General features: G+C 37.2%; 3 protein-coding genes across 11 annotated transcripts; all 3 read left to right on the top strand.

The window, feature by feature from the left end:
- The first annotated feature begins 9,441 nt into the window (after positions 1-9,441).
- Positions 9,442-65,754, top strand: LOC129425617 (dnaJ homolog subfamily C member 13). Of its 7 annotated transcripts, XM_073864055.1 has the most exons (58): positions 9,442-9,646; positions 20,764-20,844; positions 29,962-30,037; positions 30,183-30,332; positions 32,641-32,682; positions 33,184-33,384; positions 33,626-33,832; positions 34,000-34,095; positions 34,493-34,584; positions 34,681-34,847; positions 34,936-35,015; positions 36,527-36,696; positions 37,109-37,141; positions 37,552-37,651; positions 37,740-37,847; positions 37,966-38,121; positions 38,881-38,937; positions 39,012-39,133; positions 39,224-39,299; positions 40,304-40,399; positions 40,481-40,621; positions 42,960-42,977; positions 43,362-43,444; positions 46,239-46,392; positions 46,659-46,762; positions 46,885-47,044; positions 47,166-47,228; positions 47,313-47,414; positions 47,500-47,604; positions 49,432-49,634; positions 49,727-49,811; positions 49,898-50,052; positions 50,223-50,268; positions 50,559-50,713; positions 52,457-52,658; positions 53,006-53,121; positions 53,378-53,456; positions 53,544-53,679; positions 53,771-53,955; positions 54,079-54,153; positions 54,264-54,383; positions 54,660-55,052; positions 55,130-55,243; positions 55,967-56,083; positions 56,158-56,335; positions 58,100-58,191; positions 59,031-59,130; positions 59,214-59,288; positions 59,384-59,496; positions 59,601-59,770; positions 59,851-59,893; positions 59,979-60,158; positions 61,348-61,521; positions 61,862-62,002; positions 62,099-62,242; positions 62,374-62,473; positions 63,604-63,708; positions 64,380-65,754. In XM_073864055.1, the coding sequence occupies exons 2-57, from the start codon at positions 20,777-20,779 to the stop codon at positions 63,657-63,659; spliced, it is 6,774 nt and encodes a 2,257-aa protein (XP_073720156.1). In that variant the 5' UTR covers positions 9,442-9,646; positions 20,764-20,776; the 3' UTR covers positions 63,660-63,708; positions 64,380-65,754. The 7 variants fall into 7 exon arrangements, with proteins under 7 accessions (XP_073720156.1, XP_073720152.1, XP_073720151.1 ...); XM_073864051.1 differs by lacking the exon at positions 63,604-63,708 and having other exon boundaries at positions 9,443-9,646; positions 42,963-42,977; XM_073864050.1 differs by lacking the exon at positions 63,604-63,708 and having other exon boundaries at positions 9,443-9,646.
- A 42,749-nt stretch (positions 65,755-108,503) lies between these two features.
- Positions 108,504-194,197, top strand: col15a1a (collagen, type XV, alpha 1a). Of its 3 annotated transcripts, none has more exons than XM_055181612.2 (42): positions 108,504-108,695; positions 108,779-108,858; positions 143,004-143,551; positions 150,126-150,200; positions 150,484-150,576; positions 152,122-152,248; positions 152,333-152,370; positions 153,347-153,514; positions 155,560-155,586; positions 157,312-157,374; positions 158,133-158,201; positions 158,304-158,366; positions 158,635-158,775; positions 162,671-162,724; positions 163,307-163,342; positions 163,583-163,708; positions 163,913-163,978; positions 164,060-164,095; positions 164,876-164,917; positions 166,191-166,253; positions 166,338-166,373; positions 166,459-166,542; positions 166,652-166,717; positions 168,281-168,343; positions 169,039-169,125; positions 170,619-170,654; positions 171,224-171,277; positions 171,718-171,774; positions 172,796-172,855; positions 172,944-172,985; positions 175,438-175,459; positions 176,577-176,654; positions 176,767-176,792; positions 176,884-176,982; positions 177,596-177,722; positions 180,464-180,531; positions 182,812-182,940; positions 183,047-183,097; positions 183,198-183,260; positions 185,628-185,825; positions 189,196-189,305; positions 193,375-194,197. In XM_055181612.2, exons 1-42 carry the CDS (start codon positions 108,667-108,669, stop codon positions 193,631-193,633), a joined length of 3,759 nt encoding a protein of 1,252 aa, XP_055037587.2. In that variant the 5' UTR covers positions 108,504-108,666; the 3' UTR covers positions 193,634-194,197. The 3 variants fall into 3 exon arrangements, with proteins under 3 accessions (XP_055037587.2, XP_055037584.2, XP_055037585.2); XM_055181609.2 differs by having other exon boundaries at positions 152,327-152,370; XM_055181610.2 differs by having other exon boundaries at positions 108,505-108,695; positions 108,782-108,858; positions 152,327-152,370.
- A 6,477-nt stretch (positions 194,198-200,674) lies between these two features.
- On the top strand, positions 200,675-274,533 carry reck (reversion-inducing-cysteine-rich protein with kazal motifs). The gene is made up of 21 exons (XM_055181613.2): positions 200,675-200,955; positions 220,719-220,780; positions 231,622-231,696; positions 234,764-234,800; positions 235,237-235,322; positions 236,418-236,465; positions 239,394-239,427; positions 240,805-241,002; positions 242,638-242,902; positions 243,391-243,564; positions 248,241-248,453; positions 253,015-253,151; positions 254,463-254,603; positions 256,097-256,285; positions 257,383-257,505; positions 258,897-259,068; positions 263,757-263,952; positions 267,628-267,838; positions 267,980-268,053; positions 268,890-269,045; positions 272,874-274,533. Exons 1-21 carry the CDS (start codon positions 200,886-200,888, stop codon positions 273,087-273,089), a joined length of 2,877 nt encoding a protein of 958 aa, XP_055037588.2. The 5' UTR covers positions 200,675-200,885; the 3' UTR covers positions 273,090-274,533.
- Positions 274,534-285,992: the final 11,459 nt, after the last annotated feature.

Here is a 285,992-nt window from a genome sequence, read left to right as displayed (position 1 = left end):
ACCTTCACTTACCATGCACCTTTTTTTGTTTTTTACCTTCACTTACCTCGCACCTTTTTGTTTTTATTACCTTCACTTACCTTGCACCTTTTTGTTTTTTACCTTCACTTACCTCGCACCTTTTTGTTTTTTACCTTCACTTACCACGCACCTTTTTGTTTTTTACCTTCACTTACCTCGCACCTTTTTTATACCTTCACTTACCTCGCACCTTTTTTGTTACATTCACTTACCTCGCACCTTTTTGTTTTTGTTACCTTCACTTACCTTGCACCTTTTTGTTTTTTACCTTCACTTACCTCGCACATTTTTATACCTTCACTTACCTCGCACCTTTTTTGTTACATTCACTTACCTCGCACCTTTTTGTTTTTGTTACCTTCACTTACCTTGCACCTTTTTGTTTTTTACCTTCACTTACCTTGCAACTTTTTTTATACCTTCACTTACCTCGCACCTTTTTTTTGTTACCTTCACTTACCTCGCACCTTTTTGTTTGTTTTGTTTTTGTTTGTTTTGTTACCTTCACTTACCTCGCACCTTTTTTGTTACCTTCACTTACCTCGCACCTTTTTGTTTTAATTACCTTCACTTACCTTGCACCTTTTTGTTTTTTACCTTCACTTACCTCGCACCTTTTTTACCTTCACTTACCTCGCACCATTTTTACCTTCACTTACCTTGCACCTTTTTTACCTTTAGTAAGTAGGCTCTGGCTTGGCAGGCATGAGGTGAACAGGCTCTGGCTGTGCAGGCATGACGTGAGCAGCCTCTGGCTTGGCAGGCATGAGGTGAGCAGGCTCTGGTTTGCAGGCATGACGTGCGCAGGCTCTGGCTTGGCAGGCATGACGTGAGCAGGCTCTGGCTTGGCAAAGCAGCCACTGGACAGGCTCTGGCAGGCACAGGCTCAGGCTTTGCAGACACTGAGCAGGCTCTGGCTTGGCATGCACTGAGCAGGCTCTGGCTTGGCAGGCACTGAGCAGGCTCTGGCTTGACAGGCATTGGGAAGGCTCTGGCTTGGTAGGCACTGAGAAGGTACTGGCTTGGTAGGCACTGAGCTTACTCTGGCTTAGCAGGCACTGAGCTGGCCCTGGCTCTGGCATGGCAGGAACTGAGCAGGCTCTGGCTTGGCAGGCACTGAGCACGTTCTGGCATGGCAGGCACAGAGCAGGTTTTAGCTTGTCAGGCACTCAGCAGGCTCAGGCTCGGCAGGCACGGAGCAGGCTCTGACATGGTGGGCACAGAGCATGCTCTGTCTTGGCAGGCACAGAGCAGGCTGTGGCTTGCCAGGCACTGAACAGGGTCTGGATTGGCCGGCACCGAGCAGGCTCTGGCCTGGCAGGCACAACTTGAGCAGGCTCTGGCTTGGAAGGCACGATGTGAGCAGGCTCTGAAAAGGCGAAAAGGACATCAGAAGGCATTCATGTGCAATTTTTATCTAGAAAACTTCACAATAATTAACAGCTGTCATTCATTCATCCATTTGATTAAGCAAGTGATCCTGATTAACCCAGAAAAATGACAGGCAGTTTCTGTAGGACAAAAAAATAAAGTCTACCGTGAAGTGATGCAAAATACTGCAGCAGGTCTCAGATACAAGGCTGCAAATAAACATTGATAGAATTTTCTAGTATGATAAGTGCTGGAATAGTTCAGTTCAGTCTGGACCTAAATCTAAAGCTTTTTTATAGAAAATCACTTCAATTTCATTTGCAAATTAAACAAAATGAATAAATGATGTGCCCATGACTCTTACTTATTGAGTGTTACAAGCAAAAGGTGTGAGCCAAGTTTTTCTCTCTCCTCATTGCTCCTTACCTGACTATAAATTATATCGCATGCACCATTATTTATACATGTAAATGTATGTGTATAAATAATGCTTAAATGCTTAGAATTTTAGAATAAAAAAGACATTTTAAAAATTAAGTTATTTCACATGCAAAATGTTCACATAAAGTTCACAACACAGAATAAGAACAGAATTTCTATTAATAACCCAATTAAAAAGTTTACTGATGCTTAATACTGCACAATGTTATCTGGAAAATCAATTGTTATGTTTTGCGATAGTTGTCTTTGCTTTTTAGCAAATTCTGCATATTTGAACCCTGTTCACCAGTGACTGTGTGATGTTGAGATTCATCTTTTCACATTGAGGACAATCAAGAGACTCATACACAACTATTACAAAATATGCAAACATTCAGTGACGAACAGGAAGTCAATACCATACATTTTAAAGTCAGGTGTATGGACAGGGTAAATTGTAATTTACACCCACCTGAGCATCACTGAATGTTTGTATCTATTCACTGTAAGAAAAAGTTGAGTAAACTTAATTTTTTTAAGGCAACGTATCGCAAGCGCATTATTGAGAACACTCAACAAACACGGACCAAACGAGTTGGAAAAACACTTACATATCTAAGTCCAGTCAACAAAATAATATTTGTTAGCTGGATGATTATGCTTATTTCACTCAGTAAACACACATTAATAAATCAACCCCCTTTCAACAAAAAAAAATCTTTGTTTAATTTACTTAATTATCTTTGTTGGAATAACAATAATTTTGGAATAAATTTTTTTATAGTTGTGTATGAGTCTCCTGAGTGTCCTCAATGTGAAAAGATGAATCTCAAAATCATAGAGTTATTGCTGGACAAGGGTCAAATATGCAGCAGATTCTGCAGGACCTGGAAGATTTATTGGCTCAGGACAAACAAGAAACGTTTGAACAACTTTCAAAAACATAAAAACTGTCATTGATTGTCCAGGTAAGACGGTACAGTTTTAGGATCAGATAAACATTAGAACTGGGCTATTTTTTATTAGAAGATTTGTCATTATTATTTGTTGCAAACTTTATGTAAACATGTCTTATGTGAAATAACTTGCTCAGGACAGGACTAAATTAAAAACAAACCTTGATTTTTAAAAGTCCTCTTTTTTAATGCTTTGTTTAGTGACAATTCAAACAGACAATAATTGTAAAAAAAAAAATTAAGTAGAATACAAAATAAATACAGAGGGTTATTAACCCTCAAACGCTCCTCGTTTTCTGTTTACACTTCTGGCCCTTGGGGTCTATATGACCCCAAAATTGAAAGCATAATTGTAAGAAAAATATACATTTTCAATAATACAAATAATATATCATTTTTTTTGTTTACTTCTCATCTATACAATAAAGCTGTGTTTTGAGAGATTTGAAGTAGTTTTGTACCTGTTTACCACTGAAATCCTCAACTACACAATTTGCTTTCCTGAAAAATATAAAATTTTTATAAAAATTCACATAAATTATTATCTAAATTTGATTTAAATTGTTTTTAGATATTAATATAGGTGTGGGGTGTTGAATTCAGGCATCGGTTTTAAGAAAAAAACATAAGAGAATTACAGTGTAGGAATTAAATCATTTAGACCGGCAGATTCCCATAGAGACCCATTCATTTTCCTGGATATGGACAACTGCTCAAATCATTACTTTTGTGATACATTTTGTAAATTTATGTTTATATAAACATTAGAAAGGATATTAAAAATAAATATTATGTCAAATAGTATTTTTTTATATAGTTTTTTATGCATTTTGAAATGTCTGTTTTTACAAAATGCCATAGAAATTTGACTGAGTGTAAGTGTGTGTGTCTGTGTGTGTGTGCACGCATGTGTGTGCGCGCACGTGTGTGTGTGTGTGTGTGTGTGAGAGAGAGAGAGAGAGAGAGAATGAGGGAGAGAGAGAGAGAGAGCCAAGCATGTGTGCTTGAGAGAATGTGTGTGAGAGGCAGAGGGAGAGAGCATGTGAGTGTGTCTGTGTTTGTGTGTGTGTATTTGTGTGTGTGAGAGAGAGAGTGTACATGTTCGTGCATTAGGTTACACCCCTTTGTATCCTTTTTCTACATTTGTGACTGATTTTATTTGCCAAATTTTATAAAAATGCTCTCTGTGGTAGTCATGCGTGTGTGCGTTTGTCTGCGTGTGTTTGTATGTGTTTGTGTGTGCATGTGTGGGTTTGTATGTGTGTGTGTGGGTTTGTGTGTGTGGGTTTGTGTGTGTGTCGTTTGTGAGCGTGTTTGTGAGTGTACATGTGTGTGCATTATGTCACACCCCTTTATGTGTTATTTTCTGCATTTGTGACTGATTTTATTTGCCAAATTCCACAAATCCTCTCTGTGGCAGTCACACCTGTGTGTGTTTGTGTGTGTGTGTATATGTGTGTGTTTGTGTGAGCATGTGTTTTTTGCATTCCATTTGTGCACAAGTACCAGGCCTTCATTTCTGTGTCAAAATTTTCAGATTTATGCTGGATTTATTGATATTTATTTTTGGACAAATGGAAAAAAAGTAAAATTTTTTGCATTTCCCATTCACTTTCAATTGGGGTCATATTGACCCCAAGGGACAGATTGATAAAAAATTTTTTTACATACCTTTAGAACAACCGAATCAAGCCCAGTTTTTTTGTGCATGTAAAGATAGATTATTTAGGAAAAGTCACAAAGTTTTACATCTCTGAGATGAAGGGAACCTTTTTTGTTAACCAATGAAATGTCGTTTGGGGTCATATTGACCCCAATGACCGATTGAGGGTTAAGAACAAATCTCCAACTACAAAATAAGTACAAAAGTCCTTAAAAAGGATAACGGTTCAAGGCTTTACAACAATCTATAATAGAGGGTATGCATGTGATGTCACCTTTGGCGAAAGTGACTGTGGTTACGCCAACTGAGTGGCAAAAGACAGTGTGAAATCAGCAAAAACACAGGGAAAACGAGTCTAAATGGAAAAAGCTGTTGTGCGATAGACTGTACTAACAGATTTAACAAGAATTCGGAGATATCTTTTTACAGACTGCAAAAAAACAGAAAGGAGAAGTAAATTGATCGTTCATGCCAACGTCCACAGACCACAGGTGGGTTGCTAGGGTCACTATCAAGCAGATGTGGACACTACTTAAGTATTTTACTATCTATTTGTATTTCATAATTTTTGAAAACTTACATTCCAAAGCATATTATTATAATTTTTACATTTCATAAATACAAGTTTTTGTTTTACATTTAATATTTAAGTACATTAACGTATTTTTACTCAAGTATTTTAGTATTTTAATGTAATTAGGTATTAAATAAATGTTAATATGCAATATTAAAGAATACACAGTATGATTATGCTTTAGAATGTAGTGAAGTAAAATTTTTCTCAATACAAACACCCTAATAAAGCACAGATGCTTGGAAAATGTAACTAATTTAACTAAGTATTGTCCACCTCTACTATCAAGTCCAACTAAATTCAATTTAAGCTGATAATAGTCAGTTTACTGGCATTTGTTGAACTTTTGCCACTCAATTGGGCGAGCTCCGGCGTGGTCACGTGGAAAAATGACGTCAATGCATACCCTCTATAGGCTTTTTTGATTTGAAGTTCCTTACACATTCCATTACTTTAAGACATAACTCCAATTTAAATTGTAAAAAACAAGGCGGGTGGTTTACCGGACAGGGATTAGCTTAAACCAGGACTAGGCCTTAGTTTAATAAGGAAATTACTAGTTTTAACACACATGCCTTTACTAAAAACATTACTTATGTGCATTTTCAGGCAAAACAAAGGACACTGATGTATTTAAAGATGCAAGATGTTTTCAGTTTGGACAGCTCTTACATTTATTTTAGTCTAGGACTAGTCTAATCTCTGTCCGGGAAGTGACTGCATGCATCCTTCAGTGTATATTAATCCCTAATTCATCGTAAAGTCAGTAAAGCTGGACCTCAACATACTCAAACCACTGTTGTTAAGAAAAAACGTGAAGTTCATGCAACTCGAGCAAATACTGGAGGATTTTTGCCAAAAACAATGGGCAGTGTTACCACCCAGGACAAACCATGAACCCCTCTATCACAAAGGGACGCAATGTTTTTTAACATATAAAGAGCCAACTGAGATAAAGCGTGCAATATCTTATTCAACAAACAATGTGACAACGCAGCCAACAAAATCCAGATTTAAAACATTAATAAAAGGTGAAAGCTAACTGTCTGTGCCTCCTTAAATTCACACACCATATAATAGGGCAAGTGTCTCATTCCGATCTGCTCCGTATAAAGATTAGCACTTAAGTTACTGAAGTAAATTTTCTTCAATAAATTTCTAAATTCATGATCCATACTGTAAACATTTGGCAAAGGCCATCACTAACAAGTGTAGAAATGCGACATGACAACTGCATAAGTGATGAAAAGACGACCAACCGCTTGACAGTTAGCAGATCACGTGAGGTAAACATAACGCACGATAAAAAAATCTAAGCACGACAGCAGTGATGTTTACTCCATTTTAAACACAGTCTCTGTTATGATTAGTTCAATAAAAACGATAAAAGTTTGGATTTACCTGTCGCTTGTAAGCTGATTTTCTCTCTTCAACTCTCACCGTTGCCCTTAGAAACCAACTGAAACATTACAGCGTCGAGCTCCTCGATTGTGACGTAATGCACACTAATTCTTTTTTCTTTTTAATGTTTTTTTTATTTTTATTTTTATTTACAAAGCAATTACAAACAAAATAGGTACAATAAAAATTCTTGTTACAAATCTAACATTTGTATCTTATAAACTGTAGGCTTGAATTTAGTGTTTAAGAAAAATCTTCAAGATTTTTTGCTTACCCCATTGCCAGATTTTTTTTTTGCTTGTTTTATCCACAAAATCACTTCAATTTGATATTTTTGCTCTAAAAACTAGATTTATTTTCTTGGGTCGTTTTGCTCATCAAGAAAAAGCATCTTAATTTAAGAATTTTTATATATTTTACTAAAAACAAGACAAAAATACTAAGATTTTTTTTCTTGAAAATAATTTTTTGCAGTGTATATTGAAATCAATAAATGAGTATGCGAAAGAATATTTGAAGGCCAAAGACAAAGTTAGGCGGCTAAGGACATTCATGGCATGAGCTAGACCCTTTCAAATCAGTTAAGACCATGCAGCAGCCAAATGCATTATTCAGAATAGAATTTCATTTACATTTAATATTTAAGTACATTAACGTACTTTTACTCAAGTAAACGTAAATAATTTTAATGTAAATAGGTATTAAATCAATGCTAATATGCAATATTAAAGAATACACAGTATGATTCTATGCTTTAGAATGTAGTGAAGTAAAATTTTCGAGCAAATAATGGAGGATTATTGCCAAGAACAATGGGCAGTGTTACCACCCAGGACAAACCATGAACCCATCTATCACAAAGGGACGCAATGCTTTTTAACATATAAAGAGCCAACTGAGATAAAGCGTGCAATATCTTATTCAACAAACAATGTGACAACGCAGCCAACAAAATCCAGATTTAAAACATTAATAAAAGGTGAAAGCTAACTGTCTGTGCCTCCTTAAATTCACACACCATAATATAGGGCAAGTGTCTCATTCCGATCTGCTCCGTATAAAGATTAGCACTTAAACAAGTTACTGAAGTACATTTTCTTCAATAATTTTCTAAATTCATGATCCATACTGTAAACATTTGGCAAAGGCCATCATTAACAAGTGTAGAAATGCGACATGACAACTGCATAAGTGATGAAAAGACGACCAACCGCTGGACAGTTAGCAGATCACGTGAGGTAAACATAACGCACGATAAAAAAAATCTAAGCACGACAGCAGTGATGTTTACTCCATTTTAAACACAGTCTCTGTTATGATTAGTTCAATAAAAACGATAAAAGTTTGGATTTACCTGTCGCTTGTAAGCTGATTTTCTCTCTTCAACTCTCACCGTTTCCCTTAGAAACCAACTGAAACATTACAGCGTCGAGCGCCTCGATTGTGACGTAATGCACACTAATACTTTTTTATTTTTTATTTACAAAGCAATTACAAACAAAATAGGTACAATATAAATTCTTGTTACAAATCTAACATTTGTATCTTATAAACTGTAGGCTTCAGATTGTCCATCTTCTGTGACAATGGGTTTTGTTGTGCTTTGCTTTGCTTTGCTTTGCTTCACCCAGATGCTTTGAAAAGCAAGACTTTAGCAACAACAAGTGTTATGTTATGCAGTGGTGTTTAAAAAAATAGCAGTGTACTAATAAAAGTGAATAAAGTGCAAAAATGTTATAAATAGAGTTTATTTCCTTATTTCAAATCTATTGAAAACATTACACATTTAATTCCAAATCAAAGTATTAACAAAATGTATGCATGTTGAAAAAATAGCAGTGTCAACATTTTTCTCTGTAGACACTTCAAACTGAAGATTTTTTAAAGATTTAACTTCACTTTAAACAACTGTATTACTAATATTTAGTTGCATTGTTGTTGATAATTGCTGTCAAATCGATTCAACCATCTTCTGCGGTTAAAAACCAACATCCCACAGTTCCTATCAATTTTTAGGTTTTGCTCAGAAACTGCATTTTTAATGTCACCCCACAAGTTTTCAGTGGGGTTGAGATCAGTTGGCCACTCCCGCAATCCTTTTTTCTGGAACCAAATTTTTCCCTTCTTGCACTGCAAAAAATGATTTTCAAGAAAAAAACTTGTAGTATTTTTCTTGAATTTAGTGTTTAAGAAAAATGTTCAAGATTTTTTGCTTACCCCATTGACAGATTTTTTTTGCTTGTTTTATCCACAAAATCACTTAAATTTGATATTTTTGCTCTAAAAACTAGACTTATTTTCTTGGGTCGTTTTGCTCATCAAGAAAAAGCATCTTAATTTAAGAATTTTTATATATTTTACTAAAAACAAGACAAAAATACTAAGATTTTTTTTCTTGAAAATCATTTTTTGCAGTGTATATTGAAATCAATAAATGAGTATGCGAAAGAATATTTGAAGGCCAAAGACAAAGTTAGGCGGCTAAGGACATTCATGGCATGAGCTAGACCCTTTAAAATCAGTTAAGACCATGCAGCAGCCAAATGCATTATTCAGAATAGAATTTCATCCATTATTATTTGTTTGCTTTCTTTTTAATTATTTAATCTATCTAATGAAACAGGAAGTTAAGGCGGGACATACTGAGTGGGATGCTTCAGATTTTAGGGAGCATCTGCTGAGAAGCTTAATAAGTGCAGCCTGATGTCATAAGAAGTAAGACACTGTCCCTGCGGCCCAATTTAAATATATTAAAATAAAATTTGCATTTCCTAAATCGTAGTTCAGTATGTTGAAATGAGTATTCTTAAAGTAACTGGATGGTTGGACTAGTATTTGCTGTGAAACTTTGTAACCCCACTTTCTTGTCTCGGTGTATTTCATCAAACAAGAAACATTTGTTCATTTTTGAGTATTTTTTTTAAACCTATGCAATCCTTTAGTAAAGCCTCTGTGTGAAAGCACACTTATCCACTGTCATTACACCTCTGCTGGTCCAGCGCCTTACTTCCTGTCAAACCGATCAGCTGACAGACGCATGAGAAGCAGCCGCTGTGCGCACGCGCAGTGCCCCGCTGGAGGCAGAAGGAAGATGGCGGCGTCCTGAGTTTTCCTACTGAGGGAAGCGCAGTCGGCCAGTTTGGGTACCAGTTTAGGATCACTGAGCTGCAGCAGTCGCGCATAAAGGAGGGTGGGGGGCCGAGGGACATCACCCAATCGCTTCTGATATCCTACATTCAGGTAAAACATAACGGCGAGAGGTTTTCACTGTACTACATTCATTGCGCTGGAGCTGTGCTGTGATATAAGGCCAGTGGTGTCTGACAGCGTCTGGATACTTTAATATGCAACCAGTATAGTACAAATGCTGTTTAGTTTCCCACTACAATACCGTAGTTGACTGTAAAACTGTGATGAATTAATAGGAGACCTCTTTTAAACATAGTACGAACCTTTCAGAATCTGTATGTCATTTTGTGTGGTTTGTTTTTTGATGACACTTATGCAAATACCAAGTTTAAGGTTGTAACTATGTGATTTGCTAGTTACTGATGGTGATTTTTTTTTAAAGGTAGTAATCGGTATGCTAATACATAATATTATGCTAATGCTAACATAATGGGTCTTTTTTAAACCGTGACTCCATTTGAACTTGATGTAGTTTAGGATTTTCTTGCTGTTTGCTCGATGTCAGTTCTTGTTGTGGAGCTTAAAACGTAAAAAACATGCTGTCAAATTGTGGTATATGTGCAAAGTATGTTTTATTTATTTATTTTAATTGTGCTTAAATGGCATTTTTAAAGGAAGTGCTATCTCACAGAGCCCACCCAGTCTCTACTGGTGGTTCAAGACACTTCCTACTATTTAAAAAAGAAAGTTATTTAATGTCCTTAAGGATCGTGCTACCACTTGTAGACCCCTGCACACAAGCTCTTCAACTTTATTTGTGGTTATATATATATATATATATTATAGTGTAATTCAGGGCAGTCAGAAAGCATTTGCAGCTAAAATGTATTGCTTTGTGACTATGGTTTACAAGTCACCCTAAATGAAGAGTCATTTTCATGAGATTAGTCATCATCAGTTTGTTTCAAATTAGTAAGTTGAAGGAAATACTGACTGCTGTTTGATTCCCACGGTTGCATTTAATACAAGTTGGTGTTTTCAGTTTGACGTTTAGGGTTTTGAAATGGGCACTGAGCACATGACTGAGTCATGTGACTGTCATCCTGTAATAAGCTGAACATCGGCCTGTCAAGCTGAGAATATATGATGGACTTTTATTACACTTACTTGGTGGGAAGAGTCAGATGGGCTCCTGCTTACCAGTTCATAATGTGGCATCTTTACAATTCATGCTGTTTGGCATTGAAATGATCTGATATTATCGGTAACACTTTACAATAAGGTAGTATTTTGTTAAAGAACCCCTTTTTTGTTGGTAAATATTTTGTGTATTTGGTAAAATACAATGTTTTTGCATAGTTTAAGTTTAAACACATTATTTCCACATACTGTACATTTATGTTGCTCCAGATATCCTTGCCTTCCTCAAACTGATTTTGTACAAAGCTCATGGATCTGAAAAGCGATGTGTCCCCGATTGGCCATCTTACCAGTATGTTGTGATTGGCCTGAATACCTGTGACGTCAGCCGAAAATGTGACGCTCCTTACCATGTTGTAAGGATTAGCTCACAATGCAATACTGACAGGAGTTAATATCGTCTTTACTACCTTATCAATGAGGCTGTTTACACTTGGCATTAACATGCGTTTTCATCAATCGGATCACAAGTGGACGACGTTAATGCCAGGTGTAAACGGTGTTTTTAAACGTTTTGAGCTCGTCCACTTTCGACCACTTTCAACCACATTCAGAGGTAGTCGAAACCCCTTTCGATCGGATTGCTTTTGTAGTGTAAACTCACATGTGGTTGAATGTGTTCATCAGCCACACACGACCGCCTTCTCTCCACCCATTTATCTAATCTGAGGTACTAAACACAATGTTTAACGTCTTTTCAGATTCTGGTGCAAACAAACACGGTGAAAAGCGTTATTTTTAGCCTTTCATTGATAAAACTAAAGGAGCTAAACTCCGCAGTTTCATTTTGCAAGCGTGTGAAAGTTGCGCGATCCTATTTCATCAATTGCGCTGAAATATCAGAGAAAGCCAGCATGTTTACTTGAACACAAGCAGTGGACTCCGACATAATATTAGTTCTCGTTAGGGTTGTGCCGATAGACGATAGTATCGTGTATCGACGATCTTCAGACATATCGCCAATAGCAGGCTTTCATGGCGATAGTCATGACGATAGCTGGCGAATGGTTATTATTATTATTATTATCATCATAGTTTTATATTAACACCCACAATGCATGCTTTTCCTAACATGAGGGTTTGTGGGCTTTACTTTACGTGGAGAGCTTGTAAAGAGAGAATTCCTTCTTGCACGTACCTGCACTTATTGCGCGCGTCTTGGTCTCCTTCTACCACTTAATCCAGCGCGCCGCGTCATGAGCAGCTGCGCTTCTCTCTGTCTCACGTGCACGCGCTCTCGCATCTGTCCGAAGTCTAAACATAAACTAAAGTAGTAATCCTTATGTATTTGTTCAGTTTAATGCGTTTCATGCGAGCTGAGGCAAACTTTACTTTTTGTTTAAAATATGACCCGCTGCATATTAGCGCCTCACTCTCGCGTACGTGCAAAGAGCTGCGCTCTGTCCGAAGTCAGATCACTAGGTATTAATCCTGTTTATGATATGCATTTCAATGAGTTGTAGCAACACGTCCCTCGTGTTTAATATATGATTGTGTTTAAAATATGGTCGCGTTCCGCTGGACCGATGCGTTTAAAAAGGTACCTCATGAGAGCACCACTGCTTGACACGTGCAGTCTTCTGCAACAGCACTAAACCAATGCATTGAATTGTTTGTATGTGCGCGCACGTGTGTGTGCGTGCGCAGATGCATGTTTTTACAGTTATTAAGTAATCATGGTTAGGGTTTTAATGACGCGCTCGCATTAATGGCATCAGGTTTAAGAAGGTTGCGGTCATGACGGTGTTGCTCTTGTTTTTTGTCCACCCATCAAGTGACTTGTTATAATGAGTAAAAAATTAACATATAAAAAATGAGTAAACTACTCCCCCGCCCCCCGATCATATTGTGTATCGCCGATCTCACAGGTTGACGATAGGACGATCTGAAAATAGGGCATATCGCCCAACACTAGTTCTCGTACGTATAAACTCATCATAACTTAAATGACAGCGAAGAGACTCGCCCACCGTCTCGACAGACCGCGCCCTCACAGTATTCAGGACAGAAGCGGTCGAAAGTGGACAAAAGAGACTAATTTAAATACCAGGTGTAAATGTGATGTGTCTCTCTCGTCCACTTGTGATTCGATTGATGAAAACACATCTTAATACCAAGTGTAAACAGCCCTAATATGAGCCGAATCTGATACAGAAAATGCAGATGACCAAGTTGGTCGATCAACAGCAAAACATAACAGATTGGTAAGATAAGAATACTAAAAGAAAAAAACATGTCTGCATTTGTGATCGTCAAAACGACAAACAACAAGCTCTACTCTGCACTGCACAAACCTCGTGTTTGAGTCATGGTTTAGTCAGTTGTAGTCCAAGAAAAGAGATTCATGTTGGAAACGATAATGCGTGTCATCGTTCACTTTGGGATTTGTACCTTTTGCATATCTTCAACATGTACTAATACACACATACACACTGAAATGGGACCATTGGTGCTTTTTAACATTAGTTTATTCATTTGCACAAAGTGAACAACAATGAACAATTCTTCTACAACATTTATTAATCAAAAGCATTAACTAATACATAAAAAAATCTAAAGTTGTCTTTCCATTAGTTAATGCACAATAACATGAACAACTGTATTGGCATTAACTAGCATTACCAAAGATTTATAAATGCTGAGAACTATGTTGCTCATTGTTAGCTTATGTTAGCAAATACATTTACTAAAGTTAACAAATACAACCGCTTTGTAAAGGGTTAGAATATTATTTGTATAAATTATTTACATAATATGTATATTGCATACATTACTTTTTTGTGGTCCCCTAATAAGTGTGTGTGTGTTTCATGCCAGGGGACAGGCCCTGCCGTCTTGTGCAATTCTGTAATTTTAGTGTAAATGCCATGCATGCACCCTTAATACATGCTCAGCATTTTGTGTTATTGATGTCCTGCTGTTATGGGTTAGTTACAGTTTCATAAGAAAGTTATTCCTTTTAAAGGCAGAGTCCACAATGTTTGAAAGCCAATGTTGATATTTGAAATCACCTAAACAAACACGCCCCTACCCCAATAGAATCTGGACCTTCTGTTGATAGACCCGCCCCACACATACGCAACACGGCAAGGATGTCGGTTAGTAGACATTACTTACTGCTGATTGGCTATAAGTGTGTTTTGGTAGTCGGCCCGTCTCCTTTTCCAAAGCCTTTTTTTAAACATCGTGGACTCCGCCTTTAATGTGCAATGTCTGCATTATTAATCTGCTTATTTCTGCGTCATATTACACAAAGGAAAATGAACCGTATTGAAAGTGTGCAGAGAGAGCACAGGCAGATAACAAACAGATGCACATTCACTTCTTGATAACCGATGGCTGTTGTGTGTGCTGTGTGATGCCTCATTGCAGAATGAAGGAGATCACTGTAAAACCACTTGTATTGATCCATGCTAAGAGCTGGTAAAATTGGTCACATGACTGCGTCCTAGAATCATTGCTTCTGTTTTTGTACCTACTCAAGCTATTAATGCATTTCCAAGACTGTAATGCGTCCGAAATGCTCCTAGACTGCAGGATACCCAAGGTTATGTATAAAAGGGAAGCGTTAGACAGATTGGTGAATATTTTTTGTACCCTGAAAATCTTTTGATTAAAAAGACTTTGGGGTGGTTTCCTGGACAGGGCTTAAGTCTAGTCCAAGACTAAATTGAAGATTAAATTTTTGTCGTTTCCGTTTGTTTTTTGAAACTTTGAAAGTAGAAAAGGAAAGCTATAAAATATTGTTATAATGTAGTTATATGTATGCAGTTATTAAAAAAATACACAATAATAAGTCAGTGAGTTTCTGACCTCTTGTCATGGCCTCTCAGTTGGAGCAAAAGAACACTGGAAGGAAGGAAGGATGGAGTCAGTCATTTTCAGTACTGATGCAGAATGCTGACAGACTCATTCATGTGTTCGACACAGTTCATGGATCTAACACCTCTCAGCACTTTTTGCATTTCTGAATACCCCCCCCCCCCCCTTCTTTTCCTTCTTACCTTGACTTGTTTGTTCTGTGGCACATGCAATGAATCTGAGTCTTTCTCTTTGTTTCGCTGTCCCTCTAGGTTTTATCATGATTCACCTTTTGTTTTCCATGGTTTTGTCATGTCTCTCTGTATACAATAATACATACAAACAGCTTTCAAAATTAAATAAAAAATGCCTGTGCAGAAAAAATACTGTATACTTAGGAACTGCAGTATGACTTCTTTAAAAGGGGTATGCGCCATGAATATAGCCTTTGAAGCTGGTATGGCGTTAAAAAAGAAAGAAAGAAAGAAAAGGGTATAATGCGTAAATTAAATCTCACACAATGTTGAATACACAGCTGGTAATGAAACTCTTGTTGTTACTCGTACAATTTTTACTTCAGTGGAATCTACAGAGCTCAATATGCCAAAATTAAAATCGAATTGAATTGAATGTATGAGGAACAAAATTGTGATGGTATAGTTTTAACAAGATCTTCTATATGCCACATATACACTCACCTAAACGATTATTAGGAACACCATTAGTGGTGCACGATATATCGGCCCCCGATATAACATCGGCCGATATGGTCATTTTTTTACACATCGGCATCGTTCCGATGTCAAAATAGGGCCGATGTGAACAGGCCGATAATCATTCCTGTATATTTGACGTGTGTGTAGGAGATGTGAGTGTGTGGGCGAGGATGTTTGTTTTTGCACGAGCGCATACATTACACGTGTGCTGAAGCAGGTTCTGTCATTTACCTGGTCGTTCTTCAAAGTGTCTGAAAATGGTGACAGCCCTAAATCCAATGTGGAGATATATGCAGTATAGTCCACGCATTTAAAGTGGTTTTTAGCATGTAGATCCTGTCGGCTTTATCATTTTAAAAGTAGATCACCACACAAAAAAGTCTGGACACCCCTGCTGCTGTATGCAATGAGAGTGAGGGCTGGGTGATGAGAGGGGGAGTTCGAAAGCGGTATAAACTGAGGTCGGAGCCAGCTGCAAATGGGTGGGTTAGCAGCAAGTGGGTGGTGGAGCTTTAGCCGCAAGTGGGCTGTACAAACTTCCAGAGGATTCACCACCGTCCCATTTGAAGCGTAAACTCCTCCTACTTGCACATTTCTGAAATCCCTCCTACTTGCGGCATAAGCTCCTCCCACTTGCGGCATAAGGTCCTCCCACCTGCAGTCTCCGGGGAGTTTGGGCAAAATTGTTCAATACAACCAATTTAATCACCCACTTAAAAAATAAGCATCCCGAAGCTTACAAAGAATATGGGAAATCAGCTAATTGATGACATTTTGCACATGGGTAAAGGTCATTTCTGGAAATAAATTACAAAAGTAAAAAAAGGTGTTTTGGAAAATAGCTCTTTATTTGATCATCATAAAAATGTAGTGATGCACCGATGTATCGGCCACCGATATTTATCGGCCGATTTTTGATTAATTTGAAACCATCGGCATATCGGCAATAGCACGAGAAAGGCCGATACCGATTGTTTATTAATTTACTGGATAAAGAAATCCATTATATGTAAAAAATGAGTTAATGATGTTAATAAAATAAATGCTGAATAGCAAAAACCACCTTTGAAGGTTGTCATGCTGTCTTATTATATTTGTTTTAGCTTATTTGTGCCTCTCTTATTATGTTGGTCAGTTGAATGTTAATTAGATCCAATCCATGTTCAGTAAAAATAATTTGATGCAGAAATAAACTAGCTAATAGACCAACTGTATTGTATACAAGTGTTTAATATCGGTATCGGCATCGGCCAGAAGTTGTCTGTTTAAATCGGAATCGGTATCGGCCCCAAAAAATCCTATCGGTGCATCCCTATAAAAATGTGTTTTCTATATCGGCATCGGCAAATATCGGCATCGGCCATAACAGACAAGAGTCATATCGGTTATCGGTATCGGCCAAAATTTTCACATCGGTGCATCACTAAACACCATACTAATACTGTGTTAGACCCCCTTTCGCCTTCAGAACTGCCTTAATTCTACGTGGCATTGATTCAACAAGGTGCTGAAAGCATTCTTTAGAAATGTTGGCCCATATTGATAGGATAGCATCTTGCAGTTGATGGAGATTTGTGGGATGCACATCCAGGGCACGAAGCTCCCTTCCACCACATCCCAAAGATGCTCTATTGGCTTGAGATCTGGTGACTGTGGGGGCCATTTTAGTACAGTGAACTCATTGTCATGTTCAAGAAACCAATTTGAAATGATTCAAGCTTTGTGCAAAATTTGGTGCATTATCCTGCTGGAAGTAGCCATCACATGGTGGTCATAAAGGGATGGACATGGTCAAAACAATGCTCAGGTAGGCCGTGGCATTTAAACAATGCCCAATTGGCACTAAGGGGCCTAAAGTGTGCCAAGAAAACATCCCCCACACCATTACACCACTACCAGCCTGCACAGTGGTAACAAGGCATGATGGATCCATGTTCTCATTCTGTTTACGCCAAATTCTAAATCTACCACCTGATTGTCTCAACAGAAATCGAGACTCACAGACCAGGCAACATCCAGTCTTCAACTATCAAATTTTGTTGAGGTTGTGCAAATTGTAGCCTCTTTTACCTATTTGTAGTGAAGATGAGTGGTTTCCGGTGAGGTCTTCTGCTGTTGTAGCCCATCCGCCTCAAGGTTGTGCATGTTGTGGCTTCACAAATGCTTTGCTGCATACCTCAGTTGTAACGAGTGGTTCAATCAAAGTAGTTTTTTTATCAGCTTGAATCAGTTGGCCCATTCACCTCTGACCTCTAGCATCAACAAGGCATTTTTGCCCACAGACCTGCCGCATACTGGATGTTTTTCCCTTTTCACACCATTCTTTGTAAACCCTAGAAATGGCTGTGTGTGAAAATCCCAGTAACTGAGCAGATTGTGAAATACTCAGACTGGCTCGTCTGGGACCAACAACCATGCCTTACTCAAAATTGCTTAAATTACCCTTCTTTCCCATTCTGACATTCAGTTTTATAGTTTTATGCTGAGTTTACACCAACCGCGTTTTGGGCGTCAAAATCGCGTCTACCACGCCTAGTTTGCCGCTTGAACACTTTGAATGCATTTGCGCGTGTACAGCTGAGTAGACGCGTGGAAAAAGCAAGCATTTGACGCACGTCAGAGGCAAAATCCGCTTCTTGTGGGAGGGGCAAGTGCTATGCGGTGGTCTGTTTGCAAGATGACTGATGTTGATTGTGCATTTATCGAGAGAGTTACCGGTTTGTATGTGGTAACCTTACTATAGGGGAAAATAAACAGCGCGGGTCAATAAACGTCACGTGACTCAAAAGTGAAATGTGTATTACAGCTTACCAGGTTGCCCGATGTCCTCACTGACACTCTTTCAAGCGAGGTCCTTTTTTATTCCTGTCTCCTATAGAAATAAGAACTTGTGTCGTATAGCTCCGGGTGACTGCTTATGGACAATATCAAGCGTTGGTTGAATGAGTGACTCCGGGCGGGGCTGCCACCACAGCAGCAAGCAGGCTCCTGATTGGTTAACGTGGCGCGAAATTTCCGCCAAAGTTCAAATCTTTCAACTCGGGCGTCAGACGCAAATTCGCGTGAACCGCAAAATGCACAAAAAGCACATTCGCGCGTACCGCGCACAACGCTCAATTCGCGCCTTTCGCGCAACAGAGGCATCAACGCGCCTTCACATTGACTTAACATTGAAATCACCCGCGCTTCACGCCTCTACCGCGGTTGGTGTACATTCATCATAAGAGACTAGGTATGTTCGACATCGGCTGTGGCTGGATGTAACCGATCGGCGAGATTAGCCGCGTGCAGGTGGGGAGGAGCTGAAAACGGAGACGTGAAGTCGGACGCGCTGTGGTTCCCGTAGTTTGCTGCATTTACGTCAGGCATGGCTGATCACGTGCCGTTTGCTTGCTTAATCGCATTAAACATGATTTGTAAGATGTAAACTGCATAAAAAGTGAATTATACTGTTTTGAATGTCCGTGTATGAGCATGAGGGGAACTGAAGAGGCTTACAGCATCTGTTTTTACAAGAATAAAGTTTAACATAAGCATATATTATTTAAATACCAATGTTGTGGGGTCTACGTTTTTTATCCATTTTATTTAGATGAAGATGACACAATATAACATCGCGACTACATGAAAATAGCTTTAACTGTTATAAAAATACAGTTTTGTGAGCATTTGTGGAACTGACGGCGTGAAAATACACACGAAACACACGTGATTGTTGTCATGTGGTGAATCCGACCAATCTTGAACAGCTGTGTCGTCATTACAGCCCGTGCAGCTCCTCTTCGGGAACTGCGCTGGCTAACTCAGGCGGCTGATCTCGAATCACTCTCGCGGTACTTAAAAACCATATGACACAGTCACGTGCCTGCAGCGCCAGCTTAAGTCGGACAAAATTACTAACCGGAATGCACTGCTTCAAGTCAGCCACCGATCGGTCTGCGCAGCGCCGCATGAAGTCGAACACACCTACTGTCTTGACCAGGACCACACCCCTAAATGCATTGAAGCAACTGCCATGTGATTGGTTGATTAGATAATTGCATTAATGAGAAATTGAATAGATGTCCTTAATATCCTAGGTGAGTGTACATATCTGAAGGAAACAATTAAGGTAGCATTAACATGCGAAGAAAAACTAAATACTTTCTCAAAAAAAAAAAAAAAAAATATTTAGTGGAAAAAAGGAAAATACTGTTCCATGCTAATAAAATAATTCTGGTTTGTAAATTCCTTCAGATCACCTATTGTTGGCCCAAATGACCCAAAATAAAAAACACAGACTTAACATTACAATGGGCTCAAGTGTTAAGAGAGTGCCTTACTTCCTGTTTTCACGAAAACAATCGCATCATAGTAACAAAAGTGTGCTTGGTCTAGGATCAATACAAGTACAGTGTGAGTACATGTGAGTGGGGAAGTATGGAGGGGGGACAATTGCTCTCGGGCACGGTTGGGTTTGTTTTGGATAATGGGAGTGCGCCTTCATACCTTACTTTTTGGTATGGCATGCAAAATATTTCCATTTTCCAAACTTATTAAAAGTTTCTTTTACATCATATCATATGTTCACTTGTCCAGGAATTACTCATAGTGCTCCACTTTCTCTAGTTTGTTCTTTTCTAAAACTGTTGCCTTGAAAGCAAACATTTGACTGGAGAGGTGTTGAGGATGAGATGTGGAATCTGTGTGTCCAGTGTGAAGTGTGCTTGTGTTGATATTATAGGAAGTATTTGTTATTCTCAGTGTCTTTCTTTCTTTCTTTCTTTGAAGGCTGTTTACAGTGTTGTGGAGTTGCCATGTGGCATTGAAAAATGCAAAGTTTGGTTGTTTTGATTTTTTATTGTGGTTTAACCATTTAGTGTTTTTCCATGATTAATCATGAATGAACTTATAGTTAGTTAGCGTTGACGTGTTGGCTGTCTTTAGGTTTATTGACACTTTTGCATAGATGATGATGATGATATATATAAAATCCTTTAATTATAATTATTATTCTATTTTCTCTGTTTTTAAGCCTGAAGTATAGTTTTTATGCGTACGCAAGGTTCAGCACTGTACGCAAACCTCAGCATTTTTATAGTTGAGCGTACTTTGTACATGTAGGTCGCGCATGCATGTACAGAAGTATGTAGTATGTAGGCCTGAAAAGGCATCGCAATTTGTTGTAGTGTGCATTTGTCGAATGTCTGTGTAAACGTACGAGTCAAATAAACTATTCTTTGCAAGGCTGTGCATTTGAATGTGCGCGTACACTAACGTCATACACATAAAAACGACCTATACTCCAGGCTTTATTCAGTTTGTGTCATAAATTGTCCCTGAAACCATGGCATCCTTTTGTCTACTAGAATTTGCAAAATTTCCTTCTGGTAGGCTACTCCCAGTCCCAACCTCATATATGTGCTCATATATTAAATGATCTCTTTGTCATCTTTGCACTAAGTAAATTCAGTTTAAGTTGACATCTATTCTCTTTGAGTTACAGACTATGACCCTCTTTTTTTTTCACAGGCCCTGCCTGAAGATGAACGTCCTCAAGGAGAACAAAGACTTGGCCTGTTTCTACACAACCAAGCACTCCTGGAGGGGGAAGTAAGTGCCTCATTCTGCTCCTCGGCTTCGCTCTCTGTTACTATGATACATTTCATTCAGGGGGAACTTGCTTATTGGATTTCATGAATGTGCTTCAGTGAAATTTAGCTGTGCCTTGCAGGAAAACGTGCTATACTATTATGTGTGATGATGATAAAGGCCTACGTACCACCTACAGGGTATTGATGGCCTTTTGATGGTTTTATGTGCATATTACACATAATGGCAAGACATTTCTCAAAACAGCGAATAATCTGAATGGATTTAGGCAAAATTGGATTCAGTGTAAACAGATTTTGTTAGAACCTTCGACATTAAATCTTTAAAAGATTTGAAAAGCTTTCATTTAGGGAAGTTCTATGCAAGTTACATTAAACGTCACATAAAACAGGAAAGAAGTGTTGTTGTTCATTTAACATGGCAGCTTCTTGTCTTAGTTTGTGGTTCACACCTCCATTGAGGACGAGATTTTATGCTGATAGTAAAAAGCATGGGTACACAAAAGTGCATTGCAAATGCTTGCCTATTTTCCCACAGACACTGATCTCATTACTTTCCTTTTTACTCCTGACATTTTTTGATGACTATCAACCTTTTCTTTTTTATTAATGTATGGATGGAAACTGTAGGTAACGCTGCCTGATGGACTGACCAGGATCTATTTGATGTGAATGAAAGCGTAGTGCTTAAACAAGAGGACATGAGAGAGCGTGTGATGTGTTGTGAGAGAGATGAAGGGAGCTGTCTGTGAATTAATTGTTAGTTCATAATTGGGCCTTGAAATGAATTAAGGTAAACACGGAATAAGATGTGGTCTTACTGCCATTCAGATCGTGCAGAGGTCACCATAGTAACTGTTTACATGGATGGCCAATTTGTTGACCTGCTTCTCCAAACCCTCACATTTAATTTGTGTGTAAAGCATGCTGTCAGTGTATGTCGTCAAATATATATATATGTATATGTCTCAATTGATGATTAACCAAGAGTCTAAAGGCTTAGTTGTATGTTACATGGCCTTTTATTTCTTATTCTAACTCTGTGTAACTTCTCCATGTGGGGCACAAAAGGACTTTGGAGTGATTGTGAACAATGCCCTTTACATACAGTGAAAGTGAATGAGGGCAGATAGCATGTCAAGATGCATTGCAGCAGGCCTATCAGTTATGCCTGACATCATTGGTTTATATTTCACAGCCAAATGTGTGCCAAATTTAAATATGCTTTAAGTGCGAATTAAATTTGAGAACTGCAGTGTAGGGGCTTGAATAATGGCTTACATTTCGTTGCTATTGTGTGGCTAGAATGTAGTGCACAAGTTGTATAAAGTATGCATATAGTAATTTGTCATATTTTGTGGGCTCTAGTCTGCAGCATTGTTTTTTAAAAAACTTCAGATTCATGAATGTGAAAAAAGTACAGGTAATGAAATTAAATTTATTAGGGATTGGACGATAAATGTCGATGCACACTAATAATACCTGTCTGATAACGATTCTGAATCGCACAGCCAATATTATGCACAGCTTTTCCATGTGCTATGGCTTTTGATAAGTGGAAGACCTTATCAATCTGAAATCACTGAGTCGTTTACAACGTTCATTTGAAAATCGTCAAACATAATCATTTTACATATTCTTTTCATGAAAATACCTGAAAAGGTTTGAAGAACATATATGTGTATATAATATATACACATACTTTATGATTGGCCCGACGCTGTCAGCGTGGTCTGACGTCGTCTGCTCTAAATGCCGGAAATCTATATTTTTTGTTCACACATAGCGCTTACAGAGCTCCAGACTAACTTTTTCATTAGGAGCACAGTGGCCCCCAACTGAAAATTTAAGGGGTGCAACCAGAAAATGTAGGGGGCACACACTGTAAATCAACATGCTAACCATATATTCACATTTCTACTAATTTCCACTGTATTACTAATAAATACTTTGATGATAGATGCACAAAGTACAATGTGCTGTTTCAAATTCAGTGGCACGTCACAAAAAAAGGTCAAATGTACTGGTCGCACATGTGCGACGATGTAAAATTAAGTGGCACACTCTCATATTTTGGTGGCAGTCTGGAGCCCTCCCTTACCGATAAATTACTGGTAATCTTACAACCTCTCTTACTGGTAAATTGGCAGCACTGAATTACCGGAAAGGTTCTGTTCACAAATGACCTGTTAACCGCAATGTACCAGAAAATTACCTGTAAAGAATGTATGTGTGAAAGTGACTATTAACATTGAGCAACCAACTACATTTGAGCGAAGTTTGTTTAATATACTAGTGTGGACCTCTAATTGGCCCCTAAATTTAATACAACGGTATGACAGACACAGCTGAGGCTTAACTCAAGATTTAGTGGTATAATCTTGTCTTTATGTGGAAAAAATGAATAGGTGGTTGGAGGGACATGCTTCATAGTTTCCTAATAACAGAAGTATATGTCATACAGCTTTTTAAATAAAAAATGAGGCCAGAACTGAAAACTAAAGAAGTGCTGACAATTTCACCTTGGGGTAAATCTGTCTTTCCCTGTATAGTAGACAGACATCCTCTGGCCATATGTAGTGCCATCAATCAGCTCGGCCGGGGCTGTTTACTGCTAATGCATTGTTATGTCACATGTTGTACTGTACTCTTCCTCATAAAATGCTTTTAAAATGTATTATGACACTTTTAAGGCAGTATTACACCACAGAAAGGCAATATACAATAAGCTCTATTGACAAAGTCCAGTGTTTCCCACAGGATTTTGAGGAAACTGTGGTGGTGATGACATCACCCGCTAATTAGCATATATGTGATGTCATCATGTCGTGTTTGCATTTGATCTAGTGTTGGCACCTGAAATATGTTTCACTTCTACTCTTTGATCTGTATCTGTATTTGATCTGTATTACATATCAAATTATATTTTAAGCTGAATTAAGTCGTTTTAAATAATGAAATAAAAATGAAAATAGGAATCATGAAAATTCTACTTGTGGGGGCCAGTGTTGATTCTGGGGTGGGCCACCACAAATAAATCAATGTATGGGAAACACTGAAGTCTATCATGGCAACTTCATTCTAGTGTCCTACAACAGATATAGCCATACATATGTTCATGTTTATACTAGACCTATAATATTCTGTTAGTATACTAAACAATAGCTTGTAGTTTAGTAGTAATTAAGTGGTTTTCTCAGAACTTACACTTTAAATTATTATGTAGAGTTATTGCTGGGTATATATTGAACAGAACACATGTTCAGTTAAAAAATAAACTTTTGCTAGGTTGTTTCAACTCATGCATAGCTTTATTTATAACCCAACATGTGTTCTGTCCAATATTTAGCCAGCATTGGGTTAAAAATAACCTTTATCGTTTTGTTCAATGATACGTTTTGACAGATCCACAGTAAACACCTGCTATAGACGGTTTCAGCAGTAACAACATAAACAAGCGGCTGTCGCGGTCCGCACGTAACTTCCGGTTAACTTCGCTAATAATAAATAACCACAAAGTACTTTAAACGTAGTTTATTTATATAACAAGCAAAAAAAAACACATAGATTACCTAGGAAACCAAAACATTTGTTATTTTCGACGAAGCATTTGTTCAAGAGATCAGTTTAGCAACTAGTCAGACCATTAAAAAAAGGAAACCGGAAGTAAAGTTCGGATCCAGACGTGTATCACGTGCGTCCGATGAAACCGTCTATAGGATCTATTTTCTTCTGCCCTATAGTCACTCCCTTTATGATGACTGCATGATCAGGTGATATGATTAAATTATAGTATCCATGATGTCATTTGTCCATAATCACTTTCACAGTTATCTCAGCTGTAGACTTCAACCTGAGTATGATTCTCTGCACCAGGGAAATGTTTTAATAGTCATCCAGCTATGTATTTCACTGCATGTTGGATCCACTGCTTGGTTGGCCTTGGGTTGTTCATCATGGGTGATGATAGCATCTGAGCTGATGATTAAGCTATTGGACAATATTGTCCGCACACAGCAGACCAAACCAGTCTATTTAAATGTATCCATTCATTGCATTTTTCGGCATTTCTTCTGCATTGCACCGGTTACAGGCTGTGAATAATAACATTTTATTCAGTTGTAGCTTTTCAAGTTTTGTGAAAGTTTAATCTGGATACTTGAATTAAACACATTAGCTTTGTTGGAAATGCAATAATAACTGTTTACACTATGAACCATTATTATCCTGTTATAGCTATGTCTAGTTTGATCTCAAAAACATTTGTATTTACATGTTATACTTGAGAAATGCTGACATTAGTGGTATGGTATTTCAAACATATTTATCAAATATGCTGGAGATTTATAGTAATTCTACATTGGAAGCAGTTGATAAGATCTCGTGAAGAATTAGAAAGGTCCAATTATATTGTGGGGTTCAATAGATGCTATACTTGTTCAAGGGAAGATGTTAAAAGGCATAAACTATGAATAATTAACTGGTCTTGTGACTGGTCTCATTCGGTCCGTATTGCTTTGCAAGGTCATTTTTAAGCAAAAGTAGGCATTGTGCAGTATGCTAGTGTTTCAATCAGGACATAGCTTTTAAAATCAACACTGTATATCCAACCACAGATATCCGAGTCAATGCCATCTGCACACATTTACTTTCTCAGAGGTTGCATTTGTCCAAGCTTTGTAATGTACCTTATATCTAATATAACTAATATTACCCAAAAAGCTTTGTGCAAGGTTTACATTGAGTGTTTGTCAGCTTTTGTAACACATGAGCTAGTGTTGAAAACGTCTCATCCTCTCACATACAGATGATTTGCAATGGATGATCTCTCATCGCTAACACAAAAGCATAATGCAGCACTATCTGATTGGTCACGGGATAAACAGACGGCTTTATTTTTAAAGACACACGTCCACACATACACATTGTATTTTATTATCTGTCTGTCTTTCTTTGCTGGGTTAAGCCTCAGCAAACAATATCCACAGACTAAGCTACTTTCTGTTCATCTCATTTGGTTAATTCACTCACTGCCAGTCTACAGTAACTTACAGTATCTTAATTTTACAGTATTCTTATTTTAATTTATTGCACTGATTTATTTACTTTTTGAAATTGTATTTATCATGTGTACATTATATGTCAGTGACGAATATACATTGAAATGCTTTGTGTGAGGCAGTCTATAAAAGTGTTCAATATAATACTAATATAAAGAACAAGAAAAAAAACTAAATTTTAAGGATAACATACAGGAGTAAAGTAAAATAAAGGGGAAAAAAATAAAGTATGTAGCATTTACGAGAAAAATATTTATTATTATTATAGACTATTGTATAGCACATTTTATATTTATTTAAATTTAGTATTACATATCTTAGTGATGCACCGAAATGAAAATTCTGGGCCAAAGTCGATATCAAAAATTCTGGATGCACTTGGCCGAAAACATTATTTGTTACATTAACTTAATTAATCTAAGTTGGACTACAAACCAATAACTTTAAACCAATAAAATAATCAAACTTTTTTGAAAGTAGCACAAATTTGATAAAAATAAAACAAAATGAAATATTTTTCATTTAGTTATATGTAACAAAATAAAATTTAACGGCATTATTTCTAAATAATGTAAAGTTTTTGTCTTTCGGCTGAAAACCGATAATTCCATTTTTGTCAGTGCATCCCTAACAAATTTAGTATACATTTAGTAATGTGATAGTGTCTAGGAATGCAGCGGATGTTCAGATGTTCAGGCCAAAAATATTAAAAAAGCATTCTCACTTTTATATGCTTCTACGCTCTTAACATGTTTGTTGCATTTATAAAGCATTTATTGTTCGTTGAAATTTATTTGGTCTTTTCACTTATTCGTCCAAACACCGAAAATGCTTTTAAAGTGAAAATGCTTTTTTCTATTTTCGGCAGAATAGTTTCGTTTCCCGAAAATTCAGTGCATCCCTAGTGTCCTTATCTAAAAGAATGCAATGGGACGTTCATAATAGTCCAGACGCATCTGCAATATATTTTCGTCTCCTGGATTGTTAACTATGTAAAATTTGTTTTTGGCTGGGTTCCTAGTTAAAACATTTACTGTAGTATGCTGAATTGCTGACTTTGCAAATGACTTTGTTACAGTTGTACAATATAAATATTTTTGAAGAACTGAAGTACAGCACTTCTCTTTATTTGTTCATCGTGGTCGATTCATATGCAATTGATTGCACTTTCTGTGCGTAGCTCTTTTCTTCCTGTGACAGCATTAATGTTTTTATTTTCTTGCCTGTAGAACTAGTGTTGCCGGTTAAGCTGAACCCCAGGCGCTGTCTTTTATAGCCCTTAATGCTCCACGTATGTGTAATAGCACAATGCAGAATATGTGTGTGGGTGAAAGGCGCTTTTGAAGCTCTTTTTGTGTCTGTTGGGTGTTTCAGGTTTGTTCATGCACGTGTATGATCCTAATGATTGACAGATTTCAGTACACACTCAAGTTGACTTTTAGTCTGTGCAAGAAAATGCATATTTTTTCAAATCAGGTGTGTTGTTATTGGACAGAATCGCAGCGCAGTTGAGTTTTTCATATGTGTATTATTTCGAGATGTCTCTTCTTTCTGAATAGCGTATCTTATACGATCTAGTCTCTTATTCTCCAGTTGTTATCTTAACTTCTCTGCACTTCTCAGCTGTACATACTTCTTTCTAATCTTGCTGTATTCATGCCACATAGTTTGTGTGTGTTTGTGTGTTATGATTCAGGTCTCCTGGGGTCAGAAGAAGATGCTGGGTACTGGAGTTACTGTATATCCATGTGACAGAGCAATATAATCCACTGAATGCTTAGACTTTGTATTCTCAGTGATGACATCAGAGCAAATGGTTGTTAATCCATTGACTTTGAAAAGTGAATTAACTTAATGCAAACCCTGGCAGAATGTAAAGTCACAAATTCTCTACCCTATATAGTGTGCAATTCAAGAGAGAGCTGGATAACAAATATTTTTGTTGAAGTGGTTGAAGTAGCCATCCATGCATTGTTTTTGGTATTATACTACCCACAGCCACTTGTGGAAGGGGATTGATTTGTGAAATTATGTCATTCAAGATGACTGGTTTGGTACTTAAAGGATTAGTCCATTTTCTTAAAAAAATCCAGATAATTTACTCACCACCATGTCATCCAAAATGTTGATGTCTTTCTTTGTTCAGTTGAGAAGAATTATTATTATTATTATTTTTTTTTTGAGGATAACATTTCAGGATTTTTCCCATTTTAATGGACGTCAATGGACCCCAACACTTAACAGTTTTAATGCAGTTTAAAAGTGCAGTTTCAACAGCGTTTCAAAGGACTCTAAATGATCCCAAACAAGGCATAAGGGTCTTATCTAGCGAAGCGATTGTCATTTTTGGCAAGAGAAATGGAAGATGTGCACTTTTGAACCACGGCTTCTCGTCTTCCTCCGGTCCTGTGCTGCGCCAGCGCGACCTCACGTAATTGCGTAATGATGTGGAAAGGTCACATGTTACATATGTGAAACACACATTTGTGGACCATTTTAAATAATAAACTGACACAAAGACATTAATTAGTATCATTTCACATACAAAAACTTCGGAACGGTCCTCTTTCTCCACACTTGTAAACACTGGGGCGGAGTTTCGCATACGTCATTTGTGAACTCTTGACGTGATGACGTATTTTGTGAGTTTGCGCTTGCGCGTCACAGGCCTGAGGTAGACGAGAAGTAGTAGTTTAAAAATGCATATTTTTCATTTTTCTTGTCAAAACTGACAAATCGTTTCGCTAGTCCTTTGAAATTAAAACTATAAAGTGTTGGAGTCCATTAAAGTCCATTAAAATGAGAAAAATCCTGGAATGTTTTCCTCAAAAAACATAATTTCTTCTCAACTGAACAAAGAAACACATCAACATTTTGGATGACATGGTGGTGAGTAAATTATCTGGATTTATTTTTAAGAAAATTGACTAATCCTTTAAGTACTTCATCATAGGACAGTTTGTATATTGCTTTTGTAGAAGTATGCAGAATGCAGATGAATTTTTTTCTTAATTTTTATTTAATTTTCAATTTACTGTATGTGGTGTGTGGATCTTTTAACTTCACCCAAATGTCCATAGACACCTTCATATTCAGAAGACATTAAAAATTGGCTCTTTGATTCATTTGTCAAAAAATGTGAGCAGAAAGGTCATGTGACACAGTAGCTCACATCTTCAGTCCTCTGTAATGTGCAGTAAGTAGCCTTTGGGTCAAAGTGTCCTGTATTCACAGACACACATTCTCCAGAAACATCAGACTCCGATAACTGCATTCTCATGACATTAGAAAACAACAGGCCCTCCTTTAGTCAGTGCCATGCACATCATCAAAGCCTAAAGGTACAGTATTTGCTACTGTAAATGGACCAGTTTATGTCTGGGACACACTGGACGATTTTTACATCTTAAACGATTTTAAATCCATGGTCTACCACAGACATAAGGACAGTATAAAGTGATTGTTAACAACATAATCCTCGATTTCAAAGTGACGCGAGATCTCAGAGAAACGCGAGATCAAACATTACTTGACAAAAACAAATGTTGTGCTAGTTCTTGCATGAGACATTATAAAAGCACTTCTTGAAAGTACTGTTGACATAGTTGTCCAAGTCGATTTTCTTTCTCAATACTCCTATATTTCATGTCATGTTTGTGGGTTTCTTGTTTCAGCTATAAACGCATGCAACATCTGGTTGAAGCTTGCACGCTCTCATTGGCCATTGCAGCTGTCATGTACTTTAGGAGACAGCACGATCAAGAGTTGTTAATATCATTTAGGGCTCGGGGAGGTTCCGACCCGATTGGGAGCAGCATTATGATCATAGTGACACCACACATCATAGTTTTTATTTTATTTATTTATTTTTACAAGTCAGCTGCAATAAAACACTGATCGGGTAGCGCTCCTTTTCGATCGCCAAGGTGCTAAATCGGGCTTAAAATCTTCACCTGTGTCGTATTTTACAAATGAATGTGTGTTATTTTATGTGACCGACTGGCTATAGTATCAGTTTAAGGAGACAGTTATTAAAATGTCCTTTTTTTATTTCTCAGGTACAAACGTGTTTTCTCCGTGGGGACTCATGGCATCACCACGTATAATCCCACAACGTTAGAAGTTACAAACCAGGTAATCTCATTTGCCTCAAAAATGCATTCACATGAGAAGTTAAATGTCTTAGGTGTTTCATGTTGATTTTAAAACATCCTCATATTGTAAGTATTTTGTCTGTATAAGTTATTTGGTCAATTACTTTCTCCTTGTCTTACTGCAGTGGCCTTACGGGGATATTTGCGGCATTACCCCTGTTGGTAAAGGTCAGGGCACCGAGTTTAACCTCACTTTTCGAAAGGGCAGCGGGAAGAAGTCGGAAACTCTCAAGTTTTCCACGGAGCATCGCACAGAGCTGCTAACAGAAGCACTGGTGAGAGGCGACACCACTTTTCTCTTACATCTTCTCTTCTGTATTGTGAATGATCAACTGAAGACATTAACGTATGCTATTCTAGTTTTAAATGTAGGATGAAGTTTACAACACCTTTTACAATGTTGCATTGTCTCAAAGCAGCTTTACATGAAAAGAAAACCAGAAATACAGGAACATCATTAAATAGTATCTGTAAGGAATAATTGACGACGGGCCATTGAATTATAAGAAAATAATGCACACCAAGGTGGGAATGCTACACTATGAGAAGCGGAGTGCCATTAAACCGCAGGTGTGCATTATTTTCAAATAATTCAAAGGACCGGAGTCAATTATTCCTCTTATACCACGGTTACCACAAACATTGCTCTGGTGCCTAGTTTTGAGACATTTGACAAGTTAGGTGTGCGGTTTACTGGAAAATAATCAACACCCATAGAACATTTCTCAGCCAATCAGAATGCAGCATTCAACAGACCCGTGGTATAAAATATAACAATCTTAGATTACTAATATATTAGTACTAGTGCTGGGCAAAGATTAATCGCGATTAATCGCATACAAAATAAAAGTGATTTTTAGCATAATATATGAGTATGTGCTGTGTGTAATTATTATGTATAAATAAATACACACACACACACACATTCATGTATGTATTTAAGAAACATTTACATGTTTATATATATTTATTTATATTTTTAAATATTCTATATTAGAAATAAATGAAAAAAAATTATATACAAGTAAAACAATTCTGAAATGAATATATGAATGTGTGTGTGGTTAAATATACACAATAATTAGACACAGTACACTTACATATATTATGCAAAAAAATCACTTTTATTTTGTATGCGATTAATCGCGATTAATCTTTGCCCAGCACTAATTAGTACTAATAGATTATTGTTGCAAGTACTTATGTAGACAATCAATAGTTGTATGTTGCATTTTAACCCTTTCCTTAGAAAAGCTGGTTAATTTAAATCGACTTGCTTGACACAAAATAAGTGTTGTGTCAAAGCTTACAGTCTGAACTTTGCAATGCACGCAAGTTGTCTGACCAAACACTAAGTTTTTTTCTAGTTGATAATAGCAAATAATATAAGTGAAGGATAATGTCGAGGCAGCGGGTTGTTATCGCAGAAGTAAGTCGTTGCGAAGCAAAGGGTCTTGTATCACACTGAAGGGGCTTATTTTTAGGATAACAACCTTCTGCCTCTACATTATCACACTTATTACATGGCTATTTATTTCATAAGTAAGGTAAGGATCATTAAATATTGATTTAGACCTTCTGCGAGGAAAACACGTTTACTTTCAGTTTTTAAAAGACGAGACGTTCAAATGTTGCGAACACACTATTTTGTTTAGTGCTGGGCAAAGATTAATCGCGATTAATCGCATACAAAATAAAAGTGATTTTTGGCATAATATATGAGTATGTGCTGTGTGTAGTTATTATGTATAAATAAATACACACACATTCATGTATGTATTTAAGAAACATTTACATGTTTATATATATTTATTCATATTTTTATATATTCTATATTAAATATAAATTAAAAAAATGTATATAAGTTAAACAATTCTGAAATAAATATATGAATGTGTGTGTGGTTAAATATACACAATAATTAGACACAGTACACGCACATATATTATGCCAAAAATCACTTTTATTTTGTATGCGATTAATCGCGATTAATCTTTGCCCAGCACTAATTTGGTTAAATTATTTGTAGGGATGCACCGATACCACTTTTTTGGAATACGAGTACCTGCATGTCAGTACGATATCGATACCGAGAACTTAATAAAAAAACCCATATAATTTAACAAAAAAAACCCAAGGGACTAGTTTTCCAGTTTGTTGTAAACTCTGCCTCTTTGGACCACACAAGAGCCATTAACCCCTTACACGGCGCTCAAACATAGACATTTCTCAGACCGTGGTATCGATCCCCGGTCTCGGGGGACATTTAACGAGTATGAGTACTTTAGAAAATGTGGTATTGACGCCGATACCCAATATCGGTGCATCCCTAATTATTTGTAAATAAAATGTTATTTGTAAGGAATAATTGATTATTTGAAAATAATGCACACCTGCGGTGTGACGGCACACCGCTTGGGTGTGCATTATTTTCCCGTCATCAATTATTCCTTGGTTTTAGTAGTTTATTATTAACTCTGGTAATAATAAAGTTTGTTGTGATGCGATGAAGGAACAATAACATTTTCTGAGGCATAACTGAGAGCCTCGTTGACTAAATTGGCATGTCTTTCTGCTCCGCAGAGATTCAGGACCGATTTCTCGGAGGGGAAAATTACTGGAAGAGTAAGTATATAGTCTAATATGTTCCTACCTTGGAGTGTGCAATGTTAAAATGATGCAATGCTAGAGATTTTCATAATTTATACATAAAAACAAAACTACATATAAATGTGGTCTGCTTTATACAGTAATAAAGACCCCAGTTGCACAAGACAATTGGGGCCTGAAAAACTTAAAAACAGAGATGTAAATGAGCTATAGATTTGTTTGGTGTTAATGTTAAGCACTTCTGTATCTGTGTCTGCTATATCATCATCATCATCCATTTTAATGGAGCCACATTCCTATTAATTACAACAGTCATTACATACATGACATAACATGTCTAGAAATTGAAATTTGCATGTCATTTTGGGTTTAGAGTACAAACACTTAATTTGTTTGCTTAGTTTTATAGTAGAAATGTGACTTGAATTTTATTATAAATGAAAAGTTGTCAACATCTTTGTATACAGACAGTTAACAGTATATACATCTGACACTAATCCTTATGTATTTTCTCAGCGCTATAATTGCTATAAGCATCACTGGAGTGACACACGCAGGGCGGTGTGTTTAGAGGTCACACCGGGAGGCATCGATCAGATTGATTCTCAAACCAACCGGGTGATCTGTTCCTATGACTACCGCTGTGTTGAAGGCTTCGCCGAGGTCACCGATTACCAGGGCGGCTTTTGCATTCTTTATGGAGGCTTTGGTAGATTGGTATGTCTGGCTCTGTACAGTTTTAACATTAGTCTTACAATGCTTGAAAAATATTTGATGCTTTACTGTAGCCCAGCTAGTAGTGCACGATGCTTGCAAGGTCAAGGCCATAGGTTAAATTCCCAGTTTTTGTCAACATTGTGGTTGAAAATTACGTCATCATTATTAGAACTGTTGTTTTAATTGGATTTAGATAATTTATAGGAAGTAAAATTTTTCAATGTTTTTCCCCTCCACACAGCATCTTTTCGCGTCAGAGCACCGCGAGGAGATCATCCGCAGCGCGATCGAGCACGCTGGCAACTTCATCGGAATAACACTGCGTCTGCGTAAAGAAGTGCTGACCTTCGAGGGCTTCCTCAATGAGCGCCTGGGAAAGTACGGCTCGGATGAGTGCATCACCTCACTGACGGAGTTTATCGTACAGAAGGTCACGCCACGTCACGTGGTAAGTGCACAACATAAATGCCATGTCTTAAATATCCACCATATAAAAATGTAAATCATTATACTCTCGTTCGATTCATCTGGAGGTGCAGTGCTTGAAAGGGCTTGTTTTTGAGAAGTGTGACACTTAATGCTTACTCCAATCGTTTTTGGTTTTGTTTGTCTCAGGAGCCTATGAAGAGGATTCTAGCCCTCACAGAGACGTGTCTGGTGGAGAGAGACCCCGCCTCCTACAACATAGTTACTGTTAAGCCCTTTGGGGAGGTAAGCTATGCTTCATATCAGCAAAATGCCAAAAAAGTTTCTTAAAATGTGATTACCAAGCCCAGGAAGTGACTTCAGCTGACATCACAAATCATTACTATTTCAGCACCCCCCTCTCCAACCAGCTGGCTCTTTGTTGATATGTGATGCCCAATTTTTACATTTTAGTCAGTTTGTGTTTCACATGTCCTTGTATATCCTATTTTTTTTAATTAACTAATACCTTCTTGCAAAACATATACGTAATTTAAAGATACATAATGTTTTGACTTACACAGAGAAATCTTTAAAAATAGATGCCCACTCCCTTCAGAACAAAACTATATAGTAGCGTATATAAAAATGCTAATTAGCATATGATTATAACAAATGTTTTATGCGTTTTGCTTTCGTGCAGGTGTTCGCTCTGATCTGCGATGCAGACAATCCTCAGGTTTTCACGATCGAGTTCATCCGAGGACAGATACGAAAGTACTGCTCCACAGAAAGGTGCTTCCTCCAACATATCCAAACATCTCATGCTTTCCATATTTCAGCTGCTATTGATTTCAGCATGGCAAAAAGGTTAAAAGCATTTTTCTCTAGGGACTCCCTGTTGGCTAGTCTACTTGACAGCGTGAGAGCGTCTGGCAACAGAGATGTGTGTGTTAAAATGGCTCCCACTCAACGAGGGCAGAGATGGGGTCTGCTCAGCATGCCGGTGGATGAGGAAGTGGAGAGCCTACATCTCAGATTCCTTGCTGCCCCTCCCAGTATGTTAATATCTCTCTGTCTCTCTCTCTCTTTATAGTACATGAATTGTAGGATAAGCAGGATGACTGACTGTTTATTGTTTTATAGATTGTAATTTTGCAGATGCAGTGTTCAGATTTAATGCCAACATATCTTACAGTGGAGTATTACACGCCGTCACTCAAGACGTAAGTGCCGCCTTCCTTTCTGGACCTTCTGGGTTTTGTGCACTTACATATGAAGAGTTTGTTTCCAAATCACAATAAATCCATTTTGACTAATTTGGGTAAAAACGTGTTTTCTATACCAAGAAAGTGACAAAATGAAAACTACTATTTTCTGTTACAAACTTTCACATAGCATCTTTAGGTCATAATAACTAAAAAAATTCAAATCCATAAATTGATTTATTATAAAAACAGATTTTTTTCCACAAAATATAAATGTGCATTCATCTTTGCCATGTTATATTTATTTAGTTGACTAGTTGTACACACTAATAAAAAAAAACATTAATGGCATTAATCAAAACACTTTGTCATATTAAGAACACTGTCATTGCTGCAGTTATACTTGGGACATCGTCACTGAATTGTTTTGACAGCGATCAGCTGTAAAATTTTTGGTCCTGCTTGATTTTCGTTGACTTACAGTAAAATAATGGAAATTTTTTATAAGATCCTCTGGGGTCAATGTGTTAGCATGACAAAAGCTCGATGCTGTCGGGAGAAAAAGCAACAGCCGGCATTTTTCTGTCTCCCGAGTGCCTCTTGCGTAAATTATTAGATTTTGATGGCTTACGTTTCTTCCCCATCTCAGAAAATTTGCCACAGGTTTATCGATTCAGTGTGTATTCAACACGCCGCCATTATTGTTTACAGTGCGTGGAATGGTGCGCTGTGATTGGTTGAGCGGATTTATTGCATTCTGCCGAGAAGGAGGACTGGCGTTTGTCGTGTTTTGGGAAAAAGGGATAAAGATGACAGAATAACACGGCAGATATTGGATTTTGCGTAAAATTAAGAATTTACTTGGTGGTAACTTTTTTTTTTTTATGGCATTTATCGCGTTTTGGAACCAAACTCTTCATATATTTGTGTCATCTTTTTTAAAATGTAAACTGGTTAATTCATCAAGATCTTTTTGGGGCGGTTTTCCAGACACTGTTTAGATTAATCCAGGACTAGGCCTTAGTTATATTAGGACATTTAAGTAGTTTTTACAAACATACCTTACACCGAATCCAATACTGATGTGCATCTTGGGACAAAACAATGGCACTGATATATGTTAAGATATGTCAGTGCAAGATGTTTTTAAATTAAGCCAGCTTAAACAATGCATGTTCGTCTAACTGTGGGTTCACATCAGATGCGAGTTCAATGATTTGCGCGAGTAGATTACATACAAAGTCGATGCAAATACACAATTAGACACGTCCTCGCGCGGATGACGCGATATGGGACGGCGCGTTTGCCGCGAAAACATGCGCTATTCACCTTGCGTCTTCGCCCAAGTTGAAAATATTAAACTCGATGGAAAAATTGCATGACACAAAGTTAAATCCCGTGAGTAATCTAGAGCGACTAATGTGATGCCCCGTGTTTGGTGTGTACGTAGCATAAGACTAGGATACGGGAAACTGCCCCATGGTAAGCTTTGTATTAACCCTGATTCACAACAATCTTTCTTTGTGTAGGGTCTCTTCTCCGAAAACAAAGAGAAACTGATCAACAATGCCATCCTGGCTCTCTTATCTCAAGATGCTGAGCTGCCAGGGCCCAACTCTGAGCTGGAGGCTCATTTTCAAGCTATCAGACGTCTGGTGGCCTCCAAAGCTGGATTCCAGGCGTTCACACAGCTCCCAAGGTATAATCTGGTTTCACAGGACTCTGTCCCAGCGCAGGGCAGCTCAAAGCCTTGAGATTTCCTGCATTCGTAGATCAAACTGGTTGCGTTGATAGTTAAAGATAAGGATCATTGTTCTGCTTGGCACGGAACGTGCCAAAAATTTTGAATGCTTGTTAAAGTGTCAAATCCGATTTAACTTACCTGATAATAATGTTTAATAATTATATATTGTTTTTAACTAATAGGTTGATTGACAGGCAAATCAGATGGCCTGTTACAGGTTTATTATGACATTCATCTGTCCTGTTTCATACTTGGATTTATCTTGTCCATCAGTCTTTACTGTCACATTCTCCACTTTTCTCTTCACTCTTCATCTGTTTACTTGGTCAGCATCACGTGTTAATAACATCAACTCTGTTGTTCGAAGGTCCGGTCCTTTCGATGGATTTGAACACGCAATGTAAATATTAGTCCAGCGTCCCTTTTACTTTCACATGTCTGTCTATTCATCATCCTTCCTTTTTGAAACCATTTTAAGGAAACTTTCATTTGTTTACTCTTTCTTTGTCTTTCTCTCTCTCTCTCTCTCTCTCTCTCTCTCTCTCTCTCTCTCTCTCTCTCTCTCTCTCTCTCTCTCTCTCTCTTTCTTTCTCTCTCTGAATGGATCATGTTTATTGACATAAATTCATATAGAGTAACAACACATAATTAATAACATAAATACTTCTTACCTTTAGCTCTAGCTGTAATATTTTCCATCTTCATGCCAGAGCTATTTATTTAAATTGTGGATATATCTGTTAATGTTATTGGTTTTCATTCTATAACATTTATTTTATTATACATAATAGATTTATGTCTGTCTTCCAGGTTTAGGGAAAAGTTGGGGGTAAAAACTGTCAAAGCACTGAAGAGAAACAACAACGGTGTGACACATGCAGCAATAGACATGCTGTGTGCCCTCATGTGTGTAAGTATCCTAGTCAAGAAATAACAAATGACACACTAGAAGCTCTCAGTATAAAACATAAAGTAATTACTATATGTTGTCATTTTAGCCAATGCATGACGATTACGACCTGCGGCAAGAGCAACTGAACAAAGCCTCTCTTCTCTCCTCCAAGAAGTTTCTGGAGAACCTTCTGGAGAAATTCATCAGTAATGTGGTACGTCCTGGTGCACCCACGTGTGCAGGTGTTGCATACTGTAGATAAACCTTTAAAAGGTGAATAAATCATTGTCAGTTGGTTTCCACTCAGTTTGTTTCTCGGTCTTGATCTTCAGGAACACGGCATGGGTGCTTTAGTGATCAGCTCGCTGCTAGACTTTTTGACTTTTGCCCTCTGCGCCCCCTACAGCGAGACTACTGAGGGTCAACAGTTTGACATGCTGCTGGAGATGGTGGCGTCGAATGGACGGACCCTCTTCAAACTCTTCCAGGTTTGTTGTCAAATAAGGAAATTAATGAGATGTCTCTGCTTATATGGAGTCCCTTTCATGAGAATAATAGGTAATAATAGGTAATATTTGCACTATAACCACTGCCATGATATAATAATTACAATTTTGTTAAGTTGTTATTTCTTACTGTAAAGACTTTGGCTATGACATCAGAGATGATGCATTAGCCAGTTTTCGTAAAACTTATCTTTCAACATATCCATTGATGTTCCTTCGTGTTTTAATGCTGTAAAATGTAATAAAGTGGGGTGTGGGGGTCTGAATTGACTAGGCAGATTTATATTAGACTCCTTTTATGTGAAAATCCAGGTGTTTGGACAAAAATGTTTGTTGGCAGTGTGTGAACAACCCTACAATGAAAAAAATCCACTTTTTTAAATTCCCATTAAACCTAAGCAGTCTCATTAGACATGCTGTTTTGATTCTCTTGTCAATGTGATGTCACACAAACAAAACCCCGCCCATGGCAACTGACTTAAGGGGTAATTTTACCCAAAAGCCTTTCTAAATGTGTTTGTTAGCGCATTGTAGCGTTAATGCAGCTAAATATATTTTTGTCTAAGATTTTTTTTTTACCGAAAGCGCTCACTGTTTGTTGTTAAAGGAACACGCCCAGATTTGAGCTAATTTTGAGCTAAAACTTACTGACACATTCTAGGCACACCTGACATTTATAGTAGTGTACAAAGAGATCATAATATGTGCCCTTTAACGGTTTGTGTATTTCTGTCTCTGCAGCATCCATCCATGGCAATCGTTAAAGGAGCAGGTTTGATAATGAAGGCCATTATTGAGGTGAGACCTACAGTTGCTATGGTATATTGTACTGTTTCAAAGTACGTGTTTTGACCAGAGCTATCCTCTTTTAGGAGGGAGATAAGGAGATAGCCACTAAGATGCAGGAGCTGGCCCTAAGCGAAGGAGTTTTACCCAGACATCTCCACACCTCAATGTTCACCATCAGCTCTGACCAGAGGATGCTCACCAACAGGTCACTAAACCCAACATACTGTTTTGCTGGACATGTATCTTATAGTTGTTTATAGTTAAATACCAATCTTTATTTGATTTTGTTATACAGACAGTTGAGTCGTCATCTAGTGGGTCTGTGGACAGCGGAAAACCCCACTGCCTTGAACTTGCTTAAGAGAATACTGGTGAGTTATTTACCTAAATCATTCTATTTTAATTTAAAGTGTTTTGTTTTTGTTTTTTGTTTTGTTTTTGTGTTTTTTGGTTTGTTTTTTGCTTTGTTTTTGTGTTTTTCGTTTTGTTTTTCTGTTTTGTTTTTGTGTTATTTTATTGTTTATTTATTTATTTTTTAAATGCGGTTTTTGTTTTCGTTTTGTTTTTGTGTTTTTTTTGTTTTTTTTGTGTTATTTTATTTAATTATTATTTACTTTATTTTTTAATGTGTTTTTTGTTTGGTTTTTTGTTTCATTTTGTTTTTGTGTTTTTATTTTATTTTATGTTTTCATTTTGTTTTTGTGTTTTTTGTTTTGTTTTGTGTTATTTTATTTTATTATTTTATTTAAATGTGTTTTTGTTTTGTTTTGTTTTTGTGTTTTTTGTTTTGTTTTTGTGTTATTTTATTGTTTATTTATTTATTTTTAAAATGCGATTTTTGTGTTTTTTTTTTTTTTTTGCTTTTTTTGTGTTATTTTATTTAATTATTATTAACTTAATTTTTTTAATGTGTTTTTTTGTTTGGTTTTTTGTTTCGTTTTGTTTTTGTGTTTTTATTTTATTTTATGTTTTCATTTTGTTTTTGTGTTTTTTTTTGTTTTGTGTTATTTTATTTTATTATTTTGTTTAAATGTGTTTTTTGTTTTGTTTTTTGTTTTGTTTTTGTGTTATTTTATTGTTTTTTTATGTGTTTTTTTGTTTTATGTTTTTTGTTTTAGTGATTTTTATTTTGTTTTTTATTATTATTTAACTTTATTTTTTAAATGTGTTTTTTGTTTGTGTTTTTTGTTTCGTTTAGTTTTTGTGTTTTTTGTTTTGTTTTTGTGTTATTTTATTTTAATGTTTATTTATTTTTATTTTTTTTATGTGTTTTGTGTTTTTTTTGTTTTGTTTTTGTGATATTTTATTTCATTTCATTTCAACAAAAATAAGTTCTAAAGTAGTATAAATTTTTCTCTTTTAATATCTCTCTTAGCCTACTGGACTACTGGCATATCTAGACAGCTCTGACCCTGTGCCAGAAAAGGACATAGACAGGATGCACATACGCGACAATGTCAAACTTGCCACGGTATGAAACGATTTACTGTTTCTCTGTCAAATCTTTGGTAGATTTTTCTTTTTTTATCGCAAAAAATTTTTTTCCCTTCAGGACCAGTTTGGGAGAAATAAAGTCCCGGAGTGGCAGCGTCTGGCGGGTAAGGCTGCGAAAGAGGTTGAGAAGTTCGCCAAAGAGAAAACCGACCTAGTGCTCATGCATTGGAGAGACAAAATGGGCATAGCTCAGAAAGAGGTAAGCGATTTAAAAACTGCATCTAGTTTCCTCTGCTTTCTGCTCCCTGGTTGTGATGAGCAAAGTGTTACCAGAGCTGTTTGGGCTGCGCTGTTGGATTTGTACATCAGCAGGTTTCTGAGCACATTGAAATGGGATGAAACTTTTTCTTTATAGGGCATTTTTAATTTTGCCATGTTTAATCGTGTATGATTTTTGACCTGTCTGGTTAGGGAGGTGATGGAAGGACTGCATAATTTGCTCCTCCATAATATAAAATGTCTGTTTTGAATGAACACAGGCTTGGGTTATCATTTTGCTGGGCCTTCTGTTCATACTTGCATGCTCACACATGCATGTGGAGCGCACACTCTTTCCTAAATGTTGTCTTTACATGGCTTGCTTATGTTCCCTTCTCCCTTACCAGAATCATATTATACTCGAATCATAATAGCCATAGCCAACTCAGATTTACAGATCATCGCTGTGCCTTTTACTGTATCTGTATGTACTGTTTGTAGTTTTACATGTTTTTAAAACCCCACACACAATTTGAACAAAACATTGTCATCTTTCATGCACACTTGGCATCTTATTTTTATCCAGTAGCAAGTTTTTTCCCCCCTTTTAGAAAGGCAAATCTTCTATCTATATGTTTCACTAAATTATGTATAGTCTCTGTTCCATAGCAAATTTGTTAACATATTTTTCATACACGATTTGGCTTCTTTATTGATCAATCAGTATTCTTAACCAGAACTTCACGGTCTCTTTTGTATATAGGCGGCCATGTTTGCAACACCTCTGGGCAGTTATTTTAGTCATGCAAGACGAAAGTCCTATTTTGGTGATTCTCACGAAAACTTGGTTTTAAAAATGTCAAGCATGAAAATGTAAAAATTGCTTAAATTTACTTTTTTTCCCACCAGACATTGAAAAACAAAGTCTGGAGTAAATGGGAACATTAATTTAAAAACTTTAACTTATCATTTAACACTTTTTGTAACATACTGTAATTTAAAAAATTAGTCCTAAAAATCTCATTGCCGCAACAGTCAGAAAACATCAACACTGACATATTTTCAAAATGACATGACAAACCTGAAAGAACATAATTTGGAGATTCTGCACATGCATTTAAAATCAAAGTATTATGCTTCTATTAATTAAATTAACATTTAATAAGCATCTGTTGCGGTAATGATAATCAAAATGTCGTGTAAGCATTCTGACAAGACAATATTTCAAATTAACTGTAAAAAAAATGATCTTACCTGGTAGCCATCTTGAAGTAACTGGTCCATGTGCTTGGTCACTCAAAATCAAACTTTATTAAATTTCTGTATGTGTGCTTAAACTGTTCTCAAAAAGTGTTGCGGAGGATGAGAACATCAGGCATGGACACATAATTTTCCTAATTTTTCCTTATTATTATTATACATGAATATTCAGTAAATATTTTTTCTGTCATCTAAAGTAGTCTAGCAAAACATCCATTTATTTTTTTTCTTAATATTTTTGTGTTAATTTGATTAAATTACAACATAACGCATGTTCAAACACAGCCGGACACATTGCGGTAATGAGAATTTCAGCAGAAAATTCGATAAAATTTACAATTATAAATTCTTATGTTGAAATCACACATTGTGCAAGGTAGAACACAGTATTGTGTTAATTCTGATGCTTTTTAATGTTACTATATTACACATTTTTAAAGCTAAAATCATTAGTGCCGTGGTGTTTCAATGATTTCGTGAGAATCACCCATTTACTTGAATGAGGAAAGACAATTATCTCTTAAATCACATGCTAAAATCAACAATTAAACCTGACATCAACTGACATTTTTGTTTCTTCTTAAGCTCAAATTGTAAGAAAAACACTTTTCGAGGCCGTTTTAGCCACTGCGCAGGCACACAGGTTGGTGATTGATGATTGATTTGTTTAACTGGATGGAGGGACTTCCGACGGCAGAGCAGACATATTAAGCATTGCATTGTCCCCTATTCATAGTAATAGCAGTGCTCAATCTTCTTATATCCAATATTTGGGAAATAAAGCATATGCTGCAAATAAAGGCACAGCTTTGATTTTGAGAACTTGAGTAATACAATGATCATCAGTTGTTCGCTCTTGAGCCTCCAATCACGCAAATTCATGTACTTTGCCACCAAAATCCAGCTGATTTGAAAGAAACAAATAACTTATCATCACAAAAAAAATGTATTCCGGTATTCACTATAACTATTGAAATGACACGTGTGATTGGTTGACCTCAGGACCAATAATCTCTTTTATCTCTACCCATTTCCTCCCACCTGGCCTTATTGTGGTTTCCTGCTGTCAATCAATGCAGCAGGACAGGAATAACCTGGTAAGTAGTATTATCCAATCAGAGACCTCACCTTTTCTTAGACCCTCCCTTTTCACTGTCACTCATTTGGTACCATGTAACATGTTTAGGGTCACATCTAGACATTTTGTGCGTCACTCGACATATTTGTTTTGAGAATAACCTTTATATATATTGATGGAACAAACCAGGCTGTAAATATGTTTTGTTTGGTGTCAACTATTTGTTTGTGCATTTATGTGTGTGTAAACTGTGTATTATTTTTTTAGAACAGGATTGTAACTTCTTTCGTATAATAGCTGTAGTTATCATGTAAACTCAATGTTTGGAGTGTTCAGATTGTACAAAATATGTTCAAAATAACTCTGAAAGTCTCTTCATTTACACTGTTTTGACTCATTGTAGAATCCAAACCAAAAACCTGTCATTCTGAGGAAGAGACGACAGCGGATCAAGATTGAGTCCAACTGGGAGCTTTTTTACTACAAGTAAATTGTTTTATATGATTGATTGTCTTTGCTGTTTTGAAACTATATTTTTGTTAGTTATAAATGAATTTTTTGATTTTTATCGTTTTGGAACTCATTCAGATAGCTCCGGGTCTGGCGATACCACTTTTGGCGTAGCTTGGCATGATCCGTTGAATCCGATTGGACCATTGGCATCGCGCTAAAAGAATAGCCAAATATTTTCAATATTTTGACACAATGATATTTCGCAGTGCCCGAAAATAGTCCTCTGCTATTGAAAGTTACCAAGGGGACTATTTTCATGCGCTTAATCTCATTGCGCCTGCTGAGTCCTTGATTATTACACCAGATTGAGAATATAGTTCCTCGCCATATCTGCCTAGAAAATCACAACTTTTAATTTTCCATCAGTCTTAGTACACGATGTAACTACAGAAGAGTCAAGTTTTAAATAGGAAAAATATCAAAAATCTTTGGTTATTTTTTAGTGCAATGCTAATGGTCTAATCAGATTCAATGGATTATGCTAAGATATGATAAAAGTGGTAGCGCCAGACTCTGAGATCGGCTGAATGGATATTTTCACAAAAAGTGGAATGTCCCTTTAATACTATGTTAAATAATTTAAATACTTTAACAAAATGCAACAGACATATCTCCAGAGATGTCAAAAGATTATACTTAACTTTATGTATGTGCACAAGAAAAAAAAGACTTGTTCTTCCTCACACAGAGGGTTCTGCAATTTTTCTGACATAGATTAAAAAACTAACAAAATATTTAATTAATTAATTCAATGTAATTAACTGTTTTGGCAGCAATATGGACCCAACACTGCATGGCTTAACCCATTATATACGGTTTTATTTTATTTTAGCTGAATCAGTCTCCAAATGCAATAAAATATAATTTTATAAATTTTTATTAGTATTATTATTGGATGATTGATTTTATTTCTCACCTATTTAACACCTAGAGAAAACAAACAAAAAAACATTATGAACGTAAGAATATTCATGACGCTGTTATAACTGTATTTGACAGAGTATTAACACTTATGACATTTAATGACAAAATATATTTGTCCCGTGTTAGTTGAGGGTCAAGAAAAATATTCATGATGCTGTTATAAAACTATTTGACAAAGTATTAACACTTAATGACATTTTAATTACAAATTCAATTTGTATCACTGATAAAAGTGGTCAGTGATGATGCTTTGTTTACGTCTAGTTGTCATAACAAAGACATCTCAAACAATGTCATCTTTGCGTTAAAAAGTTAACAACGTGCACAAAATCTCCTTCATGTTCATGACACGTGTCATGTCATGATTATCTAGGTGTCATGTCAGTCTTATGAACACCTCTTTAAGTAAAGTGTTACCAAATAGATATATTTAATATTTCTAGTAAAGGCATTTAGACTTCAAAAATCATAAAGTTGTGTTTAACTCTATAGCAAACAATAAATGGAATGGGTCAAAAAAAGTTTAGATTTTTTTAATGCCAAAAACATTAGGATATTATGTAAAGGTCGTATTCCCTAAAATATTTTGTAAATTTTCTACCATAAACCAAAATTGTATTTATTATTAGTAGTGCTGCACAATTAATCGCAATCGCGATGTCAGCCTGTGCGATTATATCACAGCAAAATGTTGCAATTATATTAAATAAAAAAATGTGTGAACTTGTTAACACAAACTTTCTGATAACAGTTTGATGATTTTCCTTGCTGTTTAAAAAAAGAAATAAAAACAAACAAAAAAGGCAGTGCACGTGTGGCATGCACGTGTGTGATGTGCGTCGTCACTTATACCAGAGCGAAGATGAATGCAGAGGAGGTTGACAGTGATCTGGTAGCTAAAAAGAACTCTATGTCTGTCTGGTGGTATTTTGGATTTAGGATTACTGACACTGAGCAGTTGCTACATCACGTGGCAATACGAAAACATTTCTAGTTTTACAAATACACATTTTAGCTAAACTGTGTGTAGATTTTCCTTAAAACTCATCAAGTTGACTCATGATACCATTTAGTATAATCGCACATCGCAATATTAGCAACAATAACCGCAATGGGAAAAATTACCCAAATCGTGCAGCCCTAATTATTAGTAATATGTTTTGCTAAGGACTTAATTTGGACAACTTTAAAGGCAATTTTGTCAATATTTTTTGCACCCTCAGATTTAAGATCTTGGCCAAATATTGTCCTATCCTAACAAACCATACATAGATGAAAATCTTTTCAGATTATGTATAAATCTCAATTAAAGGTGCAGTGTGTAATTTTTAAAAGGATCTCTTGACAGAAATGGAAAATAATATACAAAACTATATTATCAGGGGTGTATAAAGACCTTTCATAATGAACCGTTATGTGTTTATTACCTTTATAATGAGATGTTTTATCTACGTATACCGAGGGTCCCCTTACATGGAAGTCGCCATTTTGTGCTGCCATGTTTCCCTTAATGGATTACATTTTTTTTACTAAATTGTCTCAGATGAAATGTTTGTCCAATGGTAACAACCGTAGCTTCTCTATGTAAATAAAAAACGAGGTGTAAGCAGTGGACTGAGCCATTGGTTGCAATTCACCAGCATCTCACCAGTAGATGCCGCTAAAATTTACACACTGCACCTTTAACAAAAAAACCCTTGTGACTGGTTTTGTGGTCACAAATAGATGGGTGTCACAGTAATGTTACCATAACATTAATGTCAGTGTAAAAAAATCGATATGTTTAGACTGTTTCTGTAAAAGTTGTACTATTTTGCTGAGTATTCTCTTTGTCCGTATAAAGGTTTCAGGTGGATCATGCTCGCTCTAATCTCATCTGGAATCTAAAGACCAGAGAGGAGCTGAGAGAAGCTCTGGAGGGAGAGATGCGCGCATTCAACGTGGACCGAGAACTGGGCAGTGCCACTGTCATCTCCTGGAACCATCAAGAGTTTGAGGTCTGTCTCCATTTGTCTGTCTGATGATATTCAGTAGTTACAGCCGGCTTTTTGCAGAGAGTTTTGCGGCTAAAGCGAATTAGTTAAATAACAATGAAATGACAAAAGTGACCTTGTGAGTCTGATAAAAATGCTAATTTACAAGAAAACACATGTTTGAGAGTTTTGCATTTGAATATAGAGCCCATTTCTTATGAGCTCATGAAGCTGCCGTTGAATCTTAAAAGATGAAAATAACATCTATGCATATTTAATCATGTGTTTAGGTGAGATATGAGTGCCTTTCTGATGAGATTAAAATAGGAGATTATTATCTGCGTCTTCTGCTGGAGGAAGATGAAAGTGAAGAGTCGGGTGCCATCAAGAGATCGTACGTAATACAATTTTGTCATGTTCTCTTTATATTGCCTCTAACTGTGTTGTAAAAATCTGAAAGAGATATTCATTATAATAATTAATTATATGAAAATCAGACAATATATTTGCTTCTAGGTATGAGTTCTTTAATGAGCTGTACCACCGGTTTCTGCTGACACCTAAAGTAGCTATGAAGTGTTTGTGTCTGCAAGCTCTTACTATAGTCTACGGGAAATGCTGTGAAGAGATTGGACCTTTTACTGACACCAAGTATATCGTGGGCATGTTGGATCGGGTTAGTATTTTCACCAACTTTTTTGTATTTTATTGTTTTTTATACTACTTTTCGATGCACTGCATTAAAGCTGTATTATATCATCTTTAGTGGCCATTTCACCATCTCTGTTTATCTCTAGTGTACAGACAAGCTAGAGAGAGACAGACTCATCCTGTTCCTCAACAAACTCATTCTGAACAAAGTAAGTAAATCTGAGTAACTACCGCATATGTGACCTCTTGTTTAGTCAAATTTTTTTCACGTTTGTTTAACTCTCGACTGACAGAAAAACGTAAAGGATATCTTGGACTCAAATGGAGTGCGTATATTAGTGGACCTGCTGACCCTCGCGCACCTTCACACCAATAGAGCCACTGTACCACTACAGGTGTGTGTCCACATGTTGTTGACTGCATGTCATTTATCTAGCTGTTGTATCATTGCTCTTATCTCTCTGCATGTTTGTCTTTCAGAGTAACGTGTTAGAGGCTTCGCCTGACATGAAGCGAGAGAGCGAGAAGGAGTGGTACTTCGGTAACGCAGATAAAGAAAGGAGAGGACCTTTTAGCTATGAAGAGGTACATTGGACATTTACACTATGGATGATAACTATAATGGGGTTTCCATGCAAACTTTCCAAAATTCGAATTAAAATGCGAATTAGGTGCGTTTCCATCAAGTTGTTCGAGCGACAAACGGTGGAATTGGTAAATGGAGACAGGACTGCATTTAGTTACGATTGAGCAAGTTATAAATTTACTAGCAGTGCAGCTTGTAGTTGCCAAACTGAATGCTGGGCACAAAGAAAGAAATGCAGAATTTGGATGCAGGCACTAACAGCAAGGGCATTGCGAAGATGTCGAGCCCCATATATGGTAAAGACAAAGACAGCGGAAACAGCTAGAAGGTCATTGTCGTAGGTTTAATGTTCGCTATGTCAGAATTTATTTAGCAAATACGTTTACATCTCCCTTTATTCGCATTTACTCTTTTTCGCAAAAGTCAAAAACATAAAGCGAGCATTAAAACTTTTTGGCGAAGTAAGGGATTCTTATTCGAAATTTGATTTTTCCATCACTTGTTTATTATGCGATACTTCAAAATGCGCATAAAACAGTGCAATTGAAAGCTTATAACTATAAAATTGGTTTTAAAACTCGTCCGGCGGGGTGCATGATTTTTGAAAAACACTTGGAAAAGGGAGTTGGGCCGAGTACCACAACACACTTGTAGCCAATCAACAGTAAGGGGCGTGTCTACTAACCGGCATGTTAGCTGGGTTTTGTATGTGTGGGGCGGGTCTATCAAAAGAAGGTTCAGAGTCTATTGGGTAGGGGCGTGTTTGTTTAGGTGATTTCAAATGTCAACATTGGCTTTCAGAGATCATGCACCCCGCCTTTAAAGATGCATGAATCAATATTGTTGGGATTACTTTTGTGACGATGAATGAAATACCATTGACAGCCAATTTAATCTGTTCGAATTTAAAATGCTTTCGTATTTAAACAAAGCAGCATATTAAAACGTTCAATGACGTGTAAAAAATAGCATAGTTTTTAATCAAAGGATATCTATAAAATTAGTTAATGCCATTAAATGTGAAAAATTAATTTTGTGAGTACTGCGGCACTCAAGTGAATTAACATAGTTATGTTTATCGTTCGGTGGTGGGGACGCTAATATAGTTATCGTATGGTTATTGTTAAATTGTTAATCGGTAAAACAACCTTAACACTACCCTGAAAATTGTTTTTCTGGAAATTATTTAAGGTAATGATATTATGATGTCATGGTATGAGTTATTACCGTTAACTATAACTATTAAAAACATGTCTGTTATTTGGAATCAAATAAAATATAGGCCCATATTTTAGATGAAAACTAAGTAAATAATAATAATAATAAAAAGATTATCATTAGAAATTGCCTTAGCAAAAACAAAAATAAGTTTGAGGCACTAAAATTATGTACTGAAAACAAAGTACAAACTAAAACTGAAATAAAATTACATTTTAAATATAAAATTACATTTAGTTTAAACATAAATATAAAAAAATATAAAAAGCAAACAAAAAGAACAAAAGCTCATAGCAATTTAACAAAACAAAAAAAAGAATAATTTTATTCAAAATATGAATAAAGTAAAAACTAAAATAACTTCATGGTTTGGTAACTTCATGGCATTGATATTACACTTGGCAAAATGGTAACCACCTTTTAGTCCTTTGAGTTCATACTATGCCTTATCTTCCACCCCATTTTAATTTTTTTGAATTTGTAATGTATACTTAGTGAGATTATAGTGTCAAGCGAATGAGCATGTGTTTTTCAGATGTTACATAATTATTTAAGATGATGGGAAGGTGTCTTGTACATATATTTAACATCAGTGATTTGTCCAACAGATGCAGGAGTTCTGGAACTCTGGTACTTTGACGGCAAAGACGCGCTGCTGGGCTCAAGGGATGGATGGCTGGCGCCCCCTGCAGGCTATACCACAGCTGAAATGGTGCTTGCTGGCCAGTGGACAGGCGGTGATGAACGAGACTGATCTGGCCACTCTCATCCTAAACATGCTTATTACCATGTGCTCCTACTTTCCTAGCAGGTTCATTCTCTCTCATTCTCTTTCCTAATGTTGTATAGAAGTGAACCTTGGCATTTAGTTACATGCCCAATTGTTTCCCCAAAAATGTTTAGGGACCAAGATAACGCCATTATCAGGCCTTTACCAAAGGTGAAGAGACTTATAAGTGACAACACCTGCCTGCCTCACATCGTACAGGTACGTTGTTCAATTCTTCTTTTAAAAGTCATTTTTTATAATATAAAAAGTATGAGATATATTTGACATTATGTTGATGATTGCAGCTGCTCTTGACCTTTGACCCTATCCTGGTGGAGAAAGTAGCCAATCTGTTATACCTGGTGATGCAGGATAATCCTAACCTGCAGCGACTCTACCTAAGTGGAGTTTTCTTCTTCATTATGATGTACACTGGCTCCAATGTACTGCCTGTCGCACGGTACGGTACCATAGTGTTGGTCACTACTATTGGTTCATGAAGGCTGGTTTACATATTCAAATGTATACTGGTAAACTTAAAGTCAGAGAGTCCTTCAGACAAATGCCATTTATTTACCATATTTCTAAACAAACCAAATATGTAATGCATAATATGATTTCCCTTTCTAGCTTCTTGAAATACACTCATCTGAAGCAAGCCTTTAAATCAGAGGAGGTAATACTGTTTTGTGATACAATATAGTTTTTTTATAGTCTGTAAAAACCCAGCTAAAGCTATTTTTTGGGATTTATTTTTTTTCCAAATAAACTCATTCTACATAATGTACATTTTGTGGAAATATAACCTTGATATCTTTAATATTGACTGAGTAAGATCCTGTTAAATCAAACCTGGATTTCACAGACAGGGTCACATGTTAATAATATTGTGAACTTTACTTCTAAAGCATTCAATACTCTAAGCATCATTATAACAACGTGGTCATTGTTCTTAATAAACTGCAGGCTAAAGGTCTGGACATTGTTCAGAGAAGTATATTGGGGCCAATGATGCCAGAAGCCATGGTGTGTTACTTGGAAAATTACGAGCCTGAGCGATTTTCTGAGATTTTCTTGGGAGAGTTTGACACACCTGAAGCCATCTGGAGCAGTGAAATGAGGTTAAACAGCTCATGTTTCTCACCTAACTTCCTGTACTGTTTATTTGACCTGTTTTTGCATCCTGATTATATGTGGTTTATAGATGTGCATTGTTTTTTGTACTTTTTTAAATTAATTTAATTTTAATTAATTTAATTTTAAGCAGTATCTGATTTGATTCAGAAACATTTTTTGTTATGCTGGTTAAAAGTCTCCTCACATCCTAATAGCAATCACTATGTTGAGTTGTTTATGTATTTGTAGAAATTTATGTCATCTGTGAAAGGCGTAGGACCAAAAAATTTTCAATCAAACATAGATCTCGGTCCGAACGGACGTTTCCTTTTTTGTCCCTCATACGTAAGCGTCATTTGAATGCCACTGTGCGCAGCTTCTTCACAATATAGCGTAACAATATAGTTCGTCTACACAACCGAAAGTGTGCTTTAACTAATTCTGATGTTAATGTTGGTTATTTTGGTAAGGTTATTCACTTTGTACTGCAAAGTTTTCTCACTGGTGAATGAGACATGAGATGTGACCGTCTGATCTGTGCGTGTTCATGTGTTTTGAAAGAGGTGTTACTTTAGATGGCGATTTGAATGGAGGGTGGGATCGTGATTTCATTGCTAGTCGGCTACCTTTAGCATTTTTTAAAAAATGTGATACCCTACCTTTAAGTGAGTTAATAAGTACTACACTGCAAAAAATGACTTTCTTACTTAGTACTTTTGTCTTGTTTTCAGTACAAATATCTAGACTTTTTTAAATCAAGATGCATTTTCTTGGTAAGCAAAATTACCTAAGAAAAAATTTCTAGTTTTTAGACAAAAATATCAAATTTAAGTAAATTGTGCTTAAAACAAGCAAAAAAATAATAAAATCTGCCAATGGGGTAAGAAAAAAACTTGAAATAAAACACCTAATTCAAGAAAAATTCAGGAAAAACCCCATTGGCAGAATTTTTTGCTTGTTTTAAGCACAAATTAATTTACATTTAAAACAATTTTCTTAGGTCATTTTGTTCATCAAGAAAATGTATCTTGATTTAAGAATTTTTAGATATTTGTACTGAAAACAAGACATAAGTAAGAAAGTCATTTTTTTGCAGTGTACAACTTCAAATTTTAATCTACACACATTTTAAGTAGAAGTGAGATTTAACTGGTAAAGTTTTGGGGTCCTGAAAATGCATACTTTTAAAACTGGGTTTCAACGTTCAGGATTTTCAAAATGACACTGTAAATGACAAAAACAGTTAAAACAGTGATATCATGTGCATGCATATTACTTGTTCGGTCTACAGACATGCTTGAGTACTTGACAACAATGGCGGCATACAGGACTGTTTTTGTGCTACTAGATAGAGTTTATTAGTGCTTCTCCAATAAAGTTAACAAAATTGCTGCTTTATAGTCTAGGCTCATCTGTTCTAATAAACATTTCAAATTATTGTCCATCCAAACAAAACGTTGTATTTAGCGCTCTGTAAAAGAATGCATATATACGCATAATAAGTAGTGTTTCTTCATAAACTAGCATCACCAACTACTGGCCTGACAGCATAATGCATTTTAGATGTTTTATTGTTTCTGTGTGAACAAGGATTGTTTTGACAACATTACGGTGTGTACACTAAACTTTTTTGCAGTCAGTGAAAACGTGTGTTAACTGTGCAGAAAGTGACTTCATTACCATAAACAGTGTTCACTTTGCTTTCTGTGTGCTTCTGTTTTGAAACTCTCTTGTGTTTGTGTTTATAGACGTATGATGATAGAGAAGATTGCAGCTCATCTGGCAGACTTTTCTCCTCGTCTGCAGAGTAACACTCGTGCTCTGTATCAGTACTGCCCCATTCCCGTGGTTAACTTCCCTCAACTGGATAATGAGCTCTTCTGCAACATCTATTACCTCCGACACCTGTGTGACGCCAACCGTTTCCCCAACTGGCCCATACGAGATGCTGTACGTACATACCCAATGCTTTTGAACTTCCAAAGTCTTTTGTTTGTTACCAAAGTCTTTGGCTTATTAAGAACATAATGGGGCGTTTCCCGGACAGGGCTTATCCTAGTCTCAGACTAAAATGCATGTTTGAGCTGCTCCTTGTCCTGTTTAATTTTAACATATATTGGTGACATCGTTTTGTTTTAAGATGCACACCTGTAGTGTTTTTGTAAGGGGTATGTTCGTAAAAAACTTCCTAAATGACCCAATATAAATAAGGCCTAGTCCTGGATTAATCTAAACCCTGTCCGGGAAACTGGCCCTAAGTGACTATACAGTGACTATAATTGTGCTGCCCCCTATAGGTGAAGCTATTGAAAGACACTCTGGATGCATGGAAAAAAGAGGTGGAGAAAAAGCCCCCGTCTATGTCTGTGGATGATGCCTATGAGGTGTTGAACCTCCCTAAAGGACAGGGCCAGTAAGTCCAGCATTTCACTTTTTAACCTGAAGTCTGCGTCTCACAATTTAGTTCTTCATTAACATTTTTCACCAACTGTCTGTCCTATTGCATAACGCTGTGCTATTATACCTTTAAAATGTTCAACTCTGTTATGATTGGTTAACATCTTTGCTTGTTAAATGAGTAACAATACATTTGTATGATATTGATATCCATATTTAATATAAGTGAGGCTTAGTTTGTGTTGTAAGCTTGTTTATTTTAATTTTTTAAGGCACGAGGAAAGTAAAATAAGGAAAGCGTATTTTAGATTGGCCCAGAAGTACCATCCAGACAAAAATCCAGAGGGCAGGGTATGTATAATTTTCTTATATACTATATAATCATCTGTGACTGACAGGAGAATCATTTAATTTAAATGACTCTGTTTATTTGTTCAGGACATGTTTGAGAAAGTAAATAAAGCGTACGAGTTCCTGTGCACTAAATCGGCACGTATAATTGACGGTCCTGACCCTGAAAACATCATCTTAATACTCAAAGCCCAGAGCATCCTCTTTAACAGACACAAACAAGGTACTCACCACCAGACTGATAAATACAATAAATCACTTTCATTGTTTGATACGTGATGCATTAAGTAAATATGTCATCTTTTTACCCCCAGAATTGGAGCCTTATAAATACGCTGGTTACCCCATGCTAATAAAGACCATCACAATGGAGACTGGTGATGAGCAACTCTTCTCCAAAACCTCCCCATTGTTACCGGCGGCCACCGAATTGGCCTTCCACACCGTCAACTGTTCTGCCCTCAACGCAGAGGAGCTCCGCAGAGAAAATGGCATTGAGGTAAGATCTCCTACATCTTTACATAAAAAAACCAAGAAGCTAATTTTAAAAATGCTTACTGGTATTTTGTTGTAGATCACACATCATTAACATAAACTTGATTCTGCTTTGTGCCGCTCTTAGATACTGATGGAGGCTTTGTCACGATGTGTGGGTGTACTCACGGCTTCTAGCAAACCTGAAGACATGGCTGTACAGGTAAAATTCATACTACAAATACAACCATCTTGAAAAGGATGCTTTTAAAATATGTTAAATGTGTTATCTAGAAAGCATTATATTGCAGTGCTTTGTTCCTGACTTTTTAGGTGTGCGGGCACGTCTGTAAGTGCTACAGCGTAGCCGCTCAGTTTGAAGAATGCAGAGAGAAAATTGTTGAGCTTCCCAACATCATCAGAGATGTTTGTCACATTCTTTACTTTGGCAAGGTAAGAAGATGCATATCTTTATCACATATATATATATACAGTGACTCGCGTCCAGTGTCATGGCCCCCACATACCGTCAGAGCTGATGGTTTAGTGGGAAGTGGTCCCATATATGGTCCAGATCCACTATTGGCAACCCGAGTTTGAATCCTGGCTCGAGGTCCTTTGCCAATCCTGTATCCCGCTCTCTACCCTGTACTTTCTTGTCCTCTCTTGACATACTCAATGTTATTATGGGCCATATAACAAAATTGTATATTCTCGTTCCCCTTTTAGGTATTGCCACGTCTTGCCTCGTTGGCGGTTCAGTGCGCGAGTTCCTTTGCCATAGACTTCTTCCTCCAGACCCATTTGTACCAAGCTGGTGTTTTGTGGCACCTGCTAGTCAACCTCTTCAACTATGACTACACCTTAGAAGAGAGTGGCGTCCAAGCCAGCCAGGAGACTAACCAGCAGGAGGTGTCCAACAGTCTGGCCAAGCTCAGCCTGGTGGCCCTCGGGCGGCTTGCGGGCTACACGTTGGCGATCAGCCCGGAGGACGGACCCAGTGTGGAAGTCAATGGTGGAGGCGCAGGAATCCACCCTCCAGAAAATCCTGCCATTAGGAAGAGCCTGGCAGCTATGTTGACTCCTTATATCTCACGAAAACTGGGCAATTCCCCTGCTGATGTAAGAGAGAAAAAATAAGAAAAATGTATAAACTATTTCGCCCTTGGGTATTAATATTTTGTTACAATGTCTGTCAGGTTTTGAAGTTGTTAAACAGCAATTCGGAGAACCCATATTTGATCTGGAACAATGGAACCAGAGCTGAGCTGATGGAGTTCCTGGAGGCCCAACAAGAAAGCAACGTCAAGAGGGTAAGAGGAGATAATACTGCTATTAAACAAATCTCTAACCCTAAGTATTAAAGGGACACTCCACTTTTTTGAGAATAGGCTAATTTTCCAGCTCCCCTAGAGTTAAACATTTGATTTTTATTGTTTTGGAATCCATTCAGCTGAACTCCGTGTCTGGCGGTACCACTTTTAGCATAGCTTAGCATAATCCATTGAATCTGATTAGACCATTAGCATTGCGCTCAAAAATAACCAAAGAGTTTTTAATTTTTCCTATTTAATTTTGAATATTTCCTACTTGATTATTACGGCAGAATGAGAGTATAGTTCCTAGACATATTGCCTAGGAAATCACAACTTTAAATTTTCTGTCTGTCTTAGTACACGATGTAACTACAGAAGAGTCAAGTTTTAAATAGGAAAAATATCCAAACTATTTGGTCATTTTAGCGTGATGCTAATGGTCTAATCAGAATCAATGGATTATGCTAAGCTATGCTAACAGTGGTGGCGCCAGACCCGGAGATCGGCTGAATGGATTCCTAAATGGTAAAAAATCAAATGTTTAACTCTAGGGGAGCTGGAAAATGAGTATATATTCAAAATAAGTGGAGTGTCTCTTTAAACTTCAACTAGGCCGTATCTACTGTAAATGGAGGGTGGGCTCAAGCCAGTTAGCATCCGCATAGCAACACACATAACCAAATTGTTGTCAAATCCCAGCGTGCTCTCTCTCTTTTTTAGGGCGAGTGTGATAAGTGTTACGGAGCTGAGTTCTTGTTCAGTGAACATGGAAAGGAGCTGATTGTGGGAGAGATCTTTGTTCGTGTTTACAACGAACAGCCAACGTTTCCTCTTGAGGTAGAATTCTTATGAAAGCCTGCTTTGTAGTACATGTTGAAAGTTCTTTCTTTAAAGTGTGATTTCTTTTTTAGTATCCAAAAGCATTCGCATCGAGTCTGTTGGATTATGTTGGCTCGCAGGCCCAGTACCTGCACACGCTGCTTGCTATGACGCAGACCAATAAAGTGGAGTCCCAACAGCACGCTCAGAGACTGCGCTGGGCAGAGATGGCCCTCGAAGCTCTGCGCAACGTCATCAAAAATAACCCAGGTGCTATTTAACTTCGTTATATTTATCTAGCACCATGCGTAACCAGTTAAGATAGAGCAGTGCTTTTCAAATAGTGGGGCGGGACCCCCAGGGGGGGCTCGAAGCGACACCAGGGGGGGCGCGCGAGACCCCAGGGAAAATACTTTTTTCAGGAAGTGATTTTTAAAGACATTACACCCCAATCACGCTGTAAACCGCTTGTGTTATTTATTGATTATATTTCATTTTTCAGTATCAAATGGTCAAAAAATATTATACTTTAAATAAGGATTGATTTTTTTATTTCAGGCAAATTGATGCATTTTAAGTCTTTTCTGTTACAGACTAAAAAACAATGTTAATAAAGTTATTCTTTGTTGTAAGTTGATCGATATTTCTTTTTTTGTGTTTTCTTTTTGTGTTTTCTCAATGTTAATAAGGATACAATGTTTTGCAGATGTATAATTTTTTAGGCAAATTATACTATTTACAGTCGCGGCGGAGAGTTGGGGGGGGCGAAATGTTTACCTCTTCCTAGGGGGGGGCGTGACAGAAAATAATTGAGAAGCACTGAGATAGAGGCACCCCACCGAATTAACACATACCCCCAGTTTCACAGGCAAGACTTAAAGTGAACATTTCATGTAAATCAGACTTTTTCCATGTTTAAGTGCTATAATTGGTTCCCCAGTGCTTCTATTAACCTAGAAAATGTGAAAAAGATCAACCCAGTAACTAAGTTTTGGTAAACTATTCCCTGCAAGCATTTGAAAAGAATTGGTCATAGAAATTTGGCTTCCCTTGTAATGTCAAAAGGGGATAATACAGCCCCTTAATCTGCACTATCAAACCACAGCACTATCATTTAGTGCAGAGATCAGCTCATTTGCATATTAAAGGACACACCCAAAAATGGCAAATTGTTGCTCACACCTACAAAGTGGCGATTTTAACATGCTATAATATATTATCTTTGAGCTAAATCTTCACATACATATGTTTGGGGACACCATAGATTTATTTTACATTGTTAAAACATCTTGTGAAATGTTAGCCTGGCTCCGCCCTCCTACGTGCTTCCGCTTAATTTTCATTTCGCTTCAGTACAACGTCTGGGACTGCTGTGTAGAGTTTCATTTTCTCCGGCAAAAATCTGCAGGTCCAATCAGCGAACAAAGGGGGGTGGCTAAGAACGATGACATTGAGGTCGTTCGCCAGACTGAGTTGTAGTTCAGTAATGGCTGCTGGAAAAGATGCGAGCAATGCTATTAGGTCCGTTGTGGCAACGCTGCCGAATATCCAAAATTTACAGCCGGAGCAAGAACAAGCTTTGCTAAGTTTTGCAATGGGGGAGGATGTGTTGTTATTACAGGCCGGTTCCGTCGCATGACATACGTCACGACCAAACGTTAGCGATTGGTTATGGCAGATTCAGAGTGACTCTGGGCAGATCCAATAGTTTCAACAGAGGACCCTCCTTAACGGAAGTAAAGCTTTGCAATGGAGCGTGGCCAGACTCTCTGTACAAATGAAATGAATGTACGAGAGTCTGGTTGGACCAGGCTAGTGAAATGTCCCCTTTAACTCTAGTCATTAACTAAAACACATGTTTGAGGTGACTTAACTGAATAGTCTAATATTCCAGCCCTGAATTTAACTAAGGCTTTTACTCCTGGCTTTAGCTAAGCTTTGTCTGTGAAACCGGGCCATAATAATGTATAGGATGACCTTATATGGGCTATTTTATGATAAATATGCTGACCAAGCTGTTGTATGTGTTACTAGGCTCTGAGACCGAGTGCATTGGTCACTTTAAGCTGCTTTTCTCTCTTCTGAGGGTTCATGGAGCCGGCAAAGTACAACAACTTGCTTTAGAGGTCGGTCTGTTTACATACACAATCAAAGTTATTCAAAATTAAAGGGACACTCCACTTTCTTTGAAAATAGGCTCATTTTTCAGCTTCCCTAGAGTTAAACGTTTGATTTTTACCTTTTTGGAATCCATTCAGACGATCTCCGGATCTGGCGGTATCACTTTTAGCATAGCTTAGCATAATCCATTGAACCTGATTAGACCATTAGCATTGCGCAAAAAAAAATGACCAAAGAGTTTTTAATGATATTACGCAGCGCCCGAAAATAGTCCCCTTGGCTACTTTCAATAGCAGGGGACTATTTTCGGGCACTGCGTAATATCATTGCGCCTCCTGCAGCTATGTTACATGAGCCAAGTCATTGATTATTACGCCAGAATGAGAGTATAGTTCCTTACCATATATGCCTAGAAAATCACAACTTTTAATTTTTCCGTAGTTCTAGTACACGATGTAACTACAGAAGAGTCAAGTTTTAAATGGGAAAAACATCGAAACTCTTTGGTTATTTTTGAGCACGATGCTAATGGTCTAATCAGATTCAATGGATTATGCTAAGCTATGCTAAAAGTGCTAGCGCCAGACCCGGAGATCAGCTGAATGGATTCCAAAACGGTAAAAATCAAATGTTTAACTCTAGGGGAGCTGGAAAGTAAGCCTATTTTTAAAAAAAATTGGAGTGTCCCTTTAAACACTTTCTACTTCACTTGCTGTATATTTACTCTGCATCTCACCCAATACGTTTTCTCTGTTTTTTGCCGAGATAAACATTTGTTCATTTAATAATGTTAACCACAAGATTTATGGATGCTACTAATGTTAATGTTGTGGTTTGGATGTAGGTTGTGAATACCGTCACATCAAACCAGGACTGTGTTATCAACATTGCAGAGTCTCTGGTTCTGCCCAATCTGCTGGTGCTGCTTCACTCTTTACCATCCAGTAAGACTTACTGTACATAAAACATCCCTATAATGATTTTGTCCCTATGAATACTTTATAATTGTCTTGTCTTTAAACATCAGGCAGACAGCTGGTGCTGGAGACACTGTATGCACTGACATCCAACACTAAGATTGTCACAGAGGCCATGAACAAAGGTGAGCACATTACTCCATTTTGAAAACAGTGCATGTTTGTTCATCTGCATTTGTCAATCTCCTTATGTTTGACACATCTCTTTCTCTCTTACAAGGTGCGTTGATCTACCTGTTGGATCTGTTCTGTAACTCCACCCATCCTCAGGTGCGCACCCAGACAGCGGAGCTCTTCTCCAAAATGACCTCAGACAAGCTAGTGGGACCAAAGGTACACTTTTACACCGTCTTTGTATTTTAACTTTGCACATCACATCACATTAAAACATGACTCGTTGCCTAAAAAATGCTATAACGCACTTTTCCCTCACACAGGTCCGTTTGACCCTGATGCGTTTCCTGCCAGCCGTTTTCATGGACGCCATGCGGGACAACTCGGAGGCGGCGGTGCATATTTTCGAGGGTACACACGAGAACCCAGAGCTCATCTGGAACGACAGCTCGAGAGAGACCGTCTCCACGACTGTCCGAGAAATGATGCTGGAGTGAGACACTTTAAAACTCAACTCTGTCTATTACTCTCAAGTTCTTTTGGGTCATTAACTTACTTATTTTCTCCTTGAAGGCATTTTAAGCAGCAGAAAGATAATCCAGATGTAAACTGGAAGGTAAGAATGCGTTAGACAATAATGGACATTACTGAATAAAAGTATCGTATCGCTCGCTATATTTGTGTGTTTGTATCACTCGTAGCTTCCCGAGGACTTTTCAGTGCCGTACGGTGCTGGCCAGGGAGAGCTGGAAGTTGGCGGGGTGTTTCTGCGGATCTTCATCGCTCAGCCAGGATGGGTGCTGCGAAAACCCAGAGAGTTTCTGGTGTCATTACTGGACACTCTCACTACACTCCTGGAGAAAAACAACCCTAATGGTGAGTTTACGCAATATATTTTTTAATGTAATATGTGTTTACAATAAACAATTTATCCATGCAAGTCATTATTTATTATCATAAACTCCTCAAATCAAAATCTGAAAATTTACTTCTGACCTCTTGTGGCGATCATTATTAGATGATGTCAGTTAGATGGCTCATGCTGGAGCATATGTTAACTCCGCCCCCTCCAATTGTCAGTCTGATGCCAGTCTGAATAAAATGTCTACTTTTCTGTATTTTTATCAAAGCACAGTGGAAAACACAACCCACGCCCACTATTCAGGGTTCCCACGGGTCATTGAAATCCTTGAAAGTTTGTGAATCTGGAGGAAACATTTAAGACCCTGGGAAGTTTTTGAAAATATACATACATAGATACATGTCATTGATAGTGCTTGAATCTATTTTATACAAGAAGTTTTCTGGAAAAAAATCCATATTATTCCCTGTATAGTGTACACTTTTTAAGCACACGTGCTAAACTGTTCGGTTTAAATGCTTATATATTCTGTATGCAAACGTTGATTCATACCAAAATGCTTTTTTGCATAGTTGTGTTTGACAAGTGAAAACGTCTCGGGTTACATATGTAACTGTTCCCGGAGAAGGGAACGAGACGCTACGTCTCCCTTGCCCTGTAACGCCGTCTTTGGCAATATTTCAGATAGCGATATACTTCCTGGCTCCTGCGTCACCCTGTCTTTGTTGTTAAGCCTCATCATTTGTTGAATTTGATATAAACATTCAGACTCACTTACCCCTGGAGGCGTCCCCAAAGTGTCACCTCAGTTCCCTCGAAAGAGAACTGTACAAATGTATCTTAAAAGGTAACACGATGTAACCTTGCTCTCACTTGAAATGTGTCCCCACATTTACTCCTTGAATTTGAGGGTATTAGACCTGGAAAGTCCTTGAAAGGTCCTTGAATTTGAAGTTGACTAAGGTGTAGGAACCCTGACTATTTTTCACTCGGAAATACACCACAACACGGAAGTAAATTCGATCGCATCTTCCAGTTCATAAGGACTTTAATGCTGTTTACGTCAATGACACACAGCTCATTTATTTAAATTTATATTATTAGTATCAAAAATCATAAAATGTAGCATCTACTACAGAAAACCTACTTAAATGAGTTATTAATAGATAGCTGTATTTTTTTCTATACCCATTTGATCTCAGGGTGAGGCGCTGGAGACGGTTACCACGGCAGCAGTGTGTCTCTTTGGTACCCAGACCCAGCTGGCTGATCAGGTTCCTCCTCTCGGACATCTGCCACGTGTCCTATCGGCGCTCAACCACAAGAACAATGCTGTGCCCAAAAGTGCCATCAGACTCATACATGTGCTCTCGGACAATGAGGTACAACAATAAATCACTTTCTGGATGTTAAACAGAACATGTTACAGTACTAGTTAATGTGATGATTTTTGTACACTGTAGGATATTAACTGACATTATTTATAAACTAAGTAGTCCTTTGAATGCCATAATAAAAAGTGATTTTAAAAGTTGATACAATACATTTGTCTGGTAAAATTTGTTCTTTAATATTTTTGTTGGTATTTGTAAGCAGGCCATAAATGTGTTGCAGTTGTTTTTCATACTTTTTGGGACCCCTATATATTTGTCACAGGGGTCCCCATGCGCCACATGATTAATAAACTGATTTCTGTTGTTTTTTTGTTTGTTTGCTCTCTAGTTGTGTGTGCGGTCGATGGCTGCTTTAGAGACGATCGGTCCATTGATGAATGGTATGAAGGTGAGAGCTGATATGGCAGGACTGGCATGTGAGGCTCTCAACCGCATGTTTCAACGAGAACAGACCGAACTAGTCGCACAGGTAACCCAATATTTAATCACAGGAAGTCTATTTTTTGTATTCACTTTATTTATTTCAAATGTTTGTCAACTCATTTTCTGTCTTGTGTGTGTGCAGGCTCTCAGAGTAGACCTGGTGCCGTATCTTTTAAAACTGTTAGAGGGAATCGGGTTGGAGACTCTTGAAAACCCCTCAGCAACCAAAGCTCAGATCGTCAAAGCCCTTAAATCCATGACACGCAGTTTGCAGTTTGGAGAACAAGTATTAAATCTTTTCACTAGCATAACAGAACAGAAGAAATGGAATGACTGATTTATGGATGATGCCAAACACAGAATATTAATCACGTACTTGCATGAATCTATAAGACTGATGTTGAGGTTTTATTGCAGGTAAATGAAATCCTCTCTCGTTCCACTGTGTGGAGTGCCTTTAAAGACCAGAAACATGACCTCTTCATTTCCGAATCACAAACTGCTGGCTACCTGACGGGTAAGAGGTTCACTGCTTTTCTGTGGTCTCACAAGGCCATTAAAGGATTAGTCCATATTCTTAATAATAATAATAATAATAATTTGCTCACCACCATGTCATCCAAAATGTTGATGTCTTTCTTTGTTCGGTCGAGAAGAGATTGTGCTTTTTGGGGAGGGCATTCCAGGATTTTTCTCATTTTAATGGACTTTAATGGACCCCAACACTTAACTGTTTTAATGCAGTTTAAAATTGCAGTTTAAAAGGACTCCAAACGATCTCAAACGAGGCATAAGGGTCTTGTCTAGTGAGACGATTGTCATTTTTGACAAGAAAAATAAAAAATATGCACTTTTAATCCTCAACTTCTCTTCTTCCTCCGGCTGTGTGATGAGCCAGCGCGACCTCAGTCCTCACGTAATTGAGTCAAAAGGTCACGTGTTACATATATGAAACGCACATTATTCTAAACAATAAACTGACACAAAGACATTAATTAGTATCATTCAACATACAACAACATCCTCTTTCTCCACACTTGTAAACACTGGGGCGGAGTTTTGCATACGTCATCCGTGACCTCTTGACGTGATGACGTATTGCGTGAGGTCGCGCTGGCGCATCACACGCACGGAGGAAGACAATAAGTTGTGGTTCAAAAGTGCATATTCTTTATTTTTCTTGCCAGAAATGACAATCGTTTCGTTAGATAAGAACCTTATGCCTCGTTTAAGATCGTTTAGAGTCCTTTGAAACTGCAATTTTAAACTGCATTAAAACTAAAAAGTGTTGGGGTCCATTAAAGTCCATTAAAATGAGAAAAATCCTGGAAATTTTTTCCTCAAAAACATCATTTCTTCTCGACTGATCAAAGAAAAACATCAATTTTGGATGACATGGTGGTGAGTAAATTATCTGGATTTATTTTTTAAAGAAAATAATCCTTTAATCTGATATGGCCTACAGTGTGTGATTGTGTCAGGAATGCCCAAATCCTGGAGGGAACTGCAGGACGGTGGCTCTTCTGAATACTGATATAAGCTACTTAAATTTGTCTCTTGCTTTCTCAAATGCATTTTAATGCCTCCTGGTTCTGACTTTCGCTCGCTTCCTCTCTCCTGCTCCGTTGCTGTCTTCTCGCTCTTCAGGCGTTTCCACTCCCTCTCTTCTGGCTGGCAGCAGTCCATTAAGGAGTGGGCTTTAGTGGCCCAAGCTGGCCTTTCCTACCCTGCTCTTTATTACTTTAAAAGCAGGTAGATGAAAGTCTACTTCTTCTTTTCTTACCCATTTCACATTCATTTCCTTTGGCATTTCTTTCTACAGTTTTAATAAAAATTTTCTACGATACATTCCCACATCTATTAGCCCATCACATTAGTAAATTCATATATGTAGAGTCATCCTACAGTATAGCATTACCATACAATATGCATGTACAATAATGCACGAAATCATGTTTATAAAAGCCTGTAACTCTACAGGTTTAGTATTGCACTAACAACCAAGGTCATAGGTTTGATTTCTATGAAATGTATTCCAAATGCATTGTTAGCCAAAGGCATTAAAGGTGGGGTGCACTATCTCTGAAAGCCAATGTTGATATTTGAAATCACCTAAACAAACACGCCACTACCCCATCAGAATCTAGACCTGCTTTTGATAGACCCGCCCCACACATACGCAACCCAGGCAACGATGTCGGTTAGTAGACACGCCCCTTACTGCTGATTGGCTAGAAGTGTGTTTTGGTACTCGGCTCGACTCCCTTTTCCAAAGCATTTCTCAAAAATCGTGCACCCTGCCTCCTTTAATGTTAATATTGTTAACATTTTGTGTAGTTTTGTACTTCTGCATGTGGCTTTGTTCTATTACCCATAATGTTTAGATTACTTACTGCTAATGATGGTTTGTGTTGAATGTTTAGGTCCAGGTGTGGCAGGTTATCTAACAGCAGGCACCGGCTCTACGGTAATGCAAAGTGTTCCACCGCCCGTAGACAATGAAGTTGGAGACCTAGGATGAATCAGACAAATTCGGACACCGAAATGAACCTCGTTCCTCTGACGTGGTGTAATCCCTAAAGCAGATGAAGATAAGATGACATGATGGACTCTTAAGAGATGTTGGTCATTACCGTCCTCCATTGAGTTTCCTCAAAATGCTGCCTCCAAAATAAGAAAACGCCCACCGCCCTCCACACAGCAGTCATGGTGTTTAGTGATTTCTTTATTTTAATACTCAACACTTAATTCATTTTATATCCAGTTGCACCTCAAACTTAATTTCTTTCCAAGGACAGTGAAATAGTTTACTTTTGTATTAAGATATTTTTATGCATTCATGGGGTTTTTTTGTGACACACCGAATGCTTGCCATGTAGCCTCCGGATGATATGTGGTCTCTTCCCCTCATCTTCCTGTAACTCACATCAGGCCCAAGACCAACCTTTATTTGTCTTAATCTCAACCGATCCTGTACGGTTTCAATGCAGTTGATAAAATGCAGCATCTTCACACAATCATAATTCACTGTTTTTGTATGTTTCATGTATTCTGAAATACTCAAAAGTGCTTATGAACGGAAGAAAAGAAAACTTGAAAAATCTGTGAAACCTGTCATATGAATATGTGCACATGTGAGTACAGCACTGGATGCAATCTGACCATGTTTTTCGTGTCTCTCATCTCTGTCTCCTGTCTGTTAGACTCGTATATAATAATGCCCCCTCAGCACTCCAGCCTTTTCTTAAAGGGATAGTTCACACAAAAATGAAAAAAAAATCTCATTATTTATGAGTTTTTTTTATTTTGATGAACACAAATAAAAGATATTTTGATAAATGATGGTAAGCACACAGTTGATGGTACCCATTGAATTCCATAGTATTTGTTTTTCCTACTATGGTAGTCAATGGTTACAGCAGCTGTGTGTTTCATTTATCAAAAATATCTTCTTTTGTGTTTATTAGAAAAAAGAAACTCATACAAGTTTAGAGCAGCATGAGGATGAGAAAATGACACTTTTCATTTTTAGGTGAACTATCCCTTTAATTCCCCAAAAAGCACTAGACTGTTTATATACCCAGTTAAATAAAGACCAATAGATGACCAGATGAGCTTTGAAAAGGACAAATTGTACTGACTCTGATTATAAATATATGTGAAAGACTAGTGCAATTGTGAAATGTTAAATGTAATATGCCGTACATAAACTTTCTATATTGAATGTACATTAATAAAAAAAAGAAATGAATCGGTTGCACTTGTACATAACATTTTAAAAATAAAAGGGAATCCACAGTTTTTGTTTCTGGTTATTTACATTTTTCTTATTAATATTGAATTGTTCTTTAATATTTTCCCCAAATTTTTTCTATAATTGTATTTAAAATGTAATGAATTCATAAATTAAAAAGAAGTTACTGTAGAAGTCACATATAAAGGCATGGGACATTAACCAGTTTCAATGTATAATGATGTTTTAAAGTTTATTTTGAAAAGGCTTCAAAATCACTTAAAAGACTTGTGTTTACACAAAATTACTAAAGGGATAGTTCACCAAAATGACAATTCTGTCATCATTTTCTCATCCTCGTGTTGTTCTAAACCTGTATGAGTTTTTTTATTTTGATGAACACAAAAAAAGATATTTTGATAAATGATGGTAAGCACACAGTTGATGGTACCCATTGAATTCCATAGTTGTTTTTCCTACTATGGAAGTCAATGGTAACAGCAGCTGTGTGCTTACCATCACTTGTTTTGTGTTCATCAGAATAAAGAAACTCATACAAGTTTAAAACAACACGAGGATGAGAAATGACAGAATTGTCATTTTTGGGTGAACTGTCCCTTTTAGTCATGTAATTGATTGATGTTTACATTTGTTTACATATATTGTTGTATGTTGCTTAAAAATCAAATTTATCCAGTTGAAAAGTTGTTGTTTGTATATGCAGACATTTGAAAATAACATATTTAAGTTATGCAATGGCAATACTGCAACACCATGCAATTTTTGCTTAAAATCTCATACAGATCCATACCTATGCCTTCACATTTATTAAATTTAAATAACTTGATCCAGCATTTGAACAGTTTTCAATAAAACAAGGATGCTTTTGTGCTATTTACAATATATACATTTATTTCTTTATGTGCGCACAGTTCTTTACATGCACAAACAGGTTAAATCAGATTTGATTGGGTTGATTGGCGTAACACGCGCCTGAGAAACAAACAAATTTCATTTCAATATATTGTAAATTCAGCCGAGATCCTTCAATTTAATATATTTTTAAAATATTTTAACTCACCTTTTGTGTTGCCCTTTAAGAAATATAACTTTTAAATGTCTGCTTTATTTTTGTTGATACATATTCTCAGGTAAAATTAGAAGTTCATAATTACTTTTTGGTTAATCTACCTCATTTGTAAAAATTAATAATATTTGTTACGTGATGATGTCACTGCCTGTTTGGTCACTTCCTGTCAGTTGTTCCTGATTCTACATGAAAACATGAGACAGTCATCGTGAGCTCTCACTATCAATCCATTGCATCCACTTTAATCCTTCATAGAGGCAATGCTGTAAGTTCATCTATGTGACATTAGACATGTTAAGGATGATATATTTGTAAGGATTTTGTTTAAAAGATGATGTTTGGTGTGTTATTAACTCTTTCGCCGAGTTAGCGGTTGCATGACGAGTTATCTCGTCAATCAAGAGAAAACGCTTCCCTGCCAATGACGTGTATTTCCGGTTTTCCGCAATACCGCTATTATACACTAGGTGGCGCCCTTCAGCAACTTTTTTTAACCCAAAAGTATTGCCCTAAGCCATGGCAAGCGGTTGCATGGTCGTGTCTGTTTTAAAGATCGCTCTGAATAGGATCTTTATGAAAAGTCCATCACAAAAATGTAATTATCTCTGCTTTTTGTTCAAAATGTGGTGTTTTTGCAGAAACCTACCTATATTCAAAAGCTTATTACAAAAGAACTACTGAATGTAGGATGAAACGTTTTTTTTATTGAAAGCAGAGGGTCTGTTCTTTCTAGGGTTGCCAACGCTCTCACTCTGAAATACGGGACAAAATGTGGCCTGTCGCAGCAGTGCGTATATGTTTTTTTTGTATACAGTGTATTTAAGCCATTTGTCAAAATGATAGCTAATCTCCTAATTAAATATTAATTTATAACTCTTATGCTCTGGGAACATACATGATAGGTTTATTAATAGTTTGTTAATATACAGCAGGTAGCCTACTTTTAACACATAAGGCTACTTTTGAACCATTAAGTTAGCTTTACCTGTCTAAAACAAAACACTTGTGACTCCCGCACTAGAGGTAAATAAAACGTTATCCCCTTCATATTAATCTTGTGACAAACTAAACTATCATAGATTTTATAAAATGTGGTCTTACACTAGAGTTCTCAACTGGTTCGGGTCAAAAATATAAGCAAATGAGTCGGGTCGGACCTCGGGCTTAATCTTTTACGCTCAGTGAAAAAAAATTCTTAATCATCACACTGCTGTTCACCGTAAAGAAAGTCTGGTCTGGCTGTTGCGTGCAAGAGGGGTGGGATCCTTTTTTTTCCGTGCTGAAAACTGGCGCTCTGGGTTTTTTTGTGTTCAGTGCTGAGCGCTGAGAGTTCAAAAATATTCAACTTTGACTATAAAAGCTCCGCTCGTCAATGTCAGGCTGAAAAACAGCTGGCATTCGGCGTCCTCAATGCGTTTTCAGCCGTTTTTAAAAGTTTTGGTGTGTCCAGCCCCATAGCCTATATTTAAAGTTTATTGTTTCAGTTGTTTGTATTGTTAAAAGGTGTGAACATTAAAGGTTGATTTGAATTCCCGTCTGCTGGTCATGATAATAGCCTATGTGTATGAGAAAAAAAGGGAGGGGGTTGGCGGCGTCAGGCCGCAGGTCGGGTTCGGACAGATAATTCACGTTGATGTGTCAGGTTACATCTTTAAAAGCCACGGGCCGGGTTGTAATTTTCAGGCCCGTTGAGAACTCTATCTTACAGGGTCAACATCAAAATCATAAATTAAAACACACTTACAGCATGTGAATCAGAAGTGCCAAAATGTCCTAGTAAAGTTGAAAATTATTAAATCCTTCAGATTGATGCGTTTTAGGCAGGTCTGGATCAGAATTGAGACCAAACTTTGTAACTATGCCGATCTTATACAAACAGCTAAGTAACCGACTATATAAAAAACAAACATAAAATCTTATTATTTGACAATTTTAAACGTACTGAATGTGTTGGGGATCTGTGATTGGATAAAAGGTGTCGTGATCAGCACTGCTGCTGCTTGTGGCACCTTAAGGAATGATAGTGGATGACATCAAGGTACCGCGAGAGAATTTCGATAGTGGCTTCTGTAGGATTTCTCCAATCCCTCTTGCGGGATTTTAATGTTATCTGCCTGTCGTTGTGGCGCCACATGAAGTCGAAGCCTGTTGTATCAGTCACTGGTTAGATCAAGCGTAGCAGTCAAAAAACGGGACGCGGCACGTTCCGTACGGGACAAATAAACTAGGCTTAAAATACGGGACATCCCGGCTAATCCGGGACAGTTGGCAACCCTAGTTCTTTCATTTGAAATATTGTATGTTTATATATTTAAAGAATAACATTTTCTGGAAGGCATTAAACTTTTGTGAAAATCATGAAAAAGGCTGGCTGGCAACTTTTTAAAAAAATGCTTGCGGCGAAAGAGTTAAAAACAAGCTAACAGTGATGCTAATAGCCATTATAGCTGCTACTACAGTGAGAACAGCTGTGATTGAGACATTTATAATTGGATGATTGATCAAGACATGGACATTGAATGGTGTTGTATTGTTTTATTACAGTAAATGATCAACCTTACTACGACTCAGTCTTCATTGGCTGTGGTTTAACTTGGTGTTTAGTCAGAGTTTCAACACACTGCACGAGGACACTACAGTGAAAAGGCAACATGTGATGTTTAAAGTTGATAAGATGGCAGCAAACAGCAAGTCGTCTGTGTACAGCGCTAGAAGTGGCAAGTCATCCATGTCATCAACGAGTGCAGCTCATGCCCGGGCCAGAGCTGAAGCTTTTAAAGTAAGAGCATCATATGCCAGCCAAGAGGCTCTGCTAAAAATTTAAAAAGCTGCAAAAGAAGCTCAAAATCAACTGGAAACTGTAAGAATAGACACTGAGTTGGAAGTGTTAACGCTACATAGAGAAGCTGATGCAGCTGCAGTGGAGGCACAAGTGCTGGAAGATGTTGAACTATCAATGCATGCTGCAGTTGAAAGGGGAAGATCTAAATCGGAGAAAGATAAAATTGAACGTACAAGAAAATATGTCAATTCTCAAATCAACCTTCAAAGTAATTCTCCCTCTCCAGTCTTATCGGCCTTACCTGTCACCCATCCCACGCTGACTCACATAACAGCTTTGTAACTTGTAGTCTGCCTGTGAAAGACATTTCACATAAACAGTCTATCTATAAGCCAAAGTCTGAGAAAGCTGATAGTATGCACTTACCCTCAACAAACATACCTGATCTGTCTGCAGGTGCGATGAAGTCTGAAATCAAAAGCCCCATCATGAATATGCATGCAAAGTCATATGCTCCTCGATACGTTCCTCAAGTTAACACGCCACCTCAAGCAGAGCCTTTGGCACAGTATTTAGCACGACAGGACCTTATCAATTTGATAAGCCCGAAAATTTTGGTCATGGTATTCTTCGTTCACCAGTGCAACTCATGAAGTTCACCTCACAGCAAGCCAAGAGATAGACCTCATGACTAAATGGCTGGGAAAAGAATCTGCCGAACAGGTGAAACACATCCGTGCATGTCAACAACCCCAATCTCACTTTACACAAAGCATTGGAGAGACTATGTGAGTGCTTTGCTGCACCAGAAATCATTGAACAGTCACTATTTTAGAGGTTGGACAGCTTTCCTAGGATTTCAGCTAAAGACCACACCAAATTACGAGAACTTGGAGATTTACTTATGGAAATCCAATTTGCTAAAGAAGATGGTTATCTCACAGGTCTGTCATACCTTGACACTTCACGCGGAATTGGACCAATTGTAGACAAGCTTCCATATGGGCTTCAGGACAAGTGGGTGACTTCTGGTTCATTCTACAAGGAAGAAAACTACAGTTAGTTTCCTCCCTTTGAGTATTTCTGTAACTTTGTGTGCCATTAGGAAAAGAAACGAAACGACCCTAGCTTTATGCATCAAAGCAGTGCTACAGCACCCACAAAACCTGACAGATCCATTGTGAAGAGTTTCCATACCAACAAACCCATCTTAGTGCATAAAACAGACGTGTGTGCGGCCAATGACAACTCTAATAAAAAAGTGTCCATTGCACAATAAACCACACCCCTTGAGAAAATGCAGAACATTCAGAAACAAACTCCTCGATGACAGAAAGGCCTTCCTCAAGGAGAAGACGGCCCCTTTGCCCAACGTCTGGACCTAGGCTGGGTAGTAATAGGAGAGGTGTGTCTGTGTAATGTACATAAGCCAACAGTCAATACATTCAAGACCAACGTGTTGGAAAGTGGTTGCCATTCAATCTTTCAACCCTGCACAAGCTTTATGCAAATCAAAGAGATGCAGCAAAGCTGTAACATGTCTGGCAAGGCAACCGAGAAGACACTAGGACAGACAGTGTTTAATAGAACTGAGCATGACAACAAACCTGCTCCATCTGCAGAAGATACAGCTTTCCTGAAAAAAAAATGGACTCAAATGTCTCCAGAAATTATGCTAACAGCTGGGTAGCTCCTCTACCATTAAGATAACCACGCCAGCCCCTGCCAAACAACAAAGGGCAAGTAGTTACTCGATTCACATCCCTGCAACGTACCCTGAAGAGGAAACCTGAGATGCAGCAGCAGTATGTGGCATTTATGAAAAAGATCTTTGATAATGGTCATGCTGAGGTAGCACCACCACTGAAAGAAGAGGATGAATGCTGGATTACTGGCGTAACACGTGCCTAAGAAACACAAACAAATTTCATTTCAATATGTTATAAATTCAGCTAACCTTAAAAAAAGAGATCGTTCAATTAATGTAATTTTTAAATATTTTAACTCACCTTCCCATAAGCTTTGACCTTCGTCTTCTTGCGTATCGGTGGCAGAAAGTTGGCTCTATTAAGTCCCATTGAGGTTTACTGGGAGGATTAATTCCCCAATTGCACTCTCGTAATGTGGCAGTGCTCACTGATGGCTTGCTGGAGGTCTGTGGAGTTGCTTTGTCCAGTGGTCCACCTGGGGTGCCAGTTATCTGAAACATCTTAATCCTCTCCGCAAGCTTCTTCTCTGACTGCCCCTCATCAGCATCATGTTCATTTTGCTGGATTACTCGTGTGTAACGGGCCTAAGAAACACAAACAATTTTCATTTCAATATGTTTTAAATTCAGCTAACCCTAAAAAAAAAACAAAGAGATCCTTCAATTTAAATCATCAACGCGCCTTTTCATGAGCTTTGACCTTCGTCTTCTTGTGTATCCTGATAAACGATGGCAAATATTTGGATTTTCTGAATTCCCATTGAGGTTTACTGGGAGGATCACATTCCCAATTGCGCTCCTGTGGTGTGGCAGTGCTCATTGATGGCTTGCTGGAGGTCTGTGGAGTTGTCGCTTTGTCCAGTGGTCCACCTGAGGTGCCAGTGATCTGAAACATCTTAGTCCTCTCCTGCTGCTTCCTCTCTTCCTGAACCTCATCAGCATCATGTTCATTTTGCTGGGTTATAGGTGAAACACTGGGAAACAAAAACAAAATTTAATTTCAATATGTTGTTGCTCATTGACATCTAAATGGACAGCTAACCCTAAAGATAAGATTAAATGATTAAACTTACCGTGTGACGACGTTTGATCTTCATAAGCTTCTTAGTTTTACTAAGCAGCCCGGGTGATTGGTGATGGACTCTTGGCTCTTTTCAAGTCGCTGTCTCTTGTTAAGGCATTGATCACTGAAGGGTTTCTGGAGGTCTGTGGCGCAGTGGTTTTCTCCAGAGATCCACCCTAGGTATGTGGGTTGAGGACATTGAATTTGGTCCACATGTCATCCAAACGCTTGTAGATGTCCTCTGTCATATTTATGTAAGATGTTTCCAAGGCCTTGTTGATTTTTTTCATTCTTCTTAATAAGGATCTGCTGTCTTTTAAGTGCCTTTAAATGTCGCGTGAACATTTTGTTTCGACTCCTGGTCTCCATGTTATAAAAAAAAATTCCAAGGTCACGTCTCAGGTCACGGCACATTTTTTCATTGACGCCATAATCTTCAGATACCTCATCTGCAGTTTTCTTCCATTTAGTCACAAAGGGTTTCAGACATTCTTCCAATTCCAATTCATCTTCCTCCCGGTCCAGGTTATCTTGCTCTCTTTCGTCCCATCGATTCATAATGTAATTGTCGATACTCTCATTCTGTTTTTCAACAATCTCTTTTAGCTGCTTTTTAAATTCCAGCAAGCTGAGGTTCTGCAGTTCACTGACCTGATCTCTGACTTTGATCAGATCGCTTTCAAAGGGAGGCACGCGAGTTTCCTCCACATGTACCGGCGGATCTGAAAGGTCAACCGTTAGGTCCAAATAATCTTCAACTAGTAAATCCATGTTCAACACCTGCTTCCAAACTTGCGTTTAATCAGTCGATTTGAAGAGCAGGGTAGGGTTGCACCAGTCGTTCGTAAGTTCTTTCTTATACTGGGACGTAAAGTCCAAACTAGAGGCTTAGTAACTACTAGCTAGTTTATAACTAACTCTTTACTTTATTCGGTTGCACCATTTGTTCTTAAGGCAGAACGTAGCTAGTAGGTCATAAGCTCTCCTTAAAGTAATGCATCTATTTTTCTTAACCCAATCACAAGCCTTATAATTGGTAAATAGGAAATAGGCTGAACAGTACGTAATTTCAAACTCATTATTGACTCGCCTAAACTGAAAGTTAAAAAAGATGTTAAAGCAAATGTTATCAAACTCAAAACATTACACTTTTAATTTAAAATATCTGTCCCACATATGGAGGAGAAAATAAATAGGAAGAAATTTTTTATCTTATTTTAATTGATGGATACACAGAAAATTAAACAGTTCTTGAAAACTCGTTGACAAACTTGCGGCTCTTCATAATTAATTACGAGCTCATCGATGTAATATAATCTGGCTGACATCTTATTTCAATTGTAATTCATGGACAGAGGCTTCCGTAAATATTTAGTTACAACGTATTGTTAAGTTTAAACTAAGTTTAATGCTGCAACGCAAAAACATTTAGTAGTGCGTAAGTTGTAACTTAGTGCCCTTTTACAATGTAACGAATGCTGCGTTCTAGGCAGGTTTTTGAGCACGTGAATTACGACTTCAAAATCCACGACTTACTACTTTGAACTGGGAGTACGCGTTCCAGGCAGCCTGTAAGTAACCCGTGTTTTTCCAACCTTCTACCCGTGAGAGTGCACTGGAACTGCAGTCAAACCCGTGACTTCACACCCGTGAACTCGTACTAGATCGATGTACTCCCAGTTCCGAGTCTTGAGTCGTGGTTTTGAAAACCTGATTTACGGGTAACAGGTTGCCTGGAACGCAGCATTAGCTACGTTGTAACTTGCGCACAGCTGGTGCAACCGGCCCCTGAAGTTCAACAACAAATGTCTGATTGTCGCTTTGTGGCAGTATAAAAGCCGCTCATTAATTACGTAATGGAGTTTTAAAAAATGCTTTCATTTCATTCAAGTGTTAAATAAGTTTTAAGGGACAAGTTTGGTGTTTTGCACTTAAAGCCCTGTTTTCAGATTGTTTATGATGAAATAGAACGGTTTTGACTGAAATTTCGACATGTGCGGCTGCCCCGGGAGTTTTCGGGTGTTTGTGTTTTACCTCCCACCTTTACAAAGTTCCCGGCGCGGAGTAATACCGTACCTCACAGCACATCTAATACAAGTCAATGGAGTTGGCAAAAACTACGATAAAACCTGTTGGAATGCGTCTTTTGCACCCCTGACCACTCGGTAAGTTTCACGTCTTTGTAAACGAAAGTTTAATGCATTTTAGGAAGGATTGTTCCAGTGCACCTATAAACCCATTGTGGAGGTGGGAGGTGAAACACAAACACCCGAAAATTCTCGGGGCAGCCGCATATGTCGAAATTTCAGTCAAAACCGTTCTATTTCATCATAAACAATCTGAAAACAGGGATTTAAGTGTAAAATACCAAACTTGTCCATTAAATCAGGGGTCTTCAACATTTTTTGGGTTGGGGACCCCTTAGATGAGGGAGGCATGGAGCAGGGACCCCCTGATATTGAATGTATAAAACAGATATTTAAGTAAGCAGTAAGGTATGAGAGGCTGCCTTTTTGTATCAGGCACAACGTACAATTGACCAATCAGAATCAACATCTGTTTTATAAATAGAAACACACCATATTGTCACAGCCATACTATATTAAGACAGCACATTGGCACTTTTATGCTGTTTGTACATGCATTTTTTTTTTTGCCATAGTAGATTTCGTTTTTGTATTAATATAATAATAATAATAATAATAATATTTTAAGTTATTTGCAGTTTAATAGATTTTAATGTAACTGTGAAGTGGACAATTACAGATTTACCTGAACCTGGACTTTCAGTTTATAAACATGACTGATCATGGTCAATGGCACTGTCTATTCTGGTGGGGATAGAGGTTGTGCTACTTTATAATTCTGAGGACTGTTACCTTTCTCGTGGATCACCATTGTCACGAGTTTGAGTAACGCAGGTTTATTTTCTGCATAGCTTCATATCAGACTCAGGAGAACAACATGCAACAAGTACGCACATATCTCTTGGCGGCAACTTTTTAAGAGGCGGATTTCAACCTGAATATGAATCTTGCTTAAAGCACCAACACAGCGCGCGTTTCATTAATTTTTAAATGCGAGCGGTTGTTTTGTCAAAGTTTATAATGCAGACGCAGTGTGGTGTCATTTGCCTGTTGAATTAGCGTTTTAAATCTGAACCGCGTGAAACAGCCGTCCAAGTTCAGAAACATAACAGATGAGACAACATGTCGCGCTGATTCTAAAATAACATTCTGAAAGAAAGACACACATAAGATTTACCTGTTTTATGATGCCTTTTCTGTCACTACTGCTGCTTCCTTAGTGAACAATTATATTATAATTTTATTTTGGTCCGCTGGCTAAACTGAACGCGCGCCAGTTGGCGGCCACGCACGTGCACAACTTAAAGGGGACATGTAACGTTTTGCAAAAAAAATTGCTTGTGGTTAAACATCATTTGGCGGACCCCCTGCAGTTCCGTCGCGGACCCCCGGTTGAAGACCCATGCTTTAAATATTAAAAACCATTTAAAACACCTGAAAAGTAATATCTCATTCACATAACAGCTGTCAATATGTGCATAAATAAATAATAATATAAAAATATATATTAACTTAAATTTTCATTAAATGCATGCGGTGACGTCTCCGGTGACGTCTCCCATGACGTCTCCATGGACACCGCGGTGCTATTTTTTTTACTTGTATTTGTTTAAACGTCATATTTGTTATAACTCTACAATAATGACCAAACCAAAAATATTTACTTTATCTTACTCTAAGTATAGAGTAATTATTTTTACTCTACGCAAAATAAAATTATACCTAGAGGGAATTATTTTTGGACATCTATTATTGATAATATTTACTGGATGAATGCTTGGTAATGCTTTTTAAATTACCTTTAAATATTGTCAATAAATCAAAAGAAGTACACTTTTGCAATTTGCCTACTACTATATACCCTGTTATATAATTCATTTCAAAATATTCTGATATTGATAATTTATGTTATTTTTGAGATGCTGAGAACCATTTTTTTGTGCAAAATTATTTAATTTTTTTTTTAGAATTGGCAGACTTTGATCAAATATTCTTTTACATTAAAGGATGTTATTATGTATTATGAACACAATGTTAACAAAGATCTTGAATACATTGTTACTTTACTAATATTGCTGGAAAAATGTTATATACAAATAATGTTTAAATCCATCCTTATGTTGTTTAATGTGGAACTTGACAGCTTCTCTGTTTCTCTAAAGATTTTAAATAACAAAAACAACATAATTGACGTGCTTAAACCCCTATGAAAGAGGATGAAAATTAATGTAATATTTGTATTACTTGTAGGCTATACTGTGCTGATTTTCAGTTTTTTTTTGTAAATGCAAAAAAAATTGGTGTAGTATTAATTAATTAACAATGTTTTTATTTGTATTGTGCAAAGTCTACTATTCAAAGTCTAATTTTGAAGAAATGTTGTATTAAAAAAAAGAATCCTATTAATTTACAATGTAGGCCATAATCTAACCGATATTGTCGCTATTTCATTTACACAGTTGCAATCCCACACCTAAAAACTAACTTTAATACTTGCTATCAAAATGCAAATAATTTGAGTGAGGGACTTGTGAACAAAACTGATGTTATAACAGCTGTGTCCATTAGAGGGCGCTATATACTTGTGTCACCAAAAACCTAAATGGTACCTTATCAACACAAATTTACAGCATCGTGTCATCCTAACTTATTAGTCATTTTGTGATTCTTTAATTGTGCATCAAAATATGCAGTTATTAAACCATATTTGCATGATAACCATTTCATCATCTAAACATTTAAGCATAGCATTTTACTGACATCAGTCTATTATTACTGTATAATAATGTCTCAGAAGCTGCATCCCTACACACCCCCTCCAGCACCATGGTTTTTCCCATTATCATTTGCCAGTCCAGGTGCTGGAATATCCCTCTCTGTCTTTTCTCACCCGGCATCCTGTGACACAGACTCACTTCATCTTCTGCAGGCAGCCTCTGCCTGTGACTCATACAAGGATCAATCTGATGATTTGGAAAAAGCAGCTGTGCAAGACTCCAACAAACACTCCCTGCTGTTGAAGCCAATGCTATTGTATCAGACTGTTACAAATAAAGCCGAATATTTTAGGCAATATTTTGAGGAAGTGGAACTAAGTAAATAAATCTGTTTATATGTTAATGAAGTGGTTTGTGATATTGGAGACCTAATGAATTCTTCATGTATGCATGTTTTCACTTCAAATACAAAATAACTTAATAATTAGGCTTTTCAAGTGCACAACAAAATGCTATTTCAAAGCCTTTCATGTGTATGCAGGCTTAATTTTCTTTATTAAAAACTGATTCATATCATATCGAAACTTCAGAGACGTCTACAGTACAAACTCAGCTTTAAATGATTATCCACTGGCACTGGTCTTTATAATCTCCTCAGTGAGTTTAATAATAATTCTGACTCCAGATCAGTAGATGACAGGCAGTTTGCTCGTGTTCTCCCACACAAAAGTTAAGCAACTTCATGTTTCACACTTTTATTTACTTTCCATTGCCGCACAAACCTTATCATTTTGGGGGTGATTGCTTATCACAAACAGCTCGTTTTTCCACATACATTTCAGCCAAAATATTAAGGAGCTGTCACAGTATTGGGTATGCAAGACTAGAATATTAAACATTCCCCTACATTTTTCCCACTAACACGCTAAACACTCTATAAGCAACTTTTTATACTGTAAGTCTTCGGCCTAAACCTTAATTTCCTCATTTTCATACAATAAAAGTGAATGGAGACATCTAAAAGAAAGACGTGTAGTCCATTAATGCTTGTACTATATTTTAGATCACCTGAAGCCATATGATAGCATGTGTATGTAACTTGACAATCGTGTACAATGTTTACAGTCTGCTAATGAGTTGTTTAATTTTCTAATCTGTTATATTAAATTTAAATAGTAATTCAAATGAAGTACTGTACATCACAATAGGAGGAATTTGTGATGTGTCCTGATCTATAAGTATTGTTTTACTGCAGGAAGCAACACACAACTTTGCTCTTTGGTCTCTTTGACAACAAACACACATAAAACTTCCAGACTAATTTTTTCCCTATCCTGATTGACTATGACCCAGTAAACCCCAGGCATCCTTGACAATGAAATGTGATTCATCGTATCCTGAACGACCTGTGCTTTGACTTCAGTTTGCTTTCCCCTCATAAATGTGAACAAATAAGAACTTATACATGACAGAAGTCTGTGTTATCATGCTAAAGAAGGTTTGCTTAAAGGCAAGATTGAAGGGTCTTGTCCGACATGGTATTTATTTTTGCAGGTCCTCTAGGGTTTACCATGCAGCACTATACTCTCTGTCAATTATTTCAGTGAAGTCCATTGACCCTTGTGCAGGCAACGCCTTTCATCAAGTTTAGCTTTTCACAAATAGACTACAATAATTTATTAAGACATTTAAGTAAACAAATTTAAGTAAGTTATGTCATTATAATTTAAAATGCTCTATATTCAGTCAATTAATCCACACATGTGCAGACCAAAATCTTCTTTTAAAAGGCCAAAAGTATGCCAATTTTTAAAAGATGTAATATAAGTCTTAGGTGTGCCTATGTGTCGGTGAAGTTTCAGCTCAAAATACCCCACAGATGGACGTAGTGTCCGTGACGTCACCCATTGGTTTCTGAAGATCTTTTTTGAGGGGATGCTTGTTGTCGCCATTTTGGCCACACGTCACTGTGTACTTACCAATATCCAAAAATGGGTAAAGAGGTGGGACGTGGGTGAAGCTAAGGTTGCTAGATGCTGAAACAACGCCCTCCTAGTTCGACTAGTGACAGCAGTGGCTGTTCAACCGTCACTCAAGTGGCCACGCCCTTAATTTACTTTAAGGCTTAATATAATTGAAACGGATGAGTTACAAAAAAATCACCCCACTCACAGTTGTCATGAAGGGAAAAATTAGCTATATAGCCTAAAAACACTTTTTTGAACCAGGCTGTAAACATATTATTTTCTACTGTAAAGATTGCCATTTTAACATGGATGTCTATGGGACTTGACTCCCTATTGGAGCCAGCCTCTAGCGGCCAGTCGATGAATTGCAGTTTAAATCACTTCCGTATTGACTTCATCAGAGAGATCGGAAGGTTGCTCCTCGGTTATATCATGCCCAAAATGCTCCTATTTGGGCGGGAGCAAAAAAGTGCTGTTTTTATGTGTGTACCTTTAAATGCAAATGTACTACTTTTGGTTAAAATGGATCTGATTAGAGTCTTATTAGCCGCATGATACAATATGCTAATAAAAACATTTAAAAAAGCTTTTGGGTAAAGTTAACCAGTCAGACAGTGGGCGGGGCTTTATCAGTGTGACATCACATTAAGAATAGATTCAAAACAGCATGTCTAATCAAACTGCTTTAGTTTAATGGGGATTAAAAAGGAAGAATGGGTGAATTTTTTCCATTGTATGGTTTGTTGTGTTTACACATTTATGTCCAAACACCTTGTAAAAGTGGATTTTGCTTAATATGGGCCCTTTAACATATGACCTAATGTGTTTTTTATAAAAGTTGTATGGGGATCACATTTAATTATACTAGTTCCCTTGATGGCATTTAATGAATGCAAACAACTATTTCGACATTTGACCTTAGGTTTTTTTTTCAGAAACGCTATCATAGGCTAAGATGAATCTTCTAAGTTGAATGAGCTTTATTAGTATTATAAATGTGTCATCCATGAAATATAAACAAACATCTATGAAAAACTTGGCATCTCCTGATGATAATCAATTAAAGATCTTTCTCTTTGTTGAAAGTCTCCAAACTGCTCGGTCGAGCCAGTAAGACAAATTAAATCAAGACTGCAACATATTTTTACTCACAGCAAATAATTTGGTTGTCATATGGCATTAAACAAACACAGTGACTATTTGTTGATGTCATGGAATGTATGTGAGATGAAAAAAAATGAGATAATGAAAAAATACCAAAATTGATCTAACATAACATTTGCGTCATAGTTTAATTTCCCTTGTAAATGGCTCGCATACAGATCATTTAGGAATTCTGGCACATTACAAATCTGTCACCGAAGCACAAAACTGTCATCCAGAGATTTGGATGGACATACTGTAATAACACGTGATGAATTTTGGCAGCCCATAGCTACTGAAAGTCCCTTAGGCAGATTGACCTAAACGGATATAGATGAGTAAATGAAGCTTAACACATTGTGTTCGAGCATATCACTTTAATGAGGGCTAGGAATTATAATTGTTGCCCACCCAAAATATCACATTTCTCTTTTTTCAACTCTTTGAATGGAGAATGAAATCTAAGTTTAGTTTTTCTGAGAGGAAGCAACTGCAAATGCTGTTATTTTAACAAACAGAGTATGTTAATGTTTTGTTTTATATAATGTTAATTCCTGACGGGTCTCTTTATTACATCATGAAATGGTGTAAATTACATCTGCATACGTGTTTGAAACATATGCAGCTTACAACCTCATACATTTGAGAAGCGCTATCTGATTTTCGCTCCTAAATGTCTGTTTCTCTGTGAAAAGCAAAGCACATGCGCACTTGCATGCTTCTTTTAGGCCGCTTGTGAGTTTTAAAGAGAAAGTTTAAAGAGACATTTTGCAGTCATGGCCACTTAACCCTTTCAGTACTCAGGAATTTGTTTAGTTTGGTATAGCCAATGTGTTCTTTTCCCATAAAACTTTTTTTGTTGTTAAACTACTTTTAATGTTCTGGAATTCTCTGATTGTATAGTATGTATATTAAAGCTAATTCTCTTGCTGTCCTCTTTTGACAGCATGTTTCAATGTGTGCTTCAAATCTTCATGGGACGGTTCCTAAAACTCTTTCATCTTAATGGTCTCCATCTTTAAATGCAACGGTCTTAACCAACAGGAACAAACAACTCGCTTTCATTTCCCCCACGCTCAGAGTGATTTGTGAGTTTGAACTCCCAGTTGTGACTTGTTACTGTTAAATTACACAAACAATTTTCTCATTTGGTCCAGACGGTGAAACGACATCTTTAACAGAGAAAATATTCAAAGAGTTTATACATTTTTACCATTAAAGAATGAAATAAAGTGAACTGGAGTTTAGATGTCCTAAATAGTCATATGAATTATAGTTTGTATCTGAATAATCTATTATCAACCTTATTTTGTCTTTTCAAACTTATTATAAACTTTTTAAGACATGCATTTGTAATGTGTACACGAAAGTAAAATTTCCTCAAGAGTGTGAAAATGTTAGATTACGGGGTGGTTTCCCGGACAGAGATTAGCTGAAGCCAGGACTAGGCCTTATTTTAAATATGAAATATAACTAGTTGTAACAAACATGTCTTACTAAAAACATTACTTGTGTGCATTATGAGGCAAAACAAAGAGTACTGATGTATTTTAAGATATGTTAGTGCAAGTTGTTTTCAGTTTGGACAGCTCTTACATTTATGTTAGTCCAGGACTAGTCTAATCCCTGTCAGCGAAACCGCCCCTACATGTTTTTTTTAAAGAAAATCAACTGCTCTTTTTTAAAAAGTATAGATTATGTATTCGATTCACCTAATCGGCTGTGTCATCGAACAGCTTTTCGATTCATTCACACTTTCAACAGCTTCCAACTGTTCACATCTGCCTTTCAACATTACATCTGTAATGACTTCTGTGTTTGGCCCCAGTAACTTTTATCATCTCTTCTCCATCCAGACCTTTGGAGAAAGCAAATGTTGTGTTCTCATCATATGTTGTCAACTCTTCCAAATATCCAATCTGCTCAAATTTGAATTCCCAAACACAGACGAAGCTAAATCTGCCATTCTGGATATGTTTGGTTTTGCTTTAGCAGTAAGTTTTATTGTTTTGGACTACAACAAATACACTGACTGTAGGCAGCAGTTTACTTCCTGGGATTGGTGATGTAGACCAGACCCACATTATCAAAAGTCCTCCCGCTTTGACTCACAGCCTGTAAGTTAACTCCTGTTACCAACCGAATCTTTCAAACATGGTAAGGAGTGTCACATTAACGGCTGATGTCAGAGGTTTTCAGGCCAATCACAACGTACAGATTAGTTGGCCAACCAGGGACACAGAGCTTTTCAAATCTGTGCATTAGAGGGAGAGAGTAAAATCTGGAGCTAGAAAATGTAAGGTATGTAGAAAATAATGTGTTTTTAACCATAAACCACGCGGACACATTGTATTATACCAAAAACACAAAATAAACTTGTTTTTTAGCAATGAAACAGGTGGCCTTTAAATATATTAGTAAATACAACCATTTATACACTTAAACTCAAAATGATGAACATGTTGAACTAACAAATCTGTTTTGACATCTTGCATTTTAGCATTTCTTCATTCATTATTTGTCTACTAATACACTTCGAATTTTCACCTAAAACAGTAGACCATCCGGGAACTTTATAGATATTTTTTCAACTTAATACAATTTGGGACAAATTCATTTTAATTTTGAATACTATTTAGGAGGGATAGTATGCAATTAGGAATGCAGGTAAAAAAAATTCAGATGAACCAATCCAATCAGATGTACATCAGCAACTATGATGTATTTGTTTGCACTTTTTATATAAAACAACCACTCAAGAGATGTCAAAATAATATTTTATGTAGTATAACGTAAATTTTAAAAGGAGCAAAAACCGGAAAGATGAAACCTGTATTGGGGGGGGGGCAGTTGTAGCCTACACTGTCAAAAATAAAGGTACAAAGCTGTCACTGGTGGAGTAATCTTAAAAAAAGGTCTTAATATGTACCATTTAGGTACAAATTTGTATCTTTGAACTGCCATGTACCTTTAAAGTACTAATATGCATTCTTTGGGTACAAAGGTGTACCTGTTTGTAGTGATGTAGTACTCGCTCTTGACTCGGACTCGACTGTATTTGAAAACCAACGGACTCGGCCTAGTCCCTTCAAAGACTCAGTCTTGACTCGGACTCGACTGTATTTGAAAACCAATGGACTCGGTCTCATCTCTTCAAAGACTCGGTCTTGACTCGGACTCGACTGTATTTGAAAACCAACGGACTCGGTCTCGACTCTGTCTAGTCCCTTCAAAGACTCGGTCTTGACTCGGATTCGACTGTATTTGAAAACCAACGGATTCGGTCTCGACTAGGTCTAGTCCCTTCAAAGACTCGGTTTTGACTCGGACTCGACTGTATTTGAAAACCAACGGACTCGGTCTCGACTAGGTCTAGTCCCTTCAAAGACTCGGTCTTGACTCGGACTCGACTGTATTTGATAACCAACGGACTCTGCCTCTACTCGGTGTAGTCCCTTCAAAGACTCGGTCTTGACTCGGCCTCGACTGTATTTGAAAACCAACGGACTCGGCCTAGTCCCTTCAAAGACTCAGTCTTGACTCGGACTCGACTGTATTTGAAAACCAATGGACTCGGTCTCATCTCTTCAAAGACTCGGTCTTGACTCGGACTCGACTGTATTTGAAAACCAACGGACTCGGTCTCGACTAGGTCTAGTCCCTTCAAAGACTCGGTCTTGACTCAGCCTCGACTGTATTTGAAAACCAACGGACTCGGCCTAGTCCCTTCAAAGACTCAGTCTTGACTCGGACTCGACTGTATTTGAAAACCAATGGACTCGGTCTCATCTCTTCAAAGACTCGGTCTTGACTCGGACTCGACTGTATTTGAAAACCAACGGACTCGGTCTCGACTAGGTTTAGTCCCTTCAAAGACTCGGTCTTGACTCGGACTCAACTGCATTTGAAAACCAACGGATTCTGTCTTGACCCGGTGTAGTCCCTTCAAAGACTCGTTCTTAACTCGGATTTGACTGTATTTGAAAACCAACGGACTCTGTCTCGACTCGGTGTAGTCCCTTCAAAGACTCGGTCTTGACTCGGACTCGACTGTATTTGAAAACCAACAGACTCGGTCTAGACTCTGTCTCATCCCTTCAAAGACTTGGTCTTGACTCGGACTCGCGGCATAGGTGGTCTCATCCCCATCACTACCTTTTTGAAAGGGTACTGTCCCAGTGACAACTTTTGTAGCCTACCTTTATTGCTGAGAGTGTAGTGGTTAAAGAGTTTAACCCGAGAGTTGATGTCGAGTTTTATAGTTGGCAGGTTTAGACTGTGATGCCCTTGAGCAAGGCACCTTAACCCTTATTGCTCCCTGGACACTGAGCTAGCTGCCCACTGCTCTGTGTGTGCGTGTGTTCACTCATCACTGGAATGGGTTAAATGCAGAGGTCACATTTCGAGTATGCATTGAATACTTGACAAGCGCGTCACGTTTTTTAAACTTAATGCTCAATGTATTCTTAAAGCTTACAATTAATCAAAAATCTCCTGTAATACTTTGGACAACCCTAGAACCATCAAATGTTTATTTTTTATTCAGACAACAAATTTCAGTGCAATCTGAGGACACTAAATATAGTACAGAGGAAATATAAGTCATTGCCCACGAGGACTTTCAGAAGATTATGCATGCTTTAATTATTGCATTCTGTTTACATGGCACACGACTACCCGAAAATACAAGACAGATGATGTCCAACGTTCCTTCCATTGGCGACTATCGATGCGAGCAAATTTTCATTATTTGGCAGTCTAGACATTTTCCAGTCCTAGCATATGAACCCTTAATAGTTTCCAAAGCACGTGGTATTAATTCTGTGATTCTTGTCCTTTTATCAAAATATGATAATGTGACATAAAGTGCCTTCAACCACCTCATCAAAGTTCTACAAGCCAATACACATGTGCATACCAGGCTTTACATAACACCACGTGAGTGGGATCTGCATCTTTGTCTTTAACAGGCCAATGTCAATGTGTGTGTTTGTGCTGTTTGCATCATCAAACACAGATGGATGCAGTGTGTGAAGTTCAAATCTGCCCCCTCTGGGGTTAGTGTGTGTTTGTGTTAATTGCAGGGTTGTCTCTATCTCAATGTGTTGCGGGGGTTTTTGGGGGTATTAGGTGATACTGCCAAACCATAACTGTGGCATAATGATGTTTACGCTTAAGAGAGTTATGGGTGGCTTTCTTCATTCTGGACAATCAGCTAACCACCAGAACATCCTAGAAACCCCAGGAAAATACTTCACCAACCACTCGATTTCATTTTTATGTCGGTGATTAAATCTGCAGTATTTGGATAGAATTATGTGTGACCAAAACCCATTATGCTCATATTTGCTATTAACACAGAGTACAAGCGTGACTATTGCTTGCCTTTAGGGTTGATGACAATAATGGGAATTCTGAATCACATCTGTAGCTGGCAGGACTGGATGCCCTCAAGCTGGACAGCTGCGGAGAGCTAAATAACACAGTGGTTTGTACAGGTGTTACTGTATGCTGACTGTGTTATCATTTATTTGAATGACACTGAACTGTACACATAATAATCTGTGGATCGAATATCGGTATTGGCACAGAAATTTAGTATCGGTGCATCCCTAGTATTGTTGTTTTGTGTATAAGATCTTATACACTAAATTAAAGTTTTTGCATAGATATCACCTCCAAAAGTGACTTATTCACCCCACTGGATTTTCAAAGATTATCTGATAAAGATGACAGGATGAGCAAATTATCTTTCATGTTATTTTTAACCACTTTCAAAGTGTTGATTTTGTGCTAAAAAAAAACAATATGACTTTATACATCTTTTGCAACTTTGAAGTCTTTAAAAGTCTTTCTCCCAAGAGGCACTTAAAGAAAGGAACAGGACACTGCTATGAGCCAAGGAGAGGTCCTTTGGGTATAAGACTGAACCAGTGGACAATGATCCTGCTCTGTTTTCTTGTGTTTTGGGATGCAACCCAATGCACCACACAGAGATGGAAGAGCAAAAGGATCATTGTGCACTGTACAAAAGTTGTCACTGGGATGGTACTTGGTACTTTAAAAAAAGTCCTAATATGTAACATTTTGGCACCAGCATGTACCTCTAAAGCAGTGGGCCCCAAGATTGTGCCGGGGAGGCCCGAGTTTATGGACATTTTTGAAATACATGAATTTATCCTAAATTATGTGTAATTAAACTTTAGAAAAATAAGGCTACTAACCAACAGCATTACATTGTATATTTTAAAACATTTTGTTTAATTAAAACCTTATGTTTTAGCATGTTTTATGTCATACATTTTCTTTGGGGGGCCACACAGGGCACAAGGGGGGCCACACTCTGAAAAAGTTTGAGAAGCACTGCTTTAAGGTTCCAATGTGTACCTTTGAGGTTCCAATATGCACCTTTTAGGTACAAAAGTTTACTTTTTGAAAAGGGAAATCCCCATTGACAACTTTTGTACTTTTTTTTTACTTTTTTCTGAGAGTCTATACCAGGAGATTGAAGTTCGTAAAAGCAACAGTCGCATTTGTACTGTTGTCCTAAATATTTGCTGTGCCTATACTGAATGCTGATATTATTTTACACAATTTGTCTACTAAATTTACTTATCCCGCAATAGTTAGTGTGTCCAGAAAAAAGCATTCACATAACTCGTCTGGGTAATATACTTATGCCGCAACAGATAGCCTGTCTGGAACCGAGCATATTATAAACCAAAATACTGTGTGACACCTGCATTACATGTGAACGGCCCCTACGCTAATAGGATTTTGTTTCCCTCTTTCTGTCTCGTCCTCAATCCCGAGGACAATGGGACTAACAGACTCAGTTCGGCTGCCGTGGAGGTCATCCCACCACTGATCTACAGTACTGCAAGCGTGCCGCACAAGCCCTGATAAGTGAAGCCAAAATGTCTCAATCGCCCCCTAGTGACTGGTCCTAATATAGGTCATAAACCCGGCCTCCCCCATGTTATTCAATGGGACTTGAGACCAATTAAACAGTTTAATTATACTTTAAATTTCTTTTTTCCGAAGCTGGTTTCTGTCATTTACTGTAGTTTTATCACGCTGATGTAAATTCAAAAGTTTTTTTTTTAAATAAGTTTGTTTTTAGTTTAGTTATCTAATGATATAAAAACGGCGTTGTCATGTCATGATTGACAGCTGAAATATGCGTATTCTGCGAGAGTGAGGGCTTAATTTCGCAGCTTTACTTTCTGCTCACTACTGCGCAGGACAGGTCCTGAAATCGCTACTGCGCAGACTCAAGACCCAAGATGTCAGCGCCATATCGGGACACTGGCGGCTCCACTTTTCACCAATGGAAGAGAGCGAACGGGCGTCGTCCATCTATTTTTACAGTATATGATCCACTGGCCTTCCTTAAACTTGATGCCCAGCCGATGTCAGACCAACAACCATCAGCTGCCACCCGTCTAATCTACTTATCCATGTATATATATATATATATATATATATATAATGTTTTAATTCCCATAAATTGTATATAGGATCAGCTATGTCTGGCTCTCTCCCAAGGTTTTTTCCTCCTAGGACTTTTCCCGCAGGGTCAGCATCTGCTGACATTGGCTTAACTTAGCACTCTTATATACGCTACATTATTACTACGCTCGCTAGTACAGTTAATCTTAACCGCTGTATTCTGCTGCTTATGTGTAACAATTTTCTGTGTTTTCTCCTGCATCTATTAATGTAAAGCTGCGTTGAAACAATTAGACAATTGTGAAAAGCGCTATATAAATAAAATAGAATTTAATATTTTAAAAAGAAAAGCACTGCAAAACACTCTACGATCAAACATTTTAAAATGTTCACATACAGAGGGATGTTTTGGTAATAACAAAAACTATCATAATGTTGGAGCCGATGGTGTAGTGGACAGTGCTCGGACATATGGTTCAGACCGATATGGTACAGGCCGATCCCATACCCCTCTTGCCACCCTGTATTTTCCCGCCGTCTCCTTAAATATCAAAATCAAAATTTGAAGATGCCCCCTCAAAAAACTGCCATGATAGTCATGTTTTACTTCTCTACATGCTCGCTAACTGAAAACATGAATTTTTATTTAGGTCACCTTGCTGTTATAGGTCACCTTGCCTGGTACAACCAAGGCGGTAAATTTATCTGATACAGAAGATAAAAGAGAGATAATTTTGTTTGAGAACACATGTTTCTGTGTGAGAGAGAGATTGTAAGGGAGTGCTGTACTGTAACTTACTCCACATGTGTCATGTCAGACCGCTGAAGACTTACTCAGGGATGTCCAGAGGGATTACTTTGGAAAGTTCACTTTGCCTGTCTATAAAAATACAAAAGGGAGACCCGCTAATCTCATAGACCCACTGAGAATGTTCAAATCTGAATGGATTTTAAGTAGTATGTTATCATACAGTAAGACAGAAGCACAACGTACGATGTTCCAGCTACAATGGAAACAAGGGATTAACGTACATATGGCTACATGGTCCAGTTAACCTGCTGGTAGATATCATAGCTACACCTTTCAGAAGTGCCAATCAACATTATTCTGACATCTTATTTTGAGAGCTCTTTTTGGTCTTTTGTAATGTATGCATTTTGTTATGCCATAAGCCAATAATGCTGCTTTGTTTTCTGTAAACTTCAAGAATATATTACCATAAGTGCATGGTAAAAACCTGGCATAAATTTAAATGGCCCTCTGTTTATTCCCATTCGTCATTTGTGCATTACGTGTAATGGAATGTTCCTTACTGGAGTCTGCGGTCGTGCAAGATCTTTTCCTGTTACTAAGATGTTGAAGCACAGCTTGTATGTTGTCAAGCTGCCAAGTTAATCTATACAATAAATGTATCTTTATAGCCGTAGCAAAAAAAAACATGGATAGTGACTAATAAATCAGTCCTGAGAAAAGGAAGACCGTATCCTATGACCATATCCTCTACAACTCGCATGCAAATGGGTCATAAAATCAGACCAACAACTGGGACTGTTGCATTTCCTTAAAATGCCGGCCCAAAAGTTTTACAATGTGTATAATATTTTCACACGGGGCTAAATTCGGATTAGATGAGCTAGAGTAAGTTTGTTGTACAGTGACTAAGCCTGTGACTATATCTAGAGTAATTCACCAGCTTGCAACTAGCAACCACCCAGCAATTTTTTCTATGTCTTGTAATAGTGTAATGTCTTTTTATTTTAAAGCTTGTACCTTGTACTTTGTTAATGAAATCACATCCTTTTGTAGTCCTTCCCTAATGTATCCAGCGCTACACCCTACTTCCATACTATAGTAGGCGAGGCGAGTATTATGTCCCAATATTTGAAAAATAGTAGGCAAAAAGTACCCGGCTGTCCTGCAAGATTTTGACTGCAGAAAATCATATTACGCAGCAGCCGAAAATAGTCCCCTTGGTAGCTTTCAATGGCAGGGGACTATTTTCAGGCACTGCGTAATATCATTGCGCCTCCTGCAGCCATGTTACGGCAGCAAAGTCCTTGATTATATGGCCGGCTTGCAATTTTGGCCTTTTCCCATGACCTTAAAATAGTATGTCATACAGAACCGTTTGCCACTGTACGTTAGTATTAACGACGGCAGTGGGGCCTCTGGCCTTAGTCAAACGAGTTCTGTTTCCGTTTCTAAAATCATCAACTATATGTAATACACTTAACCAGCAATATTTAGCCTGTTCGGAACCGAGCTGACTAAAACCACATTACTGTGTGACACTTGTTTTCTATGTGAACGGCCCCTACGCTAATAAGATTTTGTTTCTCTCTCCCTGTCTCGTCCTTGATCCCGAGGACGAGACAAACAGATCCAGTTCCGGTACATGTGAACGTCGGCACACAACTGATCTACTAGCTGTTCTTCAACGTGATGTCCAGCTGATGCCTGACCAAAGACCACCGGCAGAACCCGCTTAATCTCCGCTTAATCTCAGCTTAATCTCCGCTTAATCTCTGCTTAATCCCCGCTTAATCTCCTTCCGTTTCAATGTGTATATATATATATATATATATATATATAACTCCCAAGGGTTTTTTCCTCCTATGACTTTTTTACTTCCCCGGCTAAAATTCCGGGGGTTTTTTCTCCTAGGGGGTTTTTCAACCCGGGGAGGCAGCCTTTTTGGGCTTAACTTCTATACGTTACATTAGTAATACGTTTGCTTATAATGTTGATTATAGCCGTAGCAAATTTAACTGCTTGTGCTATCGTGTCGATTTTCTGTGCTTTTCACTGCATCTATTATGTAAAGCTGCTTTGATACATTTACCAAATTGTGAAAAGCGCTATATAAATAAAATTGAATTGAATTGAATTGAATTGATTATTACGCCAGAATGAGAGAACAGTCCCCAGCCATATCTGCCCAGAAAATAGCAACTTTTAATTTTCTGTCAGTCTTTGTACACAATTCAACTACAGAAGAGTCAAGCCCCAAATAAGAAAAATATCGAAACTCTTTGGTTATTTATAGCGTGATGCCAATGGTCTAATCAGATTCAACGGACCGTGCCAAGCCATGCCAAAAGTAGCACCGCCAGACCCAGAGATCAGCTGAATGTATTCCAAAACGGCAAAAATCAAATGTTCAACTCTAGGGGAGCTGGAAAATGAACCTATTTTCAAAAAAAGTGAAGTGTCCCTTTAACATCATCCAAGTCCTATGACGACATATATCATGTGATGTATCATCATGGTGGATGTAGTATATCTGAATTTTATTCACACTACCCATATTCTTAGAAGAGGTACTTCCTTCAGATGCAGGGCGTGTGTTTCTTGTTTTCATTAAAGACCATGTAGCCGTCATGTTATTAAGCTGTCCATATTCACCCCCCATCTAGTGCACAACATAGGGAGTTGTCCATTTTGTAGTGTTGTCCAAATTCTGAATCATTTCTTACATTCATTCACTACTTTTTACCCACAATTCACTCTGATTTTGAGTATACATCCGATTTACACTCGCTAACTCACTAAAAGCAATATTGCTCAAGTAGGAGTGTCTTTAAAAGCCAATTTTGCACTTCTTTCCACCACGGATTCAAACCTTGAACTAAAGTTCGATTCAGCTAGACCACTTACTTGAGAACCGGCTCAATAGAATATATAAAGGTAACAAAATCTAGTTTATCCAGTCATTATCAATTACTGTCCAAAAGCCTACAAATATTGCGGGACATATGTAATAAAACGTTCATATCCACAGAATCCTTACAGCAGTGGTTCTCAAACTGGGCCCCCAGGGGGGCCACGAGATGGTGCCAGGGGGCCCCCAGTTTTATTTATCATAAATTCTGTGTAATAATGTGTAAAAATATGGCTACTAACCAAAAGCACCACTTTGTATAATTTAATAGGTTTTTTTATTAAAATGTTGAGTTTTAGAAATGTTTATTGTCATAATTTTTATTTAGGGAGCCGCGAAGGAATGCAGAATACACAAGGGGGGCCCGCACGCTTAAAAAGTTTGAAAACCACTTACAGGACAGTCAAAATCTGACCTTATTTGCTCATGTTTGTGTGGTCATAAATGAATACCAGAGTCTTTAACAAGCCTAGAAGAAAGTACCACAGACTCGAGACAGTCATCTGTGATGTCATGAACCTGTCTAAAGCAGTTTTCAGGCTGTGTAGTCACCTCATCGCTCTCTGTTTTTCTAGCCTGCCGTCTACAGCGATGTGTGAGGTAAGTGTGAAGTTAAAGGGTCTTTGGGGAACCATGACTTTTAAGAAGCTTTAAAATGCCTTTACAGGAGCAAATGCATGTTTGACTGAGTGTGTCATTATTTCTGTTAAGAGCACAAAGGCAGCGCATGGTTAATGGATACCTGGTAAGGTCATTTTCATCTCTTTAAGACTGTGAGGGTCCTAGTTAACCAGACGACCTCAGGTAATGTCAACAGTGTGTGCGCGAGTGTCTGTTTATCTTTAACGTTTGTCAAAGTCATGGTCAGCATGGGGTTTTGTTTTTTGGATGGAAAACTAATGGGTGTGTTTAGCAAAAAGGCGCAATATGTTACATGACTGATTGCTTTTTAAATACCAAGGGACATTCAAATACAACAGTCATCAATAATCGCCATAAGAGTTTGTCATTCTGAAAAAAGGCTGGGTAGTCAAGTCAGTCATTTGTGGTCAGGTTGGTTGGACCAAGATGTTCTAGAGATGATGGATCAAATGAACTACCAGTTGTTGGTGACAACAAGATTCATCTACATTAGTCATCTTTAATTAATCTGGTTAGAGTTGAAAGACTAGAAACAAACAGCATGATGTTTTTTTTCAGCAGGGTCATAAACCTAATTTAACAAAAATGCACATTTTGTCACTTTTTACTGAACAAAATTACTTTAAAGGTTTCTTGGATATGACTTGACATTTCTGCACAATTCACCCAGTTTCTTTGGAAGACAGGCACGGACCGCCTCTCAGCGGCTTAGTTACAAAATATTACAAATGCTTATTAGAAACAGATGGCATACAGTATGAAGTCTGGTCATTTGGACAATTTAGTTTTAGGAATAACCTCACTCAACCCGTAACGTCACAGTTGAAGAGTGACAAAACCCTTACCATCCTGCAGAGATGCAAACCAGCTTTCAACATCTTTTCCTAAATACACAGTTTTCCCAACCGGCCAAACATTACATAAAACCAAACAAATAGAAATAAAGTGGTCATTAAACACGAAGGGCTACGAGGAAAGATGGAGGGAAAGAACTTGCTTAGGACGTATCATGAAAGAATTTTAGCCACACAAGTAATTATTTTCGTCATTTGTATTTAGTCCTCACATATCAATGCCATATTTTGCTTTTGAAAAACTTAATATCCTTGTACGCATTTTGGCAATAAATGATATACTGTAATCAGCATTGCGTATGTTTAGAGTTACACATTTGGTTATACTTTACTGTACTGTAATGCATACTTCACTGGGACTTTTCAGCAGAATTTCACCGCAGTAGTCACCATGAATTTAAAATGAATTAATTGAATTAAAACTCCATTCGCCCTTGAAACAACATCTCTTCCTGTCACGAGTTGTGACGCCAGTTGATCCATTTTTTTGATTTTGTTAGCAAAGCCCAACGATTCAATTAGTTCCTGAAGGATGAAATGCATCAATTCCTTAATTCAGAAACTGTTTTACTCATATACTTCACAATAGGGAAATAAAAACAATTGCAACTTCTGTTTCATGCCGACTTCAATCAACTTTTTGGAGAATGCTTTGTTTCTGTAGCGCCACTGGTAGAGCATTGCGACAGATCATGGGATCATCCAACTTTGTTACAAATGGACTGCATTTATATAGCGCTTTCATAGACCAATGGCCATCCAAAGTGCTTTACATATCGCCTCACATATTCATACACCGACAGCAGTGTTAGCCATCCAAGGTGCCATCCAGCTTGTCAGGAGCAGCTGGGGTTATGTGTCTTGCTCAAGGACACCTCGACACTTGGTCAGGTGGAGACGGGGGTCGAACCACCAACCTTCCAATTTGTAGACAACCTACATGAACCACTGAACCACTGCCACCCACAATTTATCTTGAGGTTGAAAATGCCTCATGGCTTCATTTAAAAGGGATTAGGTCATCACTTAATGATACTATGTTTTTTTTACGCTAAATCAAAAGCAAAAATCACAAATTTTATATCTAAGCCAGGTGGTTTACAATGTATGAGGTAGTTGGTTACAGTAATTAATGCATTGTGTGCTCTGTGTTTGGCATGTCTTATGTTGTAAATGCATCATTTAACTGACCTCACAGAAGCAATGTACACAATGTAATGTGAGCTGAACTTCACTCGAGGGTTAAGAATCTTCAGACAGCATTTAGTCATGCAAGATTACTTAATCCTTGGAATGGGAGATGAGAAACCATACTCATTAATGATAAGCAGGCCCCAAAAATCCCATTTACTAAAACTGTAGATATAGATATAGAAACATCGACAACAGTAAATACCAAAAAAATACAGGGGTGGTTTCCGGAACAGGGTTTAGATTAATTCAGGACTAGATCTTGGTTATATTAGGACAATTAAGTAATTTTTACTTATAAACCTTACAAAAAACAATACTTGTTGTGTGCATCTTAAATGGACATTCCACTTAAAAAAAAAAAGAAAAAAGAGTTAAACATTTAATTCTTACCGTTTGGAATTCATTCAGCTGATCTCTGGGTCTGGCGCTAGCACTTTAGCATAGCTTAGCACAATCCATTGAATCTGATTAGACCATTAGCATTGCGCTAAAAATAACCAAAGAGTTTCGATATTTTTCCTTTTTAAAACTTGACTCTTACTCTAAGACTGACGGAAAACTAAAAGTTTATACTCAAACTAGCGTAATAATCCAGGACTTTGCTGATGTAACATAGTCCCCTGCTATTAATAGTAACCAAGGGAACTATTTTCGGGCAGTGCGTAATATCACTACGCCTGCTGCAGCCATGTTATCAAAATTCTTTGGTTGTTTTTTGGTGCGATGCTAATGGTCTAATCAGATTCGGTGGATTGTGCTAGGCTGTGCTAAGAGTGGTGGCACCGGGCACGGAGATCAGCTGAATGGATTCCAAAACGGTAAGAATCAAATGTTTAACTCTAGGGGAGCTGGAAAATGAGCACATTTAAAAAGAAAGTGGACGTGTCCCTTTAAGACAAAACAATGGTCCTTGGATTGGTGATGTAGACAAGACCGACATTACCATAATTCCTTCTCTTAGAAACCGAATCTTTTAAACATGGTAAGGAGCATCACATTTCCGGCTGACGTCAGAGGTATTTAGACCAATCACAACGTACGCATGTGGAAATTAATGTGTTTTTAACCATAAACCTTGAGAACACATTGTATTATACCAAATACACAAAATAAAGTTTTTTTAGCAATGAAATAGGTGCTCTTTAACTTACAGGCTGTGAGTCCAAAGTGGGAGGAATTATGATAATGTCGGTCTTGTCTACATCCCAGGAAGTAAACTGTTGCCTACAATCCGTGTGTTTGTTGTAGTCCAAGAAAAGAGATTTACGTGGGAGGCGATAACTCGCGTCATCGTTTACTTTAAAGTTTGTACCTTTTGCATATCATTAACATGTACTAACACACACTTACACACCAAAGAAAAAGAAAAAATGTGAATCGGACAATAGGTGCTCTTTAAATAGTTTGGATTTTTAATGTTTGTTCAAAAGAAAAGATTTGAAGAGACACTGATCATACTGGTGAAGACTTAAAACTACTTTAAAGTAGGGATGCACTGATAGGATTTCTTTGGGCCGATACTGATTTAAACAGACAATTCTGGTCGATACCGATGCCGATACCGATATTAAACACTTGAATACAATACTATACAGTTGGTCTATTAGCTAGTTTATTTCTGCATCAAATTATTTTTACTGAACATGGATTGGATCTAATTAACATTCAACTGACCAACATAATAAGAGAGGCACAAATTAAGCTAAAACAAATATAATAAGACAGCATGACAACCTTCAAAGGTGGTTTTTGCTATTCAGCATTTATTTTATTAACAACATTAACTCTTTTTTTTTTTACATATAATGGATTTCTTTATGCAGTTAATTAATAAACAATCGGTATCGGCCTTTCTCGTGCTATTGCCGATATGCAGATGGTTTCAAATTCATCAAAAATCGGCCGATACATATCGGCGGCCGATACATATTGGCGGCCGATACATCGGTGCATCACTACTTTAAAGATTTGTTGAAGTTAATAAGTGTATTTTATGCTCAAAGTAAGGGTGTCACCTTCAAGTTGCTAAAGACAAGGACTGCTTTCAGTAATGGTGGGTATTTCCCACTTTTTCCCAAGTTGACAAGCCTTTCCAACACTGTGTTTCCACTCAAACCCAATTTATCCCATCGTCCAGGCTGTCTTATATGTGATGCCTCTTCTTCCATTACGTCAAAGCTGGCACAGGCCTCTGACAGCACCATCTGTACCAACACTGTAAAATCTTTTTTGCACTTACAGTAACATTTTTAAGTATAATCAAGTTGAATTTACAACTTTAATTTCTTTTTGTCTTAATTAGTAATGAGTTGCTGCAACTAATAAAATAAAGTTTAAATAAGTTAAGCTCATTCAACATTACTTTATACGATACAGTATGGTAATGTAAGTGACCCTGCACCAAAAACATGGTCTAGTGGGAAACTGGTGACGTCTGCTCTGATTCACCCTATTGTTTGCTATGCCACTGCTTTCCAACAGAACTCAAAAAGTACAATATTTTTTCATTTGACTTTTTTTTATTATTTATTAAGTGCAACGAAAACCAGCTGAAAATCTGGAAGTACTAAAATCAGATTTGGATTATATAAAGACAGGAGACTCAATGCTATTACATGCACTGGTTCACATAATTGACACACGTGGCAGTTTTCAATATAACAAGATCTTCAACAAAGAATGTTATTGAATCCGGCTGCTGTAAAGCCTGAATCACTAATCTAAAAATTATTACATTAAGTAAAAAGAGTTTAGTTGCATCCAACAAATAGGATTAGATACAGCTATGTAATCATTTTACGTGGAAATTTGCCACCTAAATAAAATACATTCAACTGCTGAGGCATTTTTGAGTTTATATCATACACCAAAAAATAAAATATATATTTTTAAATAATTTACTCGCTTGATATCTACAAATATTGTTTAGTGTTCCACAGAAGAAAGCATCATGACATTGGGATAAATTTACCTGTGCAAAGTTTGCCTGTGCATTCAGTCCTAATGATTATTGGTAAACAAATTTGGCTTCTTAAGAGAGCGAACCTGAGGCCGGGTCTCAAGCCCTAAATTCAACACCCCTGCAACAGAACTGCACAGAGGAAGAAAGAGAGCTGCGAAGGAGGAGATGGGGAGGAGGAGGGATGCCAGAGAAATGCAATCGGATACAGAGGCCTTGAGGCTGCCTAATATACGCCCATAATGATGATTGACAGACCTGTTTATAACTACATTAATAACAGAATTGATATTTTTTGGTGAACAATCTCTTTAACATCTACCTGATTACTCATTCTTTAAGCAAGGATGACCAGGTTAGTGTAGTCATCTGATTTATATTTATGAGATCATAGGTTTATAATGCCCCCACACACTTTTAAGGCAGTTCGTATGCCCATATCTCTATTATGTCATTAAAAGACAAGACAGAGTATCAATTGCTAATTTTAGAGGATTTAGAGGCTTAAGCTGCCAAATATGACAAATTGCAGCCTTGTGCCAGTAACTCCCTCCATCATAAGCATTAAGACACTTGACGGTGTGTTACTGTAAGAAGACAATGCATCTTTTCCAAATCCTAATAAGAGGCTTTACTGTCTTCCCTTGCAAGGCAACACTTAAGCAAATATGTGTAGTCATGTGTAGGAGAGTCTTGACTCATAATTGATAACTCATAGAGATTAAAATGTTACTAAGCCAATAAGAATTGCATTTGTAAGGAATAATTTCCTCGTTGAATTATAAGAAAATAATGCACACCCAATGTGGTAATGCCACCGTTACACCGCGGGTGTGCATTATTTTCAAATAATTCAAAGGACCGGAGTCAATTATTGCTCTTATACCACGATTACCACACGACATACCTATATTTTTGCCTATTTTTAAGACATTTGACAAGTTAGGTGTGCGGTTATCAAAAAATAATGCATACCTGTGAAACATTTATCAACCAATCAGAATAAAACATTCAACAGCCCCGTGGTATAAACAAATAATATTAAATTAAAGTAATACAGTAGATATTTATTGGTATTGAGTGCTATAACTACATTTATAATCAACATTTCTTCATCTTCAATAGATTTTTGTCAGAATGCATTATGGGATTGCGATATTAGCCAATTTTGTGGCAGAATTAAACTAGATGGACATTTCTTAGAAGTTTGCATAATAATATTGACTACTTTTGAAAAAGCCTTTGCGTCAAGTGTGTACTTGCACTATGATAAAGCTCAAGTTTGGGAAGACATCCAACATGTATACATGTAAGGATGCTACTGTTTAAGCTGATTTGACTAAAGACTTTGCTTATCAGAGGTTAATTTAAGCCTTGTATCTGTATGACCTCTGACCTTTCAGAGAACCCTGCAGGGTAATGGAGGATGTTACCTCTAAACTTGGATCATATGTTTTTATCTCTGTTCATGAATCTGAAAGAGCTTGTTGGACGTTTTCTCCATTGAGTAACTTAATGCAGCATTACAAGATGGTTTTAAATGGAAAACTTTTGATCTTTAAAAGCTGTGCAGATCCTTTTCTACCTCTTTCAAGTGTATAAAACTCCTTTGAAATGTTTTAAGAACTAAGATTTATGTAGCTGTAAGATTTGCATTTCCAACTAGAGTTAAGGCATCTTATGTGTGGAGACGTGAGAGAGAGACGTGACTATGCGAAAAGCAATGTGTAAACGTACGAACCGTTCTCTCCCAGTGAGTCAGTCAACAGACCACCACCATTGCTCCCCCTCCTCCAAATCTACTTTCTGTGATCTTTTAAGGAAAGCCACAAAACAGCATTTCTTATCTCCTTTTGGTCCTTTGAATCATTTCCTTAATAAGAAATTCTCTGACCAGGAGAATTTAAAACATAAGTTACACATATTAATGCATACTATATATTTAGACAGGTCACTAAAGTTATCACTTTTGTTGAAGATATTTTGGGAGCATTATTATCTATGTTTTTACACTGTTTGTGCAAGATCAAACGACAAAAGTCTGTGTAAACTGTTGGTGTAAAAAATGCATGTCTTTGAATAAATCTGCACTTTTAAGGCAAACGTACCTCTACGATTGTTGTGTTTCTAGATGTAAATGTGTCTATGTTGAATCCTGTTATACAGTGAGTCTACTAAATGTTCACTTTACCTCCAACAGCAGCTGATAACGCAAAGCCCTTTGAAAGAGCCTTTGGGTGGTCCATTGGCATATGAATGAAAGACTAAGTTCAAATATTTTATCTCATTCTGTTCCTGTTTAAAACTCAACACATTCAGTCATTTTTGGAGCACTGTATTGAAGTAATTGATGACCAAAAGTAGAAAATTTATACTATACATACACGTGTTTTAAAACATAAACAAGATTAAATTATTTGATTTATTTGGAGAAGATATGGAGACCATATATAGTACAGTAAATAGTTTTTCGAAAAATCTTACATGGTTCTCCAAAAGTTCCTGTAGCTTAGTTGGTTGGGCGTTACTGGTGCAAAAGTTGTGGGTTCAATTCCCATGGTACACACATACAGATAAAGTTCAGTTTCAGTTGAGTTTATTTCTAGAGCACATTTTATAACAGCAACAGCTGTTATAAAATGTACAAGACATTGCAATAGATTGAAAGCATTTGTAAAAAGAAAGTTTTGAGATTATGCAGTATTTTTTAATGACGATAGTGGAGGAACGGCTCAAAAGGAAGATTGTTCATTAATTTAGAACCAGCCACCGAAAAACCTATATTTCCCCGGCATTTTAAACGAGTTCTTGGAACTTAAAGAAAATGTAGATCTTTCGATTTTAAGCTATGTGAGGGACAATAGGGATAGAGTAGATTGGACAAATAGCCTAGTGTTTGGTTTTGTAAGGATTTATAGGCCCTGTTTACACGTACATGGTTATTTTTAAAAACTGAGAGATTTACCTTCATTTGTGCCACTCGTTTACACGCAAACGGAGAACTCGCCTCTGAAACCAATTGTTTCTAAAAACTCCGGCCAGAGTGGAGATCTTGAAAATCTTCGGTTGCACGGTTGCATGTAAACTGAGACAAACGGATGTTTAAGCAGGCAACGTCACAGAGTATGCGCCAGAGCTCGCACCTACGTCAATAGTGCGACCTACTGTATGTTAACATGTGACTGCTTCCAAGATCACATTTATGTTCGTGCAAACTCGTTTCGTGTGTTTGTATTTGCAAATACAGCTGCTCCATTATGTCGAAGAGCAGAGACGAGTGCTCGGAGGTCAGCAATTTTACGCGTGTTTAACTTCATGCGGCGCTGCAAGAACCGACAGACGGATGATGTCAAAGTACCGTGAGAGCGATTCGAAATTAGACCTCTACATGTGATTCCTCAACTCGCTCTGGCGGTACTTTGACGTCCTCGTGTATACATAGCCATAGACAAATAAAAGGATTTTAAACTCAATTGTGAAAATAACTGGCAACCATTGTAGGTCTTTCAGTAAAGGTTTTTCTCCATGGTAAAAACTTTGGTTACTTAAAAAGTAAGTTACCTGGTTGCCTTAAAATTTTGAGTTAATGCAACTTAAAAATATTAGTTGACACAACAGTTTTTACAAAAATTTTTTTACGTCAACTAATATTTATAAGTTTATAGGGACACTCCACTTTTTTTTAAATAGGCTCATTTTTCAGTTCCCCTAGAGCAGGGATGGGCAACTTCGGTCCTGGAGGGCCGGTGTCCTGCAGAGTTTAGCTCCAACTTGTCTCAGCACACATGCGTTAAAGTTTCTAGTATGCCTAGTAACACCTTAATTGGCTGCTTCAGGTGTGTTTAATTAAGGTTGGAGCGAAACTCTGCTGGACACCGGCCCTCCAGGACCGAAGTTGCCCATCCCTGCCCTAGAGAGTATCGAATAACAATTTCAATATTTTTCCTATTTAAAACTTGACTCCTCTGTAGTTACATCGTGTACTAAGAGGCTGTTTACACTTGGCATTAACATGTGTTTTCGCCGATCGGATCACAAGTGGACGACGTTAATGCCAAGTGTAAACGGTGTTCAAAACGTTTTGAGCTCGTCCACTTTCGACCACTTTCAACCACATCCAGAAGTGGTTGAAACCACTTTCGATCGGATCGCATTGGAGTTGCGGAACGCACATGTGGTTGAATGCGTTCGAACAGCCACACGCGACCGCCTTCCCTCCGCCCATTTATCTAATATGAGGTACTAAACACAAGTTTTATGTCTTTTCTGACTTCTGGCGTGAACAGACGGTGAACAGTGCTATTTTTAGCCTTTCATTGATAAAACTAAGCGGCTGATCTCCGTAGTTTCGTTTTGAAAGCGTGTGAAAGTTGCGCGATCCTATTTCATCAAATGCGCTGAAAATTCAAAGAAAGCTCTTACATACTCATGTACAAAACACTGTGCAGCATGTTTACTTGCTAAACAAGCAGTGCACTCCGACATAATATTAGTTTGCGTCCATATAAACTCATAATTACTCCCGCTCGGGTTTGAATGACAGCAGAGAGACTCGCCCACCGTCTCACAGACCACCCCCTCATAGTATTCAGCACAGAAGCGGTCGAATGTGGACAAAAGAGACGGATTTAAATACCAGGTGTAAACGTAATGTGTCTCTCTCGTCCACTTGTGATCCGATTGATGAAAACACATCTTAATACCAAGTGTAAACAGCCCCTAAGACCGACGGACAATCAAGGGTTGTGGTTTTCTGGGCTGATGTGGCTGGGAGCTGCTCGTTCTGGCGTAATAATCAAGGACTTTGCTGTTGTAACATGGCTGCAGCAGGCTTAATGAAGCAGAGCCTGAAAATAGTCCCCCTGGTAACTTTCAATAGCACTATTTTCGGACACTGCGTAATATCATTACGCCTGTTGCAGCCATGGTACGGCAACAAAGTCCTTGATTATTACGCCAGAATGAGAGTATAGTTCCTAGCCATATTGGCCTAGAAAATCACAACTTTTGTGTCGGTCTTAGTACACAATATAACTACAGAAGAGTCAAGTTTTAAATAGGAAAATATTGAATGTCTTTGGTCATTGTTGAGCGCAATGCTAATGGTCTAATCAGATTTAATGGATTATGCTAAGCTATGCTAAAAGTGGTACCACCAGACCCGGAGATCAGCTGAATGGATTACAAAACGGTAAAAATCAAGCATTTAACTGTAGGGAAGTTGGAAAATTAGTCTATTTTCAACAAAAGTGGAGTGTCCCTTAAATAAACTCAACATTATAAGGCAACTAGGTAACTTAATTCTTTGAGTTGAACTAACAAATCCTTATTTGCATTGTTGCATCATTTCAAACATCTTTAAAAAAAACAAACATAAAATGACTTCACTTAAAAGATGTTTACTGATTTTGATGAAAATAATGATGCCATTCAGCACAGATAGTTCCACCCCAAACTCAGGGTTTTAAGGGAATCAGCCAACCCATATATTACATACAGATGTTTGCATATCAGGCAGGGGTAGATGAATGTAAAATTTCTCCTGAACTTGGCATTGCTTCAACCTGATTCATCCGTAAAAAATGTCCCAAGAGATGTGGATTTGCTGTTACATTTCTGCAATGAATTTAAGATTCAATATAACAGTTTTCTCTTATTCTTCCCTATCGATATATCAGCCAAGTCCTGGTGTTCAGTCTTCATGTGGCAGTGAACTGTCCCCCTATGGCCATCATCTTAGCAGTGAAGTCTAGTCTCTTTGAGTCCATGCTGACTAAGATCTCAAATTTTCGTTGTTTAATGTGTATGTGAGACTCATTACTGTCCTTCCAGGGAACATTCTCACGATTAAGCAATGTTGAGTCATGGTGAACCTTGAGTTACATTGGTTTTTGGAAAGTCGCCCACAGTCCCATTCTCCCTTTTCGCAGCCCTTACTCTTACTCTGTATTTTCATACACAATACCATATTACCATGGAAATCTTTCCTCCTGTACTTTCTCCATGATTGAGCGAAGCAAATTATCATCACATGTATTTAAGCTAAGCAGCTGTACATGATCAAAAGGATATTTCATTTTGAGAAAATCACTGATCTGAACCGCTCAGACGACGAGGTGCAGAAAGTATCTCTATCCAAGATCTGAAGTGTGCGGTTTAAAAAAAAGAGAAAATTGCTGGAACTGTCTCGAAACATCAACCTTGTTGTGTTCAAGACGTTACTTTCTGAGATTGTGACAGTTATTGCAAAATGCCCCAGATGTTTAATGTTGCAGATGGTAATACAGATCATGTCAAGCCTCAATGGCGCCAAGTTAGCAAAAATGCACTGTTTTGCAGACTGGCACCTAACCCAGCTGATACAATGGCCTCAAACAAATATATCCTGAGTGACTCTTGAGCTAAGGCATTCCTGACAAGAAACATGCTGCTCTAAACACAGAAGCCCTTGAGGTTGTCACTGCTCACTGGCTGTGCCCGAGGGATGCCCTTGAAGGTTCATAAGGTTTATCGGCAACAGTGATGCTGATATATCTGGCTGCTGGGCAACAGGAATTTCAAAGCATCCTTTATCTACATTGAACCTCCCAGGCATTGTGGGAGTGAATTTCATAGACTCGATGAATGACTCGTGTTTTGTAGTCTGAACATCTGTTATAGGAGATCCTTGTGGCCCGATGCCTGTGTCTTAGACGTCTAATATCAACAAGAAATGAAATCATCTGTTGTCAGGGTATCTGAATCAGAGAGATGTATGTCTAAATGTCTAGTCGCATGTTTGTACAAGGTCTTGCTTCTCGTGAAACAATGTCTGGCTTTGATAATAAAAAGCCTATATGCATTAGAAAACCATTTAACCTTAAATGGACACCACCTTTTTTTGAAAATAGGCTAATTTTCCAGCTCCTCTAGAGTTAAGCATTTCATTTTTACTGTTTTGGAATCCATTCAGCTGATCTCCGGGTCTGGCGGTACCACTTTTAGCAAGCTTAGCATAATCCATTGAATCTGATTAGACCATTAGCATTGCGCTCAAAAATAACCAAAGAGTTTCAATGTTTTTCCCATTTAAAACTTGACTCTTCTGTACTTACATCGTGTACTAAGACAATTAAAAGTTGCAATTTTCTAGGCCTATATGGCTAGGAACTATACTCTCATTCTGGCATAATAATCAAGGATTTTGCTGATGTAACATGGCTGCAGGAGGCGTAGTTGTAATATTACGCACTGCCCGAAAATAGTCCCCTGCCATTGAAAGTAACTAAAGGGACTATTTTCCTGTGCTGCGTAATATCATTGCGCCTCCTGCAGTCATGTTACGGCAGCAAAGTCCTTGATTATTACACCAGAATGAGAGTATAGTTTCTAGTCATATCTGCCTAGAAAATCACAACTTTTAATTTTTTTTTAAGTCTTAGTACAAGATGTAACTACAGAAGAGTCAAGTTTTAAATAGGAAAAATATCGAAACTCTTTGGTTATTTTTAGCGTGATGCTAATGGTCTAATCAGTTTCAATGGATTATGCTAAGCTATGCTAAAAGTGGTAGCGCCAGACCTGGAGATCAGCTGAATGAATCCAAAACAGCAAAAATCAAATGTTTAACTCCAGGGGAGCTTGAAGATTAGCATATTTTCAAAAAAAGTGGAGTGCCCCTTTAATGATAAAGATTACTCTAAAATAAAAGGCCTGATCATTTTACCAGTCTTATGTCATTCCAAATGTTTTTTCTTTCTTAGGAGCACAAAAGGAGATAAGGTCAAGAATATTAAGTGGTGACAACCAAGATTAGTCCCAAATCACATGGGTTTCTATGATATATGGCTGAGTATGTCTGTGATTTTTTTGTGTAAATTCATTTAAGCCCGCAGAATAATAACAATAAAAACAGAAAAATGGTAAAAAAAAATAATTCCAAGCTGTCACTAAAAATGGAAATAACTTGCCATTTAGGTATACAGACATCTATACATTTGGTACTACCAATATGTACTCTGAGGTATTAATATGTACATTTAAGGTAATAATATTAACTCTTTAGGTACAAATGTGTACTTTTTTAAAGGGTACTGCATCAGTGACATCTATGGACTGTTTTTGACCATTTTTTTCTGACAACAGTTTGCATTTAAAAGTGTGTTACCTTTTTACACGTGCATTAACATATACGTCATACATTATCTCAAAAGATACCATCCTTATTGGTTGAGATGGTACAATGACTTTAGGAATTTGGTATGTCTGGGAAAAAAGTTATGCATATTTCTTAGAAATTTCCACATTATTTTGTGTTGAAATGATCAAACATGAAGTAAGAAAGTCTTAAAGTACAATCATTAAATGTGACAATTTCATACACAACTAAAGCTAAACAATTACATTACACTGTCAGATGTCAAGCCCATTTAATCAAATGCTTACTCATCTTGATGATCTAATCACAACACATCACTTTTGTAATGAGCATAAAATGTCCATCTGTCTGTCATATGCAACTTTGATACCATTTTGAAAGGCTATTACAAACAAGGTCATTGATTTTGAAATGCAGATATTGCAGGGTTATATCTAAGAAGGTCTGTGGTTATTCTGTCATGGCCTTGGGATCAACAAGTTTATGAATGACTGCATGATATAGTTGTAGTCTTTGCTGAAGGTGAATAATTGACCAAATGTTGTAAGTGAATGATGTCTTTTTCAGGAGAAGCTGAGGTTGTGCTGGCATTATTTTTCCAGTGAATCATTTTATCACACAAAAAATTTCTATCAGATGTTAGCAGTTAGATAGGTATGAGGATCTATGCGTCATCAGTGTCTATTTCTGTCTTTTTAATAAATCTGTTATGCTGGCATGACATTGTAGTGGTTATGCTTTGGATGATAAAACAGATTGGAGTGTTGGAGCTTTCAAAAATGTTTTAGTCATCACTTCCTTCTTCTCTGTTTTTGGTTTTATCCTGCAAAGTGGCCTCAAAAGGTATTGGGACACTTGAGCTGCACCTAAAAATGTATGTACGTCATTACTGCATTACATAACAAAATATCATACCAAGTTGATTTATTTTAAAGCGACACCATGTAATTTTTCAACCTTCATAATACATTTTCAAGACCCTTGTGATAGTACATCGACTTTAAATAGGTTGAATGACATGTCTACCATAGCCTCACGGGGTCTGTATCGCTTTTACTCGTACTTTAAAACTTAAGGTTTCTGGTAGTAACCAGAGCACACAAAAAAACTACAAAATTCGACTGCTTTACGGCATACGTCACTTCATCCACACATTTTTTTTTAACGTGAATTTTGCTGGAGGTTACTTAAGGAGTGTAGAGAGTGTATTATGTGACTTTGTGGTACTGGGTTAGTGTGACAGACCTATGACACGGGCGACCCAGGTTTGATTCCCCTTTAAGGCAATTTTTTATATAAACTCACGATCTTGATTCATACATAAATACGATCTTTTTTTATAAATGACGGCGATTATCTTGCATATAGTTCCCTGTATTCAGATGCTGCATTCACGTGTTAACGTATTTACCTTTCTTTTACTGTCTATGGTATTTACATTACAATCCAGGATGCTATAGCAGTCAATCTTGCTCAAACTCACAGAGTGTAAAACCAAACCTTATTCATTCACCAATCCCTATTCATTCACCAATCAGATCCGAGCGTTTCTCTCTTCTTTCTTCCTCATTTGCTGCGTTCCGCTGTCACTCGCGTGACGTATAACAAAGCGGCAGACCTAAACTCATCGGTTTATTTGGATATGGTGCGACAATTTTCATTATCAAAAGAGAGGATAAACGAGCACCATTGCGGAAAATCCTGGTGGCGAGGGAGAGAGAGAGGCGATGCAACAATATTTGTTTCGAAAAAGTCAAGGAAATACTTCTGGTCGTTTCTTAATTGAAAGCCTGCAGCCTCCGGAGGTCAAATATGCAGGCTGCATACGTCATCAAGCCTGGTTTATTAAGGTAAACTGAGCATTACATTCGCAAGTCGTAAGCATACTGCAACAATTTACGATTAACTAAGTATAATAGTCAACTTTATAATTGTTAATATTGTGAAATAAGACAGTCTTGATGACGTATGCAGCTTAGAAAGACGACATCCGGAGGCTGCAACCTTCAGATTAAGAAATGGCTTCTGCCACGACGAGTTCCTCATCAGATAGTTGTAACATGACTGCGTTTCTCACTGATGCCTCAAAATGTTGATCGTTTAGCGTTTTAAAGGTTTAGTTTTTAGTTTAGTTTTAAGGTTGGCCAGTTCTTTTCCTTTGCGACAGTGCTGCGGCGCTTGTGGCCTCTAGGGGCGCTAGGGGTGAAAAATACATGTCTAGCGCCCCTTAGTGGCCAAAAAGTTCCGCGGTGTGCCTTTAAGGAAAAAAGCAAAGCATTTCACAAAAACATTGGTTGGGTTTAAAAATGGAATAAATCAAAGATTTGGGGCGAGACCAACAATTGTGCAAGCAGCATCCAAAGTATATTTCACAAAAGTGAAGCAGTTTTTGTAAATACACACTGTAACTTTCAATTTTGGCTTCAACATGACATTTCATTTGTTATTGTCTGTCACTACGGACAAGAAAGGTTTATTTAAAATACACTGACTTTTTGGGAGGACCTGCCCCAATAACGGGCTATTATAGATAATTTAATGCCTTTGCAGCGAAATTTTTCCTGTTCCTGTATATATATATGGCCTATTATATATTGTAAATATATATACAATATATATATATATATATATATATATATATATATATATATATATATATATATATATATATATATATATATATATATATATATATATATATATATTTACTAAAAGTATATATATTAAGTATACTGAAAAATCCAGCTAAGACCAGCATAAGCTGGTAAGGTGGCATAAGCTGGTCCTTCACGCCTGGCAAAGCTGGTGAGTCAGCTGGTTTTTCAGCCTGACCAACTAAGTCCAGCTAGACCAGCCTAAGTGACCAAAACAGCTAGACCAGTTTGCTACACAAGCAAAACCAGCTAAAACTAAGTTTGGAGACCAGCTCACCATCTTATGCTGGATTAGGAGTAGCATTGGTTACTGTTCGTGATCCCAATGTGACAACTTGCCCACAACCTCCCTAAAACTGTAAAATCAATAAAGTGAAGTTAGTTGTTTGAAACATATAGCATTTGCAAATGTCACTCTTCTAATGCAATGCCATACATTTCAGTGTGACTTAAGTGCACAAATACTTTATGATGCTCCTGTATATGAATTACCTTCATGCACTAAATCACAATCACATTTATTGCATATTTAACTTTTAAAGGTCTTACATTATTCCATCATGGATGATACAGACAAGCCCATATGAAAGAGACAGAAGTTGTAAAATAAAAGACAAAACTGGTGAGGTATTTCCTAAACGTGTTGAGTAGGTGGGGAGCTGTGTAAAGGTGGTCCTCGACGGCATCACGAGGAGTCAGGTTTCAGTGTGTTTGAGGGAGTCTGGATGAACTGAGACTGCCTTTGTTCACGTGGAGCTGCTCGCACTCGCAGACGCAGTCCTAGTTTGTGTGCAGGAGAGAGAAGACAGGAGCTGGATACTCAAACAGTGAGTTAACTCACTAACGGGAACACTGAACTGGACGACATGGGTCGTGCAAGTGTTTCATCGCTGAGGTGATTTTTGCTTTCTTATCCTCCGCATTCATTCATGTCATATTGAGAGCGATGTCGCATCCTTATATTTTATTTCTCATCAGCAGAGTCTCACTGTGGTGCTGGAGTTTTATAACTGTGTGTATCTCATTTCCCGGGGTTGCCTCTCAACGCCTTGAGTCCGGTATGTCACTTCTGTTATGTTTTTTTAAAAGCAGACACATTTGCGTATTTTACAGGTGTGTATACAAATCCAAAGCATGTAACAGAAATAAGCTGTACTTGTTGCATGGGCGACCTGTGGGAATTTGTTGGCCAAACGCTGTTTCATTTGTTGCCTGTTTTTGTTTCCATGTTCTCCTTTTGCTTGGACATTTATGAATATCTCTATGTAAGGGTCCCTCAGCGGCTGTTTGATATTTAAAGTTTCGTTTTGAGATTGATTGAAACAATGGTTGTGAATATTTTATAAACTTTGCAGAGTAAAAATGGCCGTGACACGTAAGGTAAAAATCTTTAGATGTTGAATGAATGAAGTTGAAATCGCGCAAATAGGCGTGTTGATGCGCTCCGGACCAGTGACACTTCGGACGCGTTACGCGCATGCGTAGTAGCTTACTACACAGCTCGGTGAAAGACATGGAGCATTGATTTATGATGATGCTGCAAAGGATTTAAATGAAACTTATGCGTGTTTTAAGTGCTAATTATTGTAAATCACTTTATTTAATGGCAAATATTTATGCATTATGGTAATTTACAATAATTAATAATTAATGTACAACTCAATAGTTTGCAGCATTATGAAACTTTATATTTAATTGCTATATACTAAAACACTATCAAAAACATTCTACTTTACATTGCCAGATGTTTTAATCCAAAGCGATTTACAGTGTACTTTTGGGTTATTTTACATGGGCTTCGAACCCATGACCTTTTCACTGCTACGTAATGTTCTACCAAATGAGCTACATTTATGTTACTTTTTGTTGATTTATGTAGCATTAAATTAATTAAAAACATTTATAATAAAAATATATTTTTTATTTAGTATATGGCTGTCTATAAGCTAATGTATTGGTTTATTGGAAACAATTACATTATTGCATATTATACCACCGGACTGTTGAATGCTTTATTCTGATTGGCTAAGAAATGTTCCACGGGTGTTGATTATTTTTCTGTAAACTGCACACCTAACCAGTAAAATGTCTTAAAAATATGCACCAAAGCGATGTTTGTGGTAATTGTGGTATAAGTGGAAAAATTGACTCCAGTCTTTGAATTATTTGAAAATAATGCACACCTGCGGTGTAACCGCATTACCACCTTAGGTGTGCATTATTTTCTTATAATTCAACGGCCCGTCGTCAATTATTCCTTAATTATGTAAGGAATAATTAATGACGGGTCATTGAATTATAAGAAAATAATGCACACCCAAGGTGCAATGCGGCACGACGCGAAGCGGAGTGCTTTTAGACCACGGGTGTGCATTATTTTCAAATAATTCAAAGGACCGGAGTCAATTATTCCTCTTATACCACGATTACCACAAACATTGCTCTGGTGCCATTTTTTAAGACATTTGACAAGTTAGGTGTGCGGTTATCAGAAATTAATGCATACCTACGGAACATTTCTCGGCCAATCAGAATACAGCATTCAACAGACCCGTGGTATAATCTAATATAATGCTTTGTGTGTAATCCTATATTATTTGTGCATTCATATAAGGTTTGTTAATGAACCATTAATGACATTTATTACAAAGTGTAATATGATCAAAAGGAATGTATTTATGCTCTTTATTTCCATTAACCTTGCACAACTTTTGTGTTCACAATGGCTATACTGTAGCACAAGAGACCAATTAAAGAAAGTATTTCCATGATTCCACCATAGTCCAGGTGAGGTGCTTCATTTTAGGATGGAATTTAAGGTCACAAAGGTGGACACAGAGGGATAAGCCTTCTTTTTTACTTCCATTACCCCCATAATGACAGATAGTTGGCTTGGTCATTCACTTCAGTTGAAATAGCTAGCAACTTTCCATTATGACCAGCTGTAATTATCCCCTTAGGATGACATAATGCTCACAAAAGCTGCATTGTCTTCCATCTGTAAAATAATGCAGAGCTGTTCCACTCACTCCGCATGGGCCGTGAGCCAAACGATTGCATTCTTGACCTCCATTTCTGTTAATGGCGAACCTTAGACATCACTTGGCTGTTATTACAGGGCTTTAATAACACTTGAGAAACAGCTGATATTTGACACACTAGTCCAAAATAAAAACAAAAAACTCTGAATGTGAACTTCGGTTCAAGGGCTAAGTGTGACTCCCCCGGTCCTGAGAGGATCTGCTTGTGATTTACATTTCACAAGATCTCCTGTGATATATAACGATGGATCATTCTGCCAGGGAAGATCTGTGTATTGGCCAGGCAGACTGATTCGGGACAAATATTTCCAGCTTTAGCTATAAACACAGAGGAAATAGAGCTGTTGCCACAGAAACAACCCTTTCGGATGTATTAGGAGAGAGCAGCTGCTTTTGTAATTTAAATGCCTGTTTGATGCACAAACCTAACATCTTAAATAGCTCAGGTCTTTGTCTTCAGTGTTTGACCTCGGCTGATGAATTTCTTTTGCCGTGTCCGCAAAATGTGTCTTTTTTATTGCAGTGTAGGCTTAATTTGTTTCAGATTTGCCTTGTCGATGATTTTCCAGTTGGCATTTATCCCAAACTGTAGGATTCACTCAGTCTAGCCTGTTTTCAAGAGGCACTTCCCTTACACAATGCACAAAGGATGCAAATTGTACTGTACTTTTGAGGGTATCGTGTACAGTGCAGGTTTCTCTGTATTTTGGTTACTTTATATTACAGTTACTTATCTTCTTAAACAGTAGCAAGAAGCAATTGTATTTTGGTGATGACTTTAATGATCTAAGGATTGAAGACCACCGTGGGTCTTTTGTGAAATAAGCATAATCTTTTATTTTACCTATCATGTACTGACATTCCCAAGACATGCAATATGGAGGCCAATATTGTTTGCAAACTGGTGACCGTTACCTTGGAGATGGAGAGGACACCTGTGATTTTCCTGTGATTCTCTTTTCTTACCATTACATACAGTCTGCTGTGTTTGGGTGTAATTCACAGAAGAAAAATACACATTTGCGAATCGAATGTGTGTGTGCTTGTTGCATAATGTAATTGGAGTGTGAGAAGGATTTTCTTCTTCCACACTGAAGTTCCTGCCATAAATTTCTGGAAAATATTAAGTGACGGATACATCTCCTTCAAAGGAAATGTGTAACAGTGTCCAAACAAGAATGGTAAAAGACGTCTCATCCTTTCCCCAACTGGCGTAGAGAACAGGAGAGTCACTGTGGGAAATGTTAATTCTGTTTTGGGGAAAACAGTGGCCAGTTTAACCACAACTTTTTCTTTTGCTTATTGCAAAGGATTTTCCGATATTAATGTCTCTTTCATTCTAACACGAGGCTATGGCAATGAAGACAATGCTTTCTGTGTTTTTGTGAGATTTTGATTTGTTCTTTATCTTGGAGAGCAGATGAAATGTTATTCTGGGAAGTGGCTTGGGGCGGGAGTGAATCCCTGAATTGATTGTTCGAGTTACTTTCACACTCGTGTTGGTAGACAATGTTAAAACAAATATTTGGCATCTCATGACATGGATATGAATAAGAAGAATGGTGAGGCATTTACCTGTGATGTATACAGACTTATTTTAAGAGGTAGATCATTTGTACAAACTCATTTGTATGTTTTATTACGATCTGCTTTCACCCCATGGTCATTGGGTCTAGGGATGGAATTGCATGCATGCTTTTACTGGATAGTTGTGCGTTTTTATACGATTTGCATTGCACAAATCATACAAAATTGAAGTCTTCCTGTGAGATCAGGTTTACACACTTGTGGTTGTCAAGCATTCAAAAGAGTGACAACCATACACTCACCTAAAGGATTATTAGGAACACCTGTTCAATTTCTCATTAATGCAATTATCTAATCAACCAATCACTTGGCAGTTGCTTCAATGCATTAAGGGGTGTGGTCCTGGTCAAGACAATTTCCTGAACTCCAAACTGAATGTCAGAATGGAAAAGAAAGTTGATTTAAGCAATTTTGAGGGTGGCATGATTGTTGGTGCCTGCTCAGTTACTGGGATTTTTACACACAACTATTTCTAGGGTTTACAAAGAATGGGAAAAACATCCAGTATGCGGCAGTCCTGTGGGCGAAAATGTCTTGTTGATGCTAGAGGTCAGAGGAGAATGAGCCGACTGATTCAAGCTGATAAAAGAGCAACTTTAACTGAAATAACCACTCGTTACAACCGAGGTATGCAGCAAAGCATTTGTGAAGCCACAACACGCACAACCTTGAGGTGGATGGGCTACAACAGCAGAAGACCCCACCGGGTACCACTCATCTCCATTACAAATAGGAAAAAGAGGCTACAATTTGCACAAGCTCACCAAAATTCGACAGTTAAAGACTGGAAAAATGTTGCCTGGTCTGATGAGTCTTGATTTCTGTTGAGACATTCAGATGGCAGAGTCAGAATTTGGCGTAAACAGAATGAGAACATGGAGAGAACATGGATCCATCATGCCTGGTTACCACTGTGCAGGCTGGTGGTGGTGGTGTAATGATGTGGGGGATGTTTGCTAGGTACACTTTAGGCCCCTTAGTGCCAATTGGGCATCGTTTAAATACCACTGCCTACCTGAGCATTGTTTCTGACCATGTCCATCCCTTTATGACCACCATGTACCCATTCTCTGATGGCTACTTCAAGCAGGATAATGCACCATGTCACAAAGCTTGAATCATTTTAAATTGGTTTCTTGAACAGTTCACTGTACTAAAATGGCATCCACAGTCATCAGATCTCAACTCAATAGAGCATCTTTGGAATGTGGTGGAACGGGAGCTTCGTGCCCTGGATGTGCATCCCACAAATTTCCATCAACTGCAAGATGCTATCCTATCAATATGGGCCAAACTTTCTAAAGAATGCTTTCAGCACCTTGTTGAATCAATGCCACATAGAATTAAGGCAGTTATGAAATCGAAAGGGGGTCAAACACAGTATTAGTATGGTGTTCCTAATAATCCTTTAGGTAAGTGTATTTAGCTGCAGTTTGTACATGGCCACTGTGTCCAACCGGCCCAAATCCAAAATAATGACTGTGTAGCATCTGTCCATCATAAAGTGAGCATTCCTTCATATACCATCTGTTGTGTGCTTAGTATCATCTGTATGCGTATATACAACTGCATAGTGTACTTAATCCCAGGTCAAACAGTGTGCTATGAGCCCGGTCATGTATTTTATGTTGTATACATTACAGCAAACACATGCATATGGACTTCATAACAAAACATTTAACAAGCCTGTACTGTACATTCAATGCTTATATATTAGACATGTCCTGTATATATACATTCTTCTCTGTATAGATGCATTTAGTGATATATTGTCAAAGATCATGTCAATGTTTGTGCTTATTGACTATCTATCTAATCACAGCACGAATGTCCAAACAGTAACTGAATAACAGAGCTCCCGGTAAGAGGAATATTTTTGCAGATGGGGCAGGCAGGTCAGACTGCAATAAAAGGGTAGCAGGAATGAAATGAGACACAAACCAAAACAGGAAAGATTGACTGGATGGCTCCATGGCATAGATGACACATCACAGCCATTACAAAAACAAATTTCCATTGTCCTCAACCTGTTTGTTTGTATTTGACCTGTGTAGTCATAATTGACGTAAAGTGTGGAGCAGCTGATCTCTGACCAGTGAAAAGATAGCGTTGTGATATTTTGTGACCCCCATATGTGGTCTTCAACCTTTTCAGGCCAATGACCCCTTAATGCATAGAGAGGAGGCGCAGGGACCCCAGTGCATTACATTAAGACTGGATTTACATACTTTGTTATGATGGTTAAAGATTAAAATAATTATTTTTCAAATACTACATAACATTTTACCTGAATAGATTTTTTCCATCAAGATTAAATTATTTATTATTGGTCTATTAATGCATTTTTGTTTGGTAATTACATATTTACAAAAAACACAATATGTTTATATTTAAACAATATTTAGAGGACCCCTAGTAAGACCACCAGGGACCCTCCAGACCCCCAGTTGAAGTTGTTATAAGCTTGAAGTTAAACAATTATTACGAATCTATACCTTATATACCTTATATGAAGTGTATCCAAACACTACTAAATAAAACACATTTGTATAATTGCACAGTTACCCTAAAACTTTTTATTTACCCCACAATTCCCCCATGTGACAACTAACCCCAAATTATTATATAATAGAAATATTGGTTGACTGAATATCACTTTTTAAAACTTTCCAGCCTATTCAAAGCGTTATTCTTTAGCCTGCCTGCCTATTTTAAACTCAGTGACTTTTATTTTCCCAATACTAAGTTTGCATGTTTAAGAAGCAACTCCTTTTTCTAAGCTTCTAAGACTTTAGTGTGTAATGTGAAGGGAGGTTCAGAAAAAGAGAGAGATCAAAGATATTTGCTGTAAATAAGCATATTCCTAAATTGAATTAGCATGTGTTATGAGGAAATTTCTGAAATGACTGGCAGATTTGTGGATCCTACCAGTTTCCTTCATACAGTATGGAACACATGATTGTTATTTTCCTTGCTTCATGTAACCTGGCTGAAATGAGTTATTGGAAATTTCTTAGTTATGAACAATAGGTGGTCTATCAACAGGGGTTCATGTTTTTATCATGTGTAACAAAGGCAGGATGTGACGGATTCCTCTAAATGTATAGCCAACAGTCAAAACCATACTAAAATGGCAAAAACATATAGAATAAATGTAAAAAATTAAATTAAAGGAAACATGTTTTGACAGAGAACAACATGGAGTCACATGGAGAGTGTTTATTACACGTAAATTACATAAGAAGGCAAATCTGCGTCTTATTCACAAACCACCCTTAGAGCCACACAGATCCAAAATAGAAAATGAAATGTATTGCATTGTGTCATGTAGCTGTTCATCAATGTAAACAATATGCAAAGTAGTCGAAACCAAAAAGTGCACAATTAATAAAGTTATTGGCTTCTAAAGTAGGGAGTCAACTCTGAATCGCTAAAACGAGTCGTCATATGGATGGAATCTCCTGCCTGTCTTTATCCACGTAATACCAACACTTTGCATAATAATCTCCGCCTACAGCCTTGCCCATGGGAGAAACGAAAACTATGACCTGCCCACAGCTAGTAAGTGTGTAAACATCATATCAAGCTGTGTTTTCAGTTTGTGTTGTTCACTACCAAAGGATGAAGATATATGAAGAATCTGTGGTTAAAATTACTTTTTTCAAGGAGGGATATACTAAACGTTTGGCTGTGAAGAATCAGTGGTTAAAATTACTTTTTCACTGAGGTATTTACTAGACGTTTGGCTGTGAAGAATCAGTGGTTATAATTACTTTTTCACGGAGGGATTTACTAGACGTTTGGCTGTGAAGAATCTGTGGTTAAAATTACTTTTTTACGGAGGGATTTACTAGACATTTGGCTGTGAAGAATCAGTGGTTAAAATTACTTTTTCACGGAGAGATTTACTAGATGTTTGGCTGTGAAGAATCAGTGGTTAAAATTACTTTTTCACGGAGGGATTTACTAGACGTTTGGCAATGAAAGATGGTTCAGTACCCAACATGCGTCTCCTAACCACAACCTGTAAATACGATTATAGCTACATACTTGCTTAAATAAGTGTAAAAATGTCATTCATCATAAGTCCAAGCAATAAAAACGTCGTCGTTTTTATTCCTTGGACTAATGACGAATGATGTGTATTTATGTGGTTTTTTAAACTCTTAATATACTGTCAGAGAGTCAAGTTAGCAAGCTGCTAACGCATGCTGCACTTACGGTTTTGCTATGACACGGTTAGCTTACATACTTGCTTAAATGAGTGTAAAATTTTAATTTCTATTGTCGTTTTTATTGCTTGGATTAATGATGAATGATTTGTATTGATATCGATAATGTCTTCTCAGTAAATCATGTTAGCACTAGATCAATACATGTTACACTATTGTTGGTCTGTGCCACCAGTGGTGTCAAAAGTATTCATATTCATTACTCAAGTAGAAGTATAGATACTAGGGTTTTAAAAGACTTTTGTAGAAGTTGAAGTATCAACTCAAGCTTTTTACTCAAGTAAAAGTGAAAAAGTACTGGTTTCAAAACTACTTAAAGTATAAAAGTAAAAGTAATGTAAGGAAAAAAATGTCATTAGAGAAAAAAGCCTAGACCGCACCACAGGGTCCTTCCCTATCTCCTCTAAAAAATGTTTCTAAAGGCCATAATAACTATAGTGTTATTAAAATGTTAATGTTAAAAAATTTGGGATGCACTAGGGCCAGGGGTAGGCAACGTCAGTCCTGGAGTGTCGATGTCCTGCAGATCAGCTCCAACCCTTATAAAACCTTTGCTGCCTGTAGTTTCAGGTGACTTTATAGACCTTTATTAGTTTGTTCAGGTCTGCTTGATTAGACCTGGAGCTAAACACTGCAGGACATCGGCACTCCATGTTGCCTACCCCTGCACTAGGCTATCTGTTTCAACTGCATACGGTATATGCCCATTAAAAATGAACGCATTTCAATACAATGCAAACAAATACATTAAAGCAGTGGTTCTCAAACTGGATGTCGTGAGATGGTGCCAGGGGCCCCAGTTTTATAATATTTTATTAAATACATTACTTTATAATAAATTCTGTGTAATTAAACCTCAGAAAAATAAGTATACTAAACAAAAGCAATAAATTGTATAATTTAAAATGTTTTGTTTAATTCAAATTTTAAGTTTTAGAATATTTATGTCAATCCACTGTACACAAGGGAGGCCGCAAAAAATGTTTGATAACCACTGCATTAAAGAACCATATATGTTTACTTCTGAGCTTTTAAATGTGTTCAATAGATAGGTAGATATAATGACTAGTTGCCTATAAATATTGTAATTGTGCAATAAGTCAATCTTCAGAGCAGTTCCGCTGGTTGCCAAACTTTTACAGTGGTGCCCTCTTTAGTTAAGAAACAAGAAAATCACACAACTATAGTATGTGTGAGAATACAAATATGCTATTGTTATCATTTATAATTGTATTTTGACAGCAACACAAACTACAATTATACAAATATGCAATTATATATTATAGCCTATATTTCTGCATCTGTACTTGTGTAGCTAATGGACTTTTGTATACTTTACTTTAGTCAGTATATATCCAAGCAATTTTGGAGAATTACTAAATGTCTTTATTGTAAGTAAATTAAAAGTCAGGTTGAAGGAAACAGCTGATGTCTATTAACAAAAGCAAAAGTTGGTATGTATGGTTATGTGTTTCATTGATTTAACACTCAAGCATTCAGCTAAGTAGGTTTTGTTAATGCAAATAAAATTTACGGCAGTTATTAGCATATATAAAACAACAATGTCTTTAGCCTAGATATCTTTGCCATGCTTCAAAACGCAACGCAGCACAATGTCATTTAAGTTGAACAACTGAAGTTACATGATATAAATTGGTACATTGTTATGCTATTTAAATCACACAGATGAGTTGGTGTCAGCAGCCAGCTATATATTTACACAGGCTTATGAATGTGAACTGACCTGAAAGTGATGCGCGGGTTTTATTTCGTACTTTTCCATTTGAAGACAGAATGCCGCGTTCTGTTACTGTACAAACGGATGGCGGATGATATCAAAGCATCGCGAGGGGAGACACTCTGCATGCTTTCTAATCGCTCTCGCGGTTCTTTTATGTTTCTCTGTGCAGCGCTATCGAACAAACTTTTGATCATCTGCAGTCAGCTGGGGGCGGGGATTGCGTACAAACCAATAGGGAGTCGGAATGGTGTATGTTTATACTTCTCATCCAACCACAATCGGATTCATCTGGATGATGCAATTTATCAAGATAGTTTTTTTAACGATGACAAGCCGGAATGTAAAAAAAGAAAACAAGTTGAAATTAATAGAAGTAACGAGGCGATTTTTAAAATGTAAGGAGTAGAAAGTACAGATAATTGCGTGAAAATGTAAGGAGTAGAAGTAAAAAGTCGTCTGAAAAATAATTACTCAAGTAAAGTATAGATACCCAAAACATCTACTTAAGTAAGGTAACGAAGTATTTGTACTTCGTTACTTGACACCTCTGTGTGCCACTGATCTGTGGTCTGTGCGGAGACTGTGTCAGTTGACCAATCAGAGCAGAGTAAGCTACTGAAAGGTGGGGTTTAGGCAGACTGAGTCGCTGAACGGCTTCACATGAATCGTTTGGGGATCTCTGAGAAATGGGGTAGTTTTAAATTTATATTTTGAGAAAATCACAGTGTTTTTTGACCTTGCATGAATTTAAACCTGTTGTCCGGGACTTATAAACAGTGATAGGACGCTTAAAAGTTGGATCTTACTGGCTCTCTAAAGGGATAGTTCACACAAAAATGTATACTCTGTCATATTATTCTCACCCTCATGTTGTTGTAAACCTGTATGAGTTTCTTTATTCTGTTGAACACAAAAAATTATATTTAGATAAATTATGACAACCACACAGGTGATGGTACCCATTAAATATCCATAATATCTGACTATGGTAGTAAATGGGTGCCGTTTTTAGATCATTTTTTTGAAGGTGAGTAAATGATGACAGAATTTTCATTTTTAGGTGAACTTTCCCTTTAATCTAATTAAACAAGGTGTTTTTATGCATCATCAGAAAAAAGGTACAAGAGCTGTCACTGGGGTGGTACCCTTTAAAACGGTCCTAATTTGTACCATTGAGGTACCTTTGGGGGAACTTATACGCTCTTAAAAATAAAGGTTGATGCCATTAGAGAACCTTTTTTGGTTTTTCTTTAAAGAACCATTGAGTCAAAGGTTCTTTAAACATTTTAATAATCCGAATAACTTTTTTACCTTAAAGAACTTTTGGTGAAACAGAAAGGTGCTTTAGATGTTAAAGGTGCTTTAAAGAACTACAAAGACAGAAAATGTTCTTCTATGACATCATGAAACACCTTTAATTTTAAGACTTTAGGTACAAATGTGTACTTTGTGAAAAGGTAGAGCCCCAGTGACAGCTTTTGCACCTTTTCTTTCTATGTAAAATGCCATGAATGGGTGCAGTTCAGTTTAGTAGATTGCCTCTGGTTTAGGAACATTATTCACAACTGGTTTATTTTTTAGCTTTATTTGATTTCTAACTATTTTATAAAAAAGCATTAAAGTGATGATATAAGGAGAGTTAACATTAGTTAGTCTTTCATATGCAAACTCTTAGGCCCTAAATTACAGTATGAATGTACAGTAGACTTCCCAAAAATGCAACGACTGTGAACATTAATTTGCTGCCTGTTCATGATCACACTTTCTTCTTGAAAGTATGCAGTCAGCGTTTTTTTCTGTCTCTAAGCTGTTGACCTCCCCTCCAAACCCAAACATATCTTTGAGCACCTAATCACAGCTTTCTTGTTATCTTGATTAGGCTGTTAAAAGTTTAATGGAGAAAGCCACTAAAACTTCCATCTGACCTTGCAGATATGGATATTTTCTTTGTCTAGTGCAGACATTTACAACTCAAAAAACATGCCGGTAATGCAACAGCTCAGTAAAACGGCAAACACAAAGGTGATTAGGCTTAATAACTATACACAAAGCAAACCAACCAGGGTAGCTTATAAACCCATAACATCCTCCATACACGAGGCAAAACGTGTCCCAGCCAATGTAATAAAACTCTACGCGGCAGGGATTCGTTCACCTGGATTTTAGTGGTTCTGCTGGGAGTTACAAGCAATCAAACTCTGATGTGTGGGCCAAGAAATCTGCTCCATTGATTTGTGGAAAGTTCCAGCAGTTTCCAGGTGATTGGCTCAGATTGTAGATGAGTTGATAGCTCAATAGCTGATTGTTACAGAATTTAAAGCCAGCGTCAGCTTTCTTGAATTTCCTCTCCAGATACAAACTCTGTACATAACGCCCACGGAGGAAATATCTGTCAATTACTTAATGTCCGTGAGACCATCGTCCAGTGTTAATGACATTGTTTGTGCAGCTTTTTATTACAATGGCCTGTGAGACAAAATCTACATTTTCCATTAAGGAGCAAAAACATTTGGGTTTACGACATGGATGTGAAGTTTTCCAGGTTTTCAAGAACACAAAAATGGTTATAATAAGCTGTTGTGGTCTGACTGAATACGTGTTAGCTTGTAGATCTGCATTCAGTAGCTGTTCAACAGTGAAACCTGTGGCATCTTTCTGGGGTTTACCAGTGCAGTCTTAGTACAGTAGTTTATCTTTTTAGGATGCCAGTGAGGGCACCAGGATACCAGAACATAACCCTCTAAGTGTGTCTGCAACCCTTTATCACGAAATTATGTACCTATAGTCATGCAAATTTGTATTTTCCGCCTTTTTGCATGAACATGTCTCGCATTTCTGTTTAGGTGTCACTGTCACGTATTTGTTACTCAACTCTTTTGTCCTATTTTCAAACCATTGACGCTTTGGTTTAGGGTTAGATTTGGTGTTTGCGTTAAAAACGTGTCAGTGTCACGGAAAAGACTCACAAATTTACATGACTATAGGTACATAATTTTGTGATACTGCACTGTAAAAAATACTTTGCTGCCTTAACATTTTTTATTGAATCAAATCGGATTTACAAGTCATTCCAACTTACTATTATTTATCTTGACTAGAGATGAGTTGTTATAACTACAAGTTAGTTGTTATAACTTATAAAATTAAGTTGACTTTTCTCAACTATATTTTATAAGTTGTGACATCTCATCTCTGTTGACATGACTTGTAAATCTGAGTTGATTTAACAAAAAATTTTAAGGCAGCGAAGTATTTTTTACATTGTGGGTTGGTGTCACCCTATCTCTCTCCAGTCACTGTCCTTTGTGAATAAAGGTAAAAGGCTTAAAAATCGGCATGGTGTTTAACAGATTCTGCTGAAATAGCTGAATATCTGGGATTAAAGAGATACTCCAGCCAAATATTAAAATTACCTCATAATTTACTCATCCTCAAGCAATCCGAGATACATATGTCCATCAAACACATTTGGTGTTATTTTAGTAAATGTCCTTGCTCTTCCAAGCTTATAATGGTAGAAAACAGGGTTCAGGGAATATCTTCTGACTTTAAACCCCAAAAAAGTGCATTCATCCTTCACAGAAGTAATCCACACGGCTCCAAGGTGCTAATAAAGGTCTTCTGGGTAATCAATGAACTTTTATTAGATATCCATATTTTAAACTATAATAACTGGTTACGACGCCATCTTGAACTCATGTGATTCACAAGATTCACTGCGCAAGTGATTTAATGTGGAAAACACTTTATATATGTCAGGATCCTGCCAAAGGGTCTTATTTAATATTTATGTCTAGTCATGATGGCAGGGTTCTGGCAGTCCCATGTTTTATGTGGAGGCCCATGGCCTTGCGTATCGGGTCATGTGCCCTCGGTGTTTGTCTCTTGTCCCGCCCTCTCGTTCTCCTGCTTATTGTTAATCATTAGTTCATTTCCATTACCTGTTTTCCCTTGTTACCTTGTTTAGATTTCCTTATTTAATGTCATTGTGTCCTTAGTTCTGTGCAGGTTCATTTTGTATTGTTCATGTTTTCAAGTGGTGTATTGTTCAAGTCAAGTATCTAGTCAAGTTTAATTGTCAAGTCTTCAGTCTAGTTTAGTGTTTTGTGTCTGTTAATACGTTTGGTCCATAATGTTTGCCCCCAAGTGTGCTTTTGTTTTGTCTTGTGTCAACATTTTGTCTAACCCGTCATCATCCTTGCTTGGGTTCATCTGAAATTCCTGACAATATACATTAAAAATCATGACGTATTAAAGGCAATACAAATGGAATGAATGAAAATCTTCTTTGTTAATCATCTAAATGGCAGAGACCCATCATTGTGGGCAAATTAAAGTCAAACATGTGGCTGCATTTTTAGCTTGTTCTCAAATTACCCTTTTTATTCTCCTCTTAACTTGAATTCATTATAGGTAAACAACAAACAATCAAAAGCTGAAATAATATAGTCTCTTTAATGTTTATTGAAGATTACTGTCAGTGGCCCATCAGAACTTTAGATTGGTACCCTGAGGCTCCTTCTGTATGGTTAGGGAGTCAAGCTCTCAACAGCCACTGTTTCTTATATAAACACAGATGGAACAGGATGCTAAAACCATATGGCCCTTTCAAGTTGTCCTCGTGCAGCTCATTTGAGCAATTGAATCAGCAGGATAAAAAATGCTGATTTAAATCCAACATTCATTATTATGTGGTAGGTCTATAAGTAATAAAACACACAAAGGTTTCATCAGGAAGATAATTACGTCTAGATGCTTCAAGGATGATCACAAAGTTAACTCAGGGCTTGTTTTACCAAAAAAGTGCAGTAGGAAACTGAAATACTAAGATACAAATCATCTAAGAAATTCATAGGCGCCTGGAAGAAAACCTAGTATTGGGAAAAAAGAGAACTCATACGTCTTTAGCAATAAAAACTCTGGCTGAAATAAAGAATCGGTTATTATACAATTACAAGACATAAAATTGTCAAACATTTCAATTTATAAGCCATCTGATTGTTTTAAATTGTGCATTCTGCATATCACAAGACTATGTAATGAATAAATGAAACCTCATTCTTTGCCAGCTAGTGTTAAGGCCGGGTCATGTTAAAGGATTTGCCTCTTCTGCATTTGAATAAGCTTCTCTTTAGCTAGGATAATTACCAATTAATTTGCTGACTTTTATTAAACCCGGATTGTTGCATTTAAAAATTGCATTTTAATATCCAGGGATTTATTTTGTAGTTAAACAAAGCACATTTCATACTCAAACCACTACTGAAAAGTTAAAGTGTTTACTGTAAAGTACTTGGCAGTATCTTAGCGCTTGATTTGCAATGGCTGTATATTTGTTAACGTCGTACATTTGGCCGACACCAAGCCTCCATTAATCAAATATCCTCTTCCATCCTGATATCTCTGGCTGGGCTTCTGGAGATCTGTGTTTGTGATGGCAGCGCAAAAGGTTTTTTTACCCCATGAATACATCAGCACTTTGATTATTTTAAGTCATGTGGACTGTAGCACATCTGCGGACTGTCGAGTGTTTTTAAGCATTTCCAGTAGCTGGTCCAACGTTCAATCCTTTATATAGAGTACACTCTACATTCTGCTGGGTTGTTTTTAACCCAATGCTGGGTAAATATGGGACAGAACACATATTGGGTTATAAATAAACCTATTGTTAACCCAACCATGAGTTGAAATTGTCATTGAGTAAAAATACAGTTGACGGTTGTCTGTGAACTAGTAAAAACAAAAGATTTAATTTGAACGTGCAAACAGCAGCGACAGATCAACAACAGAACCAGGATTCATACATTATCAGATATTCACGCAACATTAAGCACGCGATCAGTCCAGAGGATTAATATCCAAAGAGGGCAGATTGTCTCTGTTTCATCTACCACAGTGGTCATTTCTAAAGCGGGAGCTTTCTCCGTTTGTGCAAAAAGAGAGATGTTTATGGACAGGGTCAGAGGCCACCAGTGAACGTCTGTCCGGATGTGCGCGAGACCGACCGCGTCATCTTGCGCGGACACGCGCGCGTCTCCGTTCAGCTTCCAAACACGCATACAAATGATTTCTCATACAAATGATTACTTTATCAGACCGTCAGGGCAGCAATAATTTGTGTAATTTACAGGACATTCACAAATTAAAGATAGAAAAGTGGCCAAATGTCTGTCGGCTCATGACAACACGCACCATGTATTAACAAATATTTTTTTATTTTAACTGATAATGTTAATCGGTCATAAATTCTTACCTTCGGTTAACGGTTAAACGGTCAATGTGAGCATCCCTAGTCCCCAGTGCTTCTATCAACCTAGAAAATGTGAAAAAGATCAACCCAGTTAACTTAGTTTTGTTAAATCCCACTAAACACAGGACGTCGGATAGACGTGCAGATCATGTCTATATTGGGTCCGTCGGTCCATGACCAATTCTGGACATGTATTCGACTTCCAAACTAGGTCCACTATTTGGACGTCCAACCATGACCCTACTTGGACGTCATATTTACGGGCAACATTTGACGTTTGAACTGAGTAATTTTTTGGACGTGATTAGGACGTCATATTTACGGCAACATTTGACGTTTGAACTGAGTAATTTTTTGGACGTCATTAGGACGTCATATTTACGGCAACATTTGATGTTTGAACTGGGTATTTTTTTGGACGTCATTTGGACGTCTATGACATACCGTCTATATTACATGATTAGGCCTATAAAAATGTGTTTATTTACAAATATCAGCATTAGTGTACCAACAATCCTTACGAATAGTCTATATTATTCATACAGTACTGTTTTTTCTGCTTTCTTGAATTATATACAAATTCATCTAAATGTACAATTAAAAATCTGTAATTAAATGTGTAGTTCGTTATTTTAAAAGTATATGACCATACTAACAATCTTATAGACAATGTTAAGATATGGCTGTGTGGCCGAGTGGTTAGCGAGACTTGCTTGTAACCCAAAGATCGGTAGTTCGAATCCCACGGCTGGCAGGAAACGACTGAAGTGTTGCGATGGGTGAAGTGCAGAGACAATCCTTTTCCCTTTTTTTATGTCTCTTTTCCTTACACGGAGGTCCTACGGATGTACGTCTTAGACGTGCAGAAGACGTAAAAAAAAAGACGTCGCCTGGCGTTACAAAACAACTCCTTTTATGGACCGGATTTGGACGTCCAAAAATTACATGAAAAAGACGTCATTCCGACGTCACTTTGCGCAGTGGGATCATTCTCTGCAAGCATGTGAAAAAATAGGTCATTGAAATCTGGCTCTCTTTGTGATGTCAGAAGGGGATAATGCCGCCCCTTAATCTGAACTATCCAACCACAGCACTGCCATTTAGTGCAGAGATCAGCTCATTTGCATTTAAAATGACACACCCATTTTTGCTCAGACCTACAAAGTGGCAATTTTAACATGCTATAATAAATTATCTATATGATATTTTGAGCTAAAACTTGAAATACTCTGGGGGCACCAAAGATTTATTTGGCATCTTAAAAATCTTGTGAAATGTCTCCTTTAGGTACTGCAAGTACTTTTTGGTTTCGTTTCTATATCGTTTTTCTTCATCATGTGCCACTGAAATCCTTTGTTTGCATTTAATAGCACTTTTATGGCACATTACATTTTTTTAAGCTTTAAAGACCCCGTAGAATTGCTTGACAAGCACAATTTATTTGTTCATGTGTTGACATATTTCTGTTTTAAACAGGATGTTTGAGTTGGAAATTAAAAACCAGAAAAAACCAGTGCAGACCGGTGTCATGAACAGATCCAGGGGATTTGGAAAAAAGGGATGGCGAATGAACTGCCATTCGTCATTCCAGCTCATTTGTAAACCCTTAGTATCTGATTTATATGAATGCACTTTTCGGATTTATGTGGAGATGTGCGTGAAGTTCACACAGAAAGTTTAAGCTTAGATCAAACTGTAATAACAGTACAGTATGTCTGCCATTAAATGGGGATTTATGATTGAGGCTAGCAGCTAACCCCGTCCTGCGTGAGAAAAGGTTGTCCAAAAGACCAAATCTTACTCCAAGGTTGAACGGTGGGCCGGATAAATGGTGTCCCACTGGATAATTAGATCACGTTTTTGTGTATAATGTTTCGGATGTGACCTAAAATGACTACATAAGTGATATACAATATGATATGTAATTTGGTGGAGCATCTTTTGAACATTTCCCAAAATCCTGTTTCTATGTAAAATGATAACAGTTAAATTTACTCTCTTGGTACACAGAGCTGTAATGTGGAAAATCATGAAACAGCCAGATGGAGGTTGTGAACTTCACTAGAGAGTCTAGAGATTTTGCAGCCATGGTCGCAAACTCCCTAACAAGTGCAATAATGAATGGTCACAGGTTCGATGATATAAAAAATTAGTCTCATAAGAAATTGAAGATGATGTAGGCTTGGAAAAAGCTGCATGAACTACAAATCCTCTTCGGTAACCATCCCAGAACACTGAATGTTTGAAGAAATTGAATCGGATGGACTGCCCAAAGTCATTGCTCCTCATGGTTTGCTTCTTAAACATGAAATCCATTTAAGTGATGTGTGTAGTGCATGAGTTGTACTGGAAACTGTTCCTAAAATTGTATGTAATCTCAAAATTGAAACTTTAAAAATTTTCTAAGAAACACACAGGTAGCCGTAATTGCTCCTGAAAATTTGGTTGTCCTGTGCTTTAGTTGTGACTCTTTTTATAATTACAAAGCATAGCCAAGGTGTCATAATCTGTTAGTGGTTATAGCCAGATATATTCAGTGTTAGCTGAGAAGACCAGACTGTAGGATTCATCATGAATGCATTCTTTGTGGTTATTTAAAGATATTTTTGGCGATTTCTCACCATTGGAGTCCAGACAGGAGGTAACACAGGATGAGAAAGGGCATGGGATCAGGAAAGGAACTTGAGTTGGGACTTGAACTTAGGTCACTGGTAACACCAGGATAACATTTTGGCGCACTGCCCACAGGGTTATGACTCCAGTCGTAAAACATACTCCAAGGGGGCGTGTACACCAAAGCCTTTAAACACCAGACCTAGGTGCTTGCCAGCTTTTTCAGCTGAGTGGTTTGATTTTGTATGATACTTCTGCTTTGTTTGTCAGTCGTTGAACGGCAGTTGGTTGTTGGGATATTTGTCCCGCCCCTCATCCACTGTGATTGGATGGCAGAGTCAGAAGTGACATTGACGAGCTGACCCAGCAGGCATTTCAATGTTGATTCACTGTTGAATCAACGTCAAGGACAAGGTTGAATAAATGTTGAATTACCTTTTGATTTTGCAAATTGAATCAACATTGAATCAACCAAATTTCAACATAGATTTTAAAGCATTTTATTAACCTTTTGGAACCGTTTAGCATTAACTGCTGTTTCAATGCTGTTTCAATTTTAAAACAAGAACTGACATTATTTCAACCATATTTCAATGTTGAAGGTCGGTCAAATTCCTGTTGGGGAGTGTTTTACTCAAAGTTGAACATTTTTCAACTCTCTGCACTCTTTATTTGTTGTAAATCTCAGATTGGGCGTGTACCCTAGTTGAAGAACTGCTACCAGAAGAAGCAATACGCTGTTCTTGATTGTGAAATATAATTTGCTCTTGTGTGTCTCATGACCGATTGCATCATTACGTCAGCTTGAAATAGAAAATGCAGGCATTTCAACGTTGATTCACTGTTGAAGCAACGTCAAGGACATGGTTGAATCAATATTGAATTACCTTTGATTTTGCAAATTGAATCAACATTGAAACAAAAACTGACATTATTTCAACCAAATTTCAACATTAATTTTTAAGCATTTTATTAACCTTTTGCAACCGGTTAGCATTAACTGTTGTTTCAACGTTGAAACAAGAATTAACATTATTTCAACCATATTTCAACCATATTTCAACGTTGAAGGTCGGTCATATGCCTGCTGGGGAGCGTTTTACCCAAAGTTTAATTTTTTTTAACTATCTGCACTCTTTATTTGTTGTAAATCTCGGATTCGGTGTGTACTCTCGTTGAAGAACTGCTGCCAGAAGAAGCAATACGGCATCTTTGATTCTGAAATATCATTGGCTCTTGTGTGTCTCGTGACCAATTGCAACCATTTTTCAACCATATTTCAACGTTGAAGGTCGGTCATATGCCTGCTGGGGAGCGCTTCACCCAAAATTTAACATTTTTCAACTCTCTGCGCTCTTTATTTGCTGTATATCTCAGATTCGGTGTGTACTCTCGTTGAAGAACTGCTGCCAGAAGATTGTGAAATATCATTGGCTCTCGTGTGTCTCATGACTGATTGTATCATTATGTCTTAAAATGGAAAACGCTATTGGCTAATATGCTTGCTATGGAATCAGTCTTCTAAAGAAGAAAGAAGTTACCCGAAAAAGTGTCACACCTAAACAATACTATTACATAAGAACCATGGCGTTCCCACTTTCCCTTTATTCTTCTCTTTTCCAGTTAAATTTTCTCCTTTTTCTATTCCATTTGGAAAGCTTCACACTTAAGCTTAAAAGCTCCAAGTTGAGGGGTTGAAGTTTGGAAACAGTCTGCCAAAGCAATTTAAGTCAGGCTCCTATTTCTCTAACAGTTTGTTACAAGTATGTGACCCTACAGCTGCTTAAACACAGCTGCTGGCCTTAGAGTTGATGCGATGTTTACCACCCAGCAATGAACTGTGCTGTATACATGAGCTTAATGTTGCTGTCAACATATGTTAGTAATCAGTTTGTATGTATATTAATCTTAATATTACAATTATTTTCATGACATAATCTTTCGTGGATGTTTTGTAGATTTCTGTGCCAAAGCAATGAAAGCTAATAATGAACTCAATGAAGCATTTTGAATCCATTTTTCCACAGTCCTAAATGCACTGAGCTACACAGAAAGATCAGGTGCACTGTCATAAAGATGTAATTTTCATTTTAAGTTACATTCATGTTGTGTTGTGTTGTGCTTTCATTACATATGGGTCACCTGATCTTCATCTAGACCATGACAATCACTGAAATTTGAAATGCTCATCTATACACTGTATCTTTCATTATTAGCTGTTGACAGTCTAATCTCACTCACTTTGTGCTTGACGGAGGTTTGTAATAAAGGAGACGCCACACAGTTTTGGATTTTATCAGGTCCAGCACTTGTTTGAAGGCTTATGTTACAGTTTTAATCCAAGAAACTTGATTCAAACCAATGCAATCCTGCTCTGTTAAAAACTGTATTGGGGTGTTTCAGATGGATAGACTGCTTCTGTTCCATGAAAATCTGGAAGGGACACAAGAATGTGTTGGATGAAGTTGTCTGCATCGTGTCTTCTAAAAGGTCTGGGTCTGTGTGCACTGTGGACAGATTGATTAAGTAGAATAGAGTAAAAACTAATGGATTTATAAGAAGAGAGTGACAAAAAAACAGATTTTCAGATACACTATATCTGTCAGACAATATAATTCTTCTAGGAATTATTATTGTATCCAAATGGTACTGGTATTATCATGGTACCTGTCCAAAAATATGGTAGTATATCGTTTTTTATATATAGCATATATCTTGATTTGTACAGATCATAAATACAACATATTGTTGAAATCATTTTATTTGTTAACATTGGCAGCAATGCAACTCTTTACACTCATTTTTCTACCCAGTCTCACAAGGTTTTGTGATAAAGTCACGTAAATTTTTGATTTCCGTGTTTTTTCATGATTGTATAACGAATTCCTGTTTTCGTGTGATTATCACGCATTGGCCACTCAACTGCCTTTTACTATCCTCAAACCATTGTCGCTTCGGTTTAGGGTTAGATTTGGTGCTTGCATTAGAATGTCACTTTATGTATTGATTTAAACTATTTTTTCTGATTTATTTTTTTATATGTCGCCTGGCGTTAGGGTTGGAGTTGGGTTTGGGTAGGGATGTCATTTTATGTAAATCTAACCCTAAACCGAAGCGACAATGATAAGAAAATAAGACAAAACGCTTTATGTTTGAAAAACGCTTTGGAAAAGGAGACGGGCCGACTACCAAAACACACTTATAGCCTATCAGCAGTAAGGAGCGTGTCTACTAACCGACATCCTTGCCGGGTTGCGTATGTGTGGGGCGGGTCTATCAACAGAAGGTCCATATTCTATTGGGGTAGGGGCGTGTTTGTTTAGGTGATTTCAAATATCAACATTGGCCTTCAAACATCGTGGACTCCGCCTTTAACCCAGCATTGGGTCAAAAAACAAGGGTCATATTCGCTGTGTTGTAATTCAACCTATGCTGGGTTATTTCAATCCAAAATGCTGGGTTGTTTTAACACACTGTTGGGTCAAATATAAACAGTTTCTTGGTGAATTAAAGGGACACCCCTTTTTTTGTTTTCCAGCTCCCCTAGAGCCAAACATCTGATTTTTACCGTTCTGGAATCCATTCAGCCGATCTCTGTGTCTGGGGGTACCACTTTTAGCATAGCTTAGCACAATCTATTGAATCTGGTTAGACCATTAGCATCGCGCTCAAAAAAGAGTTTCAATATTTTTCCTATAAAAATACAGTAGGAAAGCGCAGCGCTCGAAAATAGTCCCCTGCTATTGAAAGTTACCAAGGGGACTTTTTTCATGCAGTGCATAATATCACTACGCCTCCTGCAGCCATGTTACAGCAGCAAAGTCCTTGATTATTATGCCAGAATGAGAGTATAGTTCCAAGACATATCTGCCTAAAAAAATTACAATTTTAAATTTTCTGTTGGTCTTAGTACAAAATGTAACTACAAAAGAGTTTAAATAGGAAAAATATTGAAACTCTTTGGTTATTTTTTAGCACGATGCTAATGGTCTAATCAGATTCAATGGATTGTGCTAAGCTATGCTAAAAGTTGTACCGCCAGACCCAGAGATCGGCCGAATGGACTCCAAAACGGCAAAAATCAAACGTTTAACTCTACGGGAGCTGGAAAATTAGCATATTTTCAAAAAAAATGGAGTGTCCCTTTAAAACAGAGTTTGTGTATAGTTGTGACCACACACAAACACAGTTGTACCATTAAAAATTTGTGGTGATGTATATACAGATGCAACTTCCATAGATGCTATTTTGTACTTATATTCTTGACATTTAAAGTCAGGCTTCTTTAAAGTGATACCAGAGGGACAGAAATTATGTGATTCACCCTTAAAGGGACAGTTCACCCAAACTATTATTTACTCACTATCCCTTTAACTAAAGCAACATACTGTAAGCACATACATACACTCTCAGAAAAAACGTACAAGAAGGTACAAAAGTTGTCTGTACCTTTTTTAAAAAGTACACTTTTATACCTAAAAGGTGCATGCTGGTACCTCAAAAGTACACATTGGTACCTAAATAGTACATATTAGGTGCTTATTAAAATATACCATCCCAGTAACAACTTTTGTACATTATTTTTTGGAGAGTGTATATGTTTCAGACATTGTAACTTGGGAATACAGACAGATGCACAGTCAAGCATGCATGATTCATTTTGGCAAGACATTCCTGATACTTTCCCCATATCATAAGTAAATATTAATGCCAGAACCCTGGCTTCGGTATATACAGGTCTTAATAGAACACTTCGACTTTGGATATGATGGGAGTCGTGACAGATCCTTGTAATGAACAGAGAAACAGATGTGCAGTGAAAACCCCTGCCCGATCTTTCGGTCTGTCAGCACCTCCTCATGTGCTCTCTTTAATTCCACAACATCTGTTTCATTTCGGTTACCTTGCCGGTTGCTATCATCCCACTGTTTTTTTGTTTCTGCTTTGTCTTGACAAACACTATCCAAGACTTGGAGGAGTCTGAATATGACTCGAGAGTTGATCTGTAGTTAAGCAAAGTCTCTCTCTCTCTCTCTCTCTCTCTCTCTCTCTCTCTCTCTCTCTCTCTCTCTCTCTCTCTCTCTCTCTGATCTCAGCTTAGCACACTTCTTCCTTGTGTGAGGGTTGGCCCTCAGCCACTAAAATGTTGATGTTAAACCCCATAAGTTTCCCCTACGTTTAGAAAAGATGAAGGTGGATGAGTGAATACTGTACACCTCTATTAGAGCCGTGGCACTCATCTTTGACACCTAATGGACCCTACTACTTATACTACCTTAATCTACAGTAACCTGTGGAGTAACAAGTCAAGAATCATTACTCATCCAAACCACTATGTTTTGATCTCCTTTACTTTTGCATTTTAAGTGTTTTGATCTCTCACAACAAATGATGATAGAAAGTGTGTTATTTGTCAGTGAATGAATGTTTGCATCTTTAAACTGCATTTAATGGTTGTTTGCACTCTAAAGCAAATAAAAGTAAAGATCATTATGTGGCTGTAAAAATACAACATTCCCAGGATGCTTCTGCTCAATTTCCTAATCTATTGTGAGGGAATCTGCATCCCAATGCTGTGTATACAAACAGATCTGTGTCAAGTCCTTCCTTTGTTTCACAATGTTCTGTTGAAAACAAACAGAGTACTATTGGATTACTGCTTCAGGTCAGATCTTACATGAGACGTTTGTGTTCTGCTGAATGATACTTTGCTCATTTAAAGGTCATTTATTAGTCAAGATGGAAAAATGCATGAAATGGGCATTCAGTAAATGGGTAAATGTGCACTGAGGACAAATACATGATTGTGAGACAGACGATTTCGTAAGTGACATTTAATGTGATGCAGTTTAATTTACTTAAAATATTTTTTAGGTCTCATCCTTCATTATGAAGGTTATAAACAATTTGTTTATCATTGTCTTTTTGACCAGTTTTGATGCCCACCGTTTTGACCAGTGAAAATGATTATCCTAGTTCAGGTGTTTAATATGGGTTGAAGCTAAAATCTGCAGGAAGGTAGGTCATCAGGAGCAGGGTTGGAGACCCATGCTTAGGTGTTTTGTCTATACAGTACTCCCAAAATAACACAATTTTTATTATGTTGGTTTGTTTTATTCTTTAAGGCGCTTTTCCATTGCATAGTACCCCCCGGTTTGGGTCAGCTTACTTTTGGGAGCTTTCCCATTGGGTGCAGTACGTAGTACCCGATACTTTTTTAGTACCACCTCGGTTTGGGTTCCAAGCGATCCTAGCTGATACCAAACGTGACGCAAAAACACTGTAGATCACTGATTGGTCTGAGAGAACCGTCATTACCAGCGTCATCGCTATAATGTAAAAGATTAGCTTTACCTTCATGCTAGCTTGCGCTGTCTCATGTTGTCATCATCTGTGCTCTGCTATAAGTTCCCAAACTCCCTTTTAGAGATGAAAAACATCCACATGTTGAGAATCAGGGACACCATACCAGTTTATTTTCCAGACTTGCAGTTTGTAGCGGCACATTCGCAACGCATGTATTATATGTGTATATGCAACTTAAATGAGGCTCAGCGGAGCGCGTCGATTGACGACGCCACCGGTGTTTGTACAGAAAGGGTCATGTGACACATGACACAATGTGCAAACATCTATTTGAATGAATGGGAATATACAACAACACTCTCACATGTATGATGTCACAGCAGTAGGCAGCGCAAATATAACGACACGCCTATAATCCCTCCCACTGCAATGTGTTACTAAACTCGATGGAAAAGCTAAACAAGCCAAAGTGAGGTGAGCTGACCCGACCTGACCCAAACCAAACCGTGGGGTGCTATGCAATGGAAAAGGGCCAAACATTGCGAAACAAAAACTTGAACGTTAACGCAAAGGTCAAGTTTGGGTCTCTTTGAGTGACATCTATTGAATATGTATAATTATATTTTTACACTGTGTTATATTACATACAGTTATTTCATTATTTATGAAGCAATTGTGATAAAGCAATGGTCATATTGTATAAAACATGTGTACTTCATTGTTTGCTTTGCACTCCAAGTAATGTTAGTTGGGGAAAGTTCACTTATAATTTAGATATAACTGGGGCTTCATTGAGCTCCTAGCTGGAAAAGTTAACATCAACAAAGTATAAAACCACAGAAATGCCAATGTGTATATTTGGTGCTAGGCTTGCAAGCTGCGTGTGTTTGTTTTAAGCTGGATCTGTAAATCTGTAGTATTACATTAAGTTGACTTAAATGTCAAAGCACATGCACATGCCACCTAATCATTTAGCGGACATTACATTAAAGTAATGGTAGTTTAGGATACTAGTCAAAATTGAACCATAAGGCTATAAACAAAGATCACAATCTTCTAATAAGATGCAGTTTAGGTAATTAAATGTAAATCCTTAAAGGGACACTCCACTTTTTTTAGAAAATATGCTCATTTTCCAGCTCCCCTAAAGTTAAACATTTGATTTTTACAGTTTTGGAATCCATTCAGCTGATCTCTAGGTCTAGCGCTAGCACTTTTAGCATAGCTTAGCATAATTCATTGAATCTGATTAGACCATTAGCATTGCGCTAAAAAATAACTAAAGAGTTTTGATATTTTTCCTATTTAAAACTTGACTCTTCTGTTGTCATAACATGGCTACAGCAGGCGCAGTGATATTACGCAGCGCCTGACAGTAGTCCCCTGCTATAAGTGGGTGATTCTCACGAAAACTTGGTTTTAAAAATGTCAAGCATGAAAATGTAAAAATTGCTTAAATTTACTTTTTTTCCCACCAGACATTGAAAAACAAAGTCTGGAGTAAATGGGAACATTAATTTAAAAACTTTTACTTATCATTTAACACTTTTTGTAACATAATTAAAAAAATTAGTCCTAAAAAATCTCATTACCGCAACAGTCAGAAAACATCAACACTGACATATTTTCAAAATGACATGACAAACCTGAAAGAACATACTGTAATTTGGAGATTCTGCACATGCATTTAAAATCAAATTATTATGTTTCTATTAATTAAATTAACATTTAATAAGCATCTGTTGCGGTAATGATAATCAAAATGTTGTGTAAGCATTCTGACAAGACAATATTTCAAATTAACTGTAAAAAAAATTTCTTACCTGGTAGCCATCTTGAAGTAACTGGTCCATGTGCTTGGTCACTCAAAATCAAACTTTATTAAAATTCTGTATGTGTGCTTAAACTGTTCTCAAAAAGTGTTGCGGAGGATGAGAAAAACAGGCAAGGACACATCAATTTACTAAATTTTCTTAATTATTATTATTATAAAAAAATATTCAGTAAATATTTTTATTTCATCTAAAGTAGTCTAGCAAAACATCCATTTATTTTTTTTCTTAATATTTTTGTGTTAATTTGATTAAATTACAACATAACACATGTTCAAACACAGCCGGACACATTGCGGTAATGAGAATTTCAGCAGAAAATGAGATAAAATTTACAATTATAAATTCTTATGTTGAAATCACACATTGTGCAAGGTAGAACACAGTATTGTGTTAATTCTGATGCTTTTTAATGTTACTATATTACACATTTTAAAGCTAAAATCATTAGTGCCGTGGTGTTTCAATGGTTTCGTGAGAATCACCCAAGTAACCAAGGGGATTGTTTTCTGGCAGTGCGTAATTTCACTACGCCTGCTGCAGCCATGTTACAGCAACAAAATCCTTGATTATTACGCCAGAATAAGAGTATAGTTCTTAGCCATATCGGCTCAGAAAATCACAACTTTTAATTTTCCGTGTGTTTTAGTACACGATGTAACTCAAGTTAGAGTCAAGTTTTAAATAGGAAAAATATCCAAACTCTTTAGTTATTTTTGAGCATGATGCTAATGGTCTAATAAGATTCAATGAATTGTGCTAAGCTATGCTAAAAATTGTACCGCCAAACATGGAGATCAGCTGAAAACGGTAAATATAAAATGTTTAGCTCTAGGGGAGCTGGAAAATGAGCATATTTTAAAAAAGTGGAATGTCCCTTTAAAATATTGTTGTACATCCTTATCTTGAATTAATGTTAATTTTACAACATATCCTCCAACTCATGTGATGTACAATATATTTGCCACTTTCCTCTAATACGACACAATAGCTTTTACTGAATTAGCGCCCCACCACCACCAGTAGGTGATGCCATGAACATTTTTCTTAATGCATTGTGGGGTTTAATCCCTATATCTCAACTGGTCTAGCATCACATTACTGTAGCTGTTGAAAGATCCTGGGTTAGATCACAGGGTTCTCTTAATTGCTTTGGGTTAAAGTATCTGCCAAATTCATTTTGCAAATATTCGATAAATAGTTCACCCATAAATTAAAAATCTGTCATTATTTTCTTACTCTCATGTTGTTATAAACTTTTTTTCTGCTTTTTTCCTACTATCGGAATGGGGCTCATGATCGGTTTGGTTACAAACATTTCTCAAAATATCTGCCTTCATGTTCATCAGAACAAAGAAATGTATACAGATTTGTTACAACGTGATAGTGAGTATTTTCAGTATCGGGAAAACTATCCTTTTTAAACCAAAAGCACCTTTTAAAATCCGCTATTTGTGGCAGGATGAAAGTGGGAGAAATGCTGATAAATGGCACATTTTTCTCATCAGCATTTACTGTTTGCCAGGATTTATATTGGGAGTGGCAGAATAATATAAAAGGTTAATAGCTATTTCAGACTGTGATAAACTGTGATTTGACCCAGTTTGGGCTCTGTGTCGTCAAGCTAAGGTTAAGTGTACAATATATTCCACACAGATTAAGAAATTAAATAAATACATTTACATTCAGATTATAAATCAATGCTAGTGCAATCTCTCTCTCTCTCTCTCTCTCTCTCTCTCTCTGATTGCATTGACCTGACCTGAACATTCTAGCCTAACTTAAACACTTATGGTGCCACCCATGTTACATTGGTGCCACAAGATGTAAGATTTTTGTTGTATGTCATAGTTTGGAAGATACTGGTACTTAGTGAATCTTCTTGCACATTTTCTTTTATGATGTATGCAGTATTTTTTGTACTTTATCAAGTGACTTTATTATACATATGGTGTTAATTTAACATTAGTGAGGACTAGCAGATCTGTACGATTTCCCATGGTGCTTCTCATGCATTCCAAACCTCCTGATGTTGTGAAGTATGAGCTCACCGTTATATCATGGAAAGCCCGTATTTTGCAGTATGTAGGTCACCTCCTTTGGGCTCCCTTGCTCAGGGGAGGGTTCTTCACTAGACCTAAAGTTCTGAGTGATTTCAGTACTTCATTTCTGCTTTGTGAGACCCTCTCTTTCTGCAGCCTTACCTCATTTCCTCAGTAACTGAACTCACCACAAGTCAAACTCTACATCCAAGCCCAAAGTCACTGCTGTTGTATTGTACAGTCAGTGCCGTGAACTCAGTATGAAGTCATGCACAGTCAGCAATACTTATTACAGATTAATCTTAGCTGGTGCTTATACAAGCAATCTAAAGTTTCCACTTTTTAGTATTAAAGTCATCAAAAGTGGAAATAACACAACTGAAGAGAAGGGAATTGGGGTGACTATAAAATGTTAAACCAGTCAAAACATTTACATTTAGGCATTTAGCAGACGCTTTTATTCGGAGCGACTTACAAAGATTAGAAAACAATAAAGTGATTCGTCATCAGGAGGCAATAATACAAGAACTGCTTATACTAAGTTACAGAACTAGTATTTCCTGAAAATTTACCTGTTCAGAGAAAGAGAGTTAGGATTTTTTTTATAAATATTTAGCCATGCTTTGCTTAAATCAAAGCTTTGGGCAGTTTCTTGTTTAAATTAATGAAATATTACCTTTTTAAACAGAATTATAATGCACTGAAAAATATTTGTTGATTCAACTTAAAAATGTAAGTTACCTGGTTGCCTTTACATTTTGAGTCAATTTGGTAACACTTTACTTGAAGGGGTGTTCATAAGACTGACATGACACCTTGATAATCATGACATGACATGTGCCATGAACATGAAGGAAATTTTATGAACATTTATGACAACTGTCATTAAGTATCATTCGTTCAATTATGTAATTTTAATGCAAAGATGACATTGTTTGAGATGTCTTTGTTATGACAACTTGACATAACCCAATACAACATAACTGACCACTTTTTAACAGTGATACAAATTTAATGTGTCAGTGTTAATTCTCTGTCATATAGTTTTATAACAGCGTAATGAGTATTTTTCTTGACCTCAACTACAGTGCTACAAATATAATTTGTCATTAAAATGTAATTAAGTGTTAATACTCCGTCAAATAGTTTTATAACAATGTCATAAATATTCTTCAGTTCATAATGGGTTTCCTCCAGGTGTTTAAGAAATAAAATCAAATATTCAAAAATAAAAATAATAGTAATTCAAATTAATAAAATTATATTTTATTGCATTTGGAGACAGATTTACGGAGCCCCTAAGGGGACATGGAGAAAAAATTAAATAAAGTTTAGTTTCCCGTGGGCACGTGAAAGCGAAAGTTTCATGTGCGCATGCGAAAGTTTCACGTGCGCACGGGATATTTCACGTGCGCACACGAAAGTTTCACGTGCGCACGCGAAACTAAACTCTAATTTTTTTTTACTCCAAAGTCACCTTAGGGGCTCGGTACTGATTCACCTAAAATTAAATAAAAACAGCACAATAATGTGTTAAGCCATGAAGCGTTGGGTTATTTCGAATAAATAAATTAATTAAATTAATTAAATGTTTTGTTCGTTTCTGTGTCTGTTGCACTTTGTAAAGGTATTTAAAATTATTTGACATAGTATTAAATGATGAACCCATAATTATTCTGTTATGTCATGTTTATGACAGATTTATGACAAGTTATGATGTATTGGTTTATGTCAAGTTGTCATAACAAAGACATTTCATACAATGTCATCTTTGCATTAAAAGTGACATAATTGAGCAAATGACACTTAATAGCAGTTGTCATAAACGTGCATAAAGTCTCCTTTGATTGTGAAGGTGTCATGTCAGTCTTATGAACACCCCTTCAAGTATTATCGTTAATTCAACTTAACAAAATATTAGTTAAATGAAAAACAGTTGTTGAAAAATTGTTAGTTGAACTTAACATTTTAAAGGCAACAAGGTAACTTTTTTAAGTTGAACCAAGTTTTTTCAGATTTGGGTAGTGATTAGTAATCAATTTTCTTCTCTAATCTGTATTTTAACATTTTTAACTCCATCTGTAACAAATTGCACAGCAGTTAATTCTGTGGCTTTCAGCACATTTCCTTGTGATCTGTGGTGGTCTTTCTGATCATCCACATGCAGCCACAGGATCTTGCTGTCTCTGGGATGCGTAGATCATATATCACTGGACCACATGCGGAAAAACACTCAATGCTAATGTAAAATAAATTGTGAAGCAATGTCTGCAACCATGACAAATTGTTGGGGATATCTAACTGCACAAAGGTTGGGCACATGCAATGTTTTGCATATGGATGTCTGGAAGACGTACAGCAAAATAACAGCCAGGGTAACTCATAAACGTTTAAGAGTTCCAGGCTTGCACTATAAAAAAGATAAGATGTACCTCTTTCATAGTCCCTTTTCACTTTCTAGGAATAGCATGCAGGAATATGCTACTTGTCTGACATTAAACTTGACCTCAACCTCCTTAGACCCCAATAACTCAAACCCTAAACTATTCCTTCAGAAAGCTTTGATTGTCTAATTTTCATGCCACTCGGCTAATAGACACCATCTGCTTTGGAAGTGCACCACTCGGTTCCATTTCGTCAATGTGCAACAAATAAGCATTGTTTCCAAATGTTTTTAAACTTGCAAAGTATTTCCACGAGTTTCAACTGACCCGGGGACATGTCGTCTAGCCTTTTGCATAAATAATCAAGGTTTAAATGTCAAGTTAAGCACTAGAAACACTAGAAAGATTGTTGGTGTCATCAATATGAGCAATATCAACCTTAGCATTTCGTGCATATAAGAGTTATTTTTTATATTATGCCAAAAATTACTAGATGCTACTAATAACACATTTGCTAGTACGTAGTGCAGCTGTATAGTGAATTGGCCTATTTTTTTTCTACCCAGTCTCAAAAGGTTTCGTGGTATAATCACGTAATTTTTTGATTCTTTTTGTAATATTATCACAAATTTTCGCATTTTTTTTGTGATCGTATAATGAATTCCTGTTTTCGTGTGATTATCATGTATTGGTTACTCAACTGCTTTTTCCTATTTTTAAACCATTGTCACTTCGGTTTAGGGTTAGATTTGGTGCTTGCATTAGAATGTCACTTTATATATTGGTCTAAACTATTTTTTCTGATTTATTTTTTTATATGTCACTTGGCGTTAGGGTTAGAGTTGGGTTTGGTTAGGGATGTCATTTTATGTAAATCTAATCCTAAATTGAAGTGACAATGGTAAGAAAATAGGACAAAACAGTTGATAATTCGTAAAAATTACACGAAAACAGGAATTCGTTATACGATCACGGAAAAACGCAAAAATTCGTGATAATATCACAAAAAAATAAATTAAAAAATTATGTAATTATATAACGAAATTTTGTGAGACTAGGCTGATTTTTTTATGCATAGGGGAGAACCGGGGCAAAAGTAAAGTAACAACGCGATTTTCTACGAGCCCTGATAACCGTTTTTCGCGTGTAGATCCAGAAAGGTGTTTTCAACCATGAAAAGTAAATTCATAAAGCGGTCATTTTTTCTTAAAACACGTTGTGTTTCTTGTTTTATGTGTTACAATACTGATCAATCGGGTTTAAATGTCAGGAGATCCTGTCGGGACGAAAGTAACACTTGTTACTTTTGTCCCGCTGCTAATACTGTTGTATGTTGAAAATGGATATTATTCTAATTTGATTTAATTTCATTTCATAGTGTTCATACTGTTGAAAAAATGTTTTATTCTCAACAATTTAAGTTTGCACTGTTGGTTGCTTTTGAAACATTTGATAAAACTGAAATTTAAAATGAAAATTTCATTATTTTTTACAAAGATAAGTTTGTTTGCAGTTACATATTAACAAGTTCATAGTCATGTATATTTTATAAAAACAAGTGTAACACAAAAATCTATCTCGTTTTGTTGCGTTACTTTCGTCCCTGCAGGTGCGGTCGAAAGTAACAATTCACTACTTATGTTTAAAGTTAAATTGAAGTCGTTTTACACATTAAACGTATTAAACATTTATACAAAATTCCACCTGGTATTGATAGACCACACTTGTGAGGTATTGACCACAGCAAAAATATTTTTCTGTCTATAACATTATCTTTTAAAATAAAGTTTTTCTGAAAAATGGTACTCCCTCCCTCCTACTACCTTCAATAACACTTATAAACGTATTGGCAGTTTTGTCATTGTTATCGTAAATTGAGAAAACAACATTGAAATATGAACACTGTGTGTGATATCTGACCAAGAAAATCCTTTCTTATCCAATCCTGACATTCCCTTGTGCCTCTGTCTTTTGTGTTAGAAATTCTGCCGTTGATAGGAATCTTGCCCTTATTAAAATGGCGTAGGCTTAACCGTGCAGCTAGCATATAAAAAAACAAATATTTTCTGATCAGCATCACAAGTCTGCAATTCTATCTATGTAGCAAAACCATAAACTTTATCTTTAAGATCCCAAAGTTTTGGTGATGTATAAACTAAATGTGTGAACATAAATGATGTAGCCAAAGCAGGGCATTGATGAGGTCACCGTCTGTTTTCTGACTTCATTGTCTCTTAAGTCAAAGTTTTTCTCCCCAGCTGCGGTGAAACACTTATGCTTTGTGTGATATGACTCATAAATGCTGTGTGTGTGTTTAGACTGCTTGTGCCGTAGCGTAAAGCACACACGCTTCACAATGAACCTGGCATAAGTATATAATGACAGAAAATTGGGGATTCCCCACATAATGCATTACAAAATACAGCATGCAATTTTAAGATTGGCCAAATTGGATGCATTAACCTCACAGCTCATTCAAACTGCTTGAACCAAATGATAAGCCATTAGTTATACCATTAAGCTTATGCTGTAAGTATGAAACTTCATGCCAATGCTATTGTGTTTTGCCCTCAAGGCTGATTAAGAGGCTGGGAGCGTGTGGCACTCCATGGCCAAATTTACAAGCATGCTCCTAACAGCACGGCTCCCATTAGCATGCAAACCTTTTCCAGATGATCCTGGTTTACTGAGTGAACAATTGTTTGTAGGGTCTCCTCAATGAAGACACTTCAACCCTAATGAAGACCACGTGTGGTGCCAGATCTTTAGAATTATGATTCAAGATTGTTTTGGCTACCGAAGCTCATCTATAGTTAGGTACGCTTGGCTTATATTTGGTTAATCGTAAATGATGCTGAACCGTGATTAGTGCACGGCCTGGTTTTTTTGGGCATGTGGTGTTGTTTTGGTTTCTTTGTTGGAAGGAAACAGAGTTTTTTTCCTTCAAACAGAAGCCGATTAAAAATGGAGGGCAGTGAAAGATGGAGAGACCTGCAGGGGCATATAGATGTGTGCTGTAATATAACTGTAGAGCTATTGGACGGCGCACAGCATGTAAACAGGAAAATGTGCATGGGGGCATGCGTTAAAAGAAAAAAAATAAAGAGTATGCATTTATACAAATGAGACTTAAATTGACAACTCTGTCTCTGTTTTCATTTTTCTTTTGTATTAGAGAGGGTCTTGAATACTCAACTGGACCTCACCGAGCTCATCGGAGTGCCTTTGCCCCCCTCCGTCTCCTTCATCACTGGTTTCGAGGGATACCCTGCATACAGCTTTGGCCAGGATGCTAACGTGGGCCGCCTAACACGCTCCTTCATCCCCGATCCCTTCTTCAGCGACTTTGCCATTATAGTCACGGCCAAGCCCACCACTCGACGCGGAGGAGTCCTTTTCGCCATTACCGACGCCCTGCAGAAGATCGTCCACTTAGGAGTAGCACTCGCACCAGTAGAAGATGGATCACAGCATGTGGTTCTTTACTACACCGAACCCGGAGAGGCACACACGGAGGTGGCGGCTTCGTTTAAGATGGGAGACCTTACGGGAAGATGGGCCAGGTTTACGCTGGCTGTACAGGGAGAGGAGGTGAAGCTGTACATGGACTGCGAGGAGCATCACAGGGTGGCTTTCCGCAGGAGCCAGGATGGGCTGAGGTTCGAACCCAGCTCCGGGATCTTTATAGGGAATGCTGGAGGCACCAGGCTAGAGCGGTTTGTGGTAAGTTTTTACCTGTTTTTACCTTAGAGACATTTTTAGCTAGTCATCGTCGCGTTAGCATCATAAAAAATAAGTGCATCAACGAAATCATTTCGTTATCGTCATCGTTGACAAAAACAACACTGGCACGCACGGATTCTGGAAAATCATTAGTAGTGTGAATGAACCAAAAATCTAATGATCCCAGAGAAATCCCGGACGCATTTTCTGTGTATTTTCCGTACTCTCTGTGCGAAAAGGGCTTATGATGTCTTAAAATGTTGTGTAGGTGGGTAGTTTACCAGATTTTAAACAAAGCTAAAGTGTTTACTAAACACACCTGGCTGCTTTAAGTCAATATTGAAAGTGTGTTTCAGCTGTTTATTTTATTTGTTTCTTTGGTTTGTGTGAGAAATATACAATTTGTGGTTTGTGATCATTCTGAAGCTTTTGTGGTTATTTGATAAACATTAACAGGCGGTTTCCCGGACTGGGATAAGACTAGTCATAGACTAAATAAATGTAAGAGCTGTCCAAACTGAAAACAACTTGCACTGACATACAGTATCTTAAAATATGCCCTTTGTTTTGCCTCAAAATGCACACAAGTAATGTTTTTAGTAAGGCATGTTTGTTAAAACTAGTTATATCTTTTAAATAAACTAAGGCCTAGTCCTGGTTTAAGCTAATCCCTGTCCAGGAAACCACCCCTAAAAAATCCCAGCTGTGATTAACCTAAACATAAATGAGTTAAAGATTTTTAGCGGCATCTAGTGGTGAGACTGTGAATTGCAATCGCTCCACAGCTCACCCCTCCCTTTTTAAACGCATAGTGAAGCTACGGTAGCCACCACAGGACAAACACGTCATCGTCCAAGACAACGTAGTGACAAAACGTGCTTTATAATGCAGTTTGTCTGTAGAAACATGAAGGCGACTTCCATGTATGAAGACCCACAGTGTATGTTTATAACAACGGCTCATTCTAAGATAATAAAAACATAGCAGTTCATTATGTTATATAGTTATGTATATCATATTGCATCCTTCTAAAAGTTACACTATGCACCTTTAAAAGAGCAGTGGATTAGTCAATTTTCTTTAAAAAAATCCAGATAATTTACTCACCACCATGTCATCCAAAATGTTTATGTCTTTCTTTGTTCGGCTGTGTGACGAGCCAGCGCGACCTCATGTAATTGCGTAATGACATGGAAAGGTCACGTGTTACATATACACAAAGACATTAATTAGTATCATTCGACATACAACAACATCGAAACGGTCCTCTTTCTCCACACTTGTAAACACTGGGGCGTAGTTTCGCATAAGTCATCCGTGACCTTTTGACGTATTACTTGAGGTCGCGCTGGCGCGTCACAGGACCGGAGATAGACGAAAAGTTGTGTTTTAAAAGTGCATTTTTTTTTTCTTGTCAAAAATGACAATCGTTTCGCTAGACAAGACCCCCATGCCTCGTTTGAGATCGTTTAGTCCTTTGAAACTGCAATTCCAAACTGCACCAAAACTGTTAAGTGCTGGGGTCCATTAAAGTCCATTAAAATGAGAAAAATCCTGGAATGTTTTCCTCAAAAAACATAATTTCTTCCTGACTGAACAAAGAAAGACATCAACATTTTGGATGACATGGTGGTGAGTAAATTATCTGGATTTTTTTAAAGAAAATAGTCTAATCCTTTAAAGCTCTTTACATTGTATTCTGTAACAGGCTATGGCTTGTGTCTGGGATGACTGTCATCCTGTGTCAGATCTTCAAACTGTTTTCTTCACAATACCAACAACAATAAAAGGAAGAAAATAACACATTAATCATTTAAACATCATTTTTTTCCTTTTCAATTAATTATTTTTTTAGGGCCAAGCATAAATGCGTTAACTCTAAAGCAACAAAAGTTTTTAGATGTGAGGAATCAACCTTGTTTCACATTCGACATATGTAGTTCAAAACTGCAGTAACCCGTCGAAGCTAATAGCCGAAGCCAAGACATTGATTTGTGGGTTGTTCGCATTCGCATTCAACATTGGGCAACATCAGCCTCTCCATAAGACTGACAACGTGGCGGGGTTACATCACCGGAGACAGATGACTGAAACTCCTCAATAGTTTACTTTCCACAATAATGTCTGTGGAGGGAAAACTTGGATATAATTCACACAAACACCTGGTGCATAAAGGTCACTCTTTAAGTCTTACTTTATTGGTTCTTGCATGACTTGTGATGAAGTGAGTGTCAGTCTCTTATTGCCCTTTAAGCATCTTATTAAAATGATTTGTTTGTGATAGAAATAGGCCTTTGACTGTCTTTTCTGCACTTTTTGGCTTTAACAAAGTATAATGTGCATGAGATTTCAGCCAGAAGTCAAAAGTCTGGGTTGTGAGATACACTGTACCTAATGCTTCTTTCCTTGGCAATGTTGGGAAATAAGGCCACGCATAATCCCACAGCTGCTTTACAGATTCCCAAATACAGTACTGTGTCCATCTAAACAGACAGTGCATTTTGGCTCACACTTCATGTTTATAAATCAAACTGCAGCTGCTTTGGATTGTCATCATTTCAAAGCCCTGATGCAGTAGTTTGGCCCAACACCTATTTCCTGTGCAGAAACTCCATTGTTTTTATAGTAATAAAACTTTTATTAATCTGCTAACGTTTGTGTTAAGTTTAGTCGGAAAATTTGGTCCATTGGACAGAATTTATGTTTGGAATTTTGTTTCGGCCTTCGTAAGGTTTTGTTTTGCTGCAACATCCTGTCGTTGCCTTTTCCATCTCGGATGACTTTGGATTCATCTGAAAGGACAGGAAAACATCTTTTGTTTAGAGTGAATCCGTTTAGTGGCCATTTCTGAGAGATGTGTTTATTGTGGGATTGCATAGGGAAAAAAGTCTACACAGAAAATCAAACGCAAGCACACAAATACTTCATATCAAAGACATTTTGTGTACACAAGCAAGCGTTTAGATCCACTAGGAGCTGTCAGGAGTCTCTGTGCAACAAATCAACGTGTGTGGCCGGATGCGTGTGGATGTCATTTGCATATGCTGAGTCAACACGCCGCTGTTTATCTATCTGGCTGAATAAACGTCCCTTTAAAGACGATGCCGGTTACAGCTGCACGACCATAAACATCTTAACGCCTCCGACATGCCACAGGTTAAGCAACACCAGAAATAAACCACCCTGTGCATTTACACATACACTCACCTAAAGGATTATTAGGAACACCTGTTCAATTTCTCATTAATGCAATGATGTAATGGTGTGGGGGATGTTTTCTTGGCCCACTTTAGGCCAATTGGCCATCGTTTAAATGCCACTGCCTACCTGAGCATTGTTTCTGACCATGTCCATCCCTTTATGACCACCATGTACCCATCCTCTGATGGCTACTTCCAGCAGGATAATGCACCATGTCACAAAGCTCAAATCATTTCAAATTGGTTTCTTGAACATGACAATGAGTTCACTGTACTAAAATGGCCCCCACTGTCACCAGATCTCAACCCAATAGAGCATCTTTGGGATGTGGTGGAACGGGAGCTTCGTGCCCTGGATGTGCATCCCACGAATCTCCATCAACTGCAAGATGCTATCCTATCAATATGGGCCAACATTTCTAAAGAATGTTTTCAGCACCTTGTTGAATCAATGCTACGTAGAATTAAGGCAGTTCTGAAGGCGAAAGGGGGTAAAACAGAGTATTAGTATGGTGTTCCTAATAATCCTTTAGGTGAGTGTACATACTGTCTAAATAGCCAGCTATCTATTAATGCAGCAACTTATACCATTTGGTATTGGGCATTTTAACCCATTAATGCACTGTCTGGATGCATTTACCCACAGCGATTTAAAATTTCATCAGCATGTTTGTTATAATCTGAGATCAAACTCTTTACATTTGCACTATAACTCATTGCTCTACCCACTGAGCAACAGAAACATAGAAGATTCTTTAAAAACCCATATATCACTACTTATTAGTTAGCGTAGAAGTAAAGCATTGACTCAAAACCTGTATTAGACTCGCAGACTTCCCTTATATCACTGAAATAGGATTCCCCTGCTTTACGGAGATAATTTTGGGAAAGGCATTCCCATTATCCTAACATATGCTGAGCATATTCAGAATGACTGACTTTCTATCATTGCTGAGTTTACATAGAAACAAGCTTATCAGATGTTAAGGTTCTGATCTCGCCTGACCCGCTGAATGAGAGCATAGCTTTCGCATATCTCAAAGCTGACTCAGCCTGGCACGAAGCATAGTCAAATGAACATGACTAATCCAAAAACAGATGTTTGAGGTCCATGGTGAGAACTGAGCTGGTGAATTTCATTCAGCTCCTGTTTTTTCCTGCGTGCTTTTTCCCAACATTTAGTTGGATTGGTTTAAAGTATTTACTATCCAACAATTGCAAACAGAATGTGCATTATAGAGGCTTCATTATTGTTTAGATATACAGGTAAACCAAATACTAAAGTGATCGAATAGAGTGTGTCTGCCAAATGCAAATCATGTGAACTTAGCCACATGGTGGCGCTATAAGGAATTCATTTTTATTCATATGCAGTGGCGGCTGGTGACTGCTCATCCGAGGGGCGCTAATTCAAAACATGTGTTAGTTCGTAGTGTCATGTGTGTTGCTCGTATTTTCAAAATATGTGTTTGTTGCGTCATGTGAACCATGTGCATCACGTGTTTTGTCAAAATAAGTGCCTGCCGCACATGCGGCAAAACCGCTTATGATAAAAGAGACGCTCACATTCACAAAATACACGCAAGACACTCCCTTAACAGTAAATTACGCATGATATTATGCGAGTATCTGGCAAACGCGAGCGTCTCTTTTATCATAAACCATTTAGACGCATCTGCAGCAGGCACCTATTTTGACAAGACATGTGATGCACACAGGTTTACTTGACGCACCGAACACATATTTTGAAAGACACCGGCCGCCACTGTTTATATGGTATGTATCACTTGTATACACAAAAATGTCTTGATGTATTTTGGGTAATATGTGTGACCCTGCATGTTAAAGGCGCTCTAAGCGAATCTGTGTGATGTCACTTTTTGTTGATGTTTGAACTGTTTTCAAACAAACGGAGCGTAGCTAACTCCTTCCCCTCCCTTCCGTGCTTTCATGAACGCGCCCAACCCTCATCCCCAAATCCTTCTTGTCGTTTATTGGCTGGAACGCTTTGTTATGGTTTCTGTTTGTAGGTTTGGCCACTTTGTTTTTAGTGCAGTTTGTGGAGCCTGGGCTGTCTACAGAGATTGCGTTTTTTACAATTTAATCAGCAGACAGGCAGTAAGCAGATAGTAAGGAGATGTTTGCTGTGTGTAACAGAAAATGTTTTATGGTCTAATACGCGTGAATTCGCTTAGAGCGCCTTTAAATCCAGTCTTATAATCTATTTATGAGATTAGGAGCATCAAAGGTTGATTTCAATCTTTAACATGACTATACTCAGTCAATATTAAAGGGGTCATATTATGATTTTTTTTAAGATGTAAAATAAATCTTTGGTGTCCCCAGAGTGTGTATGTGAAGTTTTAGCTCAAATTACCATATAGATTATTTATTATAACATGTTAAAAAGGCCACTTTGTTGTTGTGAGCAAAAATGTGCTCCATTAAAATGCAAATGAGCTGAAGAAATGCAAACACCGATCGCCATGATCTCATAAATCTTAATGTGTCCCTCAATTATTTTTTACTTTCTGCACTAAATGGCAGTGCCGTGGTTGGATAGTGCAGATTAAGGGGCGATATTATTGCTACCTACGTCACAAAACAGGCGAAATCTGAATTGCCTCATTTTTCACATGCTTGTAGAGAATGGTTTACCAAAAGTAAGTTACTGGGTTGATCTTTTTCACATTTTCTAGGTTAACAGAAGCACTGGGGACCAAATTATAGCACTTAAACATGAAAAAAAGAGAACGAATTTTTCACGCTATGACCCCTTTAAAGATATCAATGTTATATTTTTACAGAATGTTCTGTACATTGTCTGGGATGAATTTATTTTTGTAAATCACAAAAAGTGATGGGTTTCTACAGGCAGGGTCACAACCGTTTCTTTCTTTTGTTTTTTTTTCTATCTTTCTTACACCTCCATAATGGAGTTAGCGAATGGAAAACAGGTGCTTGTCCTCTGAATGCTGTGTAGAAGAGCTGTTTATCATGCCTTCCATCTTGTTAGACTTTAAATAAAACATTGTCTTCAGTTTAACAGTGTAGTAGGTCAAAGGGCAATTTACAAGAACCGTTGATGGCCATCCCTCCGTGAATATGAAATTCAGAACATATGTGGAACAGGTGCTTGCGTGTCACATTTTGTGTTAATACTGAACAGTGTTTGTCACTGATTCTGTCTGGTTTCAGATCTTTTTGCAAATTCTGTTGATTTGTGTTGTTTTGCATGCACACATCTGTAATGTAAATTGCAACAGTGATTGATAGACCCGGAGTTTCCACATTCATTTCTATTTATAGTTTTTACTAGTGAACATTTACAGAAACTGATGCATGATTTCTCTCTCTCTCTATTTTTCATTCAGGGCTCCATCCAGCAGTTGATGTTGACAGCCGATCCCACGGCACCAAATGAACAGTGTGAAGAAGATGACCCCTATGTCAGTGCCTCTGATTTTTTTAACCTTTCTGAAACCTGAAATAGCCCCTTATAAAACCATAGAAGACATTATAGTAGATTAATAGCGCCTTCTTGTGGTCCAAACAGTATATTGCTGATTTGCATTTACTAGACATGTCCCTTCACTTTGTAAAGAAATTTAAGTCAACAAAAAAATAGGAGCAGGATATTTCCTTCTGAATGGCTGCTGTTATTTAACCCTATAAGTTATGTTATATATAGACCGATACTCAAAGCTTGACTGTTTTGTCGTGTTGTTTCAGGCATCTGGTTATGGCAGTGGTGATGTCATCTATGATGATACTGAGACTGGAGATGAAGTGAAGAAAGTTGTGGAAGAGAGAGAATACATAATGGTGAGTGACATCACAGAGATACTATATGTGCACTAACACATGGCCAATATAATTAAATATTCTACAACTTTATGGCAAATATATACGTGCATTGTCAAATATCATATCCAGATATCATAACCGTGTGTTTTGAATGACCCAATCTTTGCACCAAGGGTCTGTATGGATTAAAGGGGGACGTTAGGGTTATTGACTTTAACACATATCTACATAAACAGATTTCATTTAAAACCGTTGTACAGCTATGCATGCTTGTATGCAGCCAATTTGTTCCCACAAACATACATATTATAGACAAACATACACTCTTACATAAAATAGAACAAATAAAGATGCAACTTTATGGTTATGTAGCCTTTTCTCATAAAAGCTCTCATTTGCATGTTAAAAGATTAGTCCATTTTTTCAAAAAAAAAAATAAAATAAAATAAATAAAAATCCAGATAATTTACTCACCACCATGTCTTTCAAAATGTTGATGTCTTTCTTTGTTCAGTCGAGAAGAAATTATGTTTTGTGAGGAAAACATTCCAGCATTTTTCTAATTTTAATGGACTTTAATGGACCCCAATACTTAACAGTTTTAATGCAGTTTCAAATTGCAGTTTCAAAGGACTCTAAACGATCTCAAACGAGGGTCTTATCTAGCGAAACGATTGTCATTTTTGGCAAGAAAAATAAAAAATGTGCACTTTTAAACCACAATGCATTCTCGTCTTTCTCCGGCTGTGTGATGAGCCAGCGCGACCTCACGTAATTGCGTAATGACATCAAGAGGTCACGGATGACGTATCGAAACTCCGCCCCAGTGTTTACAAGTGTGGAGAAAGAGGACCATTCCTACGTTGTTGTATGTTGAATGATACTAATTAATGTCAGTGTCAGTTTATTGTTTAAAATGATCCGCAAATGTGCGTTTCATATATGTAACACGTGACCTGATTCCTGATTCCAGTTTCCTGATTTCATCTGCTGTCAGAGCTGCTATGTCTTGAAATATTTACTTTGGGACCAAAATAATCTTGTTGGAATCCAGTTAACCTTGCCAGCATTTCATCATGTGGCATGTGTGTGTGTTTGTGCGTGTGGACACACACATCTTTACACAAACTGCCGTGTTTGAAGTAAAGCCAAATAATTAGTGAATTTAACATATCCAGACCACCCCTGCTGCTCAAAGCTCTGTCATTACCAGGACTGTCCTGCAGAGGGAGACACATTTAAATACATGCAGTCCATGCAGATAAACAGGAAATGGTAACTGAAAGCTTGTTAAAAGTAATCTGAGCGCAATGGCCTTCAATTGGATTTAATTTTTAAGGGCCAATCACTATATTGGCAATGACATTGGTTTGTACATGTTTAAAGTGGTGCACTGAATCCATGCAGCTTAATTGATAGAGCATTGCATTACCAATACCAAGGTCATGGGTTCAATCCCTGGGAAAACATACTGAAAAGAAACTTAAGTGTGTGTGTATCTATCCTCAGTTGAATATGTAAATGTTTTTGATCATTTTTGATTTATATCATGTTTCTATTCAGCCAGAGGATCTTGAGACCAGTCCTGTGAGAGCGCCCCCCACTGAAGCTCCAGTACTTGAAGCTGAAACAGATGATGAAGACTTGGAGGAAAGCTCTGGGTTGGACATAGACAACACAGATGCAAAAGGTAAAAGTCTTTTCAATTAACAGGAATTGTGAAAGAATTTTGCTGGTTGCCTAAATAATATTTGCTTTTTTTGTCAAGTTGCAGAGCCAATCAGAGCAGAGGGAGCAGGTCAAGACAGAAATGTGAGTGACATTCTGACATTCACGGTGGACACAAAATGTCTTTGGTCAATTAAAGGGATAGTTCACTTTAAAAATATTAGGAAAAATATTTTTAAGTATTGTGATAAATGATGAAGAAAATATTTTAATAAATGATGGTAAGCACACAGTTAACAGCACCCATTAAATTAAATCATATGTTTTTATTCCTACTATGGAAGTCAATGGTCACTATCTGCTGTGTGTTTACCATCATTTTTCAAAATATCTTCTTTTGTGGTTATTTTAGTATTTAGAGTACAAGCACACTTTTAAGCATTGTATTAAAACGAAATATGAAGTAAATCATTCTGGCAATTTGTAAACTACAGTACTGTGCAAAAGTCTTAGGCCACCATCACCAGCTTTGTTGTTTGTTCATCCACATTTATTTTTCACTCTTTTTTAAGATACAAACAGAAAATATAGGGAATATGTACACAAAATTAAAAACAAAACAATTTTCAGGACTAAATGTCTTCTTCAGGCATCAGTCGGTGTTTAGTGTGACCTCTCTTGGCACGAAACACATCTTGAGGTTTTTTGAGGAGAATGAAGTCCTGAAGTCATTCGATTAAAATTAGGATTTTATTTTATTTAGGTTTAAGAGATCCTGCAGTTGCCTGCTATTGGAAGGGAAGTTTACCCTAAATACTTGATACTTCAGCTTATACGTTTATACTGTTTTTAATACTACATACACATTTCCTGGATTTTCTGGTTGTATTCTTATAAAGAGACTGAGAAATAATTATATATGATCACTATACAATTGCAAAAACAACAAATCTAATGTAGCTTGGTGGCCTAAGGCTTTTGCACAGTAATGTACACCTACAGATGCCACTTTATTGATAGTTGTTTAATGGGATTCAAATTTTGTTGCCTATACAAAAAGGCTACTTTTATTTTATAGTACTCTTGCTGTCCTGCATCTTAAATAAAATAATTTTCACAGGTCATTACCATGCAGAAAGGAGAAAAAGGAGACCCAGGCCCACCAGGACCTCCCGGACCCCCAGGTCCTGCCAGCCCATTAGGTCCTAATTTGACAGGAGAGCCAGGGCCCAGGGGCCCACAGGGGCCTTCAGGACCTCCAGGAGTACCAGGAAAAGATGGAAATCCTGTAAGTACACATGACACTACCTTGTCAGTGGACAATTTGAAGGATTAGTCAATTTTCTTAAAAAAAAATTTCAGATGGTTTGCTCACCACTATGTCGTCGAAAGTGTTGATGTCTCTGTTTGTTCAGTCTAGAGGAGATTATGTTTTCTGAGGAAAACATTCCAGGATTTTTCTAGTTTAATAGACTTTAATGGACCCCAATACTTAACAGTTTTAATGCAGTTTAAAATTGCAGTTTTAAAGGACTCTAAACGATTATAGGCGAGGCGTAGGGGTCTTATCTAGCGAAACGATGGCAAGAAAAATAAAAAATATGCACTTTAAACCACAACTATTAATACGTCATTACGTCAAGAGGTCACGGATGACGAATGCGAAACTCCGCCCCAGTGTTTACAAGTGTGGAGAAAGAGGACCGTTCTGACGTTGTTGTATGTTGAATGATACTAAATAATGTATTTGTGTCAGTTTATTGTTTAAAATGGTCCGCAAATGTGCGTTTCATATATGTAACACGTGACCTTTCTACGTAACTACGCAATTACGTGAGGTCGCGCTGGCGCATCACAGGACCGGAGATAGATGAGAAGTTGTGGTTTAAAAGTGCATATTTTTTATTTTTCTTGTCAAAAATGACAATCGTTCACAAGATAAGACCCTTATGCCTCGTTTGGGATCGTTTAGAGTCCTTTGAAACTGCAATTTTAAACTGCATTAAAACTGTTAAGTGTTGGGGTCCATTAAAGTCCATTAAAATGAGAAAAATCCTGGAATGTTTGACTCACAAAACATAATTTCTTCTCTACTGAACAAAGAAAGACATCAACATTTTGGATGACATGGTGGTGAGTAAATTATCTTATTTTTTTAAGAAAATGGACTAATCATTTAATGCACATTTTGAAGTATCGCATAAAAACAAATAATGAAAACGTCAAATTTAGAGGTGGTTTTTGACATATGCGAAAAAGAGTAAATGCAAATAATTAAACCCACTTGGCTGAGCGTCTAGCTGTAGCAACGGACGTTGTCTTTACCAAATCTGGCTTGATGTCGTCTTTATTCTGCATTTCTTCTTCTGTGCACAGCATACAGTTTGGCAATTACAAGCTGCACTGCTAGTAAATATATAACTTCCCTAACCAAATAAATGTCTCCATTTTCTAAGGGTGCCTTTTTATTTACTGTCATTTGCTCGAACAACTTGATGGAAACGCACTTTCGCATTTCTTTGTTTTATTTATTTTTTGAGAAAAGATTCACCTCACGTTTGGATGGAAACCTCCCTATAGTTTGTGAAACAACAATACGCCTGAAAGAAATACAATGATTGTTGGTTGCCTTCGAAATTTTTGGCACATTATGTTTTACCTGATTAGTTCAGTCACTCACTAAACCGTAAAGGAATAAACAAAACTAATTTAAAACACTATTTTCTTTCATACCATTGGGTTTAGTTTGATCATTGGTTTATGTAATGGTTCCTTTCCGAAACTTGCTTAAGGGATAAGATTGCACGTAAGACTATAACATATTTTTTTTGCTTATACCATGATGTTTAGATGTTAATTTAGCTCTCATACACTGTACATTTCCTGTACAGAGATTACTGCTTATTTTTGTGGAAAACTTACAAACAGACCTTAGAGGTGGTTGTGGACAGGTGCACAGGATAGCCAATCAGAAATTAAGGCTGGGGTGAAGTTTGCAAACCTTTTTTAAATAGTTTGCTCCTTTTTTCCAAGCAATGTAAAGACTGGCTGCACATCACAGCAAATCAGTTTTGGATGTCAGGCTTTTTGTTTGACACACTGTGCATAAGCATTACAATATGTCAAAGCAAATTGTAATCGTATCTATGACAAAAATGCCCCCAACCTGTGTTCACGTGCTAAAAATTACCTGATTGTTCTCAATTTACAGGATTTTTTCCTGAGGTAAATCAACTGAAGTTGTATAGTTTTCCACACAGCTCATTCAATTTGTCTCGTTTAGTCCGCAACAATAACATTGCGCTTACACATGCTGTATTTTTACTTTTTCAGGGTGATCCAGGAAAAGATGGAGCCGCTGTAAGTATCTTCTGGATTCTAACTTCAGTCATTGCAAAATATGTGTAGAAATTGAGCCGGATGGTGAAAGAGTTAAAACGTATATATAACTATTTTATTCATTAAACAGGGAAATGATACAGTTCATATATCTAACAATAAAACCTTCAATGTCCATTTATTTGTTGCCAAACTACAATTAGACTTGCAGAGTAAAGAGTCTCGGGAGACGTTTGCAACCTGTGCGCATGCGCAGTAGCCTTGAAGCAGCAATATCACCCTGTAGACCAAGACAGCTTGCCCACTGAAGCTAAGCAGGGCTGAGCCTGGTCAGTACTTGGATGGGAGACCACCTGGGAAAACTAGGTTGCTGCTGGTAGAGGTGTTAGTGAGGTGCTCACCCTGTGGTCTGTGTGGGTCCTAACACCCCCAGTATAGTGAAGGGGACACTATACTGTCAAAAAAGCACCATCTTTGGGATGAGACGTTAAATCGAGGTCCTGACTCTCTGTGGTCATTAAAAATCCCAGGATGTCATTCGAAAAAGAGTAGGGGGGTGCCCTGGTATCCTGGACAAACTTGCCCATTGGCCTACTAGTCATCCCCATATCTACTAATTGGCTATGCCACTCGGCCTCCTCTCCACTAATAAGCTGGTGTGTGGTGGGCGTTCTGGCGAATGCTGCACATTGGTGGTGGTTGAGGAGATTCCCCCATTCATATGTAAAGCGCTTTGAGGTGTGCAGAAAAGCGCTATATAAATGTAACAAATTATTTATTATAAATAAAGCCCGTTTCTCATTATGGTCATACCAAGTACCAATTCCAAGTTCAAGTTGACATAAAATCCCCGGATGTGTTCTTGATCCCCCCTTTTATCGAGGATGCATCGGGAGGTGACTTGTGTGGATTTGTGACAGACAAATTTCAGAGAATGCATAAACAGCAATGAAGCAGAAAACTTGCATAATATTTGAAATTTATGAAATATTTAATCTAGATTAATCGCATGATTGTCATGAGTTAACTCGTGATTAATCGCAACTTTATCGCACATTTTTATCTATTCTATATTTACCTTCATTTAACACTTTTCAAGTTTTTAATTTCTTACTTACCATAGGACCATATGGCCAGACAGAATGTACTCCAAATTAACTTTGAGCTTTTTATGCACCACACGGTTGTTTTATACTAAATTGCAACCTGGATGATTTAATATTTCTCTTTTGCACGCTATGCACTGCATATTTTAATGCAGCGATGCCTGTTTAAGTCTTCTCTTACACCTGTGAGGCAGAGCTGGCCTACAGACCTCAATGCCAAGAAGATAAATGTTTTCGTAACGTGAATTGATGCCGTACGCAGCATTGATATTTGTGAAGCATGGCCGCTAAATTGTGTAGCAGCGTTAGCGAGTAGGGAAAGCCTTTCATTTCCCTTTGTGTTTGAGTGGAAAATGAGTGCACCTGTCTGCGCACCTGTCCGTCTGATTAAACCACCACCTCAGGGTTGTGACCGGGGGTTTCTTCTTTTACATCTAACGGTTCAATGCCAACATGTGGCCTTCATGTGTGTGTGTGTGTGTGTGTGTGTGTGTGTGTGTGTGTGTGTGTGTGTGTGTGTGTGTGTGTGTGTGTGTGTGTGTGTGAGAGAGAGAGAGAGAGAGAGAGAGAGAGAGAGAGAGAGAGAGAGAGAGTGAATGATTTTGACCTTGTCTTATTTTTTAACCTGTGTCATGTACAGGGAGAGGTCGGACCTCCAGGATTTCCTGGCGTTCCTGGAGAACCAGGTCTCAAAGGAGATAAGGTATGAGACCCCAAAATTGATTCAATCGAATAAATTAATTCATGTAAATAAAATTGATTCAACAAATAGTATCTACAGTACATCTTTAAATTTCTTTATTACTTAAAGCAATACTCCAGCCAAATATCAAAGTGATTTACTCACCCTCAAGCAATCCGAGATACACGTGTCCATCATCTTTCAGACAAACACATTTGAAGTTATTTTTGTAAATGTCCTTGTTCTTCCAAGCTTACAGTAAAATGGTAGAAAACAGGGATCATGGCTTCTGACATTAAACCCCAAAAAAGTTCATTCATCCTTCACAGAACTAAACCAGACGGCTCCAAAAGGTTAAAATAGGTCTTTTGTGGGTAATCAATGTGATTTTGTAGGAAAAATATCCATATTTCAAACTTAATAAACTATAATAACTGGCTTCCGGTAATAACGCCAACTTGGACTCACAAAGTCACTGCGCAACGTATCTATAGCAACCAGCGCTACACTAAAACTTGTGAGTCCAAGATGGCGCCATTCGAGAAGCAAGTAAAAATAGAGCTCTACTTAAATGTTATCATCCACTTGTTAAATATTTAAAAGATATAATTTGAAGAAATGTATTTTAATAACTTATAGCATAGTTAAGTAGGCCTACTTAAAAAACTATTTGATTGTAGTTTAGTTTAACTAATGTTGCCAAGCTTTATATATTCACGATTTACAGTAGCTTTTCAACAGCGCTGTCACTGTGATCTCACATGTCATTTTACAAATAGGGCGATCCTGGGGTAGGCATCCCAGGGCCACCTGGACCACCCGGGCCACCAGGAACATCTAAGTACCCGGTATCTATTAAGGCAAACATTTAATGAGATGCAAAATTTTTATGACTGTGTTTGAATATCTATGTGCTGTAAGTAAACTTACTTTTCCTTCTCAATGTACAGGACAGCATTGATGGTTCAGGTTCAAGCTTTGTTGACTTTGACAGTGACACAGAAGTCATAAGGGTGAGTAATAGTGTCTATTATAAGTTGCCTTTGTTTTAGTCATTCCCTGCTTTCTGGCTGAAATCAAGTTGGATTAGATGACTACTGGTGTGAATAATGGTCATTAATCAACACCTAGACACACAAAATGATTGAACATTGAACCAAAGTTAGTCAAACATCATAAAAGATTAGTCAGTATGACTAAGATGTAGGGATGTGTTACCCTTACATGTGAGTGGAATGCATTCTGATGGTAAATTTGATGTTTTTGATTTATTTTGAACAGGGTCCTCCAGGGCCGCCTGGGCCACCAGGACAGCCGGGTCCTCCTGGTCCCTCTGTAGGTGTTCATCCGGGTTCAATAGGGCCCCCTGGGGTTCCTGGAAAAGATGGGAAGGATGGGGATGTGGGTAAACCTGGAATTCCGGTGAGTTTAAACAGCTATATTCAAGTCCTCTATGGAAAATACTACAATTGCATTAAAAGAATAGATCACCAAAAAATGTTGTCATCATCACCTAATCATATTATTTCCCATTTCTGTAAAGCAAAGAATGTAAAGTGGGATGAATGTTGTTTTAGGGTATTGTTTGCAGAATAAAAAAAAAACGAAATAAAACACTGAAAAAAAATTATTCGTTCAATTTCAAGGTAAATGGTTGCATCAATTTATTTTAGGCTACAATTTATTTTAGGCTACATTTAAACAAAAGGTTTTTTATAAAAAAAATTGTTTAAATGTAGCTTAAATAAATTGATTGCGACCACTTAACTTAAACCATTTAGTAAATTGACGTAATAATTTTTTTTCAGTGAAGTCTGCACAATATTTCCTTACATGCCATATAGGTTTAAAACAACAGATTAATTGATTGGTTTCTTTTTATACTATTCTAAGTATCAGAGGGATTAATATAGTTATGAAAAGGTATGTAACGAATTTTTAAAAGCGACTGTCTCCATTCACATGCATTTGTTCCTTACCGCAGGCATGAATGCTAGTGTTACATTATTGATTGCAGAGTTTGTTTCAGAAAGCATCTAACAGTTCAGATTAGCTGGACGAAGTTGATGCTTTTGTATTATAAGGCCAACACATGCACCCTGTGTTACAGGTGATTGATGACTGGTTTAGTGGGTCTGGATTTGAGTTTGGGTCAGGATTTGAGCTGGGCTCAGGGCTGGACTCAGCTGAGGTAGAGCTCCTGGTCCCAGATGGTAAACTGAAACCATGGGCCAAAAAGGCAGTTGTTTCCTCCCATCATGTTCCAAACACGCATAAATCTTAACACTCACTTAAACGCTCTTGCTTTCACCACGCTCAAAACTCTCATCTGGCTTTTACATGTAAATAAATGAACTAAAGGTATGAACAATACACATTGTACTTTTGTCTATAGCTTAATTATTTTAAAATAGTTTTGAACTAAATTATGTTCCCTTTGTGATGCTACCATGTTGTAAGGGGTGTTGCTAAGTCCAAGTAGTCTTAAGTTCATTGCTATTTGGTTTTTACAGTTCTGGATGGTTGTTACACTCTCAGAAAAAAAGAAAAATCTCTCTGATGATGCCAATACGGAAGTGATTTAAACTGCAATTCATCGACTGGCCACTAGAGGCTCTAAAGGGAGTCAATTCCCATAGACCTCCATGTTAAAATGCCCAACTTTACAGCAAAAATTAATATGTTTACAGCCTGGTACAAAAAGTGATTTTGGTCTGTATAGCTAATTTTGCCCTTCATGACAACTGTGAGGGGGTGAATTTTTTTGAAACTCATTGGTTTAAAATTATATTAAGCATTAAAGTTCTGCATAATTATGGGCGTGGCTACTTGAGTGACGGATGAACTGCCACTGCTGTAACTAGAGTCGAGCTAGGCGCCATGGTTTCAGCAACCAGCCACCTCAGGTTCACCCACGTTCCACCTCTTTACCCATTTTCGGTTATCCGCGAGTGATGCACGGTGACGCGCGGCCAAGATGGTGACAGAAGGCACCACCTACTTTAAGCTTCAAAAAAGCTCTTCACAAACCTATGGGTGACGTCACGGACACTACGTCCATATGTTTTACAGTCTATGGTAATCCCTAAGGTACGGTGTACTTTAAATAAGGTATGCCTTTGTACCTAAAGAGTACATATTAGTAGCTCAAAGGTACATATTGGTACCAAATGTATACATTATGTCCTTTTTAAAGGTACCATCCAAGTGACAGCTTTTGTACCATTTTATTGAGTATGTAGAGTGTTGCTATTAGGTTGCTAAGGTGCATACTGGTACCTCAAAGGTAAATATCTAGTAGTTAATTTTATATAGTTACTACTGTATGTGGTTTCAAGGGTGTTGGATCCTAACTAGCCCAAGGCAAAAGACTTGTTCCTGTAGCTCTTTTTTATTGCATTAAGGGAACTAAATGTCATGGGTTTAATCCCCAGGCAACATGCATAAAAAATCTATACTTTGAAAGCACTGTAATTGCTTTAGATAAAAGCATTTGTCAAACATTTATAACGATAGTTCATCTCAAAAAAGTTCACCTATAGTCACTGGTTATTTTGTGATTTCTTAATAAAAGCTATTTATACCACGGGCCTGTTGAATGCTTTATTCTGATTGGTTGAGAAATGTTTCACAGGTATGCATTATTTTTCGATAAACGCACACCTGACCTGTCAAATGTCTTAAAATAACCACCAGAACAATTTTTGTGGTAACTCTAATATATAAACGGAATTATTGACTCCGGTTAGGGCTGTCACAATGATTAAATAATCGTCTTAACGAGATAGTTTGACCTCATTGTGATGATTTCAGATCACCACAATAATTGCACATCTCTCTAAAAACACAAGGGGGAGCTGTAACGCCTGTATAAATGAGACAGTATTTGATGCCGCTCCTTAATTGACAGTTTAAAGTGATAAATTGCAAAGCCAATGCTACAAAATTTTGACAAGCAGTATGAACTGCCAGAAAAACATACATTTCCAAAACAGCAATTCCAAATTTAGGGAAAAGAAGGGTGTTATTCTTAAGGATCTCTAAGGAATTGATTCTTTTGCAGCCACTACATGTGGTCCAGTACTAAAATGACCCTAGTAGGATTGGCTCCTACAGTATTTAAAGGTGTAGCGGATGATTTTCTCGAATTTTAGAAAAGAAACGCCTTCTACACTTTTTTAAAAAATACAATTGCGCAACACTCCTGATTGACAACTAGGAGGAGCAATAGTCTTGATGATCCACCCGGAAAAGAAAATCCTCCGCAATACCTTTAAGGCCTGTTCTTGTATAGTCAGTTTATTTTTTTTTTGCATTTTTATTTTCAGTTATTTTTCAGACACTTTATTGTGTTCATTTCTTATGAAGAATTTTCAGTTTTTGAAAGATATATTTATTAAATAATTACTTTTAAATATGTGTTGTATTAATATTTACTGCCAGGTAAACCTTGCAAAATTTTGTATTTAAATAATCACAACAATGTGTAAAAAAAAATAGAATTAAATGTCAAAGCAATACGTCAGACAATTAATCGTCATAATCGTCACAATTTAATAGACAATTAACCATCAGCCAAATTTCACAATCATGACAGCCCTAACTCCGGTCCTTTGATTTATTTGAAAATAATGCACACTCCACTTGCCGCATTACCACCTTGGGTGTGCATTGTTTTTTTTATAATCTAACAGGCTTTTCTCAATTATTTCCTATATGGAAGTCGCATAACTGTTCCTATTCAGAACCTAGGAGTTCTCACAGTTCTGTGAAACATTAGATTACATAACTAACCAGACATCCATATCAACGTAATCATTCCCAAATGTTTTGTCTTAGAGCAAATAGAAGCGTTCCCAAGCTCTCAGATAATGTATTAATCCAATAAACATCTCAGATGAACGTTGGCTCATAACGCTGAGAATTAGTCTAGGGGGAGATCGCTGTACTTACAGTATACATGGTGAAACTGGTAGTTTCATAGATTCACTTGTAGCTACACTTATATTATGGAACATGAACAGTGCTTTTACGATGGGAGGAAACCGCCTTTTACAATACGCCCTGCCGAGACAACTAACCACCCATTCATCCTTGCTTAAACAAATTCACAGCTTATCTTAACCGTATTGAGACAATGAAAAATCTGATGGCCATTAAAAGCATTAACACCTGATGAAGATACTGTTGGAAGTGTTGAAAAAACACACTTCAGATGAAACAGTATTGACATTTTTTTATTTTTTTTATTTCAGGGGGTCTATTATTTTAGTTATGATGGACAAGGATTTCATCTACTATTTTTGTTTTTTTTCAGGGTCTGGATGGACGAGCTGGTGAACCTGGCAAAGATGGGGAAAAAGGCCAACAAGTAAGATATTTACAGTATATAGGACATTCATTTATTTCAGGATTATTCCTAACATATGCTCAAATGCATACCTTTTTAATGCACCATTGTTTGTTGCTTATTTCCTTAAATGGGACATTTCACAAGACTTTTTTTAAGATGTCAAATAAGTATTTTGTGTCCCCATTGTATGTACATGAAGTTTAAGCTCAAAATGCCATATAGATCATTTATTATAACATGTTAAAATTGCCACTTTGTAGGTGTGAGCAAAAATGTGCCAGTTTTGGGTGTGTCCTTTTAAATGCAATGAACTGATCTCTGCACTAAATGACAGTGCTGTGGTTGGATTGTGCAGATTAAGGGGTGATATTATCCCCTTCTGAGATCACAGGGGGAGCCAGATTTCAATGACTTATTTTTTCACATGCTTGCAGAGAATGGTTTATCAAAATTAAGTTACTGGGTTGATCTTTTTCACATTTTCTAGGTTGATACAAGCACTGGGGATTATAGCACTTATACATGGAAAAAGTCAGATTTTCATGATATGTCCCCTTTAATGTTCCTTAATGCAAAACACTCTTGTGCATTCATTGACAGGGTGAACCTGGTTTACCTGGACTCATCGGACCAAAGGTACGTTTAATTTGATCATCAAGGGCTTTCAGAGGAAATATTTTTAACTGAAGTTGATGTTGTGCCTTAAAGGTATAGCGGAGGATTTTCTCGCATTTTAGAAAGAACCGCCTTCACTTTTTAAAAAAATGCAATTGCACAACACTCCTGATTGACAACTAGGAGGACCAATAGGCTTGATGATTCACCCGGAAAAATAAAATCCTTTAAGCATGTGTCACTCACCTTTTATCTCTCTAGGGTGATTCAGGCCAGCCAGGGTTACCAGGACAGCCAGGACCTGTGGGACCTGAGGGTCCCAAGGGGCAACCCGGCCTTCCAGGGCCTCCTGGACCACCAGGAAAAGGCTTCAGCTTTGACATGATGGTACGATTTACAATCTCGTACAATTTCGTACAAATTTTGGATAAATTCTGTAACTGTATAAAATGAGTGAGAATATGAAGTATTGTATAATATGTATTTCTTTACATATATTATGTTTACGTAATTATAGGACCTGTGTATAGAGGGATTTGAGCGCAGACTAACCACTGCAGTATTTACAGATTTGTTTGTTTGTGTCTGTAGGATTCTGAAGGATCAGGACTGGATGTCAGCGGTGGCTTCAGACCTTTGCTGCCCAGAGGACCACCTGTATGTGCATTTAAATTTACTTTTTTGTAATTGTATACTTTCAAACAAAACTCATATTCTTATGAATATTCTCTCTCTTAGGGTCTTCCTGGTCTCCCCGGCCCAGCAGGACCACAGGTAGACTTACACTGCACAAAATGCATGATGCATTTATGATTGTGTGTACATCAGTATTGTTATGATATACTGTGCAGCATTGTTACATACAAGCATTGTGGTTCAAGTTCACTAGCACTTACACTTTAACTTTTTATTATTTTAAATATTATATAAATAAATAAATCACAGATATTAATGTTAAAACCTTTGGATTTCATTGTGTAATAATACCTTACACTGCATAGCTATGATGTGTTAAAGGTTCAGTGTGTAAATTTTAGCAGCATCTAGTGGTGAGGTTGCGAATTGCAACCAACGGCTTAGTCCACTGCTCACCTCTTGCTTTTGAAACATATAGAGAAGCTACGGTAGCCGCCACTGGACAAACATGTCATTGCTTGAGACAACTTAGTAAAAAAGTTTACGTTTAAGCCCGTTAAGGGCTTCTGTAGAAACAAGGCTGCACAAAATGGCGGCTTTCATGTAAGGGGACCCTCGGTGTATGTACATAAAACGTCTCATTCTAAGGCAATAAACACATAATGGTTCATTATGAAAGGTCTTTATACACCCATGATAATTTAGTTTTGTATATTATTTTGCATTTCTGTCAAGAGATCCTTCTAAAAATTACACACTGCACCTTTAATAAAGCTCATACTACACTACTGTAAGGGTCTTCATAAATAGGATTCAGTATGTAAGCGATCATACTGAACTGGTGGTGTATGAACACTTACAGAAGAGATGCAAAAGTCACCTCAGCACTCATTTTAATACCCCAAATCTCCTTTTTAGGGTAAAGACGGCGTCAGCGGCCCTCCGGGTGTTTCTGTAAAGGTCTGTATTCTTCACACACAATCACATCACAAAAACATCATACACACATGTCCAAGACTGTTTCCATTACCTCTTTCCAAAGAAAGCAAGCCGTTTCTACCCACGTGTTCCCCATTAGCCTTGAATTTTTTTTTTATCTTCGACACATCTGCAGGGGTCAATGAAATGCGTCATAGACTTTGAACTCACTATTCTTGGTGTAATCCAGAGCATAGACACATGCATGTATATACACATTTTTTCATTATAGGCTATATCGATTGATTTAAGACTTTGTTAAAATAACATAATAATAAAATTAGGGCTGTCAAAGGATTAAGCGCGATTAATCACATACAGAATAAAAGTTTGTTTTTGCATAATATATTTATGTGCACTGTTTGTAATTATTTTGTATATATAAATACACACACATTCATGCGTGTATTTATATACGTACAATATATATACAGCCCTACATAAAATGTTATCAGGTCAAAATATTTTGGAGACTGATGAGGAGATCCTACTGAATGTCTTTTTACTACACAATATGATTGAAGTCTATACAGTAGTTATGTGTTATTTTGTGGCCCTGTGATGGCCCTTAAAGGGGCCATGTCACAATAATTTTTTTATATGTAAAATAAATCTTTGGTGTCCCCAGAGTACACATGTGAAGTTTTAGCTCAAAATACCATATAGATCATTTATTATAACATATTAAAATTAAAATAGGTGTGAGCAAAAATGTGCCGTTTTGGGTGTGTCCTTTAAAATGCAAATGAGCGGATGAAGTGCAAACACTGATCGCGATAATGGTGGTTTAATGCAATTCAAACTCAATTGTGCTGTGAATTATTTTCTCTCTCTCTTTCTCTCTGCACTAAATGGCAGTGCTGTGGTTGGATAGTGCAGATTAAGGGGCGGTATTATTATAATTAGAGCTCCTTATGACATCATAACGAGAGACAAATTTCAATGACCTATTTTTTCACGTGCTTGCAGAGAATGGTTAACCAAAACCAAGTTACTGGATTGATCTTTTTCACATTTTCTGGGTTAATAAAAGCAATGGGAACCCAATTATAGCACTTAAACATGGAAAACGTCAGATTTTCATGCCATGGCCCCTTTAATAGATTTAGAACCAGCTAATCAGCCCCATAAGATTGTAATGTATGTTAATTGGTCACATGATCTGTTGTGGGAGATGTACAACCTATATTACACAAAACTGTGATTCACACAATTGTGATATTGTTTACTGATCATTTCTTCTTCTCTCCTCTAGGGGGAGCCAGGCCATAAAGGAGAGGATGGACAACCTGGGTTAGCTGGACTGCCTGGAAAACAAGTAAATATAGTACAACATAAACAGTTAATAATATACAATCGTTTATTTTTTCCTTCACCAACTTATTTATTTGTATGTTTTTAGGGGGAAAAGGGAGAGAAAGGTGACATGGGTCAGAAGGTTTGTATCTATATGGACTCTGCCTACATGATGTGTCTCTCAGGCTCTGTGATCTGCTTTAATGTCAATGGTTTATGTGTCTCAGGGTGAAAGAGGTCTGGATGGGATTAGCCTACCTGGGCCCCCGGGGCCTCCCGGACCCCCGGGACCTGTCATCAACCTACATGAGGTGAGTCAATTAACATCCTGTGTTTGTTAAGTGTCCCACTCAATTTATTTTAAAAGTCATTATCTGGATCATGATTACAATGCATTTTCAACTCTTTTTCCATCCTCAGCTATTGCTCAATGACACTGAAGGAATCTTTAACATCTCAGGGATTTTTGAGCCACAAGGACCATTGGTAAGATGCTTTGGATAGCATAGAGATACAGTATGTAGATGTTACACACTTGAACCTCATTCACACAGCACTTTGATCCCAGAAAATACCTGTAAAATTGGCAGACAGGCTTCTGTGTGAACGCAAACACGTCCCGCAAATGAAAAAGAACCTAGTAAGATTGCCGTAAGATACCCGGAAAGCCCTCTGTGTGAATGAGACGCAGAAACAGTGCCGTAAGGGGCATGCCGTAGTGAGGACGCGAGTGTCATGGCTACATGAAGTTATGGTTTAGCTCTTTAAAACGAGTGGCTTACATGCAGATTAACATTTACTATGAAAAATGTCTGCAAACTGGACTGAAGATCCACACTGAAGTTGAGATCAAACAGCAGCATAAAAGAAGAGCGCGCCATAGGCTCATATGAGCTTATAATAAACAAAAATTCACGTACATCAGATGGTTCAGCTCTTTAAAACAGGGGTTTTAAATACACATTAACTTTCACAATTAAAAATGTCTGCAAACTGGAATGAAGCAGAGATCAGGGAGCATGTCAATATCCACTCTGAAGATCATTCACCACCATACTAGAACGGCTCATCATGCACTCCTTTATAATCTTATAATAAACAAAAATGCAGGCGAGTGGTTATATATGTTTTAATAATGGATAGTAAGCAAACTTCAGACGCTGCGAAAAAACAAACAATTTACCAAGTGCTGGACTTTAAACACGTCACGTGTCTTTACGGGATCTTTGCGGTATCTGTGTGAACGTACAAACAGATTCTAGAAAATAATTGGCAAACTTACTTAACAATGCAAAAACACAAACAGAATCATTCAAGAAAGATGAGCTTTGAGATTACGGTACAATCGCTCCTCAAAACCTTTGAAAAACAGCACATTTGGTTTCATCAAAGGCACAGGAATTTAACCACGCTGCAGTGCAATAATTGCATTATTTACAATGATAGGTCAATGAATTCTTTGTTTACTTGCCTTGGCGTGAAATTGTGTTTTAAACAATTACGACACATTAGCTTTATTATGGAATTTGCGAGCATTGAGTAGTCAAGCGAAACAACAAAGAGCTACATACTGTAGCATATTTATGTCTGCTTTAATTTTAGGTTTGAAACAGTTTTTAGAGAAGAGTTTCCTAGATCAAATACATATAGGTTTTTATTTTTTTTATACCACAATTTACAAAATTTCCATTTGAGTTTCTTAACATGCCATGTGGTTTGAGATAATAGTCCAAACATTGTTCCACAAATCCACAACAGACTGTATTGCAATGGCCTTAGTGGAACATTTAAGTAGGGCAATTACTACAATTAAAGTTTATACTGTATTTACTATAAAAGTCTGTATTGTCTTTTAAATGTGTAAATATACAATAGCTGATTGCATTGATATGTTTACTATTCTATAACAAATAGTACACTGTTACTGGAAATTGCATAGAGACTCCCAAGCTGTATGCACAAAAAAAATATTTACAAAATATAAAAAAGTTAACAAATTAATTACTTAACAGCACTTGTAAATAACAAGCCCTTTTGCTATTCCCTAAGGGGCCAAGAGGTCCGAAAGGTGATCGTGGGTTCCCAGGTGTCCAGGGACCTTCAGGTTTAAAGGTAAGTTGGCTGAGATATGAGGTGTACAGTAAGGAGCATGCATGTGTTTGTTGGAGGAATTAGGCCAAGATGTGTTATGTACTGGCATACAATCAAGAATTTAGATAATTGAGGTATACCACATGCAAGACCACACATACAGCGCAGAGATTATCTTACAGAATAATTGTTTCCATTTAAAGTTCAAATACAATATGTTTCAAACGTTCAATCATGGAAGAATAAAATGTTAGATTTTAAACAGTTATATTGTACTCACTTTTTTGTTTAATCTGTCCTTTAATTTACTACTGTGATGATGGAAGATTTTAATAATTGAATATTATGTGAAACAACAAAACATACACAAAATCTCAAAAAAGACTTGAGTTAACAACTCCCAGACATGTACTCATTTAGATACTTGAATAAAAAAGCTTATTCCATGAAACAGCCATGAAGTACTTTGTACCACATAAGGTTTTTGTTAACCTGAGTTTGTGTGTGTGTGTATGGGTTGGGGGTTGTGAGAAGTGGTTATGCATGAAATCAGTAAGCTGCAGAGGTTTGCGTATGTATCATATTCTGCATATCGACTTCACACATTCTCATAGGAACTAATTGTCATTCATGAATGGGGATGCGAGTGTGTTTTTAATTATGTTCTCATTTACATTTGTGTTTTGTGTTTACCTCCCCTCTTACATTGTGTGTAGGGTGAGAAAGGAGAGCCAGGGTTTCCCATTACTGATGGAGTGCTCTTGTCTGGAGTTACCGGGCCACAGGGACCAAAAGGGCTAAAGGTCACCCACAACTTTTATACTCTCAGTGCTTTTAACCACTTATTTGCCTGCTAAAAAGACCTGCTCACCAGCATACGTGTGCAGTTTGGATGCTGGGTTGTGGCATGAGATGCTAGTGTAGCATTTTGTATAAGTTAAATAACAGCATGGATGTGGTTTACCAGCTAGACCAGCATAAATCAGCCTGGACTAGCATATGATATTCTAAGATGCAAAACTCAAAGTGCATCTGTAAATTTGCTATATTAATCAGACTCTTAAAGGGACACTCCACTTTTTTTGAAATATGCTAATTTTCCAGCTCCCCAAGTTGAACATTTGATTTTTACCGTTTTGGAATCCATTCAGCTGGTCTCCCGGTCTGGCGGTGCCACTTTTAGCATAGCTTGGCATAGTCCATTGAATCTGGTTAGACCATTGGCATCGCGCTAAAAAATAAAGAGTTTCGATATTTTTCCAATTTAAAACTTGACTGCAGGCAGCACAATGATGTTACGCAGTGCCCGAAAATGGTCCCCTGCCAAAGTCCTTGATTATTACGCCAGAATGAGAGTATAGTTCCTAGTCAGATCTGCCTAGAAAATCGCAAGTTTTAATTTTTCGTCAGTCTTAGTACACGATGTAACTACAGAAGAGTCAAGTTTTCATTTGGAAAAATGTCAAAACACTTTGGTTCTTTTTAGCGCCATGCTAATGGTCTAATCAGATTCAATGAATTATGCTAAGCTATGCTAAAAGTGGTATCAGCTGAATGAATTCCAAAATGGAAAAAACCAAATGTTTAACTCTAGGAGAGCTGAAAAATTAGCATATTTTCAAAAAAAGTGGAGTGCCCATTTAAAGGTGTAATGTGGGACTTTTAGAAAGATTTCTTGACAGAAATGTAATATAATCTACATAACTATATTATCAGTGGTGTATAAAGACCTTACATAATGAACTGTATTGTTTTTATTACCTTAGAATGAGCCGTTATTATCTACATATACAGCAAGTCCCCTTACATTGAAGTCGCCGTCATGTTTCTACAGTAGCCTTAAATGGACCAACTGCTTTACAGAGACCTTTCGTTCTTACATTGTCTCAGACGACGACATGTTTGTCCTCTGGTAGCTAACTTAGATTCTCTTTGCGTTTCGAAATTGAGGTTGGGTGCAATTCACAATCTCACCTCTAGATGCCGCTAAAAACCCACGCTTTACCTTTAATGGATTCTTACAACAAAGTGGTATTTCTGAATTGCCTGAGGATGGGATTAAGCGGATCTGACACAAAAGTATTTAATAAATGTATAATACTGTACGTGCCGATCAGCTTTCGGTTAATATTAAATTTTTTGACATATTGATAGCGGCTTTTTCATCTGAGCTCTTCATAATAATCCATGCTGGTCTTTTCAGCAGGGTTAAGATCAGTGTAGTATACCTGAAAAAAAACAGTTTTCATGGTTTTAATGTATTAATTTTTATTTTATACATTGCATTATTTTATAGGGAGACAGTGGTGTTCCTGGACCACCTGGTGAAAAGGTTTGTGGCTACAATTAATCTCAGCTTTGACACATCTTATCTTATCTATCATATATCCTGTACAGATTCAAATGTGAAAAAAAAAGACAAATTTTCATTGATTCCCATCAATCTAGGTATCACAACATCATAAATAGTTTTGGCCACAAATGTCTTTTTGTTGCTTTGTTAGCTATATCTTCACACATCCTGCGAACAAGCAAGCGATCCAAGCACTTCTAGCGACCTGTTTTCCATTTAGCTTGCTAGAAAAACCATCAAACGTTCACCTGTGTAGGTGCGCCGGAGGCCATCCGAATCCCTTGCCATTTTCCAATTCATAATTAAATTTTTTTTCTGTGGCTGTTTGCGTACAGCTGCTTCTGTTCAAAATGTTTTGGAAAAAGTAGTGAGGCCAGAAATGCCCCGTACAGGACCAGACGACGCTCAGGTCGAGTTTTGGCACAGGAAACGTCAGCAGCTTGGCCTCATTTGGCCATGCACCTGTTTTAAGGGGCTTCATTGTTGTGTTTGTGTGCAGTCTTGCCTCTAAGTGTTCCTTGATTTGTGTGTTATTTTATCCGAATCAGGGTCCAATAGGACCAGCTGGACCAAAAGGAGAGTTTGGATTTCCAGGACGTCCAGTAAGTTACCTAAAATCACAAATTCTTTAATGTACAATAGATGTAAATCTTGCGATGTATATTCATATACACTATATCGTATACTATATTTAAGTATACAGATGTTGTTTTGGGCTTGTCATATAGAAAAAAGACATTGGGATGATACCCTTAGGTCCTAATATGTACCCGTGAGGTACCGATATCTACCTTTGAGGTACAAATATGCACTATTTAGATACAAATGTTTGCTTTTTAATAAAGGTATTGCCCCAGTGTTTGCTTTTGTACTTATGAGAGTGTTGGTGGCATGGGTTCAAGTCCCAGTTTGTTGTCCATCTCTTCTCAACATGACTTCCTCTGTCTCTTCTGCCATGTCCAATAGGGCCCCAAATGCCCCCCAAAATGTAACTTTAAAGGTTACAGATGCTGAACTGACTCATATTTGTGTCTGTCCACAGGGTCGTCCGGGAATCGATGGACGCAAGGGTGAAAAAGGAGACTCTTCAGGATTATCTGTGAGTATGTCTAATGTGTCCCCGAAAACTTTAGTTTTTCTTGACAGGAATCAAATTTAAAGGGCCATTCAGTTTTTGTTGTATGAACACTGTATCAGCATATAAACACCACCTGTTTATAGCATCCTTAACTCTTTCCCCGCCTTTTAAGAGTTATCTCGTCAATTAAAAGAAAAAATTTGCATGGAAAAAACCTGATGAGTTTTTATGGTTATCTGTAATACCGCGATCATCCACTAGACTTACGCAATTTATAAAAAACTGATGCAAAAAATTATTTATTAATTTTACACTCCGTGTATGTTTTGATAATCGTTCTGAATCTGATCTCTAACAAAATTCCTTCACAAAAATGCAATTATTTCTACAGAGCCCCTAAGGGGACATGGAGCAAAAATTTTATAAAGGTTTCATGTGCACATGTGAAACTATCAAGCGCACACGTGAAACTTTTGTGCACGCACGTGAAACTTTAAAAAAAAAATTTGCACATGAAAGTTTCACCTGAGCACATGAAACTAAACTTTCGATTTTTTTTACTCCAATGTCACCTTAGGGGCTCGGTATATTTCAGCTTTTTGCTAAAAACATTTTTTTTAAAGGAATGAGTTAAGATGCGGGATGAGTTTTTTCCATTCACTTTCCTCAGGCTTTTCTCAGAATTCTTCAGTAATAAGTAAACCTTGAAATCAACCAATCAGCTCCAAGATGAATCACACATTACAACATCCGATTGAAAGCCAAAAAACTGTGTAATGTGCAATAAATAAATGAGACAATGAATGAACTATGCATCCAATAATACACAAAATAAACCCTGACCATCGACTTTGTGGTCGGTCCGTGTTAAAATGCTTATGCAATTTTGCCAAAAACATTTTTATAGATGGTTATGTTGTGTGTCTTTTACAAGTCTGTTGTTAAATGTACTCATAGTGCATTTGTTTGTGATGTTACACAACATTTTTCCACATTCTTGCCTTTGCTCTGTTAATCTATCCATCCATGTTTCCTCTCATAGGGGCCTCCAGGACCTCCCGGACCACCAGGAAAACCAGGAATATTTAACTGCCCTAATGGAGTAAGTGCCCCCCTCCTCTGTTTTATACTGTATGTGTCTCAATTCAGACAGACTTTGATGTAAATGTCTCATGTTTACATTTTTATAGACAGTGTTTCCGGTCCCCCCTCGACCGAACTGCAAAAAGCCTGTAAGTGAATGAGTTTGTGTGACACACCCATTGAGTTGCTGTCATTGAGGGCTTTGTGGCATCATTATCATCAGCTGTTAGACACCCTCTCTCTTTAACCCAGTCAGCATGGTCTTTAATCCAAAGCAGGCATGTTTGGGTTGATGGTTCAAGCATGCTGCATGCCATGTGGACAGAAGCATGGTCATGGTGTTCAGGTTGATGTGCTTTGCTGTGAACTAACAAATCTTGAGGATGGTGCCAAGGACATAAACCACCTCACTGAAAAAAAATATTCATTCAATTTACTCAAATTTTTTTAAGGTAAGTGGTTGCAATCAATTTATTTAAGCTACATTAAAAAAAATAGAAAAAACATAACAAAAAAAATGTGTTTAAATGTAGCTTAAATAAATTGATTGCAACCAATTACCTTAAAAATTGATTTTTTTGTTCAGTGTTCTTGGAGCATGTGTACCATGTTTTCCAAAGAAATGTTGTTTGTTTTTCTTGATATATTATTACATTTTCTTTCTTTAAATATTACTCTTTTCCCTTCACTGTAAAAATGCAGCATGAAGTTAAAACAACTTCGGTTTTGCAAGTTAATTCAACTATAACCTTAAGTTTTGACTTTGAAGTTGACATAACAAAGTTAAAAAAATCAGCTTGCTTTTCTGAGTTAAAGTAACATAAAATATACGTTGATTTGATATCATTTTACAGTGTTGGATTAAGATTTTTTGTATTATGCATGTATTGTAAATTGAAAGTTTAGAAAAATCTAACTACATTGTCTCTCTTTACAAACATCATCTTGCTTAATCATTCAGACAAACTCTTTAAATGCTTTCATTTTCAAGCTTTATTTTTCTGTCTATTCAATCGAATTACTTGTTTTTTATTAGAACATAATTGTTTTTCTCTGTTGAAGTAATCGCTCAATGTCAGAATATGATTTCGTATCCAGATGGTTGCAGTCACAATTTCTTGAATTAAAGGATTACTCCACTTTCATAAAAAGAAATCTCGATAATTTACTCGCACCCATGTCATAAAAAATATTTATGTCTTTCTTTGTTCAGTTGAGAAGAAATTAGTTTTTTTTAGCAAACATTCCAGAATTTTTTCAATGGATTAAATTTTATTGGACTTCAACAGTTTACAGTTTAAATGCAGTTTGAAATTGCAGTTTCAACACAGCTTCAAAGGACTCTAAATGATCCCAAATGAGGCATAAGGGTCTTATCTAGCTAAATAATTTTCATTTTCAGCAAGAAAAATAAAAAAGGCACTTTTAAACCACAATTCTCACCCTGCGCAACGTTACGTAATGCGTAATCACATCGAAAGGTCACGAAGAAGGAGGAGTTACTACCGCTGGAGGAGCAAGTATGAGTCATGCAACACTATACAACACTTATAACTTATGATTCACTACATGTTCGTATCATTTATATAATATGCACGCACCTATTTCCAACAAAAGACAGAAGTCTTACTTACCGCATGCAACTCGTGACCCGGTTGGGACTTTTCAATGAAATCCAGCGCATCAAACACACACGCAAAACTCCGCTGCTACCCCGGAAAATAAACTATATCCATTGTTTTCATAAGGCTGACTTTCTTCTCCTTACATCCAAAAATACACTTCTTCATTCGTGTCATTGTTGAGTTTTGAAATTAAACAAAGCTGTATCGCGTGATAAAATGTTTCCAAGTTCTAGCGTCTCCCGCTGATTGACGGGTGGGCAGGGATTACCGGGGGAAGTGCCCATATAAAGAAGTGATACGTATAGAAACCCCTGAAACGTCAGCTGGACCTGCAATCGGAAAAAACTTTCAGAAACTTGTACAAACCCTTGCGGCACAGAAATACTCTGTAACACGCCCAAACGCTTTTTTGACACTTTGCCTACGTTTAGCATTAGGGAAACAACTCTATAACTGTGTTAATAAGTCAGAATGCTTGAAATACCATTGAACCACCCCTTTAATGTCTTTGTGTTAGTTAATTGTTTAAAATGGTCCGCAAATGTGACCTTTCGATGTGATTATGTAATATGTAAGGTCACGCTGGTGCATCACACGGCTAGTGCAAAGACGAGAAGTTGTGGTTTAAAAGTGCTTGTTTTTCTTGTCGAAGGTGACAGTCGTTTTGCTGGATGGGACCGTTGTGCCTCGTTTGGGATTGTTTAGAGCCCTTTGAATCTGCATTGAAGATGCAGTTTTAAGCTGCATTGGAACTGTGAACTGTTGGGGTCCAATAAAGTTTATTAAAGTAAGGAAAAATTTTTTCCTCAAAAAACATAATTTCTTCTCGACTGAACAAAAAAGACATAAACATCTTGGATGACACTATCTGGATTTTATTTTTATGAAAGTGGAGTATTCCTTTAACACTGTGTTTCTTTTGAATAAACAATATATCAATATTAACACTCATCTCTGTCTTGTTTGCGTTGAACAGGTTAATGAAGATTCTGCACAAGGTGAGTTTTCTAAGCATTTAAAGTTTTATTTATTTTTTATTTAAAGATTTTCACTTGACAAACACATTAGTAAATTTAGAAATTAGAAAAATTCCCACGGGTCCTTGAAATCCTTTTTCAAGGCCCTGGGAAGTTTTTGAAAATATACATATATAGATACAGGTCATTGAAAGTGCTTGAATCTATTTTATGCAAGAAGTTTTCTGGAAAAAAAATCCATATTATTCCCTGTGTAGTGTAGGATAATATCATAAAAATTCTAGACTTTTTAAGCACACGTGCTAACCTGTTCACTGTAATGCTTATATCTTCTGTATGTGAATGTTGATTCATACCAAAATGCTTTTTTGCATAGTTGCGTTTCGGGTAACATATGTAACTGTTGTTCCCCGAGAAGGGAATGAGACGCTGCGTCTCCCTTGCCATACTTCCTGCGTCCCTGTAATGCCGTCTTTGGCAATATTTCAGATAGCGATATACTTCCTGGCTCCCGCGTCACCCTGTCTATGTCGTTAAGCCTCACCATTGGTTGAATTTGATGTACACGTTCAGAAGCACTTACCCCTGGAAGCGTCCCCAAAGTGTCACCGCAGTGACGCAGCGTGAGTTCCCTCGAAAGGGAACTTTAACAATGTATCTTAAAAGGTAACACGATGTAACCTTGCTCTCAACTTAAAATGTGTCCCCACTTATGTCCCAATTATTCACTGTCAGAAAGAATATGTACCCTCGCTATCACTAGGGCTTTACCCATTTAGAAAGTACAGCTTTGCTGATGAGTTCATATTAGTACCCCAGAGGTAAATATTGGTACCAAAGAGAGCTTTTTAGTACCTCAAAGACACATATCAGTATCTGAAAGGTACTAAATGTATACTATGTGTATATTTATAAAAATGTATACCTAATGGTACATAGGACCTTTTTAAAAGGTACTGTCCCAGTGACAGCTGGGGTACATAAAAATTTTTCCTGACAGTGTATAATTGGGAAACAGCATAAAAAACGTGTTTACAAAATAATACATTCTTGATTAAAAGCTCATAATTATAAAAATGTTCAGTCTCAATAAAAAAACAACAACATTTTAATGGTTTTGTGACTTCCTTACCTGTAGGGGGAGCTAGCTGCACATATTCTGGAGCCAAAGGAGAGAAAGGGGAGAGGGGTCTTCCCGGATTACCAGCCCCGACAAGTGAGTTTCTTCAAACACGTGACACAATATATTAAATTAAATATTTTTCAATTGGACTCTATATCCATTGAGATCATGTGTGTTTTATAGTTTCTGATTTGTTTCATCACAGGGAATACACTGGAGACCAAAGCGATTGTAAGTTTCTAATTTTGTGTATTATTAATTTATTATTATTTTTGCATTGTGCATTGTATAAATACTTGTTTTGTGTGCATTTGTGTGACAGGGTGATAAAGGTGATCAAGGTTTTAAAGGAGAGAAGGGAGAAAAAGGTGAAGCCGGTATGCCGGGCCTTCCTGGGGTCCCTGGAAAAACTGGCTTGGTGGTGAGTGGACGTACACACGTAGGCTTTTATAAAATCTCTGCTAAAAGCATTGTGAGAGCTCTTCATATTTCACTAGACGTGTATATAATTATACAACAATTTGTTTGTGTATGTATGTTCCATTAGACTCAAGCAAAGGTGATGCTTTTATTATAATGCACCCAGTGTTGCTCTGTGAATATTTTTATTCCATCTCTCCATTTCTACTATCAATCCCTATTTGCTTTCTCCATCTCTTCCCCATTTTCTCCTTACACTTTTCTTTCTGCATTTTGTTCACATCTCTTTTAACTCAAAGTTCTTTTTGATCTTGCTACACGATTCAAGATTTGTTTTACTTTTTAAAAGGTCCTAATATGTACCATTTGGCACCAATTTGTACCTTTGAGATACTAATATGTACATTAGGTACTAATGCAGATTGCACTCTCTGGTACCAATATATACCCCTGAGATATTACCTGTATGTACTTTTTGAAAGTGTACCACCCCAGTCATTTCTGACAGTAACAATATACATACTGTTACTAGTTAATTAGTAGTAAAATTAGTATGGTAGCTATTTTGAACATAATCCTGTGAAGCATAAAATGATTTTGGGTTTTGTCTGCAGGGACCTAAAGGGGAATCTGTTATTGGCCAACCTGGTAACCCAGGGCCACGAGGACCCCCTGGTTTTGGGAGAACTGGTGTCGCTGGACCTCCTGGACCACCAGGACCTCCTGGACAATATAACTCTGGTATATAATACTTGTTGAAAATACAAAAGCATATTTCTTTTAAAGGGCACATATTATATCCATTTTAACAATATGTGGGTGATTCTCACGAAAACTTGGTTTTAAAAATGTCAAGCATGAAAATGTAAAAATTGCTTAAATTTACTTTTTTTCCCACCAGACATTGAAAAACAAAGTCTGGAGTAAATGGGAACATTGATTTAAAAACTTTTACTTATCATTTAAAACTTTTTGTAACATAATTTAAAAAATTAGTCCTAAAAAATCTCATTACCGCAACAGTCAGAAAATATCAACACTGACATATTTTCAAAATGACATGACAAACCTGAAAGAACATAATTTGGAGATTCTGCACATGCATTTAAAATCAAAGTATTATGCTTCTATTAATTAAATTAACATTTAATAAGCATCTGTTGCGGTAATGATAATCAAAATGTCGTGTAAGCATTCTGACAAGACAATATTTCAAATTAACTGTAAAAAATGATCTTACCTGGTAGCCATCTTGAAGTAACTGGTCTATGTGCTTGGTCACTCAAAATCAAACTTTATTAAAATTCTGTATGTGTGCTTAAACTGTTCTCAAAAAGTGTTGCGGAGGATGAGAACATCAGGCATGGACACATTATTTTCCTAATTTTTCTTCATTATTATTATACATGAATATTCAGTAAATATTTTTTCTGTCATCTAAAGTAGTCTAGCAAAACATCCATTTATTTTTTTTCTTAATATTTTTGTGTTAATTTGATTAAATTACAACATAACACATGTTCAAACACAGCCGGACACATTGCGGTAATGAGAATTTCAGCAGAAAATGAGATAAAATTTCCAATTATAAATTCTTATGTTGAAATCACACATTGTGCAAGGTAGAACACAGTATTGTATTAATTCTGATGCTTTTTAATGTTACTATATTACACATTTTAAAATCATTAGTGCCGTGGTGTTTCAATGGTTTCGTGAGAATCACCCATGTAATATAAGTCCTAGGTGTGTCCAGAGTGTTTCTGTGAAGTTTCAACTGAAAATACTTACCCTATCTCATGGAAAGTTGTGTTATCGTCACAAAATATTTGATTCGTTTATTTGTGTTCAGGACACGAATTTCTGCTGTTTTTTGTGCTACTGAGCACGAATGTCTTTTTCGTGTCACTCAGCACAAATTTCTATAAACAGTTTTTCGTGTCCGTGATACGACTTTCTTTTCGTGTCATTTTATGTATTGTTTTCTCAGTTTTTTCTTATTTTTAAATCATTGTCGTTTGGGGTTAGATTTGGGGTTTGGATTAGGATGTCTAAAAATGTAACAGAAAGTGATTCTAACCCCAACCCCAAGCGACAATGGCAAGAAAAAGAGAAAACAATACATAAAATGACACAGAAAGTCGTGCTGAGTGACACAAAAAAGACATTTGTGCTCAGTAGCACGAAAAACTGGAAATTTGTGTAATTAATCAAATATTTCGTGAGTATAACACGACTAAACACGTGAGACTGGGTTGCAAAGTTCCCCACCGATCATTTATTATAGCATGTCCAAAATGCCCCTATTTGGGTGGAAGCAAAAACGTAGTTTTGTGTTTGTACCTTTAAATGCAAATGAGCTACAGCTCCTCACTACCTTACCAACAGAGATGCTTTGGTGTCCAACTCACTGGAGGCAGAAACTATGGTAATACAAGACTGTCAGTCAGCGGCCGTAGGCGGGGCTTTAGCAGTGTGACATCACATTGCTAAAAGAATCTAAACAGCATGTCTAATGAGACTGCTTTGGTTTAATGGGGCTTAAAAAAGGAGTGAATAGATTTTTTTTATATTGTGGTTGTGTTCACACACTGCCAGCACACATTTATGTCCAAACACCTTGTAAAAGTGGATTTTTGCAGAATAGGTGCCTCTTTTTTACAATATGTAATATAAGTTTTATGTGTGCCTTCAAAATACCCCACAGATAATTTATTATAGCATGTCCAAAATACCCCTATGCGGGTGGGAGCAAAAAAGCGATGTTTTCATGTGTGTTAATTGTTTCTCGCTCCCTTACCAACAGACAGGGAGCGCTTTCGGTTAAAAATAGAGTGAGTGGCCGTGGGCGGGACTTGGTTTGTGTGACATCACATTAACAAGAGAATCAAAACAGCATGTCCAATAAGACTTTTTTTGGTTTAATGGGGATTAAAAGAAGGAGAGGATGTTTTTTTCATTGTAGGGTTATGTTTACGCACATCCAACCTATACATTTAATTACAAACTCCTATAATATGTGCCCTTTTACAATTTTGAATTTCTGCATATTTCTAATTATACTCCATTTTTAATTCAGTACACCATTTGTTGACCGTCCATAGGGCATTTATAGATTGAAGTTACAAAAACTATTTGAAACAGTCCAGGTTGCTCATCAAAGAGCTCCATAGGTCAAGCACTTCAATGAAAAGCAATTCATATGTTTTAGCTCCTCTGTTTGTGTTTGTTTGTTTGTTTCAAGTCATCCTGATTTCCTCCTTTGCAGAAGCAGGCATGTTGTTGATTTAAGGTTATGAGGGATCAGATGGTCTTCAGTAAAGACACACCTCCCTCACACTCTGTAGTTAATCCCTGCTGAGTGTCCTGACAGCTATTCATTTCACTGGGATGAAAACAAACAGGGCCTATGGTGCAGTTTTGCTGTTATCACACTTTGAAATGTATAAAGAAGGGTAACAGTCGAGTTCATGTTGTTTCAGGCGTCATGATCCCTGGCCCCCCTGGGCCTCCCGGGCCCCCGGGAAGAGACGCCCATACCTCAAGTGCCGTAAGTAGAAGTTTTAATTTAAAGCGACAACAAAGCAATGTAAATGTATGAGTTGCATTAAATAAATCTGTATAGAAACATACAGTAAACCGAAGTTGACAGGTTGCTAAACACAATCCTGAGATGTTAACATTTTAATACAATGAGAAATTGGGTAAATGGAATGGAGATGATCCTAAGATGCTCATAGTTGATTTTGGCTTTCGAGAAGTAAAACCTGATCTGGGCTGGGTTTATGAAACACGGTGAATCACATTCTCACGCTAATGCAAGAAGGCTGTTGGGAAAATGTAATCCATTTTATGTTCATGGTTCAAGAAACAATTCCATCATCATTTTCCCAATTTCATGTTGTATCAAACCCGGAATGAAAAAGATATTTAGTAAAGAACATGTTGAATGGCATTTGACTTTGTTTCATTTTTGCTTTAGAGGGCTTTGAGGGTATTAGTCATAATAAGGATATTTTTTATCGAGTTAAGGGTGTGTTCATAGTGTGTATGCCTACGAACTGTACCCAAATCCGTTAAAATGGGTGGTCTGGAGTACCGTTAATGTAAGCACTGATATGGTTCATTGCTGAAATGAATGCATTTGTAGTAAATTGCTGAAGTGAACCATTACTAATGATGTGTGTTTGCGTATGCTCACTTACGTTGTCGACAAATGCCTGCCTTCTTTGAAAAATGGAAGTACTTTTGCAGTAGACACAAGTGGGTTTCGGTATTTATTCTTTGAAAACAAAAACAAAAGTTAAGAACAAAAGTAATGCGAACAGCATGGGTACACAGCTGCATCTTAATGATGCAAGGACCTAAATAATATAATGTATACAGAAAGAGACCCGCGGGGAAGGAGGAACAATCAAACTCTGGCTTTGACCAAAAAACGAACTAAAAGCTGAAGTATGGTATATTTTTACGCGTACGCGAAGGTCTGCGTACAGTGCGCATGACGCATTTTTCGTCATGATCGCGTACTGTACACATACCGCTCAATTTTTGAAACCCTGCGTACATTATACGTGTAGATCATGTATGCGCCTACAGGACAATGTAGTATGTAGCCCAGGAGATGCATTGGATTTTGTTGCAATGCGCATGCGTCGAATGCCTGTGTACACGTACGAGTCAAATAAAATATACTTTGCAAGGCTATGAATTCGACCATGCACGTACGTTCGCATTCAAGTAAAAAACAGGCTATAGTCCAGGCTTAAAGGAATAGTCTACTCATTTTCAATATTAAAATATGTTATTACCTTAACTAAGAATTGTTAATACATCCCTCCATCATCCGTGCGCGTGCACGCAAGCGCCGGAGCGCGCTGCGACGCTTCGATGGCGTTTGGCTTGGCCCCGTTCGTTCAATGGTGCCAATCGGAGATGGAGTTGGAGGTGGCCAGGCACGTCAACGTTTTTCCTGTTTGAGACGAGTAGTTATACGAGCAAGTTTGGTGGTACAAAAAAAACGTAGCGCTTTTCTAAGCGGATTTAAAAGAGGAACTATATTTTATGGCGTAATAGCACTTTTGGGATTACTTCGACTCGCCTGAAAAGTCCGCTCCCCTTCTCCCTCTCATAATGGGAGAGGGAGGGTGTTACTGCGCCGAGTCGAAGTACTCCCAAAAGTGCTATTACGCCATAAAATATAGTTCCTCTTTTAAATCCGCTTAGAAAAGCGCTACGTTTTATTTTGTACCACCAAACTTGCTCGTATAACTACTCGTCTTAAATAGGAAAAACGTTGATGTGTTTGGTCACTTCTAACTTTATCTCTAAATGGTACCATTGAATGAATGGGGCTAAGCTAAATGCTATCGAAGCGTCGCAGCGCGCTCCAGCGCTTACGTGCACGCACACAGATGATAGAGGGATGTATCAACAATTCTTAGTTAAGGTAAAAACATATTTTAATATTGAAAATGAGTAGACTATTCCTTTAAGGGCCAAAGTTTTACGCGCACACAGCGTTTCTGCATACTAGGATGCAAAGCCTTGCAAAGTTTGCTTCATTTGACTCGTACACGTACATATCCCATGTGCATTGCCACAAACTGCAATACCTCTCCTGGCCTGCATGCACATGCGTGACCTCGCCTGTACTAAGTATGCACGTACATGTAAAAAGTGAAGTATACCCAGGCCTTAAGTGTAAAAAATTTTTAGACAAATTTGAAGTTTGGTGGTACATGAGAATGATAAATGATTTATTCATGATGGATTTATTTATTTCTATAATAAATGCATCACTACAGCAAGTGTTATGTCTTTACACCAGGCCAAGAAATATGCAAGTCTTCAAGCCATGAAACAACAGTCACATTTGGATGAAGTGGGAACAATGTCGTTTGTTATTGATACGGGTAAACTCTATATTAGGGTGACTGGAGGCTGGAAAGAGATTCAGGTAAATGTCACCAGATGTAGTTTACATTTCATAGTGTATATATTCTGTTTTTAACAGTTTAATTCCTAAAACTGTTTTGGGTTTTCCTGTGTTTTCCTTTTTACAGCTGGGTGGCCTGATCGAGATGTACTCTGCCCCTGTCTTCTCACAAAATGATGTAAGTGTGATTTTTTTTTGGATTTTATTGGACAATTTTCACTGGAAAATCACAATTTAATATGTTGTGTAACTAAGGAGTCTCTGTTAATCTCCTACAGGCTGGTCCACTGGTTTTGACCCCTCAACTCAGTCATACACCAAAAATCCACACTGGAAATGCAGTAAGTCTGTGTTTGTTTTTGTATAAAGGTGAAATACAGTGTTTTTGTATTTCTTTGCCTGATGAAAGTTTTCCACAGCAGCCATATAACCCATAAATAAAGTTTATCCTTCAATTTTACAACGCATCTCTGGCTTTCCCACAGTGCACATAATGAAAGCAATGACTACCTCTGAAACAACATTCCCAGGCTGTCTTCAACTCGGAAAGACAAATATGTTTAATTTTGAGATTTGTCAAGGTTTGGTAGAAGCTCCGTTATGAAAAACATTGGTTTGGGCACCTCAAAAGCCTCAAAATGATCAGGACACTAAAAGTACCGTGGTGGTTTCCATTTCTCCCGTTTTAGACTAAATTACGGTGCTGTCCATTTACTGCCATCGAAGAGCATCCCAGACTCAGCTTACGTTAGCCTGCGAAGACACGCTGTTCAGTTCTGGAGAAAGATGAGGTTTCTTCTTTGTGAACTGAGGATTTTTTTCATTTAAAGTCTATTTGTGGTTTGTTAAACCATACAGTAAATAGTTCTTATTTAGTTTTAGACAAATATTGTCACCTTCTTTCTAGCCGCTCAAACAAACTGTTTTTGCTACTGTACCTTTAGGACGCTTATATTTAAATAAGCACTGTTATGATTGGCTTATATCTGTGCATGTGGAATGAGTAATATTGCTTATACTGTAGGTTGTGGGTTTGCTGTCGGATCTAATACAGTTTGCACTGGCACATGCTTTTAAAATAGCCGCTTTTTACAACGTGACAGCTGACACAAACTTTTTTGGTTGGACTAAAATAATAAAGTACTTCATAATTTTGGCTTTTATCTAATATTATATTTTTAAATGTTTTTATTATCTCATTGTGTTTTACTTCTCATCTAAAAATGATGTTTTGTAATTATGACTTGATTCATATGTGGCATTTATATATTTTTGCTCAGTTTCAGAATGAGACTTGCATTATAAAAAACAATGGCATAGCCTATTTAAATGTATTTTATTTAAGAGATACAATTAATATTTGAAACATATTACAAAGTTATCTGTTAATATAGCTGTGAAGATTATTGTGTAAAACTCAGTTTGCCTGAATTGAACACTGCAAAAAATGACTTTCTTAATTAGTATTTTTGTCTTGTTTTCAGTAAAAATATCAAAAAATTCTTAAATTAAGATGTATTTTTTGATGAGCAAAATAACCTAGGAAAATAAGTCTAGATTTTAGACAAAAATATAAAATGTAAGTGAATTAGTGCTTAAAACAAGCAAAAAATGCCAATGGAATAAGAATTTTTTTTTTATTAAATATTTATGAAAAAGTAAACTTATTTCAAGAAAATATTTCTTATTCCATTGGCAGATTTTTTTTTTGCTTGTTTTAAGCACCAATTTATTTAAAGTTTATATTTTTTATCTTGGTAATTTTGCACATCAAGACAATGCATCTTAAAGCTCACATAACACACGCTGTTTCTGCATTTCTGATGTTAATCTGGAGTACATATAGAGTAGTATTACATCCTTTATATCTCCGAAGAGTCTTTAGTTTAATCAGAATTATAAAAGAAAGATTAGCTTTATCGAATCTTTCCGATAACGTATGAAAAAATGAAGAAGGAGGAGTTACTATACCGCGGGAGGAGCGAGTACGAGTCACGCAACACTATACAACACTGTTTTAACTTATGATTCACTACATGTTTGTGTCATTTATATAATATGCACGCGACTATTTCCAACACAAGGCAGAAGTCTTACTTACCGCATGCAACTCATGACCCGGTTGGGACTTTTCAATGAAATCCAGCGCATCAAACACACAATCAAAGCTCTGCTGCTACCCCGGATAATATTGTTTCCATAAGGCTGGCTTTCTTCTCCTTACATCTAAAAACACACTTCTTATTTCGTGCCATTGTTGAGTTTAAAAAATGAAACAAAGCTGTCGCGTTATGTGATGTTTGCAAGTTCTAACATCTCCCGCTGATTGACGGGTGGGCGGGGTTTTCTGGGGGAAGTGCCCATAAAAAGTAGTGATACGTATAGAAACCCCTGAAACGTCAGCTGGACCCGTAATAAAAAAAAACTTTCAGAAACTTGTACGAACCCTGGCGAAGTACATTGGGCACAGAAATACTGTAACATGCCCAACTGCTTTTTTGACACTTTGCCTACGTTTAGCATGAGGAAACAACTCTATAACTGTGTTAATAAGTCAGAATGCATGAAATACCATTGATACACCCCTTTAAATTAAGAATCTTTAGATAATTTTACTGAAAACAAGACAAAAATACTTGATGCCACACCATTTACGATTTATCCATTTCAGTACACTTATATATATTAACAGTCACATGGTTTCCCAGCTCAGGTTAGTGGCTCTGAACACACCATTGACGGGAAACTTGGGCTCCATCCATTCAGTCAATAAGCTTTGCAAGACCCAAGCTCAAGCCATGGGCATCAGAGACGATTACAAAGCCTTCCTCTCCCATCATCTTCAGGATCTGATCGATGTGGTGCAGCCGATGTATCGTACAAACATTCCTATCGTTAACTTACGGGTGAGGCATCTTTTATAGAATTTACATTTTTATTTTAATTTATAATTTACCTTTTGTAATGCAATTTTATCCCCTGTCCCAAATGGTGCACTTTTGTGGATCCACTTTTAATTCCACACTTTGGTGTAATGAGTAATGCTGAACAGACTGCCAGGTAGTAGTCCACTGTGAAGTCCACACCATTTCAGGCATGACAAATGGGGCACAGACTGTGGAATAGGGTAGGATGTGCGCACATCTGGGACGTCCTACAGTATTTCTGTTTTTATATTCACATGCATTCACTCAGCAGATGCTTCTTTTCAAATCTTGCGTTCCCTGGGCATCAAACCTACAGTATGATTTTTGGCATTGTTAGTACTGTACCATTCATGTTCAAGTTCACAATATTTCAACTTTAAAGTCAAGAATGTTGCATGCACTGGCAATGAATCATTATATGTTAAAGGAACACGCAGACATTGAGACTGCTTATTCACCGTATCCCCCAGAGTTAGATAAGTCCATACATACCCTTTTTATCTCTGTGTGTCCCATAACCCTGTCTGACTCACACACTGCTAGTCTAGCTTAGCACAGACTGGAAGTGAATGGCTCCAGCTAGCATACTGCTCCCAATAAGTGACTAAATAACGCCAACATTTTCCTATTTATATGTTGTGATTTGTATAGTCACAGCGTGTACAAATAACAAGGTCATATGAGACACAGCTATCTTTTAACAGTATACATATTGGGAACTATATTGTGAAAAGGCAAAGCACTGCTACTTGGGCGGAGTGATTAGCGCAACACTTGCGCAAACTCTCTCCTCCTCACCACAGGGCTTCTCAGGTGCCGCGAGCAAATCACTCCGCAAAAAAAGCGTTGCTTTGCCTTCTTTGTACACGCTGTGACTATACAAATCACAACATAAAAGTAGGGAAAATGCTGACATTATTTTGACACTTATTGGGAGCAGTATGCTAGCTGGAGCCATTTACTTCCAGTCTTTGTGCTTAGCTAGGCTACCGGTGGGTGCGTCAGACAGAGTTATGGAACGCATGGAGATGAAAAAGATGTGTATTTAAATTGTTTGTTTTACTATAAAGCAATTTACAATTTTCTATTGCAAATAAATCAGATTACTCATTTAAATCAGCTCTTAGCTCTGAGCATTTGGAGCATGAGCTGCTTTGTGCACTGCATTCAATGTTTTGTGTTGCTAAATACACATCGTAGATGTGAGGAACTGGAGACGAGGAACAAGAGAACCCATGTGCAGGCGTTATCGGGGAGTGAACAAAGAACATTTATTATATAAACATGAAAACAAAAACCCACGAGGGGGCAACACAACATTGAAACATGATTTAACAGCACTGACTAGACAAGAAACATACTGCTGAAAACTATAACTGAATGAACACGATTGACTACATAACATGACATGATACAACACAATGATCCAGCACAAGACAAGAGACAAGAGGAGATTAAATAGGGAAACTTAACGAGGGTAAGACAGGTGCAAGGGATGAACTAATAATGAATAATTAACAGGGAGAACAAGGGGGTGGGGACTAAAGACGAGACACCAGAGGCACATGCCACAATAAACAAGGCATGGCCTCCACATGAAAAAAGAAACTGTCAGAACTCTGCCATCACAATAAAATATAAATATAAAACCAAACTCTCGTGGCAGAGTCCTGACAGTAGATACTTGCTATACAGTCCGTGCAGTCTCTTTTTCAGTGTACACCACTTTATTCATTAATAGCAGTCTTCTGATTTGTACGTGCCAATCTGGATTGTGGTATTGGGCCAGATCTCACCCTTTTCCCAGACAGTCCCTGCCCTACGGTTTACTGGAATTCACAGACACGTGTGAGAAAAAGTGGACCATTTGGGATCTTACTAATAATGAACTCTAAAATGTACTGTGTAACGCAACAGAAATTCACTTTTGCAGTTTTTTGTCATTACGTTCACTAAGCGTTTATATTTGTAGATAAAAAGTCTTAGATACAGTAGAGGCCAAAAGTGATGTTGGGGGGGTGTATGATATTTGTTTTTATGCATATTTGGGTTAGATTAAACCAATTAAAATATGAGGTTTATGGTACAAAATGGAAAACACGCTAAACTTTAAGGGACAGGGTTTAGGGTAATCCATGATCTTATTTATATTAGGTAATTTAAGAAGTTTTTATAAACATATCTACAGGTGTGCATCTCAAGACAAAACAATGTCACTGATATATGTTGATATTAAACAGGACAAGGTTAATTTTAGTCTGTTACTAGGATAAGCCCTGTCCGGGAAAACGCACCTAAAGTTATTTTTGGACAAAATAATTGGCAAACATATAAAAAGGCAAACCAGAGCCTATTAGAGTATCTGGGTTTTGTTTGAACGTACAAGGAATGCATATAAAAACAAAAAGCTCACAGATAATAAAGCATAAATTGACTACAGTTTTATCTGTTATTAAAGGGACACTCCACTTTTTTTGAAAATATGCTAATTTTCCAGCTCCCCTAGAGTTGAACATTGGATTTTTGCCGTATTGGAATCCATTCAGCTGATCTCCGGGTCTGGCACGATCACTTTTAGCATAGCTTAGCATAATCCATTGAATCTGATTAGACCATTAGCATCACCCTAAAAAATAACTAAAGAGTTCCGATGTTTTTCTTATTTAAAACTTGTCTCTTCTGTAGTTACATCGTGCCTAAAAAAGCAACTTTTAATTTTCCGTCTGTCTTAGTACACAATGTAACTACAGAAGAGTCAAGTTTTAAATAGGAAAAATATCGAAACTCTTTGGTTATTTTTTAGCGCGATGCTAATGGTCTAATCAGATTTAATGGATTATGCTAAACTATGCTAAAAGGGGTACCGCCAGCCCAGAGATCAGCTGAATGGATTCCAAAAAGGTAAAAAATCAAATGTTTAACTCTAGGAGAGCTGGAAAATGAGCATATTTTCAAAAAAGGTGGAGTGTCCCTTTAATATTTGAGGAGCAAAAGCTGCTAAACGCCTTCTCCGTCAAAAATGAGATAATGATATTAACTGAATACTCTTGGCATGCATAATACATTTGTCAAATGCACTTAATCCCAGCCTCAGACCATTCAGAAATACTGGTTTGTTGGCAAAATCTGATAAAAATATGCTAATTTATAAGAAAACATGTCAGATGCACCTCAAGGGTTTTGCATCTTTTCATTTGTTGATCCACTTTTGGCCACTACTTTGTCTTTCATCACATTTTTTTGCATATTCTGGACACGCAATGTTAAACTGTCCCTATTACAAAGCCTTTTAGTCATCAGTAAAATATGTAAAATCTAATGATTAACAACCTTATGATTTTGTCTGTAGGGTGAGGTCCTGTTCAAGAACTGGGACAGTATCTTCTCCAACCATCTCCTTCCTCGCGGGATCCCCCTTTATTCTTTTGATGGACGGGATGTGATGAGTGACCCCTTCTGGTGTGTAAAAATGTTCAAGTTCGCATACATCAACACAAATTTACGTCAACATTACTCAGGCTTAAGCGCTGTCAGCACAGTTTACCCAGATGAAAGAGCTTTGAGGAATGCCCAAGATTGTAATGAATTCACCAAAGAGTCAGATTATCATACACTTTAACAACTTGTTGATCCAATCCCGCGCTTAAAAGGTCATCGGTTTTTGTTGGCTAAATGGTGAGCAATTGCACCCAAAAGTGGCGGATACAGACAGCGTGTCGCTATAGTCCAATCATTTTTCCAAATTAACTGATCGCCCCCATATTGTGAAGTCTCTAATGCATTGCCAAGGCCCATCTCCTCCATAGAGCAGACAAACACAGCCTAACTCAGGACGCTCCCTAAAGGAGTATGGACCGTCCGCAATCCAGACAACAGTGGCCACGCTCCTCGTTTTATATTTTCATATTTCTTTCTCCGTTTATGTGTATTTATAATTCTAGGCGGTAAATATAGCCTGTTGTACGATACACCAGATGAGGCAGCGACAGCAGAGCAGCAATTGTGGTTAGCGAGAAGCTTTTTTTAGGGTTGTTTGTGAAGCAGGGATGTTTCTTGCCCTCGCATAGACTCGGGTTTCAGGAGAGGTATGAATGGATGTAGCAGAAAGAGAAGTTTTAGACCTGTCAACATTGTGCGTGTCATAAAGAGGTTTAATACTGTATGGATGACATACCTCAGTTCTCGTGCTAAGACTGCTGTCTGTTTTAAAAGGATGTCTACAGAGTCACCCAAACTTATTATTACTTACATATTACATATTAAAAACCCCACCCTTAAATATTTGATGACAGGGTTCGTCGGGGGGATTTTGAAGTGAAGTTTGTTGTTTGTTGGATTTCCGCTGTTAAATTCCGAATGTAGGACTGATTAATGAATTTGAATAAACCCATTAAATGTACGTTTCCTTTTTGGGAAATCCAGATGTGGTGTTTTGTTCTCCGTGAACCAACAGTTGCTGTCTATTTTGGCACATTAACTAACCTCATCTTGAGTAAGATTGATGAGTTTTGCAAGCGATTTGCAAAAAGGCTGTGCTTTTAAAAATAGATTCAGAGAAACAATGATAAACAGATTCAGGTTATTCAATGACAATAGATCTGTGGTACTTATTTGAAGCAATTTCTTATAATTTCTTAACTTTATGTTTATATAATCTTCATACATGTAAAGCAATAAAACCACTATTATAATTTCATGGAATATTTATGTACTGTGCATTAAAGGGAAAACACCACAGTTTTTCAATATTTTACTATGTTTTTACCTCAACGTAGATGAATTAATACATATCTATCTTTTTTTAAATGCGTGCACTTAATCTTTGTACAGCGCGTAGTGAATGTGTTAGCATTTAGCCTAGCCCCATTCATTCCTTAGGATCCAAACAAGGATGAATTTAGAAGCTACCAAACACTTCCATGTTTCCCTATTTAAAGACTGTTACATGAGTGGTTACACAAGTAGGTATGGTTGCACAAAATAAAAAATGTATGGCAATTTTTTTAAGTGGATAAAAATGAGAACTGTATTGTGGAAGAGCACTTAGTTTGCAGCACTTTGACCTTGGGCGCAATAATAATGACTAAAGTTTGAGTAGACAGGAGTGATGATGTTACTGCGTGCCGAGGTCGAAGTGCTGCAAACTAAGTGCTCTTCCGCCATACAAAATAGTTCTCATTTTGTATCCGCTTAAAAAATCGCCACGTTTTATTTTGTGTTTACTTTTTAAAAAAGGTCATATATATATAAGATTAAAAACATATTTATTTATATTTTTTGTAATATTAAACTGTATCTGTCAAAATGATTTGCACCATCCTGGTTACCGTGTGTTATTAGTTTTGAGCGGTTGTTATCTGGGAATGACAAACCTGCAAAATGTTGCGACTGGCCAATCAGAATCAAGCATTCCAACGAGTCTTGTAATAATAGTTATAGGCAGTCGTGGCCGGTGACTTCTTTTTGCAAAGTTCCATCATGTGTGTGGTTCGTCATTTCAAAATATGTGTTTGGCGTGTCAAGTGAACCTATGTTTATCATGTGTCTTGTCAAAGTAAGTGCCTGCTGCAGATGCGTCTAAAGGGTTTATGATAAAAGAGACGCTCGCGTTTGCCAGATACTCCCATAATCTCATGCGTAATCAGAGTTTAGTGTTAAGTTAAAGTAATAGTCTACTCATTTTCAATATTAAAATATGTTATTACCTTAACTAAGAATTGTTGATACCTCTCTCTATCATCTGTGTGCGTGCACGTAAGCGCTGGAGTGCGCTGCGACGCTTCGATAGCATTTAGCTTAGCCCGATTCATTCAATGGTACCAATCAGAGATAAAGTTAGAAGTGACCAAACACATCAACGTTTTTCCTATTTAAGACGAGTAGTTATACGAGCAAGTTTGGTGGTACAAAATAAAACGTAGTGCTTTTCTAAGCGGATTTAAAAGAGGAACTATATTGTATGGCGTAATAGCACTTTTGGGAGTATTTCGACTCGGCGCAGTAACACCCTCCCTCTCCCATTATGAGAGTGAGAAGGGGAGTGGACTTTTCAGGCGAGTCGAAGTACTCCCAAAAGTGCTATTACGCCATAAAATATAGTTCCTCTTTTAAATCCGCTTAGAAAAGCGCAACGTTTTATTTTGTACCATCAAACTTGCTCGTATAACTACTCGTCTTAAATAGGAAAAACGTTGATGTGTTTGGTCACTTCTAACTTCATCTCTGATTGGTAGCATTGAATGAATGGGGCTAAGCTAAATGCTATCGAAGTGTCGCAGCGTGCGCCAGCGCTTACGTGCACACACACAGATGATAGAGGGATGTATCAACAATTCTTAGTTAAGGTAATAACATATTTTAATATTGAAAATGAGTAGACTATTCCTTTAATGTCTTGCGAGTATTTTGTGAACGTGAGCATCTCTTTTATCATAAACGGTTTTGACGCGTGTGCAGCAGGCACTTATTTTGAAAAGTTTTTCACATGGTTCACATTACGCAACAAACACATATTTTGAAAACACACATGACACTCCGAACACTTATTATGAATTCACGCCCCTCGGAAGAGCAGTCACCGGCCGCCACTGGTTATAGGGCAAGTTCAACACAATCTCTTGGCAGTTCGTACGGATTTCAAATTCGTAAGTTTTTGTTCATTTTGCTTTCACCCCTGTGACGTTGGAGTTAGGGGCGCAGTTTTAAAGGTTAGATTTGTTGTATGATTCACTTCGTATGAATTTATACGAATTAGCTAACCTGTCAAATATGTACACACATTCCTGAGATCAGTCTGGGAATGACACATACTGCTTGTGTCCATTTCAGTATGGGAATATGCGCATTTATCACATTTTTGTCTATTAGTTTCTAATAGCAATGACTTTGTAAATAGCCAAGCATCCTTCTGTCTCTTAAAGTTGCAATGTGGGACTTTTAGCATCTAGTGGCTCACCCCTCCTTTTTGAAACGCATAGTGAAGCTATGGTAGCCGCTACAGGACAAACACGTCATCGTCTGAGACAACGTAGTGACAAAATGTGCTCTGTAGAGCAGTTTGTCCATTTAGGGCTACTGTAGAAACATGGTGAAAACTTCCATGTAAGGAGACACGCGATGTATGTACATAAAAACTCATTCTAAAGGAAATAAAAACAATACAGTTTATTATGTATGGTCTTTATACACCACTGATAATATAGTTATGTAGATTATTGTTATTTCTGTCAAGACATCCTTCTAAAAGTCCCACATTGCACCTTTAAAGTAAGTTTTTTTGGGTTAACCTAATAAAGAGCCTGTCATCTAAAAAAAATAAAACATGTTTTGCTGACTTACAATATTTCCTTAGGAAGGAATAGTCGACCATTCATTTAGAAAGCCCACTAAAGTCTACTAGATTTGTAATGACTGTCTGCTTTCATTGCTCAGAAATTTATGACTGCATCTGCATGTTTGTAACCATACTGTTTGATCTCAGGTCAAACTTTATGAAAGCACTTATGTGTGCGTTTATTTGTATTTACAGGCCGCAGAAGGCTGTATGGCACGGCTCTTCGGAAAGAGGCAAGCGGTTGGATGCTTTGAACTGTGAGTCCTGGAGAGCAGGCGACATGGCTATCACCGGTCAAGCATCTTTCCTCTACAATGGTTTACTTAACCAGCAAACCCGCAGCTGCTCCAACCAGTTCATCGTTTTGTGCATCGAAACCAGCAACGACCACAAAACCCTCGAAGAGCTGCAGAATGCACAGAGTCGCCACAGAAGATGGTATTACAGATACTGAAACCCTCTGTTACCGGCCTTCGGCTAACTGGAGGATGTAAATTTGTTTGGACAGAACTTGAGCAGCTCCAAAAGCCACGTGACCAACAAATCTCAGGATTTGGGTGCATAAACTTTTCGTACAACCAAAGCCATCGTTGCAGAATGTAAAGTGTATTGGCCGTTTCCCATTGTTGGAAATTGGACATGAGTTGTTTTAATGCACTGTACTTTTCATATTGTAATTTTTGATGTTGAACAAATGTCTTTTTTAATCACGTCCTTTATTTGTTTGTTATTCTATTCGTATTTAATTTAATTTCTGTATTTATACAGTGATCACACATCATTGAAAAAAGTGTTATGGGTTCCAACTATTTCCAAATTTAACATGACTGTTTTCATAAAGCAGTTTTTTAGTTATACCAGAACACATCGTCATTTTATTGAAATTGTTTAACTGCATTCTGTATACTTTCAAACTACAACAACAAACATCAAGTCACCTTTTTCTCTTACATTTTTTTAAACAAAACATTTGCTACTATTTGCGTTTTTTGTTTGTTAAATAAAACTTTTTTCCAGATTTGTGTTTAATGTTTGTTTGCAGCATTTCTCCTAATCAAGTGTTGTCAAGTCAAGTTGTCATTTCAACCATGAACAGCTAGCTAGAAACAACCAAGCGACTACATGCAACACAAAATGGCAAAAACTACACCAAGCTGGTTATGAACAAATTTCTGTGGTCAACCTTGAAACTTTAATAGAGATGTCTTACCCCACTGTTTACCCTTACTGCTGTTTATTGGGAAGGTTTTCGCCTTCTAAACTGAGAACATGGACAGGCCCAGAGAAACCACATTAAATGGTTGGTAGTAGCCATTGAGTTGGAATGAGGTTTGGTTGTTTTTGAGGGGAAAAGGGTGAGGTTTGCCCCCCTTAGACCACAACAACATGTCACCCATCAACACACATCATTCATTCATGTCACATGTCAGTCCTCTTCTCTACAATGGAATGTTGTGAGAAACAATAACAGCAAAAATTGAGCCCTATAAATGACTATTTTTATAAATATGTACCATACATCACTTACATTTTTTAATTTTTAACCATAAATGTTTGAAATGTTTTCTCTTTATGAATTAAACACTGTAAAATGGTTTTAAGTATACATTTTAAGCCTTAAGGTAATCAACTTGAATTTACAACTTTTAACCAATATTATTAAATAAGTTAAGCTAATTCAACTATTTTTAGATACAGCAACTCATCAAAAGTAAGAAAAAAAATAGTAAGTTAAAATGACTTTAAATCCAAGTTGATTAAACTTAAAAATATAGGGACACCAAGGGCCTTATTTATGAAATACCGGACAAATTTTTATCTCACGATCATTTTTCAAAAGTGCGTACATGTGATTTATAAAACCAATGTGCGCACAGAAAATGTGCGTATAGATGTGAAATCTATAAATCGCAAATGATCTTGAAATTGTGCACAACTAAATAGTTTCAAATCCCCCCAATTTAAACGATTCCTAATTAATGTCATTGACACATAAAAAAGCCAGACTGATCGCACGGCAAGTTGTATTATAGTCACAAAAAAATTTGATTCATTTATTTGTGTCCATGGCACAAAATTCAACTTTTTTTGTGTGCCTTGAGCACGAATGTCTTTTTCGTGTCAGTCGCACGATTTTCTATAAATAGTTGTTTGTGTAGGTGTCACGACTTTCTTTTTTGTTTCATTTTATGTATTGTTTTCTCATGGTTTTTTCCTATTTTCTTACCATTGTCGCTTGGGGTGTGAATCACTTTCTGTTACATTTTTAGACATCCTAACCCAAACCCCAACTCTAACCCCAACTCCAGGTGAGAAAAGTTTTAAAAGCAGAAGAAAAACATGTAGAAACCAAGACATAAAAGTACACCCTAACCCAAACCCCAAATCTAACCCCAACCCCAAGCGACAATGATTTAAAAATAGGGGGAAAAAAGATAAAACAATACATAAAACGACACGAAAAAGAAAGTAGTGGCATGGACACGAAAAACTATTTTTATAAATTCATGCTGAATGACACGAAATAGACATTAGTGCTCAAGGCACGAAAAAAGCTGAATTTCATGCCATGGACACAAATAAATTAATAAAAATTTTGTGATTATAACACAAATTTCCATGAGATCATGTTGCAAAAAGCACCGGTCAATGTTTAAAATAATTTCGAGCAGCATGAAAGACTTATATTTCCAAAACCTGCAGCAATTGGACATGCAAAAGTGCGAACGTCTGCTCAGACCTTGACGTGGCGCTAAGCATTTTTCCACATCAAAGACAGTTTTTATAAATATGGACTTTTCCATGGATTTCTGCATTTACAATCAAATCTGTGCGTATGCACGCTTTATAAATGAGGCCCCAGGACTTTTTTGCAGTGTAGCAAAAGCAATTTTTGTTCAGTAATGATGTTTGGTAACAGCACAATGTCTGATAAACTTTTATAAGTTAAAAATGGGTTTTCATTAAACATTGCAGAAAATACTTTTAGCATTTAGTTTATTTTAATTGACAACAGTGGTGATTTACACCAAGTAGCCTAACAACAGTTTTATTGTAATTATCGCTTTTTTAAATAATCAAAATCTATGAAAAACTTTGTCTAATCTTGTCTATGGGTGAATATGGGAGATTCATAATCATATATACTGCATTTGTTTTATCATCATCTGAGTATACTTGAGTATATTAGTTACATTTTACAAGCATCTGTGGTTTATCAGAGTGTTTGTCTTGGAAAAAAAATTACTTTACTTTACTAAAACATATTCACTTCATTCTAAAGCATAAAATCATGCTGCCTTTTATATTGCATATTAAAATTGATTCAATACCTAAATTGTGTACTTTTACTTTTCTTGAGTAAAAGTACGAAAATAAAAAAAATACTGGATGTTTAATGTACTTAAATATGAAATATAAACCAAAAACTTGAAATTAATGAAATGTAGTGGAGTAAAAATTATGATAATATGCTTTGGAAGTAGTGTCGGCCTCTGCATCTGGTTTATTTTACTAGCTGTTTGGACTGTAATGCATATCTTTACGTTAAAATATGAATGTGTCTTCTGTCACTTAAGGTACTGAAAAGGTACTGGTGCGTTACCAAGTTTCTAAGAAGTGCATCTGCATTGGTGCGTTACCAAGTTTCTAAGAAGTGCATCTGCATTAAACAAAAATAACTACTGTTCTTTACCATACAAGGCACATCGACTAAAGCTGATGGTCAAAGACCAAAACCACAATTCAAATTAGCAAAATGTGAGAGATGCAGCAACAGGATTGCTTTGCAAGTCTAAAAAGAGGATGTTGAGGTGTCGCGTTAAGCTGACAGAGACACTTGGTGATCACCAGGCTGAGCTAGTATTGTATTTGGCTGTCTGATACAATTCTTCTATTAAATATCAATATAAAAAAAGTAAATCCGAATGTATATATTATATATATATATCCAAATACTATATATTCAGATTTACATGTAGAATTTATAACTACAGTATATATTCGGATTTTATATAATTATTCTCTGTTTGGCTCCCCATAACATGTGTGTATATATATACCCGACCATTAAACATATATGGATCATTGCTGACTTTGCCCACTAGGAGGCCTTCTGTTTGTTATGGGTCACTTTCTCTCCCAGAATTTCAAGTTATATAGAACCAGCTGCCTGTTCATTAGTTCAATGCTGTATCATTAGGAAACCAGGGATTATAGAGTTTAAGCTCATTAAGGAAATAAAGGTTACTGTTGACTTTCATGTGCGGTTCGTATGGCTAAATATAGTTGGAGCTTCATATGGTCGCCCTCCACCCCTCCGAGGTTGAGTGACTGCATGTGTAAACCACATAGAAGAATTAGTGTAGTTTCCTGACGGTCCCTTGCCCCTTTCAAGCTAAATCTTGCATACTGCCACAACAAAGCCGAACGTTTCCACTGTGAGTTGTAATTAAAGCACAACAGAAGAAACCCATGATGTAGAAGGGGCCACGTGGCGATTCCTGCTCAGTGGTTATAAAGTAACTCATTAAATAAGACTTATTTACGTACAGAAAGTAATTTGAGTCTGCAATTTTCTAGTTTGGTGTGGAACACCTACTGTAATTACCTCAAGATATATCAGCCGGCTTTAAATAAAGTGTCATTACCTTGCTAAACACTTATTTAGATGAAGTGGGCCGCATAAAGGTACAAAATAATCAGCAGGCATTCAGCCCACACAACACATGTTGTTCCCTAAGCACTGTGTGCCTTAGAAACGCAATGCATCTCAGTTATGGCTTCACTTCGGTTTGAACCACGGTAGAGGTAAACGCCTGAAATGTATTACGTTTTATATGAACATATTATGGTCCAAGCCTTGATAGCCCAAAGATATCATCTCCTATTTCCAGCATATCTCTGCATATTTATCTTTCTCTCAGCTTGTGACAAACCAGTGATGATTGTGATAAGGTCAGAGATCATATTTTTACCCTCCAGTCTTCATCAAATGTGCATTTGGAAAACCACAGTGGACATCTGTGTTGTGATATAATTGCTCACATCATGGCCTAAGGAGCAGGATATCACAGGTCAAAGTGTCATGAGAATCACATACAGATGTCACAAGCCCTTTATTTGAACAATATCTTTATTTCTAGTCGATTTCAGGATGGGTTGATCGGAATTGCTCATTTTGATTCAGTTGTTATTTTGTTGGTTTGTGTTATTTTTTTGGCTTTGTCGAACAGTTGGGCATTGACTAAACGCTTGGCATTCAGCTGAATATAATAGACCGGCTCATCCGCTTAATGGACAAGAATAGCCATGGTGGGTTCATGCGGTAGCCCTAGGCCCTATATTCAGTACTGCCTGAACATTACATCCTTTGTATTTGTGTACTGCTGGCTTTTATTTAGGAATGACTAAATTCAAAGTTTTTCTTTGGAATGAGAGAAAATTGGACCTCATTTCGTTACTGTTGTTTTTTATTTCTTATCCATTGGTATAGTCTTCAGCCATGGAAATGCATATATCACATCTATAAAAACACTTTAAAAATGCTGGGTTATTTTCAACCAAGCCATTGGGCTGTAGTTAAACTTATGCTGGGTTGTTTCAATCCAAAATGCTCATCGTTGGGCGGTCAATAATAAACTTTTTTTGGGTTAGTTTAACCCAACGTCTGGGCAGCCTAACACAAGAAACATCCATTGCATAACACTGTCATCTAATGTGTATCTATTTATTTATCTGTCTGTTTGTCTATTCTACAGTGTCCCTAAATTTATATTTATGCACTTGGCAGATGCTTTTATCCAATGTTACTTACAAGGTATATTTCATCAGTCGCCTATGTGTGTTTACATTTTGCACTGCTAACGCAATGCTCTACCACTGAGCTATATAGGAGCACCAAATGGGTTTTGGAGACCAAAGTCACAATTAAAAATCAAGATGTTTTCCAATGGTGTTAGAATATTTTCCTTACCCTTTTGGTCAATGCCTTCTTATTGTTTACAAGATAATGTAAAAAACATCTTAAGAAAAGACATAAAATCTTGTATATTATGAAAGGGGACATTTCACAAGACTTTTGTAGGAGTGTCAGTGCATGAGCCAGTGCCCGGGGTTACGAGTCTTCCAAAAATATTCACTTTGTAGGTGTGAGCCAAAAATGTGCCGTTTTTGGTTGTGTCCTTTTAAATGCAAATAAGCTGATCTCAGCACTAAATAACAGTGCCGGGGTTGGATAGTGCAGATTAAGGAGCGGTATTACTATAACAAGATCCTCTTCTGACATCACAAGGGGAGCCACATTTTAATGACCTATTTTTTCACATGCTTGCAGAGAATGGTTTACCAAAACTAAGGTACTGCGTTGATCATTTTCACATTGACAAAAGCACCGGGGACCCAATTATAGCACTTAAACATGGAAAAAGTCATATGTACCCTTTAAGTAAATATATCTTGTTTTAAAGGGGACATTGGGTGTGTCCTTTTAAATGCAAATGAGCTGATATCTGCACTAAATTGCTGTGCTGTGGTTGGATAGTGCAGATTAAGGTGAGGTATTATCCCCTTTTGACATCACATGGGGAGCCAGACTTTAATTACCTATTTTTTCACAAGCTTGCAGAGAATGGTTTACCATAACAAAGTTACTGGGTTGATCTTTTTCACATTTTCTAGGATGATAGAAGCATTGGGGACCCAATTATTTAAACATGGAAAAAGTCAGATTTTAATGATATGTCCCCTTTAAGGTTATTTAAATCAGTGGTTCTTAAACTTTTTTGGCATGTGGGCCGTCCTTGTGTATACGGTGCAACCGTTAGTGCCCCCCTTAAAGAAAATTATGCCATTAAAAACCTTGTAAAACTTAAAATTTGAATTAAACAAAACATATTAAATTACACAATGCAGTGCGGTTGGTTACTAGCCTTATTTTTCGCCTTAATTACACAGAATTAAATATATATATATTGAGGCGATCATCTTTTACTATTAAAACCACTAAAAAGTTATTTTTGTAGATGTTTTGGGACAGATATTCCATTAGGATTTAATGGCCCCACCAATAGAACCCAACACATGCCAGTAGAGACAAATAGAGACCCATAGAGTCCATATAGTTTCCAATACAACCAATAAAATTCCCATTAAAACCAATAAATCCAATAGAATTTCTGTGATGGTGTCTATTTTTAGCAGAGTAAGAACCACTGATTTAGATAACTGTACTGAATAACAAGACAAAAAGCGTGCCAGAAACAAATGTGGTAGTTGGATACGTCATTGCAAAAACTTGCGTGAAATTATAGTGAGAAGATCTATGTTTACTGTAGGATCCGCTGTTTCTTCATATCTTAATGAAGTCTACACGTCGCCGTCCGTTATAGCGCAAAATAATAAACGCATCATATTTTAAAGTTTTCCAAGCCGTTTTTCCTCACGTGTCCGCCCCTGACCCCACCCCTCGAGCACATAACGGTATAAGTGAGGTGATTTCTCATGGCTCCGTTAAGCCAGCCCTCCTCTATCCAGACATCCATCTATCCAGCCGCACATGCTCAGAGCTCCAGCTCCGCGCTCAGCGTCTCCTCCGTGCGGCCTGTGCGCGCGGACTCGCCGCAGAAACGCTCGCGCACTCATGTGTCTCATGAAGCTCGTGTCTCGTTTGCGTTTGACTTCACCATGCACTTTAGGATTTTAATAAGATGTACGTGTGTTTCGTGATAACCATTTTGCTGCTTTCTTGCAACTTCTGCTTCTTCGTTTATACTCAGGGTAAGTCCTCTTTTACTTATCTCATTTTTGCGCTTCGAGTTATTTTGTTGCTAGTAATCGAGCAGTTTTGAAAGAAAATGTGTTTTAACCGCGGTAAAATATAAAAGTGATGTAATAGCAGCAAGTTTGGACTTGTTGATTCTCAACCGTTATTCTCAAATTAGCGCTTTTAACCATCGCCTAGCAACAGTTATTGAATCGCAGCGTGTTATTATTGCTAATAAACAATATACATTCATGATAAAACTCAGTAGTGGTAATATTTTTAAGACATAAATGCGTCGCTCTGTCTATAAAAAATACGCTCGTCCTTTTTTGCCGTGTATACGGACCGTACCGTTAAATTCCCATAACTTTCCACACTTAATTGCCTATTCATCAGTCATAATATATGCTATTTATAAATATTAAATTTCAAAGGTCATATTCTGTGTAATAAATACTTTCAGTATCAACTGATGAAATGAATGGGACGTATCGTGTCAGCGAGTGTCTGATACATAGTGACATCCTGTCAGGAATCGTGTTACAACACTTTATAATAACTTGAATTAACACATCATCATTAGGTAAACATTGTATGATGCTTAGGAGATACATTGGTTTTGTACAATACAATATAAATAAAATTTACAAATCATTATATAAAATATGCGAATTAGTTTTTTGACAGATATTTAAAAGTACTTTCATTATTGTTATCTTTGCTAATGTTGTAAAATGATTATTAACTGTAATAAATGGATGTTATGCTTTATACAGTTGCTGTATACAGCCTGTACCATTATTCCCATAATTCTCAAGAGTTGCTTATAAATTAATCAGTCATATTGTTACATGATATATAATGACATTATATGCCATATTTGATGCAGTAGATACAGTACTTTCTGTCTTAACTTAATCCTGTTACAACACTTCAAAAACTGAATACCACAAACATGATCATACAATGGTTAGTTGATAAGTAGTAGTTGTACACTCCAGTATGAATAAAATATACAAATCAATTTGCTGACCAAGGTTTGACTTTGAAGGTACTTTCATCATTCCTCTATTTATATAACAGACTGCTTAGGTTGTAAAAGGATGCTATTTTAAAGTGTTACCATGTAGAAAGTGTTACATTTGTTTGCTGTTTTTATTTACTCTTGCCATTTGGTTTGTGGTGTCAAAACCAGCAAGTCTCTCTTTCCATAAGAATTTGCACTGGCAAAATGTTTGCCTCTTTTTGGATGCATTTTTCCACTGACAAAAGGTTAAGGATAGATATAATACTACGTGCAAAATGTAAAAGTTACAGTCAAAGATCATTTCATGTTTCAGTGGTGTTAAAGTCAAGCTGACATCTGGATGCCAAAGTCTTTTTGAAGTTTGTGTGTGATGTGTATGTCTATGGATCTATGTGCTCATAGGATTAATCCCAGTAAATAACTAATGTGAGACATATGACACAGATTGAAGGCATTAAGCTACTTTTGCGTTTAGATAGATAAAGTGACCGTGCAAAAATTGAGTGTCAACCTTCTGAACCTTCTTAACACATCTAGTGTCTGACTTTCTCTACTCTATGAGAAGCAGCATTGCCTAGCAAGTATTTCCCTCTCTCTCAGCCCAGTTTAAAGAATTGCGTTGCCTCCAAAAGTTGCCTTGAGGTAATCATGGCTCTCAGATCTAGCAGCATCTCACGTTGTACCTATTTGAAGCTCTTTTTTTCTTACGCAAACATCTGCAACTAATTTAGGCCGTTTAAGTATGGCTCCGGACAAGAGCAGGAAAAATAGAGGTGGCAGCCCTCGCCCTAAAATCCCAGCCATGTCCTTTTTACAGCAACAAAAGAAACTCGCAGCTAAAATCATCTTCGAGTCAAGAGAGCTGATGTTTTCGTGGCTTTGTGTATTAAAATAGTTATTTATAAGAGCTCTGTTCATTTACTTCCGTTTTTTAAGAAATCTTCCGTTTTTCAAAATGTACACACTGCAAAAAATTATTTTTAAGAAAAACATTCTATGCTGGGTTGTTTTTAACCCAGGGCTGGCTGGGTCACTATTGGACAGAACACACTGCTGAGTTAAAATGACCCAACTGCTGGGTTATTGTCAATCAGTTATGTTGAAATAACCCAGCAGTTGGGTCATTTTAAACCAGCAATGTGTTCTGTCCAATAGTGACCCAGCCCTGGGTTAAAAACAACCCAGCGTTTTTTAGAGTGTAGTATTTTTTCTTATTTTCAGTAAAAAATATCTAAAAATAAATAAAATTTAAGTAATTTTGTGCATAAAACAAGCATAAAAATCTGGCCAATGGAGTAAGCAAATTTTTCTTGAATTTTTCTTGAATTTAGTGTTTAAGAAAAATGTTCAAGATTTTTTGCTTGCCCCAAATACACTTAAATTTGATATTTTTGGTCTAAAAACTAGACTTATTTTCTTGGGTCGTTGTGCTCATCAAGTAAAAGCATCTTTATTTACAAATTTTTATATATTTCTTTTTCTTGAAAATCATTTTTTGCAGTGTGCAGGATTGTAATCTAACGTTCTTTATAATGTTTTTTTTGTATATTATAAAACTACTAAATCAAGAAGAGTCTTAGTCTTTCTTGTTAGCTTTTACAGATTTAAGTACCTTTGTATGCTTTGCAAAGCATAACAGATGCTTTTAAGCATGTTTATATTTGTTTTATGGCATTGTAGTGTAATTCAGTGTTGTTTTCTTTGATCTTTCCTTTGGTTGGACTGAAACAATACTCTTTACCTGAACATATGCAAACAATTACAGCTCATTTGCTCATGTTGTCCCTTTTCAAGACATCAGAACTGTATGGACTGGAGTCACTCAATTTTGTGTTTGATGTCTTGTTTTTGGATTTGAGGAGCCAATGGGGTTTTGCTCTTTCAGAGTCAGATGTTATTGGTTGGGTTTCTAACATCTGTTGAGAAAGATCCAGATCTCACATGCTTTTGTTTTGATTGCGATGCGGACATATATATCTGCTGTACATATGTACAGTCAGTCCCACGACTGGGCACATGCTATGTCTGTCAGTGATTTCAACTCTTTTATGTCGTAATGTATTTACCAAATTTATTTTGGCTTCATTTTGATATTCAGGTTGCTGGAGAACAATTTTAGTAACCCATAATAGATATAATGCAATATAATAGCAAATAATTTAGTGTGTGACTGTGGCTTTGTTTATCCCTCCTGTTAAGATGCATTTTGGTCGATCAGATCTCGAGTGGATGAGGACGAGAGAGACACAATACCTGTTTTTTATTCTTCTCTTTACTGTTTGTTTGCACTAGAAATCAAGACTGATTTAAAAACATTACGCTCCATACATTACACATTAAATCAATAGGTGGAGAGTAGGCAGAATTTTTGTGGCTTTTTGCAATCCCGTCGAAATGCGTTTTCGACTTCCCTCTGAATGTGGCCGAAAGTGGATGAGCTCAAAACGTTTTACACCCCATTTACACCTGTATTTAGCATCATTCCCTTGTGATCCGAAAGCATTTTAAAGGGGAAATAGCATGAAAATCTGACTTTTTATGTTTAGGTGCTATAATTGGGTCCCCGGTGCTTCTATCAACCTAAAAAATTGGAAAAAGATCAACCTAGTTTTGGTAAACCATTCTCTGCAAGTGAATAAATAGGTCATTGAAATTTGGCTCCCCCTGTGACGTCAAAAGGGGATAATATCGCCGCTTAATCTGCACTATCCAATCATGGCACTAACATTTAGTGCAGAGATCAGCTCATTTGCATTTTAAAGGACACACCCAAAATCGACACATTTTTGCTCACATCTACAAAGTGGCAATTTGTTATAGTAAATTATCTTTGTGGTATTTTACGCGAAAATTTAACATATGTACTCTGGGGACACCAAAGATTTGTTTTACATCTTAAAAAGTCTGTGTTTTGTGAAATATATAAGGAATAATTGATGACGGGCCATTGAATTATTCAAGAATAATGCACACCCTATTGACAGAAGTCTTTTTATTATTATTATACCCCTTATACCATGGTTACCACAGCCTTCAGGCATCGCTAAGATGGTTATTTAAGACATCTGACAGGTCAGGTGTGCGTTTATCAAAAAATAATGCATACCAGTGGAATATTTCTCAACCAATTAGAATAAGGCATTCAACAGCCCCATGGTATAAATGAAAATATATAATTCTGTAGTTTGTGTCACCCCCTCAGTTTCAGTAACTGACAGATTGTTTATCTAGGTTGTTTATGTTACAATTACAACACTGACTGTTTTTTTCTATTTATTTCGGTTGCCGCCTCCAATTTTTGGAGGCCGTTGCACATTACAGCATTCACTAAACATTACTCACCAGAGTTTATGACCAAAACAAATTGGAAATTTGGACACGGTTCAATCACTGTCATATGTCCTACTGACTTGCATGGTGTGCCCTACAGGGTATCGGGTTAATATCCTAAAATGTTGAACGAGTCATCCCGTTGTCCATTATAAAAGAAAGCCACACCAAATCGACACATACTCTGCCACAAAGCTATAACTCTTCGGCAAGTGCATATCCTAAAGTCTTTACATATGAAAGTGTTGAAAGTGTTACACTTAAACCTTATTTTTTCTTGGTCCATTTCAAAAGATCACATAATGGGCTTAAATCTCAGAGGAACCCATGTTCATCTCAGTCTGAGATAGAGAGCAACTGGGAAATGTCGAACTCCTTAATTATTAATGCACAGGAAATGACCTTCGAACCCCTGGCATTATATTACTATCTCCCCATGAAGGTCTGGGCCTGCCACAGAGGAATGCAGGAGCCATAGAAAAAACCCCAGACAAGAATCATCCACCATTGAACATTGTATGTGTCTACAATCACTTACATTTTAAAGACAGGGCCAAGGGTGATATCTTCTTTAGAAAGGACGAGGAAGCAAAAGTGCGAGTGAAACATCTTATAACACCCTGCCTTGACTGCAAAGACAAGACGATTGCTTTCAGCTTCTTGCTGTAAAAGAAAACAAGCCCTTAGAGCTGAAAAACAGGAGAAATCTCAACAGGAAGTGAACTGGCAGGAAATACAAGTGGCTTTTTTGGGTCACCTCGAAATTCCAGAGTTGTTTGCGCCGACTTTTCATTTAAGGTTTCATCAGTGAGTAAATACCCATTTCGTTTCTCTTTGACTAAAAGCCGAACTCTGTGTTTTATATGATGGAAAATGGAAATCATACTTTGACATTTGGCAGATGTAAGATAAACCGTGACCATACTTTTCTGGCTCCAATTGAAAGGTGGCCATCAAGTGGAAGGACACCCTGTTATTACAATTAGGTGGTTGTTTCAGCCGAACCTCCTCTGTGATGACACTTTGGCAAAAGAAAGTGCACTAGATGCAGTCAGATTTGGCATATTTGCTAATTTTCATGGCTTTACTAATAAAGTAAAGTAGCCAATCCTATCATAACCTTGTAGTAAGTGCAAATTCTGTAACAGATGTTACAGCCCTTGCATGAGATCAAAACATTTGGTGAGTCAAGATAGCAATAAGCTGTTTAATTCAATAGAAGTATCCAAACATTGTTGTTACATAATTTAATATAATAGCATAATATTTGTGCATTGGGAATCAAATTATGTTACTTGAATATGACACAGCCAGCCAGTTCTCAGCGTTTACTCTCTATGTCATGAGACCAGATTGAAAAGGAGTCTATTACCAAACTATTTGGCAATGGAAGTGAATAATTCGCATGCAACAGCATATGTTTCATATAAAAAATCCATAATTTCAGCTTCTTGCTTCAAGTTCACGCCTGAAAGACGTGTAATATGAAAATGTAAATATAAACAAGACATCAGCTGCTTATTTCTTCCACTTGATATTTAGCACACTAGCACGAATTACAGTATTTAATATTTACTGTTAGTTTAGTAATCTAGTAACTTATAAAAGGCAAGTCGCAGGACCCTAGATGAACCCTGAAGAAAATGTTGTATATATTTCAATGATAAAGAATCTTTCAAAGATTTGATTCCAGTAACTTTAAAGATGACAAATGCCTATCGCCTAGCTATTTACAATCTGATTGGAGCTTGCAATTTTCACATGTGCTTACCATTGCAACATGCATCAGACGGTGAGTGAAAGGACTGTGGGTGTTTTATGTTGCCAGGCTGTCTGGAGGACAAACTCTCCAGATCTTGGACCCCACAGTTTGGATATGAACTTGAAATCTTTCTAAAGGCAGATTAACAATTAAGTTGTAAATAAGTGCCACATTTGAAGATTTGCAATGCAAAATGTATAAGATTGAAATGTAGTACTTCAAAATCCAACATGTTTTGTACCATGCTGGTTTCCAGGCCTCATATTATTCATTTGAGATCTGAAACATCAAGTCATTATGGACATTTCTGTAATTTTTTGCCATCCCATCCAGCAAGATGTAATTTCCTTTCCTGTAATCATAATTATTCTTCATCTGCAATCAGTATTCTCTCTGAGCGCTGTGGACTGCATCTGCTGAGTTCTTAGATCATGGTGAGTCAAACCATGGAAGTGTCTCTTTGTAGCCACATGCCAACCCCTGACTCCGGGAGGAAACGGAAAGGCTTTGCAGTGGCAGATGTCCCATTCATGTTGCAGAAGGCACGCGTCAGAACTCCCTGATTGATAACCGCCCACCATGTGGACATTACAAGCTGCTTTTGAGCTGGCATGTGTCGCATTCGTTGGACGAATTGCGGCACGAAAGTCAAAAGCAGGCTGAGCTTAGAACCAAATGTCTCTGTAAAAAATACGGTGTGTGGCATCTCGATTTAGCGTGTCCACCATATTCAAGCTGAGAGCAGTTGCCACCCATGCAGTTTTTGGGAAGATGAAGATTCTTGGTGGAATAGGTTCACATAGATTCTTTCCCAATGATGGTACAGGATATTCATTTACATACTTGTTCACCCATTCAAAGCGGTTGGTCGATACATAATCCTTTCCTTACACACGGAAGGGGAAGCATTGGCCGGGAAGGCTGTTATTAACAGCTTACTTTAGTCAAATAGCGCAGACATGCACTGATTCTTGGCTCTTCCTATCAAAACCCTCTGCTGGAAGAAGTCAGTCTACTATTCAGTTAACTCTATCTTACCACATGGCTCACACTGGGTATGTTGTATCCGAAGTCAGCCTGGTCTTTTCAACTGTCCACTGCTCCATTGTGTCTCTCAGACCACCCTCTGGGCGACAGGGCATGCTTCTTTACAGCTTGAAAGGATTACCCTAGGCCCCACGCTGGCCTCTATCACTCACAGCTTTTGTTGATATAGGTCATTGTTTATCTTTTAGGTTGTCCAGGACTCCACTCCAACTGTGAAGTCCATAACCTCTTTCTATTCATGTCAATAGGGGCCAACAGGCTTTAGTAATGTGGCTCGTGTTTGCATTCAGTACATTATCGATTTAGTCCTACGGCATATTTTTCATAATTGTTGGTGGGCCCTGATGCTCCATGACATCATCATGGTGGGTGCAGCTGTGATTCATAAAATGTTTTGCATTCCTAAATAGGACTGAACTGCATAATAGACCTCCACTGGTACTTTGTATAATGAAGAAAGGCTTGGCTGCCCAGTTCTTGAGTTTAAAAGACTTGAAGAGATACTTGAAGATTTGGACTGGAGATTTGTGACCTAGTGGTTAGAGCAGGTTTTCTGAGATGTTATGTTGTGGTGCTTGTGGGCAGCACAGGGTTGAGTCTAGGCCTTTTTCACATAGCTTTGAGGTGGCCCTCTTAAACTGCGTGCACACCGCCATTGACTAGCAACGATGGTTCGATGCAAACTTCACCAGCATCTGTTGTCAACAGGAAGTGAGCGTGTCCAACTACACGACAAAGTTGAGAACAGTTCAACTTTAGGCAAATGACGAGCGATTTTAGGGAGTGACCACTAATGTGAGTGATTAGTAAAGTTCACATCATCTCTCTTTCATCATTTACTGAGAGAATGGTTACTCATTTGTTTATAGTTGTTATTAGGACAACCACGAATGCCTCTTAACATCCTCATTGAAAGATATGAGCAACACACAGCGACAAAGTCAGGAAACCTTTTTTGCGTTATGGCTGTTTGTTTACATGACAAAGCATTTTGGGGTCTTGAAAATCCAAACTTTAAGGATAGGTTTTAAAGTAAAAGATTTAGAAAATGACAGAGTTATCAATTCCGTGTAAACGACAAAAATGCAAATATGTAAAAACAGTGACATCATGCCGCATGCGTATTACATGTGTAGTCTTCAGGCATGCGCTAGTACTAAAATGGGTGGTTCAATGGTATTTCATGCATTCTGTCTTATTAACATAGTTATAGAGTTGTTTCCTCATGCTAAACAAATGCGAAGTGTCAAAAAAGCTGTTGGAAGTGTTACAGAGCATTTCTGTGCCGAATGCACTTTGCCAGGGTTCGTACAAGTTTTGGAAAGTTTTTTCGAATACAGGTCCAGCTGACGTTTTAGGGGTAAGCTATACGTATCACTTCTTTTTATGGGCACTTCCCCCGCGTCAAGAGAACCGAGGACGCTAAGTTACACGCATCACTTTACGCGACAGCTTTGTTTTTTATCAAGACTCAACAATGGCATGAATGAGGAAGTGTGTTTTTGGATGTAAGCAGAAGAAAGCCAGCATTATGGAAACAATGGGTATAGTTTGTTTATCTGGGGTAGCAGCAGAGTCCCAACCGGGTCATGAGATGCATGCAGTAAGTAAGACTTCTGTGTTATGTTGGTAATAGGCACGTAAGTGCATATTATATAAACTACAGGAACATGTAGTGAATCATAAGTTATTGAGTCAGTGTTGTATAAAGTGTTGACTTGTGACTCGTTTCTCCCGCAGTTCGTAACTCCTCCTTCTGAATTTTTCAGAATCGGAAAGAATCTGTACAGCTGATCTGTCTTTTATGAATCTGATAAAACTAAAGACTCTTTGAAGACATGAAGAATGTAATACTACTCTATAGGTACTCCAGATTAAATTGAAGAATTAGAGACACAGCATGTGTTATGGACGCTTTAACAGCCATAACAACAATGGCGACCTTCGGTTTCAAAAATAACTGTGCACACATGTCTGTTTTCAGAAAAGTGTTCATTGACATGTACCCGTGTATGTATGCCATCAAGAGCATGCAAACCTCTAGGTGGCGGTGTAACGAGAAGCTCAAGCCCACGTAAGCCAATCAGAATCCTGAAAACAGCAACAAATCACTTTCTGTTCCTCGTTTGAACAAGGTCACACTTTTGGCGTATTAGCTCTGGTGCATACTGTGACATTGGCTGCCTAAACACCCATTTGTCTCAGTTTACATGCAATCGTGCAACCAGAGATTTTCAAAATCTCCACTCTGGCCGGAGTTTTTACCAAGAATTGGTTTCAGAGGCGAGTTCTCTGTTTGCGTATACGAAGGGCGCAAACGAAGGGAAATGTCTCAGTTTTTTTAAATAACCATGTACGTGTAAACAGGGCCTTATTGCACAGCATCTAAAATGCAGTTTTGGAAGTTAAAAAATGAATAGGTAAAGTCTGTCATTTCAATGGTTCTATAATATTACCTTACAGGACCACCTCACTTGACTATCAACTCAAACAGCAGAAATCCACATCCGAAAGCAGATAACAGGTTAGGGTTTCGTCTGCACGCTCTGAGGTGAATATACATGAAGATTGTTAAATACAGTGGCTTTACGCTTTTCTTACTGATATTTAGTGCCAGGTTATCAGAAAGTGACGATTTTGCTCTCTTCAGCTAACAGGATAGAAACTGCTTTATTCGCAAATGTTTAATACACAACTTTGAATGGAAACCTAGCTATTGACAACTACTGGGCTGGCACACATAACAAAGCGTAAACTGATTCTTTTGACAGTGTTACATATGCAAAACGCAAAGAAAAAACTTTGTTTTTAGTACAGTCGCTGTCGTGTAAATGTGTCCTTATGCTCTTACCTGCCGACATTGCTTGCCCCTGTAGGGGCCTAACATCTGCCTGCAAGATGGACCCCTACTCCCTCCTCTGAAAGTGTACCCTGTCAAACATGTCTTTTGATCTTATAGATTAGAACAATGACTAGCTGCTATTTTTAGCTTTGTTTTGAACTTGATGAAAATGTAAAGAAAAATGTATTTTCATTTTCTGTATGATAAAACAGAGTTTAGACAAATTGTTATATAGGCTACACCCGTGTAATGTTTTAGCTGTTTATTTGTTTGGTTCTGTTTTGTTTCTAAAAATGGAACTGATTAGAATTCAGTTCCCAACCCCACAACACCATTAGTTAACCAGACAGATTATATTTTGGCATTTTGCTGATGCTTTTATCCAAAGCGACGTAAAACATTGAGGAAAACAAAGTGATTCATCGTAGGGATGTAATAATACGATAGCGTGCAATACACAGCTACCAAGTTTCAAATTACAGTATAGTGACAATACCTATTGAAATGCTGTATTTTCTATCTGACTGATCTAAGATCAGCTTAATCTCCAGTGTTTTTTTAGAGTGTCTCTAATGTAACCATTTCTGGAAACAGCTGCTTTCTCTTTATACACTAGGGGGCTATACAGAGTGTAACCGCGTACACTACTCAACGCCCGCATGTCCATTCTCCTGCTCATTAACAGCCCATAGGCCTCTCAACTCTATGCATACCGAACAGCCCGTGTGCAGCTGTCATTGTTCATTAAAAGGCTCACAGTGAAAAATAGCTCGGTTCACTGCGCTCTTGATCCCCCCGTATAATGTAAACCCACAAAATCCGCTCTCTACTCAATAAGCAACAAACACCATGTTGTTGTTTTTTGCCTTTGTTTGTTCCAATAGGACCATGCTTGCAATACAACGTCTCCACTAGTTGCCATGGCTTTTATGAATTTCCACAGCATCTGTAATTTGCTCTGTCTGGAGTGAATGTCCTATGTTCCTCTATTAGAGACAAAAAGCACAATAGGGTGTAAAGGATTGTCCAACGAGAGCCGAAGAGCAGTAACCAGGATTGAATGGTCCGCTGCACCTTAAGTTGTGTCATTAAAATCTCAGCTTGTTAAGGGACCCGGGTGACAGCCACAATGAGACCACAAATTGTGGTGCTTTTCTTCCCCTCAACAAGGATATGGATTGGTTGTTGCCCTTTTATGCTAATTCAAGAGACGTCCAAATCAAATTTATATGAAACCTTAAATGAAATTTTGCAGTCTGGCACCGTGCCTAGGTAGTCAAATAAAAACACAGAACTTGAAGAATGTATAAAAATACTTGTGGTTTCATAACATTTTCGCACCAATGGGTCAGCAATGAGTAAAATTGTAATATCAATCATTTTAATAACATGCACAATGTTTTTACATAAACTATACATCATGTCTCTTTGATGACAACTTATACCAAGTACACCAATACTCCATCTTTCACTTGATAACCAAGTCTTAATTTTAGAAAATGTATGATATATCCACTAGAAGTTAGTCCCAACCTCTTGGTTCTCCTGGTGTCTGAAGGATTTTTAACTTTTTAATCTTCTCCCCTTGTTATTGTTAAAGCACATAACACTTTGACCAGACAGTCTATAATGGAATGCAAGTGGCCTGCTTTGGCTGTTGAAGTAGGGAGTGGATGGGAATGATGGTTCATTAAAAGCTAACATCCCAGTGTGTTGAAATATGTGTAGACAGGGTCCAGTGCATCTGCTTTTTCTCCAGCCTGAAATCTGACTTTCTTGCGTGAAAAGATTTTGGGACATGGTGACACATTGCTGCAACCGAGGCAGTACAGTTAAGCACAACTGAACTAATGTTTTCGTATCCGTGCTTTGATGCAGTTAGCGCTCAGGCTAGTTTCTCTCATCCGAAAAAAAAGTCGAAATTAAATTGAAATGAAAAACTTTAATTTTCTAGGGAATATTGTGGTATTTTTTTTACAAATGACTTATCTGTGAGCTTCATTATTTTTTAAAAATGAATGTGGCTTCATTATCTTTAATCAAAAACGCAAATCTCCTCCCATCCTCAATACGATCTCTCCTTACTTATTGTAATATGGTATGGCAGGTGGGCAGGGTCCGGGAAAAAAAATCACAACGATTAGCAGTTAGCAACATGACCCAACTTCAAACTATCCAATCAATTCTCAATGGACGAATTCAAGTGTTTCCCTACCTATTTTTCATTTCAGAAATTGTTCCACTCGGATATACAGTGGGGAAAATAAGTATTTGACACATTAGTATTTTTATCAGGATGGGAATTTCTAAATTGGCTATTGACCCAAAATTTCCACCAGATGTAGCCATCAAGCCAAATATTTAATTCATTCAAAGAAATCAGAACATTTAAGTATACAAGTTGAGTCATAATAAATAAAGTGAAATGACACAGGGAATAAGTATTGAACACATGAAGAGACCAAGGTGCAACTGTCCATTCCCAGACGGATAATTTTTTTGGCCATATCTTCCAGCCCTAAGCAAACCAGACTTTTGGGGGTCAAACGTTCTCAGGCGTGATTCAGATCAGGTGGTTTGAATAAGCCCTGATTGATAGTTCTGAAGTCTTTTTTATCTTCAATTTTTGTTGTCTGTTGTGTAGTTCTGACCAAATGGACAGAAAAAAATTAAACAGATAAGTCACAATAAAAATCCACAAGGATGCAGTCACAGAAATGGTGCCAGGCCTTTTCCCAGAACTAGCTTTTTTATATAATAGATGACATCATAAAAAGTTACGTTATAATTATAGATACAATTATAGTTGTTTTTACTGAGGTTTTCAACCATCGGAAAACATCCCGTGCTTCATTTTGTGAAATGCTTAGCTGAAAAAGTTTGTTGGTGCTATACGTAAGCCACCTTGTCTGATATTTTTAATTTATTGCAAATTATGAATATGTTTTTATTGTGACTTTTTAGGGTCACTACTATATCCCCCACTATGTCTCTTGTCCAATAGAGTGAAGAGTCTATACCTTCCAGTTGTTTATATACATATAGGTGACATAACCAAGGCTTTGAGGCTAAATGGATCCCTCATGGCTATCCATTGAAGCAGATGAGGGTCCAGGGTCTTACGACCAAATATTGCAACCCCCATCGTGTACTTGCACCTTTGGCCCTCTCGTCTGGTTCTCGTTGGTGTTTTAACTTTGTCGAGGCTGTCAATGTGTCTCCCTTTCAAGTTCTCTATAATTCCTACCAGAGACACGAGGGCTTCTGGACATCAAATGTGCACTTTCACAAACACAATCCCTGTGCACAACTGCACATGTGAACACAACTAGCTTTACACATATCCCTTACTCACTGGGGACTCTTTCCCCACTGCTAAAAATGTATCGAGTGAAGTACACTTGGGAAAGGATGTACTATTGAGGAGCATCCTTTAGCTAGCTTTGGATGTTAGCAAGTGGAGGCAGTGAAGTGGATATTCAGGAGCAATGAGGAGGGAGAAGAGTGTCGGGAGAGGGGAAGATGGTTTTTGAAGAGGGGAATTTCTTTGATGTGGCTTGTGGGTGGCATTATTACTATTCTTCAGAAAAACAGGGACACAGTAGCGGGTAAACCCAAAATGCTAGCACATGTTGCTTTCACGGAGGGGTTGCTCCTAAGTACTGGATAAACAGGAATATTGTGTTGCTCGGAATTTGCTCTTCTGTCGCTCTGGGGATTGGGAATAGAGTTATTTTTTCTCTTTAATCTCAACCCTGGCTCAGTTATTTTACCTTAAATGCTTTGGGAAAATAACAAAAGGCAAAAATGGGAGTGTTGTTGTTGACATACAAATATTAAAATAATGTGGTTACCAGAAAATATAAATGGATTGTTTGATGAATTTGGAAGGAATAATGTAATATTGAAATCTGAGTTTTAACCGTTGACTTTGGTAGTGTATCTTTCCTACTGAAAAATCCAGCTAAGACCAGCATAAGCTGGTGAGCTGGTTTTAGCTGGTCCCCAGCTTGGTTTTAGCTGGTTTTGCTGGTGTAGCAAGCTGGTCTAGCTGTGTTTTGGTCACATTTTAAGCTGGTCTAACTGGACTTAGCTGGTCATGCTGGAATACCGCTGGCCCACCAGCATGACCAGCTTTGTCAGGCTGGGAGGACCAGCGTAAACCACCTTAAACCAGCTAAAACCACCTACCAGCTTATGCTGGTTTTAGCTGGATTTTTCAGTAGGGTTGAGAAAACTGAGCCCGGTTTAAGTTTTTCTAATCTTGTAGCACTCTTGAAGAGACACATGTGTGATTACTACAGTATGGTCTGGTTGTTTCCCAAAAGAAAAAATGTGGATGGTTCATTTGGTCTTCAATCTTATTGCTGTCTAAAGCTAAAAGTATAGTCTCATTTTTGGGCATACAGGAGGGTCCGCATACAGTGTGCGTGATGCAAATTTCGTCATCAAAATAGTACACGCACTGCCAGATTTTTGTAACCACGCATACTTTGTACACATAAGTTGCGCATTCACATACAGTAGTAGAATGTAGTATGGAAAATGTGTTATGTAGCCCCCCCTTGAGATGTATTGCATTTTGTCGCAATACACATGTGTCGGACGTGCGAATAACTATGCTTTGCAAGGCTGCGCCAAGCGTGCCGCACAAGCCCTGAAAAGTGAAGCCAAAACGTCTCGATCGCCCCCCAGTGACTGGTCCCAGTATAGGTCATAGGCCCATGTTATTCAATAGGACTTGAGACCAACTAAAATAAATTAATTACACTTCAATTATCTTTTTTCCGAAGCTGGTTTCTGTCATTTACTGTAGTTTTTATCACACTGATGTACATTCAAATGTTTGTTTTTAAAACAGGTTTGTGTTTAGTTAGTTATTTAATGATATAAAAACAGTGGTGTCACGTCCTGATTGACAGCTGTGATATCGTGTGATATGCGCATTCTACAAGAGCGAGGGCGGGGCCTTGCTTTCGCGGCTTTACTTCCTGCTCACTACTGCGCATGACTGGTCCCGAAATTGCTACTGCGCAGACTCAAGACCCAAGATGTCAGCGCCATATCGGGACACTGGCGGCTTCACTTTTCACCAATTGAAAAGAGCGAACAGGCGTCGTCCATCTTTTTTTTACAGTCTATGGGCTGCGCGGTACGTCCCCATACCTGTACACGTAAAAAAACAGACTATACTTTGGGCTTAAGAATAGGGCTGCAATTAATCGAAAATCTAATAAGGATTACACTTACGGGTGAAATTATTACATAATCATCAAAAAAATTACAGCTGTCTATTTGTGCTCATTTCCGTGCTTTCGATATGTTTGTCACCAAATACAGTGGTTAATCAGAGATTTTAAAAGTCATAAGCAGAGCTGCCAACTTCTGAGTTCAGCTTGGAGTGAGATTTTTTTTTTTGGGGGGGGGTGGTAATTTTTTATATAAGTCCTAACCATTTGCCAATAGATAATAGTGTGGATTTTAGCTATTTCTGTGTTAAATAGTTGGAAAAGACTGCATTAAAATGGTTCACAATACAAATCGAATCATATTTTAGAAATTAAATTGAAATAAAAGCTTTTACTGAGTTTAAATGCCTGAGATTAGAGTCTTTACCATTATTTTATACAATTCTATTATGGTTTCCTTCTGATAAAAGTTCCTTCCAAAAAAGTTCTTAAAATCTAATGAATACTGGTCTCTGTAAAATGTAGCCTATAACTGCAGATAACAGCAGCTTTGATTCAGTTTATCCATTGAGAAAGAGAAGCGTAAAGTGATGATTTGTGATAGAGAGACTGTCACAATCAAATAAACCAAATGAGTAGTTTATATTAAACTTAAGCAACAGATAATGTGTATGTCAAGACCATATAATTATATTTCGTATATATTATTGTTTATAGATGTCAAATATCAATTGACTTTTTTCTCTTTTATAAAACCTGTCACAGCAAACATCACGCAGGCTTGTACTGCTTGCAAACATGCACACGCGAGTGATGGTTGATTAAAATTGCTGTTTTCTGAGGGTATCTGCGTGCGTGGAATCCAGTGTTGTGCACCTGGCAGGTCTCTGCTTTTCATCCAGACCTTGACGCTTTTTGTGTCTGACTGGTGCGGAGCTGACTGATCGGCGTATGACATCAGAGTAACGCGAGAGCAAAGGTAAAGGCGGCCGCGGACCCTTTTGTAACATTTCGACTTGCTCTCGCGGTACTCTGATGTCCTCGCTGCCGAACTTCCTGCGCAGCGCCACATAAAGTGAAATGCTCTTTGACTCTTTGCAGCAAAGTACCAGCAACATGAGAAGTGGTGGCACCTAAGACATTGAAGGTACGCTAAAATATAAAAGTGTCAGTACTGCGAGCACTGGTTTAGCTACTTACACCGTGCTTTGCTCTTTCACCATCGCGCAGCCGCGCACTCGCTCTCTGTGGTTTGTAGCTGGCGCTTCGGCACCTGTAAACAATAACTCCACCTTCTTTGATTTGATTGGCCTTCGCATCATTTTGACTTTGACCAGCGCTTTATGCTGTTTGAGGCACGCCAGATAGAGATAGGCGTTTTACAGTATTTACAGTTAGGTATATTATTATTTATTGTCTTTTATTAAACTCAATGGGAATCTCAATGGTGGGCACGAGCCTGCGTGAGAAAATGGATGTGTGGCGTGAGAGCGTGAGAATGGGGTCAATTGCGTGAGTCTCACGGTGAATGCGTGAGAGTTGGCAGCTATGCATAAGTTGCATGTCCTTTAGCCATTTATTTTGTGAGTTGTTTTTACTAACAACCTAACACCCATAATTATCTTAATCAAAACGATGAAAGCAAAAGAGAGTCGCTGGTCTGTCTCACTTCCACCGGCTGTCGGGTCATTTCAAACCGAGGCAATCTAAGACAAAAAACAGAGTTCATCCAGAACCACTTATTCTTCCAGACCCTCTTACCCGAGACTCTTATGAGTCCAAGCAGAGCCATCAAAAAAAGAGCACTTAACAGTACACACGAACACACACCTGAGTCACGACGACTGCGTCTTGATGGCGCAACGCTTCCATCTTTACAGAGATAGATTCAACGAAGCAGAAGAAACAGATCAAATCACACTGATGAAAGGAAGGGGTCTGGATGAGACGCAAATGGATGAGGGCCGAGTCTGGGCAGAGATGAAAGTACTTCATTTTGATAATAATGACCTTTTCCAGCGGAGCATAAACAGATGAGAATATGTTTTTCCAAAGTTCTCAAAGCCACAACTCGCCCTTGTGATTATTATAAGGAAATTGTTAAGCATACACAACAACAGAAGCACAAAGCGCAGTATCTTCTTCATTCCTCTGCTTATGTATAGCTTCATTTAAGGATGTTTAAATACGTTTCTGAATAAAAGACAACATTCTCATAAAGAAATGTGCACATTTATCAATATAATTTACTGTGTTTTACACATGCCTTACTAAGAAACTTTGCGTATATTTTGCTGGTTGCCAATATGTTTTGCTAACACCTGCAACTTTTAAACCCATTCAGCAAAAAATATATTTTTCAAAATATATACAAAAAATGGCCAAAAAATATATTCGCTGAAATATATTTTGGAATATGTTTTCAAAAAGATATTTTTCACTGATATATTGTTTGGCCAATTTTTGTATATTTTGAAATATATTAAAAAAATAAATTTTAAAGCATTAAAATATATATTTAAATCCAAGGAAATATATTGATCTCGCATTGGAAGAAAAATTTTGTTACAAACCTGTAAACATAACAGTTTTAAACATATATTTTAAACTTCAAAAATATACTTTATAAAATTAACTTATTAACTTAAATGTATTTAGCATATATTTAAAATATTTTTAGGCAATTTTTTTGCCATATGGGATGTAAAATTTGAAATATATTTGCTTGACCTTGAAATACATTTTTAAATATATGATTTAAAAATATATTTATATATGAATATATTTTAACTTTCATTGATATATGAAGGTTAAAACTAAATATATTTCCAAATTTAAAAATATATTCAATTGAGCATAACATTCTACAAGATGTATTTAGCATATATTTAAAATATATTTTTGGCAGGAGAAATGTATTTTTTTGCTGTATGGGAAGTTGCACAAATGATCAGATATGGAAGTCTGTGATTTTGTTGAGCTTCTTACCCCGGATTTCCACCGACTGCGGAACGGCTGCGGATCCGCTGCGGAACGGCGGCGGAGTCAATCGGTTTCCATTCAAGTCAATGTGTGTATTTCCACTGACTGCGCTACGAATCCGTCACAGCTCCGGCCATCCGCAGCCCTCCGGCACAAATACGCAGAGCTTCTATTTTTGATGGATGCCGGACAGCTCCGCAGGGCGGAGCCATGACTTTATCGCGTGATCATACCTGAATTCACGAGAACTTGTGTTTTTTTATTAAATCTTTGCAATACAAACATTACAAACACACACAAATAAAGTCATTAATACAGAAACAACAAATAATAGACAGGAACAGAGCCAGAGGGAGTTTCAAATAAATACATTAAAGATAGAGCATAAATAAATGTTTTAGCAGCCTTCTTATTTTTTTGAATTTTGGATGGATTTGATGTACTGCTCTGTCTACGCGAGATCTCGTGTTGTGATCTGGGCTGGTTTGTAAAAACGTCATAATTCAACGGCATAATGGGCAGAGACAGAATTATGTATCGCGCGATCATCACGTGAATTTGCGAGACCTCATGGGTCCTTGTCACTTCAGCACGCAGCCGTTCTGCAACAAATACGGAACCGGTGGGTATTGACGGACGGCGGAGTGCGGAGCCGTAACGCAGCGGATCTGATCTGCAGCCGCTCCGCAGTCGGTGGAAATCCGGGGTTAAAGTAGGATGTTAAGTTTGCAACTTTTTAACAGATCTCAGTTTTCTTTTACGCTGGATTTCCACCAACTGCGGAGCGGCTGCAGATCGGCTCCGCTGCGTTACGGCACCGCCAATACCCACCAGTTCCGTATTTGTTGCAGAGCGGCTGCGTGCTGAAGTGACGAGGACCCATGAGGTCTCGCAAATTCACGTGATGATTGCACGATATCTAGTTCTGTCTCCGCCCATTATAACGTTAAATTATGACGTTTTGCTGGACCAGCCCAGATCACAACACGAGATCTCGCGAATTCAGGTCATGGCTCCGCCCTGCGGAGCTGTCCGGCATCTGTCAAAAATAGAAGCTCTGCGTATTTGTTCCGGGGGGCTGCGGATGGCCGGAGCTGTGACGGATTCGGAACGCAGTTAGTGGAAGATAATACACACATTGACAATGGAAACCGATTGACTCTGCCGCCGTTCCGCAGTCGGTGGAAATCCGGGGTTACTGTTAAAGCATCTTTTGAAGTTCACTGGATCTAATATGAAATCTATGTATGCCCTTATGTATGCCCAGTGTATGTCCAGTATATTAAGGCTTTCAGCAAATGTAAGACATTGATTTAACAACTAATGTGGTGGTTTTGATGTAAATGAAATGCTCCATGTTTTAAGCAAAGCCTCAGCCAGGCCGCAATGTCCATATATAGTGCAACAAAAGGTGAAATCCCAAAATGATTAACTGCCCATTTCAAGATATACAGCAGACTGAATATTTATGGTTGAGTACAAAGAGCCGACAAAAGGCGTTATCTGATGACAGGGCTTAAAGTGAAATATGCTGGGAGTGTGTTAGATCAAATGGTACTGAACTTTCATTCCCTCTTTCTGTGTGTTTGTGTGTGTAGACCCCTCCTGCTGCCATCATGCTACAGATCTCTATCCTCAGTGCAGGGAAGCATGTGAACAGGTAAGATACATTCACAGCACATCAGCTACATTTACTTTTAAGATTTAAAAGTCAAAGACTTCTGGCGACAGTCGTGCAGTGAAATACACAAAACATTTTGAAATATGTTTCTTTTTCTTTTTAAACTTTTGAAGGTCAAAGATCAGTTTGAACAAAGGGATATGGATTTTCTCAAACTGAATTACTTTATATGAGTATTTAGATGTTTGTGATATACAGTACTGCATGAAAAAAATAAATATATATATATATATACAGCTGCGAAAAAAAAATTAAGAGACCACTCCAGTTTTGACTTTAATCATAATTTCGTGATGTATTGTGACCATTTCAGTCAAGTGTCTGTTAAATTTCAGCAAAAGCAAACCTCGGGAGTGACATAAAGTCAGCAAATGTAAAAGACTGAGAGCATGACAAGGCCTATGAAAGAGGTGACTTAAAATCAGGGGTTTAAAAAAAATCATTTTTGTATTTTTAAATACATGAAAAATCATTTTTTGTTGTTGAGAAATTAATTTGAACTTGTTTTATCTGCAGTATTGAAGATCGGAAAACATATTTTTTCATCTTTTTGTTATTTTCACAATGGTCTCCCATTTCTTTTTTAAGTAAATAAATGCAAATAAAACATTATTTTTTATTAAGAATTTGGCAAAAATGTTGTTGGTTGTTGACAGAATGAAACAAAATGACATGTAACACATACCTATAGACGGTTTCAGCAGTAACAACATAAACACGCAGCTTTCATGATCATCACGTAAATTCCGGTAAACTCTGCGAAGAGTAAGTAACCGCAAAGTCCTTTAAAAATAGTTTATTTATATAACAAGCAAAATAAACAACACATATCTTACATAGGAATCCAAAACATTTGTTATTTTCGATGAGGTATTTGTTTAAGAGTTTTGTTTCAGCAACTAGTCAGACCATTAAACAAACAGAAAAGTTCGGACCAGACGCTTATCGCGTCACCGCACGTGCGCCCGATGAAACGGTCTATAAATACAGGGTTCCCACGGATCCTTGAAATCCTCGAAAGTTTGTGAATCTGGGGGGAAAAAATCAAGGCCCTGGGATGTTTTTGAAAATATACATACCTAAATACAGGTCATTGAAAGTGCTTGAATCTATTTTAGGCAAGAAGTTTTCTGGAAAAAAATCCATAATATTCCCTGTGTAGTGTAGGATAATATCATAAAAATTGAGACTTTTTAAGCACACATGCTGAACTGTTCGCTTTAAATGCTTATATCTTCTGTATGTGAATGTTGATTCATACCAAAATGCTTTTTTGTAAAGTTGTGTTGACACATGAAAAAGTCTCGGGTTACGTATGAAACCGTTGTTCTTTGAGAAGGGAACGAGACGCTGCGTCTCCCTTGCCATACTTCCTGCGTCCCTGTAATGCCGTCTTTGGCAATATTTCAGATAGCGATATACTTAATGACTCCCGCGTCACCCTGTCTTTGTCGTTAAGCCTCACCATTGGTTGAATTTGATGTACACATTCAGACACACTTACCCCTGGAAACATCCCCAAAGTGTCACCTCAGTGACTTAAAGCGAGTTCCCGCGAAAAGGAACTGTAACAATGTATCTTAAAAGTTAACACGATGTAACCTTGCTCTCACTTGAAATGTGTCCCCACATTTACTCCTTGAATTTGAGGATATTGGACCTTGTCCTTGAAAGGTCCTTGTATTTGAAGTTAACTAAAGTGTGGGAACCCTGTAAATAGTAAATCTACTAAAAGAAAACCATTGAATTGGATCAATTTCTTGAAATTTCTACATAAATAAGCTTTCTATTGATGTATGGTTTGTTAGGATAGGACAATATTTGGTCGAGATAACTATTTGAAAATCTGAAATCTGAGGGTGCAAAGGTGCAAAAAAAAAAAACTATTGAGAAAATCACCTTTAAAGTTGTCCAAATTGAGTCTTTAGCAACTGCATCCACTCACAAAAATAAAAGTCTTGATATATTTATGTACAAAATATCTTAATGAAACATGATCTTCACATAATATCCTAATAATTTTTGGCATAAAAGAAAAATCTGTAATTTTAACTCATATAATGTATTTTTGGCTATTGCTACAAATATACCCTTGCCACTTATGACGTTTTGTGGTCCAGGATAACATATTTAACCTCCTAAGACCCGAGCTTTGGTTTGTCTTTTTTCAGATTTCTTCAAGCCATTTTGGGGTTAGGAAGAAAAAATAAATATAATAACCAAATATAAATTCTTTGAACATGAAGCAGTGCAATTGTCCACGTTTGTGTACAACAGGTTCCAGTTACACAGAATTAAGTATTATGGTGCAAACAACACATATGTGGACATCCAGGTCTTTGGAGGCTAAATTACTATATTCAACTTTTTATCCATTCATTCCTTATCTTAATATTGGGTGTAATCAGGGCCTCAGTACCGAAGCGTTAACCCCTGCAGAACCCTGTGCCAACATCCCCCCAATCCTATTCAAAGTACAGTGACAGTCCTAATAAGAGATGTCTGTGTATATCCTCCATGTGACCAGTTTTGCACCTGCCATTGACCAAAGAAGCCACATAATGTTCAAAAGCCCGATAACAGAAAAATGACATAAAAGGCAAAATGGCAGTCGAATGACAGACACAGAAAGAAAAAGAGAAACAGAGAAAGAAAAGATAAAAGCTCACAAGAAGACGGATCTATAAAGAGAGATTACAAGAAGGAGATAATAACACCTTGTTAGATGGTGGTGGTGTCTGTAAAGAGAGAGAGAGAGAGAGGAGGGAACCAAGTTCTGTCACAGCCTTGCTGGTTGGTAATCGCTCAGACCATTTCATCCTAATGGACGGCTGATGCTTTGATGAGACGAAGCCTTCAACCCTTTGAGAACGGGGTGCCGCGCTCCTTTAGAAGTTCTCGCTGGCACCCGCCATTGATTTGGCCCTCAAAACAAAAACAAAAAAAAGAGCGATGTTGAGGAGGGTGAAAAAAGGGAAACTTTTTCCAAATGGACTGGATGGTTCATTTATTAGCAGAGCCCATTCTTTCTCCTGTGGGCGGGGTCAGCAGGTTTCCTTTGATGGAGCGGCTGCAAATCTCTGCCCAGCAGCTGGTCTGCTAGTCTAAAGTTATTTTGAAAGCTTTAAAATGAACCGAAATAAACAACAGAAACATTTGCACACATGTTATCAAAAATTGAATAATTAAGTAATGCTGCAAAATATTACAGTGTCATTTTTTTGTTGTTGATATATAGTAGCCTACACTCTTCAAACAATCGCATGAGCACACATATCACCACAATACCTAGACTAAAGTTTTTAATTGTGACGTTTTCATGAGGATACACACGTGAAAGGTGTCCTGCCATCTCACATAAATGCACCATCTCAGTCATAACGCATTGAAATTGATTGTTTTGTAGTTGTTGGGACACAAAAGAAAGTCATCTGTTCTCATCTCAGCGTTAGCAAACTTGTGCGCATGCCGCCTGTCAGCGTGTGAGGACCGAACTCCTTTCAGGCTTTGCACTTGAACCGTTACATACACACTTATGTGAAAAAGTTCATAGGTGAAAGTGTATGTCAACAAAGATGGTTAGGTCTGAAGTGAACACGCAGTTTAGGGAAAACGTAGTTTGGGGCGTGTGACATTACTGTAAATTTTTTAAAGCATTGTTTGTATCTTGACGTTGTATTTATTCCAGGGTTCCCATGGGTCCTTGAAATCCTTGAAATTTGTGAATCTGGGGGAAAAAATTCAAGGCCCTGGGAAGTTTTTGAAAATATACATACAGTGCTCAGCATAAATGAGTACACCCCCTTTGAAAATTAAGATTTTTCTACATTTGTTAGTAAATATGAGACCAATTTGCTTTCTTTTTTACAAAACAGTTTTATTAAACATTTATTAACAAAAGAGTAAAAGTCACTTACCATCTTTAGGAAACAAAAAAATAACTAATATAAATCAAATGGGGTGATGCTAAAATAAGTACACCCTGATGAAAATATTAGCAACAAAATTAAATAAAGTGTAATTAACAAGAATTCACTAGGAAAAGATGAATATAATGAATCATCACACAGGTGGCCACAGGATAACTGGTAATTGAGAGTTATATTTAAAAAGAGAAATCCACTTTCATGTAATGGTGACAGAATAGCACCACATCATAAAGAAATGTCTCAAGACATGAGAAATAAAATCATTTCTTTGCACAAAATGGTCAAGGTTTCAAAATAATTAGTTAAGCATTGCTAATAAGTTTGAATACTGTCATGAAAGGGATCCAAACATTTAAAAAAGGATGGACTTATAGGAAGCTCTCTGCGATCTCCAGGATGTTTACTGAAGTTAACACCTCGTCAAGAGCATTTTGTGATGAGAGATGTTGAAAAAAATCATCATGCAAGTTCAGCACAGTTGGCTAAATCATTAGAAAGTCAAGCTGGGGTGTCATCATGAATACACAAATGTACTGTGAAATGCTTAAAGAGAAGATGCTACCATCACTCTGTGCCGTTGGTCACCTGACAATCTTTTAACATGATTGTGACCCAAAACACACATCTTAGGTCACTAATTCATTTTAAAAGCAGCACAGGGTAAAAGTGATTCAGACCTCAACCCCAGGTTGAGGTATGGGGAGTTCTAAAAAGACAAGCAGAACGTCATTCTCCATCCAGGATCTGAAAGAGGTCATTGTTCAAGAATGGAGAATAAAAGATCTAACTGTATGTTGTCAACTTCTTTATTCAATGTCTAGAAGAATTAGTGCTGTTTTTAAAAAAGAATGGAGGCCACACTCTAAAAATGGCTGGGTTATTTTTGACCCATAATGGGTAAATATTGGACAGAACACGTGCTGGGTTAAAAATTGACCCAATGCTGGGTTATTTTAACCCAACTGCTGGGTTATTATTATACCCCATGGTTGCATAACGCTTTGTAATGGAGCGTGGCCAGACTCTCTGTACAAATGAAATGAATGTACGAGAGTCTGGTTGGACCAGGCTACATTTTTGCATCACCTCATTTGATTTAAATGTGTTATTTTTCGTATCCTTAATTTGGTAAGTGACTTTCACTCTTATGTTAAGAAACATAAATGTTTTATAAAACTGGTGTGTAAAAATACAGCAAATTGGTCTCATATTTACTAACAAATGTAGAAAAATCTTTATTTTCAAAGGGAGTGTACTCATTTGTGCTGTGCACTATACATAGGTACAGGACAGGTCATTGAAAATGCTTGAATCTATTTTATGCAAGAAGATTTCTGAAGAAAAAAATGATTCCCTGTGTAGTGTAGGATAATATCATAAAAATGTTAGACTTTTATGCACATGTGCTAAACTGTTCGCTTTAAATGCTTATATCTTCTGTATGCAAATGTTGATTCATACCAAAATGCTTTTTTGCATAGTTATGTTTGACACATGAAAACGTCTCGGGTTACGTATGTAACTGTTGTTTCCTGAGAAGGGAACGAGACGCTGCGTCTCCCTTGCCATACTTCCTGCGTCCCTGTAATGCCGTCTTTGGCAATATTTTAGATAGCGATATACTTCCTGGCTCCCGCGTCACCCTGTCGTTGTGGTTAAGCCTCACCATTGGTTGAATTTAATATACACATTCAGACGCACTTTCCCCTGGACGCGTCCCCAAAGTGTCACCGCAGTGACGCAGCGCGAGTTCCCTCGAAAAAGAAAACTGTAACAATGTATCTTAAAAGTTAACCCGATGTAACCTTGCTCTCACTTGAAATGTGTCCCCACATTTACTCCTTGAATTTGAGGGTATTGGACCTGGAAAGTCTTTGAAAGGTCCTTGAATTTGAAGTTAACTAAAGTGTGGGAACCCTGTTATTCGTCCTATTTTCATTTGTTTCTCTGTTCTTATTTTATCACTGACTGTTTACATGATTATTTAATTACATGAGAACTTATTATAAATTGAATAATAGGCAAACATAAAAAAGCAATTTTTCGCAAATTTCTGGAATTTATCACTGCAAAATCATTTTAATTTAAAAAATCATTCAAAAAAATATAGAAATCCTGGTTTATGTTGCGTAGAGCTGTCATGAAAATGTTTTCCTGCTTGGAAATTACACCTATCGCTGTGATATAAATAAGGTACCCTATACAGCAGCAAAGACATTTTATGTGTGGTGTTAAAATATACATATAATAACAATTTGTTAATACAGTTTATAGAGATTTATGATTCACTAAATAGCTCTTTGTATAGGCTAAGACTAAGAGTCAATTTTTTTTGTCTTTCGTGTTAAATCATTTTCAGAATTTGCTCTTGCAGATCTTAAATTGTTTTCACAAAAAGGATTTATTTAAACCTTCTGCCAGCAAATTCTAATTTTCAATCCCTCATTATCCTTCATCATAGAGGAATCTTTGGAGCAAATCTGGCCAAGCCCACAGAAAACAACCACGACAAACATGTTCAAATGCTGACTGTTGTGTTGAATGTTGATCAGGCTGAATTCACTGGAACTGATTTTGGCTTCTGTGCTTCAAACAAGTAAATTGGCAAACTGAAATTGTTGAATAGATGATCATCCTTGATCAAGCTCCCAAAAACAGATTTATGAAGCTGATTTTGTTTACAGCAGACAGAATAATGTGGCTCTACTGCCAGTTTTTGATGGCGTTGGACTGACCCACCATATCATTTAGAGTTTTCCCATTGGGATCCAGACCGTTTGGGATCAAGGTTGTGAAATACACTGTAAAAAACAACCTATAGAATTTACTCAAAAAAATTGTTGTAACAATTTGCACTCACTTTGTTTGAGTAAATTATATCCTATATATTTGATTAAAGAGTACCCAAATTTAATTACTATGATAAAGTAAAAAAAATTAGGTAAGGTCTACCTATTTTTTTCATAACTAATTACTTATAAAAAAATTAATAACATTAACCCTATTGGTATTAAGGCACAGATCTATTAAATTATTATTAATAATGATAAGCCATTAAGAAACATTACATATTACTTATTCAGAGAGGGTTGAATAAGAAAATAGTCATACACAAGATTGCATAATTGCTTGCTTTATTGACCAGATAACATTCTGTAAACATTTAAAACTAATTATTGGAAGTACAAAATAACCCCAATACATTTCAAGTGAAATACAACATATCATAGTTTTACATAAAGCTTCTTGAACATATTATTTCATAAAAAAAATAAACCAGTCTTCATCATGAGATGTTAAAAAACCATTAAAAGCAAGATCCTAAATACTGTTCTTCACGTTATCATTAGAAAATTAAAGAAGACATTAATATGAGAGGAAAAACTGATCTCATTTACCTCAGTAGACCATGCTACATCGATACAAACAAACATGTCAATTTCATTTAAAACTTAAGTGCAAAAATACAACTTCATATTATGCTATAACTCACAGTACACGTGCATAAAACATTGAACACTAACAAGAAGTACTTACATTCAATTTTAAGTGATTCAACTTCATATACAAGTCACGTATATAACATATGAACTCCGAAATACTTTTTTGAACAGACATTAAAAAGCGAAAGGCAACGTTAAGTATATATCCGTAAATGATAGTACTAATAATAATAAAATGGCTTCATAAATGGATCCCTTCTAAAACAAAACTTAATATATTAACAGATAAATGCAAGAAAACCTTTACAGTAATTATCTAGCATCGACAGCTTTACCGTTGTTTGTTTGTCTGCTCGACGCCCTCCCGTCTGTATCATACATCAACCGTCCGCTGCTCTCTCTCGTCACGTGACTTGCTCAAGTTCAACCACTCATATTGAGCAGCTCCGCTGTTCACGAGATTCAGACATGTAAATAATAATAATGGAAGTTAATATTTTAATCATAAATATGGATTTTTATTCGTATTCGCAGGTGCAAGAACTGGGCGATGTTTTCAAAGCTAACCTGACTGACATATTCTAACCTATCAATCTGTCAACAACAGAGACAGAGAAGCACGCAAATGACTAAACTTCTGGTAGATTTTACAGTTAACCAACTTAACATTTCCATTCATGATGATATCAACAAGTTAAATAAAAACTTACCTGTCAACAAACCGCAGTTCTCCCGCCGATATGATATGAAAAATGGATTACTCGAGTCCTGCCTGGATGCCAATATTTTGGGGTATATGTTACTTATTTTTTTATTATTGCAGTTATTACTGTTAAAAATTGGATAGTGAAGGTAGAATATACCCATTATTTTTTATTTTACTTGCTAGCTTATATACTTAATTAAATTATAACTAATTTTCATGGGTTAAATTTAACACCCTCCAGAGTAATTTTTTACAGTGTACAAACCGTTTAGCCTTTCATAAGGTCACACAACAAGAACTACTGAGTGCCTTTTTAAGACATTTTTAAGAGGTGTATATAGTTTGGATAGCAAAATGAAATGCTTGTCAGGTATAAAAAGGGAGGAGAGAGCACATATCTTTTGTTGTAGACATCAAAGGCACTGAAAATGTACTGTATTTTGGATTCATCTGTTTTTTGGTTCAAGATCTCGGGAAAAACTATGAACCAAAATATGCATGGTTAAAGAAAATAGGACCCAGACTACATCAAAGACAGGTTAAACATGATGACCACAATGTGTTTTCTGCAATAGAAAAATGCAGTTAGAAAAAGTGGTCAAAATATGTACTCCAGCTGTCACTAGGGCAGTACCTTTTAAAAAGGTCCTAATATGTACTATTAGGTATTAAGGGTGTAAATCTTACAGTTCATTATAATTCGATACAAAATCGATTTTCTCCACCAGCGGTGCGATTTTTGCCGATACATCAAAAACTTTTTCGATGCGATTATGATCCGATCCGATTAATAGTTACAAATAGTTCGATTTTTACTTACAAATGCAACCAAAATATATAACATGATCATTTTATTAAACTCTTTGACTGTTGCCATCATAAGTAAATGTTCCAATTGGGACAGAGATTGTGCCATTTTCAAAGTCTTTCAGTATTTTGTGCCAAAATGTGCAATAGTGACAATCACTTAAATAAATTAAATTGGTTGAAAAAATAAAGTTGTTAAATGTCAAGGAATGAAGACCTAGAGTGTGTCAAAATAAAGGTACTCAAATTGATTTTTTACGTGTGGCATCGATTAATTGGATTGTTATAAATAAAATCAATTTATCTATCCATATTGATGTATTGTTACACCCCTATTAGGTATATTATATGTGTACATTTGGTATCAATATGAACCTTTGAAATACTTATGTGTATCTTTGAAGTATTAATATGCACTCTTTTGTACCAATATGTATCTCTGAGGTTGTAATGTAAACTCCTTAGATGTAAAGCGGTAATTTTTGAAAGGGTACAGCCCCAGTGGCAGCTTGGCAATTTTTTTCTGAAAGTGTTTTATTGGTCGCTAAGAACATGTGTGGTATGAGCCAAATATTTAAATAAAAAAAAAAATATATATATAAAAACTTGTTTTCTATGGAAATGCTGTGAAGAACTAAATTTAAAACCTTTAAATTTGTATGTAATATCTAATCTGTAATATCTAGTGTATGTACTATTAAAAATGTTTGCATTGTGTGCTGTTCATGGCAGTGTTATACATTTTAAAATTTGGTTTTATGGTAAATGACGTGACATTTATTTTTTTTGTCCGTATGGTTCAATTAAATATAAAAGGGTTAAAATTTCAAAATAAATTTGCTGATTACTTGCATACATTCTCTTTTTTGAGGACCAAGTCTACAATTTCTGGTTTTATTTATGGGTAACCGGTCTGTGTCAATTGGTGTAACTAGATTTTTTTAAAATGAAAATATAAATCTATTCATAAAAAAGTGGAATAAAATATAATCATCTAGTTTAGAGTATGATTTTCACATACATTTTATAAAATGTGTCAAAGATTGTTTAGAAAACAGAGCTGTTTTCAGCAGGACAAATATTACAAAACGCATTAAAATTTCCATTTAGAAATAACTAATAAAATGATATTTTAAAATTATTTTTTTTATGATTATGCTTACCTGCCATCAAAATATTTAATATTTTTTATTCTTTGGCGCAATTGGCGGTTACACCATTTGACATTTTCAGGTCCATTCAGTCTTCCATTCAGTCATTCAGTCCAACTTTCATAAAAATGGTGCAAAATGAACATAAATACACTATGCACTGAAATAAACCTGATACATGCTTTTAAAGGTGCAGTGTGTAAATTTTAGTAGCATCTAGTGGTGGGGTTGCGAATTGCATACTACGGCTCAGTCCACTGCTCACCCCTCGCTTTTGAAACGCATACGGTAGCCGCCACCGGAAAAACATGTTATCGTCAGTGACAGCTTAGTAAAAAAAGTTTGTCCGTTAAGGGCTTTTGTTGAAACATGGCGGCACAAAATGGCGACTTCCACGTAAGGGGACCCTCTGTGTATGTAGATAAAAACGTCTCATTCTAAGGTAATAGAAACATAACAGTTCATTATAAAAGGTCTTTATACACCCCTGATAATACAGTTTTGTGTATTATTTGGCATTTCTGTCAAGTGATCCTTCAAAAAATTACACACTGCATTTTTAAAACAAGTTTTTTTTTTAAGATTTTTGAATTTCTTATCTTGCCAAACTGTTTTTGTCACTGACCTTTTAACAATATTTTTGTTCACTATCAATAAATAAATTGTATGATACAAATGCTTTCAACTTAAAATCTGGGAGCAGAATTAGTTTGAATAATTTTACATTTGAAAATACCAAAGCATAATTTTTTGGTCTTAGTCCTTCTGACATTTATCTCCACAGCTCGCGACCATTAGAAGTGAATCACGTCTGAGGCATCTTCTCGTACGTTTGCCAAGTTACTGCCCAGAGACGTTGGTAAGTCATTCCCTTTATTTCCAGCTCATTTCTTGTTTACATTAAAACAGGAAGTCTTAAACAGTGACCACCGCTTCTTCCTGTTCCTTACTTCACTGTTCTGCGGTTTTACCTGGTTGGGAGGAAAGGGAACCACAGATGAAGGCTGTAAATCAGCCTCATGCCCTCCACCCTGCTTTTCTTAGTTCTTAGTATTCCACAGCTGGAATGCAATATGCAATTATATTCAGTCTCTAATTAGATTTAGTGGAAACCCGCAGGCCTATTTTATTTGGACATGTGTCCTGCACTAATTTGCCCAAATGGATGCAAATGGATTTTGGAAATGCAGCGACTCTTGAAGGCTCTTTCAATGTTTCTCACTTCTAAGTGTGTGCAATAGAAAGCAATACGTGTGGTTGTGTTCGAAAACAAACTTAGAATCAAGATTTTTCTACTTTTAATAGATCATAAACCATATTTGTTTCTTTGGTCTTTATAAATGATGCTGAATCTGTTTGACAGTGGCTTCTTTTTTCATAAGCCAGAGAAATTGATGGCATATTTACAATGAGTCTTGCACAGTATCCTGTTTATTTGGTTTAATATCTTGTAATAAATTATCTTAAAAATGTTATGCCTGCTACTTCCCCCTCATCCAACACCATCCGACCGCATGATATTAATAATGAGCTTCGTGCCTCTCATGTGCATCTACTTTTAATTAAAGCTGACTCGTATTAGTAGGCTTCCCGGAGCCCAAGTGAAATAAAAATGTTGCTATTTCCAAAGAAACAAGTTCAACATTTTTGTGCTGCAAAGTGCTTTTATACAGGCTGCTCTTATATGTGTTTTTTTTTTCAATGACAAGAAATATGTTATATATTTTGCAGTTGAATTAAGTAATTGAAATGCATTTGCGTACCCTCATAACGTTCCAATAACTTTCATCTTACGAGCACAAATGAGATTATTTAATGGATATCCGGTTAGGTGGATATAATACAATGGCAGCACATTAAAGCACCCAGAAGGAAGTGGGGTTCCAGTGGAGCATAAATACTTAAGCATTTTTTATGTTTTTATTGTCCTTGCTGCATTTAACTCATTCGTCGACAGACAATTTTTTTTTAAGTTGCCCACCAAGTTTCACAAAATGCATTCCAGAAAAAAAATCTTTTAAAAATATATAAACAAACAAATATATCAAATAAAAGAACAGACCCTCTGCTTTAAAACAAACAAACAGGAAAAACGGGAAATAACGTTTCATCCTATCTATATTTTTTCTCTGCTTATTAAATATGTACAGAGACCCTAAGGGGACATGGAGCAAAAATTAAATAAAGTTTAGTTTTGCGTGCTCACGTGAAACTATCACGTGCGCACATGAAACTATATACTATAGTGAAAATATAGTTTTACGTGCGCGCGTTAAAGTTTCACATGAGCACACGAAACTAAACTTAAAAAAATTCTGCACATGAAGGTTTCGTGTGAGCACATGAAAGTTTCACGTGAGCACATGAAACAAAACTCTTGATTTTTTTACTCCAATGTCACCTTAGGGGCTCTGTGAATATGGGTCTTTTTCATTAAAAATTTTTTTTGGCAAAAAGCTGAAATAATTGCATTTTTGTAAAGGAATTTTGTTAGAGATCAGATATACATATTATATACAAATACATATCTTACTTTTTGTTTTGAATATTTCAATTCAAATTGTCATTGTAAAACACACACTGTGTCTAATTCATTAAGAATGCGTACTAGAGGTGTGACGAGACACTTAATCCACGAGACGAGACAAGACATGAGATTGGGTTCACGAGAATGAGACGAGATGAGATTTTTACACTTTTAAAGAAATCCTGAATGATAAAATAAATTAATTAATGGAAAACTTAGATCACATTATTATAAAATGTTTTAACTAATCTAGGACTGTGCCTAACAATTATTTTGCTAATGGATAATGAAGTTATTAGATTTTTTGTTAATAAAAATAGACCCAAGTGAGCAATAACCTTTAAAATTACATAATAATAACTATGCAATAATAATTGGTTCAAATAAACTATCAAAACAAATAACCACATTACAGTAATATATAGCTTTTGTAATAAAAAACAGCATTATGTATTATTACAAATGCCGGCAGAGGGCGCTAAAGGACCCGCTTCTTTTAGTTTTACTTTAGACGTTTACTTTTAGCCAAACAACGTTTAAATCCATTAAAAATCTTTAATATTTGTTCAATTCTTTACAAAAGAAATGATACAGCTCCTGTTATTTTTTAGCAAGAACACGCAGACATTAAATCATGTCAACTTCGAGTGAGGGTTTAATCTGCTGAGACTTCACATCTGACAATGATCACAATGCGTCTCAGACGAATATTTTTGGAAACCCAAACAAAAAAGCACACGTAGTAAAAGACAGAATAAAATGCATGCACATTGCACTGGAAAAGGTTTTTCCAGAAACTTAACTTAATGCTGATATAATTGATTATTGCGCACGTGTGGAAGTTGTTGTTACGTTTTTGCATACATTTAAAATACATTTTGGAAAGTTATTTGTTGAATCATGGTTTGTAAGTTGAAATGTCCGCACATTTTACGAACAAATTTGTGCGTACGCATACTTAGTGAATGAGACCCAATGACTTTTATGTATACTTTTTCTCCTTATTTGGTAGTAAACGGAAGCTTTAAACTTTGCGAATAAATACTTTAAATGGGCACAGGAAAATTTCCTGTCCAGACAAAAATCCCGCACAGTTGGTCCGGTACCTCACACAAACTTCTTTTATGGCTTTAAAAGACTTAAATTACAGAGCACGATGCGTGTAGACTTCTGTTTTTATCCCGTTTTGGAGTTTCCCTTTGACTTTCTATGTGTCATTCTCCTAAGACATGTGTTTAATAAAAAGAAAGACATGTGGGATTGAAACAACATGGGGGAGATTAAATGATTACATTAATTTGTGAAAGAACTATTGCTATATAAAAATAAATCTATAAAGTCGATATTTTAGCGCACAGGCTGTTGTAATGCTAAACATCTTTATCATTTTGTTTTGCAGAGTGAACTTTGGATCTGCATCAACAATACATTACCAGGTATGATGTGTGCATGAACCCAGATGGAGATGTTTAGGGGTGTCGGCTTGATGCACCTGTCTTTTCAACCTGTACCAGTCTTAAAAGAACAAGCGAGGATTTAGTCTCTCTGAAGATCTAATGCCTCCCAGATGCAAAAAATATCATCTATCAAAACTACATGTAACAATGCCCATTAAAGTCCCGATCCAGCGCTTTGAGGTTCACTACATAAAGAACCAAAGCCAAACGGAGAACATTAAAAACATGTCTGGACAAAATATTTTGTCAAGATTAATGCCTTGTGATGGTTATTTTGAGAGCCATCAAAGTAACATGTATGCATGCGGTCCAAGTGATGTTTTTCATTACATGCATTGGAAATGTCAGTGTGACTTTTAGCAGGTGATTTTTATCCGTCAAATGTTTTCTACAAGTCATAATCTTTCATTTTTAGGGGCATCAAAGAAGTTAGATGGTTGGGTCGGCCTGGGATGTTGTGAGCTGGCCATCTCGATTGAATGTCGGAGGGATTGTAAGCAGGTAAATGAGAGATATCGGGCCCTATCTTGCACCCAGCGCAATTGACTTTGTCAGTGACGCATGTATCATTCGTATTTTGCACCAGCGCACAGCGGGATTTTCCCTCCACAGACGCACGTCGGCAAACTAGTGAATGAACTTGCGCTCCCTGGGCGGTTCAGCGCAAAAAAGGAGGCTTGTTCCGGCGCAAACCATCCCTGATGCTATTTTGCAGTTTCAAAAAACAATTGCGCCACTGACCAGAAAAACTAGTCTGAAGTCAGTGGCGCGTTGCGCGTGGTTCATAATGCTATTTTAAGGGCGCATGCTTGATCATAATGTATAGCGTGCACAACACGCACACACTTTGCTTATCTAATCTACACAGATGCAACAGTTATTTTTGCAAATCATAAATTATTACAATAAAAATATTAACACATGAGATAAGGGAAATCACAGTGGTGAGCATTGTGGTGATAGTTTTTATTTATTGTGTGGCTGCGTTAAAAAATTCTCATGCAAATAACGATTAAAAAATTTTAATACGTTTGTTGTGTTGCTGTATTACGTTTATTTTATTTAAATAATAATTAAAATGTTTTCATAAGAAACCTTAATGTATATGAACTTGATTTGTAAGTGTACTTTGGGGTTGGACTGCTTGCGTTTCTTGGGTCCGAATTCAAATCCCCAAACCCTTTCAGCGGTGAGGGTGGACGCAGCGATGTCCTCTGCTGGCGTCAGGTCATGTGAACTTGCGCCATGGAACTTGCGCACTTGCGTTTAAAGGGAATGTTGGATGACGTTCTGATTGGTTTATTTGACGTTACGCCCAAACCACACCTATGAATAATGAACCTACTTCAGACCAACCCCTTATTGATTCGCGCCTGGCGCAAGAGTTATTTCTCCCGCCGGGAAAATAGCAACAGCGTCCAAGATCCGCCCACAAAGTCACTTGCGCTTTGCGCTTCACACTTGCATTTCAGATCGTTAAAATATGGCCCATCATCTCATTTTAAATCGTAAAGGCAATCTCTCTTGAGTCACAACATAGAAAAAACATTGTCAGACTGTGAGATAATATCTTTCACCTTTGATATTTCTTCTTAGGCATCATCTAAAAATGACATCACAAAAGTATGCAAGAAAGACACAGAGGTAAGTTTTTAGATTAAGGTTGTAATAAAATAAACAGCTTTATTGATAATTAAAATGTTACACACCAGCTCAGAAAGCATGAAAATGTACTCTTTCACCTGGTGGACTGGATAATGAAGTTTATAGCCTCATACCGTGTCCACAATACATATTTAAAGATATTAATATATTATATATTTGGGGATTGGCTTAAAGGGACACTCTACTTTTTTTGAAAATATGCTCATTTTCCAGCTCCCCTAGAGTTAAACATTTGATTCTTACCCTTTTGAAATCCATTCAGCTGATTTCCGGGTCTGACGCTAGCACTTTTAGCATAGCTTAGCACAATCCATTGAATCTGATTAGACCATTAGCATTAGCATCAAACTGGCGTAATAATCAGTGACTTTGCTGATGTAACATGGCTGCAGCAGGGTAGTGATATTATGCACTGCCCGAAAATAGTCCCCTTGGTAATTTCAGTTACCCTAACTCTTAGTACATGATGTAAGTACAGAAGGGTCAAGTTTTAAATGGGAGCAATGTTGAAGCTCTTTGGTTGTTTTTTGGCGCGATGCTAATGGTCTGGTCAGATTCAGTGGATTATGCTGAGCTATGCTGGGAGTGCTAGAGCCAGTCACGGAGATCAGCTGAGTGGATTTCAAAAGGGTAAGAATCAAATGTTTAAATCTAGGGGAGCTGGAAAATGAACATATTTTCAAAAAAAGTGGAGTGTCCCTTTAAATAGACACATAGGATTGCACTAAAAACTACTTTCTACACATTAGAAACTGCATAGCAAATCTAAAGCTACCGCACACAAGTGCCTGCAATCACATACAAACAATCTTTCAGTGTAAATTGCCTCTCATATAAGTTTTCTAAGCTTTTTTTAATAGATTGCTCAGATCAAAAGGGTCTGAGAGTGGGAGGTCTTTATCTTTCCACAGTCATCTTAGAAATCCATCTTACAACACCCACCAAAGAGTCTCTCATGAAGTTTCTGTCTATTTGTTTGTCTTGACTTGAAAGCTCAATTGCTTGCAGCTTCGCAGTCTAAATCGTGACTTTATTCGTATTTGTTGCTGTATTACACCCTTATTTTCAACAACATGGCGTAAACCCATTTATGAGATTATTTTGTTAGTATGTACTGTTGGAACTGGACATGTTGTTGCCACATTATAGCCCAATAAAGTTGTACTCACTAAGCGTTATAAAATAAAAACGACTCCCTATAGAGGTCCTTTTGGCCTTCTTTAGTTAAGCTCATCTTATTCAAACAAACAAACCACTGGGCACGATATTTGGTTTGGCCCACTCTAACTTGAGGTCTGAGCTACTTTCATCTTGTGCCCTTAGTATTCTGAGAAGTCATTGTCTAAACTCAAGCATGCACCAATTTTATTTCATTTTTATGCAGTGAAAGGTATCCAAGGATTTATATAGCATTATAATGGAAGTGGTTGTTGCTTGTGTTAGTCAGATTTAAAGTAACATCAGTCTACAGGCATTCAGTTTAACCAGAGAATCAAAGGACAATCATATATTTTGGATAAACGTGCATTGCAATAGTTGTATGAATACATAATTCTTATATTCAGGATTTATTTGCATTTATTTGAATTTTCATTGCTTTATATATAGTTGCTCATGCTAAAATCTTAAAGAGGACATTCACTTTTTTAAGATGCCAAATAAAACTTTGGTGTCCCCAGAGTAGGTATGTGAAGTTTAAGCTCAAAATATCATATAGATAATTGATTATAACATGTTAAAATTGCCACTTTGTAGGTGTGAGCAAAAATGTGTCTTTTTGGGTGTGTCCTTTAAAATGCAAATGAGTTGATCTCTGCAACTAAAGGATTAGTCCATTTTCTTAAAAAAATCCAGATGATTTACTCATCACCATGTCATCCAAAATGTTGATGTCTTTCTTTGTTCAGTCGAGAAGAAATTATGTTTTTTGAGGAAAACATTCCAGGATTTTTCTCATTTTAATGGACTTTAATGGACCCCAACACTTAACAGATTTAATGCAGTTTAAACTTGTAGTTTCAACGTAGTTTCAAAGGACTCTAAACGATCCCAAACGAAGCAGAAGGGTCTTATCTAGCGAAAGGTTTGTCATTTTTGACAAGAAAAATAAAAATATGCACTTTTAGCATATTCCAGCCAACCTCACGTAATTGCGTAATGCCATGGTAAGGTCACGTGTTACATATATGAAACGCACATTTGCGGACCATTTTAAACAATAAACTAAGACAAAGACATTAATTAATATCATTCAACATACAACAACGTCGGAAAGGTCCTCTTTCTCCACACTTGTAAACACTGGGGCGTAGTTTCGCATATGTCATCTGTGACCTCTTGACGTGATGACGTATTGCGTGAGGTCCATTAAAATGAGAAAAATCCTGGAATGTTTTCCTCAAAAAACATAATTTCTTCTCGACTGACCAAAGAAAGACATCAACATTTTGGATGACATGGTGGTGAGTAAATGATCTGGATTTTTTGTAAGAAAGAGGACTAATCCTTTAAAGGCAGTGTTGTGGTTGCATAGTGCAGATTAAGGGGCGGTATTATCCCCTTCTGACATCACAAGGGGGCCAAATTTCATTGACCTATTTTTTCACATGCTTGAGAGTGGTTTACCAAAAGTTACTGGGTTGATCTTTTTCACATTTTCTAGGTTGATAGAAGCACTGGGAAACCCAATTATTGCACTTAAAGATGGAAAAAGTCTGATTTTCATGATATGTCCCCTTTAATCCAAAAAGAGAACTTTTATCATGTTTTATGCATGTTTATATATGTTATTATGTTAAAGATATTTTAATGGAAAATTTAAATAATCATTGAAATGTTGTAGTAGATGTGAATTGTTTCACAAAGAACATTGCAATATTATAATTGCTTTCTTTTTTTGTCTTGCAGAAACCACTCTACAGCTGTATCACCAAAAATGAAAGTAAGCTAAATTGCATTGACATCTTTGTTCCTTTAATAGGTTATCTGTAAGACATCAGCCTGCAATTCAGTTTGGTTGCTGAGCTCCTTAGAGATTAAATTTCCTGTTTGATGATGTCAGTTTTGCACTCTCTGAGCAATATTAAAAGGAAATGAGATGCCACTCTGTCTCACAGCATGTTTATGCGCCTGGGAGGCGGGGTCATGACCTGTGCCCTCCTGGAATTTGTGATGTCATGGAGCTCATAACTGAATGTAGTGCTTGTTTACATTCAATTGTAGTAGTATAACACATGCCTCATGCTTGGACATCTGACAGATACTTTCTGTATTTTTTATTTTTATTTTAAAGGGATAGTTCGGCCAAAAAGGATACCAAACCCATGATTCACTCACCCCCAAGCCGTCCGAGATGCATATGTCCATCATTTTTCAGATGAACACATTTTCAGATATTTTAGAAAATGTTTTTGAACTTTCAGTTAATCAAATGTAAAGTTACGGGGTCCACTCCTTCAAGTCCAAAAAATGTGCATCCATCCTTCACAAAATTAATCCAAACGGCTCCACGATGATAAACAAAGGCCTTCTGAGGGTAATCCGCGCGGAGTTGTTGTAGAAATATCCATATTTAAACTTTATAAATGAAAATAACTAGCTTCAGATAATGCCACCATCTTAGTCGCGTCCGCATTCAAGATGAGAGCTTTACGCATCCTACGGAGGTTACTCTGCTGCTGCTCTGTGCCCCCGCCCTCCGAATTTGTTATACGTCACTAAGACAAGTGCGTACTCTACGATGATACTCCCTCCTGAATACAGCGGAGTCTAAGATGGTGGCGTTACCTGAAGCTAGTTATTTTCGTTTATTAAGTTTTAAATATGGATATTTCTACAACAAAATGATGCGGATTACCCTCAGAAGGCCTTTGTTTATCATCGTGGAGCTGTTTGAATTTATTTTGTGAAGGATGAATGCACATTTTTTGGACTTGAAGGAGTCGACCCCGTAACTTTACATTTGATTAACTGAAATATCTAAACATTTTCTAAAATAACTAAAAATGTGTTAGTCTGAAAATATGATGGACATGTGCATCTCGGACGGCTTGGGGGGTAAGTAAATCATGGGTTTAATATCATTTTTGGTCGAACTATCCCTTTAAGGTACATTACTTTGTATAATTTTCTTTATACTTCATTTTTTTGTTTGCTAGCCCAGAATCTGAGTGCCCAGAGATTTATGATATAGAATTAATTATTTTAATCAGTACTTATTCTTATGGTTCCTATGCACAAAACCCTGTAATTTATCTGTAATTGTGTACAATTTCTAGAAACATATTTTCAACCTTCGTTTTGTGTATTTGTCCTCTAGTGGGCTCAGTATGCTGCAGTTATGCAGGGAGACACACAAACTGTCGTGAATACTGTCAGGCCATCTTCCGCACAGATTCATCGCCCACCGTCTCCCAGATTAACGCTGTCAAAGAGTACTGCCAGAGCATCAGTCCACAGCTTATTGGCTGTGTGGCCAACTATACCAAATCCTACCCAATCAAAAGCCCTATTGACAGTAAGTACAAAAACACCTCCTTTATCAGACTCTCTCTGTAATGTACATGCAAACACAAACTATATTGAAAAAACAATATAAGATGAGTTTGTCTTTTTAAGAGAGTCTATTGTCAAATGCATAAAAACTAGGGGTGCACAGATATATTGGCCAATGATGGATGCTTGCTATGCTTCTCAATGAATTACGGTGAAATGCCGCTACATCCAAAAGCCAGGGGGCGCTCTCGTGCAGAAACTCAATGTGCACTGCCGACGAGTAACGCAGCTATGACAGGCAGCTCCAGGAAATGTCTTAAGGATACATTTATATTGCTGTTCTTCAAACCTTTTTAGGTATTTTCATGATATTAAAGAATACGTATAATGATTATGTTTAACGAGTGTTGCTTTTTCAAATGCAAGTTATAAACAACTCAAACTAACCGTGATTTCAAATTGATAAGGACTTACTGATCAAAAGCCGTATTACATGAAATAGCTGTGAATAATATCGGCTGTGCGATTCAGAATAGTGATCGGCCACGTTTTATTAGTGTATATCGGCATTTATCGGTGCACCCCTAATAAAAACAAAAAATAAGTTACTACTTGAAAATTAATTTAGGCTCGGTTTCACAGAAAAGGTTTAGCTTAATCCAAGACTATTCCTTAGTTAATTGAGAATATTTAAGTTACTTTGATAAAAAAAAACATTACAGGTGTGCATCTTGAGACAAAACAATGACACTGACATATTTTAAGAAATGTCAGTGCAAGTTATTTTCAGTTAAAGACATCTAGTGGTGAGGTTGCGAATTGCACCCCTCCCTTTCGAAGCAAATAGAGAAGCTACGGTAGCCGTTACAGGACAAACATGTAATTATCTGAGACAATATATTGACAAATATGCTCTGTAGAGCAGTTTGTCCATTTAAGGCTACTGTACAAACATGGCAGCACAAAATGGCGACTTCCATGTAAACTCCGGTGTATGTAGATAAAAACTCATTCTAAGGTAATAAAAACAATACAGTTCATTATACACCACTGAAAAGATAATTATCTATATTATATTGCATTGCTGTCAAAAGATCCTTCTAAAATGTACACACTGTGCCTTTAAGACAGCTCAAACAATTATTTTTTAATTTTGGACTAGCCTTAAGCGTTGTCTGAGAAACAGCATTTAGAGTTAACATTAGAGTAATTACAGTACGGTCTGTACTTACTATTGACAAATTACTGTTCAGCCCAGCTCACTAACCCAATGAATAATATATATACAATAAGCAATAGCAGCATACAGAATGTGAATACAGCATGCATTATTTTTTGCTATTTGGGGAATCGTTTCTTTAAAGCAACACTATGTAGTTTCCATGTTAAAATGACTTACAGCTCCCCCATGTGGTTGAAAAGTGCAACAGTGCCTGGTATCAGACACTCTTCTGCAGTCTGGGGGAGGGGCGGGGCTGTGTTTCCTACCCTCCATCGCCACTTTCAGAGTGAGCTTGTAGCAGCTAGGAGGCTGCTCAGGTTGCAGCAACAGTACACTTTGTACAGTTAAAAGTTGTTCTATCACTGAAATAATTGAGACATTATTTAAAGGTAAAAAAACTACATAGTGTTGCTTTAAGTGTGTCCGTTTTTTCAGGTTTATACTGCTGTGACCGGGCAGAGGAGGCCCATTGTCAGATTGCCTGCAAGCGAATCCTTCGCACCCTGACTACCGAGCAGGAGATCATGGAGGGGTTGATAACAGAATGTGGCAGTCAGCCGCTCCCACAGGACCCGCTGTGGCAGTGCTTTCTGGGTAGCGCCCACCCTCCCACCAGAACTGACCCAGAGTCTCCACCGAGCGCCAAGATGGACTGCGCTAAACTCCACTGCTGCTCCAAAGCCAATACTTCACTCTGCAGGTTGGCATCCCACCCATTGATGGATAATACCTAAAATCTGACATTACAGAAACAGACATGGTTCAGAAGACTTAGTGGCATTTCTTAGATTTATTAGTCATTGGTTGAAGCTTGGTTTACCCTGTAGGTAGATTACTCATAGCACCAATCACCAATTATTGCCCATATTAGTATTATATTTTGGTGTGCGATTTTCTGTGACATGCACACACTTTATAATTTAAACTGTGCAACTTGTAAAGCAAATGCATGTTAATATTTTTTCTGAGCAATCAGACTTGGCAATAACAATAAATGGGCAAAGTAGGGTCCAAATTTCTGTGCCAAAATATCATATAGACATTCGGGGCGGGCCAGTAAGCAACCATCCTAGCAACCAAATACTGTAGCAGCATCCACCCACTGCACCACAGATGCGACTTTCATGGGCTTATTTAAAAAACTTAAGTGACCAATACATGTTTTTTCATGTTCACTATACTCTGCAGGGACATGTGTACGGAGATCAGCACCAACTGGGGCACGCAGACGTGGCAAGAGTTTGACCAGCGTTGTGAATATAATCCTGTAGAGATGGACCTCATCACCTGTCTGGCTGATGTGAGAGAGCCGTGTCAGTTAGGCTGCAAAGATCTGACCTACTGCACCAACTTTAACAACAGGTTAGATACATATTCAATAGTGCATTATTTATCTAGAGGTGTTTGCATAGCTGCCAGTTTTGCAAGGACAAGCACCACTCTTGTCAAATACATATTAATGATAATATATTCTCAATAGGCCGCTTTATCTACTGATCCAGTATAATATGCTTTTACTTTGATGAAAGACATAAGGTTCATGTGGCGGTTCACGGAGTTCATAAGTTTGGATGCTATTATGTAATTGAACACGTGGTGGATGGTACATGGAGAAATTAATATTTATAAACAGTTCCCTTGTCAGCAGTCATATTGTTCTGGTATTCTGTGGCCAGCACATTTTCAATGTGGGTTATAGACATAGACGGTATGATTTATGAAGGCAGAAAGTAGACCAGCATAATTTTCGGGTCAAAAAGGCTTGAAGCACAATGAAAAGGCTGGTGGTTTTCCTTCACTGCTGCGTGGTTTACCCTTTTTGAGACATTTGTCAATCCCAAGGGCCCTTTCAGGAGTTTAAGGCAATGATGACTCTTTAAACAACGTGAATGGCACAAAGAGTTTGTAAAAGTGTAAGAACAGGCATAGAAGGATGATGAAACGACATGTCACATTTTTAAGACCCCTGTGGGGGAACTAAATGCGACTCACAGTTGAAGTCCTGTCCACTTGGGTTTTTTGGAGCTTAATCCAGTACGACTGGTGGTTTGATATAATAGAGAGTTTGTCAGATATGAAAGAAAAAAATACTTGTTTGGTTGATCCAGGCCACTTTCAAGCCATGTTTGGAATTTTTGGTTTTAGGGGTGTAACGATATATCGTGCAATTTTGCTCGCTATACTTCTCAATGAATTATGATGAAATGCCGTTACATTCAAAAGCCAGATGGCGCTCTTGTGCCGAAACTCAATATCCACTGCAGAAGTAGTAGCATTACAAAGGGATGAAATTCAGATGAATATTAATATTATGTGTACAAAAAAAGCTTAGACAACATGTGTGTGAATGGTCAATATAATAAATGTATTTACTTATTAATGTGTGGCAATACATTCCAGGATCAGTTAATATTCATATGATTCAATGCTGTATTGTACAGAATAATGTTCACATGCACATAATAACACACGTGCACATAAGTATAACTAAATACAATACTGTATATACAGTATTATGTGGGACCAAAATATTAATAAGGCAAAAAACCTCTAGGGTTCGAACCTTCTGACACGCAAAGCAAAAGGCACACGTGGCTGAGCAGAAAGTGAAGCTTCGTTTGTCATTGGTCACGTGATTTCAAAGTTAACAACACAAGCTTCGAATCAAAGAGTCATCTGGCATGCCCACTTTTGCTCGACACAAGCTCCGAAGCCTCGCTTCAAATGTAACATCACTACTAATCAACTTGATCAAATAGCCGTAGTACATGAAAGAGTTCTGCATAATATTGTCACCGCGATCAGAATCGACATCGTACATGTTTTATAGCGAAATATAGTTTGTGTTGTTTCAAAACAACCCTAGAAACTTGAAACTCTCGTCAATGAGTTCAGAGGTTGTGGCTAGATGGGATACATCTACGGCCAAAACTCTCGAGATGTTAGGACTAGGGTTAGGTTTGGGAGTAGAATTAGGATCAAAACAGCAGTTCTGGATAGATGGGATAAAGCTACGGCCTCCTGTGAAATGTTTTTTTATCCAGGTGAGATTTCACAAGATTTTGGCTGTTGCTGTATCCCTTTTAGCCACAACATCTGAGCTTAATGGCCCTGTCCCATATGGCACACTCCGGACTTGTGGTCCTCCTCAGAGTCCACACTTTGATGACATCATGTAGTGCATACTTTAGGGACCCTTGATGCGAGTCCACGTGGGTGCACCGGAGTCGTGTTTTGAGACAGACTCGAGCGTCACGCCGGAAATAGGAAGAGAAGTTGCCCATCAGTGTGAACTCCTCCCTCCCATCGTCTGATTGCTCTGATTGCTCTTTCGCAAGGACTTTTGGGTTTGTTAAGTGCTCGAAGCCTGCAGCAATGCAGGCTTCGCCGAAGACCGCATCAAGGGTGTACTGATGAGCAGACTTCGGAGCGTAAAAATGACAAATGGAACACCCTACGGACTCGTAAACTAAGCGAGCACGCGCAATTTAAGGCCACGAGACCGAAAGTCCACATGAAGTGCACCATTTTGGACAGGGCCATTGAGGAGAGCCATAGATATGTACACCAGATGTCGCCTTGGGGTTCTAAGCATGCGTCAAAACCAAAGCCATCTTGGAACCAGGGGTCTTGTCATAGGAAGTAGGTACCGCTGCTATATACGCCTGTACTTCGAATTCATGGACGATGCCGGACTTTTGTGCTGCGTATGGATGTAAGGTCTACTAGCACTATACATTATATTTAGAAAAAGTTGATTTTCTTAATATCAAAACAAAAAATTTTATCTGGACTCAATGCTGAATACATGTCTGACCGTTGGAAAGAACGAGAAAAAAAAAACTAGAAAATCGAATTCATGATGATTTATGGTGATTTTTTTCCATTACACCTTGATGCATTAAGGCTCAGAGCTCCCCTGTTTCAAGATGGCGGCTCTATTTGACGCATTCATTCCAATGAACTGCCGTAGCCATAGACAGAGAAAGAAATGGACACAGCGACCCCGTTGGATTCAACAGAGACAAGTGAAGCCAATTAGAAGCTCACACTTCCGGGGGGTCGAGCGTACTGCGCAGACTCAATCTGAGCTTGGTGACGTGAGCAACCTGTCTGACAATTGTAAGTCTTCTAATAGCTGTGACTAGAGAAATCTGAATCACCCACCGAATCTTGCAAAAACGGCGAGCGTGAACAGGCGTACATTTTGTATTAAGTATACTTAGTATTCTGATTAATTACTTTGTCATTATGCATAGTATTTATTTATTTTAAAGTTTAACGCCAGTATGCCATATTCTACATGCGCTTCTCCTCCTGTCCATACGGTAATTTCTCTACTGTGCGACAGAGAGTCGCGTGGTTATGACGCAATCGTTAGCATAGTTTTACTAAAACTGCTTTTACTGGGCCATAACGTAAGATACAAGGTAATGGAGCCTTTTATACATTTTCGTGTTTCTTTAGAAATAATTGATGCACAAATTGAGTCTTTAAACACCTCAGATGTAAAGTTATTCACTGTCAAAGTGACGCCAAAATGAATGGGAGTCAATGGAATGCTAAAAGCAGGTGGGGGTCCGCTAGCTAATGGCGGTGCCCAGGGCTGCTTCAATAAAATATGAAACCCTGCCCCCCTGGCCGTAGCCAAGGCGACATCTATCTTGAGTTGTTTATTGGCGGTTGGCAAAGCAGCTTCTGGTGCATTACTGCCACCTATTGACCTGGGTGTAAACACGCATCAGTTCACGTGTGATTTTGCTACCAATTTAATTGCTATATGTGTTTCACAGATTCAAATCCACAACCTTTTCCACTGCTAACATAATGCTCTACCACCGACCAGCCTGTGCTCTTATAAATGTGCTAAGAGACATTTGCCTGTGAATATATTACATGTATTACAAGCAATTTTCCTATAATAATGGACATCTCCCTATATGCATGAACTCACAATTTAATTTCACGTCCCATAAAAATTAATAGAGGATTGTTATAGAAATCTCTTAAAAATCACTGTAAACCCTAGGACAAGGACGGTATCCTGTACAATTTGAAATATTCTGAGAATTATTTTCTTGGGCGAAGACTTATGAATCACACTCCCTAAGATGATGGCACCCCAGCCTCTGTGACGCGATCTGGAGTTCAAATAAACAACGGCTGGCTTTGATTTCTTTGAAGAATTCCTGGGGATGATTGGGTGGCGGGCACTCCTGCGGATTTCAAAGAGCGTCCAATGCAAATACGGAAGAAAGCGGAGGGGCTAGACGTGGCCGGAGTCTCAGGCGTGCCTGGAGTGCTGTATACTTACCCCGATGCAAATCACAGCAGTCTGCAAGCCACCCTATGGTCTATACTGTACCACAGCACAAATAAACCAGTCTGTTTGTTGATGCAAGACAAAGTCATGCAATTCCCACACAGTGGGCAGATGTCATGTACCATAACTTATAACTTATAATCTGTTAGCGGTGCTTTCCTTGTAGATTAAAATATTTAGTTTTTTTTTTAACTTTTAAGGTTTAAAATCATGTTCACAGGCATGCACACAACATTTGGGTGCTCGTAAAGTCATCCCACCACACCCGAAAGAAAAAAAAATCCAGACACCCTTGTCCACGAAAGTATGAACAGCATTAGAAATAGGACGGAAATAAAGGTTTCCACTGCTGCAGGTTTCCTGAGGAAGTCCCACTTCCTAAACATTCATTAGCACACGTTTTAGATCATGTTTCAAATAGTAAACAGTGGCCTTTTGGGATACAAGGCAATTTCACAAAACAACACAAATCTGCTTTAAATCAGAAACAGATCAGATTTATGTTTAATGCCTGCAACTTTTGTGTCAAAATTTGCTACTTCTTTAGAGTATGTCAAGACTGTGCAACACGTTTCTGCAAGCCATTAACATTTTGTTTACTCTGTAGCATATACAGAAATCAATCTAAACATGTCTGACATAATCTGTTTATCGACCGCCGTTCAGTCACTTTATCTGCTAGCGCCGTTTCACATCTGGGTTTTTGTGTCCTCAGGCCAACCGAGCTGTTTCGAAGCTGCAACATTCAATCGGATCAAGGTGCCATGAATGACTTCAAACTGTGGTCCAATGGAACCATCAAGATGCCCTTTATGAACATACCTGTGCTGGACATCAGAAAATGTCAACCGGAGATGTGGAAAGCGGTGGCGTGTGCCCTACAAATCAAACCGTGCTATAGCAAATCCAGAGGGAGCGTCATTTGCAGGTAATTTTGTTTTTATCTGTGTAAATCTCAATAAAACAAGTCATATTTTACACTTTTAAACAACTACTTTATGCTCATTTTAAATCAATATAAATTAAATCCAATTTTGAAATAATTTATAAATACTTAGAGTAATAGGAATACATTTTTTTTTTATTACCGTAATAGCTTATAAGGTATCCCATCTATAAAAACATGTATGGTTTAATAGATTAACACTGGGATTGGTTATAGGTGGGAAAAAAAAACATTACTGTAATATAACCTTTGAAAAAATCTTTTCACTCAGAGGCCACTTCTGTCTTCTATTTAGCCCTTTCAATATGAACCAGAGAGTAACATAAATGGTGACCAATACAGACTTGACTCATCTTTCAATTCCTCCAGAAAACAGCGTGAGGCGCACTTGAGAGTTTACATTTATTTCAGACAGAAATCTTTTGGATTAGTTTATTGCAAAATTACCAGGGACCCCCCCCCTAATTTATATTTTTGTGCATTATTAGGGGGTCATTAAAAGTTTATAGGAGGTCCGGGACCACCCCAGCCCCCCACCCCCCAATTCGAACACTGTATTAAACTTTAGTATTATTTTGCGACAACATTACACGTCATCAACCCAGAATCCACTACATGCTACACATAATGGCGGCCTCCACAGGTTAAAATGACTATGACATGTTGGGGGTTTTAAAGTCGTCATGAAAGAAAAGTAGCGATTGTCTTATTTTCCCTGTCTTAACGTATATCCTCCAAGTGAAATGGCATCTGAGGCCCTGTCCCAAATGGCGCACTTTATGTGGACTTTCTGTCTCGTGGCCTTAAATTGCACGTCCTTGCTTAATCTACGAGTCCGTAGATTGTCCCATCTGTCATATTTACGACAAAAGTTGAGAAAAGTTTAACTTTATGCAAATTAGCAGCGAGTTTCACGAGCGACTACCAATGGGAGTGAAGTAAGTGGAGCACTGATTTGTTGTTTACAACATGGGGTAACGTCACACTACTACGCAACCAGAAGTGGGAACGCCCACAAGCGACATCAACCACCAGCGACAGGCGATGAGCAGCGATAACATCGCTGGCTGTCTGAATGCGGCTTGAGGAGGTCCACAAGTCCGGAGTGTGCCATTTGGGACATTGCCAGAAATGAGTAGGGGAGAGCGGGGTAAGTTGTCACACGGGTAAGTTGTCACACTGTTAATAACTCCAACACTAGAGGCTCTATGTCAAAAATCAAATAGCCACTTTATGTGACTTCTTCTTCTATAGTGAACTTCCTGTTCACATGTGGTTAAGATCACTGTAATCTGAGGTTAGCACAATTTTCTTATTTTTCTGCTTAAAAAGTAAAAAAAAATCACTTTACATTTTATGCAATACAACTTTGTTAGGTGTGAATGTTTAAAATGATTATTTTGCACAAAATAGAGGAGACCGTAAAGTGTCTTTTGATACTTTAGCTAAAGTGATATGATGAGCTAAACTTGAGATTTAGACAACATTAGCACACAAGTAAGTATGGGGCAAGTTGTCTCAATGACTTTGGGGCAAGTCGTCACATCTGACAACTTGCCCCTGTACAAACAAACACATCGAACATGCTCAGAAAACATGATATAGAAAAGAATAAGCCTCAATCTAGCAAAAAGCTGTTTCAAAAGAAAGGGAAGCAGAAATCTGGACCTATGAAAAACAAGGCAGCTAAAAGAAGAAAAATCATGCAAGAGTCATCATCAGATGATGAAGAGTGCTTCTGCCTCGTCTGTGTAGAGCCATTTTCAAAGAGTCGTCCAAAGGAGACCTGGGTAAAATGTGTAAAATGCAACAATTGGGCCCATGATGCTTGCACCTCAGGCCAGGCAATTTATGTGTGTCAGAATTGCGATTCTGGAGATGAGTCCTATTAGTCATACAGGGCATCTGTTTTGTTCAGAGGTTCAACATGTTAAGTTAAGCAAGTTATCTGCAGCGTTCCATTCAGTTATCTGGTTTTATGTGAAAGCCATAGAACATTTGAACCAAAGTTCAAAGTAAAGTGGTCTTGCCACTTAATTGAAATGTGCATTATTTGGATTGAAATAATTGTTTTTCCAGATTCTCCAGGCACGGATGTTTATATTTCCAGTTTGGTTTGAGTTTAAAAATTAAAATCAATATTCACAATTAGTGAAGTAGTTGTGTTCTTATTTTTAGATAATCTAGTGTGACAACTTACCCGCCCTAGTGTGACAACTTACCCTCCGATGGGGCAAATTGTCACAAGTGCACAGTCACTATTCAACAGTCTACAACTCTGTAATGAGATAAGATATAAAGATGTTATGAATACAACATATGTGCCCAAGACTTCCTTCTTTCATTTGGTATGAGATTTATACCATTTTGATGTATGGTGCTCAGTAAATGTTAGACAGTGTGAAAAGTGTGACAACATACCCCGCTCTCCCCTAAAAAGGAAGGGCGGGACTTAATTTTGTCTATTGAGAACTGATTGGATCGTTGTAAGTTGGGTCATGTTGCTAATTGCTAATCGCTGTGATCTTTTCCTGGGCCGCCCTCGTGCCATTTCTCGTGACAGGAAGTAAATAGAGATTGTTCACAAATAAGTCATTTGTAAAAAAAATACTACAATATTTCAAAAAAAAAAAAAAGTTTTTAATTTAAATTTCGTGACGACTTTAAAGGAAAATATTTAATGTTTTAACAATGGATTTTAGTAGTAGATGGCAAATATAAGGTATTAAAGCAAGTCTTCATAGTTGAGGTTTAGGTTAAAAAAATAAACACTTGTGAGAATGCTAAAAATACTACATATACTAAAATACTAAAAATACTAAAAGATCGGGTTTCATTCTCACATTTCTAATTTGTAGGTTTTGTTATGATTGGTGATTTGGTCAAAGCAACACTTGACCAGTTTTGTCATTTGTTTATATCTTCATACTTTTTGTATCTATGAAAGTCCTTACATTTGTCCACAAATGATCTGTTGATTTCCTACTGCAGTGTGCATTTTTGTGCAATGTGCATACGTGTGTCCTGTCACAGTATTTGGATCTATTTAATGCACAGAAAAGGAAACATATCCAGTTAATTGCAGGTTGTCATATAATAGGTTTTGTGTGTTAAACCAGCATGTTGTTTTTGCGCAAAGCTTTAGTGGTTAGTGAAAAATAGAAGTTGAAATGTCACTGTTGAAATGTGTTTATCTTTTTGGCTTTCACAACGAATCCTCGACTACGAGCATTCAATGCTCAAATCTCTTTGGAAGCATTTTGTAAAAATACAGAACCTGTCGTCGATAAAAGTCTAGTCAATAACTTCGGTCTAGTCAAAACAACCTTGTGCAATGCTCCACCCGATGGCTTAATTCATAGACACTGCACTGTGCCAGCGGTTGTTTTGTTTGCATTTATTGCACCTGTGCTTACACAAGTCTCGTTCGCATTCAGCGGCATTCCAGTCGGAACAGACGTGCGCTCCTCTGGTACAGTGGGGATTAGCTGCCCTCACGCAACTCGGCAGGAGAATGTTCAGGAATGATGGGGTCTCCCTCTGTGACAAGTAATGCTGTGACTCCAGCAGCTGAGAATAAAGACACGTGACTATGAGTGATGGCAGGGTACGACCCACAATGCATTACTCAAGCTTGAAACTGTCAAACGGGACCTTGCACCTCCAAGTCATGTTCAAGCTAGTTTCAGGAAAATAAAGAAACATGCCGGTCAGGATGTTGCGGACTGTCATACAGTACATACAGTAGCAGGAAGTTATTTTTTGTCTGCCAAAAATAGTCTACAGAAAATGTAAATTGTCATTATTTACTGGTTGGGTCAAATATGGACAATCCCAAAAGTTGTATTATAAATAAACCTATGCCGGGTTGTTTCCACCCACGCTAAAGGTTTATGCTTAAAAGAAACAGTGCATATTTTTGTACCAGTGTGGGTGAACAAGAAACAACAAATACATGTCTGCAACCGGAAATTACACCCCAGGATGTCAAACCAGTTTTGTCGGGCTCAAGAGAATGCCACATGTGGACATGTGGCAGTTGAAAGCAAGGCTGAAAAATTGCTTTTAACACAGCAATCTCCCTCCAAGTATGAGGCCTCTTTATGGTGTATACAGTCAACAGGAAGCAAGCTTTCATCTCTTCTGTCTGAGCCCAAAGGTCGCGCAAGTTTCAGGGTTGGCAGACACACAGAGAAGTGGTCTGGACCCATTCTGTGCCTCTGACACCATGAACAACAAAAAGTAGACATAATATTCATGTAATGAGTGCTTTAGTAATCCACTTGCTTATATACTTTCATGATATTCCAAAATTTGAAAAGGAGAGCTGTTGATATTTGATTCACACGGGGGGCGTGTGGATTACATGGGGATGGATTAAGATTCAACGTGACCTTTTTAGGGCCCAATGTTGAAGCAAATGCCCCTTGGAATATTTAAAATAAAATCTAATAATAAATTAATTAAAAAATATCTCTCAAACATTTTCTTATAAAATTCTCGAAAGACCATCTATCCAAAATGGATTGTTTATCATTTGCAGGTCAGACTGTGTGGACATCCTGACCCAGTGTGGGGATCGAAAACGTTTTCTTGAAGGACAGACTCCAGAACGGATCTGTGACCTGCTGTCTCCAACAGATGATCCAGAGCGGTGTATTCCTCTGAGGAGATACCTCGGTGAGTGTGTGTATAGGACCCAGCCTGGGGCCTCATTTATAAACGTTGCGTACGCACAAAAGAAGGCGTACGCCACTCTCTACGCAATAGTTGTTATTTATAAAAAGCAAACTTGACGGGGAAAATGTGCTGTCCGTCACGCAAGCTCTGACCCAGGCGTACGCACAAAAACGGGTGAAATGAGAAATGGCGACACCGACGGCAGATGGAAGAAACACGTGAAAGTGAAAGTAAAAATGACAACACTACCTCTCATAAATAACATGAAGACTTCAAATAGCACGTCTTACAATTAACAGCCTACACGAACACCTGTTTGATCGATCAGCAGTGACACAAAATAAATAAATAAATAAATCGAAAATTACAACAAAAATTCAAATGAACACATATTTGCTAAAAGAAAAATGAAATATGTTCTGCAATAATATTGGCATGTTGTGCAACTCATCCTCATAAAGAATATAGTTAACAGAACGAAATAATGTACAAAACTGATATTCCCGTCTGGCGGAGCAGATATAGATGCAATTACATAGACAGATAGATAGATAATTAAGGAGATATATAGTTAGTTAGATAGATAAACAAATAGATAGATGTATTAATTGTCCACTGGGGAAAGTTGTTTTCATAGTAAACCATATCTTCATAATCTACGGAATTATGGTATTCATGCATATGCCTTTAGTGTGTTTTATTTGTGATAAAACAATGTATGGCGTATGTCTCAACCATTCAGGAAGCAACAAGAAATTACATTTGCGCTGAACAATGTCCCATTTCCACGTCGATTATTACCGACATCTGTAGCTTGTCAGATGCAATTAAATGAATGGAAATAAAATGCCCCATCACAATGCGTAATGCCCACACTGTGCCCTCCAAACAACGTTTTTCTCCTCTTTTCCCCCTCGCCAACGATAACTTCTACTTCACATTGAGTGAATTTACTTTTTTTTTTTTATTTCCTCTATGTGTTTGCCATGATTTCGCAATCAATGCATATTAACTTGTGGGCGTTTCACGGACTATTTATGGGCAACTATGGGCGTGTCATGAAGCCGCAAAAGCTGCGCTACATTTAGAATTGATTGTGATTTATTAAGGGAAACATGCGTAGGATGTGCGTGCACACGGTTTTATAAATCCAAATATTTCTTTGCGTACGCCCGTCCTATGTTTCATCCGTACGCCACTTCTGATGCAAATCCTACGCAAAGTTTTATAAATGAGGCCCCTGGTCTTAACATTTAATGAATGTCTGTCTCATATTGCCTTTAATTGTTGGAATCATTCTGGTATCTCCAGACCCCAGTCCCTTTGAAAACGTTATTGAAGAGGTGATCCATCCTTGCAACCCTAATCCATGTCCAAGCAGCCATCTTTGTGAAGTCAACAGGAAAGGCTGTCATCCAGGACAAGATTGTCTGCCTTACTTCTGTGTACCTGGTACCATATGCATGAGTTACATTTTTACTCTGAGATTCAAATTGTTAAAGGTCCCGTTCTTTCTGTGTTTTTGAAGCTTTGATTGTGTTTACAGTGTGCAATATAATATGTTTTCATGTTTCACGTGATAAACAACGCTGTATTTTTCACACAATTGACTTATCTGTATAGCGCTGTTTTCACTGTCCTCAAAATGGTCTGATGTCTTCCTTGTTCTATGAAGTCCCTCCTTCAGAAATATGTAACAAGTTCTCATTGTGTAGTTTGTTTAGTGTGTTGTGATTCGATAGCAGCTAAGCTTGCCGTTAGCTTAGCTGCCGACTGACGTATTCCAGTGGGCGGAGTTTAGTCAAAAAACTGTTCTAGTGAAATCATTAAAGCAGGAAGTAGAGGACTGTAGTCCAAACCGCCCGTTCGTTGTAGGCTTTGAAAGGCAAATTCTGTTAAAGAAAATATATCACCTGGCGTGAACTTTGACCTTTATCATTTTACAGGTATTATTTATGCTATGATAGCAACATTACACACTAACTAGGGTTTAAAAATGGGATCAGAAAGAACGTGACCTTTAAGTTATGAAAAGTATACGAATAAAGTGTGCACATACTCATTGTACTCGAATTGAAAGGATGGACATTACAGTATACTAGCATTTTGCTTACTGCATAATTTATACTGTATTATGCTACTATTTTTATATAAAATTTGCACAATGCAATGATAAACATTCCTAAATGGAAGTAAAGTCTCAGGAATAAAAGCACTTTCTATGCACTTATATGATAAATTCAAATTCAAAATATGTGTTTGTTGCGTCGTGTGAGCCATGTGCATCGCGTGTTTTGTCGGGGTAAGTGCATACTGCATGCGCCGTTTATGAAAAAAGAGACGCTCGCGTTCAGAAAATACACGCAAGACACTCTCTTAACAGTAAACTCTGATTACGCATTAGATTATGCTAGTATCTGGCAAACGGGAGCGTCTCTTTTATCATAAACCCTTTAGACGCGTCTGCAGCGGGCACTTGTTTTGACGGGACACGTGATGCACATAGGTTCACTCGACGTGCCGAACACATATTTTGAAATTGCGAACCACACACATGATGGGCTACATACATGTTTTGACGAACTTCGCATCGTGCGCCCTTGAAAAAAGAAGTCACCGGCCACCATTGATTGTAGGATACAAAACCCAGCACAATATCCTGCTGTATACTGCACAATTGTACTATGTAGAAGGCCAACCAGGTATGAATGGATCTGTGTCTACAAAAAATGTACAGATTATGTGCTGCAGAAAAAGAAAGGGCGAATATCAAAATAAAGGAAGATAACACATTATTACACATTACCATGTTATTTAGAAAGGCATTGCATTTTTGTTCAATATCATACAACCTTGTGATACTGTAATACAAAATACTATTCTAAACATTGCCAGAATATACAAGTGCAGTATTATATCAACACTAAGACTATTATTTCCCCAAGGCTGTAAATTAGGTGAAGCTTCTGAGTTCTTGGTCCCCTTGGATGCTCGCATCCAAGTGCCCACCCGGAACAGACAGGTGGGCTGCTATGAAGTTTGCACCTGCGGTCAGAGCGGTCGTCTTGAGAACTGTGCCGATATGCCATGTTTGGACACCACCAAGACCTGCTTAATTTCAGGACAAAGGAAAAGTAAGTTCCCATTATCATTTCTTAGAATGTTCTGTGTTATTATTATTATTTATTATGTCTTCTGGCTCTCCTTGCCCCCAGGTCTGAAATGCATCTGCTAGTATACGATAAGCTTGAATGAATGCAAAGTAAAAGCCCCCACATGCTAAAGCTTCCTTCCTGTGTTTTTACAGGCGGCTAAAAATTTTACAGAACAGACTCTTCAGTTAGTTGTAATTATTTGTTAAATGCATCGTCATCAGTCACTGTTTTATGTGCACACTGCCACCTATTGGTTTTGTTTTGCATTACAACACAACAGCACAAATGGATTTTGCACTCTCATTGGATTAATACTAATCAAAACACATATGAATGTTTAAGTTTCTGATATGATCACAAACAGGAAATAACTGCATAGAATATAAATGTTTATTTTATATGCTTAAATGTGGACCCCTTCACATCTTTCAAACACCCTCTGTACCGTTTTAGATGCATCAACCACTTATTCAGGAATGGATACATGTTAAATTAATTCCCTGCCAGCCATTTTTTGAAAAGTTGCCCGCCAGAATTTTTTATGATTTTCACAAAAGTTTCACAAAATGCCTTCCAGAAAAATTTTCTTCTAAAAATATATAAACATAAAAATATATTAAATGAAAGAACAGACCCTCTGCTTTCAAACAAACAATAAACAAACAAAACGGGAAAAAAAGTTTAATCCTATCTATATTTTTTCTCTGCTTATGAACTATTAAATGTGGGTATTTTTCTTAAAAAAATAAATAATTGCATTTTTGGGAAGAAGTTTTGTTAGATATCAGATTCAGAACAATTATCAAAACATACACAGAGTTTAAAATTAGTAAATAATTTTTTTGCTTCAGTTTTTTATAAATTGGGTAAGTGGCCATCTAGTGGATAATTGCGGTATTACAGATTACCTTAAAACCTCATCAGGAACAAATTTTTTCTTATGCAAATGTTTTCTCTTAATTGAAGAGATAACTTGTCAATGTCGGGGAAACAGTTCATTTATTACAGAAGAGGCAGCTTGTAGATCTTAAGCTTGTGTCAGTTTAATGACTGACTTTTATCTCACTCTACTACAGGTCATGGTACTTCCTTCCGGGTCGACTGCCATCAGTGTTCCTGTTTCACAGGTGATACCATCTGCTCATCTCGCCAGTGCCTGAAGTCAGACAGCTCGGATGAGGAACTGCTCGCATTCACAGGTGAGTGCATTCCTGTTGTAAATGATTTGTTTAATGGACGTTAGAGATTATAAAAATGAACATCATCAACAGGCATAAAAACACTATACAATAACAATAATGGTAACACTTTACAATAAGGTTGTATTTGTTACCATTATTTTATACTTATACCATGGGTCTGTTGAATGCTGTATTGTGATTGGCTGAGAAATGTTCCGTGGGTATGCATTAATCCTGATAACCGCAAACCTAACATTTTAAATGTCTTAAAAGTAGGGACCAGAGCAATGTTTGTGGTAACCGTGGTATAAGAGGAATCCGCTTCGCGTCGTGCCGCATTGCACCTTGGGTGTGCATTATTTTCTTATAATTCAATGGCCCGTCGTCAATTATATCTTACTTAATTACTCTTAGACATAGCTATGCATGCATAGCAGTAATTTCGGATACATTTGTTAAAGGGACACTCCACTTTTTTGAAAATAGGCTTTTTTCCAGCTCCCGTAGAGGTAAACAACTGATTTTTACCTTTTTGGAAACCATTCAGCCGATCTCCGGGTCTCGTGGTACCACTTTTAGCATAGCTTAGCATAATCCATTGAATCTGATTAGACCATTAGCATTGCGCTCAAAAATGACCAAAGAGTTTTTATATTTTTCCTATTTAAAACTTGACTCTTCTGTAGTTACATCGTGTCCCTTGCTATTAAAAGTTTTCGGGCACTGCATAATATCATTGCACCTGCTGCACCCATGGTACGGCAGCAAATTCCTTGATTATTTAGTCGAAATGATAGTAAAGTTCCTAGCCATATTGGCCTAGAAAATTGCAACTTTTAATTTTCCGTTGGTTTTAGTACACAATGTTACTACAGAAGAGTCAAGTTTTATATAGGAAAAATATCAAAACTCTTTGGTTATTTTTGAGCGTGATGCTAATGGACTAATCAGATTCAATGGATTGTGCTAAGCTATGCTAAAAGTGGTAGCGCCAGACCTAAAGATCAGTATTCCAAAACGGTAAAAGTCAGATGTTTAAGTCCAGGGAAGCTGGAAAATGAGCCTATTTAAAAATAAAATCTGTTGAACACAGTTGATGGTACCCATTGACTTTCATCGTATTTGTTTTTCCTACTATGGAAGTCAATGGGTACAGTCAACCGTGTGGTAAGCATCATTTATCAAAATATCTTCTTTTTATATATTTAACAAAGAAACTCATACAGGTATAGAACAACATGAGGATGAGTAAATACCATTTTTGAATGAACTATCCCTTTAAGACGGAAAGAAGACAAAAGTTGTGATTCCTTCAAATTTTATGAAGTGGTTGTGTGTGTTAAGCAATTTAGCTTGTCACAAAAAATCATAAAAAATCCTCACTTGCTGTTTTCCTCTCTCTGTTTTAGGACTTCCTTGTGGCTGTGCTGATCATTTTGTGCCTGTGTGTGCATATAATGGACGCACATATCCCAGCGCCTGTGTTGCACGCTGTGTCGGCTTTCGAGACAATCAGTTTGTTTTTGGATCGTGCAGAAGCATCAATCCTTGCTCTTCAAACCCTTGCCAAAGAAACCAAAGGTTCGAACCTTTGTAACATTCAAAGTCTGTTGTCTCTTTTCCTCATGTTAAAATCTTGTTTGCATTTAAAACCTGTCTGCTTTTAAAGGAAAACACCACAGTTTTTCAATATTTTACTATGTTCTTACCTCAACTTAGACTAATTAATACATCCTTATCTTTTTTCAATGCGTGCACTTAATCTTTGTACAGCGCGTCGTGAATGTGTTAGCATTTAGCCTAGCCCTATTCATTCCTTAGGATCCAAACAGGGATGAATTTAAAAGCCACCAAACACTTCCATGTTTTCCCTATTTAAAGACTGTTCCATAAATAGTTACAAGAGTAAGTATGGTGGCACAAAATAAAACATGGCGATTTTTTAAGCGAATTAAAAATGAGAACTTTGTTGTCTGGCGGAAGAGCACTTAGTTTGCAGCACTTCACTTCTGACTGCTCCCCCATCACTCAAACTTCGAAGGTCGAAGTGCTGCAAACTAAGTGCTCTTCCGCCATATAGTTCTCATTTTTATCTGCTTAAAAATATTGTTTTATTTTGTGCCACCATACTTACTTGTGTAACAACTCATATAACAGTCTTTAAATAGCGAAAACATGGAAGTGTTTGGTGGCTTCTAAATTCATCCCTGTTTGGATCCTAAGGAATGAATGGGGCTAGGCTAAATGCTAACACATTCACGACGCGCTGTACAAAGATTAAATGCACGCATTGAACAAAGATAGGTGTGTATTAATTAATCTAAGTTGAGGTAAGAACATAGTAAAATATAAAAAAGGGTGGTGTTTTCCTTTAAATCTGCTTGGCGTACATTGTATGTTTTCTTCATTACTGTAAATCCATTTTTGGTTCATTTGTATATTGAAGGACAACTCCAAATCATTTGTGACTATATTATGCCATCTCAGCATAGTTTAAAATCTATTTAACCTAAAATATTCCTTTAGATTGAGCATTAATGCCTTTAGGAATCACTTGAAATTCCAGGTTTGCACAAATAATTGTCCAGGATCTCATGGACATTTTCACCTGCTCGCTTCACTACAGCCAGCTTATCACGTGACTTCCTGCATAGCTTGAAGCAACTCGACTCATTGTTTGTTCAGGTGTCACACAGTTTCCTTCTTCAGTCGTCTACAACAGTTCAGCCTGGTGTAGAGGACTGTGTTTGTGTAACCCTTTCTCTGAAATCACCGTCATTTGATGAACCCTCATGGCCTTAATAGATCGGTTTTCTCTGGGAACCGGAATTTACATCACAAGCCCAATTTAACACTGAGCCTGGCTGACTCCAGATATTCACCACATGTGATTTTACTCTTGATTTATACTGGATCAGTAATATTTAATGACCAGCTGTACACACTATTAATAGATTAGAGCAGATAAACAATGTGGATGTGAAATAATATACTTTGCTTTACACTACATACAGTATGCTTTACACTATTTTACCATGGTTAAAGAGTGTTAAGCATTGCATTATGCCTAAAACCCTCTTAAATCTTTTTTTTAAATGAATGCATCTAAAATATGATATTATGAAGAGAGCAGTGTTTAACTGATATTAATAACAATAATATAGCTGCAAGCAGCAATTACCGGGGTCAACCCAAAAAGGGCGCAGAAGAAAGTAAAGTTGAGTTCGGATGAGCAGTTTAAAGAACCTAGGAAAATCTCTTGATTTTAGACAAAATAAAATAAATGTGTTCTCATTCAGTGAAATCACTCCCTCTCTTCTCGAATAGCATTGACAACTAGAACACTGAAGGAAAAGTGAGTGGTGCTTGCAGTGGCAATACTCAGCTCACAAAATGTTACAGTGTTGTTAATGAGTCAAAAGAGCCCCCCCCATGTCTCTACGATGTTCTGATGCAGAGATATAGCTTTTGCAAAAATGGTTGATAAGGTATTCTAATTGGTTGCTAGGGAGTTAATTGGCAACCACCAATGATTATACTCCAAACCATGAAAGGAATAATCCATGATGACTCAAGGTTTTAGATGTGTTGTTGCAGTAGTTTTAGGCAAAAACTCCATATTTCTATCTCAAAACCACTAGGTGGCGCAATGACAAAATTCTGCATGCAACCTCAGGTCATGAGTGTGTGACATCTAGTTAGTTTTATGACTATACACTTTAGTTTAGTGAAGAAACAGTTGTATGACCTTAGGGTTGCTTGATTTCAAAGGTTTTGTTCAATTATAAGGCCAACTATTGGTGCAAGCATACCATTTTTTTTGTGCATGTTCAGACTGTGGTCGTACATCAGCATATCAAATCTGGTGAAAAAAATCTCTTTCGTTGCGACGTTATAACCATTTATGTGTAAAAAAAAAACACAATTTAAAGGTTATTACGTAACAAAAAATTTTTTAATTTAAAGGTATTTAACTTCATTTTTTGCAATTTTCGGCCATTTCTGATAAAAATTTTAATATAACGCCAATAGAATTTTTTGTTCAGAAGGTAATGTTCTTCCTATGGTGTTTTCGAGTCGATCAGAATAACGCCCGCGGAGAGATTTGCAAGTGTTTTTAAAGTGCTATTTTGCTGCGCAGGGCTAACCGTAAGGCAAATTCTGGCATGTTTGGTATCGTTGGACTCGGCGACTACTCAGAACACCAAGGAAACAAGTCCTGTGAAAATACATTGACCACAGCCAATGTTATAGGCGTATAAAACATTTGTCTGGCCACTAAGTGGTGCTGTGACGAAACTGCATGCACCATCAGTCCCTGACTGGCATCACAACTACCAAGTGTCGTGTCAATAGACATAAGTTTGACGAAGATACAGCCTAAAATCTGTTTTTTTTTTGCGCTCTACTTAAAATGTATTGACGCGGTATATGACAATGGAGTGGTGCATCGAAATTCTTTTAATAACTTTTTGCCTTGAGTGTCTGTAGATGCTACATACCGATTTCCGTGGCAATCGAGCAAAAGCTCTAGGATGAGTTCGCAAAAGTCGGTTTTACGAAAAATTCAAAATGACGTCATAGTGTCCAAGGAATCAGAGAAAACAAGAATTTTGTTTCTAGGACTTACGGTTCAGAAGTTATAAGCAAAAACGTAAGTGCAACTTTGGACTGTTGGTGGCGCTAGCGGCTTTGAGATAGAGACTCCAAATTTGCTGTGTATAGATTTCAAATTTCATAACTTTCCTACGTACGGTTCTAAATGGCGGAGGAATAATAATAAAAAGAAAACTAACGGATACAAGAGGGGTCTTCGCCCCTTCAGGGCTTGACCCCTAATTATTACCACCAAATAATATAAGCAATGTGACTGAATCTGTCAGATTATTATGAAATGTGAGTTGATGTGAGTTGCATCAATTTTATATTATAAGTCTGTCTTTATTTCTTTAGATGATTGTTTTTCCCTTAAGCATGACCTAAAATGTTGTCCACAATTTAATTTTCATGTTCAGATGTCAAGAAGACAGGAGTCTTTTTATGTACACAGCTATCATTTTATGATAACATTACATTAGCAAAATGATGACGGACGTCTCAAAAGCATCAGTTGAGGGTCTCTTTGTGATTTTCTTTTTCTTAGGCAAGTGCCTTTCAACATCTGTCTTATGTAACACGGAGAAACACATGTTGCGTAACTTCTCCTTGGCCCGGTTTTCAAAGGAAAGCTTTTCACAGTTTGTTCCTTTGTAAACAAAGTAGTAAAATGGCAAACCCTTGATGTTTAAACATTAACATTAAAAATGATTGATTTACTTGTTAGGGCAAATCTTGATTCTACCATCAAATTAATCACTTACTTACAATCTCTTCTACTTACAAAGTACCAAAAAGGATGTTTTTGTGACAATGCGTGACATCTTATAAGTATTAAAAGATCAAGGAAGATCTCTTAGTAAGCAATGAGATCAGCGAATTGAAAAGTTTGCTACTGCTTGCATGCAAATATAAAGACAATGCATGAATCTCACATCACATGTGTTTCTAAGATGAGATCTTTATACTGAATTGAACTCAAACATTACAAATGATCTGGACTATGTTATCCACATTCATTTCATAGCGCTATACATATACTGTAAGCAAGCAGTTGTCCCATTCGTGTCCTTAAAGCAACACTAAAGAGTTTTTTTACCTTAAAATAACGTTTCCAAAAAAGTTTCAGTCGTTCATCCACTCCAAACAGGGTGAACGGCACTTTCACATTCGCTTTGCAGCCCTCTATCGGCCAAAACAGCACTAAAGAAGTTTCCAACCGTCGGGTGGCGGTCCTGTAGTTCGAGTGAAAACTACAAAAACTTGCTTTACGGCAGACCTACAATCCAATCAGAGCCAGCTTTGCTGCAGTAGGCTAAATTATTTACGACAGTTGTAATGGACAATTCCCCTTCCAACCTGTAGGGAGAGCAAAGAGCAAAAACTCTTTAGTATTGCTTTAAAAGTACTATTATAATAGTAGTAAAATATAATAGTAGTATTTCAAAACTACTTGAAACATGAATATATACAATTTTCTGAGCTATAAAAAGAGCAAAGTATGAGCAATACGTTTGCCTTCTGGGATGCTTTTATGGATATTCAGAATTAAAAAATATAAATATAATGCACAAGAATTATGGAGCCCCCTAGTGGACAGTGAGGGTCTTTTTGTCTTCCTTTTTTGTTTCCTTGCAAAAAACGATAACCTGTATGTGTTTGTTTGTTTACAGGTGTATACCTAGACGTCAGGTGTGTTTAACAGATCACTCCGAGTATCCCTGCCCACAGTATGAGTGCATTTCTCGTCCAACCAGCTGTGACCAGAACCAGCTGGATCCAGTCTGCGACACAGACAACGTGGAGCACGCCAATCTGTGTCTGCTGTACTTACGGAGCAAGACCCTGGCGTACATGGGTCACTGTCAGGTACAAACACATTGCAATGGACCGTTTTGTTTTCCTAGATTGGTATACACTTCAAAGTCAATCTGAACATGGTGCTCACAACGCTAACTGAACCAACCGTCATTGGCAATATTTCAGATAGTGATATACTTCCTGGCTCCCGCATCACCCTTTCTTTGTCGTTAAGCCTCACCATTGGTTGAATTTGATATACACATTCAGACGCACTTAACCCTGGAAGCGTCCCCAAAGTGTCACCGCAGTGACGCAGCGCGAGTTCCCTCGAAAGGGAACTTTAATAATGTATCTTAAAAGGTAACACGATGTAACCTTGCTTTCACTTGAGATGTGTCCCCACATTTAGTCCTTGAATTTGAGTGTATTGGACCTGGAAAGTCCTTGAATTTTAAGTTAACTAATGTGTGGGAATCCTGGCTTTGGTGTTGTGAGCTCCATGTTCTACCAGTTGACCTACATGAATGGTAACCAATAGCCAAAAAAGATTTGATGCATTAAGCGACTAGGGAAAATATGTCTTGTTGTGGTTAACCAACACTAAAGCAATAATAGCAAAATGTTCTGTTTTTTGCGGTTTTCGTGATGAATAAAGCAATAACAGCATAACAGATTTGTACATGGTTGAGATGCCCTTGAGGGTGAACGTGACCTTTGTCAAATGGGTTTAAGATGTTGTTGCATGTTGACATTTCTTCTCCCACTACATACAGTAGACCTTTATATTTTGTATGTACGCATTCAGTATTCTGTGATGTGGCATCGATGCACTTTGTATTTTCATCACATGGTGGATATTCTATCATGTGGTTTACAAGCAGACTAAGCGTGTGTGTCTTTATTGAGGTCAGATGTTTTTTCTGAAGTAGTATCACATTTGCATTTGAAAAGAAGACAATTTGGAAAGCAGCTTTGACCTCTTCACTCAGTGTTCTGGGTTATGCTGTCAAATCCAATAGTAGCTACTATATGTAGTATACAGTATACGGCTATCATATGCGTGCATTTCTAAAATAATTTACTATGCATTTAGAAGATTTGATATTTTGCACAATATACATACTACACAGTATGAGAAAATTATGTTGTAATATATGAATTCAGAATTGGTAAATGGACTGTTATCACAAATGGACTCTAGGGGGAGACATATCCCTGTACTGTAAGCTCAAGCTTTTAGCTTAATCCCTAACTGAAGGGTCAGTGGTAACCACTGTGACCAGAGATTTAACTAAAGGTGAACTCTGTATGTAAAGGCATTTATTTCCTCTCAGACAAGATTAAATAAATAATTGCTGTGAAAAACAGTGCATGTATATTTTGTTTACTGTCCTACATGGTTTCCTAATACTCCCTTTATATATTATATTGTTTTCCACTTAATAATCCATACGTAATGCGAAGAGAAAAAAATTATAATATTTATATAGTAGAAAATTTTATATATGGGTGATTCTCACGAAAACTTGGTTTTAAAAATGTCAAGCATGAAAATGTAAAAATTGCTTAAATTTACTTTTTTTCCCACCAGACATTGAAAAACAAAGTCTGGAGTAAATGGGAACATTAATTTAAAAACTTTTACTTATCATTTAACACTTTTTGTAACATAATTTAAAAAATTAGTCCTAAAAAATCTCATTACCGCAACAGTCAGAAAACATCAACACTGACATATTTTCAAAATGACATGACAAACCTGAAAGAACATAATTTGGAGATTCTGCACATGCATTTAAAATCAAAGTATTATGCTTCTATTAATTAAATTAACATTTAATAAGCATCTGTTGCGGTAATGATAATCAAAATGTCGTGTAAGCATTCTGACAAGACAATATTTCAAATTAACTGTAAAAAATGATCTTACCTGGTAGCCATCTTGAAGTAACTGGTCCATGTGCTTGGTCACTCAAAATCAAACTTTATTAAAATTCTGTATGTGTGCTTAAACTGTTCTCAAAAAGTGTTGCGGAGGATGAGAACATCACATCATTTTCCTAATTTTCCTTCAATTTTTCTGTGTTCAAACACAGCCGGACACATTGCGGTAATGAGAATTTCAGCAGAAAATGAGATAAAATTTACAATTATAAATTCTTATGTTGAAATCACACATTGTGCAAGGTAGAACACAGTATTGTGTTAATTCTGATGCTTTTTAATGTTACTATATTACACATTTTAAAGCTAAAATAATTAGTGCCGTGGTGTTTCAATGGTTTCGTGAGAATCACCCATATAATAAAAAAGTTTTTCCAACATGATCTCACGGAAAGTCGTGTTATAGTCATGCAAATTTTGATCAATTTATTTGTGTCCATGGCACGCAATTCAGCTTTTTTTTCGTGCTTTGAGCGCACATGTCTTTTTCGTGTCACTTGCACAAATTTCTATAAATAGTTTCTTGTGTCTGTGGTCCGTTTTGTGTCATTTTATGTATTGTTTTCTCTTTTTTTTCCCTATTTTTAAATCATTGTCGGTTGGGGTTAGATTTTTGGTTTGGGTTAGGGTGTACTTTTATGTATTGGTTTCTACATGTTTTTCTTTCGCTTTCAAAACTATTCTGGGCTGGAGTTGGGGTTAAAGTTTGGCTTTGGGTTAGGATGTCTAAAAATGTAACAGAAAGTGATTCTAACCCCAACCCCAAGCGACAATGGTAAGAAAATAGGAAAAAACAATAAGAAAACAATACATAAAATGAAACAAAAAAAGAAAGTCGTGCAACGCACACAAAAAACTATTTTTAGAAATTTGTTCGAGTGACACGAAAAAGACATTCGTGCTCAAGGCACGAATAAAGCTAAATTTCGTGCCATGGACACAAATAAATTAATTAAATTTTGCATGACTATAACACGACTTTCCATGAGACCAGTCTGTTTTTTTCACCTATAAACCAACTATTTACCAAAGACCTACTTTGCATTAGATTTGTAATTCATTAATAACAACAATAATAATAATAATAATATAGGAAATATAAGAAGTTTATGGGGTGGTTTCCCGGACAGGGATTATCTTAAGCCAGGACTAGGCCTTATTTTAACTAGGAAATATAACTAGTTTCAACAAACATGCCTTACTAAAAACATTACAAAACAAGGGGCACTGATGTATTTTAAGATATGTAAGCTCTAACATTTATTTACATTTATTTTAGTCTAGGACTAGTCTAATCCCTGTCCGGGAAACCGGCCCTATAAGGGGGCGTGCACAACAAAGCTTTTACGCCCGCTGCCGGCATATGTTTTCAATTGTTTCCAATAGAACCTCGCGTTTTTTTTTCGCGCTGAAAGACGACGCTCTGCATTTTTTCCGCGCTGAGAGTTGAAAAATATTAAACTTTGGGTGAAAATCTCAACTCGTCAATGTCAGTTTTCACATTGCCGTCCAATCACAGTGGAGGAGGGGCGGGACAAACATCACAACAACCAACTGGCGCATCGTACAACAACATTCGGCATCCTCCAGGCCTTTTTTAGCTGCATTTAAAAGCTTTGGTGTGCACACCCCCTAAGTTATCCAATCATAAAAACCTTGTAAGGCGGGTCAGTAAAATTGTCTCTGAACCAACCTTTGTTTGACAATCATCATATTAATGCTAAACATAATAAAACCCCTGTAATTCACAACTTTTTACACTGTATTAATTTAACAGAATTTTGTTTTTTGCTTTAGGATTCGTGCAGGAAGCCCCGAGAGGTGTGCGGCCACAATGGTGAAACCTACAGCACAGTGTGTGAAGCTTTCTCAGACCGTGTTGCTGTGGACTATCAGGGTCGCTGTCACGCAGTCGGGACCGTGTCGGAGTTCACATCTGACTCGGGGTGTAACGCTGTGCCCTGCCCTCCTCTTTCCACAAAGGGCTGCAATCCTGTCACACCGCCTGGTTAGTACTGACGTCCATCTTACTCTTCACTGTCACAGTCTCACTTTCTACTGTATATGGACATAGTAAATGTACAATAATTGATGTTTAAATGTAATATTTTCATATAACATTTACCGTCTAATCTGTCTTTTTTTGCAGGCGCATGCTGTCCCGTGTGTGCAGGTATGCTACAGATCCTGTGGAATAAAGCACAGATGAATATGTTTGCTAAGGTAATCATTTCACACCATTTTATGTTCATTCTGCACCCCATACCCTTTTTTATTCTTATTTATTAGTCACATGTATATTACACCAGACACCCTGCAGGGGGCAGCATAAGCATGTTGGGAGCGTAACTGCAACAAGCACCACCTAATTATTTTCGTATAAAAACCTCATTACACCCGAGCCGCATGCTTTACATCACCCACTCTTTACCTCTGAGCATAATAGACTCACACGCTGCTCTTAAGTACTGTTTTATTTTCAATAATAGACTATTGCTTACATTATACAGTATAATTTTCAAACAGTGAGCCTTATTACATAGGAATTGGTTTCAGTCTAGAAGTAAACGTAAGCATTAATTAAATGCAATGGTTTAAAAAGCTAAGGGATGTATAGTAGTCAAACCTTGAATCCATTACAGTTTGAGATGTACAGTATCTCGGTTTGTACTGCAGACACAAATACCTTAATTCATTTGGCTTGTTGTTGTTTTCACAACATGATTGATTTGAGTCATATCAAGAGACCAGAATAATTTGGGGGGGATCTCTTTTCAACAGAAAGCAACAACTTAGCCACCGCCCAACACAACCACATTAAAACAGTCAAAACACGTTTGGTAGCCACAAAGCAGCATCCTGGCAGCCACCCATACAATTCATGCCTATCTTTTATGCCAAGAATCACATTTCTTTCATAAAATATCAACATATTGGGTTTTATTTGTCTCTTATTCATTATTTTTATAGTCTAATTATTTGTCATGAGTCGAATTATGTGAAACGGTGCACATTTGTCCTCTCATTACAACCCTGTGTATGTTTGTGTGTGTTCTCAGCTGAACAGAAAAAATCCAGTTACGGTTCACAACATCCTGAAAATCCTACGGCTGCACATCTCTGTTCCTCAGTGTGACATCTTTGGGTACCTGAGCATCGATTCGGACCTTATCATCCTTATAGTCCCTGTTGATCAGCAGCCTACACCTCTGCAGGTCTGTGTGTTGTCTTCATAATCTTTCTGTGTGTTTCATATGGACAGTAATTCATTAATAAAGACATTTATATTTCATGTCATTTTAACATAAATCATGTTATAATTATTTAAATAATAACGTATGAGGGCTTGTCATATAATCAATATTTTAAATATATATGTGTTTTGCTATTTACAATTTGTGACCCTGCCTGTTAAATCTAGGACAAAATAATCATAATCTAATCATAATTTTATAATCTAATAATGAGATTGTAGGAGCATCAAAGTTTGATTTTGATTTGATTTCAATCTTACTTAACAAGATTATATTTCACAGGATGTTTTTAACATTATCTAGGATGATTTTATTTAATTTTTGTATATCACACAAAAGTATTGCAATAAAAAAACTTTAGCTGGGTTTTCACAGACAAGTTCACATATAGCACAGTCCTTTGTAAGAAGTAAGTAGGGATGGGACGTTCATCATGATTTCATATCATTATTATAGTGACCAAAGTTATCACGGTTATCAATATTATCATGGTTTTGTTAAAATGAGATGGAAATGTTCAAAAAGAACCGATACACACACTGAAAACATTTTTTAAAAAAAGTTTTATTTTTGAAAATCACAATTTAATATTTCATGTCCCTGAAATTATTTCTGTGGTAAAAAATCTTAATAAATCTGTCTAATAAGTTTACCCTGAATGAATAAAATACATTATCCCTTAAATGCCTTCTTGTGCAAAAAAACTATGTTGCATGTGCGCGCCTGTGTCAAACTGATTCTGGCTGGACAGGATTTAAAGCAAGTTTTCAAAATCACGATAATCAAACACGGTTGTAATGATAATTAAATTTTTAACAATAATACCAACCGGACATTTTATCGTGGTTAATCGCGAAACCGGTAATCGTCCCATCCCTAGTAGTAAGAAATATCTGCACTTCTTTTTTATTTAGATGTATATTTATTTATTTATATTTTATATATTTTGAATTTAAATTGCTTTATAATTGTCATCAATGGGCACTCATGCTTTTAAAATGTAAAAGTTGTGGATTTAAAGGACTGTATTTCCTGTTATCCACTAAATCATAGTTTTTTCCAACCACATATTTATTCTTTAACTCTTTCCCCGCCATTGACAATTTATCTTGTCAATTAAAAGAAAACATTTGCCTGAATAAACCCTGTTCCTGATTAGTTCCTGAAAATGTAATAAAGAACTTCAATATTTAATAACACCCTACACAATAAAAATAGCTATTAATAGATTTGTTTAAAAATTATTAATCTATAAATAAATAGACAAAGTTACAAAAAAATGATTATGTAACATTTTATTAGGCAATAAAAAGTGAGATTATAAAAATAATGTAGAAATAAAAATATTAATCCATTAATAAATAGTTCAAATTAATATAACAATTTACAAAAACAACACTCAATAAGTTCATCATTTTAAATTGCATTTACAAATTCTTAATTAATGGAATTTCAAAATGTATTTCAAAAAGCGATTTAAAAAGAGAAATAAATAACTGGATTTATAAATTGAACTACAAATACAGGTTTAAATTAGGCATTTAAAAGGGCATTTCCATTTAACATTTCTGTTTTTCATTTTCCCGATGGTTCTCCTTATTCTTTTCGCTATTTGATTTGCTTTTCGTTTTAGCCTCTCTATTTAGCTTTTCGTGACTCTTTGGGTCCTTATCCGAGATTTATAAATCTGCGCATGACATACAATCAGAGCCAATCAGCGAGCTTGTTACATCCACCTGGCCATAGCTAATTTGCATTTCTCATTTGACCATTTGCAAGGACCCAAAGAGTCACGGAAAAGCTAAATAGAGATGTTAAAACGAAAAGCAAATCGAATAGCGAAAAGAATAAGGAGAACCATCTGGAAAATGAAAACAGAAATGTTAAACGGAAATGCCCTTTTAAATGCCTAATTTAAACCTGTATTTGTAGTTCAATTTATAAATCCAGTTATTTATTTCTCTTTTTAAATAGCTTTTTGAAATACATTTTGAAACTCCATTATTTAATTAAAGGAATAGTCTACTCATTTTCAATATTAAAATATGTTATTACCTTAACTAAGAATTGTTGATACATCCCTCTATCATCTGTGTGCGTGCACGTAAGCGCTGGAGCACGCTGCGACGCTTCGATAGCATTTAGCTTAGCCCCATTCATTCAATAGTACCATTTAGAGATAAAGTTAGAAGTGACCAAACACATCAACGTTTTTCCTATTTAAGACGAGTAGTTATACGAGCAAGTTTGGTGGTACAAAATAAAACGTAGCGCTTTTCTAAGCGGATTTAAAAGACGAACTATATTTTATGGCGTAATAGCACTTTTGGGAGTACTTCGACTCGCCTGAAAAGTCCGCTCCCCTTCTCACTCTCATAATGGGAGAGGGAGGGTGTTACTGCGCCGAGTCGAAGTACTCCCAAAAGTGCTATTACGCCATAAAATATAGTTCCTCTTTTAAATCCGCTTAGAAAAGCGCTACGTTTTATTTTGTACCACCAAACTTGTTTGTATAACTACTCGTCTTAAATAGGAAAAACGTTGATGTGTTTGGTCACTTCTAACTTTGGTACCATTGAATGAATGGGGCTAAGCTAAATGCTTTCGAAGTGTCGCAGTGCGCTCCAGCGCTTACGTGCACGCACACAGATGATAGAGGGATGATTCAACAGTTCTTAGTTAAGGTAATAACATATTTTAATATTGAAAATGAGTAGACTATTCCTTTAATGTAAATGTAATTTAAAATGATGAACTTATTGAGTGTTTTATGTTGTCTTTGTAAATTGTTATATTAATTTGAACTATTTATTAATGGATTAATATTTCATTTCTACATTATTTTTATAATCTCACTTTTTATTGCCTAATAAAATGTTACATAATGATTTTTTGTAACTTTTTCTATTTATTTATAGATTAATTAATTAATTTGTAAACAAATCTATTAATTGCTATTTTTATTGTCCAGGTAATTATTAAATATTGAAGTTCTTTATTACATTTTGCATGACTTTTGTGGTCCTCCATACCTGATGAGTTTTTATGGTAATCTGTAATACCGCGATTATCCCCTAGATGGCTCACTTACCCAATTTATAAAAAAACTTTTACATTTGTTAATTTTACACTCCGTGTATGTTTTGATAATCATTTTGAATCTGATCTCTAACGAAATTCCTTCACAAAAATGCAATTATTTCAGCTTTTTGCTCACAATTTTTTATTTTTGAAGAAAAACTCCCATATTTAAGAGTTTATAAACAGAGAAAAAAATAAAGATAGGATGAAAGTTTTTTTCCCCCGTTTGTTTGTTTGTTTATTGTTTTTTTGAAAGCAGAGGGTCTGTTCTTTAATTTGATTTATTTTTATGTTTATATATTTATAGAAGAAAATTTTCCTGGAAGGTATTTGTGAAAATCACAAAAAATTGCTGGCGGGCAACAATTCAAAAAAATGCTGGTGGGGAATGAGTTAATATTATATACAGTAGTTGTTGTTTCATGTGCTAATTCAGTCATGAAATAATGAATTATCACCTGTAGTTTAATGTAGCGTCTGCATTCCCAGACAAGCGAGCCGAGCACATTAAGACACTGCAGCTCTGAGAAATCGCAGTGTCTCTGGCGCTCCCCAGCGCATGCTTTCTTGCGATTGCATCATGTTCCAGATGTTCCTTAAATTTCCCTAAAAATATTAAAGCTGTCTACATGGACTTAATGGCCTATTTCTGCTTAGCCTTAGAGAGTACACCTTAATGATCTGTTGCTATTTCTTGTGTGTCCACAGATTGAAGCCTGCAGTAAAGAGGCAGAGAAGATCGACTCGCTCATAAACTCGGGAAGCCCTACGCTGGTGTCGCACGTTCCTCTGTCTGCCTTCCTCAACTCTGAAGTCAAACTTTCCACCGTAAGCTCGGCTGCTTCGACCCTACGGCCTCTCTGTCTCTTTCTGTTTCTTTTCCCTCTCCTTCTTTTTATAACAGGAACACCATTTTCTTCATAACTCCTGTTGCCAAGCAACATCATCTCCTGTTTGACCTCTAAACTTCAGAGGTCAGGAAGACGCATCAGTCGACAATCATGACACTGCAAACTGATAAGGACAATCAAATTCTAACCACGGAAGAGTTTAAGAAATAACTTTTACCAATTAAGGACTTCCTCATACAGAAACTGTGCTGTGACGTCTTGCAAAGCCAGTACGTAAGCTTTGGAGACGGTCACGGGAAAAAAGGAAATGAAAGACACGCAAACAGCGGAAAAAAGACGCTCTTATATGTTGGGTTTAGATGCAAGAGGATTGCTGCTTTTAGATGTCTCACTGATCTAAATACTCATGCACATATCAGCTTACAAAATATTGTTGTACCTTAGTAGCAAAAACCTGAAATCATGAAATTAAGAAAAACGATCTTTCATACAGAACTAAAATATTTTAAAACATTTTATGGTTCCTTTCTTTTGATGAATTTTAACACACACTGCCAAAAATTTCTTAATCAGTATTATTGTGGTTTTGTCATGTGGTGAATATATCTAAACATCCTAAAAACAAGATCAAGATACTTTTACATTAGAGAAATTGCATCCCATTGTTTATTTTGTTGCATTTTATTAGCTTTACGATTCTTAAAAACTTAACTACACATTGTTAAAAAATAGTTGGTTCAACTTCAAAAGTAAAATTATTAGTTAACTAAAGAAAGTAATATTTTTAAATTTAAGGCAACCAGATAACTTACTTTTTTAAGTTGAACCAACAAATCCTTTTTTTAAGGGAAAAATATTTGCTATTTGGGGTAAGAAAAATCAACTACTATTTTCTGTAAACAAATACTTTCTCACACAATAATTTTTTTCTTTAAGGATGTTTAGATAATTTTACTGGAAAACAAAACTAAAGAACTTATATATATTTTTTGCAGTGAAAAAAGAGGAACTCAGCCATGTAAACAAATATGACAATCGTACTACTTATCTATAAAGTGGTAAACACAACAATATGCCTTGCTTATAAAGTTTATAAATATATATATATATATGTATGTGTGTATAGATTTTTTTTAATATGAAGTATTGCAAAACAAAACCTTTATGTTCATAAGAAAAGCAAATGTTTTATTTTGAGATGATGATAACGTCACAATGTGCCATTTGAAATGCTTATGTTTGCATGATGACAATACTGAAGTGTTTTTTTACAGAATGTGTTGTCATGTTTTTCTGCAGGAAGTGTTGTGTATATGCTTATGGCACATAAAGGGCCACCTTTTCCCATCAGTATTATTTTGCTTAGGCAGCTGTGTACCATGAGAGGGGTCTTATTGTGTCCTGTCTGTCTGTTTGTCTGTCATGTGTGTGTTACGCTTTTCACATATATTTTTTATATAATAATAATAATAATAATAAATGTGATCATATTGCCTAAGGATTTCATCAGAATGATACATTGGTTGCACAATTTAATAATGAAATCATGTGGGGGTTTGCTTAATTTCATTGCACTTTTACTTTCACTTTATCATTTCTACTGATTTAATGGTACATTTGTTGATAAATCACAAAAAATCTTATGTTGCAGTTTTCCGGACAGCGTTTATTCTAGTCCCACACTAAAATGCATGTTTGAGCTGTCTTAAAGGGCAACACCACCATTTTTCTATATTTTATGTTTTTACATCAACTTAGATTAATTAATACATACCAATCTTTTTTCCATGCGTGCACTTAATCCCTGTACAGCGCGTCGTGAATGTGTTAGCATCCAGCCTAGCCCCACCCACTCCCCAGGATCCAAACAGTGATGAACTCAGAAGCCACCAAACAATTCCATGTTTTCAGTATTTAAAAACTGTTACACGAGTAAGTATGGTGACACAAAATAAAACATAGCGATTTTTGAAGCGGATAAAAATACAAAAAATTTATATTTATATAAAAGCCAAAAATGGCCAAAAAATATAACTTGATGAGAAAAAGAAATGATCTTGAAATTGTGCGCAGCTGAATGCTCTTAGAACTCCGCCTTGTAAACGCTACATCGAGGCTTTAAAATTTAGTTCCTTTCACATCCTTTTTATCATTGAATTCGATCGTTTTTAATTTAATACGTGTTCTGTAACATTTACATGTGCGTTAAACACTGCGAAACAATTTTGCTATATTTTTTAATATTTTTGTAAAAAACTACAAAATCGTTTTATGAACCTATGGAGACATTTTTGCATATGAATAGCCCTACATTTTAAAATATCAAAATAGGCCAACATATTTTGTTTAAAATATATCCTTAAACCTTGTTAAATTATTTTAGATTAGTAGGCCTTCTCTAATAGGCCATCCACAGTTCATTCTTGTTCTCTTTCCGTGTGCATCATTGTTGCATGCACATGTTTTTTTTAACGTTTCCATTCTGAATAAACAACAGCGCAGTTTACATGATTTGTCCTTGTTGCATTAGTTTATTACGATAATTCTGCACAGATTTCTGTAGTTCAAACAACTCTGAATTGTAGTTGAGAACATCACTGCGCACTATTAAAACATTGGTGGGTTTAATTTGGGCTCAGGCTCATATTTACAGTTAATGTATCCGGGCCGGACTTAGACACAATGTACACGGGCTTCGGTAGGTTCGGGCTTGGTTTTTTGGGCCAGATCTAAACTCTAATACAGATGACGACGTGAAAAAGCATGTTGGCACTCTAAAACTTCTGAATATGCCTACCTGCAATACTGCAATATTGCCACAAGGAAACGTGGAGAATAGTACTTTTCCACGTCATAGACGTGTTTTATAAATCTGAGCGTTGGAGTGGATTTGAGCATATGCACGGCCTAAGATCAAATCTGTGTGTATGCACGCTTTATAAATGAGGCCCCAGGTTGCATTAAAATTATGAGTTGACACAATTTTAATACAACTTTTTTGAGTTAACTAAAAAATGTAAGTTACCTGGTTGCCTTAATTTATAAGTTGAAACAACAAATCATTTTTAAAGCCACTTTAGTTTGTTTCTGGATGAGAGTAGAGGCTTTTTGTGGTGATGTAGGTGCCGTCAGACTGTAGTTTTGGAGACCCAACTAATATCTGCAGTATTCCAGCTGTGATTCTTGGAGATTTTTTGGCCACTCGAATCATCTTCCTGACAGTGAATTGGGAGAAAATAGTCTCACGTCCTTTTTAAGGCTGATTCATAAAGTTCACTGGAATTTCGTAATTACTGCCATGATGATGGCATTTGTAGTGTTTTTGCTATTTTCTATAACCACTTCCCATTTGGCTCCACATCACAAGTATGTTCTTTGGTCTTACCCATGTGATAAATGACTAAGGGAGTTTGGTCTATGTGTGATCTCATATATATACCCATGGAAACAGGAAGTCATAATGGAACAATTTTGTAGTCACCCAGGTGAACTAAAATGTGTGTGTGTGTGTGTGTGTGTGTGTGTGTGTGTGTGTGTGTGTGTGTGTGTGTAAATGTACTTCAAAAATATTTTTCTATGTGGATTCATATAATTGTAGCACACATATTTAAAGGGTACCTATTGTCCGAGTCACATTTTTACATTTCCTTTGGTGTGTAAGTGTGTATTAGTACATGTTAATGATATGCAAAAGGTACAAACCCCAAAACGATGATGCAAGTTATCGTATCCAATGTAAATCTCTTTTCTTGGACTACAACAAACACACATATTGTAGGCAACAGTTTACTTCCTGGGCCTGTTGACGTGGACAAGACCGACATTATCATAATTAAGCCCGCTTTGGACTCACAGCGTGTAAGTTAACTCCTGTCAGAATTGCATTGAGAGTGAATCTTTCAAAGATGGTATAAGGAGCGTCACATTTCCGGCTGACGTCAGAGGTATTCAGGCCAATCACAACGTACTTTTAAAAATTGTACCAAATCAGTCCATTTTCACACTGTAAAAATTGCTGTAATTATGCAGCTGGTTGCCAGTAACTTACTGTGGACGATAAAGACTGAGAATGTTTCATGATCATTTAACTTCAAACAAACGGTTGCCAGTAAATAACATTAATGTAAAATCTACAGTAAGTTACTGGCAACTAGTTGCCCAATAATACTGTAATTTCTAAAGAAATTCTTTTTACAGTGCAGGAAGAGAGTGAAATCTGGAGCGACAAAAATTTACAGTATGTGGAAAATAATGTGTTTTTTTAACCATAAACCACGCGAACACATTATCAAATACACTAAATAACCTTGTTTTTAGCAATGAAATAGATGCACTTTAAAAAAGATTTTTTTTTATAAAACTGTTGTGTCTGTTTTTAATGGAAGCAGAGTTTTTTTATATTTTGAGCAAAATATCTAAAGGTTAAATAATAAAGGCATTTTCACAGCCATTTTGCTTATATTTACCAAGGATAACAATATTGTGAATACATAGGTATTCACAATTAATTACAAATTTCCCCCAATAAACCCCTAATTTACTGCTTATTAAAACTTAGTAAGGTAGTTGTTTGGTATGGTGTAGGATTAAGGCATGCAGAATATGGTCATGCATTAATATGTGCTTTATAAGTACTATTATGTGAGTAATATTTAAAGAAATATGAAACCAATTTTTTGTCTTTCCTTTAATCCTCAAAAACACACTCACAACTTATATATATTTACGGTATAAGTGAAATAGCTCCTATGGAACTTATGCAGAAAGTGGTGGACATACCACTTTGCCGGGAAAGTGGCCTGTTTAGATGATTACCTTGTGCTTTCGCTTTTAATCGATTCCAGAAACTTTTAAATTGTTTTGCTTGCCAGAATATTTCAGTACTTGTTGGCAACACAATGAAAGGTATTATTTCTCTGTAGATCGGCAGATGTTTATTAGAATGATAAATCATTTGCATTTAGGCATCTGACACTATACAGTTAACATAAACAGCTGCTCACAATTCATTTAACTTGTGTGAAACATGATATTTAACAAGAAAAGTGACTCTTATCTATGCGTGGACAAATATTAGGTGAGTGTTCATGCAAAATACACTTTGTATCAAGACAACCATCTTTAAGAAACCTGAGGATGCTTCTGGACAAAAGTTTGAGAGATGAAGTCTGGGATCGTATCACCAGCGCTGCAGTAACTTTTTTTGCACTTAAAGTAAAGATCTTTCATCATCCAGCTTTATCTCTCACTTGGCAACCTGCACAGGTGTGAAAACCCAGGGGTGTGTGACTAGATTTTAACAAGCTTGTATGACACAGTTTTTAGAAATACATTTTTTTTAAACAAAACAAACATTATTTCTTGTATTTATTGGTTTTAGATGTTTTATAAATGAGAACAGATATACACTGTACAAAGTTTAATCTACTTTTAAAAAATTACAAATTTATGCTTTATTGACATAGATTGTTCACTTAGGCTATGTCCACACGAAGCCGGTGCATTCCCTATCCGATCATTTTTTTTCCTTGCTCTAAAAAAATAATCCGTAAACACGAAACCACTGAAAGCGGTGCAGTATATATGCCGGACCAGTATGGGGCGCTGTAATTCTGCCACAGATATACACTATACACGGAGAAGAAGACTTTGAGCATGCGCATAACCAACGTATGGTGTTGTCCATTATCGCTTGTTGGTCACCACAATTGCATAGAAGCAATAGATTTTGCTTTAATAAAGCTAGTAAGCTTTAGTAACTTCTGTAGCACGAACACAATCACATAATCCGCCGTTATTGTTGTTGCTGTTACGTGTGACGCTTCCGACACGTGATGTGATGACGTTTTCGCTTCACAAAATATACGGATTGTCTGTACAGACGAAACCGCAAGGGTGTCAGTTTCAGATTTTTCCACTTTAGGACCTGGTTTCAAAAAATAACGGATTCAGTCTCCCAAAACGCCGGATCCGTGTGGATGAAACGCCAATACGATAACAAATTTATACGTATGCAGTGATACGCGTCTCCGTGTGGACAGCCCCTTAAAGTGATCAAATTTAAGTTGAAATTAATTCAGTTTTTTAGGTGTTATCAATTAAAGTAGTTTTTAAGTTAATCCAATTTTTGTTCATTCACTTTTGACATTGTAGGTGCTAAGTGGTTCACTTTGTGTGCACTGGAGCTGTATCCTTTCAAAAAGTACAGCTTTGCACCAAAAAGAGTTCATGTTAGTACCTCAAAGGTACATATTGGTAACAAAGAGCGTCTATTAGTACCTCAAAGATATATGTATACATATCTCTGTTTAATGGTACTAATGATTTCATGGTAATTAATGGTTACTGGTTAATGGTTTAATGGTAAAAAAAATGAAAGCCTTTAAAGAAACATCAAATGTGATATTGCTACTCACACATACTGTAAGGTGAGAAACCCGCAGAAACCTTTGTATGCCCATAGACAAAGCGTGTTTTTTTTTACAGTTGATATGTTAATAAAGGGTGTCAAAGAGCCTACTGACTTTCCTGAACACCATCACAACAAATAGGCCTACTTTTGCACACATGAGGAAGAAATGGATATGCAAAATTGGACCATACTGACTTTTACCTAAATTGAGATTCATTATGAAATATACCTGTATAAAATTTGAAGAGCAAAAATGTGAATTATGTGCAAATACGTTGAACACAATTTGTCATATTCAATGCGTAAGCAATGTTTCAGCATCATAGATTTAAGAAGTAAATAGGTTTGGTGGGACTTTTCAGAAATGTAGTTTTAAAAAAATAAAACAAGACTGACTATAAAAATGTGCTTTTTAAAAAGCTACAGAACACACACTGGAAATGAAAGTACTTACAGTAGATCTTCTGAACATGGCAGACATATTACACATAGGTTAAATCGTGTCTCTCTGTGTTTGCAGAGAAACGTGCAGTCATTTCCTGGAATGGGTATATACGAGTGTAAATGTGTCATAGTACAAACATTAAAAAGACATCTAAACCCCAGCCATCTAGATGCTCAATAATGTCTGAACCTCAAGTGTGGGGTAAACTTTTACATCAAGAGCAGATCACTATTAACAATTAAGAGTTCATAGGTAAAACTAAGAAACCATGTAAAGTCATAGGCATTTTAGTCAAAGTAAAAAAGCATTTTTATACATTTCTCTAAGAGTGGATTAGTCACTTAAACATACAGTGCATTTAGAAAATATTCAAAACCTATTCACGTTTTTTGATTTTGTTATGTCTGATACTACAATTAATCGTTTTCTCATTAATCTACACTCAATCCCCCCTAATAACAAAGTAAAAACTGAATTTTAAAAGTGTTTGTACATTTATTACAAAGAAAAAATATCACATTAAGTATTCAGACTCTTTATCAGTGAAAACAATGATGTGGATGATGCAACGAACATGGCACCCGGACTGATGTATTTTTTGACCATTCTTCTTAGCAAATCCTCTCAAGATCGGTTGGATAGGGACCGTTGGTGAACAGCCATTTCTTTGTAAATGCATTGTAATTATACAAGCTACATAAATGTATTTCATGTAGACCCAGTTTTAGGTACAGTATGATGTTTTAAGTATAAAGTACATGATGTGTGAAATGTCAAATGCTTATGACAATAAGAGCAACACTTATGTAGGGATGGTGTTTCTTTTGTCATAAAGCATCTAACGTGTACAGGATGTAACAATTGTTGTTGCTCACGCAGTAGTCACCCAACGCTTTGTAGCGCGTCTGTGGTTTCCAGGGCAGTGATCATTTACTGTAAATGTTACACTGTCTGTAAAATTCAGGCTGAAGCCTCATAATCTAACATTTTATTCTTTGATTTAGCATTGATTTGAATCTTGCCATGACTTTAATTAGTCGATATTAAAGGCACACCATGGAACTTTTTGGCCACTAGGGGGTGCTACACTGAAAAAAATGATTCATTGAATTTAATCAATTTTTTTAAGGTAAGTGGTTGCAATCAATTTATTTAAGCTACATTTAAACAAAAAAGATGAGTAAAGTAAAATAAAATATAAAACTTTTGTTTAAATGTAGCTTAATTAAATTGATTGCAACCACTTACCATAAAAAATTTATTAAATTCAATGAATCATTTTTTTCAGTTTTTTTCACGTCTAGCGCCCCTAGAGGCCACAAGCGCAATGTCGCAAAGGAAAAGAAGACAACTCTTTAGGTCACAAAGTGTGCCTTCCAACATGCCATGTGTCATATAATTTCATGAATTTTCTTTTTTTTCAAACGCCAAAAGATCCCATAGCTCACGTTTACAAGCCAGTTGTAACGGTGGTCGCTTAACGGTGGTTAAAGTTTGTATTTAAAAAATATTGCCTTAAAGGGGATTCGAACCCAGATCGCCCGTGTCGTAGGTCCATGACGCCACCACGGCACCACAGTGTCACGTGATATAAGTCTTTCTCTAAACTCTCCAAGTAGCCTCCAGTAAAATTCACGAAAATTAAATAGTGTTCGGGCACCAGACAGGACTTATATAATGCAAGCAATATAACATTACTTACTAGTACAAAAGCATGAGGGCCAAGTCAGCATTGGTCAGAAACCCCTCCTCCTTCTTTAGTTCACGCCAGCGAGCGAACGCTGGCTCAATATAATTGATCCTCGTCCTTCTTTTTATTCTGTCACTCTCCCCTTTTCTCTTTCTGGTCTCCGACAAAACCTTGGGTTTCTTTTTCTTAGTTGCTGCTTGGGCCATGACAAAAACATCAGAAAAATAAATAGTTGCGCTCTCGCGTCCGAATTTGAGGAAGTGGAGGAAGTGACGTATGCCGTAAGGCAGATTTTTGTAGTTTTTTGTTTTGTGCTCGTGTTACTACCCGAAACCCCAAGTTTAAAAGTATGAGTAAAAATGATACAGACCCTGTCAGGCTATGGTGGACATGTCATTCAACCTATTTTAATTTGATGTACCATCACAAGGGTCTTGAAAATATATTATAAAGGTTGAAAAACTACAAAGTGTCACTTTAAATATTTCAAGGTTATATTTTTTACTGAATGCTCTTTACATTACACAGTATGCGTTATGAAGGCACTGTAAAGTCTATTAATACAAATAAATAGATCTTTATTTGAAATTAATTTTGAATAGAGTACATGACATACACTGGGATTTTAAAATGTCCCAATAGCTTTTTGGTACAGATATGTACCTTTGAGGTTCCAGTATGTACCTCTAAGTAATGTGTACCTTTGAGATAGCAATATGCACCTTTTATAGGTAGCCTGGCTGGGTGGCAGCCGAACTTAGCCCCGCTTACAATATTTCAGGTCGGGAAGTTTGGTCTGGTGTCGCTCCGTTGTGGCGCTACTATGCGCGACCGAAAGCTGATCGAACCAATCAAATTGTCAGGGAGGGCTTTATACGATGATGGACAGATGATCAACTGTAACGTAATCAACCACATCACTAAAGAGCGCTTGTGTTGAATCCGTTTACAACAAAGATGGGTGCCTCTGGAGAATTGAGATGTGAAGATTCTGCCATCGAGTCTGTTCTAGAAGATATCGACAACGCGCAACGTTGGATATACGTGGATATAACTAGCAGTCGATGCAGCTCCTTTTCGGAAGTCCGTGGATTAAGTTCATCTAACTTACAAATGGTAAGAGATAGTCTGACTGTATGACTTAATAAATAACTCACAATGTCGACATTTCATATGAATGAAATGTCGTAAACATAGTAGGTGTCGATGTATGTTCGCTAACTCAGACTTAGAACAATCATAATGTTAGTCTCATTGTAGCGAAATAACTAGCAGTTCAGGTCAGGGTGCAAAAGGACAGATGCCATTTCAACATACGTCACACACTCGGTTGCTCTGATTGGTTGTAGGTTATCCAATTGAGTGCAGAGGCAGTTTTTTGTCCTGGTTCGGTGAAACAAACCCCATAATCACAGTCCCATGGAGTCCAATGGGTATTTTTATAATCCGGTCCACAAATGCTAGGTTTAAAAGAAATCTCCGCCTACATGAAAACACGCAAAAATACGTGATCAAGCACTGTCAAGACCATGCCACACCAGCAGGCAGTGATATAACCCTAATGGTAAAGCCACATTGGCCAATCAGAAGCCTTACTCAGAAGCAAAAACCTCGGTTTTACTCTCTACACGACAACACTGCAACTGGCGTTTCTTAAAATCTTCACCCTGGCAGGGGTTTTCAAAAATGTTCGGCCTCAGTGACCTGATACTGCGTTTCTGTGTGGACGAACGGCCGAACCACGTACAAAAAGTCATTGTTATAAAAACACCCGTGTCCGTGTGGACAAGGCCTAAGACTTTAAAAACTGTGACCTGAGGACAGGACCGCGACAGTTCGCCCCCTCCAAGGGCGCCACCTGCACGACACACTAGACATGTGAAAAGCATACAGAGAGACAGAGTAAAACCAATAAAACAAAAACACAATGGAAAACCCCAACATACAATAACAGGGGTTCGGGTGACATAACAAAAACATGATCAATGGAGGGGGGTGAGGGAACCAAAAAGTTCATGGTGGGAGGTCCAGATGGGGTGGGACTGGGCAGGGAAGTAGACCTAGGTCCAGGGGGTGTAGACGAGGGCTTTGGGCGAGGAGCACAGGTAGACTTAGTAGGGGTCTTTGGGGCAGGCTTGGGTGTAGACACAAGGGACAGTCGTTCCAGGGTGGACAAACTGAGGAAGGGTAGCGGCAGGGGTGACAGAAGGAACAAACTGGGGAAAGACAGAGGTGAACCAGGGCTGATAGGATAGGTGAAACAGTCCAGGGAAGACATGGAGACAGTAGCAGGGAACCAGGCAGACGAACAGGCAATAATGGTGCATGGGTGTAAGCAGCTGACAGAACCGTCAAGAAAGGGTCCGCTGCAGCGGGCTTGGAAGCCGAGATAGTGGCAGGCTGAAACTGTGGCGTGAGCCCTGGCAGAGACTGAGCTGGAGGACTGGCGATCCCCTTCTTCCTCCAGGCCACGGCGCAGAGCCTGTGGCAAGTTAGGTGAGAACCGCAGTGGTCATGGTGGGCTCCATTGAGGACCCCTCGGAGGTGGATTCCCATGATACCCTCCTTCTGCATTTTCCACAGAGATCGGCTGGCAAGGGATGGGTGATGCCACAACGCAACCCTTGGGGATAGGAGGAAGCAAGACAGGATGAGTGTCGCTGGTTGGATCCCTGGGCTCGCAGTTCATCAGATATTCTACCATGTCAGGGAAGCCTAGGGATTGAAGCATCCTCTCTTCAGAGGGCTAGACAGGCTGCTGTTGAAGATAAGCTTGTAGGGGTGGCACGGTTCATGAAAAAAATTCGAACCATTCGGTTCGCTTGTCTTGGTTGGGAGCGTGTGTGTCGCACTGTTCAATGGTTCATGGCATGCGCAATGTAGCCTCATGCCCTGTATGTGACCTCAGATAGCGTGTTTCCCTTTCGCGTGAAAGAAGAGGTGACTGGTTTGGAGAATAACTGCACGCAGGTTATGTTACGTGTAGAAATGGCAAGTCGGAGAGAAAAGGAAGTCTGCCCGCAGTTGGAGGATGCGCCAGCGTCGTATAAGTTTGGTGTGTGGAAACATTTTTAATTTCATGTTACCTATGATGACAACGGAAATAAAACAATAGATAGAACTGCAGTCTATGGGTTGAATGTGTTCGAACAGCCACAGGAGATCGCCTTCTCTCCGACCATTTATCTAATCTGAGGTACTGAACACAAAGTTTTACGTCTTTTCGTATTCAGTGCTATTTTTAGCCTTTTATTGATAAGACTAAAGCGGCTGATTTCCGCGTAGTTTCATTTTGTTAGCGTGTGAAAGTTGCGCAATCTTATTTCATAAATTGCCCCTCAAAGTAATCAGGACAGAAGTAGTCAAAAGTGGACAAAAGAGAGGGATTTAAATATAACAGGTATAAACGTTATGTTTCTCTCTCGTCCATATACTCTCTGCAGTATTTAAGCAGCCTCTCAGTGATAAATCTAAGAGCTACACTGAAGTTGGCATTTTAATAAATGCAAGGTATCTTTGTGTGCTAAAAATGCACATAACGTTCATGTAGATGGCAATACACATTCTCTTTTTGCCAAATAAATGAAAAGCATGTTGAAATCATCAATGTCTTCCCTCTTGCTGTATCAAAATCTCATCTGGCTTTCCTCAGAGATGGTCCCAATAATGTGCTTAAAGTCAAATTCAGTTTGTGCATGATATAACTTTTTTTTAATACTGTATCATAAATTATGGATAATTAATACAATAATAAGATAATACATTTCTGAAGTGTTAAAAATTATAAGAAAATATAACAACAGGAACCGTACTGAACCAAGAACCGTGACCATAGAACCGTGATACGAACCGAACCGAGGGTTTTGTGAACCGTGCCACCCCTATAAGCTTGAGCTCCGGCTCGCCAAAGCTGTAACCCTTGACTTGTCTTGACTTAAATGTTCAAATGTAATGTTTTGATCATTTTTTCATCTATCAATGTCAATAAAAGATCAAATTGAATAGAAACACTGATACAATATGACTCATCCAAGAACACTTAAAAAAATAGGGGCGTAATTTTCCGATGTGTGAAGAAGGAAATGCAGGTGGTAAAAAACTGTTAGTGGTCTTAGACTTTCACATAGCCACAACAATGGTTCTGCATCTTCTTATTCTCATGCTACTCAACATCTCAAGTGAGGCATTTTTGAGTTTTCCTATGTCTGATTTACACCTAAATGACTTATTTAAATACTTTTATTTTCAATTTGAAATGAATGAACTGTCTCACTTTAATGACCTTAGGTGCGCAAGATGTTCGTACTGTCAGTCGAGTGTCTGTGCAGGAAGGAAACTCCATCATAATCCCTTGTTGCTATAAGAAAATTTTTTGTAAATAAGGTAAAATACTTGAGCCTCGGACTGTCTTTAACTGATAGTGAATATG

Source organism: Misgurnus anguillicaudatus, chromosome 25, assembly GCF_027580225.2.
Source record: "Misgurnus anguillicaudatus chromosome 25, ASM2758022v2, whole genome shotgun sequence".
Lineage (NCBI taxonomy): Eukaryota > Metazoa > Chordata > Actinopteri > Cypriniformes > Cobitidae > Misgurnus > Misgurnus anguillicaudatus.
The sequence above is the reverse complement of the archived record's forward strand: the minus strand, read 5'-3'. Positions and strand labels throughout refer to the sequence as shown.

Excerpts from the sequence above, each read along its gene's own strand:
- LOC129425617 (XM_073864050.1), top strand. The coding sequence starts at position 20,777 with ATGAACGTCCTCAAGGAGAACAAAGACTTGGCCTGTTTCTACACAACC. Across the intron at positions 40,400-40,480 it reads ACAATGTCAAACTTGCCACG|GACCAGTTTGGGAGAAATAA; the intron begins GTATGAAACGAT and ends TTTTCCCTTCAG. Across the intron at positions 56,084-56,157 it reads AGCCAACGTTTCCTCTTGAG|TATCCAAAAGCATTCGCATC; the intron begins GTAGAATTCTTA and ends TTTCTTTTTTAG.
- col15a1a (XM_055181609.2), top strand. The coding sequence starts at position 108,667 with ATGGGTCGTGCAAGTGTTTCATCGCTGAG. Across the intron at positions 162,725-163,306 it reads ATGGGGAAAAAGGCCAACAA|GGTGAACCTGGTTTACCTGG; the intron begins GTAAGATATTTA and ends ATTCATTGACAG. Across the intron at positions 183,261-185,627 it reads AAATCCACACTGGAAATGCA|CTCAGGTTAGTGGCTCTGAA; the intron begins GTAAGTCTGTGT and ends ATGGTTTCCCAG.
- reck (XM_055181613.2), top strand. The coding sequence starts at position 200,886 with ATGTACGTGTGTTTCGTGATAACCATTTTGCTGCTTTCTTGCAACTTC. Across the intron at positions 236,466-239,393 it reads TATGCAAGAAAGACACAGAG|AAACCACTCTACAGCTGTAT; the intron begins GTAAGTTTTTAG and ends TTTGTCTTGCAG. Across the intron at positions 256,286-257,382 it reads AATTTCAGGACAAAGGAAAA|GTCATGGTACTTCCTTCCGG; the intron begins GTAAGTTCCCAT and ends ACTCTACTACAG.